The following is a 246,294-nucleotide window of genomic DNA, read 5'->3' as shown; positions in this document are numbered from 1 at the left end:
GACATTCAATGTGGGATATACATGTGAGAGGAGAGGAGAGGAGAGGAGAGGAGAGGAGAGGAGAGGAGAGGAGAGGAGAGGAGAGGAGAGGAGTGGAGATAAGGATTAGAAAGAGGAGTGGAGAGAGATAGAGGAAAAGTCCAGGAGTGGACTTTTCTAAAGGCCCTGCTACTTCATAAAACACAACTGTCTGAAAGACTTTCAGCTTCATGAAGTAAGGATTGTAACTGTAACTTCAGTTATAAATGTTAAACTATATTTTTTATGTTTTTATTTTAAAGAACATTGACCCAGATAGCAGATACTCCTAAAGTGGATCATACCATTTCTGCTCACCAATACACCACAACTTATGTGGAAAGCCATGCACGATGGGCAAGACAGCAGGCACTGCTGCATGATTTTTGACTGGCAGCCTATCCCAGCTCTCTTTGGGTGGAAGGCAGGGGTCCACCCTGGACAGGTCACCAGTCCATCACAGGGCCACATAGAGACAAACAACCTCACACACTCACACTCACTCCTATGGGCAATTTAGAGTCACCAATCAACCTGACATACATGTTTTTGGACTGTGGGAGGAAACCGGAGTACTCGGTGGATCAAATTGTGTATTTTTTATGTGTGCTAGAACAGCAACATATTACATTACTTCTTAGTGTTTTTCTTGTAAAAGTGATCTTCAAAATTGATTTGGCATTTATTTCCCACAGGCAGGACAACTTGCTCACCAAAGTAGCTGAATAAAAACATGGACATTGCTGCAGTGATCTGGAACATTTGTCAGGGATATCTCTGAAGATATATGTCTATATGTCTACTTTTATATATGTGTCTAGCTAACCTTACATCAACTGATCTACCTATCTATGTCAATAATATATATATATATATATATCCTAATGCATACAGAAAATGTAAAGATAGAAATTGTAGGGTATTCATTATGGTTATCTGACAGTATGTAAACATATAATCTTTTTAGTAATTGACCAGTTTTACCACAGAACTTTAAAATCCCAGAGGTAACCTATAATATAGGCTATAAATCAGAAACATGTGAAGTTTAAAGTCTTATGTCCGCCACCATGTTTCTATTTAATGTACATAGCTCAGTGACAACAATAACACCACCTGGTGGCTCTTATGTTGACCCTTGTCCACCTCTGTCATCTTGGAGTGGCAACCCTGGCTGCCTAATATTATAAAATATTCTAATAAAGATAAATGTTTTGATTTGTGTGAAAACAATATATTCTTGAGTAAAACTAGTTTGGGACAGCACGGTGGACTAGTGGTTAGCATTGTTGCCTCACAGCGAGAAGGTCCTGGGTTCGCAACCCGGCCTTTCTGTGTGGGGTTTGCATGTGTACCCTGTGCTTGTGTGGGTTTTCTCCAGGTACTCTGGTTTACTGTGGGTTTCCTCCCACAGTCCAAAAACATGTATGTCAGGTTGATTGGTGACTCTAAATTGCCCATAGGAGTGAGTGTGAGTGTGTGAGGTTGTTTGTCTCTATGTGGCCCTGTGATGGACTGGTGACCTGTCCAGGGTGGACCCCTGCCTTTCACCCAAAGAGAGCTGGGATAGGCTCCAGCAGATCCTCGTGACCCTGGTTGAGGAATAAGCGGGTATAGATACATGGAAACTAGTTTGAAAAGAGTAAACAGACATAAATACAAATGCTTCAAGAATTAAACAGTAAACATAAATGCTACAAAAAGTAAACAGTGCACAGATAATAAGAAGTGAACAATTACAGATAACTTATGTCCAGTGTGCTTACAAAAGGTGCAATTCTGACCTCTATTGGGCAAACCTAGTCACCACAGAACCAAACTTAGATTTTCAAATCATGAACAGTTTGCAGTTGCAAAACCATACACATTTGCATGGGTGATAATTGATGACTAGATTGTGTGCATTCATTATCACTTTCCTTTAATTTTCATATGATAAAATTACATTACACATTTGTATGCATAAATTAGTGTGTAATACTTCCACTGGCATTTATAAGCATTGCATGAACATTTAATAGTTTACAAAAAAATTGCAATGCAGTTGTACTCAGATATAAGGCAAAAATACTCTAAAATATGAATAAATAAATAAATAAATAATACCTGAGATATAACATTGTTTTCAGTTTCACATTTCACCCACATGGTGGCTTGAGGTTACACAGTGATGCCAAGACCCACTGAGCAACAGGTGTTTCTTGTAAGCACTGAGCCTCACATTTAGAATAGATAATACACCTGACCAGGGCTGTGGGAACTTAAAGCCACTATGATTTGATGCAGCATAAACATATAAATCTATCCAGTTGTATTGCACATGTTTGGCTGTATTTGCATTTGCAACTGATTTGTTTAGGATTTTCATAGAGTCACAAGACAGTTAAGTGTAAATCAGTGTTTGTCACTGCAAGCTTTTATTTGGAGAATGTAGTGCCATTTCTCTAGGAAATACGTAAAAATTGAGGAAGTATCTTAACAATTAATTAGAAGTGCACCAACTGAATTCTTTTTTTGGACCAATAAAATAAAAAATAACGAAGTCTCTGCTGGTGGACTTCCTTTCGGCTGCTCCCTTCAGGGGTCGCCACAGCGAATCACCTGCTTCCATTGAAACCCTATCCTCTGTATCCTCCTCACCCACACCAACTATCCTCATGTCCTCTGTCACTACATCTAAGAACCTCCTCTTTGGTCTTCCTCTAGGCCTCCTTCCTGGCAGCTCTAACCTCAGCATCCTTTTACCAATGTCTTCACTGTCCTTCTGGCCTTCTCTGTACTTCTCCATCAGCATTCTCAAAGCAAATATTGCATCTGTGGTTCTCTTTCTTGGCATGAAACCATACTGCTGCTCACAAATGCTCACTTCTGACCTCAGCCTAGCCTCCACTACTCTTTCCCATAATTCATTGTGTGACTCATCAGCTTTATTCCCCTGTAGTTTCCACAACTCTGCACGTCTCCCTTGTTCTTAAAGATGGGCACCAGTACACTTCTCCTCCATTCCTCAGGCATCCTCTCACTCTCCAAGATCTTGTTAAGTGGCCCAGTCAAAAACTCTACTGCCACCTCTCCTAAACACTTCCATACCTCCACAGGTATGTCGTCAGGACCAACTGCCTTTCCACTCTTCATCCTCTTCAACGCCTTCCTCACTTCATCCTTACTGATCTTTGCTACTTCCTGCTCCACAACAGTCACCTCTTCTACTCTGTGCTCTCTAACATTTTCCTCATTCATCAACTCTTCAAAGTATTCCTTCCATCTTTCCATCACACTTGTGGCACCTGTCAACACATTTCCATCCCTGTCCTTAATAACCCTAACCTGCTGCACATCCTTCCCATCTCTGTCTCTCTGCCTTGCTAACCTGTACAAATCCACCTCTCCCTCCTTAGTGTCCAACTTATCATATAAATCCTCATACGGCCTTTGTTTGACCTTTGCCACCTCTACCTTCACCTTACACTGCATCTCCCTGTACTCATGTCTGTTCTCTTCTGTCCTCTCAGTGTCCCGCTTCTTCTTAGCTAACCTTTTCCTGTTAACACACTCCTGAACTTCCTCATTCCACCACCAAGTCTCCTTATCTGCTTTTCTCTTTCCAGATGACACACCAAGTACCCTCCTACCTGTCTCCCTGATCACTTTAGCTGTAGCTGTCCAGTCATCTGGAAGAACCTCCTGACCTCCCAGAGCCTGTTTCAGCTCCTCCCTGAAAGCCACACAACACTCTTCCTTTTTCAACTTCCACCACTTGGTCCTCTGCTCTGCCCTTGTCCTCTTCATCTTCCTCACCACCAGGCTCATCCTACACACCACCACCCCATGCCGTCTGGCTATACTCTCCCCAGCCACTACTTTGCAGTCACTGTTCTCTTTCAGGTTGAAACGTCTGCACAAGATGTAATCAACTTGTGTGCTCCTGCCTCCACTCTTATATGTCACCCTATGCTCCTCCCTTTTCTGGAAAAATGTGTTCACTACAGCCATTTCCATCCTTTTTGTGAAGTCTACCACCATCTGTCCTTCTGCGTTCCTGTCCTGCATACCAAACTTACCCATCACTTCCTCATCACCTCTGTTTCCCTCACCAACATGTCCGTTGAAGTCTGCCCCAATCACCACTCCCTCACCACTAGGGAGACCCTGAATCACCTCATCCATCTCCCTCTAGAATTTCTCCTTCTCTTCTAACTCACATCCTACCTGTGGGGCATAACCACTGACAACATTCAACATCACACCTTCCACTTCCAGCTTCAGACTCATCACCCTATCTGACACTCTCTTCACCTCCAGAACATTCCTAGCAAACTCCTCCTTCAGGATAACTCCTACTCCATTCCTCTTTCCATCCACACCATGATAAAACAGCTTGAACCCTGCTCCTAATCTATAGGCCTTGCTACCTTTCCACCTGAACACACACGATATCAACCTTTCTTCTCTCCATCATATCAGCCAACTCTCTTGTTTTCCCTGACAAAGTCCCTACATTCAAAGTCCCTACTCTAAGTCCTACACACTTCCTCTTCTCTCTTTGCCTATGAACACGCCTTCCTCTTCTCCTTCTTCAACCAACAGTAGTCCAATTTCCACTGGCACCCTGTAAGTCAATAGCACCAGTGGTGGTCGTTGTCAACCTGGGCCGCGGCCGATCTGGTATGGATGTTGTATTTGTGATTCACATGTTTGATTTGGCTTAAATTTTACGTCAGATGCCATTCTTGACACAACCTTCTGTATTTACCCAGATTTGGGACCTGCACATGAGGACACTGGATTGTGCCCCCCTGTGGTTTACACTATATACAATATCTTCAGAACATATTCAGAGCCAGTCACTTTTTGGAAACCTTAATATGCTGAAGATAAGATAAAACAAACTTTATTAATACAAGAAGGGTATGTATTGCATGTATATTCCAGATGTAGTGGTTTTAAAAAATCACCACATTTATCAAACCTAAAAAAACTGAACTCTCCACAAATTCAGTTTTTCAAAAGGATCTGACATATATATTGTTTAAAATCTCTTCAAGCAACACAAGCTGTGACCTTCACATCTGAACAGAAGCAACCTCATCTCACTCACTCACACACACACACACGTACAGTTGTTACTATACAGTGGGCCCCAATAATACATGTTGGGGGGGGGGGTTTAACATTCCATTAAACATTCCTCTCGCGGGACTGTCCTGGCTGAAACATCGCGAAGTTTCCTGCTGGTATTTGCTGCCAGGAGTAACCCGTGGAGGCAAGTCCAAGAAAGGTGGAGACTCCTGGTTAACTTCCTGCACAATAATCTTGAAGCAGCACCAAGAGAGAACTGGGGAGGCTGCTGTTGCTCCTGTTGGGGCAAAGGCGAATGGATATAGAGCTCACTTGGCTTTTTTTTAATGCGGTGAATCGACAGAAAATAGTTTGTGGTTGATTATACACATCTGCCTGGCAAGTAGCGAGCACCGAGGCGGACAACAGATTTCCAGCATTTGGTAGCGAGGCGGTGCGAAGGACAGGAATGGGTAAGTTTTCCATGATGTGGCGCTTGTGTTGTGTTGATACGTTAGATACTCTTCCTTTTTGGAGTTTGCGTTACACAACAAGTCGGACACACGTACGCTGAAGCATGAATGTTAAACCAGGTGTCAGTCTGTTTAATCATGCCATTAGCTCTGGACAATAGGGAGTTAGGAGGACAGTTAGCTTGCTGATTAGCCTAGCCAGCTAGCTGTCTGTTAACTGGATAACGCCACCTCCATCCTTGGACTCGGCTGCATTTCATGCTAATGTTACCGTGAGCTAACGTTGCCTCACAGCTTGGTGGCCTCTGAAAAGCCACCTAATAATACTTCCTTGGAAGTACTGGACCTCAGAAACTCTCACTTTATTCTCTGTAATCTAAAATTAGTGCTGCTTCCAGTTCACAGCTGATAATTAACATTATCTCCACAAACAGGAAAGTCCTGATGTTATCTACTTCTGACAATGCAGGTTAAAGTACCCTTTTGTCATTTGCTTTAGGGCTCATGTAAGGAACAACGTTTTTATTGTGCACCCAGTGTCGTGATTTTCATTCCTTCCATGACACTGACAGACTTACTGCACTGCATTTCACCAGTTCTGTCTCCATGTAACACTGGAGCTGATTGGACCTGTGTTCTGGTTTTGATGTGCACCCATGACCCTTCCTTTAACCTCAGAACAGTGTATTCATTTAGATGGTGAAGTGAGGTTTCTTCAGGCTGACAGCAGGGCAGGTTAATGGCATTTCATTGCCAGACCTGAAAACTTTGTACCTATAACCAAATGTTTTGCTGTCTTACCATATGCATGAGTTAAAAAAAGCACAGGCGGGCTTGTTGTAATAGTCATGCTTTCTGAGTGTAGAGGAAGCACTCTGATGTGTTGCAAACTTTCTGTACAGTATCGTGAAACCTGACTGCTGCATCTGACTAAGTTGTGCAGTCTGTGGTTTGTGTGGTTGTAAGCAGCAGGACTTGTTCAAGAACTTCACTATGTTGTAAAACAGGTTTTATGCTCAGGCTCTCTTAGCTTTCAGATTGTTGCAGACTGTGCTTTGCTGATGCAGAGAACTGCTTAAAACAAAACTCTTTTGCGTTAACCTGATTTTGTGTTTACACTTGTCCTGCAAGAGCACAATGAGGCTGTAGGAGACATGTGAAGCTAACACTATATTTAAAATGCACAGAGTATAACAAAAGTAGTGTAGAAGTGTGTCAGACAATAATCCGAGCTGTTCCTGAAAAATATGAGCCCTAAAAGAGTTATATCTGTTTTGGTAATATTGTAGTATTTTCCATTCAATCTATATGAGAATCCCAACTAAATGGGCTTCTTGACAAGGGTCCCTTTATAGGGACTATGTTGACAATCATTGTAATGTGTTCTACTTTTCTCTGGTAAACCTTTATGAAGGTAGCTCAATGCTGATGATATCTCAGCTGTTTAAACATGCCCAAGCTGTGTGCGAGCCCCTCACATCCTGTGTTTGCTTTCCCCTGTACTTTAACCCAGGTTATATACAGCCTAGTTCTGGTTGATTGCCTACATTGTGCAAAACATATTTGGATTTGTAGCAGTAAATGGTTAGAAATTGACCACTTATCGTAATAGCCAATCTTCAGTCCTGTGTTTCCTTGCCTTCGCTTTGAGAGTAGGTAGTAGTAATGGGAAACTATGGGGGAGAGAGTGCTGAAATGACACAGACCAAAGGTCATACAGTTGGACTAGACCTGGGTACATTTTAATAACATGGACCACTTCTAACAGCCTAGGCCACCAAGTTGTGACTGTCACTATTCTGTTTTACTAACCAACCTTACTAAACATTCCTTGGATTCACCTAAATAATGACTGACTCGAATGTGCCAGAATGTCTGATTGGATATTAACCTCACTGGCCTCAGTCAGTCATGTATTTGCCAGATTGTGGTTCATGTTGATTTCCCACTCTAGTTGGTTTTAGTTGGTTCGGTTACTTTGGTGCTTAAATTATTACTATTGGTAACCTAACTTGTCCATTTTAAGAAATTACTTGTGATTACACTTATTGCTCAGTGTGTATACCCTTGTTCACAAATTATCCACATTCTGCTCCTAGTAAATAAAGGTGGGTAGGAGAAATCAGACTTTCATATAGAAGAGGAACAGCTCTCTTTCTCTCCTAGGTGATTTCTCTTGGTAACATTTTGCCCTTCATATCAGCTACCTCTCAGATTAGTGGGAAGGAATGCAGTTATGAGTTTCCTCTTCAATGATTGTGTGTATGTGATGTGTGTGAGAGACTGTGAAAAGCACAGAGAGCGTTCTGACTTAGACAGTCTGCCTGGCAGACAGCTCGCCTGCGTGGCCTTGAGTAGTTCCCCCCCTTTCTCTTCCTTCCTTCCTTCCTCTCCCTCCCCTGTAACATCCTCCTTTCTGTCACTATCTTATATAAGACCTGTAGTGTAACTCTTTACCTGGAAACATTGTGTGAGTAGAGGAAAACGGTTACCTGGATATTTTTTTCCTTTTTCTGACCCTAAACGTGGCACACAGACAGCTGGTGTGGTCAAAATTTGTTAACAACATTAGCAACAAGATGTGTCAGAATCTGAGTCAGCTCAGCGATGGATCAGTTTTGAATTGCAACAGTAAGGCCCAGGACAAAGGACGATTTTATGCCCGATTCGCCCCTCCGGTGATGGTAGGGGTGTGACCTGATTCGATGCTTTGTCACATTCGGTTGTCACATTATTTGTCTAAAGAATCCTCAAGTGTGTGTGGTGTCAACATAATTATTTTACTGCTCCTGATCAGGTTGGAGCCTCTATCGTAATCATCGAACATATTTGATATTTACAATTCCTGGTCTGAGAAGCTCCAGCTGAATGCCCACAATAGCCAATGAGAGCGAGGAGCCCAGAAAAACATGGTCGCAAAACAAAACAAAGCCAAAAGGAACACTGGTAAGACATGCTTGTTGAATTATTCCATCAACCACCTGGGTGTCTTTTTAACACATTGTGCAAGACATAACATTACCACAATAGGGCTGACAATGAAATGGCTTGTGTCACAAAGTCACATTTAATCACACAAGATTCTGTGAAATCTCGTGTCTGTGGAATCGCCAGCGTGAAATAGTTATTAATGGTAGTTGTGTGTGGTCTCCTGGTCTCATCGAGTCTTCTAGTGTGTGCATTGAGAGAATTAGAGTATTAAAAATCAGTTGAAATGGTCCTTATATCTGTGGTCTCCCACGCTTTTAAAATCAGTGAAGATTTTAAGATCATCTGGTTGCCAGCCTTAGTCAGTTAATCAGCCCATTGTAAAATTAATTTGCTATCTAATTCTATAACTAATTCATGATTTTTTTTCAACAAAGAATGCCAGTACTCTCTGATTCCTCCTCTGTGATAGTAAACTGTGTAAGTTTGGTCTGTTGTTAGAAAAATCAAGACCCAGAGAGCACTGACACACTTATTGTCACTGAAATAATTTAAAAGTTGTTTTACTGATCTGTGCACTTATTGGGTATGCACTGGACAGCTTATCCAGTGGGAATATGGTTTGCTTTTGGTTTTTGCATATTCTTAACATTTAAAAATTCAGATTTTGGAGATTTCCTGCAGAGGAAATGGTGCGTTTGAGGATGCAGGGAGCATGTTTTTGGCTCAGAGTGCAGTGGAATCACTCCATTTAGCTTTTGATTGTCTATCCCTTTCATGTGTCTCAGCAATTAAGTCAGGAATCTTCTGCTACCGCTCCCCATATTTTAGGTGTCGTGCCACACTGTTAATGAGAAAACAGGTCCAGCATGTTTGCATGCATTCACATTTTTCTTCTTCACTCTTCCTTTTACTTGATGCTTCTAACTGTTCTCTTCACACCCATGCTGTTGACTTTGTTTCAGCTTTGTTCCTGGTAGCCCGTAAACCTGTTGGACGTGCCACATAATAAGTCAGGAAGTGACTTGGCCGTGTGGTTGTGTTAGTCAAAGAAGTGGTTAATTTTTTCAAAAGTAAAACTCTTAAATGTGATGTAATTCAAGGAGTGTTTAGGATAGTGAATGAAAATCTCTTCAGCCATTTCATATCTCATACAGACAAGAAGAAGCAAGAGACGCATGAAGTCCCTGGAGGGGATTGGGCTTACTACTCATCTTTGCATAATTTGTCAAATCTATGCAGAAGCAGTAAGCCATAGGCAGCTGAATCTGTTGACAGGTGTCGTGGGTGTTTCATTACTTATCCAACAAGTTTCTCAAGTCTTTTGGTAGTGCTCAAAACTGTTTATTATAAGGAGAGCAATTACATTTTTACTGCACAGTTTTACTCCAGTTGACACTAAGCCTATTATTAGAAACCATCCATAATCCATGCCAATTTTTAAAAGTGAAGATTGGTGATGATACACTGCTAAGATTCAGCTTAGAATATATCAGACTTACCTTGAGCTGCTTTGGGGTGTTTTAACAATTACAGTGCATTCAGAAAGTATTCAGAGCCACTTCACTTGTTTCAGTTTTGTTATGTTACTACAATTATGTAAAATCTGAAATATCACATTTACATAAGTATTCTGACCCAAGGCAATTACAGCCTCAAGTCTTTTTGGGTGTGACACAACAAACTTTGCACACCTGGATTGGAGGATTTTCTGCCATTCTTCTTTGCAAATACTCTCAAACTCGGTAAGGTTGGATGGGGACCGTCGGTGGGCAGACATTTACAGGTTTCTCCAGAGATGTTCAGGTTAGGGCTCTGGCTTTTGTACTGTTCTTCATGAGTGTGAGCAGTGTCATGTAGCATGTGCATACAGTATTATTCAGTAAATGGCTGTTAACACATCTTCTGCTATTCTGCTACTGTAGGACAATAAGCACCTGCTCTTTCCTTTTGTACTTCATCTCCTTATTGTACAGTCTTTAAGCTGTTGCTGAATTCTAATCATCTGGTTTACAGAACTCTGTGTTTCCCTTAGAAAATTTTCCAGGCATGGTGGCAAGAGGATGCTAGAGGTTCTGAATGCAAGCACAACAATTTTTTGGTTACTTATTTCTTGCACACTTTTGGTTGGTAATTTCCATGTAAAGGTAAAATTTATTGTCAACAAATAACTGTCAAAGCTGCTATTTACATCAGTAAAAGATGTATCTTTAATCATCTGTAAGTTTAAATTTAAATATATATATATATATATATATATATATATATATATTTTTTTTTTAAGTGTGTTGCTTGACTGATTAATTGATTGATATAAAATAAATACTAGAATACTGTACTATGACAAGGTTAGTCGTGGCCTAATGGATAGGGAGTCGGACTTGTAACCTGAAAATTGCACGTTTGAGTCTCAGGTCCAGCACAGAATGAATAACCAGCACCCTGTACACCTTTGATACCAGACCCTCAACTGCTTCCTGGGTGTGTGTTCACTGCTGTGTGTGAGCACAAATTCCGAGTATACTTAGACAAATAAGTCACTTTCACTTTCAAATAATCAAACTTGCAATTTGAAACAACCTGTTTATTTTCTCATTCTGAGCAGTGTGTATGCCTGGTTTGCTCTTCTTCAGTGGTGCCATGCTTATCTTAATGTTGGGAGCAGCCAATTCAACACATGGGTTTAATGAGAATGAAATTCAACCCTTGAATTAGTCTGCACGGGTGTTATACAATTACAATTAAAAAAGAAAAATAAAAACTGTACACTGACTGCAACTATATCTTACACAAAAATGTTATTACTTATGTCATACTGTGCTTAAGGCTCATGCTTTAAGGTAAATACCAGTGCAGAAATTATCACCATTATTAACTTTCATAGAAAATAGACATCACTTCCTTTTTTTTTTTCTCAGAATTTTACAGCCCTTCCTTTACTTTTTCAATGTTTTCTTCTGCATTGGCCTTTTCTTTGCAGTGTGCTGTGTTTAGCCTTGATTATTGCACATCAGCTGGTGTTTTAAATTACAGTATATCAGCTGGTGTTTTAAATTACAGTACATTAGCTGGTGTTTTAAAGCTTGTCTCCATGTGACCCTGTGATGGACTGGTAACCTGTCCAGGGTGTACCCCTGCCTTTCACCCAAAGAGAGCTGGGATAGGCTCCAGCTGATCCCTGTGACCCTGGTTAGGAATAAGTGGGTATAGACGATGGATGGACAGTTTCTTACTTCTGCTACTTGTCCTTGGTTCAGTGAAAAAATTAATACTTGATCTTTTTTTTATTTTTATTTTTTAGCACTTTGCCTGTCCTTTGCCAAAAACAGCAAAGTTTGTTCATAAAAACCTTGTTTGTACAAGTCAAATAAATAACATATTTTTGATTGAAGTAATCCTTTTTAATGTTTTTCTTGTTAGTTAGCACATGCCTTAAACAAGCTTAAACTAATTTTAAAACATGGTAGCTAGGTAAAAGCCATTCAGATATTGTGCAGTTTATCACCTGATTAGTTGATTAATAGTTTCAATAATTGATGGATTAATCGACTGTGAAAATAGTCATTAGTTGCAGCCCTAGATATTTCAGATATTTAAAGTGTCAGTGACACTTGCTGCACAACAGACCTAGTGTATTTATTTAGAAGTGAGCAGAAGATTTAGTTTCTGTTCTTCTGTAAAATGTGAACGCTTCAATATTTTAGTTGTAGATACAAGATTTACAAATTAAAATTTAGTTTTATTTATTTGGAGTTGACCAAATTTAGTGTGTTCTCCACTTAAGGCTTCTGACTGTAGATTTTAGATGAATATAGATAAATATTTGAAATACAGTTGTATAATGTTCTACGTTTGTCATGTCCAGTTTTTGTAATAAAATAATTAATATTTAAATTAAAACTAACCTTATATCTTTACATGCCACTTAGGAATAAAGAAGAACCTATAGATTTAACTGAAATAGTGCTTTGGTTTATATTGACATATATATTGATGGTGATTGATATGAAAAAGAATTATTGTGATGAGTTTTTTTTTTTTTCCATATCGCCCAGCCATATATTTTGACACTGTTCACCGGCACATCATAATGTTGGTGCAACATAAAGCGCAGAAAGTGCAGAAGACATAAATACAGTGACGTCGCTGTTCTACAAGAAAATATTAAATATTGCAAACTTAGAAGATATGGTCTTGTTTCCATAAACCTCAGTGTACATATGAAATTCATTGTTCTCAGTTCACAATGATTGTTTTTCATGTATTCTGGGTTTTGTTTGTTTTCTTACCAGAGTAGTCAGAAGAGAATCTGATTGAAAGCAGGGAGGAGACACTGAGGCACCTGACAGAGACTCCCAAATGCAAATGATTATTTCCAAATGAGTGTGTATTGGATAGTATTAGACTAAAAAAAAAAAAAAAAAACACAATACAGTACTGTTACCCAGAAAACACTTACTCTATTTAGTAGATGTGCTTTTGGCCATAGCTCGTGTTTGTGCATTTATTCTAGGACAGCAGATCAAGTATTGCAGTGGGGTTGTGGCTGCTGCTCTACCCTGTGATGTTGTTAAAAGCCATAGATTTTCTAACCTTAAAAAATGTGGTCAGAACAGCGTGATGTGATACATTGAAAATGACTGACTTCTTTGGAGTTGTCTTTGTTAAACCAGTAACAGGATGTAAGCATCCAGTATTGTTCTGTGTACTCTGAACTTCCAGACCAGTTAGCTTCCTGCGTTGGCACTGAAAGCTATTTATTTAGGTTTAGCATTAATGTAGTCAGCTATCAACTTAAAATGAGCCTAAGCTTCATGAGTGCTCCAAAAGACATGCAGTATAAGCCAGTATAAGTCACAGTTAAGGCACTGTTAGCTGTTCCTGGGCCCATGACCAGTATTTCTCTGACCGTAGCTAAAACCCTGATCAAAAGCTCATATGTGATTTGATCTTGGATAGCTGTAGTGCAGGTTCATTTGTTGCTGTTAGTAAGCATTTCTTTACTTTCATTACTCAAGAAAAAGTCTTTTGTTCTGTATTTTGGCAAGAATCCCCCTCCTCCCCTTCACTGCCTTCTCACAGCAGCGAAATTGAAAGGTTACACACATCCACAATCCACCTGTACACTGGCTGTTGTGCTTGCAGTTACTTAAAAAGGCATTTCCTCTGAGGAAGAAACCAAGCAGACTTTGTCAACAGCCCCGTGCTGGTATTTTGCCGACAGACACCTATCACTTACTGCACTCATTTAGGAGTGGCTTTAGTTAATAGTGAAAAATGAACACCAGTTTATGCCTGCCCACACACAACTCAAGTGCAGACAGTTTGCAGTGACAGCCATAATCAGCGCACATTCCTAACCCCTGCTCAGTGACCCCAACTCTCCAGAGGAACACAAAAGAAGTTATGTTGACATTCTCACATAAAAATTACAATAGATTGTGCATATTATCTTTCTGTTTATGGACTAACTGGCTAAGTGTTGCTGCTCTAACCCTTGCACTGTTTTTATAAGAAATGTGTCTCTGGTCATATTCCTGTGGAATTAGTTCCAATGCTTAACATCAACATCATCACTGTCATCAAATGTTAAAATGAAGGTTAATATCTAAAAGTTGCTATAGAAGTTAATCCGGTTTTCATGGATGGCTTGATGTTTACATTTTAAAATCCAGTTTTAAAATAATGAATATGGAATAAAACCTGAAACTGTGCTGTTTTAAAGTTTTCTGTTCCTCCACTCACCACAATAGCAACAATTTAAGTAACATGTTATCTGGTATCTTCAAACTAAGTTCAGATCGTGAGCATAATATATAAGTAAGTGTACAGCAGTGTGTTTAGGAGCCATTTAAGTGATACTGATTTGCCTGGCCTGCATTCCTCAGGCAGGGTGTGTTTGTGTGGTTGCTGAGGTGCTGTAATCTGTGTGGTTGCAGAAAAGTCCCTCTACTCCACATGCACATGGAAGAGGAGGACAGCCCTGTGTGTTGTGTTAGTTCAGCCAAGTATGATTCTGTCCCATTTGGTTTTGTTTACTACAGCTGAGCAGACCATATCTCTTCCTGTGGTTACATGCAGAGATAATCCCAAATTACTGTCTGGGGCATTGGTTAAGTTGTTTATTTGTATATTGCTCATTTTGTGTGGTTTTTTTTTTTTTTTTATACTTATGATTCTGGCCCTTTGGTCACACTGTCTTGTTCCATGGCTGTTTGTTTGTTCCAATACACAGGCTGTGTCGGTGAGCCAGAAGCTGTTATACAGTTCAGTCCCCTGCTAGAAAACTTGGCAAGTCATCATTTCAAACTGCTCTGAGATCAGCCAGAGGCATGTAGGGGAGGAGGATCTTACTATAACTTTTTACTATTGAAAGGGCAGAAATGCCAGATGTTATGCAATACAGCAAATTTGGGACATCACTTTGCAAATTCGCAGCATACTGCTACAATAAGCCGATTAATTAATCAACATAAATGAATAACCAAAAAATAAAGAAATAACATACGGTTTTTTTTTAATTATTGTTTCAAGCAGTTCGTCTTATGTGCAGCTCCTCTTATGCTCCTTTAAACTCTTAAATACTGAGTGTTTGATGTACTGTGGAAAGCTGAGATCATCAGTCAGGGCCAGTTTCTGATTAGTTTGGCCCAGTGTGTTGAGCTCAAGGTTGATGAAGTCAGAGACAGACACATGTACAAACAACTTCACCAACAGACAAACTAAGCAAAGTTCTACAGCACTTATTATTGTATTGCCTGGCTAATGTAGTTTAGTGCTGAATGACCTTGCCCAGCTGTGTGATTATGTGAATGTTTTAGGATTCGTGAGTGTGTGAGTGTGTGAGTGTGTGAGTGTGTGAGTGTGTGAGTGTGTGAGTGTGTGAGTGTGTGAGTGTGTGAGTGTGTGAGTGTGTGAGTGTGTGAGAGATAACGACAAAGATTGCAGTGTGCCCCACAGGTTTTTGTTTTGTCTGTGCTTTATGTAAAGCCAGCCATGGCAATAGAGTCACTTTACTATGAGTCATGTATTAAAGGACCACTCTGCATAGTAACATCCCATATCAACAGTTAGTCGTCTGCAACCCTCTTATTACCCCTCTTATTCAGTCTGTTCCCAGTGCAGCAGGTTTATAGGCTAAACAATTAATCAAGATAAATAATAAAAATAATAGACAAATCAATCCATAAAGAATTGAAATGAAGGTGTGTCACTACTTGATATTTCTTATGTCTTACACCTCTTATTACCTTTTTACATTCAAGGTAACTTGCACTGTACAGGTGACACATAACTGACATTTAGCCTCATGGTGAAAAGTCAGCTTTTGGGCTGTGAATGAAGGCCAATGTTTTTCCCTGACTTCATTCATTCTCAGAGATAAGCCTATCGTTTTTGTGTCACTGCTAGCAGTACCATATTTAGTCTAAATTTGATCTTTGCAGCCTGTGGTCTGTGGCTGTTTTTTTTGTTTGTTTTTTTTCCTTATTGTAGAAACTAAAGAGTGGCTCATGTCTGACTTCTTTCTAGTGCCTGATTTGGGCTGATAGAATATTTCTTTCTTATCTTGTAAATGTAACACACTCGCTACAGCACATGTTTGGTTGAAACTAGGACGGCTACCTAAACATTCCCTTTTATTTTGTCAGTCAATGCAGCAGTGAAGGAACAACACTAGGCAGGCATGTAGAGTTTTTAAACTCTACATACTCAGTCTGGTCTCAGTAACACAAAACTCATTGTGATGAAAACAAACAAATTGAGGAAAGATAAGATAAACTTTATTAATGCCAGAAGAGAAATTCAAGAAACGGTGGCCAGTACTGAAGTAAACATCTAATTTCTCTGAATGTGGAAATCTGATGTTTTCACATCACAAATACCTGTATATACAAACTACATACAAAACTGTCTGTTGTAATATACCTGTACATACAATTGTCAAACAAATTCCTCGTATGTGTAAACATACATGGCAATAAAGCTCATTCTGATTCTCATTTATTCTGATCACATTAAATGTGGCACTGCTGTGTAGGTGAGCTGAATTGACATTGGGGGAGGAGTAAATAATGTATTTCATATATTTGTATGTAAAGTGTGTTAAGGAGAAAACATGAGTAATAATAAGTTATTTGAAAGATGAACAATACTGCAAGCACCTGTCAAATTAAGAGTTGATACAGTGGGAAGGTTCAGGGGAAAACTCCTAAATAAAATGTTTTTTTGACTACTACTATAATATGTGCCTTCACAATTACATAATACAGATTATGATGGTTGGAGGTTTGATCAATGATAAAGTACAGTTATTAAGGACCAGTTAAATTAAATAATAGTGTATTTTTGCTAAATTTACTAAGTCACATAAAAATAAGCAGAACAACCAGTGACATCTAAGCAGGAGCTCCAGAAGTGTTTTTCTGTTCAGAAATACAAATACACACTGGCTGCTGAATAAGCAACATGTCTAAGCACAATTTCTCATCACAGGCCAAGAGAGTGGAAGCAGTAATTTTGTATGTAAATATTACTTTAACATGTTGTGAATTATGATGGAAGATATTTTGTTAAAGTCTGTTATCTTTTCCTTTTGTCCTATTTTTATTCTTCCATCTCCTTCCTCTATTATTCTCCCTTTTACTTTTCCCTCCTGTGGTCTCCCCATCTTGTTTGCTTTCACCTTTCTCCTCCTTTCTTTTTTTCCTCTATACTCCCTCGTCATGTCTGGAGTAGAGGTTGTGGTGGAGTTTGATTATGATGCGCTCCATGATGATGAGCTGACCCTACGACTTGGTGACATCATCAAGAATGTGCGGTATATAGAGGAGGATGGCTGGATGGAGGGAGACCTCAACGGGAAAAGGGGCCTCTTCCCTGACAACTTTGTTAAGGTGAGAAGACATGATAGTTCAGTTTATGTTGATTTTAGAGTATACCTCTTCTGCTACATACTGGATTACATGTTATGCTGATTTGTAACAGAGTTGTCTTTTTGTAGTGCATGGACCTGACCTTGTAGTTTGAGGTTTTCTGTGTTTTTTTTCCCCCTGTGGTACAGGTAACACAGGGCTGTGAAAGTGACGTTTGTTGTTGCTGGTTGTAATGAATCCTATGGTTGTTGAGGAAAGTTGGATTTAAGATTGATATAGCACTACATGATTGTCTTCCATTTATCCCAGCTGGAAAATAATCACAGATTGTCAGGATATTGTCACTAACTGATTGATGCTTTGTGGGCAGCACGTTTTGCGTCACATTTTATTACTGAACGGCCTGCTGGGACCTCAGATGTTTCCTGACTCCAATAGGTTCTACCTATCAACCAGAAAATGTATCAGCTGCATCTGAGAGAGAAATGTAGAAAGCTATTGAAAAGAGGTTATTTAAAATTCAATTAAAAATGTGTTTCCAAAAGCTCTGGTATATAGCAGAACATCTGATGGTTCCTATTAAAGTGGATCTTTCAGATATTTGTGCAGGTCTTTTATGATATCTTCCTGAATTTTGTAGGAAGAAATAGCAACCTTGACACAGACAGGCCTCAGCCAGCTGACAGGATTCAAATTCAGGTGACAGTTCTAACCACTGCACACTGCACTGTTAATCAAAATATTTCCATTTTTATTCATTGTATTCCAAGGGAGTGAAATGTCACTCTTTATGTGGCATTAATATTTGCTATATTAAAGGATAACCTTTTCTTTAAGACTGCTGTATTTCCCCTAAAAGAGCCATTCTATAATTACATATGAAATCACATCAGAAATTCAGCTAATGCAGTTTGCAGATGATGATTAAACAGTTAGTGATCTCTTGATAGAGAAGTTGAGGCATCTTTTTTCTGTGAAATATATTTATACAGCTAATGCAGTGTGAAATGAGTCACCACACTGCTTCTAGTCTTCTCTCTTGCTTTGTTTCCTCATTCCTCATTTCTCTCTCAGCTCTCTCAGTGTAGTAAGGTAGGTAATCTGCTAAGCAGCCTGGCCCAGTCACTGAGCTTGAATAGTTAATCCTCTAAGTAGCCTGCTGGCTGTTGAACTTTGATCCTGACCATGTTACCATCACATGACATGTTCCTTCTCCTCCCTTCTGATTGTTGTTGTAGCTGAATGATCAGTGTGTAGGAAATATGCCTGGGGGAAATGGTAAGGGATTTAATTGTACTTCACAGTGGTTAGTAAAGATTATGGGACATATGTTTAACTTGTTATTGAGGTTTTCTTAGTTAGCATTAGGTTTTCTTAAATTGGCTGTAATCAGATTGTCCTGAAGATAGAAACGTGTGTTTATACATTGGATGTGTAAATTTTGTGTGTGTGTGTGTGTGTGTGTGTATATATATATATATATATATATATATATATATATATATATCATATACAAACATGTTAATGCTCTGGAATGAACAAGCTATGTAATGAAGAATCCGTTTCTGGATTACCTCAAATATATCTTGAACTGCAGTTTATTACTGATCTGCTTATACACTAATATTTATACATCTATTAGTTATTATTGGCTGATTTACTGGCCAGACTTTATCAAATAGGTATTAAAGTTTTATATCCATTCCTAATCAAGACTACGAATACAGTTCCCTGTTCTTCCCTTTCTTTATTTCCTCTGTTGGTAATCGAAGTGGATTTGCATTAGATGAAATCGTTAGACATCTTTGCATCTGATAGATCCACTCATAGTGATTGTGCAGCTGCAGCTATAAAACTGACAGACTGATACTTGCTTTCATGTGAAGTACTGCTGAATACATGTCTACAGAAAGAAATGCTTGGTGAAGCTACTAGTTTCAGCTCTCCAGCAAAGGGCATAGTGTTTCTTTGAAATGAGTTATGCTGTTGTGTTGGCCAAGTTCACTGCATCATCTATAAGATATGTTAGAAAAAATGTACACAAGAACAAACCGTGAATGTTTCATTAGTCAAATATGCTGAAAAAAGAGATGGCATCCATATTCTAGACAGAATTTATTAATGCCTGAAGGAAAATTACATGCACGCACGCACGCACGCACACACACACACACACACAGCTGAACTTACTCGGAACTGCAAAGTCAGTGTGTGAGAACCAGGAAGTGGATGGTGGATGGTGGATGGTTGGTCTCACCCACACCCACACCCACACACACCCAGACATATTTAATTGCTACTGCTCTGAACTCCCGTTGTGAGTGTGTAATTTTTCACTCATTGAAGCAACTGAGCACCAATCCATTCTGTCTTTGTTGGCATGTTTAAATAACAACAACGATAATGTCATTTCATAGAATGTGTCTTTAGAAGTTTAGAAATGAGTTATTCACTGTTTCTGGGTGTAGGATCTCTTGGCAACTAACCAGACATTCACACAGCCCCTTGTGTTAACAATGTGTTGTTAGTTCAGGGGTGAGGGTTTGCAGGGGGGGTGCCATAGAAAGAATGCACTATGAGTCCTGGTTGTGCTGAGTATTACGACTAGAGTGTCCTCATTGATGTTTCCAGCCCGTCAACATAAACAAATGACACAAATGGTAGAAAAAAAGCTGCTTGCTCTTTTGATTTTGCAACACCAGCTTCAAGTACACATGGACGCCAGACTTGAAATGAACCAAACAGGACACAGCTGAGAGAGAACCGCTGTTTGGTTTTTGAACTCCTTCTGGATGGTGACACGAGGCGTTGCAGAAAAAGTCAGACCGTAGTCACTAGTAAAAACCAATGCATGTTCTCATTCACACAATCTATTAATGCCTATTGATGCTTTTTTTGAAACAATTATTTAGGCGTTTGGTTTATGTAAACGAATCTCCTGATACAGTTGACTGTGATGGTATTTGCCTAATTAAGGAAAAGAACAACGTTTATATGGCATGTAAATGAGAAATTAAGGTTTTGTAGAGCAGCATGCCAGAACACCTTAAGATTTAAACATTAGTATAAAAAACTTAAAATCAATTTCTCTGTTTTGGTATTTAGTGACGGCATATCAGCGCTGGTTTTGCTTTAAGAGCTTAGGTATTCTGAAGAATTTAGTGGTGTTGGGGACATTTTTGATTTAGAGATAAATACACTGGGTTAAAGCAGTGTGAAGTGATGAAAGTATGGATAAGCTTTTTAGCTCTGAGGACACTGGACCACTGTTGCTGTACCTATGTCTGCCATGACAGGCTTGCTGTGAGAGTCAGGGAGCTTAGACGATTGAGAATCAGATGTCAAGACTTGGGAGAACAAAAGAATTGTTTTTGATGTGCATTCATCAAGCTAGGTGGTTGGTTACAATGGCACTGACATCCAAAAGGACCCAAATGTACAATTGCTGATAGAGATGGCCCAGTCTGTATCAGTATCTGGGGCAGTTTTTCCATATCTTAAACAATCAGCTAAAATAAAATTGATTAAAATTTGTTCCATTAGTTACTGTACTCTACTGTGTGAGGACTGTGCAGGTTGTACTGATTGTGCTCTGTTTGATCTATCATATCATAGATGTATTTTACTGTAGCTCTCATTGTTGTAACACTATGTTAACCTACCTTTTATCTCTTTACAAGAAAACTCTGCCAACATGGATTCCATGTTGAAATTGGCAGTTTTTATATTTATTCATTTTTGAAGCTTTCTTAATGAAAAGAGAAAACAACACGCACACTTCACACAGCATTGGCTCAGGTGTGTGTGAATGTTAGAAAGGCAGGTTTTAAACTTAATCTCTGTGGTTTTCATGTTAAGCAAACACTTGAGTAATTACACAACACTTGAGTGCAATGTCATTAATGTGTGACTCAGGAATCACCACGGGTGTATGTAGTTATCCATATTTGTACTGCTATCATGTCTTGTCATTCTGTGAAAGCAGGCGTCTCTCCCACTACGATCCTCCACAAATTAAAATAAATTGAAGGATGTTCACTTTCTTGGTGATACTCCGTAATATAAGTTTCCCTGTACACATACTTCCTGCTTAGTTAGCATAATTAATGAAGGTGTGATGTGGACGTTGTGGTGCTGTCAGGTAGTTCCCGAGGCTCAATGAATGAGCCAGCAGTTTTACAGCCTGTGTGATGTGACTGGGATCATTAGCAATAGCTAGATATAGCATGAGCTAGCTGCACCTAGCATAATGCTGCATTGAATACAGTTAGTGGTCACCTTACTTCTGGTTTATTCAGTCTCTTTAGGTCGGCAGAATGCTGGTTGTCACCCACATTTCACTTCTCTTTGTGTTGTTTTAAAATTACACACCTTGTTTCACATGTCCTTTTCCCATCTAACTAATGCCTTGGTGGTAATTCTTTGTTAGCACTGCTTGCATTGTCAGCACTCTCTGTATTAGTTACTCTTTCAGCTTACACTTCTTATGTGCATGCAGTAGCTCTTGTATGTAGACTGGATATACACTTTGTTGTCAAAGTGGCAAAATGTTTCTCTGAAACATTCAGAAGTAATCTTGATGACCTTGCTGTGTGATTTGATGTCAGTACTAAGGAGAGATACTTTTTTTTTTTGGTGTGGACATGCAATTATAAACTAGCGACTAATTGCTTTATTAATCACTTTATTAATTGGTTAATTTGTGGTTGTGGGTTGAGGTTAGGAAATCAGGTTCACTGTCAGTGGTCAGGAAGTGAAACATTTAGCAAGCTTGAAACTTTTGTCTGCAACTGAACAAACTACATTCTAAATAAACACATGTTGAAATGATCTTCTAAATTTAAATTCAGCATACCTTTTATCACACATAATCTTTCTATTGACTGAGATATCAGTGAGAAGACAGCATTGCTACGTAGTAATAAAAAAACTCAATGATAAAGTCATTTTTTGTGAATGATAGTAGTCTACAAAGTGAAAGCAGCGTGTAAAATAAGTTTCTTAAAAATCACTTCTTTACCATTTTCAATATAATTTTTATACATTATAGTCTTGAAATAGAACTTTTTATTCCAGGTCATTTAAATGGCATGTGGAAATATGGGAAATAAAGAATGTTAAATTAGTAAATGTACTGATAAGGAGCATGAGCAGTTACAGCATTCAGTATATCTGTACAGAAATGTGAATGTGTGTTTTAGACACCTTGTAGTCAGAATTTTTTTTTTTTTATAGGAGCTGAAGAAGGAATCTAAAGATGTCAAGGAAACAAAGAATGAGCCTAAAGAAGAGCCCACTCAGCTTCAGAAGAGAGACAAGAGCGCAGGGAACGTGGCCAACCTGGTCCAGAGGATGAGCACTATCGGCATCCCGACTGGTGGCTTCCAGCCTCAGCCACCAGCAGCTGCTAAGAGTAAGATTTTTCAGTTTCAGTTTCTACGGTGGCTGACAAGGGCAAACGCTGCAACGGCCAAAACACGTGAAAAAGAGCAACACTACAACAGAAGTGTGCCAGGCCTATTGGGGTACCCCGAACTGAGGGAGGCTATGAACAAAGTTTGGCTAACTTTTAGAGTGGCGAGAGAGATACATGTAGTGATATAAGCAGCCTCTCATTGGGGGAGGAGGGATGGGGGGAATTGGTGCTACCGCCCAGAAATGAGTTTCTGCAGGGCAGGATGTCTGAAGGTTCCTTTTTCCGTTTATTTATTTTTTTAAACGTGGCCATCATATTTACAATACTGTACTTTTATATTACTGTAAAATATGATGGCCAAGTGTTTAAAAAGAAATAAACAGAAGATGTACTTTTTTTATGCTGCCTCTCTAAAACTTAACCAAACTATGTTCATAGCATCCCTCAGTTCGGGGTCCCCCTGCACTTGCATTGTTTCTCTCTTGCATCTGTTTTGGCTGTTGCAGCGTTTCTGTCTTGCATGTGCTTTGGCTGTTAGGACGCATTTGCCCTTCTCGGCCACCATAAGTTTCAGCTGAATAATTGAAAATACAATTGCTGTATCCAGGCAAATTCAATTATCACAGTTATCTTGTGTAAAATGATCTGCAGTCTGTAGTGCTGATTCCTTTGTACCTTTCTAAAATGTGAGCTAGAATAGAATATAAAAGCCAGTAATATAAAAGAGTCCAGACTCCTCTCTCTCCAATGTATTTCCTGCATGGCTATACCTTTTAAACATCAGACAGAAGAATCCGCCAACGCCAATTGTGACACTGCAAACTCATGGAAAATGGTATCAATAAATGTGAGATTCCTGCTTGTAAATTAGTTCAGCTGAAGTACTCAGTGGAGGCACATGCATTCAAATATAAAGATTCTGTTTTTTTTCTCCTGACAGAAGTTTGGTGCTGATTTTTTTTACTGCACGTAATGTTGAAAGATCTAAATTTCTCATGTTAAATCTTGAACAAGTACTTTGAAATATACTAATGCAGGACTGTTTTCCTACGTTTTTCTTGTTACTTGATTACTGCATGTATAGCTGAAGTGTTTGTGTCTGGAGTGAGAAACAGGAGCATTTGGAAGCCCATGAGGAGTTCATGCAGCAAATATCCAGTGTATATACAGCAGGAGACATGTCTTGTCCTTATGGCGATATTGACCAGCACACAGCACATTTTTGTAATGTAATGGATCAGGACCAAACTGCATTATTGTTCTTCTCATTACATATGAATTGTTAATGCCTCTGTTGTGTACTGGAATAGGAATGTACAGAGTGGCAGGATGGTCAGATTCATACTAATTTACAGTGCACTCAGAAGGTATTCAGACCCACTTCACATTTTTCAGTTTTGTTATGTTGCAGCCTGATACTACAATTGTTTTAAACCATTTTTTGTCATTAATCTTCATTCAGTACCACACAATGACAAAGTGAAAACAGAATTTTAGAAATATCTGTAAATTCATTAAAAAGAGAAAACTGAAATATCACATTTACATACGTATTCAGACCCTTTACTCAGTACTTAGCTGAAGCACCTTTGGCAGCAGTTACAGCCTCAAGACCTTTTGGGTATGACACAAGAAGCTTTGCACACCTGGATTGGAGGATTTTCTGCCATTCTTCTTTGCAAATCCTCTCAAGCTCTGTCAGGTTGGATGGGGACCAGTAGACAGCCATGTTCAAGTCTCTCCAGAGATGTTGGACATAGTTCAAGTCAGGACTCTGGCTGGGCCACTCAAGGACATTCATGTCATGTTGGAAGGTGAACCTTTAGCCCAGCCTGAGGTCCTGAGCGCTGGGGAACAGGTTTTCATTGGGGATGTCTCTGTACTTTGCCCCATTCAGCTTTCCCTCAACCCTGACCAGTCTCCCAGTCCCTGCTGCTGAAAAACACCCCCACATCATGGTGCTACCACCACCATGCTTCACTGTTGGGATGGTACTGGGCAGCTGATGAGAGGTGCCTGATTCCCTCCAGACATAACATTTAGAATAGAGACCATACATTTTAACCTTGGTTTCATCAGACCAGTGAATCTTGTTCTTCACTGTCTGATTGTCCTTCAGGTGCTTTTTTTGCAAACTCCAAGCAGCTGTCATGTATTTTACACTGAGGAGAGATTTCCATCTAGCCACTCTGCCATAAAGCTCAGATCAGTGGAGGGCTGCAGTGATGGTTGACCTTTCAGAGCTTTGTCTCATCTCCACACAGGATCTCTGGAGCTCAGTCAGAGAACTACCGGGTTCTTGGTCACCTCTCTTACTAAGACCATTCTCCCATGATTTACAGTGGGTACGGAAAGTATTCAGACCCCTTTAAATTTTTCACTCTTTGTGTCATTGCAGCCATTTGCCAAAATCAAAAAAGTTCATTTTATTTCTCATTAATGTACACTCAGCACCCCATCTTGACAGAAACAAACAGAAATGTAGAAATTTTTGCAAATTTATTAAAAAAGAAAAACTGAAATATCACATGGTCATAAGTATTCAGACCCTTTGCAGTGACACTCATATTTAACTCACATGCTGTCCATTTCTTCTGATCCTCCTTGAGATGGTTCTGCTCCTTCATTGGAGTCCAGCTGTGTTTAATTAAACTGATTGGACTTGATTAGGAAAGGCACACACCTGTCTATATAAGACCTTACAGCTCACAGTGCATGTCAGAGCAAATGAGAATCATGAGGTCGAAGGATCTGCCCAAGGAGCTCAGAGACAGAATTGTGGCAAGGCACAGATCTGGCCAAGGTTACAAAATAATTTCTGCAGCACTCAAGGTTCCTAAGAGCACAGTGGCCTCCATAATCCTCAAATGGAAAAAGTTTGGGACAACCAGAACTCTTCCTAGACCTGGTCGTCCAGCCAAACTGAGCAATCGTGGGAGAAGAGCCTTGGTGAGAGAGGTAAAGAAGAACCCAAAGATCACTGTGGCTGAGCTCCAGAGATGCAGTAGGGAGATGGGAGAAAGTTCCACAAAGTCAACTATCACTGCAGCCCTCCACCAGTCGGGGCTTTATGGCAGAGAGGCCCAACGGAAGCCTCTCCTCAGTGCAAGACACATGAAAGCCCGCATAGAGTTTGCCAAAAAACACATGAAGGACTCCCAGACTATGAGAAATAAGATTCTCTGGTCTGATGAGACCAAGATTGAACTTTTTGGCGTTAATTCTAAGCGGTATGTGTGGAGAAAACCAGGCACTGCTCATCACCTGTCCAATACAATCCCTACAGTGAAACATGGTGGTGGGAGCATCATGTTGTGGGGGTGTTTTTCAGCTGCAGGGACAGGCCGACTGGTTGCAATTGAAGGAAAGATGAATGCGGCCAAGTACCAAGATATCCTGGAAGAAAACCTCTTCCAGAGTGCTCAGGACCTCAGACTGGGCCGAAGGTTCACCTTTCAACAGGACAACGACCCTAAGCACACAGCTAAAATAACAAAGGAGTGGCTTCGGAACAACTCTGTGACCGTTCTTGACTGGCCCAGCCAGAGCCCTGACCTAAACCCAATTGAGCATCTCTGGAGAGACCTGAAAATGGCTGTCCACCAACGTTCGCCATCCAACCTGACAGAACTGGAGAGGATCTGCAAGGAAGAATGGCAGAGGATCCCCAAATCCAGGTGTGAAACACTTGTGGCATCATTCCCAAGAAGACTCATGGCTGTACTAGCTCAAAAGGGAGCTTCTACTCAATACTGAGCACAGGGTCTGAATACTTATGACCATGTGATATTTCAGTTTTTCTTTTTTAATAAATTTGCAAAAATTTCTACATTTCTGTTTTTTTCTGTCAAGATGGGGTGCTGAGTGAACATTAATGAGAAATAAAAGGAACTTTTTTGATTTTGGCAAATGGCTGCAATGACACAAAGAGTGAAAAATTTAAAGGGGTCTGAATACTTTCCGTACCCACTGTATCAGTTTGGCTGGGCGACCAGCTCTTGGAAGATTCCTGGTTGTGCCAAACTTCTTCCATTTGAGTATTAGAGAGGCCACTGTGCTCCTGGGAACCTTCAGTGCAGCAGCATTTGAGTTACCACTTTTTGTTCTTTGGTGGTTTGAGATCAGTATCTGTGCTTGTAGGAAGGGTAGAAGGGTGTGTCTGCTGCTATGCCAATGGCGCACCTTGTAGAGCAGTCCTTGTGGGTGAAATTCTTGATTGCCCTCCCACTTCCTGGATTTACAGCTTGCTTGCTTTCTCACCTGCCATAATTCTCACACTACCCTCCTATGACATAGCAGTGGGGAGGTTGGGGGGGGGAGGAACATACACGTACACACCACACAGCTCTCACTATTTGATCAAAAACACAAACAGCCTGGAACACGTGTACATGTAAAACGAAACGGCAGGTTACTGTTTCCTGACCCGCCTTTGTCTTCACAGAGCCTAAGAAGAGGCAGTGCAAGGCGTTATTCGACTATCAGCCACAGAACGAAGATGAGCTGGAGCTTAAAGTCGGAGACATCATAGAAGTTACAGAAGAGGTACTGTAAACACTGTCATTGACTTTATGGTCTGTAAATATCCAAGGAATCTAACCAGTCACAAAGTCCACTTTCTGATCTAACCATTTCCTTTTGAATGCCAAATGGGACTGCAGTTATTTGTGGCCCCCATTAGCATTTTTAATTGCTGACCTTTTAGGTTGTCTGACTAATTTTACAAATATGTTATATTTTTAAATACTGAAGATACACTGTTATTATATTGCTGGCACACATGGCATAATTTGTGGTTGTGGCAAGGCAAAATGAGACATCTGTGAGCAGAGAGCACCTTGAATGTATGTGTAAAGAGTGGTGCTCTCTGTAGAAGGTCTATGTGTAGCAAATCTCCAGCAGCAGAAAGTATTCATTCAGATTTTGGTACAATGTAATTATGTTTAAGACATTGGTTTTAAACATCCTGGTAAAGTTTCCTATTGTTTCACAGTTTTAATATAGGAATTGACATTTGAAATTCATTTTTTTATGTCCTGCTTTTTTCATCCATTTGTTTGGTTTGTAATACCATGGACTGGGTGTAAAATCCATAGCACATTTTTGTTTGTCTAAAGAGAAGCAAAGGATCTCAGAATCGCCAGCTCTTAAGGTGTGTGAATTGGGCACAGATGATTTTGTTTGTTCTGTGTGCAGGTTGAAGAGGGCTGGTGGAGCGGCAGCTTGAACGGCAAATTGGGACTTTTCCCCTCTAACTTCGTCAAAGAGCTGGATGCCATGGCAGAGGAGGTCGAGTCCAACGACACTGCAGCAGACGAAGCTGGTAAAGACAGAGCCAGAAAACCAGCAAGGTTTCATTAATGTACAGGCTGCAGCTTGGTTGGACATTACACAATTACTGGCATTTTATTTGTAATAAGACACCATAGCAAAACAAAGGTCAAGGCATGTGCATTTGCTGCAGATCAGCAAAGATATGTTTTTTTTTTTTTACTTGTTCAACTATTAGACCTTCATGTGGGTCATGTGCCTTCAAAATGCACTTAACATTCTCAAACACTGTTATCAGCAATACCAGTAAATTCTGTTAGCACTAATTAATTCAGTTCTTCAGGCATTCTCTCTTGGCAGTACTGGAGAACTGTTTATTTTGCTCATGGCCATTCATTTAGTGTCAATAGAATTACTGTGGCTGCGAAGCTGTTCATGTGTGATTGTAGCATGGTAGAAACAAGCCTCAACAAGAGGGCTGGCTGAGGCTTTAATCTACAGCTGGATATTCTGAAGTCTTCTGTCTGCAAGTTATATGGCTGGGAAATACAGCAGCTCGTTTTTAAGTAGCTGGCTATATTTTGTGTGGGTCCACTGTAAATCTAAAGGTCAAAGATTGTATGACTACTACTTTTGATATGTTTAAAAGACACTGAAAAAAGCACAAATGTCAGGACATGTCAAAATTTGTCCAGGCCCCCAAAACCCCCTCAGACCCCAGAGGGTTAATGTGAAGGTATGTTATGTAGTGCTAAAGTATTAATTGTAATACAGGTTTCTGTTTGCTCTGGTAAATTACAGATGTATATAAGAACTGCTTATTTATGTTTTAGATGAATGAATGTTACATTTATATAATTAAGAATGTAGTGCTGTATTTTTGGTTATTCACAGATGCAACTGTAGCACCCTCTGGAGGTGGAAAGATGAATACGATGTGTATTGTCCAGGACAAATCTTACATCCTGTCTTGTACAGAGGGAAAGCAGTAACATGTGACATTTGTGGATTAATTCAGCCTCTGCTCTACTCTGTTACATCCCCTACACAGATGGAAGTGCAATGGAAAACACTCCCACCCCCACATCCCCTCAACCTGCCTCTGGGAATGGAGGTCTTGCTCAGCCCAAGAAGGTCCTAGGCATCGGGTTTGGAGATATTTTCAGAGAAGGGTCAGTCAAACTAAAACACAGAATCCCCACCGCTGAAACAGAGGAAAAGAAGGAGAAAGTAAGTGTAGCGCAAACTCAAAACATACAGTATATGTAACACTAGAGAGCTTGTGTAATTTTAGCAGTGCTGAAGGGAGAATAAGTAACACAAATGCCTGTGGCTCATTGTTGCATGTAAATAGCACAGCTATACTCCCCAGATACCAATTTGGAGATATTGACTATGAAACATTAAAAATATTTTTCAAACATTAATCACTTTTTTTAGAGCAGTTGACTTGTATTGAAAAGTGAGATTACCCAAGCAGTTACAGATGTTTGTAAAGAGAGCACAAAATTAGGATTCGGTATGGCGACATCTGAAAGAGCTTGTGTACTTTTCCACATTTCATTTAAATTGAGATCAGTAGTGCTGCACTGTAGTTGCAGTGGTTGTGAGATCATGAGAGGATGTTTACCTTGTTTGCAAGCCTTATTTAGTGCCAAATAGTTAGAAATAAATTCAATGCACCAAGGTTTTGTAACTATATAATGGACAAAATTCACACAGCATTGCGTGTTTGTTCCTTCTATCTTAATGTGTATATTGGACTAACCTATTGGGTACCGAGGTCGGTTCAATAATTGTATTTCCAGATAAATCACCAAAGATAGTCTGGAAAATTTGAATAACGATTGACAAAACTTATTCCAAATAAAACCTTAAAGTCTCACGGTTCGAATGGTATAAAGCAATTTAGGATTGAATTTTCACAGCTTCTTAATATTTAACAACAGTACAAATACAGTGTCGCATATCGTTTTGTTCGTTAGAATCCATAGAACATAGTGCACCCATGTTTTAGTCCAAAAGACGTATTATTATACCGTAAATCCATAAACCATCGTCCTCCTCATGAAAAGCTGTAATCTGCTTCGTTCTACGGTTGATTTCGCCGTTTATTCAATAAAGTTTGACATAGCAAGCTTCTGTGAACCACATGAGGCCTCAATGAAACATGTTTGTTACGTTTCACAGCGTAACTACCCCTAAAACCAATAGAATTCACACCCGCAGAGCAATATCCAGTCAGGGGGATAGACCAAATTCTATTGACAGTAGAATCAGCCAGTCGCATTGTTTGGCAATGATGACTGACGCATCGTGTAGCCAATGATGAGGCCTTTCAAACGGTATGTTACAGTCTATGGTGGATGACGCATCAGTGGGCTATAAAAAGTCCCCCCCCCTTACTGTAAATGTTGCCTTGACAACACTGGTCAAGCAGCGCTTGACGCTAGAGGGGAAGGGGAGTCATGTTTCACATTTTACAGCACGCCGATAGAAAACTGGGACGCTTTTGCTTCAAACGACACCAAGGTCGTCAATATAACTCTTAAAATGTAAAGACAACAGCTAGTTTAATTTGGGTATGTTTTTTTCGCCCATGCGCCGAAAAAGGGGCGGGGTAGCTAAGTTTAATGACACACTGCAGCACCAGTCCACTACGACATGATAAGCAACATGTCATATTATTTTTTTAAATAAGCTTTTATTGTTTCATTAGCAGTTTACAGAAACAGTCTAACCAAAGGCGTTTTTATGTTTGACCACAAATCTCCCATGTAAATATCATTTGTTCACTGATCTTTTGTTAAACAAGGCATTAAGTTTTTTTTAACTGCAAATTCTGCAGATCAGATGAACTGTGGCTGGCTTACTTTGATGTCTACTTTTATTAAATAAAAACTCCTAAGTTAACTAAACCTTACTCCTAAGTGGGGCTGGCTCTGCAATTATCTCATTTAAACTCAGTAGCATCTATATGAGATGTGTATCACATGTATTCTTTATTTCTGGGTTACGCTTTTGAGAGCTCTGCTGTTTATTGTTTACACTGCAACAACATATCCAGATTCATGAGAGGTTTCTGGTTGTTGTGAATACACTTGTTTCTCTAATCATCAGCACATGTATGTGACAAAATTCAGTTAGGAAGTACTGCCTTTACTTGCCACAGTGTTGCTGTGTGGAAATGATCAGAGTTTTGAAATGAAAGTCCTTGTGAAAAAAATTTGTCTGTTGAATCTTGGGTTTCTGTTTTGACTTTTTTGTCTTGTTCTTTTGGCACTGACATGCAATACACACGCTATGACTGATATAACACTGACATACAGCAAAGAACACAGTTTTATTGCTTAATTAGTTCAGCTCTGCTCTGAAACCTTCCCATATTTTCCTTCTCTCCCCTTCTAACAACCTTCACAGTCTTTCACCACTAACACAGCTTCCTTCACGCTTTACCACTCCTCAAATACCACCACATGCCGCATGCTCTTTCACACTCTCACAGCCTCCAATGTCTCCTTTTGCCTTTGAGTATAATCCACCTACTGCTCTCCCCTCTGCCTGCAGTAATAATAATACCAAGGACGGAGCATGAATTTGAATTTTTTGTTGTTGTACACCTATCTGGTAGTTTAGAGATTAAACCCAATGCTCTATGTTAATTCATGTCAGTACCACAGCACAGTGGTGCCAACAGTACTTTTTTACGTTTTGTATTCATTATTTCCCTGTAGTCTTGCCTGTGACTCATTGCAAGTTGTAACATCAGACATTTCTTGTAAAGCAGAAAAGATCCATTCCTACTGCTGCATTTTTTCTGTAATCCTTTATATTCCTTATGTTCTAGACTCATTATTCAGAAACATTTCTACTTAATAACAGCGAGTCATGTTCAGATGATTCAGACACAAACTCTTCCGTGGTCAGGACTCATATACATTGAGCTACATATCCATTCACTTAAAATGAACCATTTCCATCTGTATGGTTTGCTTCATTTTAGCCAATCCCATCATTACCATCCACTGCAAAGCCCGCCAACTCCAACATGACAGACTTGCAGAAAGCAGATGGAGACAGCAAACCCAAAGGTAAAAGACTAGAAACGTGCTGAAAAAGATGCTTTGACATGTGAAACATGTATTTCATGTCACCAAATCCTTGCTAGTGTGAGAGGAAAACATTTTTATGGTCTGTCTGTCATTAGTACAGCTCTACTGGTAAGTGTGCATAGGAGCAAAAAAAGTGAAAGCTGTAAATACCTAAAATCCCATGTCAAACCCTGTTATTTAAAAAAATAAAATAAAATTTTATGTGTTCGTATAAGATTATAGGATACGGACTTTAACATACCAGGTTTAAGTGTATATATTTGTGGTTGTGCCAGAATAAACAATAATATATGCTCAAAATTTCCTTCTGTGTTTTAGCATGTACACCCCTGTAATATGCATCTCCACTGTAATTGTCCCCATTGTTTTGGTTTCTTCAGCAAAAGAGTGCTGTAAGGTCAGGTTTGCTTTCGAGGCCACAAATGAAGACGAGCTGAGCCTTAAAGAGGGTGATATCGTCCACATCCTGAGCAAGGTAAGTGTCCAGTGCCCTGTGAAATTAATGTTGTGAAGATTAATGACAAAACCTAACCTGGGAAATAAATTTGGAGGTTCCAGTCCAGCCTTTCTCAGACTGATGAAGCCACTTGGATGGGTGGCGAAATGTTTCAGCCTTAAAGAACTGAAAGTCCAGTTGCCATGACTCAACCTCTAGATAACCTCCCCTGGACAACTGAGAATCTTCAGACATTAATGACAAAACAAGACAATGGAGTTTAACTAGCTGAACTGACCTAGTAGATTGAATGTGATCATGTCAGCTTGAAACCTTGTTCCCAACAGCATAATTGTAAATCATAAAATTATATTAATGGTCTAGACAATATTAGGCTGTCCAACATGGGAGAAAGGCTTTGCTCTAGAATGTAATCAGTCTGCTGTCAGCAGTTTCAACCAAACATCGTTTCTAAACTGCTTGCTTTTACTTAGACATTGGCAGGAATCCTTCTTTCAGCAGCTGGATCAAATTTAAAACTCACTAGACTATCCATCACTCTATGCTCCCAGTTTTTAAGTTGGATAAAACATAGTATTGCCCACTACATAAGTTGTCAGCTAACTTTCCCCCCTTTGTTGATTCTTAATGAGTCAAGACTGAGGCCATATCATTGCCAAAGCATATGCCATTTTAGAACTACAGCACAATATCTTGTAGGTATGTATTCTGATCGTTTAAAAAGGGACAAAAAACAACACACAAGGATGTTCAAAATACGAATGGACTTGCAAGCATTTATTTCCTTTTCTGTTAAACTAGTTATTGCAGCAAAATGTGGCAGATTTCCTGCATTTGTCATAAAGTTACACACTGATACCTTTTTATGTGTGACAGGGTATTGTGCACAGTGTGAGAGAGGAAGACCTTGTTTGTATTGCCCAGTCAGATGTGTTCTGAGAAGACATCAGTAATCTCATTAATCATATTGCATATTTTCATTTCCTTTCATGCTTGTTTATGCACTTGCACCCAACTTTGTGGTCATGATTTTGGTGGATGCAAAGTGTCTTATTTCTATCATTAAAGCTTTTTTCTTACAGTATTTTGTATTTATGTTTTTGTATGATATTAATGTTTGAGTGTTTTTCTGTCCTCCTCAGAGTTTTGAGTAGTTTAGCTTAGCATGACATGTTGTCAAGGTGTGATGACTGAGCAGAGAGATATTTAGTAGCAGGACAATGGTGGCATGCAACTGTGACCCAGTTTTTTGGAAAGCTACCACCATCTAGTGGAAACTGTTATATGCTTGTAAAATGAGCCGAAGTGTTAGGTTTTCAGTAGGAACAGATGTACAAATTGTCAACCCAGATTTATTTAGTTTTTACTATACTATACAGCTCTTTTCAAGCCTGTTTTAATGATAGAAATGTCTCTCTCTCCTAACTTTTTCTTACTACAGTAAATAAAAGGTGCTTTGTGGAGTGTTTTTACTCTTGTATCTGTATCTTACTAATCTGCTCAAGGAATAAGTAAGAGGCATATTAGCCAGAAAGATACAGAGCAAATGTCACAGATTGATTACTAAAGTGTTCTCATCATTCACTTATTTTGTTCTGTCCATTCTCCAACAGGATACAGGAGAGCCTGGATGGTGGCGAGGTGAGATTGGTGGAAGAGAAGGCGTCTTCCCTGATAACTTTGTAGTCATTGTTTCTGAAGCAGATAAAGAGGTGAGAAATGAGGAAGGGAGAAGAATTATTATTAGTAGTAGTAGTTGTAGATCTAGTTTTTCTTTTAACTTCCTATTAACAAAAGATGTAATCCATTTACTTTATATTTTGACACTGTATTTTAAATGAATTTATTGTATAAAAAAAAAAGTTTAATGAAGTGAAAACTCTACTTAACATTTAGAAATCTTTCATCTTAGAGTTCTTGTACTAATGATAGATAATACAAATGTTTTTTTTTTTGTTTATTCTGTTTGAAGGCTGAGTCTGATTTCTAATCCCCAGTGTTGTTCATGTTGTTGTGATAGATAGGAAAGCTGTTTGACCTCTCATTACAGAAAGTGATGAGGTTTTTCAAAGACTGTATACATGATTCTGTTCTTTGTCCTTCTGTTCACCTGTCAGACGCTCACACTAAGGGGGTCCGTGAAATCGTCATCTAAGCTGGAATCTGAAGAGGTAAGCTAGCAGTGCCACCTGTGAAAGAAGAAAGTGGCAGAATGTTAGTTGTTCTGCACTTTCACAGTCAATGAGGGGCAGTGAAACCTGAGAGGGCTTTGTGTGTTTTTTCCCATTCCTTCCTACGACAGTAAATTGGCTTTAACATTACAATGTGCTTTGTGCACTTTCTTAATCTTCTGTATGTGCATCTCAATGCTCAATAAATAGATATATTTTCTAGAAAGAGACCAAGCAAAGGTCCCAAATGTATTTCTGAGGTATTGTCGCCATTTACCTTCTGTTCATGTTTCAGGCTCCAACGGCAAGAGGGTCACTGAAATCAAGGCAGGAGTCTGAAGAGGTAAGTTAGCAGTTCCCCCAATGAAAGAAGACCGGTAGGATTCTAGTTCTTCCACTACTGTGTAGCAGAGATCTCACAAGTCATTTTTTGCAAGTCAAAGTCAAGTCTCAAGTCTTTGCAATAGATCCTCAGTCTCTTATGGTTAAAGTGAGGGTTCTGTTACATGCCATCCAGACTGCTTAAAAAACTGCATTGATATATATCTAAGGAATTCAAAGCATGTACTGTACTGCATTATCACCATGCCTTCATTGATTAGCATACAGCATCAGCACTGGTTATTTGTTATAATGAACATAAAATATTTACTCAATTTCTTTTCATATCTGTAATATTCGTCTTTCATCTTAGTACTAAGAAGTTAACTCTGCTTGATGTATTATGTCTGTCACCCCATGATGTATTTTTGTCAAGTAAAAGATACAATTCTTTACATTTTTTGTAGCCAAATACATCATCAGATCATTCTACTACCTTTGATTTTATATATATAGGTTTTGGATATTAAAATCATTTTGTGCTTTCAGAAACCTGGATTCACCTTTAACACAGGATTTTATCTGGAGAACCAATATTATTATGTCATGATGTAAAGGTCTTATCCAGCTTTCTGACCATTCTCTCATGTGCAGCAGCTGAAAAATCTGATGGTTGATGATGAAATTATCAAAACGCTGAATGCACAGAGTTACGTGGTGAACTGTGTCCCCTGCAGATGTCCTCTGGCAGGCTGAGTAGAATACATTGATCTAACATGAGTGCAGAACTTAGTGTTGCTTTGTAATTTGCCTGGTGTCTGTCTCATAAGGTTGAATTGAGGCAAATATTGTGGGTCTGAGATGCATAATTACATTTTGGCAAGACATTTTACTGAATTAACATGATTATATAAACTAGATAGAAAACAGTGTGGCTGTTTCAGGAAATGTTCTCAGTATACCACTCTAAAATTAGAGGGGTGTTATTGTCATGATCGTAATATAATGTATTCTGAGAAGTTAGATATGTTTACGGGTTGAAGAATATATAATATGTGAATTTCTAAAGGGCTATAAGAATCAGTGACAGAAACGGCACCGAAATCAAACGTGGAATCCACTATTGCCTTGCTGCTGTTGCAAAAGGCATTTAAACCAAACTTGCAGTGCACTGCTTAGTTTCCAGTGACACTCTAATAGGAAGAGGCTCTTCATTTTGAGGTTTTGGTCTGGGCCTGGGTGAGTATCTTCCATTTCAGCCAGACGTCTTTGATGCCTTCATTATATGCTTTTAAGGACACACAAAGCCCTGGAAGTCTTACCTAACAGTTTTATTTTCTGTAAAGTACATGTCAGTCAATTCAGTCCATAACATGTCCTAGTAACAAAACTGTCATTTTGCCAGAGTTAAAGTGGAACAGCATCAGTGCCACAGTGGGGTCTTTAAGTTACAGTCTGCTCTTAGTCTAGTCTCATTCTGTTAGTTGCTGTTGCTGTGCTGTCTGACTGCAGAGAGCTCTACAGATGAGATAAGAGAAAATATATGTATTGTAATCACTCGGCTGGTGCAAATAAGAACCATCGTAGAGCATTTGTTTTGCCAAAAAGCATGTAGTGTTATTTTTCCACATACAGGCTGGCTATTGTAGTTGAAGTCAGTATCATATGGTCCTACTGGATACTGGAATACTCAAAATGTATACATATACTTTTATCAATATTAAGACAAGAGGCTTCACATTATAGCAAGATCTTTACATTTTTGCAATTTTTACTTGGCTTTATCTATAAATCTAAGAAGTATGTTTTTCTTCCTATTTAAAGGTTTCTGTTCTGGATTTTCTCTGTTTAGAAAAACCTGTTGTCTGTTTCTTCTTTCATCCAGGTTGGGGTTTCTATATTTGAGATAGTGTGAGTCATCATCCACTTCAATCTCACCCTCAGCTCTATCTCTTCTCTGTTTGCATTCTCTTAGAAACCGAAGAAGCCGCCTCCACCATCAAAAAGCATAGGTAAGGCTGTCTATGGAGAAAGCATATAATAAAGTTAGAACAATAACTTTATGCCCTTACTGAGCTTAAAGCTTTGTGGGTATGATCGTTGTTGATGTGTGACTTCACTTTAAGCTTGATCAGAAAATATCCGCCTGTGTTTCTAAGTCTTACTTCCCTGGCACTGTAAATATATATAAAAATACATTTATTTATAAGCGTCCAGTGGTTTAATTTTAACACAACTTCAAGTATAATGAAATTTAACATTTAAAAATTAGACTAAATATACTTTTAGAAAATATACAAAAAATCTATATATTTTTTTTCCACTTGGGGAATGTGGAGTTATTGGCACAACAGAATAAATTCTAAAGTAGCCTACATATAGTTTTGGTACATTCAAACTACACAGTATTACTAGTACTTACGAGCACGAGCATGGACAGCCAAAAATAAGAATCAATGGGCACAGGAGAGAAATCGAGCTGTGGGGTCAGGAGAATGAGTGAAGAACAGGGCAGGTGTCCTGGTGAGATAGTTATGTACTTCGGAGACTTACCAAAAATATACTTTTCACTATATTTCAACACAAATACACTTTGTAACATTTTTAGCAGACTTTATATACTAAAAGTTTAATTTAAGTATAAGACAATATTCATTTTTCACTTAGGTCCCTTTTATTATCACTTTATCATTCTTATAAAAATAAAATAACCTTGGTCACTGAAAATGTCTTCCTGCAGATACTGTGTAAATGTATATGGACATGATCACACTCATGTGGTAACATGTGGCATCAGCGGAAGTTTGTGTAAAACGGGTATCCCCCAACCCAGTGCTCTTGCTAGAGACCAACACCAAGCTACAATGAAAAAAATGACATACCCCTGGCACAATTTGAGAAACATTGGCCATGGTTTTGGCCATGATTTGGAACATGTAGAACACATGTGTGCCCTTTTTAAAATCATAAAGACAATTGCATTCACTAAAAATGCTATTTGACCACTTTCTTTATAAAGATAAGATCATTCAATGTTCCATTTATGCTGCATCCTTGTTCATCACCCCTTGTCGCTCCCACAGCAACAGGAGGCAGATGTTGAACTGAAGTAGGTCATGGTACACAAGGCCATCATTCTGTCATAATGCACTTAGCATATACTGTATATTTTAGTTTGAGGTTATCTGCAGGGGGTAGCAAAGACAAAAGTCCCAAAGGGGTGTAATAACTAAATACTCTGACCAGTCAGCAAGAATAGTTCGGACCCCTGATTGTGGTATGTTTCATGAAGGTTTCACTGCACACTTTGTTCCACAGTGAACAAACAATCACACCTTGATGTGCAATTAGTTAAGAAATTTGCCAGATTTGCACTAAAGTATAATGTAGCAGTGTAGGGCATATATTGTGTATGTACTTAATTGCTATGTTGCGTAATATTAGCTTGAATTTCATTAATCTATAGGGTACTTCATGTTTTGTTTTCATTATTTTCATTTTTGATCTTTTAATATATTTAGAAGGTTTTTACTATTTGTTTTTACTTCAGTCATAAACCCATTTGTACACTGCCTTTTGCTACTTTAATGCCTAAATTTCACCATGGGCATTTATAATACCGCTAAGAACAGGCAGTGACCACATTACCTAAGGAGATATAAACATGATAAGGTCAGGTGACTGGTTTCTTCATATTAAGATGTGAATAAAAGGCACCACTGCTTTTTTTTTTTGTACTGTAAAAGAAGTGGTGCTTGATATCAACACTAACATCTACAGTTTCCAAAAAGCACCCTTGGGTCTCTGTGCATTCTCCTGCCTACACAGGAAGTAACACAGAATTTGCATTTGTCTTTCTACCAGTTCATGCTCGTGCTTTGCAGCCTTGTGTGTTTCTGTTTTCTAGACATGAGTGAATATGTGCTTGTGCACAACTTCCTGTCTGTGTTGAGATTTTTGTAAACTGGGTGTTGCACAGACAAAAAAACCCACAGACAGTAGGGTATCTTTTGTGCCAGATATAAATGGATCTAAATGTGTGTCTGGCAGAAGATAGTGTGTAGGCGAGTGTGGGTGCTTGTCAGACAGCTTGTTTTTTTTTTTTTTTTGTTCTTGTGAAAATGTGTTCTTAATATTGTCTGTTGAGCCTTAAATCAGTCTGGTCAGATAGGTGAAGTGACTTTTGGACCATGTTTCATTTTAAAGCTCTCAAACCGGAGGTTCCCAGTGCTGACAAGAAGCCTCATCCCATCAAGATGGAGGACAGAGGTACAACCATTTCCATACATTTTTTTTTTACCATTCCAAATTTATACACTCCCCACATTTTTTTCCAATTTTGAAAAACTTTTACTACACTGCATATTCTTCTGGTTTAAGTATTTTCATTCTTCCTACTTCTGATTTTGGAGCCACAGCTTTCATCTCTCAACTCGCACTGCTCTCCCACCAAGTATTCTTGGTGTGACTAGCAGTGCTGGAAGACATTAGCACAGTCTCTTACTAAAGAAATTTGCACTGCTCCTCTTTACTGTTATCTCCTTTGCTATTCAAATACTCAAAAATTGATATTGGGGTGATGTTGATGCTTCGCTCTGGGAAGTTGCTCAGCACCCCTGAGGAGGGTGGTGGTTCGGTGTTTCAAATTGTAATAATTAATGTAATGTAATAGTAAGTTAAAAAACTGTCAAGGAAAAGACAACCGACCTTGAACAACGCCTAATTTATAAGTACCCAGAAAGGTTATTGGTGGTTGGGTATCACTACTTTTTGGATATGGGGTATTTTACAAATATTTCAGATGCATTTCTGATTTATTTCTTGACTGGTGTATTTAAGTCCAAGTATTAAAAATCAGCGAACACAGGAACCCATGTTATGAAACTCACAAAGCACACATGCTATATTATACATTTGCTCTAAAAATACAGGATAAAGGAAATAAGTGTTTTCACTGGGGGGAAACTTTGCAGGGTTCAACCAGTGCCATAGAAATAATTAATGGTATGATTTCTTACAGAGTACAGGTAGTTTCATATAAGTGCTTTGTTTATATTGAAAGTGAAATTTCAGTGAGGTTAAGTAGCAACAGGCTAATAGTCACATCTTCCAGGTCGTGATGAGCAGTAATTTTTTCAACACTGTCACTTTAGCATCTGTTGTCTGCTCATATCGCAAATAGAGCAGAAGGCAAAGGCAAAGGCAAATTTATTTGTATAGCACCTTTCATACACTACGCAATTCAAAGTGCTTTACAAGGCATACAATTACATTAAAAGCATTAAAAGCATTGAAAGAGCGTTTAAAATAAAGACATTCAACATAAAATAAATTTAAATCAAGTAAAGTAAATTAAAATAAAACATAAAAGCACATTAAGAAAACAAAGATAACAATTATTCGAAGGCAGCAGTAAACAACAGTGTTTTCAGTCCTGATTTGAATGAGCTGACAGTTGGAGCAGACCTCAGGTGTTCAGGAAGTTTGTTCCACAAGTGAGGAGCGTAGTGACTAAATGCTGCTTCACTTTGTTTGGTTCTGGTTCTGGGAACACACAATAGACCTGTCCCAGATGACCTGAGGGGTCTGGAAACCTCATAGGGAACCAATATATCTTGGATATATTTTGGTCCACAACCATTTAGTGCTTTATAAACTAGCAATAAAATTTTAAAATCTATCCTTTGACTAACGGGAAGCCAGTGTAGTGATCTGAGAACTGGTGTGATATGGTCCAGTTTCTTGGTGTTTGTAAGGACTCTGGCAGCAGCATTCTGGATTAGCTGCAGCTGCCTGATTGACTTTTTGCTAAGACCTGTGAACAAGCCATTACAATAATCTAACCTACTGAAGATAAATGCGTGAACAAGTTTTTCTGCATCTTGTGTAGACAGAAAACCTTTTATTCTAGCAATGTTTTTCAGGTGGTAATAGGAAGATTTAGTGATGGATTTTATGTGGTTGTTAAAATTCAGGTCTGAGTCAATGATTACACCAAGGTTTCTGGCTTGATTTGTAGCTTTCAATGACATGGAGTCAAGGTGAGCAATGACCTTTGACCTTTCATTTTTGGGGCCAAAAACAATCACTTCTGTCTTGTCTGTATTAAGCTGGAGAAAATTCTGGCACATCCATTCTTTGACTTGATTAATACACTCACATAATGAAATTAGAGGACTATAATCATGAGATGATACTGATATATAAATTTGGGTGTCATCTGCATAGGTATGGTAGTCAATGTTGTAGTATTCCATAATCTGAGCAAGGGGCAGCATGTAGATATTGAATAAGAGAGGACCAAGAATAGACCCCTGAGGAACCCCACATTTCATTTTTGTTCGCTCAGACTCATAGTTACCAAGTGAGACAAAATAGTCTCTATCTTGTAAGTAAGATTTTAGCCAATTTAACACTGAGCCAGTAACTCCCACCCAAGCTTCTAGTCTATGAAGCAGCACATCATGATCAACTGTGTCAAATGCAGCACTGAGATCCAGTAGTACTAAAACAGAGGTTTTGGACTCATCATTATTTAAATGTAAATCATTTAAAATTTTAATAAGTGCAGTCTCTGTGCTGTGGTGTGCACGAAATCCAGACTGAAGTGCATTAAAAAGATTGTTTTGTACCATAAATCTGTGAATTTGTTGAGAAACTACTTTTTCAATTATTTTTCCCAGAAATGGAAGATTTGATATTGGCCTGTAGTTACTTACTGCTGAAGCATCTAGATTAGGCTTTTTAAGAAGAGGTTTTATAACAGCAGTTTTTAAGGCCTGGGGAGACTGCCCTGACTGAAGAGAACTATTGACAATCTGCAATACATCTGGAGCTAAGCTGTTAAAAACATTTTTAAAAAAATTTGTTGGTAAAATATCAAGGCAGCATGATGTAGATTTTAATTGTAGAAGCGTTTCTGCCAGAGCTCTGTGATCAAGGAGATCAAAATGTTCTAGATTCACTGGAGAAAAAGGAGGCACAGATGATATTGTCATGTTCCTAGGACTGCAGCTAGAGATAGTTTGTCTTATCTTTAATATTTTGTCTGTGAAAAAGGCTGCAAAATCATTGCATGACTTTTTGGACAGTAGTTCAGAAGGAAAAGAGGGTGCTGGGTTTGTGAGTCTGTCTACAACAGAAAACAATGCGCGGGCATTATTGCTGTTTCTATTGATAACCTCTGAGAAAAATGATTGCCTTGCATTTTTTAGTTTTTGGTTATAGTGTTGAAGACTCTCTTTGTACAAGTCGAAATGAACCTGGAGTTTGGTTTTTCGCCACCTACGTTCTGCTTGTCTGCATATTCTTTTCTGAATTTTAACCACTGTGGCTTTTCTCCAAGGTGACTTTGACTTTTTTCTTGCAGAAAGTCTCCTCTCTACCACAGCACCCACAGGGTTTGATATTGGCACCCTTAGATTCAATTTTAATATGTGTGCTTTAACCTTTTCTGACACACTAAAGTGCAGATGCATGTGCCCACTCACCCTCTCTCTTCCTCTGCTTCACACTCAAAATCTTTTGTGTCCAAGTCTTCACTTTAGCAGTTGGTGGTATGATCAGCAGTTAGATGGTTCCATCACACTTGATGTCTCTGTCTTCACTGTTGCTGCGTTGTTGTTGTTTCTTCTGCCTTTCCGTCAGACTGCTTCTGCACTCTTGCTCGTTACATCAGCCTCTGCTTCCTCTTTTCTTCCTTGTGTTCATTTGCTTGAATGTCCTGGGGGACATGAGATCTTTTTTTCCAGAGTCCCACAAGGCTTACTAAAGTTCAGTGTAGAGAGACAGGCAAAAACAGAAACGATTACTTACTTACTGGCAACTGGTTTTGAATAAGGATTATTTTAAGATAAATGCATATTTTGTTAAAAGGAAATAGCCCTGAAATCTTTAAATAATCACATTATTTAACAAACAGCTTATTGGCATGTCTTGTTACTTATATCCTTGAGTCATTATCCCTTTAAGACTGGATGCAACATTTGCATGTACTCTATATACTATTAGGAGTGACTGCAATGTTTGCATGCTTCTTCCGTGGATGTTTTAAGGAGACATGGTTCTTAACTTTGCAGAATTATCATATATTGTCACTAAAGTATCTCAATCTTACCACTAAAGCTCGTCTCTACTACTTTCATTTTTTTTAAATTGTCTTTCTGCTTATTTGTTTTTATTTATTTTCCTTGTATTGTGGGCAGTTTCACTGTTGTGATTTTTTGTTGTTTTTTTTTTTTTTTTTTGATCCCAGATCACAAACCATCCAAGCCTGCAGCACCAGTGGTCCCACCCAAGAAGCCAATCCCCCCTCCAGGGAAAGGCAGACTGGGAGGTATCCCACCAAAGAGGCCAGACAAGCCTCTTGCCCCCTCACCTAACCTAAAGTAAGTCTATTCACCTGTCAGTTCACCATTTCTGAACGCTACAGTCGTTTTACACTACAAATCTTTTCTCTTGTATAGTTGTGTATTCAAAGAGGAAAGGGTTTAAAAAGTATAATGCACAGTAATGACTGGTGACTTGATCTTTTTAGTGCATAAATGTAGGAGTTTAGTCAATAAATGCTTTTCCATTTCTCCTTTTTAACTGCAGCCACAATGGAGAGGTGCCTTCCACGCGACCAAGGTCCGAATTGGAGCCATTGTTACCCACCAAACCCAAAACACTCTCTGGGGACTGGGGGGACAAGTCCACAGATTTCGGTATGGATATATACATATTACTTCCGTTTATACAGGTAGAGCCCTGAACAATCAAGGAGGTTGCTGTCTTTCAGCATTTACTTCACTGTGAATCGAGACTCCTAGAATCGGATCCAAATCACAAGATTGAGGGAGTAGTGGAAGGACAAAAAGAATTTTGTGTTCTGTGGTTAGTTTTTTGACAAACCGTGTTAAAAAAAATATCAGTCGATCACATCCTTAGTTCTGCATAATGGATGACAGTAAATTCAAAGCTATTCTGTGGGTTTGGATGTTTTAAAGAACAGTATCTCCAAAATAATTGTGACAAGTGGGAGAAATATTGCTTATTAACTCTTGCAACTCAGAGAAAATTGATCACTACATCAGTATGCAAATGTGCCTTCAAAAAATAGTGAAAAAGTGAGAAAGGGAAGTGTATCTACAATAACTCAGCTAAAATCAAAATAGCTCAGTGCAAGTTTGAGAGACATAAAAGCCTGGTAACAGGCTGCTAAAACTTCACACCCGAGGCCAGTCTGGCATTCATCACCTCTTGGAACCTAAAAAGTCAATCACACAGGGTGTCCGCGGATCCTTAAAAAGTCTTAAATTCCATATTATAAAACTAAGGCCTTAATTAGCATTAAAATGTCTTAAATTCGCGTTTCAAAGGTCTTAAAATGAAATCTAACAGACCCCATATAGAAGATTATTTGAAAGCCTTTCGCGTATTTGTTATGCAGAACGAAATAGGCGGAACCAACTAAAATACGCGTTTGAGGGGAGTTTATTTAACACATGCTTTCCGGCAGCTGCGTGAACTGCGGGGAAAGTTTCAGCATTAGTCTTTTGCCATGGGTAAATGTAAATTGAATGACAATTGGTTACAAAACCCTAATTTTGCGCCGTGGTTAAGTCCAGTTCGTGGCGACGTGTTCGAGGTCCGGTGCAGGCTGTGCAAAAAAAAGTAAAACTCAGAACAATGGGTATGAAAGCTTTGGAGACCCACATGCGGTGTGAATAAGACAAAGCGGCTGCGGAAACCTGTCGGAAAACACCTGGCATTTTATTTTTGTTTTACTCAATGAATCAAACGGTGTGTAAACAGTTTATATCAATAAACAGTGTGTTATGGGAATTGGTTGTATTGTGGGATGTTTTATTTTATTTCTACAAAATTGGTCTTAAATTTCATTCAGTGTGGTATTAAAAAGGTCTTAAAAAGTCTTAAATCTAGCTCTTAGAAACCTGCAGATACCCTGATCACAGGCATTGCTTTCTAACTGTAGCACTTTATAACTGGATAGGAGCATAGTGTTGTTACACAACAGTCAGCCTAGATTTTCAGTGCATAAAAATTTTTTATGATTTATCCTTTCCATTATGTGATCATTTGAACACACTTGGGAAAAAAACTGTGTCAGGTTAGTATGAATATTCATTTACCTGCATTCCCTGTATTTTGTAACAATGGCCTTTTCCACTTTCCTCTCAGCTGCAGAGAGAACCATGCAATTTTCTCTGCTGTGTGTGCTGTCGGGTTTTAGTTACATTAGGGAAAGCACAGTAACACATTTTCATTTTCTGTTTGTAATGAATTATACCTGCATCATTCTCTTTTTTGATTGGTGTTAAAGCTTTTGATGAAACTTAATCACTGTGATGTTTCACATTAAAAGCCCTTTGAAGGCTTAAAGAACATAATCCTTTCTTTTCCTGGCAGACTTCTAATGCAAAGCATCTGCATGAATGTGCTTTCTCACTGATAGCAGCTCAACAGCGAAATAGAGGTGTTTGGAGTTAATTGGTAAATAAAACTAAATTCGATTTAGTTTGCCATGGCTGTGTTTTTGTACTGAAATACATATTAGAATAGCTATATTAAGAATAGATGCATTAGATGCAATTTTATTCTTGACCATGCAGCAAATGGGGAAAAGAAAAATCTTCCCCTTCACTGGTCAACAGGTCCACCAAGAAAAAACAACTAAAAAAACATGCATGCCATTGCCTGTGCATGGTGATAATCCATTTGAATGGCCATGTCCAAAACACCTTCAATAGATCATGATTAGAGTATGACATTAGGAGGAGGTGGTAAATGGGTGTTAAAAGAAACTACAGAAACAAAGGGTTGTTTCAACACAGATCTTTAATCTTCTTTGACCCAACCATCCTTTTACAGAGGGAAAGGTGAAAAGCAGAATAATTAACATTTTTGTGCTGCTGCACACTTAATAGTTAAAGTTTTATCCTGTTGTTGAAATTATCAGATATTATAGAACATGCTGTTAATTAAGCATTAACATGATCTCACCTTTTCAAACCAGGGCTTAAAATAAATATAAACACCTGTAGGTATGGTTCAGTTTACAGTAATATCTATTTCTCTGCTGCTCTTATCTTGTCCTCAACAGATCTGATGAGTTTTGATGAGTTGTCGTCTACCTCTGAGAAGCTCTCTCACCCTACTGCTAACCGACCAAAGATGCCTGGCAGGAGGCTGCCTGCCCAGTTTGGTGGAGGGCATTCGGTGAGGATGCATATTCATACACAGATCATAGTAGTACAGCTAGAGTTGTATTCACATCAGGATGCCTATGCATGTCAGCATGAGATAAATCATTTCAGGTCAGATGTACTTTTTGAACATTATTCCCTAATGGTTAAAATGAAACTTCTGAAGATTATCAGCTCTGTATTAGCTGCATCACATCAAACGTGGAGAATATTCCTGTTAAACTTTTATGCATATTGCATTGTACTTTTATGAACATACAATCAGTCACCTAGATACAAACAGCTGTAGTCTAAAACTCTTGATTTAAACTTAGGGCTTTCTAATCAAAAAACAGGTTACCAAGATGTTCCTTTTCTGACAGTGCCATCCTGTTGATGCTACAGGCACTTTTTTGTTTAGTAAATTTAGATTTTCATGCTCAACTTCACCTGCAGCACAACATGCATTTATAACAGCTTTATTCATGCTGCTGTGTCTTTTTATATATCAGGTCGGTTTTTTCTTCTTCTCAATCATTTCCATGAATTTCCTTCATCTCTGATCGCTCTCTTTAACCTGTCACCCTCTTTCTCACACACACACACACACACACTCACACACTCACTAACTCTGGCACACAAGGATGTGTGAAGTGGCGTCAGCTTTTTCCATTTTTTTTCATCACCAGTAGCACATTTTATAAGAACATGGATCCACAATTTGCACTTTGACAGCCCCTTTCTCACCACATGAGGTGGTGAAACACCCACTTGATGGCAACCTTCATAGCTGCCTTCCTCTTCTCTAATCATCTCCGAGCTGTGATTTGGGTCAAAATATCGGCCCGCCACACTGGTCCAAATAATTGTATAGTCGTGTTGCTGTGGATAGGCTCTGTCCTGAGTGTTAGCAGAATGTTGTTGCTGTTAGAAAATGTTCATCATTGAGATTAGCCAGTCAAGAATTTGTAACTCAAATAAAGATCTTAATGTCAGCTGAATATTAAAATAAACCTCTTTCCTTGCAGCCCAATAGGGAATTGAGTGTGGAAAAGGCTTTCAAGATTGATGAAGAGGATGCCAAAGCAAAGCTAACAGAAACCAGAAAGGTAACTGAGATAGCTGCAAAAGCTCTTGATGGAAACCAGTGGCTGTTATGTTTATTGTCATCACTGGCTTGAGCATTGACCCTTGAGAATAGTAGTAATTTGAACCCCTCCCAGAAAATCCTGGGATGTCTCAAAACACTTATTTGAAACACCACAAAATGCTGCATTCTTCTTTGCTGATTTTTTTTAGTTCAGTTCTTATTTCTCTACATGAAGATAGAAGGGATACATAATGGCTGGATTCAATGTCTGTCTCCTTTATGAAAAAACAAGCTACAATATCCCGTTGTGTAAGAGAGCACTTTTTACCTGCACTGCATCACTGGATTTAAATCCTTGTCTATCCTGCTGCTTCCAGTCCCTCTGGATTTAATTTGAGCCTCACCATTAACCTTGTATTACCAATCCTTTACCCTGGGGATGCAAGTATTAAAAATGACAGGGGAAAAAAAAACCTGTGATGAGCAGTTTATATACTTATACGGTCTCCACTTGCTAAAGTTATACCTGCAAACAACTTCTACATCACAGAGAAAGATTAACAACTACATTAGATAAATTACAGTTGGCTGAAGGGGAAAGAGTATATGTAGAAAGATTATGAAAATATTATAGATATAAAATAATATAAAAAAAGAAAATATGTAGCAAAAGATGCTCTTTTTGTTATTTTTGTTTTGCAAACTAAATATGTTTTGATAGGAAAAGTAGTTTGAATATCTGCACTTTAGTTGATGGATAGTTATTCATTGTGTTTATTATCTCATTTTAAATGGATAAAATTCCCATTATTGCCCATCAATGTAGCCATAATGACAAAGCACAAACATGTTTTGAGCAAAAGTATTAATAATTAAAAACTGACACAAGTAGTTACTCCACCTCTTTATTTTGCCCATCAAGAGATGTATTTTTTGCGCAATTATGATCAGTGACAAAATCCACAGTCTTCAGATATTTTCTTTTTTTTTTTTTAAGGTTTGTGTGCAGTTTTATTGCCAGTGTTATGTCCCAGCATGCAAACCTACATGTGGCTGTCTGAAAGCATCTCTTCACTGTGGGTCAGCATAAAAAAACAAACAGAAAGGATTTAGCTGTATAAAGACAGCAACTTTGGAAGATACTTACCGAATGTGGCTAACTTAGACTGCCTACTGCTCATAAAAGTTTGGACACACACACACATTAAAATGTTCTTTCTACCCTGCAGCCTTCCATAAACACCTCATCACCGTCATCATCACTCCACAAGCCCACCGAGAGCAAGTCAAGCCCTGCAGCAGCCTCAAGCTCAGGCAGTGTGTCTCTGAACAGCAGGCCTCGGTTGGAGCCTGAAGACCCGGGTTCCTCGTTGGATGAGCTGAGGAGCCAGATGAAGGACTTGCTGCTATCTGTGGAGCTGCTCAAAGCACAGCAAATGTAACGATAGTTGCTGTTCAGTTATTCCGAGCTACAGTTTCACGATGAGCTGTTTTTGGATACTTAGAATTGTACTAGCACTTGGCTCCGTTAGTGAAAGTTTAGCAATGTGTTAGGATTTAAGCTTTCATTTTATATTCAAAGAAACATTTGACATACACTTTAAGTTAATAACTAATTTAATTTCCAAAGAACACACAGTTGTTAGGGCAAATGAATATACATATGCTAATGTGTGTGTGCTTGTGTTTGTGTATATTTGTTTTTCCAGGAAAGAGATAGCACAGTTACGAGGAGAGCTGGATGAGGAAAGGCAAAAGCGCGCTGTCCTGCAGGTAACAGTGATGCCCATAGCTGCACCGTCTACATTCAGTACTCTCATTGGTTTCGCCAAATAGACTTTTCTCCATTGTGGCCACATTGTGCTCTTTCAGTACTTTGGTGCCCTCAGATAATGTTGTATATTAGCCTGTGTTTTGGCCCTGGGTACGCATCTTGGTAGCCTGACAGTTGCAGTACACCTAGCTTAATATTATGCAGCAGATTTGTTGTTAAATGTCAGTTCTATCTGCTCTGTAAAATTAGGGGAATTCTCCTTTACCTTTGCCAGAATATCATTATAAAATACTCACACATTGGACATTTGTAAAATAGATTTTTATATAAACTGAGCATCCATAGAGTCCATGTGCTCATACAGATCATGTCATATGTTGAGAGCATAAGAGCAGACCTTGATATGGACCTTGATGTAGTATTGTTTTTTCAGTCCTAGATCAAAAATGAAAAAAATAATAATAAAAAATATCAGCTAAGTGAAATACAAGTTGTTCATATTTTACTTTTTGACTAGAACTTGATTTAAAGTGTTTCCATACTATTGAGATGAACTGTGCCAATTTTTTCCTGCTTAGCTCGTTAGCCCAACACAGTTGGGTTCTTCCATCATGATCACACTATTGGTCATGTTACCTGGTGTCTGATCATTATATTGGTCTGGTAATGCAGCAACAGCTCAGCCCTTTCCAGCAAGACACAGATATGAGTGACACAGGAGGACATAACCCCCCACCAGAGATCCCCATAATATATACACAGAGACAGAACCTCATATTTGTTTAAACCCCATAGGATAACTTCTACTTCCACACATGTTGAAAAAGGCGAGATACCACATGATTACAAAAAGAGATTGCTATCAAACTTGAGGTCCGTTGGGACTCGAGACTCATTGCTGGGTAAAGCTGCATGTTGCAACGTGTTTATGCATCTTTAAAATGGATGATATGGATGTCCATGTTTTTTTTTTTTTTTTGGTTTTTTTTGGGTTGGTTGTTTTGGTTTTATTTTTTTTATTTATTTTTTTCATCAGTCAAATCCTTTAATATAAAGTGCGGGCGGAGGGGGGTGTCAACAGTGCCTGCTTTTTGCTAATGATAATTATTGTGACTATATTAGTATAACTATAAATGAAATTGGAGATATGTTGTAACCTAACAAACATGGAGCCAAACTCATAACCACAATGCTGGTGTTAACATGAAAGGTTATCCGATAAGTCACAGAAGTCTTATCTGTACAGAGTACTGTGTATTATTTTACCAGAGAGGCTCTAGTTTTTCAGTGTTAGGATATCCACTCTGAGTGTGTGCCTTGTATTTTTGTCCTTCACAGATGGAGGTAGAAAAACTAAAGCGGACCGTCCACTCAACGTGAAGCCCAGACTCCAACCAACAGCAAGCCTCAAGGTCAGCTGCTCTGGCCTGTGGACCCAACCAGAGAGCAGAGGGCGGTGACAAACGAATAGTTGAATGATGGAGAGAGGGTGGGGAATCAGATGAACCACCTGAAGCACAATCTTTTTTTAGTGATTTACAACAAATAAACTCTCCCCATATTTGTAAGATTTACATTTTGCACATATAAGTTTTTTCAAGCTAGATGTAATTAGGTTACAGATGTATATGTTTTTTTTTTTGCCAACAAAAAGAAAAACAGAAGCCTTAAATCAAACTACTGCTCTGGACTTGTAACTCTGCCACTCACACTCTTTCCCCTTCACTCTGGCGTTCCTCAAACTCCTCAGGGAGGAGGTTTGCTCTCAGTACTACTGACTTTGTTTAAAGCAAGGGGTTGCTTGTTTTCCTCTCCTAAGTTTCCTTCTCATATTTTTATGATGCACAAATAGTTAATTTTAAAAGAAAGAACAGTTTGATTTCAGTTAACATCTTTGGGTCCTCAGAGCAATATATTTTTCTTTCCTAGATACCGCTTTTCAGCAGTCCTCCACTCTGGTTGCGGCGGTTCAGAGAGCTCTTTGCTATTTTTTTTAATATACGTTTTCTAGCATTCCTATCCAGGGTAACACTACTGTGCCTGTTAAAAAGAGAATTCTATTAAGTGTTTGTAATGGGAGCTTACATTTACCGTGATGGTGTCTGGAAAATCTGCAGCATGATATTGTATATATATATATATATATATTTTTTAAGTCTACTGACATGCCTAGTAAATATATATATAGATATATATATCTATATATCGATATATATATCTATATATCGATATATAGATATATCTATATCTATATATAGATATAGATATATATATATCTATGGCCTCTTCTGTGCAGGTCTTTTCTATGTTTGTCAGACTGTTTCACCTGCTGGGGATGTCTTCAGGTGCTTAGCCAGAAAGTCTGCAGGTAATACAGATACTCTTCACATGCACAACGAAACAAAAAACTCTTCTATAAACTCATTGACAAGGATATAGAAAGGCAGCCTAATAACACAGTAATCTGTGGAATCTGATTTTTATTATTAATCTGACCATTATATCAGTTCACTGCCACAGCCTGCTCTAGTTCGTACACTTCTTTCTCCTAACCCTCTTTGTGATCTATATTTTGTTATGTACAAGTCCGCACAGCACTCATCAGTTCTCCTGTTATTATTGTACATGTATCTGCCTCCTCGTCTTCATCTCTTCCCACATTCCAAGAGTTAAAATAACTGGAAACACAATAGAGTGCCAGTATAATAATGGAATAACCCACATTCTCTTTCTTCTAAATCTTTTGGAAGAGCAAAGAGATGAGGCTGATATGTGTTGAATTTTAACCATTATATGAACCTTCATATTCTTCTCTGGGTGGATGTTTGAGACCGTCCTGGTGCTAAGAGGTGTGTGTCTTCTTTTGCCACCCTAGCATCAGAGCCTTAGGGATACCTATCCCTGTCAGTGTTTGTCAGTTGGCTGGTCCACTACGGGCTGAATTATGTCCATAAATATTAAATTGTTTGCCATGAACATTGGCACAAACTGTCCTCAGAGGATGAATCCTAATGAACTGTGATCATTGGATTTTACACCACTGACAGGTCAAAAATTTAAATAATTCAGAAAACAATTTGAATATTTAACAGACACATTGGCCAAATCTTTGGTGGATTCATCAAGCTGATGTATCTTTATAACTTTGGCGATCCCCTGACATTTGATGCCCCCATCAGTTCAAAATTTTAGACCAAAACTAGGACAAAAAGCAGAACCACTTCCCTCACTCTGCTGGGTAACTGCAGTCAAACATGATGTGATGATGTACCCATAACTAGCATAGAAGTTCAGCAATAGGAAATCTTCAATTCTGACCAAGAATTGCTCTGAGCTGGTGCTCTCAAAGTGCTTTGTTTGTTCCTGCTGTTTCCAAACATTTTTAGAGTATGTTAGCTTTGCTGTCTCACTGAGCTGCCAGCGTGGCTAGTTGTGTTTGATAATACTTAGAGGCTTAAGTCTAAACATTGAAGAGACACACAGGGGCTTTAAGATGAATCTCATAAACGCAAAATAAAAAAGCTTGGTTGCTTACTGTATAGTTTCATCAGCACTTAACTACACAGCAGAATGCATTTGGTTCTTATAATACTGGGCTAACTAAAATAAAAACAAATGATGCAAGATGAATTATTACAATGTGAGAAGTGAGTTACCCTCGGTGAGCTCTCACCTGTGGTCCTGAGCTCTGACTGTATAGTTCTGTGCCGATGAAAAGCGTTTACTTGCTCTTGAGATAAACTGAGATGAGTACAGCACCAAGTTCAACCCCTTCTGGACATTTTAGCCCTGGGTTTTGGTCACAAAATTGACAGCAGATTTTATGTCCAAGTCAAACTTTCTGTAACTGTTTCATATCTACTGTGTATTACACATAATGGTTACTGGTGTTTCTTATTTTATATATATATATATATATATATTTTATAGATATCTTACAAATGTCTTTCAAGAAGCTAAATTTTAAATTCTCAGGCTTGATACCATGCAGTTCAATGTGGGTTTGCATGCTTATGCTGGTGTCTTCTTAACATACTGTACTAGTGTAACAGAGTCCATGATGTTAAATTCTGAACTCTGTGCTTTAACATTGGTGACACCTTATATTTGACCTTGATGATCATGGCACAATGCAACAATTTCATGCCTGGTATAAAACAAACTTCTAGCACACTGCTCTTTAACAATATGGCTGGGTCAATGAAATAATTCCCATATAGGAAAGAGGGACCAGGGCGTTTAGATGACAGCTCTTTGTGTAACTGTAATAGGGCTTAACTTCCACATATTGTACATTCCAGAGTTTGACACCAAGAAAAGGGGAAATCTGTGCACATTTATAACATATTTTCAAGTGATTTTGTTTACAGAAGCTGTATCCTTGCATGAGCTGAGATTCTTTCCAAGAATGAATAAATATCCTCTTTATCTACTATCAGACTCTTTTTTTTTTTTTTTTTTTTTTTTTTGCCATGGAAATTGTGCATTAATGAAGTTTTCACATCAGCACAATAACCTGGAGGCTTTTTCATGCTGGACTTCTTTAGAATCCATGGAAATACTGAGTGGAAAGTGTTGACTGTGAAAATGATTCAGCAGTTTCCTGAGAAAATGTGCAGTTAAATAAAATTAGCCATGGGTGATGTGTTGTATAATATTTTTGAGTTCTGAGGCCACTATTAGGATTTTAACTTGCTCTAAGGGCATAATGAGTCTGATTAATCCACGGCAAGGACCAATAAAATCAAAGAGTGGGCGGGCCATAGAAAAAGCAGTGCTTTTGTTGTTTTTTGTGAACACAAGAGTTGAGTGAATATGAATGTTATCTTTTTATTTTTACTGGATTATTAATAGTGAGGAGATTTTTATTTGGCCATTCACCATAACTAGATGAAGCCTGTGAGCTGTACCGTGAAATGATGCTGACTCTGAGCAAAATACTAAGCTTGTTTCAACACTGTCAGTTATCTCATAGCTAATGTCAACCCCATTTGGGGCCCAGTGTGTCTCCATACTGCACAGTATAAAACAGTCAAACACAGAATAATCAGAAACATCTTGAGATTTGTTCCTCTGCAAATGTGTTTCTCATAAGATCTCTTAACATCAGTTTCCTCAACTATAACAAGCAAAAACAAAATTAGAGATAAATTCATGGACCTGCACACAAATCATACACAAAATCACTTCCAGCAATTACATAATAAATAAGGGAGACGACTCAGTGGTTCCTTATTCATATGATTAGAAGAAATAACATTTAAAAGAGAACATTCAGATCTCATATGTTCCTTCAAACAACAATATAATCATCAATATATCATCAATATATAATCAGCATCAATAATGCAGTAAAAATAAAAAGGTAAGACTCACATGCACTGAAGTGTTGTCTTTACAAAAAAAAGGAAAGCAGTTTATTTCTTGCTAGCCTTAGAACATTTTTGAGTTAAGTAAAATCCCACCTGCTCAATTTGAATAATAGGACATTAATAAATACATAGATTTGGACTAATTGTAACACGTAATTTTTAAGAGAAGATCTTCCAGTCCCCATAGGACTACAAACAAGGGATCAAACAGGAATGCGCACTGAGGACTCTTTACCTATTTTTAATGATTAACACCCGAGGTTAGTCCCTAGATTACAATCACAATCTAATCCATCCATCCATCTATTATTTATACCCACTTATTCCTTAACCAGGGTCACAGGGACCTGCTGGAGCTTATCCCAGCTCTCTTTGGGTGGAAGGCAGGGGTACACCCTGGACAGGTCACCAGTCCATCACAATCTAATCTTTCTGTTATTTATGAAGAGGTGAACATGTAAAAACTGAAACTAGAAAACTCTGGTTACTGCAGATGTGACATAGAAACTGCCTAACACTATTAAGGTGCTAAAACAGCATTCCATCCCTTTTGTTAATCTGGACTGGACTGGGACAGGCCAATCATATTCATTTCCATAATATATATTATTCCTTGTAATAGTTTGATTATATATTATATATATGATTTGAGTTATGACTCAAACCCATGATTCTCTGCAACTGCCCAGATTTGGTTCAGCTGGTATTGAACTTCACTAAAATCTGAACCTCAGAGGAGTCAGACAGAGGAAGTTAGATTTTTTTTAAAGGTGCTGGTTACATTTTCACCTCTTTTCTCCTGCCACTTTCCCAGCAGTGCACAAAAAAATCAATTCTGAAGATTTGTTGTAGAAAAAAATATATATATGTTTTTCTGATTTGCTTTTATTTTTTCTGGTCTAAATATGCACATCCCTCGTCTAGCCAGTATCATACTTTCATGTGAGTGTCTTTCTGCTATTTCACATGCCTGTGACTGCATGTGCTGTGTGTACTCCCCTAATGTGTGCACGTGTCACATCGAACAGAGGCAGTAGCATCTGAAATATGTCAGACAAAGAGCAGGACTTTATTGATTAAGTCAACCTCAGCCATGTTTCAGGTCACAGCACATCATGGCAAACCAATCATCACACTCGGCGTGCTGTTATATCTCAGGATACAATTATCCTCCTTCTCAGGCCCACTGACATTCCCAGAAGCACAGCAGAGTTCGCTCATCTTTCTTACTGGATTTTACAGTTTAGTGCATTCATAAGGAAGTGAGTTTGATGCTGTTTGCTGGGTGTCTGAGAAAGCACCATGCTGCTCTAGTTGCTGCAAGAGGAGAAGTTTGTTTTAATAAGCCAACATCCCTTGTCTGGTATCTAACTGTAACATAATGCACAACATAGTGGAAAGGTTTTCTTTAAAGACATGAAACATTTATTGAGCCTCAAGCTTTGTGCAATTATAACAGCTTTGTTTTTGTTTAGTCTTTTGCTCCTTACTAAGCTGTCCCTTTTCCTTCACTTGGCACTTTTGTAGTGCTCTCCTCACTGGATCTGGACACAAACTGAAAAATGACCTAAAAAAATTGAGGGAAGTAGCAAAGTTCAAAGTACGGTTCAATAAACTACTCAGAAAAGGCAAAGCTTTGTTCCCAGAGAGAGACAAGAGGCTTCAAGGAGTGTCTGGCATTTACAGCAGGTGAGAATGAGTCCAAGCAGATGAATGATGATTGGAGCTCTACTGAATGCAGTGATGAAGATGACGATATGTCCAGTTTACAAGAGAAAGGTCCCCTGAACATAAATAAATAAAAGAAGCTCCAGTCCTCTTATATAGGAGTAAGACACCCAGATTCAGAGACACAAAGCAAAAGTATCAACTTGTGCATGTTGCAGTTATGTCTCTGTTGTTTTGCATCTCCTGATGGTAATTTTCCATAATATTATTAATATAGAAAATGGCCACCCTTTGCCTTTAACTTGCTCCGTTGCTCCAATGCTGAAATTATATCACCTGATTTTATCATAGACCATGACAAAAATGGGAATAAACACAAGTTACCAGAAAATGAGCTTATTTATTAACCAAAAGAATTTACACACAGACGTGTGGGTTAGTCAGTAGAAAAAGTGATGTAAGTATGTTAGTGTGTAATAAAAAAACATTTGTAGAAAGTGCAAATAGAGCCAATCAAAAGACAGGAGGAGCAGTAGTAGGTGCAGGCAATGAAGACAGAATGAGAGAGACACAGGTTGGTCACCCTGTGTCTTCCATCGTCCAGGGCACAGGACACAAGTCACAAACTTCAAATTTACCCAAGTCTCTCATTCAGACTATTTCAATATGTACAACAAAACACACATACAAACAATATTCAGTCCAGGCAGCCTTTGATCAAGGGAGCAAACGGAAGTACTGTAAGTGCTGCAGATTCAAATATAATACTAATAAGTTCTCATATGAGGCTGTATCAAGTCATGTTACATGGAAGACGGTGTTGCTGTAGGAAATATTTGATATGAAGCTGCACTGTGTAAAAATATATTAGTCTTACATAAGTTGAGTTCAGACTGGAATTAACTTCATTGTGTTGTTTTCTTATAGGGACTGGAGGTTATTGGCAGATGGGTTTGTGACCAATGATATGACGACTGCACTGGCCTTATCATGCATGGATATAATCCAGGCTTGTTCAGAAGCTATCCTGGATGGTGCTATGCCACAGGTCTACAGATACATGAGAACCTATGGCACCTTTTCTGCAACAATTCTTGATATAACTGAGCATCATATCGATACCTGCATAGGGGACTCTGTTGGAAAAGCACTGACTGACTGTCTGAAGATCAATGTGCAGAATTATGCATCCATCAAGATTTTCTTAATGACACTTGTGAGACATATTTTTAAAACAGTTAAGTCCGTCCTGGCTTTGTTCACTCGGACTCATATCTCGGAGAGCAGAGTGCCAGTGGTTTTTGTCAGTGGCTGTGTAACTTCCACTGACGACCTTAAAGGTATGATTAATCTGTTGGCCCAAACACTGACAACAGCACTCAAGGCTCTGCAAAGAGCTGAAATGGTATCTCGAGCTCAGTCAGACCCAATTGAGTTTTGTGAACCCACTGACCAAGTGGAAATCCCTTCATTCGCTTCATATCCCACTTCTACCATGAAGAAAGATCTAGCAGCTTACATTAATCGCATGATCAAAGCCCTATATAGCGAAGCTCAAAGGCCACACCGTGAAATTATCTGTGGCAACAATAGGAATGTCTTTATCAAAGTTGGCAGAAACATAGTGACTGTGGAAGACAGTGAATCACCTGCCATGCATTCCTGTAGTGGTTGGGATGCCATACCCAATGCTATACCTGACGAGAATGATGCTGAGTCTCCTTCTGAAAGCTGTCCCTTAATTTCCGTTACAATAATTGCTTCAAAAAAGGGCAATTCCCATGAATTAGATCCCACAACAGAGAGAGAGATAATCAAGAATTTAGCAGATGAAGTGGCACAAGCATTTTTAGATAATCTGCAGGATATCAGTCAAAAAGTTGTCTGTGGTGATCTGGACATCACTGATAATGTTATATTAGGAGAACTCACAGACAGAATCTTTAATGTGGTAATGACTGGACAAGACTACCAGATTCCATTATTACCAGTGGGAAAACGTATGAGTGACACTGTGACCTACAGTAAGGTGAGGAGCAAGAACCTCACTGACACGAGGATAGTCGCTCTTTATATGAAGACTGAGGAGCTTGTTGCTCGTTGTGCAATGAGGGTTCTCTTGTGGTCAGCACAAAAACAGAAGGGTACAAATTATCCGTCTCCAGCTTCCACTTCGTCGGAATCGTCTGTCGAGCCCGACTCCTTTATACCAAGATATTCAGCAGGAGATGTCATAGAAGCAAGAACCAATGGAGAGTCAGCAAATAGTCAAGATTCTGCTGCCACATATGAACGTGCTGAGTCTTTGTTAGAGCCAACAAATTTCTTAGAAAACATTGTGCAAGAATCCTTCCTGTATCTGCTACTTGGGGAGATACTCGCTGTCAATGGCATCACAAACCCAAATATACATTTGGACCTTGCCATAAAAACCATTGAACGGATTCAAAAAGTTGATCTTAAGGTGAAGAATCAATTCAGTGCTTCCCTGATGGGTCAAAGTTACACACAGTTAGCCCAGACAGTCATTACAGACCTCCTGCAGGAGTTTGGTTCCGTACACTTGATGCGTGACGCATTGAAATTAATGCATCCCTACGTTGGGGAGGCTATTTTGAGACAGCTGAGAACTGCAGCTGAACCTCCAGTGTGTCATGGAAATGTAGGCAAAAAGACAAAGTGCAACCCCTTTAAGAAGTTCAAAAGACTGTGCTGCAAACAGGTATCTAAGAAGGCCACAAAGACCACCACAGTCATCCCTCTAACCACTGATCAGGACAGCACTGAGCTACAAGGTGAGTAACAAAGCATTAGAATGTCACAGCCAATGTGTCACAATATCAGTTTTTCATTGTAGTTTAGTCCAGTAGAGTCTGTATTTGAGGTGACACTTTACTGGTCTCAATAAACAATTAATATTAATATTTTATTGATTATCTTCCATAGAACACTTGAAAGAAGAAGAGCCTGTGATGAAAGTAATATGGAAACACCTGTGTCCACCTATGCGCAGGACCGCCGCCTACATCAGGAACAATTGCTCTTCCTTACAGAAGACATTCTCCTCTTCTGCTAGAGCAATACGTACAGTATTCACAGCTTGCTTGAGTTCACAGAGCCCATAAAGCAGGTCCCACCCCTCTTGCCTGTTAAAGGAGGTGATACCTAAAAATGTCTATAACATATACAGTACATAGTATAGGTATATAATATATATATATAAGATTATAGAATATATTTTTTAAAAAGTGTATATAATGTATAAAAGAGTAAATATAACCAAGTGTAAAATTATTACTTTTACTATTACTATTACTATAATTATTACCTATAAATATTTATTTATAAATAAATAAACTTCCTATAAATTTATTTAAATTAAGTTGTTCTGTCTCTGTTTATACTAAAACAAAATGAAAATACTGGCATTTATGTCTGTTATTTCTACAAGGTTTGTTGTCTTGCTCCAAATAATTGTTTTCATTAATGACTAATGTGCAGTCTATTTTTTCAACGTCAGACATTTTTTTAAATGATCACTTAGCATAACATTGCCATAATGTATTTTGTCAGCAGGTCACCTGAAATGTATATTTGTCCACAAATGTGTATAAAACTTTTATCGTCTGATATTATCGTCAAGGGAAGCCTTCTCCATCCACAGTGATCACTCCAGGTATCCACGGTGTCATCACCGGCACGGAGTCCCGACTCCTGGACACATCTCATCACTCACCATTGCTTATTCTTTATTGTGAATAAAAGAACCTCACCTTTCTTGATCTGCATTTGGGCCTTCCTTCCTCAACACGTAACACTTCTCCAAGGAGCCAAGATCTTCTTGAAGCTAGACCTGAGAAATGCATACCGTTAAATTAGAATTCGGGAGGGGGACGAAGAGAAGACGGCTTTCAACACGCCTCTGGGACATTTTGAATACTTGGTCATGCCATTTGGTCTCACTAATGCCCCTGCAGTGTTTCAGGTTCTTATCAATGATGTTCTTTGAGACTCCGTAAATTCAATTCAATTAAATTTATTTGTATAGTGCCAAATCACAATACAACCATCTCAAGGCACTTTACAAAAACTAAAAACCCAACAAATCCCTTATGAGCAGCACTTGGTGACAGTGGAGAGGAAAAACTCCCTTTAACAGAAGTAAAAACCTCCAGCAGAACCAGGATAGCCTCTATGTATTAGCATCTGATAAATGAGTCACACTGAACTTCAATTTACTTACATGTACAGTACCTGCCCTCTAATACCAATACCAATTCCAATCTTATTTTGAATTAGACTGGATTTTGGATTAAAATATCAGTGAGATAGATACGAATAGTTTCCTGCTACTCAAAGTTTGTAGGCTACATCTCTCTCTATCAGCTCACTCCAAGGCTGGTTCGGGATCAGTTTCTGTCTTTGTTATTCTTTCATCCTTTTCTCCAGTGTGAACTCCAACTTAGCGTTTCATATTTTTATCTTTCATATTTTTGTGTTTTTACTCTTATCTTGTGTGGAATTGTTTAGCTACTGGCCGCAGGTAGAAAAACACATTTTACTGTACATTGTACTATGTGTAACTGTACATGTGACAAATTAAGCTCATGTTATCTTATAAATTTGAAATAATTTGACCTGTCTTTGTTGCCTACATGTTCCTCTCTCCTCTGTTGCACCCAGAGTTTCTTCCTCTCTCATCCCTCCTTAATTTACTCTGAGAAAACAGAAGTTATTGTATTTGGGCCTAAAAACCTCAGAAATAGCTTTTCTAAAATTATAGCTACTTTAGATGGCATAGCCCTGGCCTCCAGCACTACTGTGAAAAACCTTGGAGTTATTTTTGACCAGGACATGTCCTTTAACTCACACATAAAACAGGTAACCCTGAACCATCCCTTAGTTATTCTGCTATAGGTCTATACTACCTGAGGACCTCTGTCCTCTCTCTCTCTGTACCTTCTGCAGGTGTCCCTGGTCCTGGAGCTGTATATTGCTGATGTGCAGTTACTGGTCCCACCAACCTGCAGTGTCTATTTGTTGTTTATTGTTGCTGTTCTTTTCTCTCTCTTCTCTTCTTCTGTTAAAGGGAGTTTTTCCTCTCCACTGTCATCAACTGCTGCTCATAAGGGATTTGTTGGGTTTTTTAAATTTGTGTAAAGTGCCTTGAGATGATTGTATTGTGATTTTGCGCTATACAAATAAATTTAATTGAAAAATTGAAACATTCAAAGCATCTGTGTTAACAGTGTACAGTGGTCCCGGTGTGTTGATGCAGGTGAACAGGCATAAATGTTACTTCACACATTGAGAGGTGGGTAAATGATATTCATGTATGTTTAGTCTCTACTGCAACTCTTAATCTGGGGCACCAGCTCAGCTCAGTGGGTCAAACAGCCATTGACTGATTTCACTTTCTGCTATGGGTCATATCAGAATGTAAGCTGTTTATTATACTATAAAAAGCCAAGTAAAAAAAATATGTGTTTAGGACCTTTAACAGTCAGGCATTTCTTTTCTTGTCCTGGTTGACTCAATTGATTCAGCTACTATATGAAGAAAAAAAATCTTGATGGTGCACTATCACAAATACACATAGAAGCCTCCTGTAGATACATACAAAACTGGCATTTCCAGGACAATCAAACTCAATTCAAAACATTTTAAACATTATTGATCCTCAGGTTGCAAAACAAGTGTTGTATCCGGCTCGCTGAACATTTTTATGTTCTTTATAGTCCCAAAACTTCAGCAAAAAGCAGCACCTGCAGCTCTAACATTTCAGGGTTCTCTCTCTCTTTCTCTCTCTCTCTCTCTCACACACACATACAAACAAACACACACACACACACACACACACAGATGCAACAGGAAAAAGACAGTTTCCCTCCGAAGTAACAATGATTTACAAAATAAATCTTGGTGCCACAGACAACCTTTCATTAAAATGACTTAATATGTATGCAAGTGTACCTTTTAGGGATATTTCCAGTTTTTCCAGGTTTATTTATGTGCAACCTGAAAATGCACATGCTTGTATATTATTGATCTACGAATGGAACAAATAATATTACATAATAATATATGAGGCAACAGTAGCTATACTAAGTAGGTTTGATTTTCTGTTATTAGCCCTGTCAATGATCCCAAAACATAACCAATGTTTTTTCTGAGATGGGATATTCTGCATAATTTGTTTGCTTGTCTTTACATACGGTCTTTGAGAATCTGGTGATGCTAATATTTATGGGCATTTTCTTAAATGTTGAATGCATTCATCAGTTTGTGTTTGATCCACCTAGTACACAGCATATCTGGGGCCAGGCGGTACTTCAGCATAAGACATCTGGCCATCCTGGTTAGAGAATGGGGGTCCTGTAGCCCCAGTCCTGCCCTGCTATTAAAGTCCATAATCTGTCAGTCTCTCCTTAAACCCTCAGCACTATATTGTAGTTTCACCTCACAATCTACTCCTGACAAATCAGTCACTGCTTGTTGATCCATAAAGAAACAGACCTGCAGGTCTTCACACTGACATTTTCCTCTGCAAGACTTCCATTGTTGGAGCTCGCCCACCATTAAAGTGACGGTGTGAAGCAACAGCGAGGTCCCAGTCAGAGCGAAGGTGTGAAGCAGTGAGATTAGGAAGGTTTTAATTTGAAGGATTTGACGGGAAGTGGTGCTCTTTCTGCGTGACGGTGCCTGCTGTCTGTTTATATAAACTAGCCTTTAAGACCATGAGTATTAAAGGCGCGCTGGGGTTAGGGTTAGGTTTCAGTGCGTCTCTGCGGCTCAGTGAAACTGTAGCTGAACCACAGGGAGATTTTCCAGCCCGAGGATCCGGTTCTTCTAACAGTGGAAGAGTTCATTTGTGGGAATTACAGTCCAATCGGGATGGCTGCTGACTGAGGTGAGGCAAACTACTCATTTAGCCGATTCTATACAGGGAGGACATATAGTAAACATCCTACTGGATCTCTTTACTTTAACTCTCAAATACATGACCATGTTGTGGCGTATATGCAGGAGCAAGACTTCACCTTAATTCACCTTAAAAAAGTCCAGGTATGAAATGTTTTAGGTGAATATGTGCCCAACTGAGGCAAATGTGCGAACTTTATGCCAATAGCTGCCCCCTGTTTCTTATTTCTATTTGCTATCCCATCGCTCAGTCAGATCCAGAGGAGAGAAGCTCCAGCGTGTTTAAAAAGTTTATTTACCCAGCTGGGCTTCCTGCAAGCAGTGTAAGCAGTGGTGAGGTTTTTTTTTTTTTTTTAGGCCTAAATAATCGAATTTAATTATTTGTTTGTTTATAATTTTTAAATGTTGCCCTGTCTTTGTTTGGAGACCGACAGAATTAGTTTGGAAACAACACATCATCAGTAGAGTCAAACTAACCTGTGTGACAGTTTGATCCAGGCTCACGTTTGGCAGGTGATGTCTGCAAATGCAAAACAAAGACGTTTTTAAATCTGGAATTATTAAAATACACTGTGTGTATAAGGGCGTGGTGAGTCACTGTCAGCAGAAGGCATTGTTATCCCACCAAATAAGCAAACAATTCATGTTTATCAAACGTGTTCATTCTGTTTATCAGAGAGCCATACAGAGCTACTGCATGTTATCCTACAGCAGGGACAAGCCTCCCTGTTGATATATGGGAGCGATAGTGCTGTGTGTAAAGTGCTGTAGACACTAATATGTATACAGAGAGGCAGATCTGTCGCGCCGTGCTCCCCATGTAAGGGAGGAAACTTGGCACGAACGATTAAAAGGGATGTTTTGAAGAAGCAGCTCAGCAGTCCGGAGTACGTGCAAAAAGTGATGTTTATTAACAAAATACTGACAAAAAGCAAACAAAATCCCGGGTCAAAAGAAACATTAAAAAGGTGTTTTAGAATCGCGGCCTCACAGCAAGCTGTCCTCTTCCTCCCCTACCTATCCTGACTACCTGGTCTTAATGTCTCACCTCCACTAGACCCTACCATCTGTACAGGTGTCCCTAGGGTGAGCTCAGTTACCGGTTTACCCCCCCCCAGTTAACTTTAATACAGGACAATATATCACTCCCCCCTATTACCCCATACAGCTACCACAGAACAAACAAGTGTGGTGCCTACAACTCCATATAGATGTGCATATTTAGATATCCCTGAATCTAAGTCCCCCCGCCTTAGCTCAAAATGGTAGCTCCCAACTGAGATCGCCTACCAGTGCACACCTGCTTCTAATTGGATTAATTGCACCACTCTACTTCCCAGCAACAATCCCACTTGACAACCCCCAGGGAAACTCCTCTCCTCCCCTCCAGGCCCCGCTCCTGAAACCATAAAGCATATAACTCATTAAACAAACAAATCAAATCAATCACAATTAAGTAAATCAACTAAACATAATTAAACATTTAGAAACTCCCGGCCTAATGAAAAGGGAGTAACCTTTTCACATTTCCCCCTCCTCTGGGAGCTCGCCATCAGGATGGCGAGACAGAAAGTTTGCCACCACATTGGATTTCCCAGGCCGGTACTGAAAGTGAAACCGATAGGGTGGCATCTCCAACACCCATCTGGCAATCCTGCTGTTTGAGTCTTTCATTTGATGGAGCCACTGCAAGCCCCTATGGTCAGTCTGCAAAACAAAGTCTCTCCCAAGCAGATAATATTCGAAAGTCTCTAAGGCCCATTTTATGGCCAGGCACTCCAGCGCAATTGCAAAGTACCAAGTCTCTGTTGGCCACAACTTCCAGCTAACATAAGCCACTGGTTTCTGATCTTCTCCTTCACCATGAAGCAACGCCGCCCCAAGGTCCACAACGGAAGCATCAGTCTGAACAGTAAAAGTCTGGACTCTGCAGGACCGGATCCTTACACAGTGCTTCTTTCAGAGCCAAAAAAGCTTTTTCATGCTGCTCTTCCCATGGCAACTGGTGAGGACTGGACTTGCGGGTCAGATCTGTCAGAGGCGCAGCTCGGGAGGCAAATGTGGAACAAACCGCCTGTACCAGCCGGCTAACCCCAGAAAAGACTTAGTACAGGGACGAAGGCAATTCATTACAGCCTATACTTTGTCCTTTTGAGGGTGTATGAAACCATAGCCAAGTAAATAGCCCAAATATTTGGCTTCCTGCTGTGCGATACAGCACTTCTTTGGCTGCACCGTCAAACCAGCCCGCTTCAAACGCTGACACACCTCCTCAAGATGCTGCAGATGATCCTCCCATGTAAAGCTATAGACGACAATGTCATCCAGACAGAAGCCTCTGCCCCCACTAACACTTGATCCATCAGTCTTTGAAAAGTGGCAGGTGCACCCTGTAAGCCAAAGAGCATCACAGTAAACTGGAACAAACCCTGAGGAGTCCTAAAAGCAGTATATGGTCTAGCCTCAGGAGATAAGGGCATTTGCCAATATCCTCAGCACAGGTCTAAAGTACTAAAATACTGGGCCTTGCCGATCATCCACTCGGGGAGTGGGATATGCATCAAAATCTGACTGCGAGTTCAATTTTCGAAAGTCAATAAAAACCTGATTGCACCATCTTTGTTTAACACGAGCACTACTGGACTGCTCCACTTACTTTGTGACCTTTCAGTCACTCCCAGTGCCTTCATCACCTCCAACTCTTCTTTCAAAGCTGGAAGCAGCCTCTCAGGAACTCGATACATCCTTGACATACTGGTGCAGGATCTTTCAACCTGATGTTATGCTCCACCAAGGAAGTGTAACCTGGTTTATCAACAAACAAATCAGGAGGGATAATGTCCAGTAGCTGCTTTTGCATTGCTGGAAATCCATGACACAAGTTCAATTGCACCTGTATACCTTCTGTGTTTGGAGGAAGAAACTGCTCAGTTTGATCCTCCTCTTTCTTCACTGCCCTCACCAACAGCTCCTGACTGACACTGGGTGGTCTGCCTTGCCATTCTTTGAGCAGATTTACATGAAATGTCTGTTTCTTTTTTTTTTTCACTTGCCTTCCATACAGGAGTTCAAATGGTGAGTATCCTGTAGACGCTTGGGGCACTTCTATGTAAGAAAACATCAGATAAGGCAGCCAGCGATCCCAGTCTTTTCCATCTTCAGCCACAAACTTCTTCAGCAGACTTTCATGTGTGGTTATATCGTTCTACCAGGCCGTCTGTGTGGGGGTGATAAGGAGTGGTCCTAATCCCTTTAATACCCAGTAAACTGTAAACCTGATATAAAGTCTGACAGAAAAGCAGTGCCTTGCTCAGTCACTATTTCTTTGGGAATTCCTACCCTAGCAATAAGCTGTAACAAAGCTTGTGCAATAGACTGAGCTGTAATTCATCTAAGTGGGAGAACCTCAGGATATCATGTAGCATAGTCACACACCACTAGAATATATCTAAACCCAGAATGACTTCGCTCTAAGGGCCCCACAATGTCCATTGCTATTATAGAAAATGGCACATCAACAACTGGCATTGACTGCAGTGGAAATGGTCTGACCTTCTTGTTACTGGCTAACTGACATTCAGGACATGACCCACAAAATTTCTGGTGACTAATGGTTGGGTGCTACCTGAATCTAACAAAGCTGTGGTTGGAGTGCCATTAACTGAAACAGTGGCTATCTGCATCTTCCCCCTCACTTCCTGGACATCTTTTAGCTGATCAGGTCTAGGTTCACAACACATAGTATTGGCACCTTTAACTTTGAGAGCCGGGCATTGAGGTTTAATATGCCCTTCTTCCCCACAAAAATAACAAACTGGTGGGCCTTTCTCCTTTCTCCTTCCTATATTGTTAGTTGATTTTGGGATGCCAGTCCTTTCCTCTCCCCCTCTTCCACTATCTCTACCAATAGGACCACCCCCACCGTACCCAGCAGACTTACAAGCAGACTTGAATGGGCAGTGGCTCTTTTCATATCGGAAGACTTTGGGACCCCTTCTAGCTGCGATAAAGGCAGTTCTTCTGCTTGCTGACCAGTCCTAGGATTATGTTCTTTCACCCACACTCTCACTTCAGGCGACAAGGTCCGAAGGTACTGCTCCAGGATCAGTAGCTCTCCCACTATTTACACTGTCTTTGTAGCTGGTTGGACCCAGTTTTTGTAAAGATCTTTGATTATACAGCTCACAAGGAGTCTCTCCTGGGCGAATATCTGGTTCCCGAAACCGCTGTCTGTACATCTCTTCATTGATTTCATACTTTGTTAAGATGGCTTCTTTTACCTTATCATAGTCCAATGATTCATTAATGTCCATTGCCACATAAGCACTTCTTGCTTTACCAGACAAATATGGGACCAGATGCACTGCCCAATCTTCTTTAGTCCATCTATATGCCACAGCCAATCTTTCAAAAGTTGTCAAATATTGTTCAATATCATCCACATCTTCAAACCTAGGAATTGTGGCTCCACCCCACGGTCTGGCTTGTGAGATTGTATTGGATGGGTTCGGCTGATTGACCTCTGGCCTCTCAGGTGAAAACTGTAAGGGCAAATCCCTTTCCTCTGGACCGCCTTCATCAATCACAATTAAGTAAATCAACTAAACATAATTAAACATTTAGGAACCTAATGAAAAGGGAGTAACCTTTTCACAACATCTACAGCCAAATCCTTTTAAAAGCAATTCTCATGAAATCAGAAGTCAGTAAAACTGATAAGTATGGAGCCAATTCAATCTCTTTAAGTTTTGGCATTGTAAATAAAGTTTGGCATTGAAAAAAGAAGCATTGGCATTGAAACACCTTTTTTGCAAATAGGCATTAAAAATATATCATTTTATTTTTGTATCTCTTTGCATTATGGTGTGTTTTTTAGTGATAATCTTTTGATTCTTCCTGTTTTTGTCATGATCCGCAGTCTGGACTTCCTGTTTGTTTTATTTGGGAGGATCATGACAGGAACTGGTTGAGTTGTTTTCAGTTCCCCTGATTTAATGATTGTTTTCACCTGCACCTCGTTTTCCCGGCAGGGCTTCTTATACACCTGGTGGTGCCATTGGCATTCGCCAGGTTGTCTGTTTACCAACCTCCCCGTTACCCACGGCTCGTCACGTCTCAGCAATTCAATTCAATTCAATTTTATTTGTATAGCGCCAAATCACAATACAAATCATCTCAAGGCACTTTACAAAAACTAAAACTAAAAACCCAACAATTCCCTACACATCGGAGGATGTATGTTGTGCTTCTTAGTTGTCGATGGAGCGACTAAGACTTTCTTTTCGCCGCCATTCACCTCACAGACACGAAAGGAGACCAGGGAAGTACTTTTTTTGTGCCCTTGTGTTCTCCTGTTATTTCAACACAGACTGGTAGCTTGTTTCCACTGAGCAGGGGGCTCAGTGCCTTTTTTTATCCCGACTGGAGTCGGGCTTATGAGAGATGTGTGGTGAGCAACGGAGATCCCGTTCGCAGAAATGTTTGTGAAGCAAGGCTTCTGATCTGCATGTTACCGGATGTTGTTCACTCATGTCTGACCTAGCTCTTCATGGACATCTACTGGTCATTGTATGGAAACTGTCTGTGTGAATAAAAGCCTTTTTCCCTCAGTCCTGTGGTTTTCGTTTGTGGATGAAGTCTCCTCCGTAACCAAATCGTGACAGAACAACCTGGCCAGCAGACGGACCAGACTTCATCTGCTAGCCCCAGACACCAAAGGGCTACTTATTAGTATTCATCATGCCTTCCCGACGGAACCGAAGAACCAAGTCCAAAGCGTTTCCTCTGCCTCAGCCGTGCTCCCCTCCTGCACCTGCGGTAAGGTGTTTAAGGATGGGGGGTTTATTCACTCGGTCTCAGCCCAGCTTCCCATTTTTGTCAGATCCCTCGCAGCAAACCTCGGATCGAATTCACCCCCTTACTTGGATCAGCAATCAGGCCAAGAAACACGACCCATGGTACTCCAGGGGGTCTTTTCTGGACGACCCCCTAGACAGCGAGGACGAGTCTGAAGATGACCTCTCGACACCTGTCCCTGTTTGTAGGTTTGGGGGTCTGCTCCTTGACGACCCAATTAGCGGGCCCTCCCCTGGGAATCGGCCGGTTCGAGGTTACTCCCCGGGGTCATTTTTGGATGACCCGTTGGACAGCGATTACTCCTGCGAGGACCTCTGGGATGAGCCTGCCTCTGGGACCATCTCCAACGTCTGTTTCGACCTCCTGGGAGGCGGGTTGGGAGACTCGCTATGAAGCTGTGGACGAAGTGCCCCTCAAGGAGGACGACTGGGTCGGGAGTCTCCATCGAGACGCTTTCCGCGGAACCCGCCTAGCAATCAAGCGTGGGGTCTGCCTCGAAGGAGTATGTCCCGGCGACAGCACCCAGCTCCACAGCGTCCAGTGCCAAGATCTCCTTCGCCACCGCGGCCACCGGAACCTCCTGTACCGCCGCTAGTCCCACAGTCCGCGGCGTCGCAACCCTCGGCTCTTGGGCGGGCCGCCTCCCCACCTGGGGTCCATAGGAAGAAGCGAAACCGACGTTGGGATAAAGCGCCCAAGCCAGTCCTGCCCCTAGACCCTCAGCAAACGGAGCCTCCTCTTCCGAACATTCAGCCTGTGGCTCCGTCTCACGTCCCCACAGCCCAGGGAGTCGCGGCAACCGACGCTCTTGAGAGGAACTGGCGGGCACAGCTGTCCCGGATTTTTTCTGGGGCAGTACAGGATCCGGACAACTACACCCAAGCCATCTCCGCCTGTGAGCGCCTCCTACAGGCCGTGCGATTATCTCCTCCAGATGACTGCAGAGACATTCTTCTCTCGACCTTGTCATCCGCTATAGATCTGGTCCGGATGAGCCAAGAACTGTCCCTGCCGATGAACCATGTTTTTCCCCGGTTTTTGGCTCAATTATCGCAGCCGTCCGGACCCGAGCCTCCTGAGGTGCCCAAGCCTCCAGAGTTACCCGATCCTCAGTGCGCCGACGATGGCGTCCCCGCTGAGGTCCATGTTCGAGTCTCCGTGCCTCAGTGCGCCGACGCAGATGTCCCCGCCGAGGTCCTCGGATTACAGCCACCGGAGTCCCCAGGGGCAGAGTCCCGGGACCATCCGGACCTTTGTTCCCTGAGCCCCCGGAACCCCCGGGGCCATCCAGATCAGAGTCGGAGCCGGGGTCTCCACAGCTGTCGGGTTTGGAGCCAGAGTTACCACTGCAATCAGAGCCAGAACCAGGGTCTCCACTGCAGTCAGAGTCGGAGCCAGTACCAGTGCCTCCTCTTCAGCCAGTGCAGGAGCCAGAGCCAGTGTCTCCTCTGCAGTCGACTTTTTGCTGCTGTAGTAGCAGCTGAAATAAGCTAACAGCTAGCATTAGATAGCTAACATTAGCAATAACATTATTGAGTATATAACGCTATATATTGTAATGACGATGGTGTTTTGTTCTGTCTCATGAATATTTTGAAACACCTGGAAACTAGTTTTTAGCTCTGTTACTCCAACAGAACTACTTAAACAGTTAAATTGGCTGGGACTAGTTTCAGCTGCAGATTAATTCACATTGTGCTGTGGATTAGCAGCAGTTGTTCCGATCTATTCAGAGAGTCATGGCAGATGTGTATCAGTGGGTACAGGACTCTAATCACTTACTTTCCATTCACAAGGTTGTTAATGTAGCTTCTGTCGGACTAGGGCTACTAATTTATGTAGGTTCCAACTGCAATCTTATGAGTTTTTGTAATCTCACATGCAGAAACTAGAAAAATCACATTTTTTCTTTTCATCATCACGTTATGACTGTTTTTGTTTTAATATTTAAATAACTACTGACTTTGCAGCACAATACTTCACAACATTTGCAGCAGTAGACTAAATTTGACTGTGATAAAGTTCATGAACACACAAAGAAAGTGCTACATTTTAGCTACTATAACTAATGAGGAGGCTGTGGCTCTGGTGTAGAACAATTTGTCTACTAACTGAATGATCAGTTATTTGATCCCCAGCTTCCCTGGTGCACAAGTGCCCCTGGGCAAGTTGCTCCTGGTGGATGTTGCAATAGTGTGTGAGTGTGTGAATGATTAAGGATGAAGCACTTCAATATGTAAAAGCACTAAATGTCCATTTAACATCTCTTAAAGTTACTCCGTCTCCACAGACATCCTGGACATTCCCAACACTTAACACATGTACTATATGTATGAATGTTGTGTTACTCTTTGAAAGATGGCATGTTTGGCATTCCAGCTCACATCTGTTTTTAACAAATCATGTGAAATTGTTGATGGAGACAATCTCTCCACATTCATAGTGCTCCTCTATAAGGGGTCTTGACTTACAAGACTAAGTATGTTTTAAGATACAAGTATCTGCTGCAAGAATATGCTGAGATGCTGAAGTATGCAGTGGTGGGCAAATGAAGGAGAAAATGCTTTTAAACCCAGAAAGAGCACCAGGTGTACACTGTAGGTGCTTGCAAACAGCTTCTTACTGTGAAAATGTTTTGTACTGATTGTGTCCAGGATAAAGAAGCAGTTGTCTGGGATAAATGGAAAGAAGTTAGCCATGTCAATAAGTTGTAGGGAAGAGAAAAGAGGGTGGCTTGACGTAGAGAGGTCAGAGGCCCCCAGAGTGTAGCCCAGTCAATGAGAACACTTAGGCCTAGAGCCATGAACTGTGCTGAACATAATAAACTCAAAGAATGATGCGTGCTGGTCTTATGATGGGTTATTCTTCCTTAATCATAATCACCATTCCTCTATAAATACTGCCAGTACAGTATGACACCCTGGGAATGAAATTAGTATATATAATTGTATATAAATGTATAGAATTTGTAAAAGGACACTTATAGTGAAAAAGTCACAGAGTTATGACTCAGTTCTGGATTTCCCCTTTCATCTATGGAGCTTTTCGACCTTTTTCTGCAAACTCCACTCTCATCAACCTCAAGCAACTATTTCTAGTAATAAGAATCTAAAAGCTAGAGAGCCAGATATTTCTCTCATTACACAAAAGACCAAAAACAGAGCTAAAAGGTATAATGGATTCTGCTCAATGTGTCAACGATCTATTTTAAGGCTAACATGTTTACTAGTTCTGCTAATGTACCAGTGGTGTCTATGTAGCTTGCTCCACTGTCCCAAAAGGCCAAAAAAATTCCACCAAAGTCAAAAAGTGCAGCTTTAAACAAGCATGTAGTAAGGCGATGCTGACTAACTTTATTTGTGTTATTTTTAGCTCTGTTTTTGACAGAAAATATTTGGCTCTTTAGCTGCTAAATGCTCCACTGTGTTCACTCTCAGCTGATTTTTGTAATATTATATAACATAGTGTCTATTTCTTAAGGCAGTAGGAGTTATAGCTATATTTGTTTATTATTTGTTGTCATGTGAATTACAGCTCTATTTGTTTCAGAATCAAAATCTCTATTCACCATATAACAAATATTTAAGGAATTTCTCTTGGTATGGGTATCAGCCATGAGTACAAGAATCAACAATGAATAAATTGAGTGAATTCTTTATGTGCACCAACTTCAGGAGAAAAAGGTAAAAACATTGTAAGAGCCATTATTTCTAAATGTGTGTAGTCCATAGATATAATAAAGCAGCGGGGAGAGAAGATAGCCCTGTGGGACACCAATGTTGAGGCGAGAGGCTCAGAAATGTTGTCATTCACCCTAACGTATTGCTTTCTGCTAGGCAGAAAATTTGTCTGTCAGTGACAGACACGCAACAGAACATTAAGCTGCACTTTATACAGCAGTAGCTCCGGAAACATGGTGTTAAAAGTGGGGCTAAAATCTACAAACAACACAGATACATATACATTTTTTTCACAGAATTAAAATCTTAGTGAGGCTCAGTGGTTAGCATTGCTGCCTCACACCAAGAAGGGCACAGTTTTGCAAGCTGTCAGGGGCCTTTCTGTGTGGAGTTTGCATGCTCTCCCTGTGCTTGTGTGGGTTTTCTCCAGGTACTCTGGTTTCCTCCCACAGTCCAAAAACATGTATGTCAGGTTGATTGGTGACTCTAAATTGCCCATAGGAGTGAGTGTGAGTGTGTGAGGTTGTTTGTCTCTATGTGGCCCTGTGATGGACTGGTGACCTGTCCAGGGTGGACCCCTGCCTTTCACCCAAAGAGAGCTGGGATAGGCTCCAGCAGATCCCTGTGACCCTGGTTAGGAATAAACGGGTACAGACGATGGATGGATGGATAAAGTCTAAAGTGCATGTCTTTGTTTGTAATTCATACATAGGGTTATGAGTCCGATTTACTTTTATATATATATATGTGTGTGTGTGTGTGAAGTGTTTTCAATTTAAGGAACCCATTTTTTCCCTTCACAGGACAGTCCCCACTGATGACAGCGATGGAGAATGAGACATGGCCGCAGTCCTTGTACGTCCCCCATTATCTCCTCCGTGGTGACCCTTTTGCATCGAGACTCTCCAGAGAGGCGGATATTGTTGCAGCTTCATACATATGTATCATAGGTCAGTCTGTTATTGTGAAAACTTCTCATTTTTCACGTCCTTTTTACTGCAAGTAATTGTTATTGTTACTGCAAGAGTAAAGAAGCATAACATGGTTCTTAGGCAAAATAGGAAATTTGATGATATTATATAGAAAAACATGTCCTGTAACACATGATCAGATGCAACAACAACAACAATAATAAGAGCAAAAGGCTGTGTGAGGGTGAATTAAGATGGACAGTTGAAGGAACTTGTGAGGGATATTATTTATAATAAGTGTTATATCTGGCATCGCATGGATGGTTTGACAGTGTTTATGACGACACACGGTTTAAACTAAACATGAGTAAAAAGAAGATGTTTATTATCATGAAAAATTTAGCTCAAGAGAAACCACAAAAACTTGCCTCAGCACACAGAGACCATAGAGAATACCTCGGGATAGCAAGCACGTGTTACTGTGTCAGGGCACCAGCGCATGCGCTGTACATACTGTGGGTGTCATCATTATACATCATATGATATTTTCATACTAGAGAAGTGGAAGTAAACTGACACCAGTTTCCCCGATAATAAGCCAATGCGACACACACTTCTAAACGCCTCTCCAAATGTCCCTATGGAGCCTCTGTAACACAAAGCAGCAGCAGCCAAGCAAATTAAAAAATTGATTATATTGGCTGGTTAATTCATGGTTGTAGCTCAGCTAATAACTGTTGTAAAGCTATATACAAGTCAAATGATGGAGCAGTTCCATTGAGTATGAGGAGAAGAGAGATGGAAAAAGGAACAAGCAGCTGTGTGACTGTGTTTTCTGTGCATCATCTTCTTTTTTCCAACATGTAACTATGTGGTATGCTCCTGTCACTTGATCATCTTTTTATTTGCATATTTATATTTTCAAATAATCAACATTTTATGTTAACTGACCTCTTAAATAATTGAAATGAATCAAGTTTATCCAGCAGTGAAGGGGATATTTATGCACCTCCAGCAACAGGCTGAATGGAGAGCAGTTGAGATGGTAGCAGGGTTTTGACTGGAAGGCTAATTGTTGTTGTTAACCTAGGGTCAATTGATTCATTTAGAATTCTGCTGCAATAAAAGTGTTTTGTTTTTTTGTTCTCCACTCTTCTGTTGCTAAACAGCTCTCTGCCCAGAGTCTGGTAGTGAGAGTGGTGTTATTTGGATGCTCTCGGATAAGCCCATTCTTTAATTTCTGTGCTGATAAAGGGCATGCATGTGTAAAATAGACCAGGGCTGCCAGGTTTCACCAAAGGTTCAGAGTGTGATTATGCATTTTGAGGTCGGAGTTATGGCACCAGCAGCCCTGACCACGCGCAATCATTTTTCAACTAAAAAAAACACATTTTACATAGACCAGACAGCATATCTCGATATAAAAACAATAAGCAAATCTAAAAAAACAGACAAATTCAGGTGAATATTTATTTCTAGATATTTTTTTATTCACAATTGAAACCTGCTATACTGGCACATTGTGGGGACAGTGGGTTCTTTGTGGGGACCAGAGCAAGGTGCCCTATCATGTAAACTAGAGGTTGCACTGCAGTTGGGAGTCCTTTAAGATGCTGCAGATGGAGCAGTAAGGCAGGGAACTCCATCCTTGTTCCCTGCCTTACTGCTGATAACCTGGACCAGGTGTTCAGCCAGTCAGAAACTGGAAGAAAGAATCTCAAATGAGGGTCAAGGGGGGAAGACAAAGCGGATTGGTCCTCTCATGTGGTGTACACATTGAAGTGGTGCCAGTCTACACATATCGAGGTATACACCTGGACAATAGGTTGGACTGGTCACTGAACACAGATGTACAATATAAAAAAGGGTAGAGGTGCCTGTTCTTCCTGAGGCGCCTTGAGTCCTTGGACATCTGCAGGAAGATGCTGCACATGTTTTGGTAACAAGTGTGTTGTTTTATACTGTCTCCTGCTGGTGTGGCAGCATAAAGCCGAAGGATGTAAGGCAGCTGGATGAACTGGTGCCAAAAGCTGGTTCAGTTCATCTAATTCACTATAAGACTACCTGATCCAAAAAATATTTTGAGGAGAATGTTTTTGTTTACATAAATTACAACATCTCATATTCACAAGACTGGTGTTTCCTCAAAGAAAAAAAGAATTAGCAAATTACTTCCTTGACCCATCTGTTGTTACACTTGCAGCCCTGCATATACAGATAAAGATGATTGGGCATATTTTTAACCTTTACACCAGATGCTCTTCTTGATGTAACCCTGTCATTTTACTCTGTCTTGGGACTGACACTAAGACTGCATTGGCTTGTACAACCTTAATGGCTAAGCCTAGTTACCCCTAGTCTTCCAAGGCAGTCTCCCATCCACATCCTAATCAGGCTCAGCTCTGTTTAGCTTCCAAGACCTGACAGGATTGGGTACTAGCAGGATGCTATGGCTGTACCTGAGATGTATTTTTCTGATTCTAATTCATTATAGACTTTAAATTAAATTCAACAAACCTTTCCTTCTGTTGCCCACCCGTTGTTTGTGCTCAGAATACCAGGAGTGTGTTTGGTTATATTAAGGATACAGTCCTCTCTCTTTCTAAATGGGTAAAAAGCTTCCAGGTTGGTCTGGAAAACCCCAGCAAAATCAGCACAAAAACTGCTCTTCGCACTCAGAACAGCCATGAGAGAGACATGGCAGATAAAACACAATGGCGAGAGCTCAGGGATTTGGAAGGCATGTGGATGAATGAAAGGTTGCTTTTCATCTGTTAGACAGGTCAGTAGATTGTTTGTTATGTTCCATTGAAAACAGATCAATATGATGTTACATCCGTAGATGGACAAACACCCACACCAGCAGAAATCAAGAAACTCACAATGCATGTGTAAAAGGGAAAATAGAGTTTTATTATAACTTGCGTGGGGCTAGCATCTATGTGTCATGACTATTTTGGATGCTGAAAGTGAGAACACTTGTGTCCCATATACCGCACAACCCAGAGCAGGTACCGGAACCAACCAGCAGGAGGCAGTGTCATCTTCACCTGCACCTGGCTGTCAACACTGACTGCCGGGTCATTACATAACCGGTCCTTATGTAGCACCACCCATCTGCCCCGTCCGGGCATCCTGACCCGGATGACCACTTCTGAAATTTGGTCAAGAACCTCTCTGGTTCCCTGCCAATGATGAGTCAGTTTTTGGTGACAACCCCCATTTCCTCTGGGGGCAGAACACCCACACCTTGTCCCCGGACCTCAGGATGGGTCAGCAGGCTCAGGTATGGATGGCTGTCAGTAACTTGCATACATTATGGACAGCCTGCTCAAAGTCTTTAGCATGGACTAGCAGTTTGTCCAAGTAGGCCACACAGCGGGTGCGGGGAATGTCCTTAACGACCCACTCCATCAGTCTCTCGAAGGTGGCTGGGGCATTACACAGTCCAAAGGGTATTACTATAAACTGCCACAGTCCTTGCCCTATGGTAAATGAGGTTTTGGGTCAGGCCTTTGCTGCCAGATCTACTTGTCAATACCCGCTGTCGAAGTCTAGAGAGCTGAACCAACAGGAACCAGCTACATAGTCCAACGCATCATCAGCGGGTATGAGTCTTTGTGGGTGACTGCATTTAGTCGCTGATAGTCCACAGAGGGTCATCATCACCCCGTTTTCTTCTGTACCAGGACCATAGGTGGGACTGTCTGAAGGCTCTATAATGCTGTTGGCTGCCATTTCTCAGATCATTTACTTGGCAGCCTGGTGTTTGGCGAGAGGCAGACGGTGATAGGGGGCAGCGGGGCCAGTGTCATTGTGGTGTTGCACCAGTGCTGTCCTGGTACAGTCCTCCTCTTTGGTTGCAAAAATGTCCACAAAGTCTCTCAGTACTCTCAGTAGACATTGCAGCTGCTCTTGCTGTGGTGCACTCAGGTCCTCCACTGCAGCAACATTCTCAGAGGGGCGGATGGATCTTGTGAGGTAGTGGCTGAGATGCACTGGTCTGAGCTGCAATACTCCCCCTCCTCCCCAGCCTGGAAGTAATGCTGCTTTTTGGGAGACAGATCGACAAGGACTTGGAGTGCTGGACCTTCCAAGGCGAGTGCGACATGAGTCGCGGTCTCCACCTGGCTCCATCCATTGTGGAGGGCAGCTCGCTAGGACCTGTGCCAGGTAAGGCTCCAGGTACGTCATCCCACTGTATCGTTACAGCTTTGTGGGTGATTGGGCAGGGAGGCCCAGCTGGCTGTTGACTTGAGGTATCAGTGTGGCTGCCAGAGGTTTGTTCTGCCTGTGGTAAGTGGGGCAGTACTGTCATGAACTAGGTCGTGGTCAGGAGCAAACTTCAACCAAAACACAGGAGTAAAGGAAAAGGGGCTTTATTGAGTTAAGCAAGGCAGAACAAGGAACGAAAACACAAAGTAGGTGAGGGCTGAAGCAAGGAAACTAAGGGAGGAACATGGGCAGAGACACGGAAAACAGGATACACGGGACTACAAGCAAACAGAAACTTTATAGAACTAAACAAGGCTAAGACAGGGCCAAACTGGGCAAATTCAGGGACAGGTCAAGACAGGGATACATGTGGACATGAAAACGTGGGAATGAATACAAAGACAGGGATCCAGGGAGACAAGGCACATGAGGTCTACAGAAAAACGGGGATGTGGAACAAAAACAAGAAACACACAGGGGAACCAGACACGGACGGAGGGAGTTAACGAGGACAAGGTAGCAGGGCAAAACAGGAACACATGAACACACAAGACATGGTGAGTACACAGACAAAAACCAGAATACTTAACACAAGGTGAAAATCCAAGAAACGAAAACCCAGGGAGGAAATCCAAGACGTGAGACAACAAAGGCAAGGCGAACTAGAAGCGGCTTCTCAAAGGCAGTGGTAAACAAGGCATGGACACAGATATCGCAAGAGACGAGATAAGGCAACAGACATGGTACAACAGACAACCTGGCAAGGACACAGTGACTGAACCAAGGTATTTAAAGTGAGGGACAAAACAAGGCACAGGTGAAAACAATGAACTAATTGGGTCAAAGTAAAGTGAACAGAAATGAAACAAAACTAGATCCTGCCATGATCCTTTTCAAAATAAAACAGGAAGTCCAAAACTGCAGATCATGACAAGTACACTATCCAGGGGATGGAGTAGTGTACTTATCAGGCCTGCGTGCAGTTCTGTCCTCCCGCATCGTCTCGATCGTCAAGTGCTCCAGCAAGATGCTGTTTTCTTGGATGGCGCGCTGTAATTCGCCTATGCTTTGCTCCATAACTTGTCTTACTCTGTCTGAAGTTGTGCTTTGTCCCGTTCTATTGCTCTCTGTGGTGCTTGCTCTTGCCCGTCTTCGTTCTCTCTCGTTCTGTTGCTCCCACTCATTCAGTCTCTTGAAGTCATGTGAGATACTTCCTTTTATACTCTGAGCCTTCCATATGTGTGGTCTCTTCTTCTCCATCTCAGTCAATCAGATATCAGTGGCAATTTGTCTGCACAGCTGATCCTGAGTCTGCTGATTATCACCTGCAAAAGCTCATAGAAGAAGAAAAAAGGAGAGGAGAAGGGAGAAGAAAGAGAAACAAAACAAGCTGAATTTGCCTGGCACATAACAAAGTTGTTTAATTAGGTAGTTTGTTGTGAATGATCAGATTACAATGGATTTACTAGCAAATAACTAAGCACCTGTGTCACATTAACCAATTTTACTATGAACTTTCAAGTGGCATGCTAACAAACTAGTGAGCAAAATTTGTTAGTGTTGTCATGGGCCTGCAGCAGGAGGAGGTTGTTGTGTCGATTTCCATGAGCCCTGCTCCTGACTTTCACAGGTCTGGTTAGGAAACTGTCATTGAACGGAGCTGTGGATGTGTTTTGGTGCAGGTGTAATGTAAACAAGTTAACGCTGGAATCATGGACTATTTATTTAAACTTTAACTTGAGATGATGATTTGACCAGATGATTTGTTCTGTTTGAGTAAACAAGTAAAATTACACTCAGCCCCTCTGTCAGTTATTTCTGCAGCTCTGATTATTCTTCAGGTGTTTTACCAACCACCCAGAACTGAAACTGAAAGGTGTCTTGGTTTTGGAGAGCTCTGTGTGTATACTGTATGTTCATGTGTGTCTGCCAAGGTATTGATGTGTGCACAAAGTTGGTTCACAAAGTCTTCCAGTGTTGAAAACAAACAATTTTTTCCTTCAGCTGCCCCTGACTAGGGGTCGCCACAGCAGATCAATTGATCTGCATGATTTGTTTGGCACAATTTCTATGCCCTGCACATGGAGAACATGCAAACTCCACACAGAAAGGCCCTGGCAAGGTTTTGAACCAGGAACCTTCTTGCTGTGAGGCAACAGTGTTCACAACCAAGCCACTGTGCTGTCAGAAAGGAGTAAGCTATATAGCATAAAAATCTAGTTGTTTTGCAGCCTAGGAGATCAAAAGGGGCTCACTCTTGTGCTCCAGTGTGGATGTGGGATGGAGACCATAACCATGTTATAAATACCTCCTTCACCACTCTCTTTTTTTGAAGTTGGTTGTGCACTGGAACTGTCAAAACCTGTCTTCATATACTGTACTTCTATATTTCATTTGCTTGTTGAGTGATGAGTCGAGCATGAATGTTGCTGCCAGTGGGTGATAGTTAAATGCTATTTAGGATTTAACACAATAACTCATTAACTTTGGAAGCATGGGTCATTTATATAACCAAATCTCTGCTGATCTCTTTGTCATCTTCACTCGTCCTGGTTTTGAAATGCCACTACATTACCTGACTTGCGGTCAGTTGTTTTCCTTAGAGCCTTTGATTGTTTCTTGTGATAGTTTAGTGCCAAAAAAAAAAAAAAAAATTAAAATGTTTAATTGCACAGCCCTAATGCTAACTCTAATTAATAAACTATTCTTTGTGATACTACAGACTGAAACTACTACTTTAATTTGCTGTATAATTATATGTTTAAGTTTTGTTTTTTAGTGTGTTAGATGTGTTATATGGACATGAGAAAAACCAGGGTAGTTTTAATCCATTTAATTAGAAACTAGGTACAATGTAATGATGTGAATAAAAGACCTACTATGTAGTGCTTTGCACTGTTGGTGCACAAGGACAATCCTATAATCTAATAATCATTATTCTCTTGTCATGTGTGGCATTTTGTGTGATGGGAAGTTAATATTTGTAATGCTGTATTCAGGGTATGCTTCCTTGAAATGTTTATTTTCTCCTAACTGCCCTCTCCTGCACCTTAATTCCGCTTTTTGTTTTGAGACAAATGATTAACTTGTGTTACACACGTTAAAGATGGAGACAATCAATGGTGTGGAACAGTGTTTTTCCTTTATTTTTTATTCTTATTCAAATTAATACAGCATTAATGAGTGATGGCTTTTACTGAACTGCTTCCAGCTTATGACTGAACTGATTTACTTCTGCTGTAAAGGCAGACTAGTCCCATAAGCAATAGTTCATGACATTCACCAAATTTAACAGGAAAAAGAATAAAGTACATTCTTTGTTCATAAAACCCAAACATGAAATGTCTGTCTATTAACAAAAGTGAACAAACACGTGCTTATGTGTATCTGGACAATGGTTATAACTCTATGTAACACCACTACAGTACTGCAATAGCACCTAACTACCATCGCATGGTGCTCATAACATGAGGCAACTCAATGGCTAGCTTCATTTAGCATTGCAAGAACTAACCCCATAAGCAACAAAATGTTTCGAGGGGGGGTACCTTTTATGTATTAAATATCCTGGGTGCTACACCTTCTTTCCTGTTTTGTTCATCTTGTAATTTATGTCCCATTTAGCTTTCCAACATGTCTGTTTTTCATAGAGCATTTGTAAAAGTAATAATAAGTTGGGATTATTCACATTGTGAATTGTAAATGGTATTTTTTCAAACACTCTCTTTTTGTGTGTTACAGGAATATTATCTGCGGTAGGAAATGGCTACGTCATTTATATGTCCATCAAACGCAAGGCCAAGTTGAAGCCTCCTGAGCTCATGACTGTTAATCTTGCCATCTTTGACTTTGGCATATCAGGTACTGTAATACATTTCATTGGAACAACGGTCAGGATTGACTCAAGTATAAATAGCGCTGAAAGTATTTTCTTGTTATTGCAACACACAATGTGGAGAAGTACTGGCTTTATCAAAACACTTTCAGTTACCACTCTAACGGTATTACAAGCTAGCTGCAACAAACACATGGATGGATACGATGTTTTACTGTCTCAATGGGCTCTGGTCACATGTTCTGGTCACCTATACAAGTCAGTTTGCTATCACCCACACAGCCCCTCAAAGGGGAAAAAATCTGTTTTATCACACACAATTGGAGGGAAAGACATGTTCAATAACTGATGTTTCCACTGAGCTGACAGGACTGGGATATTTAAGATACGCTTCCCCAGTTTGAGGATTTGCTTCTTAGCTACCTTGTGCTGTCATTGTAAACTGAGAATTGTTGTTTTGAACTATTGAATTATGAACAAGAAAATGACATTGCCTTAACCTCTGGCATACTGTGATGGCTACGCTTTGCTATTAGACCAAATAGGTTAATTTGGAAGATATTCACTAGAAAATTTAAATGAGTGCATAATTTGTTGCAATTCTTATGACTTAATATACCACACTAAATTGAAAACAGTTATTTGTGACGGGCTTTTTAAATATCCTGTGAAATCATCCTAAACGCTCTGCATTAGAAACAAAGAATTATCACAAGTTACAGTATGAATATATATAAAAATCTGTGTCACTATGTGCATGAGAAAAACATGACGTGCATGTAGTACAGATAAACACACTATTTACAAATACTAATATTTACACCATTTATAAATTAATGTCAGAAAGAGAAAACACAAGAAATATAAGACATTCAATTAATGTAATTTGGTACAGAAAATGTAATTAAAGTATATCTGATGACTGATAACTGAATTATTTTGCTAATGAAGAGGCAAACATACCTGGTGATATAACCACTGATGAAGGTAAAGACATTTTGCTGTGTATTTTAATACCGCACCATTTGCTGTGTCTATTTGATGTGCAAATGGCCTCTAAGCAGGAACTGTGATTCATAGGTGTTAGATAAATTCAAATGTTTACCCTCCTGTGACCTGATCCACCTTACTGTAGTATAACTGAAAAACTTCTGAATAGGGCCTATTGTGTATTGTGGAAATATGATTGTTGCTGTCAGTGAGCACAGTTTGCTCTAACCTTGACTATTTGATAAGGGCCCAGATGTCTTTCAGTGAAAATCCCGTCCCTTTTGTATTTCCATGAAAACTGATGTGTTAGGCTGCAAGCAGCCAGTGATCCTCATGCTGTACCAAGGTGCTGTGTGACTGTTACTCCTTGCAAGTAAAACTTCTATATAATCTTACCGAAGTTCGTCCTCTGAGTCTATTTGTTAAAGAATTTACCTAACAATAGGTATTTACTGGGAAAATTTGCATTTTCAATTATTCATATATTTTTTCACAGGGTGAACCAAAAAGAAGCTTTCACTGTAATGAAATAATTTCCATTCCCATAGTTGCACCCAGGCTGAGATGAGGCTGTTATGTTCTGGCTGCCTTTTAATTATTTTTCAGTTTGTTATTTGTTGCTTCACCAATCATATTCATTATTTATAATTTATTTTTTAAAAATGCTGCTCTATTCATTTAATTGCACCAACCAATAATACCATTGATTCACTGGCCTGGGATCAATTCAATTTGCGTTTGAGTTTCTCACTAAATAAACTAACGTGTCTCTGACTCATTTGTGGGCAGAACGCTTCTAGCCTTAGAGGAATTGACATTTTTATTCTGTCATCTTACATTACTGGACATCATTACCTTCAGCACAAGGATCAGCTTTTACAACTAAAGACTGAAATGCTTCCACATGTAAAGATAACTAGTAGTTATACAGTGGGTACGGAAAGTATTCAGACCCCTTTAAATTTTTCACTCTTTGTGTCATTGCAGCCATTTGCCAAAATCAAAAAAGTTCATTTTATTTCTCATTAATGTACACTCAGCACCCCATCTTGACAGAAACAAACAGAAATGTAGAAATTTTTGCAAATTTATTAAAAAAGAAAAACTGAAATATCACATGGTCATAAGTATTCAGACCCTGTGCTCAGTATTGAGTAGAAGCACCTTTTGAGCTAGTACAGCCATGAGTCGTCTTGGGGATGATGCAACAAGTTTTTCACACCTGGATTTGGGGATCCTCTGCCATTGTTCCTTGCAGATCCTCTCCAGTTCTGTCAGGTTGGATGGTGAACGTTGGTGGACAGCCATTTTCAGGTCTCTCCAGAAATGCTCAATTGGGTTTAGGTCAGGGCTCTGGCTGGGCCAGTCAAGAACGGTCACAGAGTTGTTCCGAAGCCACTCCTTTGTTATTTTAGCTGTGTGCTTAGGGTCATTGTCCTGTTGAAAGGTGAACCTTCGGCCCAGTCTGAGGTCCTGAGCACTCTGGAAGAGGTTTTCTTCCAGGATATCGCTGTACTTGGCCACATTCATCTTTCCTTCAGTTGCAACCAGTCGTCCTGTCCCTGCAGCTGAAAAACACCCCCACAACATGATGCTCCCACCACCATGTTTCACTGTAAGGATTGTATTGGGCAGGTGATGAGCAGTGCCTGGTTTTCTCCACACATAGCGCTTAGGATTAATGCCAAAAAGTTCAATCTTGGTCTCATCAGACCAGAGAATCTTATTTCTCATAGTCTGGGAGTCCCTCATATGTTTTTTGGCAAACTCTATGCAGGCTTTCATGTGTCTTGCACTGAGGAAAGGCTTCCGTTGGGCCTCTCTGCCATAAAGCCCCGACTGGTGGAGGGCTGCAGTGATAGTTGACTTTGTGGAACTTTCTCCCATCTCCCTACTGCATCTCTGGAGCTCAGCCACAGTGATCTTTGGGTTCTTCTTTACCTCTCTCACCAAGGCTCTTCTCCCACGATTGCTCAGTTTGGCTGGACGGCCAGGTCTAGGAAGAGTTCTGGTCGTCCCAAACTTTTTCCATTTGAGGATTATGGAGGCCACTGTGCTCTTAGGAACCTTGAGTGCTGCAGAAATTCTTTTGTAACCTTGGCCAGATCTGTGCCTTGCCACAATTCTGTCTCTGAGCTCCTTGGGCAGTTCAGTTCCTTTGACCTCATGATTCTCATTTACTCTGACATGCACTGTGAGCTGTAAGGTCTTATATAGACAGGTGTGTGCCTTTCCTAATCAAGTCCAATCAGTTTAATTAAACACAGCTGGACTCCAATGAAGGAGCAGAACCATCTCAAGGAGGATCAGAAGAAATGGACAGCATGTGAGTTAAATATGAGTGTCACTGCAAAGGGTCTGAATACTTATGACCATGTGATATTTCAGTTTTTCTTTTTTAATAAATTTGCAAAAATTTCTACATTTCTGTTTGTTTCTGTCAAGATGGGGTGCTGAGTGTACATTAATGAGAAATAAAATGAACTTTTTTGATTTTGGCAAATGGCTGCAATGACACAAAGAGTGAAAAATTTAATGGGGTCTGAATACTTTCCGTACCCACTGTAGTTAATCCTACTGGGCTGGCAGGAAGCTGTAATGAAAAGATGCTATTGAGTTGCATTGTGCAACACAGGGTTCTTTTTTGTGTGAAATGCTGTGACCATTGCATGCAATGCTTAAACAAGGTAGTGCTTACCTGTGCATCAAATTTGGATGGCCTATCTATATGGTAATTTAGAAGCCATTACCCACCACTGAGAATAGGCATCTTAGAACCACGTCACTTGTTTGGCAATCTGGCAAAAAAGGGCTAATTTAAAATATATTTATGAAAATGGAATTATAGCAAGAATGTTGGTTATCAATCTGCATTTCTAATTGAATATACTGTAGGTGTATTTTCTTATAGAAAATATTGTACACAGCTGCTTTGTACAGCATAAAATGTGAGTCTGGCTGGGTGATATGACAGTCTTGATTGTGCTTGTGTGGGTTTTCTCCAGGTACTCTGGTTTCCTCCCACAGTCCAAAAACATGTATGTCAGGTTGATTGGTGACTCTAAATTGCCCATAGGAGTGAGCGTGAGTGTGTGTGGTTGGTTCTGTCTGTGTGTCTCTATGTGGCCCTGTGATGGACTGGTGACCTGTCCAGGGTGTACCCCTGCCTTTCACCCAAAGAGAGCTGGGATAGGCTCCAGCAGATCCCTGTGACCCTGGTTAGGAATAAATGGGTATAGAGAATGGATGGATGGATCTATATATACACACAGATGTAGAAATTTTATGTAGATTGCATCAAAACCTAAAATGACATTTAGATGAATACTGGCATGAGTGTTAAACCTGTTGGCCTTGACTTTACACCAAATAAAATTTAAATGGCAAAATCCCAGTGAAAATCTTGTAGTGCTGATGACAAAAGCCCCTTTTTATTTTCGATTATTTCAGACCATAGGAATGAAAAGCAGGAATACACGTGACAGCTCGAGACAACTTGTGATGAAAGTGCTGTATTGCATTATTAAGGAAGGACACAAAGGAGGAGGAGGACCACTGATCAATAACAGGAAAACAAATCTGCTTCATAGTAGTATGGCTTGTAAAAGCTTGTTGGAAACGTAACGGTCCTGAAAGTGTGCCTGAGACAGAGAGTGGTGGTATTTTCATGGTATTTGTGTGGACATCTTACATACACAACAAAGGTTAATGAGCACAGAACAAGGCTCCAGTGTACTCCTTAGTGCAGAAAACCAGTGTATGTCATATGTGGGGCAGATACTTGGAATGCTGGACAGACCAAGAGCCTAGTGCCCTGCCACGCCTAAGCTGCATAAAATGGACAAACACCAAAACCTCTCGAGGCAAAACATGAGGAGCCAGATGTCTTCCTGGAATCACGGAAAACCCAGTGTGGTTTGCATGCTTACTTTCACGCAGCTGCTCACATGTTCAGAGGCTTAACAGCACATATGCATTCTTAGTCACATTAGTAACAGAAAAAAACTTTCAGCTCTCTAAATCAGGCAACTTTTTTTCTTGCTATTTGGTTTGTCTAGGTTGGTGATGATCATCCTGCTTCTGTGGAAGCAATCACTGTATAGATGGAGAATATGTACAGACCTGACAATTGGTATCTAGGGTCTGAACCTCTGCATATGGTTGCAGTAGTAGCCACAACAACACTCCAAAACGTTAGCAGAGCACTGCAGGCTGAAAAATAATAGTGGAGGACATAAATTGTGAGATGAATTGAAATTATGAGATGAGTATGTCATACATGGCTGTGGTAGTACACTTGATTGCCTGACTCAACAACCTCTTACATTCAGCTGGTGAAAAGATCCATACCAGCTATCCTGGAAGGAGGCTATTTCTTACTAGGTAACTCGGCAGTTCAAAAATATTTCTTAAAGCTAATAGCACTATAGGTCATTTAAACCTTTGTGCACTGTAGTCTAAGCAGAGACAGGCCAAGAAGCAGGACTGTTATATAATCCTTGCCTTGCTCTTGATGCAAATAAGGGTAAAGTTAATTGTGATTTTATGTACACCAGAACCAAAAGGGTGACCTCATAATCTTTAGGTCCTACCCTGCTTAAACTAATATCAGTAATGGAGAATGTATTCAGTCTTGATTCAGGAGAGTGTTTGTTCTGTATATTTATAGACAAGACAAAGTTATTAGCAGATGTTTCAAAATGACAAAACAAAACTGCAACATAGTGTGAAAATATTGGTTTTAGACACTTTGAGAGACTACTCTGGTTAAGTATGTTTTTCATCAGGATCAATTTTGATCAGCAAGTACATAAAGTGTTCTTGTAAGCTACCAGTAGGCTTAATGAGGGAACAGGTCAGCCAGAAAGGATTAGTGAGGATTACAGCACTTAGGATAACATATTAGGCGAGCGGAAAAAATAAATAATAAATAAGTAATTATAATTGATATAGAACTACTATATAACTATGATATATAACTACTAGTTTCAGTAATGTGATTTAGTAACATTTAAAATATATACATTTTTCTGACATTTTTAAAATACAAACAGGTTTTCTTTTCACTGTACTAGTTTGTGCATGTTTGTGGCGCGTTAAAAAAAATATTAGAATTCTTCCTACCATTAGTTTTCATAAGGAGTTGTGGCTGTTTCACACCCTAAATCAGAGTCCATCAGCACAGCAACTGCATTAAATAACAGACCGAACAGATATCTTCATTTCTCTGTCTTCGTTTCTGTCCTGTGGTCCCTGAACATGCTGCAGTGGGTTGTAATCAGTTGAAACTTCCATACACGTAAGTAAAGTTGCAGAATTTTAAACCGAATCTGGGTCACAAATATATCAAAAATATCAACCCATCAGCTATAACCGTTTATTCTAATTAGGGTCCCAGGGATCTGCTGGAGCCTATCCCAGCTCTCTCTGGGTGAAAGGCAGGGGTCCACCCTGGACAGGTCCCCAGTCCATCACAGGGCCACATAGAGACAAACAACCTCACACACTCACACTCACTCCTATGGGCAATTTAGAGTCACCAATCAACCTGACATACATGTTTTTGGACTGTGGGAGGAAACCAGAGTACCTGGAGAAAACCCACACAAGCACAGGGAGAACATGCAAACTCCACACAGAGAAAGGCCCCTGATGGGTTTCAAACCAGAGACCTTCTTGCTATGAGGCATCACTGCTAACCACTCAACCACCATGCTGCCCTGTATGTATAGATATATATGAAGAAGATAGGACAGGTAGAATGGATAGATAGAGAGAGAGAGAAAGAGGGAGAGAGGGAGAGAGAGAGAGAGATAAATGGATAGATAGGAAGAAAAAAAGAGCTTTTGTCTTCCTCATTTCTATCATTTCTCTTGTCTGTCCTTATAGTGACAGGGAAGCCTTTCTTCGTTGTATCTAGTTTCTCCCACCGCTGGTTGTTCGGCTGGAAGGGCTGTCGTTTCTATGGCTGGGCAGGCTTCTTCTTCGGTTGCGGGAGCCTTATCACAATGACGTTGGTCAGCCTGGACCGGTACCTGAAGATCTGCCATCTGAGATACGGTACATTGGGATATCCTTTAACAGAGTCTCATCAACATTTGAATTCCATGCCCACCTATGACTGTCTCTGTAATTGAATTCAGTTGGAATAAAAATAAGAAACTGACCATGTGTAGATTCAAGTCCATGAGTATATCATTCATTCGACATATTGTGTAATATTTTCTAATTGCAAACCAGAAAAGAATGAACCCCTGCAGACCACCTGACCCCTCTTTGTTTTAATGTCTCTCTCACTACTATGCTATTATACTTTCTCTCCATGCTTTCACTCTCAGGCACATGGCTAAAACGCCACCATGCCTTTGTGTTCCTGGCCTTGGTGTGGGCATATGCAGCCTTCTGGGCAACCATGCCTCTTCTGGGCTGGGGTAACTATGCTCCAGAGCCTTTTGGGACCTCATGCACACTGGACTGGTGGTTGGCGCAGGCATCTTTATACGGCCAAAGCTTCGTCATGGCCATGCTGTTCTTTTGTCTCATTTTTCCCACCGGCATCATCGTCTTCTCCTATGTCATGATCATCTTTAAGGTCAAATCCTCTGCAAAGGAAATATCACACTTTGATGCCCGCATCAAAAACAGCCACAATCTTGAGATGAAACTTACAAAGGTGGGTGAGAGGCTGGAGTGAAGGTGCAGGAAGAGAAGCCCCGTACAGGTGGTGTTAAAGCTAGATCTGTGATATGAATGCTTTGTATCCTCTCCCAGGTGGCAATGCTAATCTGTGCAGGCTTTTTGATAGCCTGGATTCCTTATGCAGTGGTTTCAGTGGTGTCTGCGTTTGGTGAGCCTGACTCAGTGCCCATCCCTGTGTCTGTTGTTCCCACACTGCTGGCCAAGTCCTCAGCCATGTACAACCCCATCATCTACCAGGTTGTGGACCTGAAAAACTCCTGTGCAGCATCCTCCTGTTTTAAGGGCTTGAAGAAACGCAGGCATTTCAGAAAGCCAAGGTAATGGAGACATAACATTATTTTTCTGGACTGTATGACTGGTTACTTGTTGATAAAATCAAAGTTGAATTTCATTCATTCTGGATAATGACTGGCTGTGAGGCTATCACCTGACTATATACATAAGAGAGAATAAGGCCATTATAACCACACACTTCTCACTATTCCACTTCCAGTCTGTTAATATGCAATATGCACATGCCAGTGCTGTTTGCTGCTCTGTCAGTCACACCATGTGGAGCTTCTTTTCTCTCTCTGCTATACAGCAGTAAAACAGATACAACTCATTCTGTAAACTAAGAAAAAAACAAAGTGCCATGTTTCTTACACTATCAGGGTCCCAGTTTATCTGTTATAAGCAGTTAATTACCTTGAAAGGTTTACAACCAATTATCACCAGTTAGTTAAGTTTTTATATTTGTGGTCTTATAACTAAACAGCTTCAAAATATGTACAACTTTTTTGCTTAGTTACTCTACATAAATTTTATACAGTGAATATACAGTACTTCTTCTGCATGCCTATTAAAGAATAAATGGCAACCTTCAGCCTTCTGTATGAATGTGGGCTATGTGTTCTGCTTATCCTGCTATTGTTGCATTGCAGTGAAACCTCATTCAGAGCTTTTTGAAGAATGCTGCACTCCAATCACATTCTCAAGGGCATCTGGCAGTGAGGTCTGTCAGACCAGCCTAAAAGTCAATCTGTACTGTCAGGAAGGCCACTGCACCATCCCCCTTCAGAATCAACACAGCTGCATATATGACATAAGTTGTATAAAGACTTGTCTTTTCCAGGAAGCAGTGTCTGTTACACATCTTGCTGTTTGGTCATGAGGAGTAGGCTAAATTACCTGTTGACAGGTGCTGAAGTATCAGTGAGAGTTACAGAAATCACTTGATTGCAGTGATTGGCTCAAAAGTATATGCAACAAATTATTAAGTTAATGGTACCATCATTTTTGTCCAGGCCAGTTTCATTAGCTTGTTTTTTTTTTATTTTTTATTTTTTTAAATGTTTCTGTTGAACCACGATTCAAAAGCTGATTTTCATTAATTAGTTTTCAGTAAATTTGTATTCATTATTACTTTTGTCAGTTATTTCAGTGACCATTGTGGGTTTTTCTTTCTTTAAGGGAAGGGTACCAAGAGTTTTGTCCACGTTTGTAGATGTCCCTGAGTAATGTAGGTTGAGGCTGTGTCATATGGGTCTGAAGCCTGAAAATGAAAGAACGCCGATTGAAGCACCAATAGATTAGAAGTGAACTTGCATGTTGTTACAAAAAAGTCTTACTGATGCATATGTTCTCTTGTTTTCCCTGCAGGTTCTACAGCATTTCTGGCTCATTAAAGGACATGCCACCAGCCAGAGACAGTCCCATCGAGATGTGAGACACACACTTTAAACTACAGTGGGTACGGAAAGTATTCAGACCCCTTTAAATTTTTCACTCTTTGTGTCATTGCAGCCATTTGCCAAAAATCAAAAAAGTTCATTTTATTTCTCATTAATGTACACTCAGCACCCCATCTTGACAGAAAAAAACAGAAATGTAGAAATTTTTGCAAATTTATTAAAAAAGAAAAACTGAAATATCACATGGTCATAAGTATTCAGACCCTTTGCAGTGACACTCATATTTAACTCACATGCTGTCCATTTCTTCTGATCCTCCTTGAGCTGTAAGGTCTTATATAGACAGGTGTGTGCCTTTCCTAATCAAGTCCAATCAGTTTAATTAAACACAGCTGGACTCCAATGAAGGAGCAGAACCATCTCAAGGAGGATCAGAAGAAATGGACAGCATGTGAGTTAAATATGAGTGTCACTGCAAAGGGTCTGAATACTTATGACCATGTGATATTTCAGTTTTTCTTTTTTAATAAATTTGCAAAAATTTCTACATTTCTGTTTTTTTCTGTCAAGATGGGGTGCTGAGTGTACATTAATGAGAAATAAAATGAACTTTTTTGATTTTTGGCAAATGGCTGCAATGACACAAAGAGTGAAAAATTTAAAGGGGTCTGAATACTTTCCGTACCCACTGTATGTGACCTACCTCATCTATATTGGACAGTTTGCCTTGTTCCCTGCCCTACCTATACCCAGTCACATGCTGTCTGTCATGTCTCTTTGTTGCTAGTATTTTCTGAGTCTTGCTGCTTGTTTTCACACCTATGTAGAATCTGTGAGTTTTTTCTGCAACATTCCACCTCCTCTTCCACAGAAACTCATCTTTCCCACAAGGTTTCCTTTAACAGGTGGAGTTGTTTTGTCTCTACAGTGGTTACAACATGTCAGTGACATGTTGCATGAGCTTTTTTGTTAATTCTTTTGTGAACTGACTTTTTTTTTTGTATCACAGACACATGAATCATGTTTGAGATGTGTCTGCAGGTTTGCAGACTAAGTTTTGAGTCCCACCTGGAGCTGTAACTTTTTGTGTCAAAAGGTGAAAATTTACACTATATGTATGGGCTTCTAAAGCTGGACTACAAATTAAAACAATCCAAAAAAAAAAAAAAAAGAGAAATCAACCAGACGTGAGCCATAATAAATCAGGTTAAATCTAGTTCAAAGTTGTATTTTAACTGTTTGTATGGGCTGTTGTCTTTTTGTACTTCTACACCTGTGACTTGTACACTGAAGTTTGAATGTGGGAGAAAGGCAGGTTAGCTGCTCCTCCTGCTACCATTTCTTATGCTAAGCTAATTATGTTGTAGCACTAGCTCTATACTTAATGGAGAAACATGAGCGTGATGGCTCCAGACAGAGTGCTACATCATACAAGATGAGGCTCATGTGCTCGATGAGGGGAAACATACTAGCAAGCTGAAGAACAAGCACAACACAGTATGGCTTTGACAATAGTGTTTAATCAATGAGTAGCAGTCACATCACTGTGAGAATATAAGTGTAATGTAGAAAGTGAAAACTCATTTGTACTGAAGTTTTCTTCAAATGGGGTTTTCACAATCAGAGTATGAAATATTCACACTTTATCAAGTGCTTTTAGCATTTCATATGGATGCTAAATGCACATATAAAACATGCCATGATTCATCAATGCAAAGTTCAACACTAAACAAAATCTGATATAATCATCATAGACAAGCATATCCTGTTTTCAAAATGAAAAAGGATAACTCTCAACAAAATTCAGCTCAAGTATGATAAAATATTACAAACACTTGTATCCAATACAAGATCACTTATGATTCAAATGAGGTTACTGTTTATACATTGGATATAGTAGATTTCATCATTTATACATCATAATGTTAGTATTACATAACAGTATTGCATAGTATTACACTTTCCAAAATATTTGCACAAAGGCATTGAAAAAGTACTCTATTATTCAGCATAAGAATTTTGCACTAGCTCAGTATTACTTTATTTCTGCATTGTCTCCATTCTTTCAATATTTCTGGTCTGATTGGACTTTCGTATCATCTTGCTTGCTTTGTCTATAAATTATTAATGTGTTGACAAATAAAATCATATTTAAGAGTATTGTTTTATGGTTTCTTTCCTGTTTTAGTGGGTCAATAAATATTGATAAATGGAAAATAAACAGCGAAGTGATCGGGCCTGTTAGTTAATGGAGACTACAGTAGTATTGTTCCTAAGCACTGATTCCTAATTTTGGTCCATGGGTTTATGTTTGTGTTTGTTTCTCATATTTTTTTAAACAAGGCCGAGCAAGGTCTGCTGCAGAGCAAACGGAACAAGAGCATAAAATAAATGAATGAAACGCTAGCAGTGTGTGTGAGTGGTGTTTCACAGCTGGGAGAGCCTGGGGATTGTAACGGGAAGTGTTACATTGTTATATATATTTCACAAATACATTCTTTAAGCTCTTTTTGGGCATTGTTAACTAAGGACAATTAAGTTAGTGTTAGTCATTAGTTATTGGCGTAACTAAGGAATGGATGTGAGGACATCAACAATAGCTCCATACTGTATGTGGACCCACTTAATGTAAATTCCTTGGATGCCTGATAATCCTAAACACATATTCATTTATTGTAATAGTATTAATTACTTTTTGTTGCACTATATTTTCTATTATACATAACCCAGGGCAGATTAAAGATATTCTTCACCACATAGTCATGCATATCTACATTTGGAAGCTGCAAAGTTTGGCGCATCTAAATTCTCTCACTTGCATCTTTACTGTGTGTCCTAGTCTCTCATCTGAAGATAGGAACAGAGAGGGCAAAGCAATTCAAAAAAGTGGGGCCAGGGACAGGCTTGCTGCTGTTGTTGCATCACCTCTGCTTTTAACAATAGCACTTGGGAACTGAAGCCTACATTGATTTTGAAAGCAAAATTTTCCCATTTTTCCTTAATATAGGATTAAAGCTGGGGTCTCCTTTGTTGCTTTGTGGACTGTGGACTGCATGCAGGTCAGTTTAGCTGTACATATCATTCAGCAGTAAAGGTTCTTTTGTAGATGTGCAAGTTTGTACTGCCATCCCACCAACAAAGTGGATGGCCACTCTATATAGTCTGGATGATTTCCAAAAAGGATGATGTTAGGTAAATTCTTTTAACAAATAGACTCAGAGGACGAACTTCGGTAAGATTATATAGAGGTTTTACTTGCAAGGAGTAACAGTCACACAGCACCTTGGTACAGCATGAGGATCATTCTGCCCACAAATGAGTCAGAGACACGTTAGTTTATTTAGTGAGAAACTCAAACGCAAATTGAATTGATCCCAGGCCAGTGAATCAATGGTATTATTGGTTGGTGCAATTAAATGAATAGAGCAGCATTTTTAAAAAATAAATTATAAATAATGAATATGATTGGTGAAGCAACAAATAACAAACTGACAAATAATTAAAAGGCAGCCAGAACATAACAGCCTCATCTCAGCCTGGGTGCAACTATGGGAATGGAAATTATTTCATTACAGTGAAAGCTTCTTTTTGGTTCACCCTGTGAAAAAATATATGAATAATTGAAAATGCAAATTTTCCCAGTAAATACCTATTGTTAGGTAAATTCTTTAACAAATAGACTCAGAGGACGAACTTCGGTAAGATTATATAGAAGTTTTACTTGCAAGGAGTAACAGTCACACAGCACCTTGGTACAGCATGAGGATCACTGGCTGCTTGCAGCCTAACACATCAGTTTTCATGGAAATACAAAAGGGACGGGATTTTCACTGAAAGACATCTGGGCCCTTATCAAATAGTCAAGGTTAGAGCAAACTGCTCACTGACAGCAACAATTATATTTCCACAATACACAATAGGCCCTATTCAGAAGTGTTTCAGTTATACTACAGTAAGGTGGATCAGGTCACAGGAGGGTAAACATTTGAATTTATCTAACAGATGATTTCTCAAATTTTAACCAATCAAACCAAAGGACAGTTTTCCACTTCAGCTCAGTTTGTCTTCAATGACAAAAGAAGGTAGCAGCATTTCTGGATCTTGTTTCTACATGCTTCTTCTTGCATCTGTGAATGGCCATATTCAATGACATGGTTTTCAGTGGGGTTCCTGAACCTATACAGTGATCATCACTGCAGAATCGTGTCTGTTTTTACAGCACTGCTGCCAGAGAGCCTAGAGATTCCAACCATTCCATTTTCAGCCTTGTCTTTTGTGTAGCAATTGATTTCTTTGAATTTTTTTAAAATACTGTTACAGACAAAGAAAGTTCCTTGAAGTTTTACATTGAGAAATGTCATTTTTAAATTCTTCAACTATTTGCCCTTTAGACTTCTTTAGACTGAAGGCCGAGGCTGGCATAGCATCAGAGTCCCAGAGGTGGGTGTCCGGACCTGTCCTTAATTCAATTCAATTCTGTTTTATTTGTATAGAGCCAAATCATAATACAATCATCTCAAGGCACTTTACAAAAACAAAAACCCCAACAAATCCCTTATGAGCAGCACTTGGTGACAGTGGAGAGGAAAAACTCCCTTTAACGGAAGGAAAAACCTCCAGCTGAACCGGACTCAGTTTGGGGTGAGTGGATGATCACTCTCCACTTATCAGTACTGCAGGATATTGACAGCTGCCTCTGTCTTTAACTCGATGTTTCTGGACACAGCAGACACAAGTTAAGAATGGATATGGTACAATACCATAAAACCAAACAATCAATGGAGCTGTGAGATCTGCAGTGTGAAACTTTAAATATCTGTAAAATTATCAACTTCAGTTTTTGTCTCACTTTGTTTCACTTTGTAATTAGAATTATTGACCAAAGCAAACGGTTCAGATCAAGAAAAAAGTATGTTAAACATTTATGTGTTTATTAACATTCATCTGATTTGCTGCTGATGATGCCTGGAGTAAATGTAAACCTTACATGTGAAAGGCAACCTAAATTTCTGATTTACTTCATTAAGATGAAGCTGAATTGACTAAATTTACCAGCCAGGCATTCCCTTGTCTGTGAGGAAGCAGCAGCAACGTCACAGCAGAGAAAACTGCAGTGACATATAGAAAAGGTCAGGACTGAATCACAGATATTTCAACTGTAATCACTTCCATATTTCTGGTGTTCTGCAGCTTATAATGTCACCACTAAAATGGGAGAGTGAAAATGTGAATGTGCAAATGTGAATGAGTTTAAAAGTGACAGTATGTTACAATCTCTACTATATTCACTCTATCTATAGATATCTCTTTGGAATATAAACAAAAATAGATAGGATGAAATGCAAAATCACTACTTCAGTGTACTGTAGTTTAAGATATATAAATAGTGCAGAATACAAAAAAAGAAAGTTAGCAGTCTAGCTGCTCAAAAAAATGTCATTCTTCTTTTATCCATTATCTATCTATACCCACTTATTCCTAATTAAGATAAGAAAAACCTTTATTTGTCCCACAATAAGGGAAATTGCATCGTTGCAACAGAAAAGTACAAGTACACAGCAGAGTGCCAGCAGTAGCAAGATGTGAGATAAATAAGAAATTTAAAATATTAAAAAAATAAAAGTGGAATAAAAGTGGAATAAAACTATAAAGCTACAAAAACTATAAGTGTGTAGATATGTGCCTATGGGTATGTACAGTACATGGACATCAATGGATAAATAAATAAATACCAGGTAAAGTGACTGCAGTATATTGCACTGATGTGATTTACCTTATGATACAGTATTGCACATGATCACAGTAGATGGATGAGAAATGTACAGTAAGTCATATTCATTGTAGAGTCTGACAGCAGCAGGAAGGAAAGACCTGTGGAGTCTCTCCTTCCCACAGCAAGGGTGGATCACTCTGTCACTGAAGCTGCTCTCCAGGGCAGACAGGGCATCCTGCAGGGGGTGAGACTCATGGTCCAGCATAGATGTTAGTTTAGCCAGGACCCTTCTGTCCCCACCTCCCTCACTGAGTCCAGAGGACAGCCCAGGACAGAGGTGGACTGATGATGGACTGGCAGATGGCAGAGATTGATACTATGTGACCTGACCTTTTATTACTGTAAATGTAAAGATGCCTTAAGTATGTGGAAATACGTTCATATTGTCCTCAGCAGAGTCACATGTCCTCCGTGGCTCTACTGAGGACACTCTTGCTGACCTGAAGGACAACACTCAACAAAGGAAAATACACTGAACCTGTCAACTCCTCACAGCCTTTCATCCCTCCCTCACTCACACATTACTTTCAGCGGGCACCCATGCTACTCTCCCTCACCTACTACCCCTTACCATACATCACCCCCATCGCCCACCCCTACTCATACCTATCACTCTATCCACCTTTCACCTACCCCTCATCATCCTGCATCACCTACCTCCACTCCAAGAATTCAAAGTTCAAGGGATTTTATATTAAAGTATTACAGAGTACAGTTCATAGTGAAGCAAAACAGTGTCCCTCCAGGAACCATGGTGCTGGATAACACACTACAAATTCTACAAGTATTTGTGCATAGAAAAACTGCACAAGCTGGACAACTGCACGCATACAAGCAGTATAGACAGTACATTAGACAACCACACTAACCACCTCTCACCTACCACTCAACTACACCTTGAGTACCCATCACCTACTACTCACTCTTACCACCCCTTACTCTCACCACCACCCTTCAGCCCCCATCCACCACCACGTCTCATGAAGCACTCACCCTCACCATGTTACATCTACCCTTCACCAGTTATATTTGAATCCAAGCGTCGGTAACTTACTCTGTACCCTATAGCTGTGTCATAACCCAACCCTAGGAGACAGGGTTGCATAGCCTGATGTTTGTCAAGTCTCCATCTCTCAAGCATAAAGTTGTTTCTTAACATTTGCGTCCTTGTCCTGCCCACAAGAAAAAGATGCAAAAAGAACCTGCAAGAAGAGAGGAGTCATTTTCCTGACATTTGCTCATGCTGACAAAGATGTCTTTTTATAAATTCAGAGGTTTAAGACTTAATAAACAGTTACTAATGTGTAGCTTACTGCATGTAAATTATGATTTTTTAAAATCTTATTCCTTCATTTGATTCCCTAGGGTGAGAGGTGGATTGCACTCATGTGTCATGTGCAGACCACTACAAGCATGTCACCGCATAACTAGGGCCACAGATTAATGATATGATAAAGATAGTTTACTACCCCTTAAATCACAGACACTGTCTCCTTGTCACTGATGTCCTAGAAAATGATTTAGAAGAACTACATAATGTGTCAGCACATCAGCATTCCTAAAAGCACAAGACACCTTGACAATCACCTTTGTTTTGTAATTACACCCAATTAGAATTGTAGGTTTCATGTATGATGGCCATATTAAATATATTTTGTTATCGCTACCCTACTTATACTTACTGTGTACACACATCATTGCTGGGATCTGCCCAAATCCCTCTAATGCCTTGTTTACATGAAAGGGCATGTCATGTTGAAAGTGGTTCAGTAGGTTAGGGTTACTTGTGGGATGTAAGTTTGTTAAAATCAATCAAACTGTCTTTCAAGTAGCCTCGTAGAAAATCCTAATTTAAAAAAGGTATTAATGTACTGATATTCAAAACAGAAAATAGTCAGACCTATACTTAAATCAGCCACATTGATTTAAATCATAAATCATAAACTACTGCATGAATCAAGTCATTGTTAAATAATGTGAAAATGACTTTTTTAATAATGGATAACTAAAATGACATTGATACTCACTGTATGCTATTTTAATAGAGACTGACAAAACAGACCTTTTGCAGAGAAGTTTTTATTGGAGTTTAGGCGCCATCTACTGGGCAATAGCAACAACTGACTGCACAGGCTGACCAAGAAATCATTTGATCTTAGTTAGACACTTAATAACTTAATTTCTTGACTACTAAGCATGGTCAAACTTGGCCATGATAATACAGTTAAAGTTACACAGAATACAGTCAGTTAAATTAGGGTGGTTTTAAAATAAAAACTAAATGAAAGCAAACTACTTCACTACTTAACCAAAGTAAGTGGAACACACAAAGCACTGTGGGCTTTTACATTATTACACTGGTGATGCTTACAAAACAATGATTAAATGACAGTGAAACAACATAAGCATAGAGACATGCAAAGTGCAATCATGGACATCATTATGTTACACAGATCTTTTTCGAAATCACTCACATGTAATAACTAATGACACATGAACTGCATCCTCAAATGTCATGTGACTAAAATCACTTGTGTATTTGTGTAGCCACTCACATGCAGGCTCCAATGAGATCAGCTTCAAATAGCAGACAGTTGAATGCTGTGAATCCACAAGGTGGAGCAGTTGCCCTTTGTTTGCAGTTTTAAAAAGTTACTTCAGCATTAAGAACATTAATGACTGCAAATTTGTAAAATTGTTTTGCGTGCTCTGAAAATTAAGCAGTGCATTTTCCCCCTCTGCTGATAGGCCCTGGATATTTTTTGTATTTTCTCTAAAGGAATATTTTTCAGAAATAATCACAGTGGCCCAGTAGGAGATATCACAGGCATAATGGTGCCCCACACTGCACTGCATGCTGCATTCATCCTTTCCTTATCTTCCACTTTTTTCTCCCTTATCTCTCTTCTTCCAGTTTCTGTGATATCTGCCCCCAGAAAGACACCCACTCTCCCTCATTATGCTGTACATTTCACCATTTTGCTCTCCCTGCTTTTTATGTTGGTGGGAGGTTGGAGAGGGAAGGAGGGTGGCTGGAACTGGAATTGAAAATGTCCCCTGAATATGTGCAGAAATAAGCAGTGTCAACTTGCAGTAGGTGTCAGTGGAGGGTGATGGTGGCAGTGGCAGTGATGGCCTCACTGCAGAGCAGGGTAGCAGGCTGACAAGCAGCAGATGAAAACCAGGGCTTCTATGAATATTTCATCTCTGGAGCGGTTTAGACCAGGAACCAGGGGAGAATATAAAGACTTTGGCAAAAAAGTATCAGATTGAGAAAAACTGTAGCCTCCACTTTCCCCGCCTCTCCTGTTTGATTTTTTCACCTCCTGCTTTTTCTAATTAGGACCCTGTAACATAATGCATTTAAGAGGCAGATGTGAGATTATTGTTGCTTCTGCTGCCTTGTTAGAGCTCAGAAATGCACAAAAGCACATGTAGGTGTGTGTGGGTTTGAAGTTACCTTATACTACTAGAATTCAAAGTAAAATATTACACTTTTTACTACACAACTTTTCTTTAACAGTTAAATATAACTTTGCAGTTTAACATTTTATGTATATAACATATGATTTTTAAATATGATCCATTATTACAGCTTAAACCATGCCCAAAAGAATATAAGTCAGTTTAAGCTCCATTTTAACCACCTACAACATTAAATGTTACTGCAACAGTAAAAATACTCCAGGACATAATGTAACACTAACATTGTTATTAACAGCCTTTACCTCTGACACCTAAAGTGCATTTTGATGCCCAGGCTGATTCTTTTCAACTACTATTCAATAATGTAGGCAAGATCTGCTGAGTACACACAGTACTGTCCATCTTGCCACTTTTATCATTTCACATGTTCATGTGTGGAGAGTACAACCACCATTTTCTTTTATTTGTCAAAGAACAGGACCACTGGAGCAGATAGTTAATTTGCTAAAGGAAACTTTGATTGATTTAATTTGTGGAATTAGGAAACCATGAGCAGCAGCCGATGCCGAAGTTTTACTTCACTTCACTTATGTTTAGGTGACAAATGTTATTCCTTGTGAACAGGGGATTATTTAGGACATTTGCATTGGTTGCAGTGTAGAACAGCTGTAACACACAGTCACAGATTGTAGAAGCTGAACTTGGGCATCACTCAATATTATGAAAACTCCAGGATCCTGCTGGACCAAGGTTACCTGCAGCTGTTAGAGGATGAGGTCAGAAACATAGAGATGTGACTGTCATACTTTTTTGTTATTTGCTGAATATCCTCATAAATATCATGGAAAGAGTAATGTAACTTCACCATCAGTAAACTAAAGGTGACATATATTTATATTTTTGATCACCGTTATAAATTGCTTTTCCTCCTTGACAGCACAGAGTTTTCATACAAATTAATGTACCTTTGTGCCCTGAAGGCAAATGAGGATAAAAAATGTAAAAGAAATCAAATGAAACCCTCCCCAAAACTTTTAAAATACACTCCAAAGTTAGAGGAGCTGACTGTATTTAAATTTCTAACAAATTCTACCTCACATCTTTATCACATTGTGATATATTAGTAACCCCTGAAATATCAGTCCAGAAGGGATTTGGGTTTGGGTTTCTTATAAAATGCATTGAGATGATTTTATTGTGATTTGGCACTATACGAATAACATTTAATTGAATTAAATTCAATTAAAAAGTCAACAGAAAATATTGAAGTTATGTTGACAAAAAATAAAATCTTCATGTTTAAACTCAGTAATTGTGATTAAAAACAGTCTAATATCTCAAGATAATGAAACAATTAATTTAGGATGTCAAGAAGAAATAAGCTATATGGACACTATGTGTTTGTGGCATCTACATCTACTGAAAACTGAAATTAAATAGACAGTAAATAGACAACAGAAACAAGTGGTTCATAGACAAAAGCATTTTTAATGAAAATCATGTTTTTTCTGTCAAGTAAAAAAGTCCATATGCATACTATTTACAGCTCAACATAGCAGGCAGTAGAAAAGTTTACATTTAAAATATTCAGAGCATTCAACAGCATACGTCTTCTAAGAAACTGAGACATTTCCATACATCATCGACCCACTATGGTTCTAGTTCTGATCAGTGGTGTTCAGCTCCCCGCTACCAGAAATGTACGTTATTCCAGTCTGTCCTCAAACTCTATTCACATCCATGTATATGTCCAGAGCATTTTTATTTGGCTGTCACTGCCAGAATTGAAAAATTGGGCAGTTACAGTAAAGACGATGCACTTGGCTGCTCAGTCACTGCGAAAAGCTGCGGTCTGCAATTATGGAAGACTGCTTGTTCATTTGCTGCTGCCGTGAAGGTTTGTGTTATTTCACACAGCTGATGTCGACATCTGAGAGGAAAGTAGAGTTCATGAGTGTACAACTGCAACAGGAGTCACACACATCACAAACATATGCACAAGCTTCCATGATGTATTTGCTTTTATTTATTCCTTATTAGATAATGTGCGTATTTGTGTAAGAACATAAGTGACTACCTTGTTGAAATTCTGTCAAAGGACCAATACATGCTGAAATATTGGTTGAGGTTAATCTGTGTAACTATAAATATTAGCATATTTGATATCACACTGCATAAAAGGACATTCTACTTCTATTTGATCTTTTTTGTGCTATTCCTATATCATTATAGACCTGGTAGTGACATACAGTATGCTGATTTAGGCCTGCAACTATTATTTTACCCAAACTGCTTGTTCCAAATTGAAATATATTCAATTTACTATTGAATAAAGCATAGAAAAGCAGTGAATCAGCAGTAAAGTGAGAAAAGTTGAGCATTTTTGTTTGATAAATAATGTAAAACATTGCAGCACTAGACTCTTGATTTCTCCAGACAGTAGACCAGTGAAGCAGCTTGCCAGCAAATCAACACTATTGTAGTCATTCGACAGAAGTCCACACTAAGCCAGCTTCAAAACTGTGTTGAAATGTGAAAGCAACATGAGGTACTGATAAATTGTCCAATTGTCCTGGAACACAGTTGTGATGATATTTTGAAGTAGGTTTTCCTACATATGCATGGCTTTCAAAATAAAAGCGGGGAATTTAGTTTGTCATGTCACTGTTATACTAGCCAGGTAATTCTACAATTATTCTTTGATTGTTAGAGCACAAGTTGTACCCTGGCCTGTTCTTTATCACAAATAAATTCCATCAATAGGACTTGCACATATGATTAACTGACTATATGATTAACTTTATTTTGTGCATTTTGTCCATCTACATATTTTTCAAAAAAAAAAAAAAAAAATGCTGCCTGGAAATCATATAAACTTTAACTCCTGCTTTGCTGTGTTGACGCATCTAATTACAACTTTAAAGTTCTTTGACAAAATCTGCTTAACACAGCATTTGACAATCATTATAAATGGGTAATCTCAAAAATGTGTAGAGGCAACAAAAAGTCTTACATAGGTTTGTCATTTTTTTCTACATCATCTATACAGTAAAACACACAACAGCCATGAAGACCTGTGTAGGGAAAGCAGCATGTTTGCAGAGGGGTAGCTTCTTTCCTCAGCGTGAGCCTACACATGATGTGTTCAGACACCTTATTGAGTGTATGTGTGTTTTGGCAGTACTCAGATCCCAACACAGAGTCACTATATAGCGCATGTATAATTAAAACATAAAACTGGGCTTTGCATCACCCATATAGTGCAAGTGAAATATGCCTAGTGTACAGCTGTTCTATATTTATGAAACCAGAGGTGTATTTATTCTTTCAGATGCACATGAAAGGGATGCCTGGAAAATGTGAACACCTCTTGTATAGACATACCATTACTCTGGACAGGGCCGGAATTTAGCTGGCTTAGTGTGGACCTACTCTGATATCAAAATGACTAAGGGAGCTCTAATATCTGTGCATACTCTTTAAGATAAACAAAGATACAGAATTAGTTCCATGAATATCCAACTGAGCCTGAACACTGTTTTCACTCACTGCACAGCCATCAAGTTTCTATCATGATTCCATCATGTCTTAGCAACATTACACAGTGATATTGCAACCTATAAATAAAATAATATAGATTTCACAGCATACTCTCACAGTTTTCTTGTTCAGCAAAGGCTAATAGACTTTCAGGCTCTAGTGAAATATATATATACTCTATATATCTTCATATACTTCTCAGCACTGCTCATTGTCAAAATTCTTCAGCTTCTTTCTTTAGGTAGGGATGGAGAAAATGAAGGAGAAACGAGAAAATTCTATGGAAGTAATTACCACAGCAGCCTATACCAGTGAATTCAGATTACTTCAATAAATTGTGGAGAAAAGCAATTTAAATGAGGGGGAGAGAATGGAGGGATACATTAAAAGGTAGGCAGTGGCTTTAACTAGATTATTGATTTCATATTTATTTATTTATTTATTCATATATCTGCGGGGTACAGGGGGAACTGCAGATATATTATATAACCTAATAAATGAATAAACTGTACAAATGAGCCACACAATGGGGGAGCACATTTTAAAGCTGGGACCATGCAGGCACAATAATGATGATAAAGACATAAAGGAGGAAGAGCGGTGGTGGTGTTAAAGGAAGGTGCACAGGAGGGGAGGATGGTGATGTGTAAAACAAGAAAGGGGAGAGGAGGTGAGAAAGAGAGGAGGTGCTGTGAGAGGGGAAGAAGAGGAGAGAGGATGCATGAATAATCCACTGGAGAATCACGACAGGATTAAGACAAGGTAGGAGCCAAAAATATCCACGTCCAAGGCAGCTTGGCGCAATAACACTGCAACAGAGCACAACAAAACAGCAGCCACTCCTGCTGCCAGTCGCCATCAGCTCAGGAAGTAAAACATTAGGGGGATTATAAAAAGCAGCTATGATGTTGCTGTGTACAGTAAAACCTCCAGTGCCATGCAGTATAAAGCCTAGACTCACACCAGTCTATTTCCTCTACTGCTGGTTTTGAAAGAATGAGACTGAAATGAAATGGCAGTTCCACATGCAGACTTTTAAAGGGCGCTCCAGCCATTTCACAAGACACTAAACTTTCAAGCCCTTTAATGCTTCACTTGATGTTATGTTGAAGTATTGCATTTCCCATAATCAAATTCTCACACACTAAGCGCTATACTGCAAACTAATGGTGGGCCATGATCCCAGCATGAAAATGTTGGTTTGTTTCTAAGTGTGTGTAGAGTGTTCAGATTCACAATAGAAGCTAACAAGGCATTTTTGTGCCAGGAAAACTTGTGGGATAATTCAACCCTGCACCTAAAAGTTAGGATGTTTTTATACCATTCTTTTTACAATATTTGTGCCAAATCCCCTAACTTTATGCATGTAAAGCAGTAATGTACTGCAGTACCCTGTTAAAATGTTTCTTCTGAAAACTAATACGAGTAATATCCTTTTCTTCTGAGGAAAGTTAACTTGACTCAAAACAGTAAGAATGCCATTGTCTTGACAGAAGTGGTAAAATCTACCCTTTTCACGAGGGTGACGTTCTTCCAAAACAAGCAGATCTGTATTTGTTACAACTGACAGCAACTTTCCACACCCTTCAAATAAATTAAGTCAGTAAGAGTCATTACATCAGCAAAGGGCAGCAACATTTCTTGCAGTACCGCACTCATTCGACATCCCCCTTCACTGCAAAACTTCCCATCATCCCTGCTGCTGAAATCTTCTCAAATTCAAATGAGGGCTTACCTCCTGTTTTGCTGGCAGCCTTTAACTTATCTCTTCCTCCCCCTAACACTTCTTTCATCATTGCCTCCCTCTTTTCCCTCCTCTCTGTCACTGCAGTCAAATGAGGTAAATTCTTCCTGCTGTTTGGTAAGAGGCACAGACTAGCAAAACAGAGTTCAAGCTCTGCCAGCTCCTTAGAAGGCAACCAGAAAAGCAAGCAACACAAAGACTGGCGATTTCCTGTTCTCTGAACAGTGTACCTCGGCGACGTGTTTGTGCACAATACGAAGTCATGCAAAGCTGTGACATTAGCATTTACATAAGATAAGGGAATGTTAATGATGAGTGGGGGTGAGGAGAAGAGGATTACAATGTTAGCAACATTTTAGCACGTGAACCATAATTTCTGGGCACAAGCATGCACACTTTTCTTTCAGTGTCATAGCAACAACTTAAGTACAGCTTCATGTGATTGTTGTAAGCTGAGCAGTAATGAGTACTACATTAACAATGAAGAGCTTTTTTCTAACAATATCAAAAACAAGACATTTCCACACAGCTACTCACACGCCACACAAAAAAACTAGCCTCGTCTCTTCACAGTGTATCTTTATCGCACCTGGTTCTGAAGATGAACGTTACATTAAAAGATCAGTCACAACACAAAACACTCCACCTTAAAGATACCAACATCTTGTGCGTGTGTCCAGTATGTGTGAGGCAATGATTATATGAAGAGCACATACTTAAGAGGAATACCACCCAGTTTGAGAGACCATTCTTCTTAGGTACACAAAGTCAAATCATGACCATGACTCCCAAAGCAAACTTCAGCTACAGATGTTATTGAGTAACTGACATTACTCAGTACCTTTAGCTTGTGCTACTGGCACTGCTTTATTTTAGTATTCAAAGTGATCCTGCATATATCACTTGTCTACATGATAACCACTGTTCAGCTGAAGTTACACCTTCTCGCTCCAGAGAATGTTGTAGTCAATTCTGCGAACCTAAGGCGATATTCTCCTAACATAGACACTCACCCCACTACATTACCATGAGTAATAATTATGTTCTAGCTACTTTGTGTAATGCAAATGAAACAGTGCTAAAATGTGTAGTGTTATTTGATTTCATCGGTCTACAAAGAGCAAAACTGTAATATTTCAAAAAACATTCTAACTCCCAGGACTTTTTCGAATCATAAAACCAATGGGGAACAAAATCACTGGCAACACTCCACTATCATGTATGTATTTAAAAGATTGGATTGAACTTTTCCTGTTATTGACAAAAATTAGGATTTAGAAGGACTAAAACACGTTCCCACATGATTAGACTCAAGTGTTTACTTACTAAAGCAGCTTTTCTGTTTTTCCAAAATGCACAAAGTTATGTATTCTATGATTTGAGGGGGATTGACCATGTCTATAAAACTCACTGAGCCATTCATAATAACCACTTTGCATATGTACCTTTCTAAATTAGGTGGTATAGTGTATATAAGGCTCAGACATCAGCAAAGTTAAACTGACCAGCATTACTCAAGAGATAGACAGAGCTTGTAAAGCTTATAAAGTTCTGCACAGTATTAAAAAATGCTGAACTAGATGGCATTAAATAACAGGTCTGATGAATGAGGGGAACATGAGCCTATTTTGTGGCTTAGTTAGTTGACATACAAGATAGATGAGTTACAATAAAACAGTAATTTGTCCTCTGAGGCTGTTGTTGATACAGATTTTGCTTTGTAGATTATTCAACAAGAGAAGTGGTGACTGCATAATTTTATTGCCCTGTATTGTGGAAATATTGTGCTGTCCCTGGCTGTAGAAACTGAAAATGTGCTGGTGCATGGTCAACGGGCTTTGTCTGACTCACAGTACCTGCCTAAACACTGGATTTTAAAATACCACCAAAAGTGACTTCATGTTTCTATTAAATTTGTCCTCATTTGCTACTGGTTAGTGAACAAAAAGATTCTGAGGCAACATGACTATGTTATGGAGAAGAAATGCTGCATTTATGGATGCAAGTGAGTTTTCACATGATAATAAAGCAGGTGCATGATGTGACTAAAGCAACTTAAATTTACATCATATGTATTGGTATCAAGCTACTGTATATTTGAGCGTAGAAAAATATAAATATGGATAAATACACTGACAGTGTTACTTTTTGGAGCAGGATTCATGTCAGCTACCAGATCTTGTACCTCTTGAAATTTAGTTACAATGTACACAAGGCATGTTTATTTTTTAAAGATTAGGCTGGCTCTGTATCTTATTTTCTACAAATACCAAGAAAGGACCAAAATCATCAATGCATTGTTTTGGAACTAATGCCATATATGAGCATTACACTAAAGTACAGACCAATGGTCCTGGAAGTGCTCCATTTACTCCTGTGAAATATGTTTTTTTTAACTACAGGGAACAGCTGATTTTCAAAGTTATTCAGCCTTTTGGTAAAAGGACACACATATAGTTTCCTGTTTTTAAAAATTAACATTTGCTGTAGGGCCCCAGGAATCAATGTAATCTAAACATGGGAACCAATAGGTCTGGGGTATCGGAAAGTACTGACAGTCAAGCCACTGATTTTGGTCTTTTCTTGACAATAGCAACAAAAAAGTGCCTTAAGCCGGGTTTTCATCAAAGACTGAAAACACCATAAAGATGTATTTTAATTACTGTGCGTTACATGCTGCTTTGGTAAACCACTGGTCAGCCTCACTGCCTTGCCATAGGACACTAATATCTAATCATTTATAATGATACTATTACAATACACAATAGCCTAATCTGACAGACTGGGCATGATGCTAATTGTAAGAAAGTCTTGCTAGGCAATAGTTTCCTAATCAGCAAACAGTAAGAGGACACAAATTATCTAGTAATTAAGTTCCTGAAGAGTTAAGAATACTGATATTTTTGCTGCTAAGCTTTATCCGCCATAGAGCAGACAGACAGTCTAATATATTTCATGATGTAAATGGGAGATTACATTTATATTCTGTAAATATCTACCCTATGGTTTCATTAAATGTAATGGTTACAAAGCCAGATAGACCACTCTGTTTTTTAAAATAAAAAATGATAAATAATGAGTATATCTGATGATGACCTAGAGGTTATAGAGGAATCAGGGCACACAAACAATAAAATGGTGACCAAAGTTTCTCATATAAAAACATGAATCATCAACAAACATTAACACTGACGTGTGCGAGGAATAAGATTTAGTATACTTATAACATTCCACTGTTTATTACTGGCCTACTGTGTTAAACTTTTTTTCCCTTTTTATTTTTTTAAGAAAATTTCTGTCATTAAAAATCTTTCTGTAGTATGTTTTTCTTAGAAATATAAAAAGAGTAATTTACAGGTATTTTATAAATGAAATATCATCTGGCTTTTGTTTTGGAAGATATATGACTTATTTTGTTCATTTGGAGCACATGATTTTACAGAATATGCATTAAAACAACAAACATAAGTTAGTACAGTGTAGCAGAAATTAAAAAAAATATGCAGACATCATACAGATAAATTAAATACATGCATACATACAATATAATGCCATGCAAACACAGTCCATTTTGGGAAGTAAATTATTTAAGATTTGCATTTCTTTCCCATTTTTCAAACACTTCATGCTTTCTTGCTTTACATACATGACATGGCTTTTACATAATGTGCCATTCACTCCAGCTGCTATAGGTAGAACAAAAACATTTCTAAATAGGGCAAAGTCTGGTTGATGGTTCAAATACAATTCTTATTGGTAATTCAACACTTAGGTATTACTTCATCCATAAAAGCAGGAAATGTATTCATTGTAAGGTATGACAAGCAAACAAATATCTTTACTTTTGTCTCTAATTTCCTCATTTATTGATATTGATTCACACAAGCAGGGGGTATAATTGCCTTTTTCATAAGTAGTGATTTTTCATGAATGCTCGCACACATTTCTCCAATTTCAATGTTCCTCACTTATATTTGTTCCACTGTAAACATTTTAACTCCCTCCAGCTGTCCTGTGTGAAAACCATTCACTTTCTTGGTGGCAGCCCAAAAAATCCCCACAGCAGTGTCCCCTCAGTAACAGCATTTTAGGCACTAACCAGTCCCCTAATAACGTATTGACTGTTCTGCAATCAGCCACATCTGCTCACATACGGGGCCTCTCTATCACAAGCTTCCAGCTGAGCTCTGCCTGCCGAAGGTCAGTGGGAGATTGGAATCTATTGGGCTTGCTGACCTTGAGTGTATTTGTCTTGGGACAGCAGCAGAGATTTTTATCAGGCCTTAGCAGACATAGATATTGACTTTAACCTATGGGAGATGACAGCTGTTTTGGATTTCTAAGACTGAATATTGAAGAGTGATATTTAGAGGCAGATTCTTTTTTTTTAAATTATAGAGCAGGAAAATAATTACTACCGGGACAAGAATAGCTCCACACCTCAAGGTGATGATTATGGCCTTCATCTTCACTTTTACAAGGGTCTCCAAAGAAAACACAAGTCTTGCCACTGTTTCAATGGCTTATGTAACCCAAATACTTTTCTCACTGAGGTTTTTTCTACAAAAGAAGCTCTTTTTTCTTATGAAACAAGATTTAGCTGCTAACTGCTCCACTGTGTTTACCATCTAATTTCTAACTTTGTTCCTCTGCCGTTCAGTGCTGGGCACATAGTAGAAAGAGGCTCTGATAAAAAGCTTCCAAGGATCATGCTGCCTAATAAGTTGCAGGCTGTAAACTCAAAACCAAGGTACCACACAGTTCTGCAGAATTTAGTGGAACTGCAAACTTGGGTGATAATCTTTGAACTTGTTACTATAACTACTCCCTTCACTTTACACTTGATCAGCTGTCAACATAAAAATATTGATTAATGCAGCTTTAAGGCTAATAAAAACTTAAGTATTACAATGAAGCACATTAAATAACTAACGCTGTCTAGACAGATGGAGTGAATGACATGCCTCTCTGTGATTTTTTGTGTGTGATTACAAATAGTGTTTTTTTTACATCTTTAACAAAACTGGGAAAATTTAATTTCACTAGTTTTCCACCCTATTCAGATTCAGTGTACTGTACAAAAAGTGCCTCACTGTTTAATTTAAAGCCTGCTTTATAATTTGCTTCACAAACCTAAACAATACTCAAAAGCAATAATTGAAATTAGCGAGAATAATCCACCATTGATGGCTGATTTAGATGACGTTCAGTCTTATAGAGATTTGTTTGTTTTTTTTTTGTTGTTTTTTATAGAAATCTGCCAAACAAAGTTGCTGTACACTATTTGGCACCACTGATAGTACTGAATCACACATTGGAATTACCAGTCTCATGCCAGTGATCTTTTGTAAGTGGATCACGGACACATGCATGCTCTCACAAACTCTCTCAAACATTTCATTGTTATGAACCTACTAGAAAGTCAAGCCTTGGAGACACTCTTCACTTTTGGTTTTACTGGCCTGGTGCAAAAGCAGTTTAGGATTTACTTAAGTCATATGCTAAGAATCAGGCTTACTCCCTTTTCAAATACTGCTGCACAACAGTCACTTCTCACTTTCTCTTCAAATGCTGCAGCTCCTGGCAGTTCCATTTTGTCATTGCCTGAGACCTTATATGACCTCTGGAATAAAGCAGGAATATTTGCCTCCTGCTTATATAAACCTTGACAGTCCTATTCACACGATGCGATGTGCAAGATAATTCTTCATAATGGACACAGTGTATGCCATCTGCCCAGTTCAGCTGTTCAGCCAGTTTTAATGTTACAGAAAAGCATGTGCTGTGCTTTCGGTCCACATTTACTCTCTTTCCACAGAATTTGGGTTTGTTTCATTTGCTGTTATCAATGGAAGAAGGTGTGTGTGCAGTCTTTCTCTGCACAGTAGGACCCTTTTCCATTATCAATCCCAAGCACTTTCACCAACCTGTCTGAGTGTCCTTGGCTTAACAGACTGCTATGCTCCTCCCAAGAGATGCACATAGAATTGCTTATATTTAAAAGAACTAACATATTGTGTCATTAGACTTTACTGCCAGATTTAGCAAGCATAAGTTCTGGCAATTTACTCGTTTTTTATATACCAAACAGGTGGGAAAGAGCTTTAGAACCACAAGCATGTTGCAGATTGTGCAAATGAGATACACTGTCCAGACTGAAGGACTGAATGACTGACCAGTGGGGCTGCACTCTACTCTGGTCAGGTTAGCTGCTATTGGTTGGGAGGGATTAGTGCCCACTCTTCCATGGACGTTTCTGACTCCCCTGCACCTATAGAGGCAACTCACCATTGGAGAACACCTCTCATGGACCAATAACAGATGAATACCTACTGATACTCACTGCTAAAACTACATACTCAGACATTTGTCACATGATCAGGATTCTCTCTGACTTCGATGCACTCAATCTCCTCCCTTTCCCTTTCCCTCTCCCGTTCCCGCTCCCTCTCCCGCTCTTTCCGCTTGGCTCGTTTCTTTTTCTTGTGTCTCTTTTTGGATGGCGGGAAGAAGGTCAGGAAGACGGGCAGGATGACAAAGCAGTGCAGCACAGTGCAGCCCGCAGTGAGGAGGGAGCACTTGAACAGTGTGTAGGTCAGATTGGAAGGCACAAACACCAGGGGCATGATTCCAATCACAAAGCAGGATGTGTTCTGCAGGATGGCAGCCCCGTGCTCCTCCAGTGCCAACTTGATGCACTGAGTCCTAGTGTGCTCGGTGGCTAGCACAAAAGTGTACAGGTGTGGTGCACAGTGATCCATGGCAAAGTTGAGGGTGTAAATAAGGCACAGGATTGAGATGCTGTCCATGCCAACATTCCAGAGGGTCATCAAACCCAAGACACCAAGCTCCACAGATGTAACAGTGAGGATGAGCCAGAAGTTCCCCAAGGGGTTGAGGACCAGAAAGAAAGTGAGAATGAGTATAGTCAGTACACTGAAGCCTGAGGTCAGAATGGGCGAGATGACAGAGGAACTGTAGCGGTCCATGAACACAAACGTGGGATTGAAGGCAATGAACTTAATGCTATTTATTAGCATCAATGGACGAAGCTTTTCTAGAAGCTCTACCACCTCCTCACGTTTCTTCTCCGTTGTTCGCGCCACCAAGTACATCCGTGAGGCAATAATATCGTACTCATCTGTCTCACGGTTCTTGGAGAATATGATGTCCTCGGTGAAGTGCTGGTATTCTGGGCTGCGTAGGAAGGACCCCTTGAGAATAGTGATGAAGTCGCTCTTGGTTGAAGCACTCACATTCACCACCCGTAGATAGTGGAAAAAGTTGTCCATCCAGGAGATCTTGTTGAATCCATGACTCAGAGTCTTCAGGTGCTCCTGCACTGTGGAGTTCCAGTACTCGATGGGCTCATAAATGTAAAACCCGATCACAGGGCTGTAGTTACTGAAGTATTTCTGCTGGGTCAGAGCATATGAAACACTTGGAGAGTTGCTAGCCAGCAGGTTCACAATGTTTGATCCATCACTGATTTGTAAACATCCCATGAATGAGAAAGAGGCGTAGATGAGATACAGAATGACAACAAAGGGTTTGACATAAGTGTTGGTAATCCACTCTGTGTAGTGCTCTCGCAGGAAGTGCTGGATGAAGTGATTCTGGTAGGGGACACTGTCGTGGTGTGTGGACAAGTCATGGCCATCACTCATCATGGTTTTAAACCATGTGGGCTGGCGGTCCAGATACTCCACTGAGGGGATTTTACAACAGAATACACTGTGGTAGCGGTTCTGCTCCAGCTGTCCAGCAAACACCAGGCAAGAGCCGTAGAAAGAGAAAACATAGAAATAGTTGACCAGTATGGCAACACACATGCTCTGGCAGAAAATTTTTACAGATTCAATGTTGGTAAAAGGGCTAGCTCCCATGCCAAAGGTAATAATGTAAAGTGAGCTAGTCATGGTGTAGCACACCATCACATCAGCAAAAGCGTCTGCCACACGTTCCTTGAAAGGAAGATTTTCTCTTGTTCTCCTCCAGCCTGCCAGCAGTTCAAACACCCCTTTGGTTCCATGGCCTAGAAGAAAAGAGAGAGATGAACATTAATAGTGAAGTTGTCCATGTCTTGTACCACTGGGTAATGTGGTTATTTCAATGCTTTTTCTTAAAGTGTCCTGGTTAGTATCAGTATCAGTTTGTGTGGTTCAGTTGAACTGTGCTGTCATTTAATTAATTACAGCTTCATATTACACTACTGAACAAATAAGCACAAATAAGATCTAGATTTCTTTCAGTCTAGAAAGAAAGGAACATAAGATTCTACTGGTTCAATCATCATTCATCATCATCACCAAATATAATAAAATCATCTGGACAAGCCTAATTAGAGGAATAAACTATGACTCCTTCAGTATAAAGCATCTCAAATCTAGTGCTAAATAATGCTTCATTTTGATGCAGTTGCCACCACTGATGAGACATTTCCAAAAACTAAACCAAATAATTCATCAATTTTGGATGAATTGTGTAACTACATGTCTTGTCTAGTCCTTATTTAGGAACATTAAGGATATTGATAAAAAAAGAAAATTGGAATTTACAGTGGTTGGTACTTTATGCTTATAACTTTATTAGATACATGATCATACCTTGTTGGCAAATACACAGCAGTACAATAATAAGTAATTATTTTAAGTAACACCATTTTATATTTCGGTGTGATTTTTTTCTACACTCAACCAGGTGGTATCACATTTTACTGCAGAGTGTCAATAAAAGCAGTGAATAAAAAAGGACCCATTATTCTAAGACTCCATTACCAGCCCCTAGAGGCTGCCATTTTCAGTAAAGCCCTCATTACGACGAAGATAATCAGAACATTGATATTATTGGTACTTCAACTTGTACTGTAAGGCTGTTAAACATTTTAGTGATCCACCACAATGTAAATGTTTCAGCAAATGTTAACAGTGAATTTGGTCCATCTGTATGTTTTTCTGCCAATATCCACTTCAAAATATTCCCTCAGATCTAACAGGTGGATAGGCAAGGGAGAGGGATTGCCAGACATGACAGCATTATAAATTTCCTCTTGTTTGACACAGAGAAAGAAGTTAATTAACTATAAAGGATTAGGCCTATGTAATGAGTCGGCTAGATGGCTCTTCCTGCTTTTAGTTTTATGAAGCTGTACTGCAAGTCAATTAGTTAGTGTCAGCTGGTTTAGAGGCTGTGAAGAGAGAGGAAATTCACGCCCTGTTATTTCCACATTACACCCAGGGCATCCGCATGTGTTTCCCTTCACCAGTTTCCAAATGGGAAGTTAAATAGTGTGCCATTTTGTAGACATGATTTCAAAAGATTTGGGATTCATTACAGTGACTGATTGCGAGCAGGTGAAGGTAGATAATAACAATGAGCCCATGTGGTAAAGTGTCCTGGTTAGTATCAGTACTAACACTACTAGCACTGCTACTTCTGACAAAGATATTTCTATCAATGCACAAGCTAGTGCTACATAACCTTTACTTTACTAATATATTCACTTACAATAGAATGCATATACATTTATTACATTTGTAGTGGAATAGCCGATAAATTAGATATGTGAAGCAATACATGGTCTGCAGATTTCACACCTATCTTTTCTCTGCCATTGCTCAAATCTGAGCTACAGTATCAGGATATTTACCACAAGGACTTTAATCTGACAAAGTTGAATATTGTGTCCAGTTACATTCTTTGCAAATTAAAACTGAATGATAACAAGTAAACAGACAAATGGAAAACACAATTTATTCTTATACTTTAAAGTCTTACTTAGCACCGTGTGTCTGGAATCAAATGATGGCTCCTGATTACTAAAACAGTATGCTCTGCAGCAGAAATATCTCTTCAGAAGTTGACATTACTGCTATTAAGAAAAATCTTTCAGTGTCAGGTGAGTTATTTGAAAGTGCTATGGATGCTGAGTAGGATGCTGAGATCCTACTTGCAAGGAAGGAATGAGTAAACTTGGCAGTCCATCTAAATCACCTTCGAGATTTTAGCTACTAAAAACTGTTTTAAATATTATCAAGTGTTTTAGCTTCTCTCATAATGAACTCAGATGATGTATTATGGTAAAAAATTGAGTGAATCCAGCTTCTTCTGCGGAGAGAGCAGGTAGCCGTGGTAACACCACATAAACAGGAATGACTACACGTTAGAGGCTGGATTAGATTAGAGTGAACAGGTCTGTTCAAACAGCCAGAGCTTGAAAATGATTAGATGTATTAAGGAGAGTCAGTCTGCTGTAATGCTGCAGAGCTGAGTGACATGGACACTGTGTGTGAGAACAAACAGCGCCTTTTCAAGTAACCCTTGCGACAGGCAAGAACAATGTCTGCAACCATGGAAACACTGGTGGCCTCAAAATGCTTGACATAATTGAAAATGTGACAAAAATTTCATTGACTGTTTCCTTCCATTTTTGTTGCCTAACACAAGACTAAAATTAACAACAATCAAATAACTAATATACATATAATTTTGACAGAAGATGAAAAATCCAAAATGCCACCTGGAGGAAAAATAGTTACCTTTTGTTAGTTTGGGCTGCTGAAGCTCAGCACTGTGAAGAAAACTGATAATTTTTTTAGGAAATACAAACACATGACAGGAATGAGGGTGTCGGGAGTAACACAGCAACTGAAGCTGAGAAAGAGACCGCATTCCCATTAGCCATGATTATTGCAGTGACAGAACTAAATCCGTCGTAAACAATGGAGCACTTAAAACCACAACTATGAATCTTCAGGGAAGACCAGAGTCACATTCTTGTTGTGCTCGCCATCTTCACCCACACACAAACACACAAGCAAAGGAACACATCTGTATCCTTTTACCTCCACCCTTTTCTCTGTATATGAGACTACAGTTAGTGTAACATTTGACAGGTACAGTAAAGAACTAACAACACTTGGCCCTTAAAATCTGCAAAGAGCTGACTGCAGTGACAGGAGATTGTATTTACATGATAACAACCGTCTACATCGATGTCTAACTGCAAAAATGATCAAACCATGTTTTTCATGTTGCACCATTAGTGGTTTTCTGAGTGATGTTGCTATTAAGGAGATGAGGTTATGCCCTCAGTATTTTTTGTGATTTATGTTCTGGGTTCCATAGCTAAAAAAGTTTTTGTTAGTCAGTTTTAACTCTTCTGGCGACTTCAGTTCACTCTTTGAGACAGTAAACAATATAATTTTTGTGGTGTCCCTCAGGGATCAGTCATGGGTTCCCTGTTATTTTCTCGGTACATGTTGCCCTTTTTAGTCACAAAATAGAATGCCACTTTAAATGTCTCTATACATCAGCAAGTGTCTAATCACAGCTTAGTAGACATCAACAAGGCATCATGGGCACTGAAACAGAGATCATGGGGCTTTACTAGGATGGCTTGGAGGGTGGTGTCTTTTTAATTCACTTTTTAAAACTAAAAATACAAGAGAAAAAGTGTTAATTAATTAGTTAATGTGCTCTCCATAATCCACAAATGTTTTCATTTCTTGGTAAGTAGTAGTATTACTTTAGCATATCATTAGCTAACTATGTTATTGTAAGCATATCTAGTTACAAGTTACTATATGGAAAAATCCTGTTGTGAACATCACATACTGTGGAGAGAGCTAGTCTAACACTTGTTGCCACTGTTACATTTAAGTAGAATTTTCTACCCCCCCTTTACTGGATTTTGGTAAAATTTACCAGAAAGGCATCTGCTAAATTAATCAATTTGCCTTATTATCACAGCTTTTAAATGTCATGTAAATGTGAAAAATTGAGTCTAAGGAATTGTGAAACTGAAATTCTAAGGATAAATATACAATACAGTAAACGTAGGTCTACATCACATTGTTTAAGTAACCTATGTATCTCTATAGTAAACTTCTGAACTGCATTTAATTTTGAAAAACATCATGTTATTACAATTGCTTATATTGTATAAATACTGTAATAATGCTGTGACATTAGTGCCTTGTAGCCCTTACCTTGCACAGCTGCTGGATCCATATGAATCCAATGGGGCAAACCCATCAGCATCCTATAAGGCCTCATGATGGCCTAGGATGAAGACAGCAAGAAGATGTCTTACCCAATCACCTGCCAAGTAATGGTTTGAGTCTCTGCCCTTTCAAAATGGCCCTCTCAGATGGTTCTGTGTAGAAAACCATCTGGCACATGAGATTATTGCAGCCAAAAACAAAAAGAATAAAACTATTCTGTTACATAATTTCTATATCTTCTTTACAGATATTCCACTGTTTAGGATGTTGACATTTTTCCTGTGATGTGTTGCTTTAGCCTTTTTAATACATGTTATAATACATATATAATAATACATAATTATTATAATTAATAATAATACATATTATATTGGTTTTTTTTCATTTTTATACCATTCAAGACAGAAAAGTCAGCTAGAGATGGAGTTTTCCAACAAACTTATGTTAGATTTTTTCAGCGATAGTTTGCAAAATGTGTTGACATGAAGATGGCTTTACCAAAAGTTACGGTAAATTTCAAATGATAAATCTGTCACTATTACAACTGTAAACAGCATACTGTGCCTAATTGTTAAAGCTTGACAGACTTAGAAAAAATATTGGTTAGTTTTATGGCGCTGTCATTGCCTACACTGCTGATATTTCCAATTGAAGTGAATATCCAATTGTATGGTGCTAAATTAAAGAGCTTTTTAATTACTCCTTTCCCTGGTCCCAGTACCTGTTAACAATGTCTGAAGTCTTGTCTGGCTGATGTATCTGAATGAGAAAGATGTAATCTTGGTGTTATATTTTGTACTAAGCTGTAATGTTGTGCTCAGGTTACATGAGAAGTGCAGTCTTGTTTTTATTGAATTGAGGCATATCACCAAAATAAGGTTATGATCCTTTCAATTGTACAGGAGGTCACACATACTTTTATCTTGACTATTATTATGCACTTTATACAAGTCTCAGCAGGCACTTAGACTCATGACCTCAGCATTTCTGAAATCCTACCCTGTCAATGGGCACTTTATTGTGGTAATTCTCCAACCATAAATATTGACTGGCCTATGGATAACAACTGCTAATTTCACACATAACACTGATTAGCTTTTAAACCAAAGCACAACTTGAGAGCTTCTATACAACCTCTGCATCCTTTTATTAAATCAGCTGTTCCTGTGCTGTCTGCCAGCCACTACAGCAGTGTGTCAGGAAGCTGGGATGGCTAAAGTGAGAACGATGAGAAGCTGTAGCTCAGAATGAAAGGATGAAAATGCAACAGGCATTGTATCTCAAGCCTCTCCAAAATGCAGGTATGAGCCCTAATGGATTGTAAGAGGGCAGTTTGTCAACAGCTGTCCTGCAGACTATTTTCTACCAAGAAGAGAGGCGGGGGGGGGGGGGGAGTCTTACACTTTCACATGCCTGACCATGGCACTGCTATTATGGAAGCCCTGGTTGAATTTGCCCTCCTTTCCCCCGCTGGATCCCACCAAAAAGCCACTGAGTCATTAAACTAAATTACAGCTCTAAAACTTCTATGGCATTCACACACCTGTACACATCCATCATGTGTGCGAGAGAGCGTGTGAGCTGCTCCCACCCACTGTAGATTCTTCCAGTCAGGTCAACTGTTAACCATCCCACCTTGATATGCCACCAATGCACAGAGGATGACCATCCTCAGAAGAGTGATCCAAACTAAATAAAGACTGATTCCCTATTTGGCTTTAAGCACTCAAGCAAACATAAAAATACATTTGTGCTTATGTTTGAATAGTTTTGGATATTTTATATAAGAGAAATCGAATTAGAATCCAAGTTCGCATTTGTGTAGAGCTTTCCTGGCTGGTTTAAAGTAAAGATTTGACCTACAGATATTGCTAGAGGCAAAGTCAGGGCATAAAAAGTCATTGAAAATCATCCAGAACGCACATACACTCACAATCCCCCCATTACAATTTGTGGTGAGAAACACCAGGCAGACATAACCTAATAGCAGACACACACAAGACAGGCTGGCAAATGCAGTGAGGGATGGATTTAATAAAGGTAAAAACAAAGTCCAGGTGGAACTCAGAGCAGACAAGGACAATCTGGAAGAAAAGTCAAGACAAACTGAGGTGCTAAACCAACTAACAGCCTGGAGAATTTAGAGTCCGGAGAAAAACAGACAAAGGCAGAGTCCAAAAAAAAAAAAAAAGAAAAAGGCAAGATATCCAAAACCAAGAGATCAAAAAAGCAAAACAGATAACTATGGCTGAAAATCTTTGGCTGGGTAAGTATGATAAACTGATAAACCTGAATTAAAAGGAAGAGGTCTGAAATATATACAGTACACAGGAGCCGGTGAGCATTGAGGAAACAGGTGAGTAGTAAATCAGGTGCCTGGAAGTGAGAAAAAAGACCAGGGACATCTGGTGGCTGGACAGGAAATGATGGGGGCTGAGAGAGGAATCCTGACAACTCCCATGCAATTTAGTGACAACATTATCTTGGCTTTTGAATCTGGCACAGTTTGAAACAGATTTTATGGAGCTCACCCTAGGTGTGAAAAATTTAGGAATTTTTATTTTCAAGTCTTCTCCCTGTCTCTCTCTCGAGCAGCATAGTATATCAATCTAATAAAGTAGCTTCTGTGCCTGCTGTGTGCATGTATTTCTGCATGTCTGTATGGCTCTTTGTTTCTATCTGCCTCAAAATAGATAACTTGTCTCCATCAATCATATGGCACCACACTGAAATAGGACTTGAAGCAGGATTATACTGAGATATAGGCCAACATGTAAAAAACTCAAACTTTGTAACAATGCCTGTATTTTGGATATTGTTATATTTCAAATCAATGATGCAACAAAAAACATCCTTGCATTTAACTGATGCCTCATCCATAAGAGACCTTTTCAAACTCACACAATCACATATATAGCTGTCAATTCTTTGCAGGTCTCTAGCTTTGTGAGACATTGGTCTGTCCATGCAGGATCAGATTTCTTTTTCCCCTTGACTCTGTCTGTTACTTAATTCAGAACTTAATTAAGTCACCGGAGAGGCTGATCTTTAGCAGATGTCAAACCACACTGAGCATGTAATGCACAGACCACACGAATCAGTGAAATGCCTTTAATTGTAGCAAAATTTTTTCCATGTGGTTAATATTTCATATGACTGTCACAGCAATTCCACATATCAACCAGAGTCTAAGATAGTGTTGCACGGTGTGCTGACACAAGAAATGCATCGCAGTACCTTTCTAGTATCTTGATTAATTAATAAGAGCTGTATATCTGTTGCTGTGCGGCTCGGGCAGCGCTGTGTGCTTGCAGGTCTTTGCTTCACACCAGGCACAGTGGACATGTCGGCTGTTTTTTTTCTCTCATGCTCTGGCAGCTTTCATGATAAAAATCTGAAAAACAAACAAAACAAAACAAAAAAACCCAACAAAAAACAAAGGCATAGCTGCAAGTGCTCTTCTCCGTTGTCTATGGCTTGTAATCAAAGCAGTGGCACAAAGTGAAATTTGGCATTAGTTTGCTTATGTAGCTGACAGGGGCAATTGTAGTATCAGGCTTTAAGGATGCTCAGCCCACAAGGAGAATGTGGTATTTATACAGGGCCTTATGCTCTGTCCCAGTGGTCTATCTGGTGACTAAACCCTGCTCTCTCCCCTTGTTTCCATCACTCTCCTCTCTCTTTCTTTGTGCTGTCAACGAAATAGCAAACTTAACATTCAATCACAGAATCTTTAATCTGATAAGCAGTATGAACTGATCCATGTTGATTAAAAACATCATTCTAATGGAATATTAGGTTGATATGAGCAATGTGGTCATGTAGTTTCATTTTGATCTTACCTTCTCACCTGAAACTGGTTTTCTGTAAAAAAAAAAGTATATCCATCTACGGAAGTAGAGATTTCTGTCATTGAGGGTTTGCCCAATGCCTGGATTCACTGTCTATAAATGTGTCCATAAATTCTCTGTGTAGCTGCACAGCCAATATGTGTAATTTCATCATAAAAACTGCATGAAACTTATCAATGCTTTTCTAATTTCCCATGTGGCATAAAGTTATCCTTAGGTGTACTGTAAATATAAAAGTTTTCTTTCATTTGTTAACGAAGAATAATAATTGCAATGCTTTATAATACTACACGGATTTAGTATTTTATCTCTACTAAAACTAAAATAGTAAAGTTCAGCAGTTACAGTCGCTGATTACTGTGCAAGTGTACAGATAAGTCAGCTAACTTTGTTTGACAATATTCACACCATAGAGCTGTAACCACACACTTCTAAGACAGTAATAACAACACAGTGTTCACAGTCAGAACAGGCAGCAACAGTATTTGCTTTTCAACTTACTTATGGATTTAATCTCCACCATGAAATCCATTGCTACCTCCTTCTACACTGCTTTTATGTGCATAGCAAATTACATAACAAGTTCACAAAATCAACATGTTCTGAAATCTGACATTAGTTAATAGGCTTAATGATTAATAATTCTCTTTATTTTTTACTGCTGCTGAGATGAAGTAGCCGACAGTCAGGACAAGCCTATGGACACTGCAAAGTGCGTCTGTAAAAGATGTTTCAAACCAACGGCACCAACACATCCAACTTGGCAAAGCATCTCACTGACTGACGTGCTGACTTGTACAAATAATTTAAAGAGCGACATTGTAGCGATTAGTGAATGTCATAGATATGACATATGCCATGTGTAACTAGTGACCTTTTTTGCCATCACAGTTTGATGAGGAAATTAAAGGCAACTGTCTTATTTAAGTTTTTAACTGTTAACTACCCAATGTGACCAACATAATTCACTCCTGTTGTGTTAATGCCTCCTTTCACATTCTCCACAGCACTGACATTGTCAAAATCTTGTTTCTTTGTTTTGTGCTTATTAAATTCCATGTTCTGTCATCTGTAATTCCATTAATTTTCCTAATGGTTTAGTTTTTTTCCATCCCATCTTCTCAGTAGTGTTATCGATGGTAAGTGGTTTCCGGGTAAGTGATTCCACTTCCTATTGCAAGTGTGTTGTGCTGTGTGTGCCATATAGTTCATCTACAGATTAGCAACAGACTAGCTTTAGTCTAACACACCTAAAAACTAACTAAACTCTCTAAACAATTCATTAACCGCTACACATTCTGGTACTAGCCAAGTACCCTTCTATTTTGCCTCAATCCTACTCCCTACCAAATTGATCATGTTGTTGACAGCGCTGTAGCCTCACTGCGTGAAATGCTTGATACTGTGTCCCCTCTGAAAAAGAAGTTAGTGAATCAGAGGAGATTAGCTCCATGGTATAATTTACATATTTGTACCTTAAAGCAGCATCATGAAGGCTGGAAAGGGAGTGGTGTTCCACAAATTTAGAAGAATTTTATCTAGCCTGGAAAAATAGTCTATTACAAATAAATAAAAGCTCTCCGTAAAGCCAGAACTGCATACTATTCATCACTAATAGAGGAAAATAAGAACAATCCCAGGTTTCTTTTCAGCACTGTAGCCAGGCTGACAAAAAGTCACAGCTCTGTTGAGCCCAGTGTTCCCTTAGCTCTCAGCAGTGATGACTTTGAGTTTCTTTACAAATAAAATCACAACTATTAGAGATAAAATTCATCAAATGCTTCCTATAGCTGCCATAAATTAATCTTCTACTACAGTAGCTCTTGAATCATCTATAAGACCTCAGTTATGTTTAGACTGCTTCTCTCCCATAGATCTCTCTGAATTCACATCAGTAGTTGCTTCATCTAAATCATCAACGTGTCTCTTAGACCCCATCCCAACTAGACTGCTTACAGACACGCTGCCATTAATTAACTCATCTTTATTAGACTTGGTAAATTTATCTCTAGTATTAGGCTACGTACCACAGGCCTTTAAGACTGCAGTAATCAAACCCTTACTCAGAAAGCCTAGTCTTGATCCAGGAGTCTTGGCTAATTATAGACCAATATCCAACCTACCATTTTTTTCTAAAATTCTTGAAAAAGCTGTTGATAAGCAGCTATCAGACCACTTATACAGGAATGAACTATTTGAAGATTTTCAATCAGGATTTAGAGCACATCATAGTACAGAAACAGCACTGTTAAAAGTCACCAATGATCTTCTCTTAGCCTCTGATAATGGACTTGTTTCTATACTTGTCCTCCTAGACCTTAGTGCTGCATTTGACACTATTGACCACAGCATCTTATTACAGAGAGCATGTGACTGGTATCAGAGGAACAACATTAAATTGGTTCCAATCCTATTCATGTCCATGATGAACCTTTCACGCGCACAAAATTTAATTATGGAGTTCCACAAGGTTCTGTGCTAGGACCGATTCTGTTCACCTTGTACATGCTTCCTTTAGGCAATGTTATTAGGAAGCACTCTATTAATTACCACAGCTATGCAGATGACACTCAGCTGTACCTATCTATGAAACCTGATAACACAATCCAGTTAACCAGACATCAGGTGTGTCTAACTGACATAAAGGCCTGGATGACCAGTAACTTTACTTTTAAATTCAGAGAAAACAGAAGTTATTCTATTTGGGCCTAAAAACCTCAGAAAGAGCTTTTCTAAAATTATAGCTACTTTAGATGGCATAGCCCTGGCCTCCAGCACTACTGTGAAAAACCTTGGTGTTATTTTTGACCAGGACATGTCCTTTAACTCACACATAAAACAAATCTCTGGAACTGCCTTCTTTCACTTGCACAATATTGCCAAAATATTGCTCCTGTCTCAAAATGATGCAGAAAACTAGTCCATGCATTTGTTACCTCAAGGCTAGATTACTGTAACTCATTACTATCTGGATGTCCCAGTATCTCCATAAAAAGCCTCCAGTTAATCCAGAATGCCGCAGCCAGAGTCCTGACAAGAACTAGCAAGACAGATCATATTTCTCCTATATTAGCTTCTCTTCATTGGCTCCCTAAAATACAGAATAGAAGTTAAAATCCTTGTTCTCACACACAAATCCCTTCATGATCAAGCTCCTTCATACCTTAAAGACCTCATAGTACCATATTATCCTAATAGAGCACTTCGCTCTCAGATCGCAGGTCTACTTGTGAATGACAGGCAGAGCCTTTAGCTATCAAGCTCCTCTCCTGTGGAACCAGCTCCCAGTCTGGGTTCAGGCAGGCAGACACTCTCTGTACTTTTAAGGCTAGACTTAAAACCTTCCTTTTTGACAAAGCGTATAGGGCTGGCTTCAGGTAACCCTGAACCATCCCTTAGTTATGCTGCTATAGGCCTAGACTGCCTGAGGACTCTCCATCGGTGCACTGAGCTCCCCTACCCTAACCCGCCTTCCCTTCCCTTCCCCTTTCCTCCCCTCTCACATGTATATTCCACCACTGAATGTCACTAACTTTGTGCTCTCTCTCTCTCTCTCTCTCTCTCTCTCTCTCTCTCTCTGTACCTTCTGCAGGTGTCCCCGATCCTGGAGCTGTATATCGCTGATGTGCAGTTACTGGTCCCACCAACCTGCAGTGTCTATTTGTTGTTTATTGTTGCTGTTCTTTTCTCTCTCCTCTATCCACTCACCCCAACCGGTCGAGGCAGATGGCCGCCCAAACTGAGCCTGGTTCTGCTGGAGGTTTTTTCTTCCGTTAAAGGGAGTTTTTCCTCTCCACTGTCACTAAGTGCTGCTCATAAGGGAATTGTTGGGGTTTTTTTTGTTTTTTTTTTGTGAAGTGCCTTGAAATGATTTGTATTTTGATTTGGAGCTATACAAATAAAATCGAATTGAATTGAATTGAATTGAATTGAGGGACTTATAGGCAGGTATTGGTATCGAAGTGACAACACTAGTCTGAAAACATAAGAGAAAGCTGTCACAGTCTTTTTCAGCAATTTGTGACATTAGGTGCACAATAATCCCAAAAATATACAGTTACAGGCAGAATGATGCACGGTGACCTTTTACTATCCATCCATAAAAAATTCAAGACCACTCTGTGATGCTATATTTAAAGCTTTGGAGAGGGCTCCTTTTAAGACCTCACTTTCTGCTGAACCTTCCATTAAAAATGGATTAACCCCCAAACGCACCTGCTTATTGATTCTCATTGGTAAAAGTGGCTCCTATCCTGGTCTATAGTCACACAAATGGCAAATCTAATGAGAGGGTAATGTAGGAGGTGGTATAATGTGACTTGTTCCTCATGCTCCTAATCTTCCTTTATGAAGTTACAAGGCATTTTTCCATAGTACTCATATATTTAAATAAAGCCTATATCATGATTTAGTCCACAGAGCAGTAGTTTTCTGATAGTCCAAATTATTTGGCAACTTTGAATTTGAAATGGTCTTGTGAGGTCTGGTATAATTTATGGTATTTCTTGTATTGTCTGAAAAGAAAAATGTCATTTCAATTGTGTAAGTTAACAAAAAAATATATATAAATATATAAATGAAATAAAAATAGCGATTGGTTTCTGATGCTTTAATATGGGCCGATTGAATTAATAACACTGTTACCAGTCAGTCTGAGAAAAGTAAGCTTCTATTTCAACCTATATCTAGTTTTCAATGAAAACTTATTCACATGAAAAGCATTGACAACTACATAGTTGTCCACAGCAATGACAAACTGTATTTAGAGTAATTGATGTCTGAAAATTAAGCAGCTGTCATCATGTGGCTGATGACCACTGTTGATACCTACTGGTGAAAGCTCTGCTCTGTAGCTGTTTGAACTAACATTAGCTTCACAGTGACTAAGAGCTAGATGCAAACCACGTCTTTGCTTTCACACTGTAATTCTTTCTCATTATAATGGCTTCATAGTTGGAAAAGTGCAATGAAAATTAGCCTTCTTGCATACTTTCCCATTTTATGCTCAAATGATTCACTAACTATACTGATACCAAAATTAGAAGACGCTGCTAAACATGTATCATTTCTCTTATCTTGCAAAGCCCGAACACTGAAGTGCTGTTCTAGTATGACGTAGGCCTGAAGCCATCTGTACTGTATGCCATATCCTCATTATATACCAACCAAAAATTTTACAACTTCCCTCTTAATCCCATGTAATATGTTACACCAGGAGGGATCTGTAATAAAAAGGATAGCGCTAGTGTTGATTAAAAATTTCTCTATAATGGTAAATCCACTGAGCAGAGCAGTTTATGCTGTGGTTTGAATGTAACTAAGTGATCATTAGCAGCTTTAGCTCAGACATGCACTGTGTGTGTGTGAGAGAGGGGCAGGTCAGCTATCTCTACATGTAGTAGTCAGCTATGAACAGCGAACTCTGGCAATAATATAAGATCAATAGCTTCTGCTGTAATAAGGAGGAGCGCCTGTGTCCTCCATATGACATGTAAATCTATACACAAACACATATGTTTTGCCTGTCAGATGTGTGCAAGGCTTCTCACCAATTTCATTCACTCAGTCACCCCAAAACTGTTGTTGTAAATGTCATACACTAAAAAAGTCTAGTGCTTATAATCGACGGATGACAGTATGAAAATGTATGCAAGAAGGTAAACTTTTCCTATGTGTAAGAAAAGACACACAAACATAATGGCTGGGTCAGCTGAGTAAAGGTTGGTGGCAGCATAGTAGCAGGGAATACAAATGACTTACTTGTGATGCAAAAGGGCTGACAAATAAGGCTGTAAATCAGATAATCTGGTGTGTCTGCTTGGTTGTGTAGCTGCTGCTGGATTCAGAGCCAGAGCAGCACTGCACTATGTCTGATGGCATCCCCTGGGAATTCATAAAGTGAAAATGTTCCATTACTTTCATTTCAAGGCTTTCTTATTTTAAGATACAGAACTTATGGAGTTCTAAGGGGAAACAGCCTCAACACAACGATATTGTTACATATGCCAGACAAGACTCAAATGGATTGGGAGCTGAAGCATCCAGACTTTTAGTCTTTTCTCTGTGGACATCAACAACAGTCTCCTACACTTCCCAGGATGCAAAGGTATGTTTCAGTATGTTTCCTTAAGGCAGTCCCTATGACATTATCAGTATATCATTTTCTTAGACTTGATAAATGTCTTCCAAAGCCGCAGAAGATTACACAGCTGTTTTTTCAATCTAAGTTGCATTCTGTATGACAACTAAGTGGATCTTAATGTCCAGAAGTAGCAATATGCCTCTTGAACAGGTGATTTTCAGCAGTGATAATGACACCATATTCATGACACAGAACTACAACAGTTTTAAGGCATGCTGGTGGCATCATGTTAGGGATGAGGGATGGTAATGAGGGTGTGTTGATCAGTCCCCTTTGGTCCAGAGTGAAAAATCTACAACAGGTAGGTATTTAATATTAGTTGTATACAGACATTCATATCCTCCAAAGATTAATCCTTAGAAGAAAGCAAAGGGGACATAAATATCCTCCTAGGTTTACCTATAGGTTCCCACATTACCATGGAAACGTGGAGATGGCACAGTCATAAACTGTGATTCTTGTTGTCTGCTCAGATTAAGCTGTGACTTTTCCTTGCAGGCACTGCAATCAGTTTTACCTGTGAGAAACACCACAGTTCCTTGTACTATAAATACAGCAAGGCGCAAATTTGACAGTCCTTGATTAAAGACGCAGTGATACATGCTTCTGAACATTGATTATATAATTATGAACTGCAAACAGAAGAAATGAGTGGAAAAGCTAAATAAAATCTGTACAAGAACATGATACTGGGAACTGAACCAGGAATTATTCTAGCTCCCAGAATAAAATCCATCTTCCTGTTGCCCACGGCAACATTAAAATTGTGGTGACAACATCAGGGATATCGTAACTACTTGCTCTTTCAAAAATACAATTTAAATACTATTTAACATTTAGGACCATGTGAGTTATATTAATTGGTGCAGAGGCTCTTTCCTCTAGTCATTAATAACAGCCCTGAAGCTGTCATACTGCCATCACCCTAGAGCCCCTCACGGCAATAACACCCATAGATCCATCATCAGTCATCCAGCCAGACCTATAGGAACAGGCTGGAATTCCCAGAAGTCTTTTCATCGTCAGCAGAGATAGCCACCGGACATGACTGGTGGCAAATGTTGAATGTCACTATTTATCATGTGTCAGAGGATACGAAAATAACATCTGTAAAAACATCAAGAGAAAACAGCTTATGAATCAGCAGTCAGCAACACTGACAGGAACCTCTGAGCCTCACTTTTATGTCGAAGAACATGGAGAGCAGGTGTGACAGAGACAACTTCTTTTGAAATATCTACAATGGCCAACCAAACTTATACATTTAACCAGTATGTAAATAGTATTAACTGAGTCAACAGATACTTAGAGCTATTAACTGGTACATGGGAATGGCAATTTAGATAAATTCACTGTTTTCAAAGTGGATATACAAGTCAGTATGTTTCAAGAAAAAAGGTATTGTAAAAGAGGAAACAATGTGCTATAAACCAGCACTACTTATATAGTGAAGAGATATAAAAAATATCCCACTAAATCTGAAAGTTATAAATCAGTCACTGCTGGTACTATAAAAAAAACAAATCGGTTCAGGTGATGTTGAAGCCAGTGTTAGCTTAACTCAGATAAAAGTCATACCCTGACACACACTACAAATGTCAAATGTGGCTGAGGTGAAAAGTTTGTATTACAGCTTAGTGCCATGGAATACCACCATGTACTAGTGGGATGTGCGGTACAGTAGCATGTTGAGTTAAGTAAATAAAACATAGTTTTATAAAGGTTAATATACTAAGTATATTTTGGACCTGTCGTGTTTCATGAGTCCTGCTGTGCTCTCTTTCCTCTCCTCCTCTCCCTGCCTGTTTTTACACTTCTAACAGCCATCACATATCCAGAGAGAGAAAGAAGTGACAAGCTCAGCTCTGCGGTAATTGGCCCGCTTGCAGATGATATGGCAGATAGACACAGGGGAGACAGACAGGAGGAGAAGTTGCTCCATATTAAACAAAGCACCACTGACATGTGGTGGTACCTGCCCCAAACAGGCCTTCCTCCACTACCTGACTCAAATGTCAGAGCTGACATTAGCGTATTTTTTCAGAGAGAATGATAGTTTTACTATGATGTGAGAGGAGGATTTGATAAACCACAGTTTTACACTTAATGAGCCAAAGTCAGCTTTAGAGGGGAGAAACATCTCTCCTGAATCTGATCAAACGTCGTCACAGTGTGGCAAAAAGTATTTTGTTTTTTCTATCAGTGTTTTTTATCTGAAGTTCAGTGCTTTGTGCTTTGTAGGCTGAGGATTAAAACCTCCCAATGTTTTTGGTACCAACCAAAGTATGTCCTGAACACCAGCTCTACAAATCCAGGAGCATTTTTGATTAAATCAGACCATTTTTCATGCCAATTTTGCTAATTTCAGACTACTTTATTTTGCCAAATTGTTCCCCTGCTCACTATGCTTCAGTTATCATTCTCTCCATCCTGATCATTTGTAGCACAGTAGCACAATGCTGCCTCACAGATACCTCACCACACATAGCACTTGGCATTCAGGTCAGAGTTCAATTTCCATCTCATTACACTGGAGAGCTTTTTTTTTGCTCTCCGTTTTTTAAGGGCCCCCACCATTTGGGCAATCACACTGCTTTTCCTCTGAAGTGCCTTTCATCTGGCCACTTTACCATACAGGCTTGGTAAATGGAGAGATTCTGGGTTGGATGCCAGTTCTAAATGGGGTTGGACATCTTTGACAACATACCACACCGACCATGGTTCTTTATTACCCCCTCTTTTGTTAAGAAGCTACAGCACAGTCACTTATTCTGACACACTCACATTGTCAGATTGAGATCAACTTTTATCTAAAAGGAAAGCCACTGCACTGCAGTATGCTACTACATGTAGAGCTGACGGGACTGCCTTGCAGGAGCGTTTAAAACTGCCCAGGTGCAACGATACATGACCTCCCTTGAAAGTTGGCACAGCTAGATCTGAATAATTTCCTAATCTACTGCATGTAGCGGCACACTTTCAGAGTAAAATGGCAATACACGGCTGACTTTAATATTTGCAAATGAATAACATTTAAAGGAAAGACAAAAATAACTTTATGTTGGATTAGATTTAGCATTTTTATTGGAATTTTGAACCTGGTAGTGGTAGATTTAGAAGTAAAAGAAAACCGTCAATATCATTGTAAAGATTATACACATAGGGAATTTAATTACGAGATTGCAATCCCAAGTGTTATAGTAATGTGCACAGAGGAGCTGAAGGGAGCAAGTATCAACCAAAAAACCATGGGACCATATTCAGATAAAATAATTAGGTCTATAGTGTATATCACCAGGATAAGTGAATCACGGGAGTATGCAGAATGAGGCTCAGTAGGGCTTGTCTACCTCTGTTTCAGCAACGATGTTTGTTTGCATGTGGCCATCAGATAAGAGTAGCTGCAGGCTCATTCTCTGGCTCACAAATAACACAGCTGAGTTGAAAATGTAAAATATTTCCCTAGAATCCACATCCTTTACCTCATTTCATGTCATGTAGATCATACGTAGCACTGTACTGCTGTACTGCTTTTATAATTATGTGTCCAATGGACAAATAATGGCCTGTGGAGAGAAAATTGAGCTGCGGTGTGAGGAGAACCAGTGGAGAACTGAGCTGGCTTCTTTATGAAGGGACCAGGTTCAGTTAATGATGGTGGTCAGACATGTCATACCCAATGTGGGTGGAGATTTCAAAACCATCAAACCATCTGGTAATCAGTTTGGAATTAATATAAAGCCTGCTTAATGAGCCATTTGCTAGGGCTACTACCAGGCAGTACTAAAGCAATTGGTGATCTCCAAAACTGGAAAGAGTATGATACTGACAATACTTGTAGCATGATACTTACAACAGAAACCAATACAGATTAGTGCTGCTCCTTTTACTGAAACCATAGACTCAGCAGGCCTCATGCAAGAACATTTTTATGTTCTTATCCCAAACGTCTCTTAATTTGTTCTGTGAGGCACATTTGTACAAGTGTTGTAGGTCAAATTGATCAAAATCTCTTCACTCTCATAAATCATTTATGTCCGCCTGAGTAATGCTGCCATTTTGTAAGATCTCATTATTATAATCTGTGCCCCTAAAATTGCCATAAAATATCCCTCTGTTTTAAACCAAGACAGTTCCTGACTAATCATAAGAGATGGCCTACTGTCACAGAAATATCAAACAATAGCTACTATAATACAGAGGGTGACACTGGATAGTGACCTACATAAAGACCAGCTATGGAGTGAGAGAAGTTTTTGCCTTCTGCATGAAGCCTACACAAACACAATAATAACCTTTTTAGTAGCTACACATGCTCAATTTGGAGGTGACAACAAGTCTCAGGAAGAACTCTTCTGGATTAAATGAATGAATGAAGATCTTAGTATGACAGAGTTTTTATTAAATAAAATCTTATGGGTTCACAGTTATAGGTTAATTATTCCCATCTATTTTAACTGTATTACATTTTTGTGTATAGTTTCTGTGTTTTACAGTTTTTTTCTTTATACTTTTGCTGCTATCAAGTGATTGTGAGATGTTTTCTGTTCAGTTTCATTTTTTTGTGCACTTTTATTTTGACACCTCAGGGTTGGAAGGGAAATACCCTTTGGAGGCTGGCCACTTATGTGTCTAGCTTTCATTGAGTAGCTGATTATTACAGAGTATATATATGCTCTGATTCCACACATCCTATAATACTAATAAGGGCTAATAAGGGCCGAAACACATTGTGAAATAAAGAAGATTCTCCCAGGAAATCATCCAGCATTGCCAAATTTTTAATTAAATTAGACTACATTATTACTACCTGAGCATACAGATGGATTACTGAGTAGGCCTACCAGGCATAAGCCCAAGGGCCCAAGTGGTCAGGGGGACCATAGACCATGGAGCTGTGAAAGGACTGTTGACCTTTTTGTTGGAAAGAAAGTCAAATGACTACACAATGCTGATGTTACCAGGAGGAGCAACACAAGTCCAAATGGACATGAAGTGTTGAGAAAAAGACACTAAACAACCAAGACGACACAAACAGACTACAAATCAGCTGCTCAATTTTGTGAGCTTTGCTCCTAGAAGTGTCGTAGGGTTGGGGGATTAGTCAAAATGTTAAAATGAAAAAAAAAATTAGAAACTGGCAGCTTCCCAGAATCAATATCACAAAGTGCACCATAAGGACATTGAATCCCTTATATAATATAATGTTATAATAAAAATATAATTCTAATACACTTTTCAAAGCTTGTAACTTAACATGTAATTCGGTAAGGAATCCAACCTACAAGCTGATCTTTAAAAAGACTGGGCATCAGTATCCATTTCAGTTCTCAGTGGTTACCCTGACGTGGCATTAATACAGTGATAGGGGTGTTTCATTCAAGTCCTCCCCAGAGGAACATGGACATCTGCTTCCTCTGAGATACTGTCATATGAAATTAGAGACTTAATCAAGTCTTCTCCATCTATTTCACCCTCCTCCAACTTCTCCTTCGGTAGGAGACCTTCTCTCTTCTTTCCCCTCTTCGCTACCACTTCCCTCTCTATCTGTCTGTTCTCTGCCTCATCCTCTACACCCTCCTTTTTTCTTTCTCTTCTTCTTATCTCTTGACTTTCCTTTTCACCCTTTTCCGGCACTGCTTGCCTTTCTCCTCTCTTCTCTTCTTCCCCCTTTAGGTCACATGGAGCTGATCCATGCTCCTCTTTTTGAGCCTTAAACTTCAATTATGTCATCTGGCCTGCAGCAGAACTATACCAAAGCCCCAGGTATCCTGTGACCTTAGAAGAGTGCACAGGAAGGGAAATCCAAGATACAGTGTAAGGTATAGCTGAAGATATAAAGGAGAAGGAGGCAGAGGGAGAGAAGCAACAAGATAATAGTGTACAAAATAAGAAACATGAAAAGCAAAAAATATAATAGTTGGCTATGTATGTCATCAGTGTAGCATTGTGGGGTCTTTTCATTTTCATGTCAGTGGGACTGTTGTAGGTTGATTTGTTAAAAGGGATTCTAAGCTCCATTTAATGGCCTCAGTATCTCTACAATGGTGCCTACAGCATCACATGCCATCACGGTGAGTTACAGACTCTCAGGTGGGCAGTTTAGTTCAGCATTAGCTACAGGTGATTGTGCATTTATTCTTATAACAATTATTGAGAAAACACTGCACTGTATGTATTATTTTCAAACATTAGCCAATATATTGACAAAATAAATCATAAAATATCTGTTATAATATTCATTAAGTGTCATATAATAGAAGTAGCAAATATAAATGCAAATTCAACTGGAAATGTTTTGCAGCATTTGTGTGTGTACATAATAAGTGTGCATATAACAGAGAAAAGGTCAAGCCCACACATACACACACAGTGTGACTCTCCTGAAATATGACGCTAAATGCAAATTAAAAAACAATAATGAAGGCCTGTGGCTTGTGATTTTTTTTCCTACTCTAGCAGTCTGATGCGTGATAGCTTTGTGTTGCAGCTCATACTTGATAGGCATTGTAATATACTGTAGTTTATTATTAAATCCACAAAGCTGACAATAAAAAACAGTCCGCCAACTAAATGTGGTGCAAAAACACTGTAAATGTTGCATAGCAATAACTGCCTGCCAGAAAACACAGAGCTGCAGCTGCAGACACACACTCAAACTCACATTATTTCCAGTTTAGAAATAACAACTGTTGGCATCCCCTGCGAGGACAAGCCCATCACAGTCCAGCAAATAATCCCTTCCCCAATCAACCTGCAAGCCCCTTAACCAACCACTACACACACACACGCACACACACACACACACACACAGTCAGTCTCAGTCACGATTCACTCTCCCACTCACCCATAGCAAAGAATGGGATTCCCAGCAGTGTAGAGTTGAACTTCCCATCAGATATAAAGAAGATCCCCGCAGCCGTCACGTTGGCGATGCAGATGGTCAACACGCCGAGGAGGCCGAGGAACGGCTTCCCCCTGAGGCAGTCACGCATGGAGCTGGATATAGTGGCGGCCAGGAGCACCAGCACTAGGCTGACCAGCACCTCCCCCTTGGCCAGCACACCCGTCTGGTGGAAGTCCCGCCACAGGCTGAAGGAGGTGAGTGACTGGATGTGGAGCTGGTCCGGTGCCTGGGGTGCCTCGGCCGTGGACAGCCGGCTGACCAGGGCGCAGAACTCGTTCTCCCAGCGCTCCGCGATGGTGTCCTGGACCACAGGTCCGTGGTTGCGGAGGTAGTAGGTGATCTGGACAGCACGGGCAAACTTGACTTGCTGGTCTCGGCTGTTGGGCGAGAAGGACACGCCGCCCAGCTGGTGTCCGATGAAGGACACACGGCCATCCTATAGGGGATTTAGAGGTTCTGATGTTAGCTAGTTAGAGTGGTACAATAGTTCAAAACAAAGCCTTGTATCTTCTACACCTGAACCACTTAAATCTGTTGGGTGACAGCAAGCAGCAAAGACTGGTCCATCTGACAGAGCAGTAGAGCTGCAGCTCTGCACTATTTGCTGATTCAGAACTCCTGTCACAGCTGTGGACAAAGCAATGTGTCAAGGTGGATGTGCAGCTCCATGATATGGTTTAAATGAAACCAGTTAGAGTTTGGAGGTAATGTAATTCAGCAAGAACTGTGCAGTGTGGGCAAGAGTTCAGTGAGACAGCTGGGACAAAGTGGGTAGCATTAACCTGTCAGGGAGAAATCACAACAAAAGAGAGACACGAGGTTAATGTTGGCACAACTTTTCTTCTGTGTTTAACATAGACGTGTTGCCTGGGTGACTGTACATGTACAATGCATGTAAGGTCTGACATCTAATAGAACACAAAATGTAGGCATGCGCATTGTTCTTTTGTTCATAAGATTTCAAAACAGACTGAGGACTGAAATATCATTTCGTATATCGACTTGTGACCTGCAAACTGCATGTTCAGACAGTATGACAAATTGCCCATTGTATTGCCATTTCAATAAAAGAACTTCCATACTTAGCTATTGCTGCTGTAGCATCCCTCAATAGGATGACAGTCATGACCAATGAGCTTCTTACTTAGACCTTCACATGAAGATTAACTCTCACTACCAGAACAAGCAGGAAGAAGAATGCAGACTGTTCATCTAATTTTCTGTTATTAACATATGTGTCTCAAACAAATCACTATCAACAGGAAGGAAGGTCACTGAAATGACAGGGTTCACAGCAACACGACACTGTTTACTGACAATGAAATCTCACTAACAGTGCTTAAACAGACCTTAAACACTTAAACACAATATACACTTTAAAGGTAACAATTCAACATGTCACCCAGGCCAATTCAGTTTTGCATCACTAGTCCTTTGGTAGTTTATGTTGTATTGTCTTTCTTCACTGAGCAATTCGCCAAATCACTGTTTCAGTTTTGAGTGAAAAGCAAAGTAGTTCCCATAAGTGGTTACACAGAAGATATGAATTCAAAGCATTGTTTATGGGCTTTGAAGAGCTAGACAGATTTTTATATGTTGAGTAAATGTTTAAAGAGAAAACAAACGTCACAACTGAAAATCACAGCTGAGGTTCTGAAAACAGCACCTTTTCAGATGTGGAAAGCTTCATCCTCATTCAGGCAGTGATGCAGTTCAGCCTTAGGATCAGTGTTTAAGATTTGTTAATTCACGCACAGGACAAGTAGGCCTGCAACACTAGGTCTTTATCTTTATGCAGCCCCACAGACTATAATGTTAGCTGTCTATGTGTGCCACATGTTTAAAAATACTGAATTTTGATTGAATGAGTAATGTATGCACATATATCAAAGCTATAGCATTATACACCAGACTTATGTGAACACTATAATATAAAGTGTACAAAACACTGACATAGTAAATATTTCACCAGCCCATTTAATTAGGGAAGAAATAGACAGCATTGCAATGTCAATTTGAACCCCTGTATGACATTGTTATATTGTTGCAACCAGAACAATGTCAATTTTAATTCTCAGCTTATGGTAGATTTGATTTATCTTGTTATGAATGCAATAATCCAGCACAGTCAAACTGCTACAATATGCTGTTTCACAGTGGGAAGCTTGATATAAATCTTATGCTTTGAAATGGATAAATCCACGTCATTGTTTGCTGCAATTTCTGTAAACAATTTACTGCAGAGAGACAAAAACAGATGAGTTATTCTGATCCCACCCATAAGTCAACAGCCTGAGAGTATATTACATATTAAGAAAGTTCTGTAGATTATTTTTGTGCTGCATTATACTGTCAAAACAGTCACTCAATAATTGCTAAACACACTCAGACGGCTTTAGCTCTAAGTAGATTTGTGTAATTGCACAAAGCTCAAATTCACAGACGGTCCAACTTTACTTATGCATTTCAGATCATTTCGATGCAACCTATAGTCTCCTAAAGATTCAATTTCTATACACCTAAACTGCATTCCCATTTCATATTACATTTACATTTAACATATCTTTGGCATTTATTTTCATTCATTGTGTTGAGCACTTGCTTCTGTAAACTGTATTCAATAATTTTGCCATTTTAATTTAAAAGGGAGGAACAGGAGATGAACAGAACAGCTGGAGTTGAGTTTAGTTATTTATCATTCAATTTTCAAAAACATTTACTATGGCTAATAATTATTATTTTCTGAGTGACCTGCGAGATCTACAAAGTTATTAAAGATTCCCCCTTTACAAATTGCACTGGCCTAAATAAATAAATGAGTGTATTGTCAGCAAAGGCCGAGTTCAACCAATAAACCCTCAATGTGACCTCAACTTTACAGCCTATAGACTTCACATGTTGTTAACCGAGAATCTTTTATGTAGGGCACATGATGTACGCCATTCTACTTCCTCGTCTTGCAGTTAGTTTAGTTGCATAGAAATGTAATTTTTAGGAGACAGAGTTGCTGAATAACAGTTTTCTCTAATCTTATGTATCCCACACAGAGCACGGAAACAATGTGATTAATGAGAAATAACTAGGACAAGAATGTCTATATCTGCAAAACCTGAGGAAAGATAAAATAGTGTTGTCAGTGTGTATGTACATGTGGGAGATAGGGCACTGCACAAAAGCAAATGTGTGTGCTATTAGTGAGAAGCTGAGTGATATGTGAAAAAGGGGGAAGTGACACCTTGAGCTCTGAGAAAAGATGGAAAAACTTGCTCCCAGGTTTTTCTTACTAATCTAAAGAGAAGCAATTTATTTCTATACCAGCTAGCAGCTCTGCAAGGCTGCTAATGTGCCGATGTTTTATAGGTATAACATTAGCCATGATCACTATCTTAGCTTAGCATTTTAGCCTATGTTTGCTAATTAGCAAAAATGAAGTATGGAGTGACTGATGGACGTCATTAGTCGTGCAGGTGTGCTTGTGTTTTCTCCTAGAAGTTTCTGCAGTGAAGACATGAAGCTGCAGAAAGCTAAAGAAAGGTACAGTTTTTCAGTAAGAACACTATCTGTAATTCCACAGTAAAAATGTAGCACAGGTACTGTTCATAGGTATTTTATCTTTTTAATCTCTCACAAGTCCAGTAACTTTATGAAGTATAATTCTATATTGTCAGATCAGCCCTTAAATGGTAATACCCTGATTGATTTCAGAGGCTATTGTGTTTAGTATAGCAAAGGTTTTAATGTGGTTTCAGGAGGCAGCTGAGGATACTATTGACTATTTTTTATTACCATGTACTCAAACGCACCCTAGGGCAAACCAGCTACTGAAACACACATACCCAAACCCATCAGCCAATTCCTGTGCCTCATTGCCCCCCCCCCCATCCTCCTTTTTGCTCTCACCTCCAGTTTTCTGATTTATTATGAAGACACACGTATTGTGATGTGGTGGTGGCAGAGTGCAGGACATCACAAACTATGGTATCTCTACATTTCTTTCATCTAGAATTTTCTAAGAATCCTGATCAATAGTAAATACTGATAATGTTGGAAATCCTGGCAATTTTGCTAGTACATATACAGAGGAGGGACAAATGAATGTAAAACCCTGTAGGTTTGACTCTTTCAATGAAGAGATCTGGTGGCTGTGTTATGCTGTGGGGGGCATTTTGCTACCATGGTTTCGATCCACTGTGTGTATGTGTACCCTGGGTTAAATCTGGGTGACCACCTTTACCCTGTGATGAACCATTTCTGTCCTTATGGGTTCCTACCAGGGTGGCAGTGCCCAGATCCATAGGCATGATGGAGCCATTGAAAGGTGTGATGAAAAGTATGTGAATCACATGCTGTGGCTTTCACAGTCACCACATCTCATCCCAACAGAACAACTCTGGGAGATTTTGGACAGTGTTCTCCACCACCAGCAGCCAAACACCAAATGAAGGAATATCTTTTGATTCATCCCTCCAGTAGATTTCAGAGACTTGCCAAGCCAATGCCTAGGCATGTTGAAGCTGTTCTGGAGTCACGTGGTGGCTCAACACCTTACCAAGACACTTTATGTTGGTTCTCTTTTGTCAACTCTCGTATTTTTCCTTGATATGCTAAGATCATTGTCGTTCATGAAGCCCCATTCGCCTTGCCTTTGTTTCTAACAGTATTCTTTAATGTATTTTTATTCTTAAAATACCTGCCAGCTTAAAAAAACTGACACAACTAAAAATACAGCAGACAGTGCCAAACAAAGACTATATATATTTTTAACATTTTTCTCCTGGGAAGCGAGCTAAAGTTCAGCTCAGCAAAAAGTAGGACTTCTTACAGAGTCTATATAACAAGCACAGAAATAAACCTCAGTTTTGACATCAAAGAGCAGGACGAGGCTTAATAAGCCAAGCAAATGAATTAGCCCAGACAGCTCATAAGGCAGAGAGAAGAAGGATTCAAGAACATGGAGAGAGCAGAAAGCATGAGCTCAGAGAAAGAAGGTCACGTAAACTTTCAGGTTCAGAAGAACAATCATTCATGTTGCAGAGAAGCTAACAGTAACGTGAGTTTGGAACCCAGGATTAGCATACTGTTTGGGCACACCTGATACCATATTTAGTTGATTTATAAAGTGAACCAAAAGTAAATGCAACCCCATTTAGAAAACAGACACAAAAGCATTTCTTCAAATATTAATGTAATGTTACTTTCATAAACAGTAGAGCTCATTCAGGCTCAAACACAGGGCATGTGGCTGCCACCTTCACATATTTTTCGGCATGTTTAAGATCTACCCACACGCTGTCAGTGGTGTTCAAGTCAGGGAATGCTATGGCTATATCAAAAGCTTCAGCTTGTGTTTCTTTCAGCAATTCATGGTAAATGCTGAGGTTTGCTTTGGATCATTGTCCTGTTGTAGTAGCCTGAATCTTTTCAGTTTTACCTTCCTGATTGACTGCATGAAATCTGCATGCAGGAATTGTGGATATGTCATGCAGTCTGTTCTTCCCTCTCTATGTGCACTAGTTCCTCTGCCACTGGCTGCTACACCACCACCACCAAAACAGCACATTTCCACCCCCATGCTTGACAGTTGCAGCATCAAATGTGCCTTCTTTTTCTTTTTCCAACTCTGGTGAATGTGGCTTTGGCAATTTTGTCATGTGGTCACCTTCTGATGACCCTTCCATGTACTGAAGATCCTGTTTGTGCCTCATCAATGCACAGTGGAACAGTGCATCACCAGTCCTGTGTCAGCTGCACCCCTCACAGCTCCTTTGCTGCCATGGGTTTTTGCTCTACCTTTCTGCCTCGCAGATCTGCAGTTTTATGTGCAAACTTTCTTGGTCTTCCACATCTTGAGTTTCACAGTTCCCCAGCTTAATGATATTCCAAACAGTGGAAATTTGAACTGATCATGTTTTTTATCTTTCCCTGCTCTCCAGGCATCAGTTAGCTTCATTTTCAGATCCTTAGTCAGTTGCTTAGAGGAGTCCATGGGTGTGAGTGTTACTGCAAGGTTTGAAGACTGATAGAATTTATCGAGCTCTAGAGGCATCATCAGCAACTCCTAATCACAATGCTTGACCTGCCTTACAAGTCCTAATGAGTCAATTAAGGCCTAACCACTTAATGAAGGCTTGAGTGTTTTACAAGTGGAAGGATTCCCAAACTTTTGTACGAGCCACAGTTGGTTTGTTTTTTTCAAATTGAAGAAATACAAAGTAAAATAAGTACATTAACCTATTTAAAAGGTAAATATTTTATTTGATGCATGCATTTCCTATCACTTCAATCAATAAAATGTTAATTTTCCCAGGGGTGCCCAAAGTTTCACATAGAACTGTATTATGACCTGTTCAGCTGTATGGAAAATGTGTTTGCAAACAGCTGTGTATTTATACATCTAGTAATGAGAAACTACAACACTGAAGATATGTAGCAGCAATAGTCTTTTTGGAAGATCTTTTTCTGACTTGCTTCAGAGACTGCTTTACTGCTTTATATAGAATCAATAGAGTTATTAGGGACAAAAAACTGCAAAAGTAAAAAATATTTTACCCACACTTGGCATCCAAATGAACATTCCCTGTATCCCTTAACCTGAACATTAGAAACCAAACATGCAGCAACACGATGCTGAATGGCCTCACTATTCCATTCAAAGACTGATGCTGCATGGACAGCTCATTCAGTGGAAGTTACAACCTGTCATTCTGGAGACCAGGTTTGGGATACACAACATATGTGTTTGGACAGTTTGAGACTACGTTATGAGAGCATGTACGCCACAATCTGTCTGAGACATGTTGAATAAGTGGTCATTATGGTGATTGTATGTGTGCACACTATATGTCCATATTCTGTTAGAGCTGTACTATAAATGTTCCTCAAGGCATTGTATTAGGGACATAGTTTATTTCATCACAAAAAACACATCATGCAGCTAAGCTGAATAAACCCATATGACCTGCACTTACATTGGCATGTAACTATTACTATTTAATTACCTTAATGCAAAGATTTAGATTAATACTAATTATTTCAAATCATGCATAGCACATTTCCAGTTTAAAAGCCTCCATTATCTGCACAGCACATCCACAGCTGATGTACTTGTGAGCCTCCTGAATGAGCACCTGTATTTCTACATGCAGCATCCAGCCATGGTTTGTGATGCAGAAGTGCTGTCAGAAGGGTATGTGTGATACAGCTGCATGTGTGCAGTCAGATCCCACTGAGCAACAGAGAAGAAGCAGGATACCAGAGTCTATGAGCTGCTGTAGCCATGTCATGCTGCATGTGCAGCCAGGAGAAGGAAAGAGGGGGACACTGCATCAAAAAAAAAAAAAAGAGGAAAGCCCTATGTGTGTGTGTGTGTGTGTGTGTGTGTGTGTGTGTGTGTGTGTGTGTGTGTGTGCGTGGAGGAAAAGAGCAGAGCAGTCAGGGACTATATGTAGCCAATCAATTCACCTGCACCAACAAGGGAGGTGAAAACTGCAAAGCTGGCTGTCTGTGTTATGGAGAGGGTTCCCTCGGCTGACATATGTAGCAATCTCCAGCCTGAATACAACCCCACCGCGTTCATTCAGAAATTATGGTAAGATCCCAGGGCCAGCCTGCTCCAGCCATTCACCTGCTGACTGCTGCTGCACTGTCACCACGGCTGTGTTGGACGGATTTCTGGGAGACAGTGTGCCCGAGCCTGGCTGACATGCATGTAAGAGCAGCTGCAGTGTGCAGTAAAATCTCACCTTTAACGTTGTGTTTGGGTAGCTCACGGGCACCTTGTGGAAAGTGCTGTTGGAGAGCACAGCTTGTCTGATGTCTTCGAAGATAGTGATGATATCATCCAAGAGGCAGCGCTTGTCCCTGTGGCTCAAGACGCAGAGGTGCGCGAACGTGTAATTGAATCCCTTGTAATTGACGCGCAAATCCAACACCTGCTTGTGGACCTGCAGGACCTGGTCTGCCAGCTCCAGGATGTTCCCACCGGACTTGGCCAGTAGAATCAGCCTACCATATCTGCCCGGGGTGTGCAAATCCGAGTACAGCTTGTGCTTAGACTGGTCGATCGGAAACAGGCTATTGGCGAGACTCCGCTCGATCTTGGCGAGGCTGTGTGTCGGAGCGACCAGTACTTCCAGGTCGGTCTCCGGTTTGAATCGGCTCAGCACGGTAGATCCGAAAATGATGGTGAGGACCGCAGGGACAGTGAGGAAGAAAACGGGGTGCCTGCTAACGAATAAGCCCAGCCAGTAGAACGAAGCCTTGAGCCCTCTGTGTATCACTTGCCGCAGCATCCTCCACAAAATCCAGCTTGCAGATGCCCCGTCTCCTCCGATGAAGCACATGTGACATCAGACTCCGTTCCCCGGCTTAGTCCAATTCGTAAAAGAATTACACTAGGCTACAAGACCACCACCACGCATACACGTACACACACGCGCGCACACACACACACGCACGCACACACACGCACACACCACAACACCTGGAAAAGCAGCACTGCAGCAATTCGCGGTAAGACGCACGGTGACACACAGACGGGCAGACAGTCGGAAAACAACCGTGCATCAGCGAAAGGAGTCCGTGGTGTCTGATCTCAAGCCATTCCGCCTGCGTGTGATGGAGAGAAGCCGTGCACCTCCTTCGCTGCACCGGCTGTGGTAGCAGCGACGAGCCGCGGCAGTTCGATGTGCATGTGTGCCTCCTCCTGTCTGTCTGCCTCCACAGCTCTCACAGCAGCGGCGGCGCCCGATTTATGTACTTAACTGTAAGCATGTGGCGGGTTTGGACGAGGGGGAAGGAAGGCTGGAGAGGGGAGCGCCCGTGGTGCCTGGTTATTTTAGGAACAGCGCAGGCAACAGGCAACATGAGAGTTGTAAAAATGTTCCTGCAGGTGGCTTAAATGGCCAAAAAGCAATCTCAGGGATGAGTCAGTGCTTCATGAATGGGGAGACCCACCTTGTGCTGCGCTTCATGCTGAGTGGCTATTCAGGCCGGGCAAGGTGGCCTGACAGGAAATACAGACCTTGATTTTTTTCTTTCTTCTGAATAAGCTGCCTGTTCATGTGGCTTCTCATTGATTATTCCACATCCACTTTCACTCCTCTAAAACCCACACACTTCCGCTGTTAGTCAAGAATATGGTTCAGACTGGATCCTGGCATTCATGTAATTCTCCAGTTACGGTCTTTCATAGGGCAGGTGCATCAAAATGGCAGCTTTAAAGCTATTTTCCGGCCATGTGGAAATGTTACATGTAGACAAACTCAGAGATGTCTATTCGGCAGCCTGATAGAAAAGGTTTGGCAGCGGTGACACGCATTCTTGGTAAATGACCAGCCTTGACCTTGAACTGTCTTTTAGTGTTACAGAAGCATCAAAGCTTCAGCAGCACCAACGTCGTGCACCTTCTGCACAAACAAGTTGCCCAAACTAAACAGCAAAATCCAGTATTTGGAAATATATCCCTAAATGACACATTAAAGCATTTTATTATCAGATGACCCTTCAATTACCCTTGTTTCCAGTGCCTCATTAAAACCAACACAAATCAGCACAGTGTGTGTTGCACTTTGAGGTCATTATGAAGAGTTCCTGCTGTCTGCTAAACATATGTTTTTGACATTTTATTGGTAACTGAATGACTTTCTTGTCCCTTAATTTCAAAGTACAGGATATAAGGCTGCAACTAACAACTATTGTCATTATTGATTCACTTTGCAGGTAATTTTCATAACTCAGGTTCTCAATTTTAAATTTTCTTTGTTTTGTTTTTGTGTCACTTCAGCTTTTGATTGATCATATCATCCTTCTCTGCAGTTATTATGACTCCAGAACAGTTTTCCTCACAGTTGTAAATAAAGTCAGGGCTTCTAGAACCTGTTCTGCTGAGGGATTTCACATCTACTAGCCCCCAACAAAATGTGAAAATATGCTACAATATTACCCTGACCGGATATTTCAGTTGATTAAAAACACACATATATATGAAGATTCAATATTTAAATATAATATCAACTGAAATGTTAAATGTATCAAAAGGACACTGTGGTGATTTAATTTAATTTAATGCAATTCAATTTAGTTTTATTTGTATAGCGCCAAACCACAATACAATCAAATTAAGGAACTTTACAAAAACCCAACAAATCCCTTATGAGCAGCACTTGGCGACAGTGGAGAGGAAAAACTCCCTTTAACGGACGAAAAAACCTCCAGCAGGACCAGGCTCAGTTTGGGCGGCCATCTGCCTCGACCAGTTGGGGTGAGTGGATAGAGCAGAGAGAAAAGAACAGCAACAATAAACAACAAATAGACACTGCAGGTTGGTGGGACCAGTAACTGCACATCAGCGATAAACAGCTCCAGGACCAGGGACACCTGCAGAAGGTACAGAGAGAGAGAGAACAAACTACAGAAGAGAGAAGGCAGAATGGATCCTGTATTCCTCATTACACAACCCCAATGCATTCATGTAAAAATTCCCACACCCAAACCTCCACACCCCATTAAAACAGTAATTCTCAGACTCATACCTTTCAAACTAGATTTTAGGACAGGTTTCCATTATCCAACAGCACCTCAAGATGAGATGAAACTTTAGAGTCTATTACCATTATCATTTCAGTTACTGACTCATCTGGTTTGAAGCCCTGCACCTTTATTGGTAATCCAGCCTTGGGTAAAAAAATATATTTTCATTTTTTTTAACACACTCACTAAATGTGTTTAATACTTTGTGCTATTAAAGTGTCTGTCATCCATCTTACTCACACAGCTGCCTGCCACTTACTAACTAGATGCATAAACAAGGATTAAACCCTGTCCTATAGTCTAATATCGTTTAGTGATCTTTTAGTAAACATCTCATCAGGGAAAAATCAATTACCGCTCAGGATTAGGATTAACTCCTGGTTGTTGTCATTTGTATAATGAGCAGTAGTCATCATTAAAGCCCTGTCCCAGTCTGTATCCAAAGAAAGCCACTGAGGAATCCCCCGTGAACTGTGACCTTATTGTGTAAATGTTGGAGAATGTTGTCATTGTTGTTGACCCAGAACTTAATCTCCCTTTAGTAGAGCACTGATTTTCTCAGCAGAGTCTATTACAGTTGGAGTAATATCAGTGGAGAAGTGGCATAAAAAGTAGGGCATGTACAATCAGTACTGCTGCACCTGAAAAACTTCTTGGCAGAAGAAAAACCTCATTCACTAGGCTGCCAAACAGGCCTCCTGAGCAAAAGATGTGGCAGCATTACTTGTTATTTGTTCCCTTTGAGTGTCAGAAGCAGTTTGGGTGTGTTTGCTGATTGAAATGAAAAAGCTTCAACTCTGCTCATTAGACCAAAGTAGAAACCACATCTGTGCATTTGTGCTAAATAAATCATAATTTCCCAGAAAGTCATTCTTTAAAATGGTCTTCACTCCTGACAACTTCAGATAAACCATCTATTGTGGCACACTGTATTAGTGGTTGGAATAGAAAACATGAGTATCAAAAAGTGCAGTCCATGCAGTGCCGTAGAGAGGTAGAAACTGGGCATAATACATTTCAAAGCTGTTATTACATGAAATGTTAATGCATTACCCTCTGAGAGAAGGTCATTTCCAATTCAGCCATTCATTGCCATGCCACTGTAGATACACCAGCCCATGATCCAGCTGTCATGTGCAGCATGAATCCTCATTTGTACACACAGTTTGCGGTAACATAAATGCTTTACAGATCGCTGACCTAAATGTATGTTCTTATGCCTTTCTCTTTTCCAGAACCATAAATCCCCCCCACAGGAAGGATTTCATTAAAGGCCACACAGAGACCACATTCCATTTAGCTTCTGATTGGATGCCAAATGCTTCCCTCTAGAAACAAACATCTGTGGTCAGTAGGACAAGAAGAATCTGTGTGTGAACACAAAGTTTTGAAATTATGCTGTCAAACAGTTGGTGCTTTTTAATGCAATTAAATAGGATAATAATGCCATAGATTAATAGTGATATTAAGGTACAAATACATATACGTAAGCATGTAAAGCATGCCCTGTTACTGCAAAGTTTCAGGTGGATTTTTTACTAAACCCTCTGAATATTATTCTTACTGATCAGCCCCCAAAAACCACATGAACAAAAACTCATGCACTCAAAGCCTCAAACCTACTGACTAATGCACATTCTGTTATCTGCATTATTGCTACAAATATTTCATTTGCCTTTTACAATTGACAGTAATATATATTAGAGCACCTCTTTGGTCATAGTGATCAGGGCTATCTGTGACATTTTGTTTCTTTTATATATGTTTTCTGATGGCAAATTTTATATACTCCTCTTTTAAACTTCAAGCAAAAGAGTTCTGTCTCTGTCATAACTCCCGTTTGGGACTTCCTGCCATGGTCCTTTATTGTGTATGGTTTTCCCTGTCTTGCCCTGAATTGGACCCCCGGCAGCTTTTCATTCATTCATTAGTCAGACTGTGTCTAATTGACCAGGTGCCCTTTTTGTTATATATACCTCCAACGCTCCTTTGTTCTGTGTCAGAGCATTATTTGACGAGTGTTTTGTGTTTAGGGAAAATAAAGCTTTTTTTGTGTCTGCATTTGGGTCCTACGCCTCTCCTTCATCACCCGCCACACCAACATCATAACAGTCATTGGTGCGCAGCCCTCTGGGCTATCACTAATGGGTTTTATTCCCTTTCCTATGCTAAGCACTTAAGAGAAAATTCTCCACACCCACATGGGGTGCCCCCCCCCCCCCCCCCCATCCAAACTGTGTTGCCCATCTATAAGCGGCGTTTCAGGGGGATCCTTCCTTTCTTTTCTTCAGCTATTGCACCAAAGGCCTCTGTAAGTACTCTGCAAAAAGCAAGTAGTTTGTTCTGTCTCCCAGGGCTGTGAGAAATGACATCATTTTTTTCTCACAGCCCTGGTTTGGGAGTTCTCGCAGCTTGTTCTTGACACATCATCTGGGCAGAACTTTTTTTCTCGTGTGGTGTCCGACAGCTATTGTGTGATTGAAATTTGAAGTGGGTGTGGTTAACACGGAAAGCGGAAATGTTGTCTTCCCACTTTTTCTGCTGCCAGTTGTCATAGCAATGGATAGTTTTGAGGAACAGCTGCCAGAGGCGGTGAGAAAGTATGAAAATCTTTATAACACATCTTGTAAGGCATATGAAGACACACAAATGGCAAATAATTTGTGGATAGAGGATACGTTGTACGGAGGAGTGCGTCTGTCGCAAAACATGGCTGCTATAGGCCTAGACTGCCCAAGGACCATCGGTGCACTGAGCTCCCCTACCCTAACCCTTTCCCCCCTTCCCTTCCTCTCCCTTCCTCTCCTCCCACCTCACATGTATATTCCACCTTTGAATGTCACTAACTTTGTGCTCTCTCTCTCCCCTACTTTGTTCTCTCTCCCTCTCTCTATGTACCTTCTGCAGTAGTTTTTCTAAACAGTGTGGCTGTTGACTCTTCGTGCCCCTATTGCTGTGAATGCAAATTCTGTGAATTGGGCACAGCCCTCTGGGCTGTGGGCCCCACTGGTCCCTCAAGCTAGCTGACAAAAAAGCTAGTTCTATTTTTTTTTCAGTGCTTAGCATGAGGAATGACATAAGACCCATTAGTGATAGCCCAGAGGGCTGCGCCCAATGCACAGAACCTTAGGTTACAATACATAACCAACGGTCTGCACATTATTTCCAAAACAAAAACAAAACAAAGACATTTCATCTATGTGCAGATCTCTCCTCTTTGAAGATTTACACATTTCTGAGACTACACCCCTGTTGCTACAGTAATTCATGAAGTGAAATGTGATGATCATACAGTGCACAGAAAAAGCAGTGTGCAGAGGTATTTTGAGGTCTGCCTATTAGAAAATTGACACAAGTGTTTGCTAACTTTGTAACAAGCTGCCTTATGACAACACATCTGAGGACTTAGCTGTTATTGTGCCACCAAAATGAAGTAGCAAAAGCAGCAAAAACAATGCAGTGTCATCTGACTGCCTACTTTTTGCTACATTTAAAAATGCCATCACAGGTAAGACATGAAGATTTTTATGCAGCCTGTTGACATTGTCTTCTGCGTAGATATTGACAGAACTGTAGTCATGTTGTAAAATTTCTAATTGCAATTTCAAGCTACATAGTGTAGTCATGTGACACTACATGGGAAAATACATAGATTACTAAAAGTCGAGGCACTCTCTGATGACAGGTGGGTGGACAATGCATAGGGAGGAGGGGATGGATTGTATTGTATGGGCTACATTAGAATAAAGTCAATTTAATCACTTTTTAGTTTACCACCCTCTACATACCTTTAAATGAAGTATATTTCCAACTAATGGTTGGATTAGTGCCTGTTTATCCGCCTTGGATTCAGTCAGATGCTTCTGTATGTGTGTCTATGTTGTGTATCTGAGGTTGCGCGTGTGTGTGGGTGTGTGTAGGGTATATGTCACTTTATGAAAGTGATTTTCTGCCTGAGTGGTTGTTTCCCAAATGCTGCCAATGTCCTGTAATCCTCCAGGGCACTCCAAAGGCTCCGCAGTCGTCCTTACTGCTAATCAGAGCTATTCATCAGCACCTCCACAAAGACTCACAAACACAAGACAGGGGTTATACTAGCATGCTTGTATGCTTACATTGTCATGCATACATGTGCAAATGTGCATCAACAAAAATCACACCGACATACATGTTCTGCATGCAAAAGTAATTTTTTTCTTAGCCAGGCTTTGTGTCAGTTTAAAAGAACTATTAACTGACAAAACTCAGTTCAGTACTGACTAAAGAAAGTTAGTTTCTTTGCAGGATGGTTACAGGCTAGCTGGGGGTTTATGGTTTTGGAACCTTCTCTGTCTCAGCTTTGGTTTTCATAAATTGATTTCCTCTTCCCATTTGGGATTACACAGAGCGTCAGTGTCATGGTATTAAGCTAGAGTTATTAAGTAGAGGTTTTTGTGGGTTTCCACTGACACTGATACTCCAATGTAACAGGGTTACACAACATAAATTAGAGACAAGTTCCAGAATTTGAATTTGATGTGTGAAAAGCTTACTGGGAGTAGCTCCTTTACAGTTTCTAACTCCGCATTAAAACATTCTGTCAGGTCACATGAACATAAGTTGGCTGGAATACACAGTGGTGTTGTTGGCACTCTTTAATATTTCAGACACACTGCTGCTGATGCTCTTATTGACAATTCCTTACATTGGGTGATGGTTTAGGGATTTTAATGTCTTGCCTGTAGAACAACTCCAGTTATTTTTAACCTGGACCTCATTTTCACATATTTTGCACAGCAAAAGGCTTAAAATGCATTTCTTCTTCACTGCAAAATCTTCTGTTACATTTAAGCAGTCATTTCTGGTGGAAAACATACACTAATTTCAGACGTAGCAAAAGTACTCACATTCTGTACTTAAGTAGAAGTACTTGTGTGAAAAAAGAAGTACTGACTCAACTCCTTTACTCAAGTAAAAGCAAGAAAGTACAGGGTCTAAAATGTACTTAAGTAAAAAAGTAAAAATGTATTTTTTTTTGCCATCATCAATCCACAATACATCTTTTGATAACTCAGCAAAACTAAAAAAGTTCCACAGAAAAAACAGGAAATTTTTCTTCTTTTATTAACAACCTGCACAATGCTGTACAGGGAACATAACACAACGCATCCACCATGAATCATTCTTGGAACCGACAACATCGAACAGTTCTTTTAAATACGGCCATGGATGGTGAATGCCTTGCTTTTCCGAATTTGTTGCATCGTCGTCGGACTCGGGTTATACTGCCTGGATCCCTTTCTTTCTCCATGTCACACTGCAAGTTTTCTCTCTATCATAACCTGTACACTCACTCTGTTTCCCTCTCTAGTTACAGCCTTTATGTTGTGACGTCATCCATGGAGGTTAAAAAAGTAACAAGCTTGTTTTGATCATATAAGAAGTAGAAAGTACAGACATTTGTGTTTAAATGTAGGGAGTAAAAGGAAAAAGGTGTCAGAAAAATAAATACCCAAGTAAAGTACAGTTACCTGAAAAATCTACTTAAGTACAGGGGTGTACAGAGGTGAGAAGTAGTTACTACTCTAATTTGTACAAAGGGTAGTGCTTAGAGAAGTATGTCTCTGGTTGAAAAAGTTCCTGATATTTATTATTGAAGTTATGCAGATTGGATTGAACCTATGTTGGAAATCTTGGTTGAATACATACGTTTTTTTTTTTTTTTTACTGGGTGTCTAATTTTTTATTGCATTACTGTTTTTATGGTGGGGTCTGACTTTACTTGACTGTTTATACAAAACTCCAACAATGTAGCAGTACCATGCCACTGTAGAAAACCTGCAATAACAGATGCAGTGAAGAAAATGGCCTTAGGCTGTGCTGTAGGAATAAATACAGGATGGCATCTATGTCTTTTGTGTACCAATGGATTGACAGAACTGGAAAAAAGAAGTGATATGCTGACAATGGGCTATAGTGTGAACAAAAGTAGAGCCTGTGATTATGGCTGTAGCTTATGTTTCAGGTCATCTAAGCTTCTATAGAGGAAAAGGCCTACAAGTTGCATTATTTTTCAGAATTATATGGAAAACATCCTCTACTAACTAACTATGCAAGACTAAGCAGTCACAAATGACAGCATTTAGAAATGTCCTTTTGTCCTTTATATATGTATGTATATGTGTATATACAGTATGTATACACATGTAATTGAAGCTAGATATATAGATGAATCACTTTTCATGTTTCTCATGTTTCATAATTCAAACTTAATTTAACATTGTTATTAGCTAATTCAATGCATTTGATAAACAAAAGCATCTAGTTCTGATAGTGACATCAAAAGAAAACATGTCTCTGCCTCCCTAAAAATATCTCACAGTCAGCACGACCAGCATCTGCAAAGTGTCACTTGTATCCCAAAAATACCTGCACATAACAAGGCTTTATGTTTCTATTTCTGTCTCTGCTCCTTTGACAGATTTGGGGAAAAGTGAGTTAATGAATGTGCCCTCCTTCCTGCATGACAGCATATCTAAACCTGCTGAACCCATCTAATACAACACAGCATGGCATGCATAACAAGCTCTATCATCCCTGTATTGGTTGATTGACACAGTTAAAAACCCCTAAAATGCACAAAGACACAGACTCCACCTAATTATGTCAAGAACAAAAACACAGACCTTTGCCAAAGGATTCATGCTCTTAGTCACTTCAGCTCCTCCTCTGATGACCATTAATCTTCAGAGAAAGGCTTGTTCATCCACTTTTAGCTAGATTTAGCAGCCTTTCAGGCTACACACTCTCTAGAAATCTTTAATAAAAAGAAGCATTTTCATCTGCCTATTAAAGTGACTTGGGAAAAACAATTGAGAGTTTTCTTAATGACAGCTTGGTGGTGGATGTCGCTGATTGATTCTGCATGGACTCAACTGTTCCAAGCAGACCAGACTCTAATGAGTGCTTGTCTGTTCACAGTAAGACCACTTAGCCCAAATTGGGTGTCATTAACTAGCCATCAGACCCTGCTCTCATAGACTAAAGTGCCCATCAATAGTCATGTACCATGTACAATCAAAAAAGCTTTATGTAGGGCATGTACTTCTTTACTTTTCTAGTCAGAGAATAGAAAAATCCTTACAATTGTAAGTATGTTTGGAAAAGAACAGTCAAGTGCAGTCTGTGTGCAGAATTTAATATCACAGTGATGCTGCCAAGTCTGATACAATTGTAAATCTTTCTTCAGTACAATGTTCAGAGCAGACAGTTTTTGTTGTCTTTTGGTGGGTAGGTTCAGAACATGGATCCATCATTTCTGTCATGAGGCGGCGGGACTCCCTTCCTGTTTTTATTTCACTCCTACTCCTACCCCCTCCTTTCCTCCAGCCTTTTCCCCTCTCGGGGCTTATTGTTCACAGGTGCGCAAGGTGGGACGACTCTCCAATCAGCAATCACCTTCCCGTCAATAAGAAGCCTGGTTCCCTCCGGTCAGATCGCCAGTTCGTCGTCAAACTTTCCCGGTAGCTTCGCAACCGATTGTTGTTTTGACCGCTTGGCAATTCCTAGCCTAACTACTTACCTCTTCTCCAGGTTCTCAGCCTCGCCGCGCAACCTGTGGAGATCTCCGCCCCGGCCGACAGCCTCTCTGGCGACTCATCCGGGGCCACCGCCCCGTTTCAGCTCCTCAGCACAATCCCAATAAACTCTGTTCTGCTTGGCATCTGCTCGTGGGTTCCTGTGTCTCGCTGACGCGCACACACACCGCCTTGACAGAATGAACTGGCCATGATGGACCCAGCGTACACCAAGCCAGAACCATCTTCTCCGGCTCCGGACCTGCAGCAGGCACTCCTGCGCCAGGGCGTGCTTCTGGGCGAACACGACCGGGCATTACGAGCGGTAATGGAGACTAATCATCAGCTCCTTCAACAGATGGCGCAGGTGACGGAACAGATGCGCGTTCTGTCTGCTCACCTGAACCCCCCAGCCCTCCAGCCAGAAGCCGACACCTCGAGTCCCAGCCAGGCCAGTGCTGCAGTCCTACCGGGCCCCCCGCGGGACACGCCTGTTCCAGATCCCTCTCCGTTCTCAGGCGACCCAGATAAGTGCCGCAATTTTATTTTTCAGTGCACGAATGTGTTCAAGGCCCGTCCCACTAGTTTCACCACTGACCAGTCCAAGTTACTCTTCTTTTCTGGGCTATTGAGGGAAGAGGCTCTTACGTGGGCCCAGGCTGAACTCGCCGCTCGCCCCTTAGAGACTCAGACTTTTGAACAATTTTTAACCTCCTTCCGCCATATTTTTGACTACACTGACCATGCAGGGACAGCGGTTAAGAGACTGCTGGCTCTCCGCCAGGGAGACCGGCGGGTGGTGAAATACGCTATAGAGTTTAATACTTTGGCTTCGGCCGTGAACTGGGGAAATAGGGAGCTAATGGGGGTTTATATTCAGGGACTAAATGGAGACATAAAGGACCTGTTGGTGGGGCGAAGTGAGGAGTCATCCCTCAGTGCTCTGGTGTCCCTTACAGTCACCCTGGACAACCAGCTGCGGGAGCGACAGAGAGAGAGGGAGGCGGAGCCGGGGTGGAGACGGAGGCGCACCGTCACTCGCGGCCCCGAGATCCCAGCGGCAGCCACGCCTTCCCGGATAACCTGCCCTGCGGAACCAGAGGAACCTATGCAGCTGGGTCGCGCCAGACTTAGCCGTGCCGAGCGGCAGCGGCGCCTCCGCCAGGGATGTTGTCTGTACTGTGGCTTGGAGGATCACCTCGTCGCCAACTGCCCTAGTTGCCCGGGCGCCCCAAAAGCACCGGCTCGCCAGTAGGCGTGGGGATAATGGCGAGCCCACTTAAGAGCCCCACTTGTAGTTCCCGTTTGCTGTTACCAGCAGTAGTCACGATCGGAACCCATACTCACTCCATCTCGGCTCTGATTGACTCTGGAGCAGAGGACAATTTTTTAGACACGGGTTTGGCTAACCAATTGGGCATACCACAGCAACCTCTCTCGATGCCGGTCCAGGTAGAGGCGCTGGATGGGCGGCCGGGTTTTTCTTTGTTGAAAAGAAAGATAAGACCCTTCGTCCTTGCATAGATTTCCGTAAGGTCAATGAGATAACCATTAAGAACCGCTATCCCCTGCCGCTGCTCTCCTCAGCTTTTGAGGTCCTGCAGGGGGCAGTAGTGTTCTCAAAATTAGATTTGCGAAACGCCTACCATCTGGTCCGAATACGGGACGGGGATGAATGGAAGACGGCGTTTAAGACGCCGCTCGGGCATTTCGAGTACCTTGTTATGCTTTTTGGTTTAACCAATGCCCCGGCCGTTTTTCAATCACTAATTAATGACGTGCTAAGGGATTACCTGCATCAGTTTGTTTTCGTTTACCTAGATGACATCCTTATTTTTTCCCGTTCTCTGACCGAACACCGTCGCCATGTCCGCCTCGTTCTCGACTTCCACTGCTCAGAGATCGCATTCCTCGGTTTCATCATCGAGGCAGGAAGGCTCCGCCCAGACCCCTGTAACATTGCGGCGGTAGTTAACTGGCCGCGACCCAGGAACCGGCGGGAGCTCCAACGCTTCCTGGGGTTCGCTAATTTCTACCGCCGATTCATAAGGAATTACAGCACCCTGGCTCAGCCCCTCACCCTTCTCACCTCCACCAAGATCCCTTTTAACTGGACCCCGCAAGCAGAGACGGCTTTCCATGCCCTTAAGCTCCGCTTTACATCGGCCCCAATCCTGATCCAGCCGGACCCCCGGCGTCAATTCATTGTCGAGGTGGATGCCTCCGATGTGGGGGTCGGGGCGGTCCTCTTCCAACGTTCCGAGGAGGATCACAAGATGCACCCCTGCGCCTTTATGTCCAAACGCTTGTCACCCGCGGAACAGAACTATGATGTGGGCAACCGAGAGCTGCTGGCAATTAAGCTGGCATTGGAGGAATGGAGACACTGGTTGGAGGGGGCAGAACAACCTTTCCTGGTCTGGACAGACCATAAGAACTTGGAGTACCTTCAGTCTGCCAAGAGGCTCAACTCCCGACAGGCACACTGGGCCTTATTATTTAGCCGGTTCAATTTCTCGGTTACCTACCGGCCGGGCTCCCGCAATCAGAAGCCAGACGCCCTCTCGCGTCAATTACCCCAGGCTCCGAAGGAGGCCCCCACCGAGACCATCCTCCCGGCTCAGAGAATCGTCGCCACCTTAACCTGGGATGTGGAGGCCCAGGTTCGGAAGGCGCAGACCCGGGAGCCAGACCCAGGTGGGGGCCCTTCTAACTGTCTTTTTGTTCCGTCCTCTGTGCGTCCTCAGGTGTTGCAGTGGGCCCACTCCTCCAGAATTGCCTGTCACCCAGGGGTGACGCGGACTAGCAACATCCTACGAAGGCAGTTTTGGTGGCCGGCCATGGACGCCGACGTCCGGAGGTTCGTGACATCCTGCTCTACGTGCGCCCGGAGCAAGACGTCCCACCAGAGGGCAGCGGGTTTGCTGCACCCGCTGCCAGTCCCCTCTCGGCCCTGGTCACACATTGCCCTGGACTTCGTCACCGGCCTCCCTCCGTCTGAAGGTAACACCACCATCCTCACCATCATTGACCGGTTCTCAAAGGCTGTGCATTTCGTCCCTCTCACCAAGCTCCCTACTGCACTGGAGACGGCACGGCTCCTGACAGATCATGTCTTTCGCCTACACGGAATCCCTCTGGACATAGTCTCCGACCGGGGTCCCCAGTTCACCTCCAGAGTCTGGACGGCTTTCTGTAAGGCACTGGGAGCTTCGGTGAGCCTTTCTTCCGGCTTCCACCCACAATCCAATGGTCAGTGTGAACGGGCCAACCAGGAGCTCGAGGCTGCACTTCGGTGTCTGGCCGCAACGAACCCTTCTTCCTGGTCCTCCTCCCTGTCCTGGATTGAGTATGCCCACAATTCCCAGTGGTCCTCTGCCACTGGGATGACCCCTTTCGAAGCCTCCATTGGCTTTTTGCCTCCGCTTTTTCCTTCCCAAGAGGCAGAGGTCGCCGTGCCGTCCGTGCAGCACCATCTCCGGCGCTGTAGACGCGTCTGGGCCCAGGCGCAGGCAGCACTTCGACGTTCCTCAGCTCAGAATAAACGTCTGGTGGACCGGCGGAGGATTCCTGCCGCAGCCTATCAGGTCGGCCAGTCCATCTGGTTGTCTACACGGGACATCCCCCTCCGCTCGGACGCCAAGAAGCTGGCTCCTCGGTTCATCGGGCCTTTCCGGATTTCCCATCTGGTCAACCCCGTGGCTGTCCGCCTGGTCCTGCCCCCCACCATGAGGATACACCCGGGGTTCCACGTCTCCCAGGTGAAACCAGTCTCCTCCTGCAACCTACAGGCCCCGGCTGTTGCCCCCCCGCCCCCTCGTCTTATCGACGACTCTCCAGTCTTCACCATCCGCCGGCTCCTGGACGTCCGCCGGCGTGGTAGAGGTCTTCAGTTTCTGGTGGACTTGGGAGGGTTACGGTCCGGAGGAACGTAGCTGGGTGGCCCGTTCCGACATCCTGGATCGGAACATGGTGCGGGCGTTTCTCCGCCGCCATCCAGTAGGGCCTGGGGGACGCCGGGTGGCGCCCCGTGGGGGGGGGTCCTGTCATGAGGCGGCGGGACTCCCTTCCTGTTTTTATTTCACTCCTACTCCTACCCCCTCCTTTCCTCCAGCCTTTTCCCCTCTCTGGCGACTCATCTGGGGCCACCGCCCCGTTTCAGCTCCTCAGCACAATCCCAATAAACTCTGTTCTGCTTGGCATCTGCTCGTGGGTTCCTGTGTCTCGCTGACGCGCACACACACCGCCTTGACAGAACGAACTGGCCATGATGGACCCAGCGGACACCAAGCCAGAACCATCTTCTCCGGCTCCGGACCTGCAGCAGTGTTCAATTTCAGTGTTCTAGTCTGTTAGATAGAAGCTGAAACCTTCACAGTAACGCAAGAACCCCATTTTATTATTGTGTTATTATTATTATATATTATAAAAGAAATGAGTTATTGTCTTGAATGTCACCGTGGTTTCTTTGTCCACAATGCTCATCCATCCATCCATCCATCCATCCATTATCTATACCCACTTATTCCTTTAACCGGGGTCACGGGGATCTGCTGGAGCCTATCCCAGCTCTCTTTGGGTGGAAGGCAGGGGTACACCCTGGACAGGTCACCAGTCCATCACAGACAATGATCATACATATGGATTTATCTTTCCTTTGTCATATAAAATTTCAACTCTAGGAATGACACTTACCACATGTTGTCACTTTAGCTTAGTACTTAAACCTGCACTGAAGTGATGAATTTTGGCTGATTGCTTGGAGATACAGCAGACTGTAACCACACTAGGTTTATCGCTGCTTTTTAACTTAAAACATTTGCCTGAAGCTGCTGGAAACTGGGTTAATGAAAGCAATGTTTACTGGCAGTAAAAACAAAACAATAAGCTGAAATTATTACTGCAGCTTTAAACTGTCCAACTATGGTCACAGCTTCAAATGGTATCACAAATTAGTGCCACATGAGTACATGCTGCTTCGCTTCTAAATATGGGTGCCGAAAGATTTCAAGACCTGATAAATAACTTACCCATATTGGTTCATGTATTAGAATCAGCAGTTAAATGAACATACACAGGTAATTTTTTTTTTCTTTTTTGTCATCTTTTGCTCTACAATAGGTCTGTACATTATGTACATTAAATGTACATTATGTCCTTTTTGTCCTGGACTTTTCTTCCCCTGTTGGTATTTAGAAATAACTGTAAAAACACACATGCACAGTTAATAATAGATGTCAGAAGTATATGAACATCCAGTAGTGCTTACAAGTTAGGTCAATGCAGAGCATGTTTTATGAATCTGCAGATGCAGTGCATGCAGTGCAACAAACCCCTGAAGGACTGGATTTAAAGTTGTACAGGAAAGAGAGAGAGAGAGAGAGCGTGAGAGAGATATCCTTCTGGGTTTCTTCCACCACTCACCCACATGAAAAGAGCGTTTATTCCACAGCAATAGCACAGAGGAGCCAAAGAGTAGAACAAAAGTAGAAGGCAGATGATAGAAGTCAACTGCTGCTGTGTGGGGGATGGAGGAAACCCTGTGCAGAGTCAGCATTTTTCTGGCCTATGAGCTTTACTGATGCTCTGTCACATCACTGTAGCAGCAGGGGGAATGGAAACAACTCAACATTGTTCTTATATAAGTGGGAGTAGGAGGTAGCAGATACAGTTCATGCAGGTATAAACAATGCCACTGTGTCACACCCCAAAGCACCGATTGTCCTCCCAATGGTGTTCTTTGTAGGTTGTAGTTGTAGCTGTTGTAGTTGCAGTCCCTGAATAGAAGGCTTGTCACATGTCCTTCTCGCACTTGTGCTGACACATACACAGATATACTCAAACACACACACAGTCCAATGAATAACATCCCAAGAAACCCTCTGTCTGTTTGTCCAGCCACTCATAAAAACTATTGCTGGTGCTAGCTGTCTTGATACAGGATGGCACAATGGCCTGGTTCGGGGAGGTGTTAAAGATGTCCGTCAGAACCAGGGCCAGCTGGTCCACACATTCCCTGTGCGGCCACCCAGGTGTGCCGTCTGGCCCAGCTGCCTTCCGGGTGTTGATCTTTTTTAAAGTCCTACAGACCGCTGTTGTTTCAAGACTCAGTGCCTGCTCATGTGGGTGGGGCAGTGCTTTCCTTGCTGGTGTCCAGTTCAGTCCCTTGAACCTGCCAAAATGTTTGTTCAGTTCATTGAGAAAGTCAGTGTCATCCTTACCGGGTGTCTGGGTTCCCTTGTAGTTTGTGATGGCCTGGATGCCCTGCCACATGTCCCTGGTGTTAGTGAAATTATGAAAAAACTCCTGGATTTTCTGTCCATGTGTGCACTTCGCTGTCCTGAAAACTACTAACATGATAACCAGCTGGGAACCTGTTAGCACTACTCAATCCCAGTAGATCTCCAAATTCACTGCCTTTCTAAACTGTCAGTACACAAGATGGATTGATTGGTCACTAACAGCACAACTGATTCACACTGATTATTTGTAGATGTATGTATTTGCACTACTGAGTCCCGTCTCAAAACTATCTGCAAACCATGTCACTTTTGCAGATCAATATGTGTTTCAACAGAGGCCGGATAAACAAAAGGTGGATGATGGTGCAACTCAGCTAACAAGCTGTGATGGCTTCTCCTTTTTGTCTCTGGTTCTTTCTGTTCTCTAAGGTCAGCACTGTCAAAATGTTTTCCATTGGATAATGACAAAGATTTGCATGTCAAAGGTCACCAAATTAAATAGATAAAATACATTGATTTTGCAGTTAAATTTCTCCATTGCTGATTTGTACTACCATACATTTGTACTACCACCATAGCACCATAGGCAAGGCAAGGCAAGTTTATTTATATAGCACAATTCATACACAGAGTAATTCAAAGTGCTTTACAGAAATAAAAGACAGGTTAAAAATACATAAGCAAGAAACTGAGTGCAGATAAATCGGTTTGGATAAAACACTGTCAGGTCTAGTCAGGTTATATGTTATATGCAGAACTAAAAAGAAAGGTTTTTAGCTTGGACTTAAACATTACCATAGATGAGGCTTGTCTAACATCATCAGGAAGACTATTCCAGGTTTTAGCTGCATATAACTGAAACGCTGGTTTTCCCTGTTTAGTCCTGACTCTGGGCATGAGCAGAAGGCCTGTCCCTGATGTTCTCCGAGTTCATGATGGTTCATATGGCATCAACATGTCAGAGATGTAATGTGGTGCTGAGCCATGTAGAGACTTATACACAAGCAGTGCTGTTTTAAAGTCTGTTCTCTGAGAGAAAGGAAGCCAGTGCAGAGATCTGAGAACAGGAGTAATGTGGTTGTACTTCCTGGTTCTAGTCAGGACTTGAGCAGCAGTGTTCTGAATGTACTGTAGCTGCCTTACAGCTCGTTTTGAGAGCCCCGTGAACAGGCCGTTACAGTAATCTAACCTGCTAGAGATAAAAGCATGGATGAGTCTTTTCAAGTTTGGTTTAGACATGATCCCTTTGATTCTGGCAATGTTTTTGAGATGGTAAAATGCTGACGATGTTATCGTAAAATTCAAGTCCGAGTCTATGATTACCCCTAGATTTCTAACTTGATTTTTAAATTTTAGAGAAAGAGATTCGAGGTGACTGCTGACACTTTCTCTTTGTTTCTGAGGTCCAAAGAGGATTATTTCAGTCTTGTCACTGTTTATTTGCAGAGAGTTGTTTTGCATCCACAGAGTGATCTGTTCAATACAGCTGCACAGTGAATCGACTGGTCCATATTCACCAGCTGAGTGAAATGTAAATCTGAGTGTCGTCTGTGTAGTTACAGTAGGACACATTATTGCTGTGTATTAACTGGCCTAAAGGAAACATGTAAAGATTGAACAAAAGGGGTCCCAAGATGGACCCTTGGGGGACCCCACATGTCAACGCCATTTGGTCTGAGACACAGTTACCAACTTCAATGAAATACTTCCTGTCTTCAAGATAGGACTTAAACCATTTAAGGGCAGTACCAGAGATGCCTATCCAGTCCTCTAACCTTTGTAACAGGATCACATGGTCCACTGTGTCAAAAGCAGCACTTAGTACTAAGACAGAGACTCTGCCAGCGTCGGTGTTCAGACGAATGTCATTTGTCACCTTGATGAGGGCAGTTTCAGTGCTGTGATGGGCACGACATAGCACGACGGATCTGTTTTTTTAACCAGTATTTGTTTATTTTTAAATATACCCATTCAATGAATATTTCATTCAGAACTATTTTTAACTGGAAACTGGCCAGTACAACCACAACTCTTTTTTTTTCCACATAAGTGGTGTAGTGGGAGGAATACTCACATACACTATAACCACAGCACTTTAAACTGCCCGTCAGTATGAATGTTTGTCTGTCTTTATGTGTCCATCCTTAGATAGACTGGTGATCAGTTCAGGCCTCTGACCCAATGTACCCCCTGTGACCCTTCCCAGGATAAACAGTTATATGGATGAATTTTGTCATGACCTTCAAATTCAGTGTTTCCTGAAAATGTCTGCTGGACACCCCAGTCTGTTGCTTAAACATATAAGATGATAGACTTAACTTTTTGATAAATATTTATTATCAATATACAGGAGTGTTGTAAAGTCTAATGGTTTAAGATTGTAACTGATATACTGTAAAGTGTATACAGTACAATGTATTGACTCTTTGTTTTGCTTCTGAGGATAATGTTGAGTAGTATTTTATTCATTTATTCATTTACAACCTGTTGTCAAGTGCCCTGTTTGTTTTAATTTCTGCCTGCTTTCTCTACAACAAAGGCATGCCATGAGAGCTTGGATTTTTTTTTTTCATGTGCTACAAGACATTAGCAGTGTTTTTGTGGGATGGTTTTCATCTGCTGCAGAGAAACATATAGAAAAGCTCTCCCCTGACAGAGCACAGGATTGTCGCTCTCCATGGTGCTGATTGTCTTCACAAGCCCAGAGGACCTTTACAGTGGTGACACCTCTTGATTTGTCTGTTGTTCAGTTTTCATTTGTGAAGGTGTTTGCCAATTATATTAAACGGCCTGAAACTATTAGCATGCAGTTTTCTATCTCTTAAATTTGCTGTCGGGAGACTTAGCATGGTGGATCATAGTTACATTTAAGATAGGCCTCATTTTTAAAATGTCAAAATTTGACTGTAGAGACAGTGAAGTTCCCCTCTGATAAGCTATAATAGGGAAAACTGAAAGATCCTTCATGCAATCAGTGTATCTAAAACTAAAAACCCACTGAAATCTACCAGGCCTTATATCAATTAAACTCTTCTTGCTAAGGCCACCTGAATAAAAAGTTTGTGCAAATTGAAAATTTTTGAGAACTTATAACAGGAGGTTTCCTGAACCCTTACATACTGTTCATATTCCAGGCCTCCCCAGTATGGGCCGGGTCAAAATTGACCCAGGCCAAGAATACCCTCATAATTAGTGTAATAAGTGTCTATACCAAATAATGAGCTACAGGTCTAAATTTTATTAATAGCCTGCCTGACATTAAAAAATAAATGCTTAATCTTTAAAAAATGTTTCAGAGAGCAGGGAGAGCATTTGATTTAGGTTTAACACCACTCGTTTTTGGAGAAAAACATCTGCAATCACATAATGTGATGTCCTGTTTTATCTACCTGCCTTATGCCATAAACTGAGTGACTGAAATGTCAGCTCAGGCACCTTTATGAGCTTATGACCCCCCAACCCCTCTTTTTATCTCTCTTGATTGAATAAATTGATACTTTTTTTTTTTTTTGCTACATTGCAGGTACTTGTTTTTGCAGGTTCAGGTCTCGTGCTTGTGTCAAGACCCCCCTCTGACCTCTGCATGACTTCTGTTCCTTATGTTTCCTTCAAAGGCCAACAGGTGCTTGTTTCTGCGGGAACCTGGGCAAATGTGGTTAGAACACAAATAATTCTCGGCACCCCCACCTCACAGTTTCAGGATTCCCACCATTTTCCTTGATTTAACACACACTGGTAAATCTAAAATCCGTTTTAACAGGTATGGGTCAAATCTGACCCAGAACAGCCTCAAGGTACAAAAAATTGTAGCACCTGTACAAAAGTATGATATTTGAAAATAATTTAATTTTTGTCTATTTTGGTTCACTTTAGGAAAAGTCATGAAATTTCAGGCTAAAAGAAATTAAATTTAGGGTATTTTCATTGCTGTCAAATGTCAAACGAGTATATTATATATTACAAGTTCACAAGTACATGGGGAATTTTTGATAGAGCAAAGCAGAGCAGACATCTTACATCCTGTTTTTGTATCTTTACCCACAAAAACATCTAATATCATGACCAAAGATTTTAAAATACAAAAATTCTGCTATAAATTCGGAGTTGATGGCAACATATTCTTCTTTATATTTCCAGTGAAGGAAGAATGAACTCAGGATACACAAACATTTGTAATGAAAGGAGCCCACTGACTGGCTATGACTCTCTCCCACACACACAATAACTCCTTATAATTCCCTACCACCTTTTGAAAAATTTCAACCTTTTGTTGTTGAAATAATAAAAAAAACACAGTAAGTGACACCTCAGTGTTCAGTCCAGTTGCACTGCCTTTATATTTGAATGGTTGGAGCTAAAGGAATCTGAGCCTTGTGTCTGCCACTGAATGCCTGTATCCACAACCCTCTATTTATGACATAGATTGTCAGGAAATATTTCTCCACCATGAAGTGCAGGAATGACACTGGTTGAAGGGGTGGTTGTGTTAGTGGAAGGTATATTGGGCCTGTGTTTATGTCGATTCTAACCCCTTCTGAAATGCACTGTGAAGCTGTCTTCGCCAAAAAATATAGCCACTTGTTAAGTGACGTTAGAGCAGGCATTCTCACACTCATTAATCATTGCCACTTGTCACAGCTGATTTGCTGCGTTGCTGATAGAGTGTTTTTGGAAATATATAGCCCTCGAGGCTAACCGGGATTTCTCTGGTCAGTCACACTTAATCTTATTTCCATGTCTTCCATTAGTCTTCCATGCACTTTCTCCACTCCCTTACCTGCTGCAGCCTAATGACCGCCTGCTCTTCTGATCTGCCCTCTGCCACTCGTCTTTTACTTCTACCTTTAGTAGTCTCTCTTCTGCCTGAAAGCTTTAATTCCATGAAACATAATTTTTGTTTGCACCTAAACCAAAACACGTCAGTCAGCATCATGCACTGCCATCGGCCATTAGCCAAGCAGGGAATACCGCATTTAAAAAAATGAATGAAAGCTTCTCCACTCCTGCCGTGTCTTGTTGAACCGAATTTATGAGTTCACTCGTAGGGCACACGTACAACCTTTAATTTTTTTATTCTTTGTTTTTTTTATTGTGTAAAAATTCAACAAAAAAATCTAAAACTAACTTTTCAGTTGATTCATTTTAAAAACTATAATTTGTTAATGACATGGCAATGCGCCACACAGCTGTGGCTGCTGCCATAAATATCCACTGCTGAGAAGCTCCCACCAATGCTATTTCCTTCTGTTCAGTGACAACCTATAACTCCCAGCTAGGTCACATTGTTTTTACTTTTCTATTTGTGTTTACATTAAACTGCTGAGAAACAGTGTGTTCATTTGTGAGATTTAGTTGTGTTGTAGACTTTCCAGTCTTTCTACTAAGCTATCACTAATCTCTTCCCAGCTCCAGCACTGTATTTAGGCACAGACATGAGTGGTACCAATCCTCTCATCAAAGCCTTACAAAATTAGCAGTGTCATGACTGTCATTAGTGGTGATGGCTGTTCCCACTCAAAAAAGGAACAAACATTTCCTGGCAACTAATGGTTGTGCTTTTCTCCTTTTTTCTAGTTCCTCCATCTCAGTTTCTTTCTTCCCCTTTACCCTCCTGTCTTTACACTTATTTTATGCCCACAGAAGCATTCCAAACCTTCCTTTTACACCTCTGCTGCCACATACCTGTCTTCCTATCATGCCCTCTCTCATGCTTGATCTTCCTCTCTCTTTTGCTATGCTGTTTTTCCCTGCGTCGTTACACAACCCTCCACCCCATTCTCCTTTGTCATTCTGGTAGAGGTGACTCATTGCAGCCGGTGTTGATCATGGAGCTGAAAGAATTTGTCTTGATGAAGGTCATTCGACTGTGTGGGCTAGTGGGGGCGGGGAAAGGATGTGGAGAGGGGGAGGAGGACTGTGTGATCACAGAGGGGATAACCTTTGATGGGCTCACAGCAGCATAAATCCAGGTCTAAGTTTGGAGAACAGCACTTAATAGAGGATAGACTGTCTCATCAAGGTGGGGTTTTCTTGAGAATGAGATAAATGGAAAATACATAAAAAACAAGAACGTGGTATAAAGATGTGCTTGACATAGGTTTATTTATGCAGTTTTTTTTTACTGACTTCTCAAATTTACAAAAATCTGATTTTGCCTACTGGGATTGCTTGCTGTAATCTCTACTTTCTACTCATCAAGACGTATGATAGCTGCAAATTAGGATAGAATCTGTCTCCAAAATTATTAATGCATGTTAATGATATGACCTGTGCATAGAAACACAGGTCATATCATTAACTGACAGATGGATAGTCTGATTTGACCTCCCTTCTATGACATTTTAAAAGATAAAAACTCTACATTAAAATGAATTTGATTAAAAGTACAGTCATACAGTTTTTTTCTGCATCAAGCTAAAGTTCTGGTAAAAAACAATCCTGACAGCACTGACCTTTGAAAGGATAGAGAGACCAATATGTTCACATCTCAGGGGATCAAATACTGACACTTTGATAAGTGGCCTTCAGCATCTGCAGGACTTCATGTCCAAAATAATGTGGTTAAGTTTAGGCACAAAAATGACGTAGTTAGGTTTAAGGAAAGATTCTGGCTGGAATTAAAACAGTCAACAATGTTTCACATGGGAATCGAACTGAACAGCTAACATCGACTCACTCCCTCACTCTGCGACCAAATCTTATTCTCTGCACATCAATTACTGTCTCATATGGATGAAAAGGTGCCTTTTTTCACTTTTTGGTGTGACTGGGCCTTTACATGTGAGGCTGTCTGGTGTCCTACCAGCTGAAGAGAGAAGGTGCATTGACCTATCATGCAGATTAAGGGAGCGGAGATGGGATGTTGCTTGGCTGCAGTGAGTGCAAGGGCAGTGACAGAGGTTAGAGTCTTCTTACCACCCTGTCCACATAATTTCCTGGCCTTCCAGCAATTTGCTACAACATTAAATACATTTCTCTTCAGCATCATGGTACCATCAGTTATGAGTGGTATCACATGTGTTTGTTAGTATATAGATAGCTAGTTAGATTTCACTGAAATGTGTCCATAGTTGTATGAATACATGTTTCTGTGTGTCCAGCATGCACACAATTGGATGCTTGTTTAGTTGTGTACATGTACTGTGCATTCAGCAGCTGACTGAATAAATACATGTGTACATGTGTGGGTGTGCAAATACATCTGTGCCTGTTTTGTTTCAGAGTACTCCAATTCATCATATTGTCAAAACCACATAATATGTGTGTGTGTGTGTGTGTGTGTGTGTGTGTGTGTGTGTGTGCTGGAAGGCTGGCCTGGTGTCGGCTCTGGATTAAATCACTAAACTCATCAACTGTGCATCTCCATCTCCCCTTAAGCTTCTGAAGGAAAAATAACCAATAGGTTACACCACTCTGTGCAGGCTGGGCGTGTGTGTGTGTGTTCACAGAAGCGTGACACACACCAACATTTTGAATATAAAAAAACATATACAATGCTATGCATGCACAGTGGCAGGAGCACACACACACACAACAGAGAGAAGAAAATGGAGAGAGATAAGCGAGAACAGAGAGGAGTTAAGACGTGATTTGCATTTGTAAATTGAAACTGTTTGTCACACTCTCGGTGCCTGCTGGAGTGAGGGGTTAACTCTATTCTAAAAAGCAGAGAAGGGTAAAAAAATATAATGATATACTACTGAAAAAAGTAAGGGTTTGAAAAAATGGATATTACACCTAAACTGGAATAATGAGGCTTTCACAGAACTCTGATCCATATCCACAGTCTTGTTTGCAGACACTTACTATAGATGAAGGCTTGCAATTGTCAGTGTATGTACCTTGCTTGTATTTGACTGCTTTTAAATGTGTGCTGTTGTCCAACTGCTGGTCATGACCAACCTCTTTGTCACCATTCATCTTTCTGCTCTGTCTGAACTATTTCTCCTCTGACAGCTTCACTAAGTTACTGTTGAATGTAAAACTCTTTTAAACAGGTTGTGAACTTGCAATTATAGGAGGCATACAGCAGCAGCAATTGAAATACCATTACAGAATATTGGCTCAGAACTGCTGTGTCTTGATCATATACATGATACCATGGTTGTTGAAGAGAAATACAAAAACAACACAGGGAAAGGCCCAACAAAGGGGAACCATAGCTTTAAATATCCCTTAGTCAAAACTACCTAGATATTATCAGGGGCCAAACAAAACAAAGAAGCTGTTCATCTGGGACTGCACAATATCACAGTTAGAACTGATCATATAGAGTTCTCTGGAAAAAGAAAATTGAAAACACTAAAGGGCCCATTGGCCAACACTGGACTGAGTGTGCTCAGGTGCAAACATAAGAGAGCCCCTATTGTCTGTGTATTGTGTTCAGATCATCCATCCATCCATCATCTACACCATTTATCTTGTAGAGGGTCATGGACTGAGTTTCTCCTGGAATTACAGCAGGTATTTGGTGATTAATAAACTGGTAGGACAGAGAATCAGCAATATGAACCACATCTCCATCAAGTATTTCAACCCTTGCACAGCAAACAGATTTATGTCCTCTGTTTGCAATATTCTGGCCAGGAACGTGGCTCAGCCCCGAGATCATCAGCATCAGAACTCCTCAGAGAAATACTGCAGGTGTAAATCTGGAGGACAGGCAGACATTTTGCCCTTAGTACCAGGAGAAGGATGAACTGCTTGGCCAAATTATTTCTGCCTCAGGCACATACACATTATTTCTGCTGGCACTGCAGTTTTCAGGGCCAGTTGAGTTTAGCAAGAGCAAATATTCACTTGAAAAAAAAGTTTTACTGATGTGCCTTTCATTGCAAAACTAATTTTTTATATAGTTTTCAAAAATATTCTCATATTCTCATTTTCATTAGAATTGTTATTGGGATTAGAACCACTAGAAATAGAGATTGCAGAATCTAATTTAATAATCGCATAACAGTGAATAGAAACATGCAGTATTATAAAACTCACTATCATATACTTGAATAGACACTAATGTCACTATTGATTTGACAAATACAGCTCAAGTGAAATGATGTGCTTATCTAAATGCTAAAAACTCTCCTGCATCACTGACACCAGCTGCAAATTCGGAAACTTTCCAGAAGGATTTCTACTTATATGTCAGCAATCGTTTCATCAGAGCTTTTGAAATGCTATAATGTCACTCTCACTGACTGTCTGCACGCCTGCTCCATCTCAGCATTTAAGTTTTTGTTTCTGTTTTCTATCTCTTCTTTGTTTCCCCGGCACAGGGGAGGCAGACTAGATTGCAAAGTTGCTCAAAACACAGATGTTGAAATTTGTTGAAACTTTTAAGCAGAGAGGAAATGAAATTTGATCAAATTGAGGGAAGGCTGCTCTGATGAAAAGGCTGGATGGGGAACTAATCATGTAATTTCACTAAGGAGGCTGTTTAACAGCAATGTTAAGTAGAGCATATAGTGGCAGGCAATGCATGAATACAAAGGGGAAAAAACAGTGCTGTCATGGTTCATTCATTGCCTTGCCGTTCCACCAACCCTACTGCTATTTCAGATCCTGTCACTCTCACTTGGCCTGCAGTAACATCACCTGCTCACCTGATTTCCCACACCCACCTGTGCACCTGCGCCCCTATACCCCATTCCCTCATCAGCCTCTGTGTATGTTGGCACATTTAAATAAATACTCACCCCCATGACTTTGTGCTATCCCACCTCTTGCTTTTCAGCCTCATTTCTTGGTTTTTAGATTTAACCCTCAGGGGTCGACGAACACGCCGGCGCGTTTTGTGGCATCTTCTCCTGATAATGGCGATACAAACGTAAATTACTCAGTTTTGATCACACAGATAAAAGCAATATATCATTCGAATCTGTTAAGGGTCTAGTTTTAGTTGTATACACTCATAATAACAACAAAACAATGTGTTTTTGTAAAATAAAGAAAGCAGACAGGGTGCGCTCTCTGTCTTGTCTGTCTCTGTCATCTCTCTTCACAGACAACCAGAATCTCAGTGAATACTTGCCTCATAAAAATAAGAAATATACTGGACTGAACTGAGAAAATGCTGGACTGGAACATTCAATTTATCTTTCAGGTTGGTTTCACTCCCTGGATTTTATTGACCTAAATAATGAGGGAAAGAAATACTGTGTATTGTGAGAGAATATATTGCGATAATGGTACACATTTTCTAAACCAGGTAATTAAACATCATACTATGTCTGGTTGAGTCTAAAGGTTGAGACATGGCAACTGGACTTTCAGTTTTTAAGTCGAAACCTTTCACCACCCATCCAGGTGGCTTCATCAGTCTGAGAAAAAAGCTGAACTGGAACCTCCAATTTATCTCCCAGGTTGGTTTCACTCCACACCTAGACCCATAGGCTCATTAGGTGAACTATGTAAATCAGGTGAGAGTCGTTAGACCCACAACCCTGAGTTGGTTTAACTTCACACCTGGTCTGAAGAGGCTTGTTAGGTGAGCTCAGGTGAGGGTCATTAGGATCTAATGGTGGACTCATGTGACCCCTCTGATTCACCAATTGGCCACAGAGTGTGTCCTCCTTGGAAAACATTTGATTTGTTCCTTAATTTCCTGGGAACAGATGAAAGGGCACCCTGGTAGATTGAAGACAGGTCAAAACAGCTGGAAAAGGACAATGCCATTGACAGGACCACGTACTACAAACTGTATCCAGGAGTGACCATCCCCTGTCTGTATGGGCTCCCTAAGATACAAAGAGATAGAGCCCCCCCCCCCAGGCCCATTGTCAGCAGCATAAACTCAGTGACATATAACATTACCAAACATCTTTCCACCATCTTAGCATCACTGGTAGGTCACACAGACCACCACATCCATTAAAGGGAGTTTTTCCTCTCACACTGTCACCAAATGCTTGCTCATAAGGGATTTGTTTGATTGTTTTTTTTTTGTTTGTTTTTTGTAAAGTGCCTTGAGATGATTGTGATTTGGTGCTATACAAATAAAACTGAATTGAATTGAATTGAATCGTAGCAACCCAAATTAACATGACATCCACCTTTCAGTGTACATTACTGCTGTTGCAGTTACAGTCCAACAGTCTGACTGACACTGACACTCTGGGTATAGAAATGCTGATTCATGATTCAGTTGACCTTAAGTGAAATTGTGCAGTGTTCAGAAAAATGTAAAATGTGAAAGGCAGATAAACAGTGACTGGTGTGATTATATTGAGTATAATGACACTGTGTACTTTCTAATCACCTTGTGATTACAGGGAGGGAGTTGTTCCTAAAAGGAGTAATTGGGAGGGTCAGAAATGTGGTGAAATTGTTGCCGGTGCTGGTAGATAAGCTGTCAATGTGTCAGCAGCAATTTGACTGTGTGACAAGAATTCAAATCTCTTGTAATTGATTATGACACCGTAGCTGGAAAATATCCAAAAATTGCTGCATTCACTGTGGGTGACTGCAGCTTTTTTCAAACAGCTGCACTCTCAACACCATATGCAAACACAGAAGCTTATCCACACAGAGGTGGCTGTATTATATACAGTACATGCTAATAGATACTCAGTAAGAAAAAAGTAAAACACATCTTCAGGAAGAGTTTGCACAAAATATGGCACATACTTTCATGGTTCCCAGACGCTGCATTCACCACCAGCAGACGTCCAAAATGTCTGGATGACTATTCTAAACTACAGGAACTTCAACTTTCAACTACCATCAATTGTCCAACACTTTAGTTTATCATGCAAAAGTATTGCCATTCCCATCATGCTTTGCATTTGTCGTATATTTGCAAATGTCAATAAGCTAGCCAAGATTTACCTGCCACACATCAACGTATTAGAATAGTCATGAGTGCATGTTACTATACTGTACTAATATTAGGAGTCAGCATCACAGTACAAAATGGAGCATATTTCAGGATTGGTTATAGCTATATAGATATGGTTAAGCCATAAAAAGCTGCAGTTGCTATTGGAATCACTGCGCACAGTGCTGCTCTTTGCAACTAGTAGTGATGATGGCTTTTCAATTGCAGTTTAATCTATCTGGGAGCAAGTGCACCAGCTATACGTTTGGGGATTCCATTTGCTTTGCTCCCTACCTGCCAGTGTCTTTGAAAACAGCTGTCAGTGGAGCCAGCCGTGGATGGGCTTTCAGAGAAAACACACTGCAGAATGATGAGGTCCACTGTGAATTCTCAGGGATTTACAGTTTTAGAAGCGGAAAGAGGAGATGTGACTTGCGGCAGGAAGGTTGCCAGTGATAATCTCTGCTGAAGTCTGTGAGGCATCTGTGAGGCAAAGTGAATGAAGGCTAAAGTGGTGGAGAGCAATCTGCCACTAGATGCTCAAATGGGCGTGCTCACCAGCAAGGATGCAGATAGTGTCACCTGGACCAATGGCTTTAATAGGACAGTGTGGTTTGGGGGGAAATTTTACTACTATTGTTCCTATGTGCTGTATCTAGTGGTGAAGACCTTTATAATTTATTTCCTTTCTTTCTGATTTTTGTTAAATACTGAATTAACTTAGCTTAAAGGGTGAACAATGTTGGTTTTAGACTTAGAAGTAACCTTCTATCTCATTGGGGCGCCACTCCTCCCTTTGCTCTGTCCTTTGTTCCCTTGGTCTCGCACCCCGCCACCGGGGAAATCTCTATTTCCTCTAGCATGCTACATGAGAGACTGGCCTCTTCCCCTGCCAGTGATGGGCCAGCTTTTACAAGAGCTTCCTGACATTATCATGAAAGGTGTAAGCCCATGTCCCCCAGGACACCCAGAATGGCCAGTACAATCTGGTACAAAATGGCGTGGCAAAATGGGCCACTTTTCAACACTGGTGTACAGAAAACGGTGTTTCCTCCGTGCCCCCCTCCCTATGGTTTTGTTTTCAGTTACTATTGAAGAAGAATTTGGCACCATAAAAACATAAGCCACAGCTGTTTCCTCCTGCCATAAAGGACTCAGGGACAGATTGGTATTCAGCCACCTGTCACTTTTCTGAAGACAGTGTGCAGACAGTGTCCAGCCGCACATCCCGTAACCCCACTCTACTACTGGCATTAGCATCTGCAAACAAGGTGAGCGATCTGTCAGCTTTCTTAGTACCCCCAGCCTGTCTTCGGAATAGGTAGGATCGCAGTACAGCTACTCTACATTACTAATTTGTTCAGATTTACAGTGATTGCACTGGAAGGTTTCTTTTCCTCCTCTCCATGTTTCTGGAGAAGAGGCTGCATCACATCTACTATACCTGGTGCACACCCTGGCATGTCATGTGGAACGCACGGCAAGTTACACCATTCGGAATGCCTTTTTGTTCACTACAGAGAGTGTTTGTTGGGCCTCCTCTGCCGCCTGTCGCATGGACTATGTGCCACTAGGCTTACTTTGTGCTGTGCAGGGAGCCATCTGTACACACTCCACTAGAGAAGTGTCATCCTCGGTGGGTCTTCTTCGTCGGTTGTCACTGGAAGACATTTGCACAGGAGCCTTGGGGCCTCGCCATGTTCCTTCGTCCAGTTCTACTTCTGGGATGTTGGTAGCTCAATTGTAATCCAACTGGCAAGATGAGGGCACATGCACGTAGATGAATTTCTCTTCAGTGCATAATTGTGAAGAAGGGATATGACCCATTAGCAATAGCCCAGAATGATTTTTGATTTTTGTAATCTTGGATTACAATAAGTAACCAACATTCTTTTTACAGTACTGTTAAGGTAGGTGAATATGAATGAATGTTTTTTTGATGTTAACTTGTGCTAAAAAGAACTTGGCACTGTAATTCTACTGATGACATTGTAGTTGTGGAGACTTCCTGCTAGCGTCTCTGAGGTTGTGCTTAACTACAGCAGTAATTTGATTAAAATGTTAAATAGAAGTAAGTTTCTGTAACTTTCTATAGTTTTTTTTTTTATAGCTAAACATGCAACTTGTGTGGACATAACGCCACAGCATGCATAAAGGGTATGTTGCAGGATAGAAGCTACAAAGCAATGTAATATATGTAATATTTTGCACAAATGCAGCTGTGAACATATAAGAAACATGCAGTCTCACTATCACTACTGAATACTGTGTCCTGTGACAGCTGTATAGTTGTTTATGGACTATTTAAAGTGCGGAAATATATTTTCTGTGATTTTCCATGCCATTAATTTTCAAATTCCAGTTAAGTTTACCAGCTTCTATAAACATTTAGCTGAGCTGAAGGCACTTCATTTCACCTCCCTCAGTGTCTTTGTACCTTGCCTGTACTAGTTTGTACTCTCTATTCTGTTAATTGCTGCATTATATAGTGCAACCATGCGGTTTCCCGACATGGTACAGAAAAAAGCCTCAAATCCTTATCTAACTACATTGGCCGCCATTGCAAAAAGTCCTCCCCAGGTCACATTGTTCTTGCCCGAACCCCACTGTACAACATGTATAATGCATGTCTTAGCTTGAGCATCCATTAAGGTTTATAGTGCAGAGCATGGTACGCACAGCACTCCAGCAGATGAATCTGCTCTTTATGTCTGCAGAAGAGCATTTTGGTGGTCGCTTAGAGAATAAATGGGAGAGAAAGACAGTGAAGAGAAAAAAATGGGTGGACATTTGATAGAGATGGAGTCATTTGAGTGCCATTTGACTGAGCTAATATTGGCCTAGCTGCAGATTCATTTTAAGCTGTGCATAGTCCGTATTAGTCTGGTCCTGGTTTATTGGAGGTTTCTGGTAAGGTTTTGACTCTTTGGCTACTATATCTCTGTCTTATGCTCATGTAAATACTTGGTCACTTGGTTTTTTGTGGTTTCTTGCACTTTTTAGCAGTTCATGTAGTTAGTATGAAGTTTATGTAGTTAGTACATATCCTTAAAATTGGAGGTATAAGCATTGATGTATAGCAGATTGAAATAATCAAGAAAAACTGCACTACAGCATGTAAAAATGTAAAGATATACTCTGGTGGACTTGCTGTATGGTAGGTCATAAAGGGTTAATGGTTTTGCCTTTGTTAATTTTGATCCATGTCTGTCTTACTCAACTTAATTTTTCCTGCTTATATAGGAAAAGTCATAAAGTTTGTAGGTTTCCCCTAATTCCTGGTAAGCTTGTATTTTCAATATTATTCAAAACATTTATGGGTGGCTCAGTGAGGAAGAGAGAAGTATGAAATGTCTCCAACTTTATCTGGTTAGAAAACATCAGACTGTCAAACAAATCACATCCAGAAAGCTCTTTCCATTTTCTCCTGGCTGTTTTAAAATTTAGTGAGCAGATTTGTTGACTTCAACTCAACTGAAATGCTCCTCATTCATATTTTAACAGCATTTCAAAAGTTTTACTCAGCAGATCACAAGCTTATCAGGTATTTATTCAACCATTTATTCAACATCTAAAGACTGTGTATCTATTAATTAACCATTAGAGAAACATCTTTCCACAGTTTGACTGTATATATTCTTCATCTGCCTGTTCCAGCACAAGCCTGCTTTTTTGATGCTTTTTCTGTATTAAAATATTAAAATCCAAGATGCCATTTTTATTAGGCCCGAGCCCCCACCGAAGGTGAAGGCAAGGGACTATTATAACTGCTCAATATGCAGAAACCCACTATCCGGGTCAGAGTCACTAACGGACCACTAAACAGTGACCCGGACCCCACCATGACGTAGGGATGCGCAAGACCTTTCCGAAAATATATATATTGGGGGGGCTGGAAAAACGGCTATATTGTTATTGTTAGGATTATTATTATTCTTCTTTTTATTCTGCGTAAAAACCTCTAATTTGACCCCCTCAACATATTCGAAAACTCACGAAAATTTGCCCAAAATTCAGGATCGTGAAAAAATTTTGTTTTTTAATACAAATATACAAATATAAACAACCTCAAAACAATGGCTCTACAGCGCCCCCTACAAAAGTGAAAATACATTACGCCAATGGGGGCCCGACCCACACTTTTTTCATCGCACAGCCACCAAATCCGGTACACATGTTCTTCGTGTCGGGGCAAGCAAAAAACCATATGACGGCGATGCTGCACGGTAAACAGGAAGTCCGCCATATTGGATTGAAATTTGAAAATTGCGATCTCGCCATTTTTGCACACTTCGTACTTTAACGAACTCGTCCTAGGGCTTTTCACCGATTGAGCTGTGGTTTGGTCAAAATCATCCAAAGATGAGGGGGGTCAAAAGTTATCCAAATTATTTTGCTAACTTTCACGGTTTTCGCATGACGCCGCCGACCATGTGACCTACGATTTTTGCCCCGCCCTCAAACTTTCAAATTGTTATAACTTCCACACGCATCGTCGGATTTGAATGGGATCAATTGATGAATTGTAGTCCCCATGGGCCTGAACCCATGTGATTGAACAAAATCACGATTGGTGCAATAGCGCCCCCTACAGATTGAATCAAATATTTGTATGGAGCGTCAAAAATTTAGTTTTTCCAAAATGTACCAAATTTGGCACAAAATTCCATTAGGCCATCCCGATCAGAAAAGCCAACCAGACCCATGCCCTATTTTCAACGGTGTTGCCACGGCGACGACCGAAAGCCGCCATTCATTTCCAATGGGGATTTTCCGAAACGTACCGTTTTTGCACACGTCGTACTTTAACGAACTTGTCCTAGGGCTTTTGGCCAAATGAGCTCATTCTTTGTCAACATCACCTAGAGATGTGGCACATCAAAAGTTATCCAAATTATTTTGCTAACTTTTACGGTTTTCCGGTACCGCAGCCAGAGAGTTGGCGTCTGCTCTTTCGCTCGTTTATGTCCAATTTGAATGCAGACCAAAAATTTACTTTGTCACATTTGAATATAGTTTGACACAAAAATTCCTTTAGGGGATACCGATCAAAAAAGCCAATCAGACCTATGGTCTATTTTCAAAGGTGTTGCCGTGGCGATGACCGAAAGCCTCCATTCATTTCCAATGGGAATTTTACAAAATGTACCGTTTTTTCACACGACTTACTTTACCAAACTCATCCTATTGCTTTTGGCTTAATGATCTCACTTAGAGGTGTGGAGCATCAAGAGAACCAAATTATTTTGATAACTGTTATGGTTTTCCAGTACCGCAGCCAGGTAGTTGGCTCTGCTTTCTTCCTCGCATATGGACAATTTGTATTGAGAAAAAAATTTTTTAATTTGTCACACTTGACTATACTATTGCACAAAAATCCTTTAACATATACTGATAAGAAAAGCCAATCAGACCCGTACCCTATTTTCAATAGTGTTGCCTTGGCGATGACAGAAATCCACCATATATTTTCAATGACAATTCTTTCTAATGGGACACAAAATGGCTGTCAAGTTTTCAGGGGGTAAAAATGGATCCCACTGAAATCACTGGCTACACAGTTTGACTTCGGCACCAGGGGATGGTCACCGTCTGGGCTGTAATGGACGGTCACGGGTGGATACAGGGGAACCTCGGCGGGTCACGGCGGGTCGCGAACGGCGAGGGCCGTTCATCGCCGCTTGCGGCTATATTTATTATTATTATTGCATTAGCTCAAAAAGAAGTATTCTAGATGTCTGGTGCATTACTTAAAATACAGATTTTCCTCAAGCATCTGATATATTACAGAAACTTATTACAGACAGGGATGTCCATTAAAATTTAAGATAGACACTCATAGGTTTGATAATTGTTTGATTACATACCATCGGTTTGTAGTTTTAGTTGCTTAAATGATTTTGTTTACATATACAAAGATGATTTTTTTTCCCTAGTCACTAGTCAACACAACATCAGAAATGGCATTACATTTTACATTTCTCCATACCAAATTTCACTACATGACAATGGCATGGAATTGTTACATAATTTTGAGTGTTCAGTTCTTTTTGCAATTCACTTTTAAAGAAATTATCCATGTCTTATTAGTTCTGTAAAATTATATAACTATATTTCAATTTCTGATTAAAGTAGTATCTTTTTTTAGTCACTGATAGTGATAGTGGGTAATGTATGCCTGCTCTTTCAGTATCTTTCTGAATTCTCCTGTGCTTGTTTTGCCCATTTGCTTCTTCTGTGGTGCCAGCAGCAGATTCAGTGTACCTGTGCATCAGGTCAGCACAGTGCCAACAGCCTTGACATTATCAGAGACCCTACTGTGAATGCCTTCGTCAACACAAACATACAACTGTGATGCATGCATATTCATGAGGTATGAGTCAACAATAGTCTTGCATGGCTTGATAGGTTAAGCACTGACTCAGGGGTTAGTAGCAGCCATTTCCACTGACCCTTGGCAAATACAAATACATCACAGCAGATTGACAAGACTGTAAGAGTCCCTCAAAGTTAGTTTAAATACATATACAATGTGCTCATTCATGTTTGACATGATAAAAAATCTTTAGCATTTTTTTGTGCAGTTTTGGAGTAAGTTGTAGCTACAGCTGTCAGATGAAGGTACTGAATATTAGCAGAATGGAATACTGCAAATGTAGTGGATGGGTAATGTCATTTTCAGGTACACATGCTTAGTGAAAATGTCAAATGTCACAGCAGTATATAAAATAGTTGTTAATAGATGAAACCAATAGAGTTATGTCTTGGAAGTGTAATCAAGTATGATTTAAAAAAGTTACTGCAATTATTTGAATTTGAAATCAACAGATAAGGCTTTATTGCAGATACTGTGGACAGTAAAAGCTGTGTGTGTGTGTTCAGCTGATCTACCTATGAAAATCTAATTGAGTTGAATTTTGGAAGGACAGATTCAAAATTTTGTTTTGGTAGTCTCCCAAGCCTTTGCATACTATTTATTTTAGGGCTGTGACTAACAGCTAATTTCATAATTATTTTCTCAATCAATTATTTTGTCTATAAAGAAAGACAGTTCACACCACTTAAATGCTACTTAATTCTTTTAGAACAATATATAAATAACACCTCTAGCAATAATGATTTAATCAATAAATATTAGGGAGGCCTGTTTCTGGTCATAATTCTTCTTGCATCCCTTGCATTTAAGGTGAATACCATTGATGCTCTGTGACAGGTCGCTCTCTGCATCAAATGCTGTGTCTTCATCCCTGCAGCTCTGTTGATGAACCATCACAATCTAGTGGAGATCTGAAATTGTTGTTTCCTTTTAGAAGTTATATACCTTACACAGTGCATAATTTTTATTCTCTAGCTGCACTCAGACCTTTATATGACCCCTTTTTCTTTCACATGTTTGACATCCATGCCCCCACCAGTCTCTGCTTTCTGGCACTAAGTCAAAAACAGCAGCAACTTTTTCCTTGTCGATAGGCCCCCGGCTCATTGGTAGGCATCAAGAGGAGCAGCTGGATATTATTACCACTAATGAGGACTCACAACTCTTGCACTGGGTCTCTGAGTGTGTCTGAAATTATAATAGATTAAAGCCAAATATTATCAGGCAACGCTGTGTTATCAGAAAAGCCTGCCACAAAGGGATTCCCCAAGCTGAACACAAACCCTGCAGCTGCCTGCTCAATGTGGGGAGTGAATTAAACATAACTGTGCAGAAATGAAGAAAACAGCTATTTTCTAAAAAAAACTATATTAGTATGGTAACATGCACTCATATTCATGTTCAGCTAATTGGACCTTGACACAGAACATTATGATGCAACCTATTTGCTCCAGCTGTACACCAGATACACCGGATGAAATATTCAACTTTGTCCCTGCAACAGCAAACTTGTAGAGCTTGTTCAGCCGACATGTCATCTACAATGTTGCAGCTGCTGTTTTCTCTGCCACAATCTCAGAGTCTTTAAGTGTTGCTACTGGATTCGATTTAAGTTGTACAAAAGCAAAAATTGGAAGGAAGACATTACATTTTCTGGCAGTTTACTGGGCTCTAGTCTGCCCCCACTGAATATACTTTTTAATCCTCAAACTGAACACAAAATATGCGACAATTATAAAACAAATGTAGAAAAACATAACACATGCAAGCAGAGACTGGAGAATCAACTTGGGCATATGTCCTTCCAATGCAGGCACAATCCATCTGTCATGGAAACACCAAATTGTGATGCAGTGTCTGATCACCATCATGTCATCTCTGTCTCCTTTGATATTAGGTAAATAAATCATCAATCATGATGGCTTTTATCTTGGACACTTGGTTTCAGTGCCCAGTGTAAGCTAATGTGGAGGCTAGGGATGGCTTGGAGACTTCTTTGAGAAGCTCTGTAGGCATGGGGTGAAGAGTACTGGCTGCAGTGGACAAGCCTGAATGCAGCTCTGGATAGGATCAGTGCCCACTTTTGAGATTCTGCCCACTCCAGGTTTTTTTTAGAGCAATTATTGCAGTGTTGTACTGAGTTTCAGCTCACTTACCTAGTAAATAGTTGTGTTTTACTTACTATAAATATATCTGAGTTATTACCAACATAATCCAGTTACAACTGAAAGGCACTTGATGGGTAACAATTGAGGTTTTTCTTAGTATTTCATCTGTAGTTACACTGTATTTACCTACTTGATACAGATGGTAGTTACCCATCACATACTGTAAGTTTCCCTTTATTTACCAGGTAAATTCTAAGTAATTAGGGGACTGTAAAAAGAAGGGTTACCGAAAGTGGAAGACAGATTCAAAGACAATGAAGTTAGGAAGTATAAAAATGTTGTAATACCTCAACCATTATTCTGTTTTATTTTTTCACAAAGCATTTGTCTACCTCACCACTTCCCATTTCCTGCCTTCTGCATTTTCTGTTTTGTTGTTTCAACAACCCCTAGGCAAAATGTATAAATGCAACAACTATGCAAAAGTCTCCATATGTTCCTATATGTGCAGTGACATGGAAATTAGGTTTAAGCTGTTTTATTTATTACTCAAATGATATATGCTTAGCAATACAAAAATATGAAGTATAGAGCATTGTGGGCAGCCATTTCTGTAATTGACAGCCGATAACTGTTAAGTATCATGGCAGTATAGACTGAGGTATATGTCTTAGGCTGCTGATGCAAGTGACCAGGTCTAACATGTTGGCTGCAGACAGGTAATAAAGCTGGATAAGTTAGTTAATGTGACTTGTAAAGTGCCAGATAAATGGATAGCTTTTCCTGGGCTGTGCCAAGGTTGCCGAGGTTGTTCGTCCTGCCCAATAAGGCATGAAAATGGTCATTAAGCTGCTGCATCTCTCCCTCCCTTCTTCTCCTTTCTCACTCCATGTTCTTTTCTTCTTTGTCTTTTAATTTTTGTTTTTTTCTCTTCCTTCATCGATCTCTCTCTGTTTGTGTATAAATAAGTCTCCATCCCTATCTAATCTAATCGCTTCTCAGTCTGTCTCCCTCGCTTTCTAAAAATAGATGGCATCTGGATAAAGGTCCTCTTCTGCTCCACTCTCCTCACATGATTTATGTCAGTAACCAAACCAGCCTGCCAGCACTGAGGCTCAGCAGAATACCAGACCCAACAGTTAGGAACCCAGTAATCATTCTGTGCTTGGTCAGCTGGCATGATCAGAGGGTTAGATGGAAGCAAGGTCACTCAAAGTTGATTAGCAACCAGTGAGAAAGCTTCTTTAATGATAGGTTGCCTATAAACTGCTGTTGCTAATGTGCATCAGATAAATGTTGCCATGCCTTTAAAACAGCATCATCAACTCTAGGGTCAGTACAAAAATCTCCTCAAAACAAAGAATCTTCCAAAGACTAACCCACCTTCCTTACCTTTTCTGAGGTTAGCAGATATAAACATATCTTCCCAAATAGAAACCAGTGGCCTGTTCACCTCACAGAAGCTCTAGTAGCTGCTCTAAGCTGCTCTTTATTTTTTACTGTGCATCAACAAGTCCCTGTAACATGAAAGGGGTTGCTCATAATGAAGCACCAAAAATTATCCAAATCTGAAGTTTACCTCAATTATGTTGTTTTCATATCTTCAAGCTAATTACTTTGATTTCATTGCCCAAAATACACACACACACACACTCATTAAGACAAGTAGCAACAAAAAAAAAACATATTTCCCTCACAAGTTAAATTTATGATCTAAATTGAACTTACATTGATAAATCTATCACATGAACAAAAGGAAATGAATGCTAATGTGCCTCTGGGTCAGTTGGCTGTTTAAATAAACTAAAAGGAAAATTAGCCCATTGAGTTGAGCAGTTTAAAGTGCATTCAGAACAGGAAGCAAATTGTTGCTTAAACTTCATTCATTTTATAATTAGAGTGTTTTAGCAGAATGCATTTTTTTCTCCAGAGTGACAACTACACAACTGTTAGCATTAACTTTGAGCGTTCACGGACTAATCTGCTGGATCTCAAAAGTTACAAGGAGCAATGGCAAAACACCCCAATTGACATCCTGTCAGAACATGGTGTGATGCAAATATTTTTTTAAAAATAAGAATGAAATATAAATACGAAATAAGCATTAATTTCATATAAAAAAGGATGTATGACAATTTATAATGACTTAGACCAAATTAAATGCTAATTGTCTGGATGAATCCTGATATTTTCTTGTATTACAGTACTGTTTGAAAAGCTTAACACATACTTCAGAGAATTAAAAGCAATCTGTAATACATGACAAAATTCACAAAAAAGTCGCACTGAAATATTTTCTGTTTGTATCCTCAGTGCATTCTCTCTGATGTTAACAGCTGCCTAATCCTGAAACCCTCTCTAAATAATACCTGCTGACACAGCTGACAGTCTCTGGGGAGATGGACAGAGTAAGTGATGAAGTGTTCAGTTAAAATCCACTAGTGCAGCGAGTCTTGGATAAAGAAGCAGGGAACTGTCTAGTAATTTATTGATAGGAAAAACATACTCATGGTTCAACTAGCCTAGCCAATTCTCTGGAGAATAGCACAGGGCAGATTTGAGTTCAAAGGTCAAATGAGTAGTGGTGACCTCAAATTGACACCAATCTACAGACTGGCACTCCCACTGATAATATAACCATTTATGAAGCTCTACACATCACAAGCCGGCCACTGCACTATAGTAGAATATGCTTTCTGGCATCAGCGCACCTTTATCAGTAGCTACAGTACTGAGTAATCTCAGTACTCTTCTTGTGCTGCCAATTAAATTCCAGAGTACCTTATTTTTTTCTGAAAATATTTTAAAATTTGGTAGATGTGACTGTTTTACATGTTTTACACTGCTTTCAATCTAGGAACAAAATTACTGCCTCTAATCTTAATGTTTCAACATCAGCAAGATACACAAGATACAATTTGTATTATTTTAAAATAATCCTTTGCTTCTGGGGACACCAGAATGCAGACAGTCTCTATCGCAGCATGTTGCTCATCACAGCCCCACATCTACCTGTACTGTAATTAAAAATGCAGCGCTCCTGCCGACACTTTGGCTGAGTCGAAAAGAAGATGATGCATGTAGCCGTTACCATGGTAACCCAGTGATTTAGATTGGGACAAAAAATGAATATTGATCTGGTAAATTTAATCTAAATTCCTTCTTTTTTGTTGGTAGGTACAATACACACAAAAGTTGTACATCCTAAATACTTTTTTTTTTCTTAGCTGTTTTAATGCATCTGAGATGACGGTTTTAGGAGATTAATCTGATATTGATAAGACATGATGAAGAAATAAAATTTAAATCCACTTTTTTCACAAACATTGTGGTTATTGGCAGTATTATGCAAGGTACTGCTGCATTTTATCCAAGAGGGTTCACAAATACTAAATTAAATCAGCGCTAAACTAATGGAGTGGTAACGAATTTGAAATGAATGAACCTCTGTCAGAGAGACAAGCATTCAGTACACTAAGTGAATGAATCTATGGGAAGAAATAGAGATGTCACATAGCACAGGCTGCTTGCAGGTTACAATAATTTGACAAAGGTCAAGTTAATACATGCTTGAATGCTTGAACAGCACACTCAGCCCAGCAGGAAAGTAAAAATGACGGCTTTCTGCTTCTGCACATCCCTCAGGTGTCATTTAAAATGATAGTGTTTCAGTTCTGTCACTTCAGGGCTCCATTATAGTGCATCACCAATGACATACTGTATGGACATATAACCTAAATTACAGGTTCAAATTACTGGGATCAGAATTCTCCAAGACAGTTTAATGTTACATGCAGGATGTGTGTGTAGCTGGTTAGCAGCTGGTTGGCAGGACAGCTGTCCTTGAAGTGATGGCCTGAGCTCACGAGGAGACATGTTTCTGAAATATCCTTGAGCAGCATATACAGTCCCTACCAGGACCTCTCTGTGGGAGAACAAAAGTACTATCATAAACTTTGTAACCCTGCAATCCAGAGGCAACAATAAACATGTGAGGCAGAGTGACAGCTGTCCACCACACAAATACACAACTGATCTGAAGGTTTTCTGAAGGACAGTGATTAGAGGCAGTGTAGGATGTGAGATGTGCTTTAGTGTGACTCTTGAGACACAGTCTAGACGATCACTCCCACCGGATGTCTGCTGCTACAGATTTAGGTTGTTTTGCTCTGTTTCCAGACATCTGGGTTGGCCAATAATAGACATCGTCCTTCTTTTTAAATCCTCAGCCACGGGGTCTGATTCCCAGTGATAACCTCTCAGCATCCCCCGTGCTGCCTGGAAAATGGGCCAGAAAAGGTGACTCCTGAAACCTCTAAAATATTAATCTGGCTTTTGGTCAGAAAACAAACTGCTTGTTATTTTGAGCATGAGTAATTTAGCCTGTGGGAAATGGTATTACATTTTCAAAGCAACTCTGTTGATAATGCTTCTAAAACCCAGATTCTTATCTCTTTCATAACTGGCAAATTAGGGTTACCTACAGCAACAAACTATATTTCCTTTTAAATCAGCTGAGTTGAGCGTATTATTGTTCTGTAACACATCTGCTCACATCAAAGCTGAACTTTTTCTCTGCCTTGGGCACTCACAGTTATGGTCTATATGATATGATGTTAAAGAAGACAAGAGTCATTGAGTCAGTACAGAACTCTGTAGTTACTGTACAATCATCTTATGCCATCTCTGAGGTAGAAACATCTTATTCTCTAGATATACGTGCCGTTTTCCAAGGTTTTCCAATCAATCTGTGTTTTCTGTCCTGCAGACACGTTATGCAGAGTTTTATTCTGTCCTCTTCCTTGACCTCGGCCTGCCTTCTGAGTCTTCCTCCCCCATCTTCTCATCTTCACTGATCTTCTCCCTCTACTTTCTTACCCTGGCTGCACCTCCTGGTGACTGTCCGAGCGCCACCTACGGACCTATCTCCTGCTGATTGGCCGCCTCGGCACACGGGAGTCTCCACGCTGCGGACCATCGCCTCTCACTGGCGCACTTGCTTTCAGCTGTCTATGGCTCGCCGACTGCCTCTACGTCCGGAACCTGCACCGCCGCGGCACAGCTTCCGTCCAGCTTCCCGGCACAGCACATTGGCGGCCCACACTCCGCTCCGGCTTGCAACGATCGCCGCTCTGGCCATCGCCCGCCGGCTTTCCCCCTTTCCCCCTTTCCCAGTGACTGTCACGACACTGCCACCAGCCTCCTCGCCCACCGGCGGCCTGGCTCCTTCCCTAAAGATGAACGCCACATCGGAAATCACGGCCCTGGCAGCCGGTATCGTCGATCATCACCTGGTGGATCACCTCACCATCCCAGCTCACACTGGGAACACTACTCCCCGGCTAACCAGCCATATAGAAGACTCATCTCTATTTGAGACGCTTTTTCTTCTAGTTTTCACCTTATCCCTTATTATTTAAATGAAGCAGTGTCCAGCATTTGAGTCCAAAGGTCTCTAATACATGGATTGCAACAGCATCCACAGGTAACTAAAATAATAATCAGAGCCATGGAGATGAGTATATAATGGACCAGACCACTCCATTTACCAGCCAACATTCCCCCCAGCCAAGAAGTGAAGGGGTTGTCAATACCAGCAAGCTCTTCAGTCTCTAGTGTAGTTAATGAATCTCTGCTGTTGTAATACAAATAGTTTATCCAGTCAAAATTTTCGTTGATGGTTGACCACCAAAACAGGAAAGAGTCAAACCCTGCTGCAAATTGGTTTCTAGCTTCATACTCGTCAAGGACTCCCCTGGTCTCTGATAACGTCAGTCTACACTCTGTTATCAAAACTGCCGGCTGCTGCAGTGTCTCTTTTCACACGGTGTGGGCTGTCTAGGGAAGAACCAGACAGAGGCAACACATAAAATGGCATCACAGAGCACAGGTTCTCTGCCAATCAGGTGGGAGCATTAGTCTCAACTGGTTTTCCCCACAATACCACCACAGGTCAGCACGTACAGTAACATGGCCAGTGTATCATAGCCCTCCCCTAAAATAGTTACATTGGTAGTAGAGTTGCACCAGTGGAGATCACCCACTTTTCTCCCTGAAGTAGAATTTCTCAAAAACAGGTCTAATTAGCACTACAGGGTGTAAAGAAAGGTGGAGTAAGAGCAGGAGCAGGTGGCATCAAATAATGCAAAGACATTGTTTACTGGCTGGAGGGCAGGTGGAAGTAAACAGCTGCAGTGTGCAGTTCAAGCCTGTTGGATCATGGAGTGGATTAAGTCTTATCGGTGTAACCTACATATTTTAGTGACATACTTGTCTGCTCATGTTAGCTGTTCCTGTCGCACATTACCACAGTTAACTACTCTACAGAAATCAAACTGGGCAGTCTGAGTCTGATGAGATTGTCCTACACTTTGTTTTAGTGTTGTTGCATGATGTTACCTGGCTGTGGCAATTCCTTCTCTAAAGACAAACGAAACTGATATAAATGTGGTCAGCGATATGGCAGTCAAAACACTAATTGTCAGTCCCATCCCAGTAAATACTCTAAAGAAGTACCAGGGTCAATATATTGGACCCTCCATAGCAAAATGTACTTCTGAGCAGTCTTCTCCCCAGGTCACTCTACTCCTCACTCACCTAATTCCCCTGGGTGTGGTTGGATTCTTCACTGGTTTGAGACAAGTGGTTCCACTCTGCTTTGTAGCCAGACTTCACCACAGATGTAGTTGGAGTTTAGAGTGAGTGAGAATTACTCAGACAGTACTTTCACCTTTCTGCAGTGATTAGATGAATCCAGGAAGGTCTTTCAGCAATTCTCACAGCCATGGGTGTGGACAGCAGTACTTGGTAAAGTCCTTCCCAGCACAGAGAATACCAATATTCAACATTTTTGCCATGTAATCAGCAATGGTCTCAGTCATATGAGCATCCTTCTTAATGAATGGTTTTAACTCAGGAAGATGATAAGGTCTACCATACATTTGAAATGGTGATAGTCTGTTCACACTTAATATTATGTGCATGTGTAACATCCCTATTGGTAAACATTGCATCCAGGTTTTCAGTGTCTCTGCCAAACCTTTCCTCAGCTTTGATTTAAGTTTTCTATTTGTTCTTTCCACTAGCCCTGCTCACTGCAGGTGATAGGAACAGTGGTACTTCACCTGGATTCCCAACACTGTAGTAAGTCCACCATTAGATCCTAACGACCATCACCTGAGCTCACTCCTTTGTTCACCTAACAAGCCTCTTCAGACCAGGTGTGAAGTGAAACCAACTCAGGAGTGTGGGTCTAACGACTCTCACCTAATTTACATAGTTCACCTAATGAGCCTATGGGTCTAGGTGTGGAGTGAAACCAACCTGTGAGATAAATTGGAGGTTCCAGTTCAGCTTTTTTCTCAGACTGATGAAGCCACCTGGATGGGTGGTGAAAGGTTTCGACTTAAAAACTGAAAGTCCAGTTGCCATGTCTCAACCTTTAGACTCAACCAGACGTAGTATGATGTTTAATTACCTGGTTTAGAAAATGTGGATTATTTTTGCACATATTTCACAGTTAACAAAAATTTGTTTAGAGTAGTTTGTAAAACCGTATGTTGTAAATACTTTGCTTGCCAATCCTACCATCCCTCCTGTTGACGTATGCACGTGTCAGTACAGCTGCGTATGTAAATAAACTTTTAGGTAACACTACTTTGTTATCCTTACATCTCCCAATGTTGTTGTCCAATTTACTCTCATTTTTTTTTATCCATGAGTCACTGTTCTACATGTCCTTAAGTATCTGCTCATCAAGATGTTCAACTGTAACTGTAGCTTGTAAAGGCAGTGGTTTCTCTGCTACTAATTTAGCAACTTCATCGCAGGTAGCTGTGGGTAGCTGCACAGCATCTACCAGTTGTAAAATAAAGTCTTTGTGTGTGATGGTCTTACCAAATGATGTGATCATTCCTCTGTTCTTCCACTGCTGAGCAAACACATGTACAGTTGAAAATCTATAGTTCCCATCAGTGTAGATATTAACTACTTTTCCTTCTCCTAATTTAGAAGCTTCTATTAAGGCAATAAGTCTCACTGCCTGCAATGATAAATGAGATGGTAGTGATTCAGCCTTAAAAACATCTTTAAGGGTTACAACAGTGTACCCTGTAGAATTAGAGCCACCTGTTTTTTTTTGTTTGTTTTTTTACAAGATCAATCTACAAACATTGTCCTTTCAGCATGTTTATAGGGTGTGTTGGTCAGGTCAGCCCTGGGCAACACTCTGTTTTCAGTTTCAGGAATCATGTGGCTCACCATCTTCAGCTATAGCCATTAATGTAGCAGGATTTAAAGTTGTACATCGTTCAATAGTGAGATGTGGCTGTGAAAGCAATGTAGTCATGCAGGACAGATGTCTAGCTGCTGACATGTATGCTAATCTTGTTTTGCAGCAACAGGACAGAGACTGCATGTGGAACCTTTAGTGTCAGAGGATGGAACAATATGATGCTTGCTGAAGCTTGGACTGTTATGGAGGCTGCAATAACAGCTTGAATACATACAGGCAATGCTCTTGCTATTGAATCCAATTGGGTAGAATAATAAGCAAATAGGCCTGTTTTTGCCTGGCAGGCTTTTTGGTACTAGTGATGAGCTGACCAGGTTTAGTAACGATACACACTTCTCGCTCCTTAAGGAGCTACAAATTTCTGATTATATTTGTCTGTGTCAGTGTGTGCACATGGTATTACTCCTATTTGGCCTTAGTTGTAGTGACGATCTAAATAATTGAATATAGGGTTTACTCTTTGGTTTAAGGTTAGAGTTAGGCAAGTGGTTATTGTTAAAGTTAGTACAAGATTCCACAAATTGAACATACATCAATAAAAAAGTCCCCACAAGGAATGAAAACAAACATGTTTGTGTGTGTATGTGTGGCTGCACACCTGCATCCTAACATCTGTGTGGGGAAAGCACACTTGAAAAATACCTGAAATTAGGTCTGACTTCATTAGCTAAGGTGCTAGCTGTTAATTGCTTTACTGAGAGAAGGCGCAGTACTAAGAGGGAAAAACAGAGAATGTTTTGCCAGGTGACTTAAAGTGCATGTCGGTACACATTAGCATACATGTGAGCTGTGCAAAACGACAGAAAACCTTGCATTTACTGCTTCTCTCCTTTTTAAACTTGCCACTGAACTACAAGTCATCTCATTATCACCAATATCTGCCTTACATTTTCATCCAATTACTACATCTAGAAATGTGCAGTAAGGTGCTGAATCTGATGTGTCAACACACATAAATCCCTAGATAAAAGTGATTGCTGACAGCAACAGGAGAGGTGCACATAACACAAAGGTGTGCTGTGCCCCCAGTTCTTCATTTGATGTTAATTAAAATCTTTGTTAACCTGCAATTCCTGATTCTATGTAAAAATGATGAATTTTCCTATGACTCTGCCATCTAGTCATATTAGCTTAGTTTATGATTGCTGTGTGACATCTATAATACATTAGTATGCTTACGTTATGGGTTATTTTTAATTTGCTGTTCCTTGAAAAATTAAATTAAGCCTGCCTTGAAAGCAGAAAACACTGAATCAGTAAGACATAGAGCTGTTGTCTCAAAGGACACATCCAGACACAGAGGGTGTAGATGCAGCTTCAAGATGATGCTCTCTGATTTTCTGTTAATGTCAACTGTCATGGAATCTAAAGCCACGGTCACAGTGCTTGTGCATTTCAAGATGCAGGTGTCCATCCATATGGAGCACAGACTTTTATTTAAATTTAAATTTATATTTAAAAATATAAAATCACATTAATGCAAATATTTACAGTTGGTTCCTTCAGAGAAACTGGTACTGGCACAGATTTTTCATTTGGGTTCCATTAAACCACTGTAGAAGAAAGTGTAGTGTCAAAAGTGAAGTATGTTGGGGGGAGCATCACTGAGGGGAAATGAATTTCCCAGTTTATCATTGTATTTCCCAGGATGTTGTCAGTAGCTGTCCACCAGCTGAAGCTCAGTAGAAGTTGGGCGATGCAACAGGACATTGAGCCCTACACAGTTGAGTAAATTTAGTCTCGAATTTCTTCATATGAAGAAAATGTACTTTAGAGGGGACCAGTCAGAACCCAGACAATAACCCACCAGTTTCCACAAGCAATGTGAATGAATATGTTCAAAAAAGCTGCAAAATATTATAATTGTTGTGTATTATTAGCTGAAGCACATTGTGTACATTCGTATTTTATTTATTTATTTAATTTTTTTTTTCACCCTTCGTATGCTATGTTTTTTATGTTGTGTAACAAATAAAATGTTTGAAATTGAAACTGAAATTACTTGTGACTTGGACACATGTTAGACAAAACACAAGTCGCTACAGCTAGCCACCATGGTCCTGTTGTTTCAGTGGAGGCTTTGTACTAGTCGGCTAATAGAGTAGCTGTATGGGCTCCAGTACATTGCCATATCCTTAAAACAAACTAAATAAATCAAACTTTATTCACATTTACTCCATTAAGTCTACAGGTTGGGGCAGTCGTGACCTAAAGGATAGAGAGTCGGACTTGTAACCCAGAAGTTGTGGGTTTGAGTCTCAGGACTTCCAGGAATTGTCGGTGGGGCGGAGTGAATAGCCAGCGGGCTCTCCACCTTCAATACCGCGACTGAGGTGAGACCCTTGAGCAAGGCACTGAACCCCCAACTGCTTCCCAGGCGCCACAGCAATGGCTGCCCACTGCTCCAGGTTTGTGTTCACGGTGTGTGTGTTCACTGCTGTGTGTGTGTGCACTTCGGGTGGGTTAAATGCAGAGGGGAATTTCGAGTATGGGCCACCATACTTGACAAGAGTAGCCACTTTCACTTTCAGATCCAACATTTAACCACTGCTCTGTCACCTCCTGCTCTGATTAGTCTTACGCCTACCTATTAGCTATGCATCCTGCTTAGCTGAAAGTGGGGCCACCCCTTACTTGAGTCTACAAACCCAACTGTCTGCCTGTCCTTCCTGCTAATCACGAGGTGAGGTGATGCACAGCTAGCACAGGCAAATTTAACAGCACAGTAACACTGCAATGCAAAGAAAACTCTTGTATAAAAGGTATGCCCCTTTTCCATTACACAGTTTCTACTCTACTTGACTCAAGTAGAGGTAATTTAGCTCATTTTCCATTACAATTAAGTACCACATCAATATGGGTGAGGCTGTCATAGCACTGCGGCTTGAAACTGATCATCAGAGGATGCTCATTCTGTTGCAGTTCAAAACTATAGCTGCGTCTCATTGCACAGCCTCTGAAATGAGAGTGTCTCTCTCACTTCTCTAAAAGTTAGCCAAGCAGTTAGCCAAAACTGTTCATAGCATCCCTCAGTTGGGGTCCCTCTACAGACCTGGTGCACTTCCATTGCAGCGTTTCTCTCTTGCATGTGTTCTGGCTGTTGCCCTCATCGGCCACCGCACATTTGGTTAAAATGATGGAGGAACAGGTTAAAGCATTTTCAAATTGGTAGTTGAGGTCAAGCAAACACTTAAACACATTTTATTTTCACATTGTAAAGTGCTTTGTGTTGTTTTAAAATGCTATATAAATAAACTTTGATTTGATTTGATTGATTTGAACCACCACAACAACATTGCTTGTGCCTGCAACCATTTTTTAAGAACGGTGAACTTGTTAGCTTGGTAGACTTGGTAGTTTTTGAGCACTTGCCTGTTTACAGATCCAGCAGATACAGAGCAGAAACAGTAGCATCTGGCTTTGTGCTGCTAAATGCTCCACCCTGTCCATTGTTTTGATTTTATGGGGCTGATGATCAATTATCCCATTAAACACAAGGTAGCAAGGTACAAGGCACTGTGCAAATGCACAAAGAAAAAACAATGAATTCATTCCACCAAGTCATGTTTTTATTGCAGGAATTTAACAAACAAGATTTTTAAAACTGCAATCGTAATCTTGTTAACGAGTAATTTTTTGCTCAATAAAAAACAAAACCTTGGTATTTATCATTACTCATAGGGGAAGCTGTGTGAGAATGCCCAAAATTTTATTCTACTATTTGTATTCTTATGATAATATAATACCTTCTTTCGCCTGCCTCTGTGCGTTTGAAATAACCTATTTGTCTTGGTTCAGTGCATACAGTAATGGCCACATTCCCCATTGATGGCAATGTGCTCTGATTGTGCTGACAATTTCTCATTATTCCTTTTCAAAAAAAAACAAATGGCAATTTGAGTACAGTATGAGACTGTCATAACGTGCCTTCTTTTCATGTGCTGTCCGATTCTCGGCTCCAGTGGCTTTATTCTCTGTGCCTTAATGAGGATCATTTGTAGAAGCAAACAAAAGTAGCACTTTCTCTTGTGCTGACATTGCTGTCACTTCAGCAGCATCTGTTTGTGTTCTTGGCATCTTTGGTCACTCTAATTATAGACTGCAGTACTCTGTGGAGTCCATGAAGGCGCAGATATCTTAGAAAGCACTTGATGCTGTGATATCAGAACTGAACACAGATTTTTTTCCCTTTCAGTCAAGTAACAAAAAAAACCCACACAAATATCTGAAAGTGTCAAAGAAAGATAGCGCTTTTGGAAATTTAATATACATTACCATGACAAAGACAGCACATATGTCAAGCATTATTTGTTTTTCTAAGATTAAACAGTATTGTTTTTCTCGTCCATGTAAACCCTGCTGCCTCTCTCCGGCAGCATGCATACGCCCTTCTGCCTGCAGTGAAGGCTTTAAAAACATGCTGCTTTCAGATGCGAGCACCCACGGTCTTTGAGGCCTAGCGTTGACATTGAGGAGATGGATTTGGGTAATGGTCCAGCAACAGTCTGGGCATTAAGCTATCACTTAATGGGAAAGAGAACAGGGCCCAGGACTCCCACAGACCTTTGAATGGGAGGAGGAGGTATATCCTTCCACATTATTCTAGCGTTCATTTCGTTGCCGACTGCTCCATTGCTCATATGGTAAAGAGACAAAAGCCTAATTCTAAATTATCATATTATTTCTATGTAGATATGCAAAGAGTAGACATTACTTTTTGTACTACCAAAGATTCACCTGAACAAGGCAACTTCAAATCTTCAGTGAAATAATTATCTGATCATCATTTTTCCTGTTACACACACACACACACGCACACACACACACATATAGAAAGCCTGATAAATTTTGATCTTCAAACTGATGCGTATCATTACAATAAATCAATATACTGTATGTTGAGATCTATAAAGAAATTATAGTTTGAATTTGTTTACTGTGCATATGTCTGCACCTCTGTAGCTATTCCCGAAGAGAATCAGAGGTGGGCTGTGGTTTCTGAGCTCAGAGACGATTGTTCAGTTAATGGGACACTGACGGTGCCTTGTTCAGGAGGATCTTTGGCAATACAGAAAATTAGTCTACACTTTGCACATCTAAATAAAAAGAATTTATGTCCTGACATTTACCCTGACACCTCACTTTTTGGATGAATGCCTGGTGAATTAGGTGCAGTAGGTTGTTAGCAGATTGGCAAGTGCTTTCCTAATGGGTTAGCTGGTTGTTGTAGACTGGCTATATATATTCTTCACGGGTTTTAGGAAACTGCTTATCAAGCTGTGTGTGACACGCTCATTCTGTCTGTTAAAATTTGAGGAAAGCACTGTATGTTCGTGTGTCCTTGTATGTTATGCACATATAAACAGAGGTGGGATGTAATGAAGTACAAATACCTCATTACTGTACTTAAGTAGATTTTTCAGGTATCTGTACTTTACTTGAGTATTTATTTTTCTGATGACTTTTTACTTTTACTCCCTGCAGTTGAATACAAATATCTGTACTTTCTACTCCTTACATTATCAAAACAGGCTTGTTACTTTTTCAACCTCTGGGGATGACGTCACAACATAAAAGACGTAACTAACTAGAGAGGGAAACAGAGTGAGTGTACACGTTATGATAGAGAGAAAACTTGCAGTGAGACATGGAGGAAGAGAGGGATCCAGGGAGTGTTGCTGAGTCCGACGACAATGCAGCAGCTAAGGAAAAGAAGCCCGTATTTAAAAGAACTGTGCAATGTTGTCGGTTCCAAGAATGATTCATGGTGGATGCGTTGTGTTTTGTTCCGTGTACCAGCACTGTGCAGGTTGTTGATAAAAGAAGAAAAATGTCCTGTTTTTTGTGTGGAACATTTTTTGTTTTGCTGAGTTATCAAAAGATGTATTGTGGATCACTGACGGCAAAAAACATTTTTACTTTTTACTTTTTTACCTAAGTACAATTTAGACCCTGTACTGTCTTACTTTTACTTGAGTAAAGGAGTTGAGTCGGTACTTCTACTTTTACCAGAGTCTTTTTTTCACACAAGTATAGGTCACCAGCTGAGTTTCTCCTTCACACATATCCCTGTTTCCCTTCACTGAACTGTGAAGTGCAGCAATTAATTTTTTTACAGGGGTGTGATGGCTCATGAATGGGTGTGAAGCTAGTGGCTGGGCTATGATACATGGGCTTTCCCATGCTCACCTTGGGGTCTCCTTTTTCTGCTCCATATCATATGTTTTGTCACAATGTGGCTGAAGAGAATGTGGCTTACTGAAGCTATTTTCTATCCACCGAAATTAAATCTGTTTAGTGTGAGCTACTGCAATGCAGGCATACAGTGTCCCTGTGTGGTGTGAACATGTTCTTGATTTGTGTGCTAACCTTTATTAATGTATATGTTTTTCACCAAGACTGTGGTGCAATTTCTGTGGGTGCTTGTTCTGCTGCCCTGATCTTAGAGCAGGGGGGTTGTTGGGACCAAACCTGGAGATGCAAAAATCAATAGCATTGCAAACAACAGTTTACTAGCAACAAGTCCATTCATCAGGTAAAAAGTGGTCCTACTCAGTGAGTGAATCTCCCTGTACATTACTCTTCAAAGCTGCTAGTGTGTTTTGTTATAAATGTAACCTGTGAAATGCCAGGAGAGAAGAAAGCTCCCCCCTTCTGTCACTGCTGTTAACTTTATGGAGCCCTCAGGAATCACACTTACCTTTCAGTGGGTATAGCTCTACTCGTAACAGTTGTCGTTTGTGCCCTAGTTTTGTGAAGATGGAATTTAATGAGCATTGGAGGTTCTCGGGGGATGTGAGTTGTAAAGCCAACAGTTGTAATCTGCAATACAGAGCCAATATGCTTGGCCGTAGATCTTTGGTGCTGATAAAACAGATTTGGCCATGTTAATACAGCCAGAATGCATAACACAGGAAAAATTTACAATGTTTCAGATGTAGAATCCCTCTTCACCTGTCAGCAGGCAATAACTTTAAATGGCCAGAGTCATTTTCAGTGTAGCTCAGTCGGCGAACATGCTCATAATAGTCCATCTTTCAAACTCCAAATCTCCAGACTTTTGCATTAAGTATTTGTTTTATTCTCTATTTCTCCAATAATTTGGTGTATGACCAACAGGCTACCTGTGAAACTGGAAACATTGCCATTAAAGCTCTGCTATGCATTGTGTTTAGAACTAATTAGCAAATGTTAGCATGCTAAAACACTAAACTAAGATAGTGATTGGTATTTTCTTGAGTGAAAGAGAAAACAGTGATGCAGTTCATGCACCACAAAACAATTTAGACCTGTTAGCTGAGGTTGTGATTATTGCTGCTCACTGGAAGCTTTATAGATTTTTTCCCCCTAATCTACTGTTATCATTTTTTAACCAAAGCAAATGGGCCCAATGCTGATTACACACAAGTTACTGTAATTGAATGGAGAGGACATTAGAAGAAAGCATGTAGCTGAGCATGTACTATGCTGTGTCTTTAGCCCGTTTGTATGCTCATACCAGACAGATATCATGCAGACTGGCCTGTAACTGCGGGATTGAAGGTTTGATTCCATCAGCTGCCTATATGTCCTTGAACACAAAGTTGTGTTCTTTTTATGCATATGAAAATCACCCATATGGGCCAAGTGTAAGTGCACATACAGATTCCAGAAAGGTGCAAGGTTAGTTGTTCCTAGGTGTCATTTTAATGTTGCTGAGTCAGCAAAATGCCATAATATTTAAATATGTTTTAGCATTTTAGCAGGTTTTTGCCATCCCAGTGGCTAAGCAGTGAATAATGATGGATTGGGTGGCTGTTGTGTTTGGTATAGTTATTGCCAGGTATGGCTGACCTTCAGATGAGACATGGACAATCTGATTCACAAAAGCAGCCATTCTGGTCTGAGGACCAGAGCAAAGTTGTTCTGAAAAAGCCACTTCGGATTCATTTGTAATTTAAGTTGGCGTCATCACTGTACTGTGCTAAAAGCTCTGGATTAGTTCACATTTAAAGAAGGGGGGAGAGTTCTGGCTTTATAACTGATTGCACAACATGTGGATATAGCCTTTCAAAATAAAAACTGCACATATCTGCTTGAGTTTAAATAACTGTAATAAAGGTTTTTTTCATACTAATGTTAGTTCATACTAATGAGATGGACATGAAAATCAAAACCACATAAATAAAGTTTGTTCTAAATGCATTGAAAGCCTTGTTTTTGATTAGGATTCTTTTAATGTCTATATGACACTCAAACTCAAGGAAGAAATGATTGTAATCTATGAATATAGTCCTTAAACTCCTTAAAGTGCTTTGAAAAATGGAAATTTACACTTCTACAATCCCATGACAACTGCTGATATGATAGCAGTAAAACACTAGTATTTTATCTAAATGGATTTTATGGTGAGATTATTTTTTTAAGAAACACCTTAATGGATAGTAATTGCAAATGACAAATTGTGTGGGACTTCCTGTGTTGGACTCTTATTTTGGTTTCCCTGTTCCTGTCTCGCCTGGGTTAGTGCTAGGTAATTTTATGTTTCGTTATTCTGATTGACTGCACCCGTGTTCCGTTAGCCTTTTGTTCTCATTGTGTATATATACACCTGCCTGTTCTTTTTGTTCACCGCATGAGTATTGGTTTAGTTATGTTTGAGTCATGTTTGCACCTGAGTTGAGGGAGTTTATCTTTGAGATTCCTGAGGTCCCTGTGCCTGTATCCGTTCATGCCTGAACTGAGTCCTGTCCTGATTAAATAAAGAGTTTGTTGTCAGCACATGGGCCTTGTACCAATTTCTTCCAGAATCATAACATGAATATGAGGGATAAATGTGAGGCATGACTATAAAAACTCACTAGAAGTAATACAAGCTGTGCATAAGGGATACCGATCTACCTAATACCTATCTGATACTCAATTTAGATAAATGAAATATTCAGTATCAATATGAACCCTCCCTCCATTCCTTCAGGCCAGCATTCCTTTGCTGCTGCAAAGTCACAGGAGCCATTTACAGCTACAGTTGAGATGAAACTGCAAACGATGGCCCACCATCTGTCCTCTCATTAAAGTGGAGCATATGTTAATGCAGCCAAACTGCAGCCTTCATGTGTTGCTGCTAAGTCAAGGACAAAATTGAATTGTTCCAGGAGATTGCATCTACCCATGTGGCTGGCATTTTGGCTACATTGTGCCCCTTCATGTCTACCTTATCTCTAAATGTTCCACCCCTTTTTGCTGGTAAATGAGCTCAACACTTATTCCTTTATCTTACTTTTCTGTTATCCATAATTCTTCCAATCTCCCCGCTCCCTCCCGTGATGTTGCATACTATTTACAAAGTAGTTCCACAATAGCTCCTGAATTGGCATCCGGGACATTGCATCAAAATATGTCATCACCATCATCAGCAGGTCTTTTCAGATAGTTTGCAAAGGTTTTATGTAAATTATGTATAATGTAGCTTTATCAGTCTTCTACATCTATGAACAGCTAAAATAAACCAATCCATCACTGGAATCTGCCAAATGTGTTAACAATAGGCTTGGCATATGCTTGCAAGGCTGGTTAAGTCTCCTCTAATATCAGACATCACAGAGGAAAAGTTGTAAAGGTATGTGAAAAATATATTAACCCACATATAGATTGCATTTATAAATCTGCTTAAAGCTCAGTGCTGGGAAATATACCCATGAGTACGCAAATAACCGAAATAAAAACAGTAGTAAAACATATTATCATGTGTATTATTATGTATTGGGGGGATTGCATTGTGAACAGTTGCTGTCTATGATTTTTAATATCTGTGTCAAAATAAATCATCGAAAGTATGAACAGTGTACTAAGCAGTGCAGTTTGAGGAGGGAGGCTGTTCATTATAAACAGCAGAAGAGCTCAACATTTTCTTTGTTTTGGTCAGTATTTTTGAGTATTTGATTTTGTTTGAATGTAAATGTACTGGAACAGTCAGTGAAAAAAACTGATAAAAATTGTTGTTCAGTCTGGCTGCACCAACAGGGTGATAAATGTGAATTAATGAAACAATAAACCAATAAAAAGTACAGTGTCTGCCCAGCTTCAGTATCTGATAAGCTTTCAAAGTCATTTAATAGCCATCCTGGATTGTATTTTCCTCTAACAATGCTCCCATGCCAGCACAGCTCCTCGCAGCATTGTAAGTTGGCTGGTACTAGAGAAAAACTTTAGTTATGACCTAAACTGTGATTTAATTACACAGCTGCAGAAACTCAGTGAAGCAGGTGCTCCTTGCTGACTCATACTTTTCTTAAAGAATGGCCTACTTTAAATTGGTTTGCTGAAGAGATAAAAGATGAGAAAGGAAGTGTCCTACTAATGAAAACATTTTCCAACCTGAGATGTTTTACAGCTTAATATGTGGCCCCTGCTTCCACTTTCTTCCTATCTCAGATACCAAACATCACATGCACCAAATAGTCCTTGCAAATAGATGTCAAAGTTCCACCTGCCTACCTTAAGGTTCACAGAGATGTGTGTGCGGGTGTGTCTCTGTCTATAGATTCATGCACATGCACATACACACGTCGGACAAGGATTCGAACCATCAGTATTCCAGTCACATTTCTCTAGCCTTCAGGGTGATCTTCAGTTCCAGCTATCAGTCAGGAAAAATAAATGTCTGTAAATCATAGATTTAGATTTGTCTGTAGAGAACAACAGAAACTAATTTGTTATTATATAAAACTGATTATTTTTTTTCCACCGACACGCTCATGTCCCTCCTCAAATGTTGCTTAAATATAGAAAACACAACATTGAGAGATGACAAGCAATTAACTCCTTAATAAACCCATCTGTGCTTGCAGCTCACATTATATTTCTCTGTGCTGATTCTGACTAAGTTCCTTCTGAATTTTATAAACACTGGGTTAATGCAATTGAAGAAACTCTCAAAAATATTAAAAAAGTGTTTATTCAGGGATCATATTTCATGTGTGGCTTTTATAAAAAATGGTTCTCAAAAAAAGATATTCCATTTCCATGCAGAGGTCTAATGTAACTTTCCTGACTTTTAAACAAAACACTATCAATGCTCTAGCTCGACTACAGCCAACACTACTGATTCAAAAGTGATACAAGACTTGAGCAAATAACTGCTGTTAGGCCCCGGACCTTCCTACTGCAAATAATTCAGCAACTGAAATCTGTCCACACTGTTATTCCATGCAGGTGTGCTATATCATATAATATAATATGTGCACATAATATACGCTGGAGGGACTATGTCTCCCGGCTGGCCTGGGAACGCCTCGGTGTCCCCCTAGAAGAGCTGGAGGAAGTGTCCAGGGAGAAGGAAGTCTGGGTATCCCTGATTCAGCTACTGCCCCCGCAACCCGGCCCCGGATAAGCGGAAGAAGATGGATGGATGGATGGACATAATATACATAGATCATATTATATTTATGTAGGTGTGCAGTATCATATCTGTGCAATATAAGATAAGATAAGATAAGATATGATAAGATAAGATAAGATAAGCTTTATTAATCCCAGCAGCGGGGAAATTTACTTATGACAGCTCACAGAGATGACATAAAGTGCAAAGGCAGAAAAACAAGTGTTCATGCAGAAAAATCAAAAAGTGGGCAAATTTAAAGTATTTACCAAAGTGTATAGCTGAAGCAAAAGTGTGTAATGTGGCAAAGTTAAAATTAGCAATATAATACAGGCTGTAGTATATACATATTTACAAAGTAGTGGTGGGAATGATTATCTCAGAATACTGCACAGTCCCATTGATGTACAGAAGGATGAATGGAGTAGAACTACACTGTGGAGCTGTACAGTCTTATGGCTGTTGGGATGAATGACTTGCGGTAGTGCTCCTTCCTATACTGTGGTTGTATCAGTCTGTCGCTAAACGAGCTGCTCAGTGCCTCCACAGTCTGGTGCAGTGGGTGAGAGGTGTTGTCCATGGTGGACGGTAGCTTGGCTAACATCCTCCTCTCACCCACCTCCTCCACGAAGGCCAGAGGACATCCCAGGACAGAGCTAGCTCTCCTGACCAGCTTGTTCAGTCTCTTCCTGTCCCAGTCAGTGCTGCCCACTCCGTAGCAGACAACAGAGTAGTGGATAGCAGAGGCTACCACAGAGTCATAAAAAGTCCTTAAGAGACGCCTGCCCACTCCAAAGGACCTCAGTCTCCTCAGCAGGTGGAGGTGACTTTGGCCCTTCTTGTAGAGGGCATCCGTGTTGTGGGACCAGTCCAGTTTATTGTTAAGGTGAACACAGGTACTTAAAGCTGTCCACCAGCTCAATGTCTGAGCCCTGGATGTTCGCCAGTGTGTGTGGGGTAGTGTCCTTCTCCGGAAGTCAATCACCATCTCATTTGTCTTACTGGAGTTTAAGCACAAGTGGTTGCGCTCGCAGCAGTCAACAAAGTCCATGATGACTGACCTGTACTCCAGCTCATTCCCCTCAGACACACAGCCAACAATGGCTGAGTCATTGGAGAACTTCTGAAGCTGACAGCTGCTGAAGTTGCATGTGAAGTCCGAAGTGTAGGGGGTAAAGAGGAATTGCGAGAGCACCATTCTCAGAGGGAATGTGCTGCTGTAACAGTTGAGTTTCACCACCTATTAATAAAGTTGATCTTATTATCTTGATTTAAACGATGTCCAGGCAATGAATTACTTTCCAATTAGTTTACTTTGCAGGCAGCATGGTGGAATAGTGGTTATCACTGTTGCCTAGCAAGAAGGTTTGAAACCTGGCAGGGACCTTTCTGTGTGGAGTTTGCATGTGTGGGTTTTCTCCAGGTACTCTGGTTTCCTCCCACAGTCCAAAAACATGTATGTCAGGTTGATTGGTGATTCTAAATTGCCCATAGGAGTGAGTGTGAGTGTGTGAGGTTGTTTGTCTCTATGTGGCCCTGTGATGGACTGGTGACCTGTCCAGGGTGGACCCCTGCCTTTCACCCAAAGAGAGCTGGGATAGGCTCCAGGAGATTACTTTACCTACCGAGAGCTTTGATTAAAGAATATTTTACCCGGCCTTATTTTGTCATCTTTAGTTTGTAGCACTGGTTACAGAACTTCTGCAAAGCAAATAAAGAGGATAGTCTATGTATTACACTCAGCAAAAAATGATTCAATTATTCTCAGCTGACCTGAAAATGCACCAGAGAACAACAGTATTAGGGACCCTTCACTGGCTTCACAGTGTGTTTAGAATACAGTTCAAAATTTTATTAATCACAGCACTTTGAATAGTTGGACCTCAAGCTACCTCTCTGACCTTTTGGTGCCACACTCAAGGACATTGTTAGATTAGCAGAAAAAACACAAACTGCAGTCCAGACTTTAAACCAAGGGTGTCTTATCTCCAAAACTGTGAAATGAATTACTGTACCACTCACAATCTTCACAGCTGCCCCTGTACCAGGTAAAAACATACCTTTAAAAAAATCAAATAACTGATTTATTTGAACATTGAACTAATATTTATATATTGATTTTATAATATATTCACATTTTCTTCTATACTACTGTTTAACTTTGTGTCTTTATTTTTGTACTCCTCTAGTTAAGTTTTATCTGAACACATGACAGAAAACCCACATTTAGAACAATTTTAGTTGTAGACATTTTAAATGATTTGAGCATGTAACCCATTCCCTCACCCAAGCAAGCTGATCTTTGTTTATATAGCACATTTCATACAGGTTGATACAATTAAATGTCCCTTACAGGTACCAAATGAATAATACTAATATAATAAAACAACAATTTTATTGTTATTTTATTATTTTTTTTATAAGCATTGATTTATAATGATATCCACTGCTGGAAGGTTTTGTTTTCTACTTCTGTTCCTCTCTAACTTTTGACATCCCATGTATGGCAAACCTGAAAAAAATTAGGCTTTACAAAAAAAGCACAAGAATTAGAGGAAACTATTTCTGAAAGCCAGGGCACAAGAAAGTTTTAAGTCTAGATTTGAATGTACTTGAATTATCAGAAAAATGAAGAGTTCCACAGTCTTGCTGCAGAAGCTGTAAAATTCGGATCACTCTATTTAGATTGTGTTATTGGAACACAGAAATTCAGAAATAGTCTGCATAAGAAACCTGACAGAAATTTCCATGAGCTAAAATGCTGCCAGGCTTTGAAAAACTTAAAACAGACCAAAAGCCAGTGGAATGAGTAGATAACCAGAGTAAAATGAGCATATTTTGGCAAAGATGTTAGAAAATCAGGCAGCAGCGTTTTGGACTAGCACAAACCAATTTATCGAGCCCCGGGACATCCCAACATACGCACCAACAAAGCTGGTGTAAATCAGGCACAGTAGGACTGAGGTTCATAGTAAATGTATGAAGAAATTTATTTGAAAAGAGGCCCCACAGCGAAAAAGCCTTCCCAACTGATTTAGTTTTGGGTTTGGTTTAGCAGCAGCACGATGAACTGTAAGGGAAAAGAACAGGTTCATCATCGCAGCAGCAGCTCCTCAATTTTCTAAACTCAAGTGCACTTAAAGCACAAGTATATGACCTAAACACTGGGCAACTTCCACAAATATATGCAAACAATGTCAGTTGTAGTACACATGCATGCACGCACACTTTAAGTGCACTGTTTATTTCAACCAAGGGAGTGAGGCTGAGGTGGCAGACAAGAGCTGTGTAAGGTCACATTCTGTAATTGGTGCAACACTGAACGATCCACACATGATAAAAGACACACTGACTCACATGCACACTCACAGTGCAGCCAGAGTTGTTTGAAATGCATTGAGGCTGCCCTGCAATGTTCCAGTGGACTCTACATTGGAACAGAGCACTGTCCTCAGGCAGCACAATCACAGCCAGTGAAGCCTCGGCTTTGCAGCTCTGTCTGTCTGTTTGCCTACATAACTACAGCTAATATTCACCCCATCAGCAATTTATTCTTTGTCTCACGGGCTGATTTAAAAGCACAAACCAGACCAACCAATCACTAACAACTACCACAATGTTTTTTGCAGGAGAAACAGATCTGACAGCAGCAATTCATTCATTAGAGAAACTAACTGCAAAAGTGAGAGCAATAAACCTAGTAAGTTGACCTTTAGGTTGAGATTGCATTGTCACACATACAACAGCCATGAAAACCGACACATAGACCCTCAGCCAGTCTGACTAATCAGATGTAAGGGGTTAGCCTTAGAGTTCATCCAATTACCACCATCCACAAGTGTCTCGAGAATATCACATAACAAATTCCAAAGAAGGCAAATTACTTCTGTGTCTTAGCTTGAAGGTATTCCCTCACAACTCCTCTTCTGATGAGGGGAAATCAGAGCCTGTGTCTGTTTAAGGGCTGGAAGCTCTGAAGTAGTGTATGAGAGATACTTCTGCCTGAGAGGCCTACAGAGCAGCACAGGGAGATACTATACATAACTAAGTAATGTAATAAAACTAGTGCTAACAGAATCTCCACTGTTCCAACTGCAGCCATTGAATAATGACACATGCAGTGAAATTTGGTTTTATGATTCATACTACTCATATGCTTTACCTGTAATGACTTTGCAGATACAGCATCATTTCCTTGTGTTTTACAGTAAAACTAATCAATATGTTGCTGAATGCAAATTAATGTCTCTCAACCAGTTTTATAAAGGTGTATTTCTTTTCTACATTCCAACAATTAAACACTATTTTTTATTTCAGATTTTAGAAATTTACATCCCTTGTCAGTAAAATCCCAGAACTGAAAACATTATAGCCATAATTCCAATTGTCATATTGACAAAATGTGGTAGTAGCTTTGCTTATCTGTCCAGTATGAAATTTTGCCAAAAAGTTTTGCCAAAAACAAAGCTGTAAGCAAAACAAGCTCAGTTAATCCAAGTGTGCTTATTTAGACAAGTGGTCTAAAACAGGCTAGAGAGCAAATAATGAATGGGATATCATATGTCATACTGTTCTTTTAAGGCCTACCAGACTAACAATAAATCTAGTAAGTAAGTAAATACTACTACTAATAATAATAGCAATAATAATAATCATCATGATCATCATCATCATTGCCATCTATGAATTTCAATGGAATCACCATGGTTTTGCTTGCAGGGTAGCAGTACATTTGTGTGAACCTTCAATTTGAACACAGCAATTTACACTGTTGACCAAGAGACTGGACACTGGACTCAAAGATGGCATGCATCCAGGTCACCATAACTTACTGCAATGACTTATTTTCCTTGCATCCTTGCATTAAAAACATGTTCTACATTTTCAGCATATTGGTGCCTCATATTTTCTCTGCCAAACATCCTGTCACTATATAGCTGCAAAAAAAAGTAGTGTTTGACAGCCCTGGGTAGAGTTAGTCTTTCTCTACTGTGTCTATCACTGTCACTTTTAATTCTTTGCTTTATTCCGCCTCACTGGCTCTCCAAATTTCATATCATTTCATCTTTTTTGTTTTCAACTGTCACAGACCATATCTCTGTTGATTTCTCTCCATCCATCACTTCTATATGAGGACTACTGAGAGCCTGTTCAGTCAGCTGAACATAAAGTAAATGTATTTAAGAAAATACAGTATAGAAACCTGTCCCACTGCAGCCATAAGTAAGGTGGAGCTCTGCTGAAGCTGAACGCAGTTCATTATGAGTTTAGCATGGGACTGCTATCAGAGCTAAGCGATAATCCCAAATATTAAAACTGACAGTGCAGCTTATGTTATTGTTTACAGAATAAAATGCAGAAATATGTGTAAATTAAATTACTAAATGTGGTCATGTTTCAACATTTTTAGTCAACAAGATTTTGAAATGGAATAATCAAAGTTATTTTGAACATGCTCAATTCTTAACCAAATTGCATAGATGAATTTGTGTGACTGTACTTACTAATATTTTCATTACATCAGCAGTAAAAGAAAAATTGTCTCCTGATTTGTCAATTGTCAGAGCAGAACAGAACTTAGATCACAGGGATAGACACACTTGTAGTGACTTTTCCCCTTTTTTTTCCCTCCGTCTTCATCCCCTAGAGATTTTAAACATTTACCTGAACATTTACCATATCTCATTTGTTCTAGTATTACACTGCATTCTCATAAAGAAGTCTACTATGTACACAATACAGGCCTGCAGTGCAGCCCCCTGCCTAGATATAAATGACATAAATGTGGTGAACATATGGAGTAAAAAGCAAATGGATACTCTGTTTGACAAAACATTTCATGAGCACACTGATGCAACAAATGAAAAACATCAATAAGCAATGTGTGCACTTGGATGAAAAGGTTTTTTGGGGGAGGCGGTTTTGAAAAGTGGAATGTTCAGATGGCTTTGTGGATATAGAAACACTGCTGTGATAGATTCACATCCCCACAAACAATATGCTGCTTTTGTGGAACATTTACTGCTCAGACCTGGCATCTGAAAACCTCTACACATAATGAACAATTGTCCAAGAAGCTCTACACTATTCCTAGCACGTATATTTTAAAAAGAGTGGCATGATGGCATACAGTGGTTTGCACTGACACCTCAAAACAATTGCTGAGATGCCAAGCTTTCCAAGCCCGAACTTCAGGGCCAACTGCAGCCTTTCTGTGTAGAGGTCACATGTTCTCCCTGTTCAGGATATACCCAGCCTCTCACGCAATGTCAGCTCTGATCAGTTCCAACTCCGCCTTGACCCTCTAAAGTATAAATCACATTGGTGAAGGATGGATGTTTTAAAAAGCTCAATTGTTCACCCAAAAGCCTCCAAGAGTAAGGAGGGAAAACAAAAATGGAGCCTGGGAGCTTTGGCCTATCACTGCGGCCTTGTGCACTGGGTGAGCATACCAAGCCCTAAGGCTCATTCTATTTGGATGAGAAAGTGCATTAAAATTTCAGCATATGGAGTTGAGTTCAAAGCTTGAAATGTAATGCAGTGGGAAAGGGGAGGAAGAAACAGAGGCAATATGACTATTCTTGCATTCTTATTGTGCATACTACAAACAGTATATAGGTGGGGTAATTGTGAGCATGTGAGCACACTACATGCAGTTTGTTTTTTTAAGACACCAGATTCTAAGACACATTATTCTTACTATACTTAGTTACATCTCATGGAGGATTGAAAAAGGTTATTTCCATACAAGAATTATTGCAGTCATTACTGGGATAGCAGAACCTAACCACACATTCAACACCACAACTTACAGTTTATAATATGGACAAATGAGATGTAGTGAGTTAATAAGTGAGCTTTAGATGTACTGATAGTCAAATCTGGGTACTTGGAGACAATGTGTCCAGTTTTGTGCTAAGCTAACCCAATGGACTGCTGGCCCCACCTTCTCATTGAATGGACAGAGTGGCATTAATTATCACAACTAGGCTCCAATTTAGACTGTGGTATAAAGTCTGGAGAAACTCACTTCTTTTTTTGAACTTTTGGTTCTTACAGGGCTTTGAAGTCCAAGGTTTGGATGAATGAGGTTTACCTAAACTGTAATGTGGTGTGATTTGTCAGTGTGAACTTCTACTGTTCATGGACTTTAGTGTCCGGCAATCAGTTAGAAGCAACTATCCTTCTGACTGTTGTCCTCGGGCTGCAGCAGAGCCAGTCACTTTATTGGCTGCACCAGTGAAGGTGTGTTTGCTGTATGATGCAGAGCAGAGGTATTCCAGATTAATGAATTCTTCTTGGCTAGCTACTGATAGTAATGCCCATGCCTTCCCATTAGCCAAGAGATCAGAAAAAGCAAGAGAGAGCGACAAAGAGCAAAAGTGAGTGACAAAGATATGTGTTTGTGTTAAGAGAGGAGAGAGATGATGGCAACAGAAGCACCTTCTCAATTTGGATAATTCTAGTGCCCTCTGTCGCGGCAAAAAGTACTAGGAGGCAAATCTCAGGTTTATAGCATGGCAAGTTTAATAGGCAAAAGCAGCAGAGTCACAGCAGAGCATACGATCTGCAGAATGGGTCAATACCAACTGACCCCGGACAAAGGACATGACAAACTTTATATCAACTCAGTAGTATTAATTGTAAATCACAGGAAGGTAGCAGATATACTGTCTGTTGCATTCACACGGGGAGTTGACAGATGTGAGGTCTGTCAAGGTGTAAATTTCCCTCACACAATCCTCAGTGTGTCTCACCTAAAATTGAATAGCCAAAACACAAATCCAAAACAAAAAAAGAAGCACAACTGTTCTTGGACGATGAGGATTGTATGGGACTGATTTGGCTGATGAGAATTATTTTTGGAAATTCAGGAGTATAACCAAGAATAATGCAAAGCTGGCACTGTCTCCTGTTTTAAAGTCATATATTCAGGTGTCTAAGTCTAATTTACAATACCATGAACAACTACAATACATTCCAAGGATAACCAGTCTAACGCAAGCTAACGCGCCTGATTTTAGAACATTAACCCTAATACCCTAACTGGGGCTTAATTTGACTAACCTGTCTACAACACTGACCTATCTGGATGAGTTTTCAAGTTCCTTATGTTCCTTATGTCGACCCGATGCCTGGCCTTTTCCCCATATTATTTGCAGGAGGTAATTCTTATAATTATTATTATACCCAAGGGTTTTCTAATACCTGTATCCAAAGGCTACAGCAATGATCCAACCTGTTTTTAGTAGATGCATGCTATAATGTGAAAAATTACAAAGGGTTAATCCATTTTTGAAAGACTTACAGTAATGTTCGCGAGTCATTGGTCATGAGTCTGACAGAAGTCTTGTGTCAACTGGAGATAAGTCACGATTCCAATGAGAAGATTATTTATTAGGGTTTAAGTACAATTGACAGCTGTGTGTCAGATTCTGACCTGCTGATGAGGGTAAGGCCACTGACAGATGAATCCCAGCCTCTAACAAAGAACTAAGGGTAAAACTCCTGGTAGCCAGCTGGGTCAGGAGGTTACAGAGGTATTTTATTCAAAAACCGTACTACTGACCTAATAATGTGTGAATCTTGGGATTTCCCATGAACTGCTGCAGGAATAAAATGACATGGTGGGAGTATATTGATATTCTGGCTTACTTTGAAAATATGAACGTATAACATATGTTATACAGTTGTACAACTAATCACACTAAAACTATACCTATAAAATATTGCAAAATTCCAGTGCATCCCTGTTCCTTCATGCATTAAGGCAGACTTTCAAATGATAGAAGTCAAATGGGAAATGTCAAGGACATTTTTCTGCTTTTGCCTACATGGTCAGTTAATCCTAACACTCTTGCAAGGCTAACCTGCTGGCAAATTGGCAAAAACAAATTGTGTTTGGACCTGGGGCCTTTCTCTGTGAGGTTTGCATGTTGTGCAAGTCACAAATATCTGTTAAGGTTTGGCTACAAAGTCCAATCAAGACGCACCACATCAAGACCTACAATTTCCAAGTCAGCTCCTAATCCTTCACTTTGTGCCACTCCAAGGCTAATGTCACAAATCAGGCTTATCCTGTTTCTCTTGGAAATTACAGTTATATAAAACTGATTTACAACAGCAAAGGCTTTTGATAGGAAATGTAATGTTAGCCTGATTGAGTTTTTTAATTAGATAAGGACTAAATGTTAAAGTAGAGAAAACGTGATTAAACACAATTAAATACATAAAATGGTTCAAACAACACCATAATTTCCATCACCATCAAATCTGAGTACATGGCCTCAGGTACCTGGTTAAATGTAAAGGAAGCAGGTTTAGAAAAGCTCAACAGAGTAACAGAGTCAGCAGCAGGTGATCTGTACTGTATTATTCTGATGCCTGTACACAGAATAGAAGGCATTTATTTCTCAGTTGGATCAATGTCTGAATCTCCCATGGTACTTTCTCTCTCATTTATCTTCTTGACTTTGATTTCATTGTTGGAACAGAGTGGAGAATTCTCCTCATGAATGTTGGAGCTCAGCAGTTGCAGCACTCATTCACCTCTGTTGGATTTTCTGTTAGTTGCCTTCTTATTTTCTTAGTGAAAATGTCATGATATTGCACTTTGCTTGTCACAGGACTGCTTGTAAATCCAATAGTACCCTTAAGATTTGTTTGGGCTCTAGGGAACTATATTGATTGTGCCTTTCTCTTGCACACAATATGCAAATAAAAAAAGATTTTCTTTGTGTTGGTATCCTACTGTACTAGGTGTCTTTTCAAGATTACTGTGAAATGATTGACGCAATGTCTATTCATGGATGCACAGGTGAAATTATTTGGCAAAGCATTCAAGAAATAAAACATAAAATTAGACCCTTATTAGTTGCCTGATCTACTTTTGTCTAACTTTCACAAACTGTGTGTGTCTATTTGTTGTTTATTGTTGCTGTTCTTTTCTCTCTGCTCTATCCACTCACCCCAACTGGTCGAGGCAGATGGCCGCCCAAACTGAGCCCGGTTCTGCTGGAGGTTTTTTATTCCGTTAAAGGGAGTTTTTCCTCTCCACTGTCGCCAAGTGCTCACTCATAAGCAGTGTTAATTTTGACACCAGATTTTAATTTAGTTTTAGTCATAGTCTTTTGACTAAAATGCAATTTTAATTTTAGTCATATTTTAGCCATCTGCTTTGTTTTAGCTTTAGTCTAGTGTTAGTCGACTAACTATATTGGGTTTAATTTAAGTGTAATTTAGTTAAACTATTGTAATATACAAAATATTCTAAAATTAAATAAAAACAAGTTTCATTGAATAAAAATGAATGAATGAAACATGAAGCGTTCCATAAAAGACCAAAAATTAGATATGCATTGTTTATAACTTGCCAATTGCCATTGCATCAAACGTGAAATTGACCCATATATCTTCTCTTTGTTTTCAGCTGTTGCCATTTCATTATAGTTTAAGTCAGACAGAAACCAAATGTAGGTTTGCGCATCCCGCGTCACCAGATGGATCAGTTACTTTTTAAATGTGTGTGTGCGTCTTACATGTTTTACAAGATCTTTGGATCTTTTCCAAAAACGACCATCACTCACATTCTCTAATCGTTTTTATTAGTTAATAGTAAATGTCATCATCATCACTTAATTTTTATTTAGTTATCGTGTCGTTTTCGTCAGTTAAAACTTGATGACGAAAATTATAACAAAAATATTTCATCAACAAAATTAACATTGCTCATAAGGGATTTGTTGGTTTTTTGTAAAGTGCCTTGAGATGATTAAATTGTGATTCGGTGCTATACAAATAAAACTGAATTGAACTGAATTGAATTGCACAAACCAAACATGAACCTAGACAGATGATTCAGATGCCAACTTCTATTAATTTATTTAACAACATATTTCCACGTGCAACACCAACATTTTTTAAAATTTCTCTCCCGTACAGTATTGATGCACAGTATGGCATTTTTATGGTAGAACCAGACACCATAAAACCATATCTACCACCCTTGACTCCACACTTACACTTTCCACCTTTCTACATAAAGGACATTCAATCTACAGTAGGTCCTGCATTGACTATAATATTTCAGTCATTCACAGTGTATGTATCACTAAGGAAGCCTAGGTTGAGACAACCACATAAATTTTAATTTCCAACCATTCTATACCCTGTCATTCATTTGAGATGTATAAAATGTGGTAATAAGCTGTACCAGGGAGTGACTGGAGTATTCATTCCCACTTTACCTTATTGCTAATGACTAAGAGTTAATTATTGTAATTACTTATGGGCTCCTCATTCCATATTATAACTGGTAAGTGTTACCTGGCAGCTGTCCCCCACACAGTAGAGGTCATTACATGTGCAGGATTAATCTTCATCCTCGAGAGAGGCTGCAACAAATTGCTCATCTTTTATAAACCGCAAGATATCAAATCTAACGCGTGGCGCTACACCCCTCAGGGAAATGGACACAATTTTAATGAATGAATTCAATGAATATGATGTTTTAATACCTGTAATTTCTTTATTAGAGTGATTAATTTGGATCACTGGTTTTATGCACACACCCAACAATAAGACTATTAAGTCAGTTAATGCCTTATCAAGGACAGTATTAGCTTTGCTCAGTTTTCATGCTGATGTCAAGAAGGATCTCTACTGTGGTGAGGAAAACAAAGGCTTATGGCTACATAATTAAATAGAGAATACACACAGAGCTCTATCTTACCACACAGCATGAAGACACCTGTGGCCAAATACTCACTATCCTGCCAATTTGATTACTGTTATTTTCAACACAGGCAGCAAACCATGAAGGATTTCATGCTTTTAGGAAATAAAAACCCTTGGAGGTTCAGCAGTGGATGAAAGAAGTCTATCACTGAGAAAAACATTGATCGACTTTTTATAAGCTTCCCACAGATTCCTGGGACAGAAATAATCATAGCCAGAAGGGAAACTGACAGTTTTTCATTTTTGAACACACAAAGATGCTTTAATTTATTCTAATGATGTTGTTGTTATTTAATGCAAGAATTAAAAGCTTTCAAGACTTTTTTTTGTAGTTTACTATAAGTGAAATATATGAATTATAATTTGCCTCAAAGTTGTTATTCTCTGTATTTTATAAAAGCATAGTTTAAAAATGACAACATGAAGAGATCGTCACTTGTTATGATAAAACTGAAAATAATGATCAGATGAATGTGCAGCTGCTCCCGACTCCACAGGACTGTATAGTAAGTTTCAGATCTATGCTATTGGCTGCTGACCAAGAAGTGTTTGTGCCAAAAACAGTGCTGTGAGTGAACCAAAGAGTAAAGATAAACCCCCTTAGTCATACTGTAGCCAAATCATTTAAAAAATATAAAAAATGATCCTTAGAGAGTTGATTCTTGGTTTTGCAAAGTTCAGCTCAAAGTAATGTCTAGCAGCACAGTAGTCGAAGGTGAGTTTACTTGTTATACTGTTGTTATACTCTATTGTATCTCCTGTGGCCTTAAAGGTCTTAAAATACTTGGCAGAGAGAGAAGGACCCAAACACAGACACAGGCGGTCAGGCAGATGAAGTTCAACAGGTTATTATAACACAAGGAGAGGGAAAGAAAATAGGCTTACCCTGTGTCCAGGAAGAGCAAAACAGAGCAGGAGGAAACAGAGGCAAGATGAGAGTTCATGGTGGGGTCAAAGGCAAACAAACAATCCAAATCAGAAACAGAAATACTTTATTATTCCATTGCAGGAAATTGTTTTGTTCCCATGGTCCATACCACACCATATTTTTGGCTGCTCCGGTTAGGGGTTGGCACAAGTTTTACGCCACATGCCCTTTCTGACGCTACCCTCTCATTATTATAACATATTAATCTAAAGGCACTGGCAGACAGGACTGGACAATGAGGAAATGGGAGGCAGTACGTAGCTGGAGAGCAAATTTCAACTAGAGACGGGATGAGAACAAGCAATGTAAAGAAAAGCCAAAAAAAAAGCTGGGCCAGGAAAACATGGAGCAGAGACAGGACCAGGACTGGGATTGTGGCAGCAGGAGCTTTGGTAGCAGAGTTCCCATACCTTTAGCTTGAAGACAAATCTTTGTTATTGGGGTGTACGGTTAGAAATATATGGATGTTTACCAGATAGGGGGGAGGTCTAAAAAATCTTTGTTTGGAGGTTGGACCACATACTAAGTCAAAGTATCTCAATCTATTAAAATTATTTTAAATTACTATCATATCTGTCTATCCTGCACACCCTGCTTTACAACCAATAACAATGTTCACTGCCTATTCAGGAAATAGTCTGTGTCATCTAGTAGCTACAGAAAGTGAGTGTCCTGCCTAATACTTAAATGGGTTTTAGTAACCATTACTGAGCAACCCTGTCTTCTAAAAATTATGCTCCTATACAACTAAAATGCATTCTTGTTACGTTATGCTACGAAACGTAATTTGTCTTTGATTACGTTTGCAAGGAACGTATTGAATACCTTCACATTTAACATATCTTTGACGTTTATTTTCATTCTTTGCGCTTGAGGGCGAACTGTATTCAAGTTTTTCCATTTTAATTTAAAAAAGAAGGAACAAGAGATTTTCATTGGACATCTGGAGTTGAGTTTAGTTGTTTATCATTCAATTTGGTAGATTTTCATCCAAATCATCATCATGTCTCTTAGACCCCATCCCTGACTAGATTGCTTAAAGACACCCTGCCATTAATCGACTTATCTTTATTACACTTGGTAAATTTATCTCTAGTATCAGGCTAAGTAAAACATGCTTTTAAGAATGCAGTAATCAAACCCTTACTCAAAAAGCCTAGTCTTGATCCAGGAGTCTTGGCTAATTATAGATAATAATATCCAACCTACCATTTATTTTTTAAATCCTTGAAAAAGCTGTTGCTAAGCAGCTATCAGACCACTTACACAGGAATGAACTATTTGAAGATTTCCAATCAGGATTTAGAGCACATCATAGTACAGAAACAGCACTGTTAAAAGTCACCAACGATCTTCTCTTAGCCTCAGATAATGGACTTGTTTCTATACTTGTCCTGCTAGACCTTAGTGCTGCATTTGACACTATTGACCACAGCATGTTACTACAGAGACTAGAGGATGTAACTGGTATCAGAGGAACAGCATTAAAATGGTTCCAATCCTATTTATCGGACAGATTCAAGTTTGTTCGTGTCAATGATGAACCTTCCACAGGCACAAAAGTTAGTTATGGAGCTCCACAAGGTTCTGTCCTGGGACCGATTCTGTTCACCTTGTACATGCTTCCTTTAGGCAATGTTGTTAGGAAGCACTTACCACCACCACTTCATTACCACTTCTATGCAGATGACACTCAGCTGTATCTATCTATGAAACCTGATAACACAAACTAGTTAACCAGACTTCAAGAGTGTCTAACTGACATAAAGGCCTGGATGATCAGTAACTTTCTACTTTTAAATTCAGAGATTCCTATCTTTTTTGCTAGAAAATATTTCTATTGCTGCTAGCTTGGACAGCCTGATTTGCACTAGAGACTGGTAAGCTAAAGTGGTACTGACCTGCCTCATGCAATATTAGTAGGGCTAGGTTAGTAGCAAGCTAACCAGAAAGCCACAGACCTGGCTGGCTCACAGAGCATACATATAGGTAAATATCAACTTGGACAGTGCCCAGCGGCAGAACAGTTTGGAAATTATTTATTTATTTTCATTTACAAGAGTGCGAGTAAAAAAACATTAAATGTTTCTTGTTTAAAACAAGAATAATGTACTTTTTAAACACTGGAATGTATCAACAGTCCACATTAACAAATGTGATGACACTTGAAATTTTGTAGCATAATATACATTTAACTAGAAAATTGCATTTCCTGCAGAAAATGCGTGTGAATGCTGAAAGCTGAATGAAGCTGCCCAACAATGCTGAAAATGGCTGAAATGCAATGCTGAAGAATCCTGGAAGCTGAAATGTAAAACTGGAGTTGAAAGCTTAACTTGTTTAGCTAAAAAACTATTCAACATTGCTGGAAAGGGTGGAAAGAGAGGAAAGAGAATGATATGATGCAGTAGAAATAAATTGGCTTTCAATCGCTAAAGAAAGAAGACAGTATAGTGAAGGAATTTTGTAGTAGGATTGAAGACAAGGAAGAACTAAAAGAACTGTACACTGAACTACAAATAACCGTAGACTTTTATTGTGAAAGGCTGGACATGGCCTCCTGGGAAAAGACACTATGGCTGACGTTGAAAACATCCTAAGTCAGTGTCTGAAACTGTATGCCAATAGCCAAAGTCCATTTTAAGCTCATATTAGTGTTTGTTGAATTTGATATTGAAAAAAGCCTATTAAGTGGCTTTTATTTTGAACGGACAAAGTGATGCAGGAGACTCACGTGATCTTAGATTACAATCATAACTTTTTTTTGAATATTCATTATACTTTACAAAGGTATAATAACTTCGCACAAATAAATGTAGACTTTTATTGTGAAAGGTCGGACATGGCATGACATGACATGGAAGACACCATAGCTGACGTGGAAGACATCCTAAGTCAGAGCCTGAAGTTGTTTGCCAATAGCCAATGTCCATTTTAAGATTATGGTACTGTTTCTTGGCTTTTATTTTGAAAGAATGCAATGAAAAGTGTGTGAGTGTGTCTGTATGTTTGTGTATGAATGTTTGTGTTTGTGCTCATCTGTGTGTAATTGTATGTGTGTATTTGTTTTTGTGTGTCTGTGTGTGTATTTTGCATGTGTCTTTCCACAGGTATGTTTATGTATTTGTTTTTGTGTGTATGTGTGTTTGTCTGTGTAGCTGCATGTCTGCATCAATGAATGTATGTGTGTGTCTGTATGTGTCAATGTGTCTGTCCTATGGGTGTCTGTGTATATGTGTGTGTGTGTGTGTGTTTCTGTGTATGTATGAATGCTTGTGTGCATCTTGTAGTTACCATGGAGATGTCTGTGAAGATTCTATTCAGACCAGGTGTGAAGTGAAACCAACTCAGAGGCGTGGGTATAACAACTCTCACCTGATTTGTTTAGCTCACCTAGTGAGCCTATGGGACTAGGGGTGGAATGAAACCAACCTGGGAGATAAATTGGAGGTTCCAATCCAGCTTTTCTCAGACTGATGAAGCCACTTGGATGGGTGGCGAAACGTTTCAGCTTTAAAGAACAGAAAGTCCAGTTGCCATGATTCAACCTCTAGATTACCATGGAGATATAACCTGTTTACGGTCTGTTAGACAGATTAATCTAAAATAACCCCCTGACCAACTAAACCGTGACTCCTACTGAAATGTTGTGATTTTATGAGAGACAAGACTCTTCTGATAGCGATGGTATGAAAAATTTGTGTGTAGGGTCAGACATGTGGCTTCTGGAGTGATTTACAAATCCCATACATTTAATTATACCTGTTAAACGTGTTTCTGAGGTGCTTTTGAAAAGAAAAAAAACAGAGACTGAATAGAGTGAATTAGACATTTTCTTTTAGTACATTATTTAGGAAAGGGTGCTTTGGCTGACAGGAATGGGACAAAAGATAAAAAAAAAGATAACTACTGTGTGTGAATTACTACATATATCAAATTCACTTTTGTCTTCACTTCACTTCATCCTCAGTGTGGTCTGGACTGCTAAGGGCACTCTGCTCTTCATCTTCCACTTGTAAGGCTATAGATGCCTCAGGGCCTAAAGCTGTCCTGTACTGGAGGAGGCTACTTGGAGGAGGCTACTTGTAACCTTTCTTCCACTTCTGAGAGTTTGCGTCTTGACAGACAACAAAATCCCTTGTTTCCTTTATCAGCATCTGAAAATGACACAAAAATGACATTATTATACAGTGTTATTCTGCAGATTTATCCAATTCCTGCTGACAGAACTGTCACTGTCAACTGTAATTGTTGAAATAGAGGGTTGGGCTTCAGTGGTGACCCATAATTCATTTTTTATACTATTATACGGGTAAAAGAACCAGAGATTAGAAAAACTAAAATGCAACAATTGTGGAGCAATTAAAAGTTTTGTAAGAAATCCCACCGCATGAGGTCTATTATTTTAATTGTGATGATAAAATAGTATAGTGAGTAGTTCCAGTCTTGCTAACTTTATGTGGTGGCAATAATGAAACTGGGCCAAAGACTGAGAGAAAAGTAATTGGAAATCCTTACCATGGATTCCAAAAAGCATCACACTGTGCTAATTAATTTGTTGTTGGATTGTTTAAAATGATCAATGATTCACTTCCCCTTTGTGAATGTGGAATGAATGTTCTCCATGTGACTGAAACAGGAGAAAGATGGTTTAGATAAGCTGAATGTTTGAAGGAATGTTTAATAGGGAATCAGTGTAGCGTATCGGCTTTTTTCTCTGTCAGGGGAACAGGTGCAATAAACTGTGACAACAATCATCCTCATGAGAAGAAAATTAAGAGTGTAACGTTTAGCATATGATGTATTTCTGACTAGTGCATATAATGAGAAGACTATTTATAGCACACCAACCTTCACAGTTGAGAGGGGTGCTGTGGACACAGGCAGCTGCCAGTCAAAGTCACCCAGAGCCTGACACACCAGACAGGGTGATCTAACCTCTGTCTCTTTCACAGAGCCATCAGCTGTCCCCTGCCCCTCACTGCCTTCTTTCTTACTCATCAAGACCCTTTGCCACTGGCGACCCTGAGGTCTCGCCCATTCTGTCAATGTAGGCGAGCTTATGGGAAAGTGTGAAAAAAATGAAACAGAAGAGGATATACATTCATGTATTTAGCCCTTCATAAGACAAACTGGTAGGATGAACTTGGAAGATGATCAGCAACATCACTCCTTTCTCAAGCTAATGTACAAAAGCTGTATATTCCTCAGCAGCTTTTCAATGCATTATAGTGGAGCCTCAGCCAAAAAGCAGCTGACTGCACTTTAATTTGCAATAACTATTGAGACTCAAATAAAAATAAGACTTTCTTTTTTCTCTACAGCATTATAATCTACCTATCTTTCTTCTTGTTTATCTGCTGCATGCACTCTTTTCCTCATCTATACTAGCAGCTCTTTTGCAGTGGAAGCTGTTGAGTTACACAGTGGATGAAGAAGGCTAAGATAGATGGCAGCATAAAAAGAGAAAGTCCTCCATTAGTAGATGGGTAATGGATCCAAGCTGCCCACTCAGCACTGGCTAATAGATCAGAGAAGTCACTCTTCCATTATATAAAGCACAGATAAATAAACGAACAAAAGCCATCAAGATAATTTGACTTGCAAATAAATAGTATTAAAAATATTGCTGCTCTCTTGTAGCAATACCTCAACTGTAGCACTATCCCTGTATGATTTGTTCCACAGCAGTATCAAAAAGTTGTTGTATCAACATGCTATGTAAGAAATAACAGGCACTGACAGTGTGTCCCAAGTTTTGTAATGGTTTTGAATTTGCTCCTACAAAGATTGTGTGCATGCCTGCTACAAAATCAGCTCTGCTCCTTTTTGTGGAGCTCCTTTGGCCCCATTGGATGGTCACATCCTGTTAGTGTTAGTATGAAATCTTAAAATTCAGCAAATCTGCTTCAGTGCAAAAATTCTCCTCCTACAATTCTCATACAAAACAATATTACAACTCCTTGAAGCTTCTCCCAACTGCAGTACTCTTTTAACACGTATTGTTTTCTAATACTGTTGTACTTCATACAGGTAAACCCAGCCTTAGTTCAACCTGCTGTTTACATATGCACAGCTTTTCACTGAGATCCACAGTGACGAGAGCTGTCAGCGTGCAGAGTGAGAGCGCTAAGCTCTGCCTTGCAGAAGGCTGCTTCTCTTTAATGCCATAAACAGCCTGCTTAACTTCACTCTCCAGCAGCCCCTTTGATCCCTGCTTTGACAAACACCAGGTTTGAGAAAATTACTTTCACACTCTGATCCTTCACAGATGATGTATTAGCCACTAAAAGTCAGGATTACTGAAGTCTATTTTAGTGTTTTTTGGCTTGTTTGCTATAAAATAGGCTTGTTACACAGCACAAAGTGAGAACAGTGTCATCATCTTTGCACAGATGTCTGCAACAAAACGCCAAAATGGAACTTTTTAACAGCTACAGAGGGCAATACGTCATTGCAAATTAAAATTAAATCATTGAAATATACATGACACATGACATTTGCCCTTCATTTTGGTTTTATTTTATTTTCTTTCCTTATTTTTTTTTCATCTTCTTGCCTTTCATTTCCAAACTGCATTTTCATCATGAAAAGACTATTTCATTCATTGAAGTGTTATACTGACTCTCAACATCATGACTTTGTTGCAGAAGACTGAGGATGATTTGTCGCCATGGCAACCCACACATAATCTTGCAGATCAACCCAGACATTATGCAAACACACACTTTCATGCCATCTGCTCATGTGTGTGCAGTTGCACGTGGCCATGTTTAGTTAGTGTATGTGTGTGCACTATACTGTATATCCAGGTGCAGTAACATCAAAAGAGAATAAAGAAACATAGACAGAACAGGAAAAAACAGAAGCCAAAAGCCAGACATCAAGTATAACAAGTGCAAACAGAGACAGGAAGGTCACTTCATTTCCCTGTGAAGGCTTTGACTATTCCTTTCAAAACAAAACTGAGCCCTGTACTGACATTTCTGACTTGGGAACATTGTGTAAATGTGTGGTTTTTCTTCTTTCATGAATCAGGGTGCAGCAGAAGCAATAATAATTTACTTCACAGGTTTCCAAGACCAAATTTCTCTATTTTCAAACTTTGCAAACAAATGAAACATGACAAAAATAGCTCTGTTTAGATGTTTTGATTCAGTCTCACCACCTAATTTCTGTTAGCAGTAACTATCCAGGAAACATCATTGTTTTTCTGATAATGATGCAACAAAAGCTATAAATATATTTCACCTTACAAAGCTAATAAGCTGTAGATATTGTATTTGCAAACAGTTGCATATTTACAGTACACATCTAGGAGACACAGTGACATCAGAATTAACGTTTTTGGTCACTTAAAAATTCTAAGTTCAATAATCAATAATTTTTTTATCTGTTTAGGTCTCCACCTACATGCAATGGCAGCTGAAGATATATAAACATGTCTGTTGTTTCTAAATGCTCGGCTATGATCACCAGCTAGTCAGTAATATAGAATGTATAGTTCCTGGATTAACAGTACTCTGGTATTGTTATGAGTATAACTGTTTCAACTTTGCATCAAATAAATCTTTTTTCCTGATTTGGCTGTGACAGCATTGCATGGTCCTTGTGTGAACCTACTGTATGAACCACCTCTTTTGCAGGTCTATGAGCATACAGTTATGAGTTGTAACCAAATTCTTATGGTAGCTGCCATTCCTCCTGACAAGTCGACAGCAAACCATGGCAGTTGAAGTAAGCAAAAGCAGGAATATGTGCATGTTTTGAGAACACTTTCATCATTTCGTCACAGTTGTACAGCATGTGTTGTTTTTCACTTGCTTCATCATTGTTGTCTTTAAAAATGAAATGGTTATTTTAATTTAATTCTAGAATGGCACCTGTTAGGTGGCAGCCAGTTGCTTTTGTGTGTATTTGTATTTAGTTTTTTGCAAGTTTTGAGTTTTTACTAAATTATCATCTGTTAATCCAAGTCAAGTCAAGATCTATGCTTTCTCTCTGATAATGGATGGAAGGGGATGAGTTGGGATCTTCTAATTCCTGTGGAGAGACATATGGAGATTATGGAAACTACATCAGAAGATATACGTTTCTGTGGCAACGGCATCTATACAAGGGAGCAACTGTTAGCTCTCAAGAGAACAGGTCTACTTCTTGGTATAAAATCTGAAATCCCCCAAGACCTGAGGAGGCATAGGAGGGGCTGCAGAGCAGGAGTGGAGCATCGAGAAAAACATAGGAGATTGTTGTGCATGTGACATCATCCACACAGTTGTCGCTGGTCTCCAGACAAAACACCCCAGTGCCCTTATTATGGGGATTTTAACCATGTCACTATTTCAAGAACTCTGACCACCTTCAAACAGTATGTGGACTGTGCAACATGAGGAAATAAGATTCTTGATCTCTTTTATGCCAATGTGAAGGAGGCATACAGCTCTTCAGCCCTCCCTCCACTTGGTGGATCAGACAACAACTTAATATATCTAGTACCAACATACAAGCCTGTAGTAAGACAACAGTCTGCTACCAAAAGGTATGTGAAGATTTGGTCAAAGGATGCTGAGGAGGCCCTGTAGGAGTGCTTCAGGGTTACAAACTGGGTTCCTTCTCATGGATGCTCATGGTGAGGACATCGAAGGCATCTCTCACTGCATCACAGACGACATCCGCTTCTGTGAGGACAATGTGGTTCCATCCAAAAAAGTTCGTTTTTTCCCCTGTAATAAGCCATGGATAAATAAGGACATTAAAGGTCTCCTCAAGAAGAAGAAGAGGGCATTCATAGCAAGAAACAAGGAGGAACTCTGGGCTGTGCAGAAGGAACTCAAGAGGAAACTGAGGGAGGCAATGCAGCTCTATAGAGCCAGTGGAGCATAAGTTGAGACAGAATAATATCAAAGCGGTGTGGAATGGGATGAAAATAATGACTGGCTATAAGAAGGCACACACTACTGTGGAGGGAAACTCAAAGTTTGCTAATGAACTTAACCTGTTCTGCAATAGATTTGACACCACCTCTGCTTCTTACTCTGACCCAGTGTCCTCACACACCACCCCTGAATTTCTGGACTCCCTGCAGTTTGCATATCAGGAACACATCATGCCATCATCTTCTTAATGTGCAGAGCATACTCCCATCTGGAGAGGCAGGGCAACACTGTGAGAGTCGTGTTCTTTGACGTTGAAAGTGCTTTCAGCACTATTCAGCCCCACCTGCTCAGTGCAAAGCTGCAGGAAATGGAAGTTCCTGCAAACATGGTGGAGTGGATCACAGACTACCTCACTGGGCATCCACAGTTTGTTCGCTTAGATGGCTTCTTATCTGATGTGGTGATGAGCAGCAGCAGTGCACCCCAAGGAACTGTACTGGCACCATTCCTGTTTACACTCTACACTTCAGACTTCTGCTACAACACAGGAACCCGTCACCTCCAGAAGTTCTCTGATGACCCCTCGATCGTTGGATGCATCAATAATGACAACGATGAGGAATACAGACACTTGATAAAAAGCTTTGTTGATTGGTGTAACAACAACTGTCTAAAGCTCAATATCAACAAAACCAGAGAACTGGTAGAGGACTTTAGGAGGAACAGGAAGACCCCAGTCCCTGTCTCCATCCTTGGAGAGCAAGTAGAGATTGTGGATACAAATATCTTGGAGTTCACATTAACAACAAACTGGACTGATTCCAATTATATATGCAATTTTGATTGAGAGTTCCACAAACCTAGCATATAGGCAATGGTATGGTTGCCAAGTGTGTGCATGATTTGTAAAACCCGGCATGGCGACCCTTGAGTGGGCTTTATCTGCAATAACTATCCAGGAAACCACTGTGACTGGCCAAATTTCTCAAAAATATTTACACACTGAATGTGAAAGACAGCTGATTTAAATACTTCATGTTTCATCAGGTTTCAACAATCTTGATTTTTATTTGCAATGAAAGTGCAATGAAATTTCAACCTTGATAACTGCATACCTATTAATGATTTGGGTGTTGTACTTAAATTCTGAGGGTTTTATGTCCACAGCCATGGACCTTGACATTTTATTAATGAACCAGATACTGTGCTAATGACATCATTGTCCACATGTAAATAATATTTCATCCTGCTGTGCTGTTCTGTTGAAAATGCTTCCACATTGAACTAAAGATCCTATGAATCTGAGCTTCTCTGCTCAGGTTAAGGCTAAATTGTGAAAAACACATTTGCATTACTGGAAGCTATAGTTAATTATTGATTTCACCCAGCTTTAGCAGGGCTCCACTGAATAGCACATTACAGCATCAAATCCAAACCTATTTATGGAGCTGATATTAAAAGCATTGCCCCCCGACTTGGCTTCTATATGAAACCCAGGAAGTTTGCCTTGAAAATGATCAGAATGTTTTTAATTCATTGGCATGTTCAGCTCTCACATAGTGGATGAAATTAAGTCTCTTTGCACAGGTTTTCGTGGTTGCAGTCAAGAAACGCTGACTGGAGTGGCATTCTTTCTCCTGGGTTATGTATTTTTTAAAGTGTTGCTCACTCTCTCCCTGTCATGCCTGTACAGACACAGCACAGTGAGCAAGAGAGACAGAGAAAAGAGCTGGAAACTGGAGGCAGCCATCTTGGACTGTGTTAAAAGCGTAATCTTGGTCACGTCGTATCAGCAGCAGCAGAGGAGAGATAAGAGAGTTAGGGAATGCCTTTGCTGGGAAAGCCCTCTGCAGGGAGTGAGAGAGAAAAAACATATGGATACTGCAGATACTGCTGCAGGCAAATGAAAGGCCTGGGTAGAGTAGGATACAGCCTGTGGGTCCACTCAGGCTAACGTAGGGTCTTATTAAATCCTTACATATTTCATATAGAAGAAATATATTATTAGATTAGTTGACAGTGAACGGCTAGAGGGTGTCACTTTGATGATTGAGCTATGTTCAGATCAACATGCTCTGTTGGTTTAACATAAAACACAAGTCAAAGACACCCATCAGGCTTCTGTGAATGGTCACACATTACTATCAAAGGTAGCTTCAGATAATGGCTGCTTTGTGTTTTTTATCAATAATGCACTGTTTTCGAAATGGCATCGGGAATGGAAAGTAACACTACATTTATTCAAATAATACACTATAACTTTTACTTTAATGTACTATTTAATATTAAATTAAATATTAAATTAAATTTCAAAGGCAAATTTTCTACTTTTGGGAGCTGGAGCCAATTCCAACAGACAGTCTGGAGCAGTTACCAGTTTACCAGTTACAGGACTGACAGATAGAGACAGACATTCACCCCTACAGGCAATTTAGAGACACCGGTCATACTAATCTGCAAGTGTTTGAAAACAGAGAAAACCCATGGAGACATGGAGAGAACAAACGGTATACTACAATTTCTGTATTGATGAGCCAACTGAGGCCAAGAGCTGTCTGCTGTGGCTGAACAGGAACAAAAAATGCATGGTTTTGCTGAGTGGCTGTGGAAACAATGCCAGTAATAATCTTTCACTGAGAAAACTGCCTGTGGCCAGAGTGGCTGGAATGGCTAATTAGTTCTCTGTTTACTCTGCAATACCTAAGGTACAAGAGGAACATTTTATTGTTGTTGTGACACTGATGCACTGTAACCTTAGAGGGTCTCATTTCAGACCCATGGGTTGTCATACAACTATAGCCTGTATATTATTAGTCTTTATAATGTTGTTAACAGTCTCAGGAGATAGTAGAGAATGTGGTGTACAAGTAGCTCTGCACTGTAGAAATACACACACACACACACACACACACACACACACACACATACACACACACACTTCCGCATGGACAAAAGAATCTGACTGGTTGACATGAGTGACAAAGTGTTGTGATTGCTCTTGAAATCCATAGCTGTCACCACAGGAAATTCTGCAACGACACAGTAGGAGCCTGTGATCATTATTTTTTTCACTCACTCTGTTTGAGGAATTTGCGGCACATCTCTGGGATTCCATTCTTTCCATTTTTACCTACTCGCTTTATTATTCAAGCCTGGATTGCCTGCATCAGAGCTTTTTACTTCTACCATTTCACAACCTGGTCTTACTGCAGACCTGTTATAAACCCTGTACTGGCGTACTGAAGCTGCCTGCAACCTCCATCATGATCAGGAAATGGACACCTGAGACAACTGAGTCTCCAAAGGACTGCTTTGAATGCACAGATTGGATCATATTGTTGGGAGCAGAAGGGAACAGCATGGACACTGACAGACAGATAGACTGTTTCATGGATAAAGTCAACTTCTGTAGAGACATTGTTATAGCTACAAAGTCTGTGCACTGTTTCCCTAATAACAAACCCTAGCTCACTAGTAAACATCAAACCTTAACCAGAGAAAGGAAGCATTTAAAGATGGAGACAAAGAAAGGCTCAAACATCTTCCAACTGAAGAGGAGATTAAAGCAGGCTAAAGAAGACTACAAAAACAAATTAGAGAGAAATCTACAGCACATCAGACAGGTGTGGAGGGGATTTAACCACTTCACTGGCTACAAGAGCAGAACACCCAGTCACCAGACGGTGATGTGGACAGAGCCAATGAACTCAACAAGTTCTTCAACAGATGTGACACAGTTCTTGACGAGCAAAAGTGGCGTATATCCATGACTGCAGCTATGCCCTGTCCCTCACCTGGGCACACCCCACCACATGTCACAGTAACAGACTGTGCTGTGGGAAGGCAGCTGGAGAAGAATAGATTGGATTCAGGACTTCTCAGTGAGTCCACTACAAACACCAAGTTTTACAGCTTAGTAGTTAAGAGACAACAGGACATGAGTTTGAGTTTGTTGAGCAGAATAAAGTCATATAGCTTTAATTCAGTGTAGAGAATAAAATTTAGTTTGTACTTTATAATGTTAAATTTACATGCTTTTATTTTTATATTGGGACCTGCACCAGGTAAAACATTGTACAGTATGTATAAATATTGCGGAACGTCTTTAACATATTGTATTTTCCGGACTATAAGTCACACCACAGTATAAATGTCTTTAGCAAAAACAGCTAAAATAGAAGTGGACATAGTAGACTTTCAAATACCATCACATTTTAAAATTTTGTATTTTAATTTCCCAAGAATCCCAGATGTTTAGAGATAGTCTTTCCACATTTCTCTAAAATGACCAGTGGAGAACTCAGAAAGGCCTTGTAGACATACAATTTTGAAAAATATCCTATGGAACAAGCTCTTATGCTATCTGCAGCCTACAGTAGCCATACTGTATCTGTGACTACAACAAAGCATTGGCAGGGTGGGAGGCACAGCTTGTGAAAACTGCATGTTGAATAATTGATTGTGTACATGCAGCATGCATGTAGAAGAAAAGGAGCAGGACCAGTAGGAGAGCTGCAGATGGAAGGAGGCCACTGGAACTGAATAAAAAAAATAAATCCACACATGAAGTGTCACCCCAGCAGCCAATTTTGTTCCTGCTTTTCTTAACTTTGCCTCCAATTCATTCTTCCCCAGCCTACAAAATTAGGCAAATGATTTTCCCTGTCTACATTTTTTGATAAAACACTCAGCAGGAAATAATTGTGTCTGTTTAAAAATGTATTGGCTTCAGCGAGAAAGCTTGGTTTCATAGCCCCTGGAATCCCTTGGTGACTAATCCTAAATGATTAAAAAAGATGCCACTTGAAATTGGGTTTGCAGTGTTTGTTTGGAGACTGTGATGATAGAATGGTTTGCTCCCACTTGCTAACCGTGTATAGAGAATAGGTTTGTGCACCAACATGTGACATCTGAAAACATCTGCATGGATGAATACTTTAGCAGTACCACTGAGAGACCTTTGTATTGTGTTCTGTATGTATGCAGGGTACACAACAAATACCAAATGTCATGGGTAATCTATCACTGTTGGATGCATTCTTAAATTGCTGGGTTGTGTAGAGAGGCAGGGGCTTTATTTTTTATTTGATCTTTTTAAGGTGGGCATCGACACACTAATGTATCTTTCTGATGCAGCCTTCTGAGTTTGACACTCTTTTTTACCCTGGGTAGCAATTGGGTCAAACTGGCTGTAAAGGCTGAGTGTCAGCAGCATATCTAATTTTGTTAACACGTTCAGTGGTGTGAGAAGCAGCCACTAGCACGGACAGACTTTTTTCCCCCTCTGATATACACTAATTCAGGCAGAATCCTAAAAAGGGACACAAGTAGATAAAGTGCAGAAATAAAAAAAAAACATGCAAAAGTTGGCAGCCATGATAACAAACTCCTCTGCAATGTTTTAGCAAATACATAAACACACTCTCCATGTGCCTCTCTTACACACACAAGGCGACACAAATTGGATGCCCCGTGTCTTCTTCATACATCAAGTTAATTCATTTGGTGTGTTAACAATAAGCCGATGTGATAATAATAAGAATAAGGATGGCAGCAGTGGCAACAGCAATGGTTGTAATAATAATTACTACAATAATCTGATAACATAGTGTTTATTTATTGGGCTGGACTAGAGGGACTCTTCAGGACAAATGTCCAGCAACTCATGCCAATATATATGTACAGATCCCTATTAAAGCAAATTGATCTACTCTGATAAAATCTAAAAACATATAAAATGTGAATGGCTCTCTGGTTAAATGCCACTTTTCAATTGACAGCAATCAGTTAAACTATCCTAGAGTTTAATTTCCCTGAGAGGCCGGGTTTCTTTCTAAAAAAAAGGTGCTGTCACATAAAACTACACTCATCAATTAAGTGTAAACATAAAACTGTAAATCTGTACCATATATAACTGAGCTGACACTAAGCAGAGAGCTTTTGCAACTAATGGAGTTCAGTGAGAGGTTTATCCAGGATGCAACAGTCCATCATTACTCACAGAGCACAGGCTAAGGAATTCAAACTTCACAAAGGCACTGTATCACTTAATGATACAATGCCTTTGTGATGTGAGTCACATAAATGATGGCTCTATTTTTGAAATATCATTAATAAACAGAATCAGGACAACTTTTCTAATATCGATGCACTGCAGCAGGAAATAAATACAGACAGAATACTTCATTTTCACTGGTAAAACTGCCACACAGTGTTTTTAGATTGTCCAAACTAGTATATGTAATGTGAAAGGGATGACAAACCAATAAAGATTTATCATCTGATACTCTCTGGTGTATAAACTGTTTCAGCATCTGGTAGCTCACTGTTTTTGGTTTTCCAACAAATTTAATATCAAAGCACCAGGCTTAGAAAGCAACTATTTAAAGTGAAACAGCTTTGATTAAACCACCATACAACACCTGCCTATCACAAAATGACACACAGGGAAGTTAATTAGCTGGTGAACAGCAGATATTTCTCTCACTGTTTTCACATTCTGTCTTGTTTCCAGCTGCAGAAATACATGTTTCCAGCTGCAGACATCTGTTTTCAGCATCAAAAGCACTGATAAAGCCAGTAGTATCATTAAGGTCCACCACTCTTTCTAAAACTTTGGACAAAAATGGAAGCTTAAAGATTTGCCTATAATTGGAGAGAAGAGAGGGATCCAGGTTGTGTTATTTAATGAGCGGTATTACTACAGCATGTTTAAGAGTTGAGGGAACTCAACCTGGCATAAGTGAACTGTTGATCAAGGCCAAAATAAGAGGCCCCACAGAGTTAAAGACATTCTTAAGGAGTCTTGGGGGAAGACAGTCAAGGACAGTGAACAGGCCATAGGTGAGCTACCTACCTTCAACAGCTCACTGAGTGACAGGGGATCAAATATACAGGAGGTTGAGCCAGATGATCTGATTACAGAGACTTTTTCAGTAATATATAGTAAGAATGTTTGGCTCAATAGCAGTATTTTTCAGGGGTTGATAATGCGATTAAGTACAGTGAAAAGGATCAGGTTGGACATAAACTGTGTCTTAGCTTGTAGACATGGAGCTTGTCCTTTTTCCAGTTTCTCTCAACGTGTCTACATTCATGTCTGAGGGCATGTGTGGAGGTGTTCAGCCAACGCTCAGACATGGGTCTGGGGTGCCTGGTCCTGACCAGAGCAATACAGTCCAAGATATACAGGTACTATTACATTAGTATATCAACCTACAGTCATTAAAGGCAGCACAGTCTAAGCATTGATTTCACACCAGCTCTGCACTGCGATACACGGATTAACCCAGGACCCAGGCAGCTTTACAGTAAATAATACAGGCAGATGAAATAAACAGAAATACCTGTGTGACAGGTTAACATTCAGGGCTTCAGCACCCAATACTTCGATCTTAAGCCTGAATATTTTTGTCCTGGAAAAAAGAAGAACAGCCAGTCCACTGTTGGACTTTGGATATGATATATGGCATATAATATATGTGCACCATATTTGTTAGCATCCAAACTTCATGCATCTTGCTATACAGTTATTTAAGATTTGTCGGCTAGATTTGCACTAATAGACAGTGTAGCACTGTGTGTTGTTCATTGTACATTATGTGTATTATGTTACTCAAAAACTATATGGTATATAGCATATTTTATATTATATATTGTAATAGGCTCCTTTATATTTAGTTTTACCTATTTGATTTTGTGTGCTACTATAACACCAGAAATTCCACTTTATCAATCAGTTACTTAGGCAACATTTTCAAAGAAGCACCAATAAGCACCAAAGGTTACCAATCTGGTTTTCTTGGACTTTAGGAAACTGAAGGCAAATAATTAAACATCCATATAAGTTATGATAAGACTATGCTGATATTTAAAAAAAAAAAACAAAAATGAAGAGAAATGTTACAGAAATGTATGCAATAAGCACCAAATAGCAGGCAGCGCAAACTAGAAATAATTGGTGTTGAGACAAATATTCTTACTATATTTCTTCTTGAAGCAGGAGGAAAATAAATAGGTTTTACTGTGGGTTAGGAAGAGAAAAAAAAGCATTCTTTGGCAAGAAATTCAATAGTGAAAATGTATACTGTAAGTAAGCCAAGATTTGCGTGTTAAGTTGCACAGAAACTGATTGAAACAAATGCCAACCCATTGTTAAATAACTAGATGAGGAAGCCATTAATGTTTGGAGAAGAAATCCAAATTTGAACTTTGCCAACTCTCTAGACACCTGCCAGCCAATCAGAAACAAGTATGTTCTGTGGCCATGGCATACACTTAAACTACTAAATAACAAACAGTATTGAACACAGAATGACTGTGGACACATGAGGTAAATGCATAAACAAATACAATCACACAGGAACAAATACACATGTTAATTTAAAATATATTTATGTAACCATTTCCTTTTGTTCACTCTATACACACACAATTACACCACTGACGAGCCACATTTTTCATAAGAATTGATCAGTTTGAAAGAGCCAGAGTGAGAAATAGCACGTGGCACAGCCTGAACACACACTGACGCATGTCTGTACCTATTTTTTGCTCCACCATGATTTGCAAATCATTAATAAAGTACTGTGGGAGGTTGGGCAGTTTATTTTGACTGTTACCGAAATTACATATTTGACAGTGACAAATCAGATTGCATTGTGTGCCACATGGAGGGATGGATGGGGTTAGATACGTTTTAATATTAGTTCAGTTGAAGGTGTTTGCGTACACAGTGTAAGCTTACAGACAAATCACTTTACATCTGCCACTGCTGTGTCTCTTCACCTGCCTGTGTAGGTGAACCAACTGATTTAAAGGTAATTAAAACTTGTTCAAGTGTGTAGTAACATACATTAGCGCATCCCTCTCCTGGTAAATATGTCTGAGCAAATAAAGGAAACCTCTTTTGCCAGTTTTGTTTCTCTTGCTCCTATATCACCAAACCTATACCTTCACACACACAAACACACTCACCCTCAGTCAGTCCTTAAGTGAGAACTGACCAAAATGCCCCATCTTTCCCACAATGTCCCCACTTATATGGTGCAAGACCCAAACTGGTCCTCACAATATGCATATAGCCCTAGCCAAGTACACACACACACACACACACACACCCACACAAAGTCATTAGCCATCCACCAGAGGAACCACATACACAGATGCCCAAGAACACACAAGCATGCTTAAACAGAAAGAGTGTTTCACATATTTCCCCAAGGCCTAATACATTATTTTTTGTGTGGAAGCCCACATTATATATCTGGGTTGATCCCTTTAAGGCTTGTTGCTGGTTTTGTTTAAATAACAGTTCATGTTGCCTTGATTAGATCTAATTTAAGATCTGAAAGATCTAATTTAACAGGCTGCTGAGTTGAGGCAGACATGGCTCCATTTGGCAATTCATCAGAACTAAATCACGATCTGCTGCGTCATCATTTCCGAAGGTTATCCAGGGAAGTGCACAGAGCTGAGAATGAGTTTGTGTTGCTAATGTGGGTTTAGAGACAAGAGAGATTAAATGCTTTCAAAAATTATGAAAACAGAATTGGTCTAGGAACAGCTATGCTGATTGGTCAGTAAGGGGATCAGTTAAGTACTGTGAGACCAGAGTGAGAAACACCGGATGGAAAATCTCTAAACAGAGCTTTATAGTGACTTTCAACTCACTGTTTAGCTCTCCACCCTTGCATACTTTGTTTTGGTTCATTCTCACTGCTTTCACAACATCGTTTGTGGCTGCAACAGACAGCTAAGTCCCACTGGTCCCTGTTTAGCGCCAAACTGCCTCCTGGTCAGTATGGTGGAGCACTTAGCAAATAGCAAATACAGCATGATTTCGTAGAGAGGCGGCACGGTGATTAGTGGTTAGCACTGTTGCCTCACAGCAAGAAGGTTCCTGGTTCGAAACCTGGCAGAGGCTGTTCTGTGTGGAGTTTGCATGTTCTGCCCCATGCTACTCTGGTTTCCTCCCACAGGCCAAAAACATGTATGTCAGGTTGATTGGTGACTCTAAATTACCCATAGGAGTGAGTGTGAGTGTGTGAGGTTGTTTGTCTCTATGTGGCCCTGTGATGGACTGGTGACCTGTCCAGGGTGGACCCCTGCCTTTCACCCAAAGAGTGCTGGGAAAGGCTCCAACTGTGACTCCAACAGATCCCTGTCACTCTAAATAGGAATAAGCAGATATAGATGATGGATGGATGTATTTGATAGAGATGAAAAAGATAGAATATTTGACTTTAAGTTTAACCCACAATTTCATTAATAAGTTGGTATGATATCTTTATCTGGGTTAAAACAATGTATCACAAAGATTTGGTTTGTGTATAATAGAGATTTAAATAATAGATTTCTGTGTTGGTGTATCAGTCATCTTAGTTACAATTTCAATTTCAACCCACTGCAAATTAATTCTGTAGTTAGCAAATCACTCCAGTAGAGGACTTAGACACAACTATAATTTTGCAGTGAAGGACATCAGTAATTTTTTTTCCCTTTTGGCTGCTCCCTTCAGGGGTCGCCACAGTGAATCATCTGCCTCTGTATCCTCCTCACTCACACCAACTATCCTCATGTCCTCCTTCACTACATCCAAGAACCTCCTCTTTGGTTTTCCTCTAGGCCTCCTTCCTGGCAGCTCTAACCTCAGCATCCTTTTACCAATGTATTCACTGTCCCTCCTCTGAACATGTCCAAACCATCTCAATCTGGCTTCCCTGGCTTTTTCTCCAAAACATCTAACTTGAGCTGTCCCTCTGATGTACTCATTCCTGATCCTATCCATCCTCGTCACTCCACCCGTTCCAACCTGCTTGCACACGTCTCTTCACTTCTTTTCCACACTCTCCGTTGCTCTGGACTGTTGACCCTAGGTACTTAAAATCCTCCACCTTCTTCACCTCTACTCCCTGGAACCTCACCGTTCTACTTGAGTCCCTCTCACTTACACACATGTACTCTGTTTTACTGCGGCTAACCTTCATTCCTCTCCTTTCCAGAGCAAACCTCCACCTCTCTAGATTTTCCTGCACCTGCCCCCTGCTCTCACTACAGATGACAATGTCATCTGCAAACATCATGGTCCATGGAGATTCCTGTCTAACCTCATCTGTCAGCCTGTCCATCACCACAGCAAACAAGAGGGAGCTCAAAGCCGATCCTTGGTGCAGTCCCACCTCCACCTTGAACTCCTCTCTCACCCCTACAGCACACCTCACCACTGTCTTACAGCTCTCATACATGTCCTGCACCACTCAAACATACTTCTCTGCCACTCCAGACTTCCTCATACAAAACCACAGCTCCTCTCTCGGCACCCTGTCATACGCTTTTTCCAAATCTACAAAGACACAATGCAGCTCCTTCTGGCCTTCTCTGTACTTCTCCATCAGCATTCTCAAAGCAAATATTGCATCTGTGGTTCTCTTTCTTGGCATGAAACCATACTGCTTCTCACAAATGCTCACTTCTGACCTCAGCCTAGCCTCCACTACTCTTTCCCATAACTTCATTGTGTGACTCATCAGCTTTATTCCTCTGTAGTTTCCACAACTCTGCACGTCTCCCTTGTTCTTAAAGATGGGCACCAGTACACTTCTCCTCCATTCCTCAGGCATCCTCTCACTCTCCAAGATCTTGTTAAGTAGCCCAGTCAAAAACTCTACTGCCACCTCTCCTAAACACTTCCATACCTCCACAGGTATGTCGTCAGGACCAACTACCTTTCCACTCTTCATCCTCTTCAGCACTTTCCTCACTTCATCCTTTACTGATCTTTGCTACTTCCTGCTCCATAACAGTCACCTCTTCTACTCTGTGCTCTCTAACATTTTCCTCATTCATCAACTCCTCAAAGTATTCCTTCCATCTTTCCATCACACTTGTGGCACCTGTCAACACATTTCCATCCCTGTCCTTAATCACCCTAACCTGCTGCACATCCTTACCATCTCTGTCTCTCTGCCTCGTCAACCTGTACAAATCCACCTCTCCCTCCTTAGTGTCCAACCTATCATACAAATCCTCATACGCCCTTTGTTTGGCCTTTGCCACCTCTACCTTCACCTTACGCTGCATCTCCCTGTACTCATGTCTGTTCTCTTCTGTCATCTCAGTGTCCCATTTCTTCTTAGCTAACCTTTCCCTCTTAACACACTCCTGAACTTCCTCATTCCACCAATTCAAGTCTCCTTATCTGCTTTCCTCTTTCCAGATGACACACCAAGTACCCTCCTACCTGTCTCCCTGATCACTTTAGCTGTAGCTGTCCAGTCATCTGGAAGAACCTCCTGACCTCTCAGAGCCTGTTTCAGCTCCTCCCTGAAAGCCACACAACACTCTTCCTTTTTCAACTTCCACCACTTGGTCCTCTTCTCTGCCCTTGTCCTCTTCATCTTCCTCACCACCAGAGTCATCCTACACACCACCATCCTATGCTGTCTGGCTATACTCTCCCCAACAACTACTTTGCAGTCACTGATCTCTTTCAGGTTGAAACGTCTGCACAAGATGTAATCAACTTGTGTGCTCCTGCCTCCACTCTTATATGTCACCCTATGCTCCTCCCTTTTCTGGAAAAATGTGTTCACTACAGCCATTTCCATCCTTTTTGTGAAGTCTAACACCATCTGTCCTTCTGCTTTCCTGTCCTGCATACGAAAGTTACCCATCACTTCCTCGTCACCTCTGTTTCCCTCACCAACATGTTGGTGATGTCTGCCCCAATCACCACTCTGTCATCACTAGGGATACCCTGAATCACCTCATCCATCTCCCTCCAGAATTTCTCCTTCTCTTCTAACTCACATCCTACCTGTGGGGCATAACCACTGACAACATTCAACATCACACCTTCAACTTCCAGCTTCAGACTCATCACCCTATCTGACACTTATCTCACAATCCTCCTTCAGGATAACTCCTACTCCATTCATCTTTCCATCCACACCATTATAAAACAGCTTGAACCCTGCTCCTAATCTATAGACCCTGCTACTTTTCCACCTTGTCTCCTGAACACACAAGATATCCACCTTTTTTCTCTCCATCATATCAACCAACTCTCTAGTTTTCCCTGACAAAGTCCCTACATTCAAAGTCCCTACTCTAAGTCCTACACTCCTGCCCTTCCTCTTCTCTCTTTGCCTATGAACACGCCTTCCTCCTCTCCTTCTTCGACCAACAGTAGTCCAATTTCCACTGGCACCGTGTAGGTCAACAGCACCAGTGGCGGTCGTTGTTAACCTGGACCACGACGAATTCGGTATGGAAGTCATATTGTAATTCGCATGTTTGATTTGGCTTAAATTTTACGTTGGATGCCCTTCCTGACACAACCCTCTGCATTTACCCGAACTTGGGACCGGCACATGAAGACACTGGATTGTGCCCCCCTTTGATTGCATTGAAGGACATCAGTAATGAACATCACAAAAACATTTTTTTGTTTCTTTCAAATTTCTCAACGCCTGCATTAAAAATACTTAAACCCAAGGAAACCCAAGACAAAACGGAAGTCTTCCGGTGAGGTATTTTCTGAGTCTTGACTCATTTCATCACACTGCCTCAGTCTTGTTTTCCAGCTCCCATGCTGTGCTGATTGTCTCTGGCATATAGACGATTGTTTACTTCAGAGCTTAATGTTTTACAAGGAAGGGAGAGAAAGATGGTGACTAAAAAAAGGCTTGCTGCCATCAATTGCTGTCAACCTAGTGTATCATCCACAATATAGTATGGTTAATGTATAAAAAGGGGGAATGAAGAGGAGAGGGGGGGACAGGAGAATGTCTAAGGCAATTCTCAGCAGACAAAGCCCTCAGATACTTCATCTGTTTATTTACAAGCAACCAGATTGAGTCTTCTTCTAAAAAAACTGATACTCTCTTATTCCTCAACATCACCTATTATTTTGTAAAATATGCATTTTACTGTATATAATTTTACATAAGACATAATAAGACATAATTTTCATCTTTTTAAAAATATTATATCAAATTATTTTTCTTAGGCCTGAGCTACTGTACATGAATCTTAAATTCAACAGACCATCTGCAGATTCTTTTTCTATTACTATTACATATTAAACATGCATAGCACTTTGTTATGACTTTATCAGTGTCAAACTGTTAATTTTAAGGATTAACCTGAAAGATCTCTGCATGGAGGGCCTATAATCACTGCCATTACCCTGACAGCCATTAGAGAGTGTAAAAGTAATATTAATTAAAAGAAACTCATGAGGTTGAAGGCAGTTAAAAGGCACAGCATGTTCAGAGAAAGGTTGTGCATAATACAGCACATTAGCATTTATCAAAATTAGGGTGAGTATCGCAGCTGCTTTTGTGATGTTTAAGCGCACACTTCTAAAATGTGTATACATTCTAACTAGATTTAGAAGTCCCAGAGTAAAGTAGCACTAATATCCAAATAAGACACTATTTCACTCATTGTTTGATAAGTATGCTTGTAGCAAATGCATATGTGAATGGATCAAATCAGAGATTATAGTAGATATGTTGTCATAAAGGGGCATTGCTGCTTTGCTGTGTTTCACAACACCTAATGTCATACAAGCTGACAGGCTAAACAGCATGTCTCATTCTGCATGGTACCATGACTTCTCCTTACCTACAATCCATTTCAGTTTTAGATTAGTGTGGTCCACCCTGTGCCAGCTCCGTTTAACCTCTCAGCACTGATGGCAGTATAGCATTGAAAGCACTTGAGAAATCAAAGAACACGATTCCTTCCTGCCTTCTTGAAGTGTTAAAGGAATCTGTGAAGGTCATATATGATGTCATTGTTCACCCTGATGCATGGCTGGCAGGCAAGATGTAAGTAGTTTATAGGGGGTTCATCTGGCGGTGGGTGCACTTACTGCTCAAATTGAACATATGGAGTCATAAAATGCTAAAATAATAAAATTACGTTAAACTCTCTGTCTATTGGGCGGTGCTATTTGCTATTGGTAGCGTGATGACGTTGTATGCAGTATGTATGTGCGTGTTACGTAGCGTCTGGTCTGTGCTATTTAATACCTGCGCTAGAAGCAAAGCAGAACTTTTTCCGTATGTGGCTAATAGTAAAAAATCAGAGGAAACATGCTGATCTTCCCCTCAGGTGTGTAGGCCCTTTGTTTGATGGCTTTATTGTGAGAGAGTGGGGTTCATCCACATTGAGATTGAATTATTGTATTTGAAAATAGCATAATCCATCAAGTGCTGCATCGAAAGCATTGGTGGACAGCGAACCAACTGTGCAGACAGTTATTGAAGGTGTGTCTGCTTTATCTTTTTTATTCTACAATGTAAAGTTGTATAGGTTTTTTTCACAGACTGATACTATGGGTCTATTGAAAAATGGTTGTTTCAACAGGTATACAACGGGGGTTGTGCCAAGAGCTGTCGCAGATAAACAGGGCGCAGAATACCTGAACAAAAAAGGTGACACAGCTATTTTTTAGCTAGTGATGGTGATTATACTTGGATTGATGGTTAAAGCTAAAAAACTTCTGGATCGTCTAGCACAAATGCATGATTTTTAAAAATGTATGAGTGGTCTGGCTGCAGAAAGCGCAGAGGGGCCGCAACAAGGGCGCTTACAGTGGGTACGGAAAGTATTCAGACCCCTTTAAATTTTTCACTCTTTGTGTCATTGCAGCCATTTGCCAAAATCAAAAAAGTTCCTTTTATTTCTCATTAATGTACACTCAGCACCCCATCTTGACAGAAAAAAACAGAAATGTAGAATTTTTTGCAAATTTATTAAAAAAGAAAAACTGAAATATCACATGGTCATAAGTATTCAGACCCTTTGCAGTGACACTCATATTTAACTCACATGCTGTCCATTCCTTCTGATCCTCCTTGAGATGGTTCTGCTCCTTCATTGGAGTCCAGCTGTGTTTAATTAAACTGATTGGACTTGATTAGGAAAGGCACACACCTGTCTATATAAGACGTTACAGCTCACAGTGCATGTCAGAGCAAATGAGAATCATGAGGTCGAAGGAACTGCCCAAGGAGCTCAGAGACAGAATTGTGGCAAGGCACAGATCTGGCCAAGGTTACAAAAGAATTTCTGCAGCAAGATTCCTAAGAGCACGGTGGCCTCCATAATCCTCAAATGGAAAAAGTTTGGGGCGACCAGAACTCTTCCTAGACCTGGCCGTCCAGCCAAACTGAGCAATCGTGGGAGAAGAGCCTTGGTGAGAGAGGTAAAGAAGAACCCAAAGATCACTGTGGCTGAGCTCCAGAGATGCAGTAGGGAGATGGGAGAAAGTTTCACAAAGTCAACTATCACTGCAGCCCTCCACCAGTCGGGGCTTTATGGCAGAGTGGCCCGACGGAAGCCTCTCCTCAGTGCAAGACACATGAAAGCCCGCACAGAGTTTACCAAAAAACACATGAAAGACTCCCAGACTATGAGAAATAAGATTCTCTGGTTTGATGAGACCAAGATTGAACTTTTTGGCGTTAATTCTAAGTGGTATGTGTGGAGAAAACCAGGCACTGCTCATCACCTGCCCAATACAATCCCTACAGTGAAACATGGTGGTGGGAGCATCATGTTGTGTTGCAATTGAAGGAAAGATGAATGTGGCCAAGTACAGAGATATCCTGGAAGAAAACCTCTTCGAGAGTGCTCAGGACCTCAGACTGGGCCGAAGGTTCACCTTTCAACAGGACAATGACCCTAAGCGCACAGCTAAACTAACAAAGGAGTGGCTTCGGAACAACTCTGTGACCGTTCTTGACTGGCCCAGCCAGAGCCCTGACCGAAACCCAATTAAGCATCTCTGAAGAGACCTGAAAATGGCTGTCCACCAACATTCACCATCCAACCTGACAGAACTAGACAGGATCTGCGAGGAAGAATGGCAGAGGATCCCCAAATCCAGGTGTGAAAAACTTGTTGCATCATTCCCAAGAAGACTCATGGCTGTACTAGCTCAAAAGGGTGCTTCTACTCAATACTGAGCACAGGGTCTGAATACTTATGACCATGTGATATTTCAGTTTTTCTTTTTTAATAAATTTGCAAAAATTTCTACGTCTGTTTTTTTCTGTCAAGATGGGGTGCTGAGTGTACATCAATGAGAAATAAAATGAACTTTTTTGATTTTGGCAAATGGCTGCAATGACACAGAGTGAAAAATTTAAAGGGGTCTGAATACTTTCCGTACCCACTGTATCTCTGAACAAGAGGCACAGAGAGCAGCAGATTTTAGGAGAAACAAGTAGAGACAGTGAGTACCTATATTAAAGAAAAGAGGCATTTTAGCGCCAGGATCGTTGATAATCTTTGTATGTCTTGTGGTGCAGACGGGAACAATCAAGCTCCGTTTTCTAATACCGGAGCGACTGAACGGTCAGGAGGGGGCGCAAGCACTGCGGTGGGCTGAGGCAGCACGTTCGCATGTCATCCCCTCGAGGCCTGTAAGAGGCGGTGAAGGAGGCCGAGCGAGCTGAGGAGGTGCTGAGGGAAGAGCCGGAGTTGCGTCAGCCATTGCCGCAGCGACGACTAGCCCGAGCGGTCGAGCGGGAGGTGGACATAGCACAGTCGGGGGACGAGGAGGCCAGCCAAGCCCAACCAGAAGTGGTTCCCCGTCAGCGACCAAGAGCAGACTGCTGCTACCGGTGTGGGGAGCCTGGCCATATCGCTAGAAACTGCCCTGCCCCTAGTCCCCGGGCCCCGATGATGTCACCGGCGGGAAACGGCCGCGGGGCGAGGCAGTGAGAGGACCCTTGCCCGAATCGCCAACTCCTCTCTACGATGACTACCCAACGGTGGGCCGCTGCGGGCCTGCACAAGTATCTAGACTGTGTAATCGATGGGCAGCCCTGCTGTGCTCTGGTGGATACGGGATCCACCATTTGTTTGATGCGGAGAGGAGTGCTACCAGAGACAGTTGGTCCGCTGCCGGGGGATTGGACCACCATGGACACTGCCCTGTACATGGTTACAGGGGAAAAGACAATGATCCCGGGGAAAAAGACTCTGTCGGTGGTGGTGGGGACGAACCAGACGAGCCATGAATTCTGGCTCGCAGACATAAGAGATGAGTGCATCCTTGGACTAGACTTATTGGCCCAGAGGGGGGCATGGGTTGACGTGCCGGGACTCGCCATCCATCTCGGCACTCAAACCGTGCGGCTCCGGGTGGGCCGAGGCAGCCAGGAAGAGACCCCTGTCCCACTGACATCCCGTCAGCCCCCATACCCCCGAATTCCAAACCCCAACAACGGACCAAGAACAGCAAAGACTCGGCGGGGGGGCCGGAGAGTTAATGCAGCCCGGGCCAGCACATCACAGCCCGTGCCTCCGCCCAGTCCGCCTGTCTCCCCGTCACCTGAGACTGTTGCTGCAGTGAAGAACTTGGGGCGGCGAAGTGGCGAGCATCTAAGTACAACGCAACAAGAGCAGCTGCAAAGTCTACTGAATGAGTTCATGGACATTTTCGCAGCCAAGGAGGAGGACTGCACCAGGACGGCACTGGTGCAGCACGCCATCGATCTGCTGCTCCCATCCGATTACTCCCCCACTGCCTGCCCCTTGCTAAGTGTCAGGCTGCTGAGGAGTTGATCAAAGAGATGGCAGCGAGTGGCATCATCGAACTGCCAGACAGTCCCTGGGCCGCACCTATGGTTATGGTGCATAAGAAGACCGGGGGTTGGCGACCCTGCGTGGACTATAGGCGCCTGAATGCGGTCACCCACAAGGACTCTTACCCCCTGCCCCGCATCGATGATGCCCTGGACTACATAGCTGGGTACTGCTGGTTCAGCTCCCTAGACCTCCGCAGCGGGTATTGGCAAGTTGAACTTGCCGCTGAGGCCCGACCCAAGACTGCGTTTACCATAGGGCAAGGACTGTGGCAATTTACAGTGATGCCATTTGGACTATGCAATGTACCAGCTACATTTGAGAGACTAATGAAGAGGGTCCTCAAAGACATTCCCCGTATCCGCTGCGTGGTCTATTTGGACGATCTGCTGATCCACGCCAAAGACTTTGAGCAGGCTGTTGCTAACGTCCGAGAGGTCATGACAGCCATCAGGGGGGCCGGGTTAAGGTTGAACCCGGCCAAGTGCAACCTGCTTGCTCGCCAAACACATTTCCTGGGACATGTGGTGAGCGAAAGGGGGGTGGCTACCAACCCAGAGAAGATGGTCGCAGTGAGGGAGTGGCCTCCCCCAACGAACATCTCTGAACTGCGAAGCTTCCTAGGACTGGCCTCTTATTACCGAAGGTTCGTCAAAGACTTTGCCACCATTACCAGCCCTTTGCACCATTTAACAGACAAGGGCCAGCGGTTCGAGTGGTCTGAGAACTGTGCCGTGGCGTTCCAGCAGCTGAACGCCGCCCTCGCGAGCGCCCCGGTCCTGGCGTACCCTGACCCCAGTCAACCCTTCCTGCTGGACACGGACGCCAGCAACGTGGGGGTTGGAGCTGTGCTCTCCCAGAGGGGAGAGACTGGAGAGCGGGTAGTGGCGTACTACAGCTGCAGCCTCAGCCGGGCCGAGAGGAACTACTGCGTTACCCGGCGGGAGCTGTTGGCGGTAATTCTGGCGGTCCGACACTTCCGACCCTACCTCTTGGGCACCAAGTTCCTGCTCAGGACCGACCATGCCAGCTTGACCTGGTTGTTGAACTTTCACCAGCCGGAGGGTCAGGTGGCCAGGTGGCTGGAAATATTGCAGGAATATGACTTTGAGACCCAGCACCGACCAGGGAGGCAGCATGCCAACGCTGATGCTCTCTCCAGACGCCCTTGTCTCACGGAGGAGTGTTGGTACTGTGGGCGTCTGGAGGAATGGGATCGGGGTCTGACGGCAGCGGCGGCAGAACCAGAGGGTGGCCGCAGGGTGCCGGAGCCATTCCTCCCTGAGGAACTGGGGCCATGCCAGGCGAGTGACCGAGTGCTGGGGGCGGTGAGGAGCTGGTTGCAGGCGGGGACATGACCGGACTGGCCGGCCGTGTCCTCCCAGGGGCCTGAGCTGAAGTCGCTGCATTCCCAGTGGAGCAACTTGGAGCTCCACGATGGCGTGGTCTACCGGCGGTGGCGGGCACCGGGAGGAGGAAGTGACCGACTACAGCTCCTGGTCCCCAGAGCCTTGCGGCCTGGGTGCACGGGGCGGCGAGCGCCGGCCATTTCGGGAATGGCAAGACGGTGCAGCGGCTGAGGCAGCGGTTTTACTGGCAAGGCAAGGCAAGGCAAGTTTATTTATATAGCACAATTCATACACAGAGTAATTCAAAGTGCTTTACAGAAATAAAAGACAGGTTAAAAATACATAAGCAAGAATAAAAAAATAAAAAGGCATGCCACCACTTTGTTACCATATTTGCCCCTTATGATATCGACTATCGGACCACGCTGACCCATATTTGTGGGTCCCCTACTTTCAGTTTGTCCCATCCCTGATGGACTAAAAGTACCTCAACACAGGGTGTCTACAGGATGTGGAGATTCACGTCCACTGCTGCGACGTCTGCACGGCCCAGAAGGGACCTGGCCAACGCTCCCGGACACCGCTGCAACAGTACCTGGTGGGGGTCCCCATGGAAAGGATCGGAGTCGACATCCTGGGCGCGGCGACCTCGGCACAGGTTCTAGTGGACGGGATGTTCACGCGGTTCGGGGTGCCGGAGGAACTCCATAGTGACCAGGGGAGAAACTTTGAAAGAGGTGTTTGGAGAGGTGTGCCAGTGGTTGGGGGTGAGGAAGACAAGGACCACTCCACTTCACCCCCAAAGTGACGGGCTTGTCGAGCGGTTCAACCGCATGCTCTCGACTCAGCTCGCTATTGTGACCAGCCAGCACCAGACTGGGACCAACACCTGCCCCTTGTTCAAGTCAAGTCAGTGCACTCCTGCAGCACTGATGTTCGGGAGGGAACTCCGAACCCCGGTGGGCCTGGTGTTCGGAGCGCCCCCTGAGCCGAAGATTGCTGGCGGGCCGGAGATGGACTATGTTCGGCGCCTGAGGGAGCGGTTGACCACAGTCCATCAATTGGCCAGAGAGATGTTGGAGGTGGCTGGGGCTCACCAGAAGCGGGCCTATGATACCCGCACTCACGGTCCCACTCTGGCACCCGGGGATCGGGTGTGGGTGTTCTGCCCGCAAAGGAAGCGGGGGCTGTCCCCGAAGCTGATGAGTCATTGGCAGGGACCTGGAGAGATCTTTGAGCGGATCTCATAGGTGGTTTTCCGGGTACGGATGCCCGGGCGGGGAAGTTGGGTGGTGCTGCATAAGGACCGGTTGGCGCCGTACCACCTGCTTGCCTCTGGGACTGACATGCGCCCGGGAGACTCTCCACCTCCCTCGCCCAGCACGGGGGGGGGACGCCACTGGACTCCGGCCGGGTGGCGTCCCCGGGTGGGTAGTGGGGTCTCGGGAAGGCCGAGGCGTACTCAGCGCCGACCTGGACACTTGCTGGACTTTGTGTTGGGGAACTAGGGTTGTGGGGACACTAACCCTCTTGGGGGGGGGGCTGTGTAGCAACCTGGCCAGGGAGTTGTCGGCCAGGTACATTGTGGGAGTTGTTATCAGTGTTCAAATGTGTTAAGAGTTACGTTCTGTTTTAGGGTTATTGTGTACTTTGGGTTGTGTTAGGGAGGGATTGTGTGTGTTTGTGTGGGGTTGTTTAGTGGGAGTGGCTGTCACCATGACTCTGGGCGATGTGTGTGGAAAAGGGGCTTGGTGACAGAGCTTGTAAGTGTGCGGAGTTTGATGGCTTGTTCTCCGAGCAATAAACTGCTGTGAAAGAAGAACACTGCCTCCTGCTGGTCAATCGAGAAGACTGCACTCATTTACCGAGACGCTCGGGGTCGTGCGGTGTATGGGGCACGAGTGCTCTCCCTCGCTACCAAGTACGGCGATAGCTGCTAGCGTCCTGCTAGCCGTTTAGTTCAGGGCCAGTGTTACTAGAGTAGCTTAGCTCCAGCAAAAACCCACCAGTCGTTACAATATATAGGAGGTGAAATATTATTGAGCATACACTGATGTAAAGGCCATATATGGGAACGAGCTGAGCAGCAAGAGTTACAGTTGAGAAGGGCGTAATCAGACTATATAACCACTGTGTGTTTCCTTGTTTTCAGTTCTGTGGGTGCATGCATTAGAAATAGAGTTACAGAACTCCAGATATATCTTACTGTATTTGCTCATGTAATCTGTTTTGCTGTGGAAATAATAAAAGTATAGAATCTTCAATAGGCTACTGACAGATCTCTTCAAATAAACCAACTCGGGGGGACACAGGTGTAATGCATGTTGCAACACTAATCTGTAGACGAACTATACAGCAAACACAGCACAACACGCTTGCAATAGGAAGTGGAATCACTTACCTGGAAACAGTTCCACCCTGTAGTCCTTGAGTGCGTGTATGTGACAGGAAAGGACACTAATTTAGGCACAATGAAAATAAAAATACAGCTAAAAATGTAGAAAATTCAGAAAAAAATCGGTGTTAGCCTTAGGATGACACTAACACAACAAATGCTATATAGGTGCGGTTTTTTCTTGAGTTTCCTGAGACCACTGTTAATTTCGTTGACAAAGTATTTTCGTTATAATTTTCGTCAACAAGTTTTCACTGAAGAAAACGAGACGTTAACTAAATAAAAATTAATTGATGATGACCAAAACTAAATAAAAATATATTGACATTTTCGTTGACTAATAAAAACGAGACGAAAATGTGAGTGAGGGACGTTTTTAGAAAAGATCCAATCAGAATTAATCTTCTTTGAAAAGTAAATGATCCACCTAGTGACGTGGGATACGCGAGTACACGACATCATCATAGCCTACACTGGGTTTCTGTCTGACTTAAACTATAATGAAAAGGAAACAGCTGGAGAAAACAAAGAGAAGATATATGGGTCAGTTTCATGTTTGATGCAATGGCATTACTGCTAAATATCTAATTTTTGGTTTTTTATGGAAAGGCCATATTCCATATATATTTAATAAAACGTTTTTTATTTAATTTTAATTTAGAATATTTTGTATATTACAATAGTTTTACTAAATTACACTTAAATTAAACCCAATATATTTAAGTCGACTAAATCTACTGTAGATTTAGGCGACTAAAATCTTATGCTATTTAGTCGACTAAAACTAAACTAAAACTAAAACAAAGCAGATGACTAAAATATGACTAAAATTAAAATTGCTAAAACTAAATTAAAATCTGCTGTCAAAATTAACACTGCCTGAGATTTAATTAATCTTGTATATAAAGAGAGATTTTCTACTTCAGACACTGCCTAATACTGGGTGGTTTGAGTCCAGAGTTGTTTCTCATCTATTGAGACCTCAATCACGTTGTTCTGCTGCAGTTGATCTTCCATCTTTTTTTTCTGTAGAAGTTTTACCCTTCCTGATCTTAATCTTCAGCTCTAATCTTTAGTATGTTTTTTAGTATGCTTCTTTGTGTCCAGACCTGAAAGCTCTCTTTTTCTAATGAAGAACTGGTTAACACTGGTTGTTTTTGTACAACAGGCTTGTAAACAGGCAAGATGCATTATTTGCTTTTGCATAACACAGATCTACGATTGTGGAACACATAAAAGATATTGTTCTGAGGATTATAAAAGCCTAGATGGGTTATATGGTGTAGGTATTTCCTTAATATAATCAGCTGCCAGACCATGAGTGTCCAGGTTTGGACTTCCTCCCCTGGAACTTTATTTTGTTTTCTCCTCGCCTGGTAGCTTTACGTTTAGTCACCCTAATCAGTTTCACCTGTCCCTGCTCTGCCTTTTCTCTGTCCTACTGTGTCTAAATATACCTGCCCTGTTCCTTTGTTCCCCGCCAATTTGTCTAATGTCTTGGTGTCTTTCCTGATGTTCTTTAGTCCCGAGTCCCTAACATCCTAGCTTCTCATCTCCTGTGCTACTGGCGTCTCCTTTTTCTGTCTCCTCCCTGTGTTTCTACTCCTTGTGTCTCCAGCTCCTCTCCGTACACCTCAAGTTAAGTTTTTCCCTCTGTTGGTTTAGTTTTAAATAAAACCTTTAGTTTGCAACCTTTATTCATTTCTTCCACATAATGTAACAGAGTGCATTTATAAACAATCAAAAAACACTAAAAAGAACTCTAAAATTGATGGGTAATCAGTGATGATTCCAGTATGGAGGTAATATGCTGTCTACTCCTAGAGCCAGTAATAAGATGGGCAGCAGCATTGTGTACTGTAAAAAGTGGACCAAAAGAGATTTATGAATACCTAGATGGACAGAATTTATTGAGTACAGATGAGGTCAAAGCATTGGTTACAATCATAATACCATTTCTGGAAACTGACTTCAGTTTTGCTGTGTTCCTTAACTGCTGTGTTCCTTAACTCAAAAATGACACCCAAGATCCTAGGTTGAGAATTTAGATTGGAAGCTAGTGGCCCTAGATGACTAGCTACTGTAGCAGAATATTCAGGGTAACCAAAGAGGCTAACCTCTCTTATTAGGATTCAAGTGAAAAGAGTACCTTTCTATCCAACTTTTTACTACCACAAGACAACTGATATGGTGGTAAAATCAGCTGTATCCCTAGGATTTAGGGTAAGATAATTTGCATATTGTCTGCAGAGCACTGGAAGGACAAATTATATTTTTAGGGGAGATTAAACCCAATGGAATCATATACAGGGTAAACAGAATGGGCCCCAGGACCAAGCCTTGGGCTACTCCAGTAGTGATTGCGGCAGAAGAAAAGAAAAGATTACCAGTCTGAGACTGACAATGATTGAGCAGTATGGTAAGAGCTGATCCATTTTAAGACAAAGTCCAGCTTGATGTTGTAGATGATTTATAAGAAGAGGTCAACAGTGTTGAAGGCAGCAGCATAAGTCTGTATATCAGCAGAGGGGTAGCATATATTGTTATTATAATGTACTAGGGGCAGGGGTTGGCAACCTAAGGCACCCCAAAATGATTTTAATTCTACCAGCATTTGTTATATGCTGTTACCAGGCAACAGACCCCCCCCCCCCCCCCCCCCCCATGCTAAAGGCTAACAGTTTAAAGTGCTTTGTTCTTTGTTTTCTTACACAAACACTGCCGAGCACCCTTCTTTCTTTTTACCACACTCCTTAGGATAATGCTTTATCCATGGCAATGCAGCTCTCCTGGTTCAGTCTTAATAACTTTTCTCCCAAACACATAAGAATTAGCAGATTAATTGCTGGAGTGTAGTGCAGCTTTAAGAAACGGAGTAAATTTAACTACTTTCTCTTTTGGCGCCTGTTCTGATCATTATTATTATTGTTGTTGTTGTTTTCATTTCATATCTGTGGGTAAAGATCTGTTAGCTAGTTAGAAAAAACAAAGTAGGTATTTCATACTGGATAAGCACAGACCTATAGATTAAAGCACTTGTTATATTGCTTCAGGCAATTTTCCCTTAAGACTGAAGTGCTTGATAATGAGGTCAGATGAATACAAAGGAAAGGAAGAAGTATCTGGTTAACACAATGATACAAGACTACTTTAAAAGAGGAGTGCTGACTGCTTTTATTTCATACCTAAGAATAAGCTACAAAAGGAAGCAACATTATCATTGGGAATTGTGTCACTGGATGTTATAGACATTCTCTTAAATTGTCTACAAAAGGTTCTCTTACATGTGTGAGAGTGGCCCATTTCTATATAACCCACAAAATTAGAATGTCTCAATTTAATCCATATGTATTCACATCACAGAAGTACCTTACAGTGCATCATACAATTTCATCACAGTTCATTATTATATTACATGTTAGTTTATGTGAAACGAGTTAAAGTATAGAAAAGATCATATATGTAAGGTGTTAAGAATTTTATAGATACAGTAATTTGCCATTCTGTAGTCTTTATGAAGTATTTCTTACATAAGTGGAAAACTTATTTTCATCTGTTAATAAATATAGAAAACAAAAACAACACACTAATTTGCATCTGTACAAGAGACTTGCATCCGTGTGTGTTTGTATGTGGACATTGCTGCTACTAATCGGTCTTCATTAGCAGAATGAGTCCTGAGTGACTGATGTCCTGTTGCCCTTTAGCTTGATGTTGCACGAGCCCCAGAAAACAGCCTCAATGGCACTTAATAAAGAAACTGAGT

At 40.3% G+C, this 246,294-nt stretch overlaps 3 protein-coding genes and 1 long non-coding RNA gene across 6 annotated transcripts; 2 read left to right on the top strand and 2 right to left on the bottom strand.

The window, feature by feature from the left end:
• Positions 1 to 5,291: 5,291 nt before the first annotated feature.
• Positions 5,292 to 53,581, top strand: cd2ap (CD2-associated protein). Of its 3 annotated transcripts, XM_026318407.2 has the most exons (20): positions 5,292 to 5,549; positions 17,214 to 17,371; positions 22,586 to 22,763; positions 27,211 to 27,311; positions 27,963 to 28,089; positions 29,089 to 29,267; positions 32,041 to 32,128; positions 32,530 to 32,624; positions 34,220 to 34,318; positions 34,724 to 34,777; positions 35,073 to 35,120; positions 37,074 to 37,110; positions 39,305 to 39,367; positions 43,353 to 43,485; positions 43,694 to 43,803; positions 46,203 to 46,318; positions 47,313 to 47,393; positions 48,604 to 48,812; positions 49,084 to 49,147; positions 50,487 to 53,581. In XM_026318407.2, the coding sequence occupies exons 1-20, from the start codon at positions 5,546 to 5,548 to the stop codon at positions 50,526 to 50,528; spliced, it is 1,986 nt and encodes a 661-aa protein (XP_026174192.1). In that variant the 5' UTR covers positions 5,292 to 5,545; the 3' UTR covers positions 50,529 to 53,581. The 3 variants fall into 3 exon arrangements, with proteins under 3 accessions (XP_026174192.1, XP_026174194.1, XP_026174193.1); XM_026318409.2 differs by lacking the exon at positions 17,214 to 17,371 and having other exon boundaries at positions 5,295 to 5,549; XM_026318408.1 differs by lacking the exons at positions 5,292 to 5,549; positions 17,214 to 17,371 and adding an exon at positions 18,522 to 18,628.
• On the bottom strand, positions 33,383 to 37,453 carry LOC113137067 (uncharacterized). The gene is made up of 3 exons (XR_003296330.2): positions 35,055 to 37,453; positions 34,717 to 34,795; positions 33,383 to 34,301 (listed from the first exon to the last, which is right to left on the bottom strand). It is a non-coding gene; the product is annotated as an uncharacterized LOC113137067 (long non-coding RNA).
• Positions 53,582 to 62,950: 9,369 nt separating the features above from the next.
• opn5 (opsin 5) lies at positions 62,951 to 91,047 on the top strand. Its single transcript, XM_026318949.1, has 7 exons — positions 62,951 to 63,098; positions 73,449 to 73,595; positions 81,513 to 81,632; positions 88,486 to 88,656; positions 88,935 to 89,269; positions 89,368 to 89,612; positions 90,937 to 91,047. The coding sequence occupies exons 2-7, from the start codon at positions 73,463 to 73,465 to the stop codon at positions 91,001 to 91,003; spliced, it is 1,071 nt and encodes a 356-aa protein (XP_026174734.1). The 5' UTR covers positions 62,951 to 63,098; positions 73,449 to 73,462; the 3' UTR covers positions 91,004 to 91,047.
• Positions 91,048 to 111,810: 20,763 nt separating this feature from the next.
• On the bottom strand, positions 111,811 to 142,698 carry ptchd4 (patched domain containing 4). The gene is made up of 3 exons (XM_026319142.1): positions 142,273 to 142,698; positions 134,297 to 134,792; positions 111,811 to 113,486 (listed from the first exon to the last, which is right to left on the bottom strand). Exons 1-3 carry the CDS (start codon positions 142,696 to 142,698, stop codon positions 111,811 to 111,813), a joined length of 2,598 nt encoding a protein of 865 aa, XP_026174927.1.
• Positions 142,699 to 246,294: the final 103,596 nt, after the last annotated feature.

This window comes from Mastacembelus armatus, chromosome 24 (genome assembly GCF_900324485.2).
Source record: "Mastacembelus armatus chromosome 24, fMasArm1.2, whole genome shotgun sequence".
Classification (NCBI taxonomy): Eukaryota; Metazoa; Chordata; class Actinopteri; order Synbranchiformes; family Mastacembelidae; genus Mastacembelus; species Mastacembelus armatus.
This window is presented reverse-complemented; position numbering and strand designations above follow the sequence as displayed.

Excerpts from the sequence above, each read along its gene's own strand:
- cd2ap (XM_026318407.2), top strand. Across the intron at positions 28,090-29,088 it reads CACTGCAGCAGACGAAGCTG|ATGGAAGTGCAATGGAAAAC; the intron begins GTAAAGACAGAG and ends TCCCCTACACAG. Across the intron at positions 46,319-47,312 it reads AGTTTGGTGGAGGGCATTCG|CCCAATAGGGAATTGAGTGT; the intron begins GTGAGGATGCAT and ends CTTTCCTTGCAG.
- opn5 (XM_026318949.1), top strand. The coding sequence starts at position 73,463 with ATGACAGCGATGGAGAATGAGACATGGCCGCAGTCCTTGTACGTCCCC. Across the intron at positions 73,596-81,512 it reads TTCATACATATGTATCATAG|GAATATTATCTGCGGTAGGA; the intron begins GTCAGTCTGTTA and ends TGTGTGTTACAG. Across the intron at positions 81,633-88,485 it reads CTTTGACTTTGGCATATCAG|TGACAGGGAAGCCTTTCTTC; the intron begins GTACTGTAATAC and ends CTGTCCTTATAG.
- ptchd4 (XM_026319142.1), bottom strand. The coding sequence starts at position 142,698 with ATGTGCTTCATCGGAGGAGACGGGGCATCTGCAAGCTGGATTTTGTGG. Across the intron at positions 134,793-142,272 it reads AGCAGGTGTTGGATTTGCGC|GATGGCCGTGTGTCCTTCAT; the intron begins GTCAATTACAAG and ends AATCCCCTATAG. Across the intron at positions 113,487-134,296 it reads AATCCCATTCTTTGCTATGG|GCCATGGAACCAAAGGGGTG; the intron begins GTGAGTGGGAGA and ends CTTTTCTTCTAG.